General features: G+C 54.8%; 15 protein-coding genes across 29 annotated transcripts in view; 6 read left to right on the top strand and 9 right to left on the bottom strand.

The window, feature by feature from the left end:
• The window catches only part of SPACA6 (sperm acrosome associated 6), a 9058-nt gene extending 3289 nt beyond the window's left edge, over nt 1-5769 (top strand). Inside the window, 10 exon segments of the mRNA XM_063341133.1 lie at nt 979-1044; nt 1113-1277; nt 1791-1865; nt 2189-2257; nt 2505-2528; nt 2616-2693; nt 2958-3061; nt 3570-3723; nt 4029-4197; nt 5733-5769. Of these exon segments, the coding sequence (XP_063197203.1) occupies nt 979-1044; nt 1113-1277; nt 1791-1865; nt 2189-2257; nt 2505-2528; nt 2616-2693; nt 2958-3061; nt 3570-3723; nt 4029-4197; nt 5733-5769 (941 nt within the window).
• A 5448-nt stretch (nt 5770-11217) lies between these two features.
• On the top strand, nt 11218-13604 carry LOC134518393 (fibrinogen-like protein 1-like protein). The gene is made up of 3 exons (XM_063341134.1): nt 11218-11276; nt 11651-11859; nt 12794-13604. Exons 1-3 carry the CDS (start codon nt 11218-11220, stop codon nt 13420-13422), a joined length of 897 nt encoding a protein of 298 aa, XP_063197204.1. The 3' UTR covers nt 13423-13604.
• A 2260-nt stretch (nt 13605-15864) lies between these two features.
• Nucleotides 15865-19164, bottom strand: LOC134518664 (fibrinogen-like protein 1-like protein). Its single transcript, XM_063341716.1, has 3 exons — nt 19131-19164; nt 18088-18207; nt 15865-16857 (listed from the first exon to the last, which is right to left on the bottom strand). The coding sequence occupies exons 1-3, from the start codon at nt 19132-19134 to the stop codon at nt 16223-16225; spliced, it is 759 nt and encodes a 252-aa protein (XP_063197786.1). The 5' UTR covers nt 19135-19164; the 3' UTR covers nt 15865-16222.
• A 4696-nt stretch (nt 19165-23860) lies between these two features.
• On the top strand, nt 23861-29767 carry LOC134518687 (fibrinogen-like protein 1-like protein). Its single transcript, XM_063341783.1, has 4 exons — nt 23861-23947; nt 25637-25780; nt 27801-27863; nt 28949-29767. Exons 1-4 carry the CDS (start codon nt 23944-23946, stop codon nt 29575-29577), a joined length of 840 nt encoding a protein of 279 aa, XP_063197853.1. The 5' UTR covers nt 23861-23943; the 3' UTR covers nt 29578-29767.
• A 3246-nt stretch (nt 29768-33013) lies between these two features.
• On the top strand, nt 33014-36329 carry VPS37D (VPS37D subunit of ESCRT-I). 3 transcript variants are annotated; one of them, XM_063341336.1, is made up of 4 exons: nt 33014-33229; nt 34602-34773; nt 35128-35210; nt 35393-36329. In XM_063341336.1, exons 1-4 carry the CDS (start codon nt 33110-33112, stop codon nt 35879-35881), a joined length of 864 nt encoding a protein of 287 aa, XP_063197406.1. In that variant the 5' UTR covers nt 33014-33109; the 3' UTR covers nt 35882-36329. The 3 variants fall into 3 exon arrangements, with proteins under 3 accessions (XP_063197406.1, XP_063197408.1, XP_063197405.1); XM_063341338.1 differs by having other exon boundaries at nt 33042-33170; nt 35393-36328; XM_063341335.1 differs by lacking the exon at nt 33014-33229 and adding an exon at nt 33379-33616 and having other exon boundaries at nt 35393-36328.
• Nucleotides 36330-43303: 6974 nt separating this feature from the next.
• Nucleotides 43304-50089, top strand: BUD23 (BUD23 rRNA methyltransferase and ribosome maturation factor). The gene is made up of 12 exons (XM_063341930.1): nt 43304-44628; nt 44712-44749; nt 45132-45227; nt 45454-45536; nt 45634-45730; nt 46558-46654; nt 47007-47057; nt 47641-47726; nt 47955-48000; nt 48297-48358; nt 49457-49546; nt 49699-50089. The coding sequence occupies exons 1-12, from the start codon at nt 43921-43923 to the stop codon at nt 49751-49753; spliced, it is 1509 nt and encodes a 502-aa protein (XP_063198000.1). The 5' UTR covers nt 43304-43920; the 3' UTR covers nt 49754-50089.
• A 693-nt stretch (nt 50090-50782) lies between these two features.
• Nucleotides 50783-147373, bottom strand: STX1A (syntaxin 1A). Of its 2 annotated transcripts, XM_063341934.1 has the most exons (10): nt 147261-147373; nt 129624-129701; nt 128339-128438; nt 81032-81106; nt 77378-77451; nt 66422-66530; nt 56554-56627; nt 56123-56260; nt 54347-54457; nt 50783-53667 (listed from the first exon to the last, which is right to left on the bottom strand). In XM_063341934.1, the coding sequence occupies exons 1-10, from the start codon at nt 147288-147290 to the stop codon at nt 53590-53592; spliced, it is 867 nt and encodes a 288-aa protein (XP_063198004.1). In that variant the 5' UTR covers nt 147291-147373; the 3' UTR covers nt 50783-53589. The 2 variants fall into 2 exon arrangements, 1 of the variants encoding a protein (XP_063198004.1); XR_010072047.1 differs by lacking the exon at nt 50783-53667 and having other exon boundaries at nt 54431-54563; nt 55669-56260.
• A 10873-nt stretch (nt 147374-158246) lies between these two features.
• MKS1 (MKS transition zone complex subunit 1) lies at nt 158247-172821 on the bottom strand. Of its 2 annotated transcripts, none has more exons than XM_063341587.1 (18): nt 172705-172815; nt 172524-172627; nt 172386-172436; nt 171895-172050; nt 171375-171472; nt 171036-171164; nt 170606-170710; nt 170099-170207; nt 169151-169207; nt 168212-168254; nt 167624-167686; nt 166049-166119; nt 165156-165225; nt 163967-164074; nt 163307-163440; nt 161658-161740; nt 161483-161580; nt 158247-160980 (listed from the first exon to the last, which is right to left on the bottom strand). In XM_063341587.1, the coding sequence occupies exons 1-18, from the start codon at nt 172757-172759 to the stop codon at nt 160874-160876; spliced, it is 1641 nt and encodes a 546-aa protein (XP_063197657.1). In that variant the 5' UTR covers nt 172760-172815; the 3' UTR covers nt 158247-160873. The 2 variants fall into 2 exon arrangements, with proteins under 2 accessions (XP_063197657.1, XP_063197656.1); XM_063341586.1 differs by having other exon boundaries at nt 158248-160980; nt 172386-172456; nt 172705-172821.
• Nucleotides 172822-179061: 6240 nt separating this feature from the next.
• Nucleotides 179062-188014, bottom strand: LOC134518394 (schlafen family member 11-like). Its single transcript, XM_063341135.1, is given in 4 exon segments — nt 179062-179409; nt 179450-179820; nt 185369-186461; nt 187868-188014. Coding segments are annotated over 4 exon segments (1959 nt in total).
• On the bottom strand, nt 187340-191822 carry BCL7B (BAF chromatin remodeling complex subunit BCL7B). Of its 2 annotated transcripts, none has more exons than XM_063342325.1 (6): nt 191642-191822; nt 191179-191254; nt 190582-190678; nt 189324-189494; nt 189023-189102; nt 187340-188630 (listed from the first exon to the last, which is right to left on the bottom strand). In XM_063342325.1, exons 1-6 carry the CDS (start codon nt 191731-191733, stop codon nt 188538-188540), a joined length of 609 nt encoding a protein of 202 aa, XP_063198395.1. In that variant the 5' UTR covers nt 191734-191822; the 3' UTR covers nt 187340-188537. The 2 variants fall into 2 exon arrangements, with proteins under 2 accessions (XP_063198395.1, XP_063198394.1); XM_063342324.1 differs by having other exon boundaries at nt 187348-188630; nt 189324-189509; nt 191642-191821.
• A 433-nt stretch (nt 191823-192255) lies between these two features.
• Nucleotides 192256-196772, bottom strand: TBL2 (transducin beta like 2). 4 transcript variants are annotated; one of them, XM_063342083.1, is made up of 7 exons: nt 196569-196772; nt 196351-196487; nt 196095-196279; nt 195301-195452; nt 194088-194214; nt 193120-193272; nt 192256-192819 (listed from the first exon to the last, which is right to left on the bottom strand). In XM_063342083.1, exons 1-7 carry the CDS (start codon nt 196675-196677, stop codon nt 192363-192365), a joined length of 1320 nt encoding a protein of 439 aa, XP_063198153.1. In that variant the 5' UTR covers nt 196678-196772; the 3' UTR covers nt 192256-192362. The 4 variants fall into 4 exon arrangements, with proteins under 4 accessions (XP_063198153.1, XP_063198152.1, XP_063198155.1 ...); XM_063342082.1 differs by having other exon boundaries at nt 196351-196772; XM_063342085.1 differs by lacking the exons at nt 196351-196487; nt 196569-196772 and having other exon boundaries at nt 195966-196100.
• A 567-nt stretch (nt 196773-197339) lies between these two features.
• On the bottom strand, nt 197340-219026 carry MLXIPL (MLX interacting protein like). Of its 7 annotated transcripts, none has more exons than XM_063342356.1 (17): nt 218454-219026; nt 210792-210898; nt 210552-210634; nt 210263-210352; nt 209452-209496; nt 208947-209145; nt 208109-208186; nt 203510-203676; nt 202834-202982; nt 202158-202734; nt 201490-201676; nt 200722-200834; nt 200415-200534; nt 199992-200119; nt 199497-199620; nt 198221-198350; nt 197340-197777 (listed from the first exon to the last, which is right to left on the bottom strand). In XM_063342356.1, exons 1-17 carry the CDS (start codon nt 218747-218749, stop codon nt 197656-197658), a joined length of 2715 nt encoding a protein of 904 aa, XP_063198426.1. In that variant the 5' UTR covers nt 218750-219026; the 3' UTR covers nt 197340-197655. The 7 variants fall into 7 exon arrangements, with proteins under 7 accessions (XP_063198426.1, XP_063198424.1, XP_063198428.1 ...); XM_063342354.1 differs by having other exon boundaries at nt 201490-201679; XM_063342358.1 differs by having other exon boundaries at nt 202158-202225; nt 202834-203431; nt 218454-219021.
• Nucleotides 219027-228283: 9257 nt separating this feature from the next.
• Nucleotides 228284-231930, bottom strand: LOC134518395 (fibrinogen-like protein 1-like protein). Its single transcript, XM_063341136.1, has 4 exons — nt 231927-231930; nt 230706-230849; nt 229669-229731; nt 228284-228912 (listed from the first exon to the last, which is right to left on the bottom strand). The coding sequence occupies exons 1-4, from the start codon at nt 231928-231930 to the stop codon at nt 228284-228286; spliced, it is 840 nt and encodes a 279-aa protein (XP_063197206.1).
• Nucleotides 231931-236210: 4280 nt separating this feature from the next.
• On the top strand, nt 236211-238179 carry LOC134518396 (fibrinogen-like protein 1-like protein). The gene is made up of 3 exons (XM_063341138.1): nt 236211-236283; nt 237009-237119; nt 237482-238179. Exons 1-3 carry the CDS (start codon nt 236211-236213, stop codon nt 238177-238179), a joined length of 882 nt encoding a protein of 293 aa, XP_063197208.1.
• A 1912-nt stretch (nt 238180-240091) lies between these two features.
• On the bottom strand, nt 240092-244111 carry LOC134518397 (fibrinogen-like protein 1-like protein). Its single transcript, XM_063341139.1, has 4 exons — nt 244108-244111; nt 242021-242164; nt 240877-241185; nt 240092-240720 (listed from the first exon to the last, which is right to left on the bottom strand). The coding sequence occupies exons 1-4, from the start codon at nt 244109-244111 to the stop codon at nt 240092-240094; spliced, it is 1086 nt and encodes a 361-aa protein (XP_063197209.1).
• Nucleotides 244112-261151: the final 17040 nt, after the last annotated feature.

Here is a 261151-nt window from a genome sequence, read left to right on the forward strand (position 1 = left end):
AGAGAACAGTTCCACCAGTCTCTCTCTCACGATGCTCCTTCACCTTTCTACTTCCTCCCATAGCTCTGCCACCAGGCTGAGCAGATCATCCCCCTGGTCACACCTCATACCACTGTTCTCACGGCTGCCAGCTGTCATCAGCAAAAGGCTCTGGCACTCCCTGCGGCCCAAGACCTGGATGGCTGCACATTTTTTGTGGGAATTCTGTCTGGGTTGCCACTTCCATTCTGGCGAGTACAGAGGACCTGGCATTCCGTCAGGTGGAGACCACAGCTGAGCTCCTTCTGAGAGGGTGACAACCACTGGCTGACCTCACCTCTCGAACTGGCAGAGTGATCACGCCCTAATGCCCCACATTTGCCTGCTCTTTTGCCACGCTCCTGGTCGCTTGTGCTCCCCAGGCTCTTTTTCATAGGTGTGGGGGTGGCTGTGGTTGCTCTGCTGCCCTGGCATTTCCCTGCCTCAGGAAACACCTCTGTGCACCAAAACCTGACACTCTGCTGCGGGCTGGGCCATCCCAGAGCAGCTCCCCTTGGCGGGCGAGTATGGAGGTGTTCGTGGAATGAAAAGGAGAAGCCTTGCATAGGTTTCAAAGAAGGGGATTTGGGAACTACAAGCTACTGGGGATGCTGACAAGACAGGATTATAAGGGGTGAAGGTGAGGAATTAGACATCTAAATATAGGGGATTTGGGGACACTAAATAATGTGACTGGCAAGGACTGAAGGTAGAGGATTTGGGGAGACCAAAATGAAGTACTGGGAGCCCCTTGTCCAGCCCACGCACCTGAGGGGACCCATGTGTCTGGGTATCGCCACTCCTCTCAAGAGGGGACCCAGGCACCTGGGACCTGCCTAGGAACCCCACTGTCCCCTGGGGATTCAGGCACCCGGGCTCCGCCTCGGAACCCTGCTGTTACCTGGAGACCTAGGGACCGGGGCTCCGCCTAGGAACCCTGGCTGTTCCCTGGGGACCCAGGCATCTGGGTGCTATGCTCTGGGGCCAAGGGGTGGCAGTGGATTCCTCTGAAGCTGGTGCTGGCCCCCTGGCTCCCTGGAAACCAAAGCATCCAGGCAGGGGGACCTGGCTTGTGGCAGTGGTGGCCCTGGTGTCATGGCTCCCTGGGGCGCACCCCTGCCTGCTCTGCTTTGGACCCCCCATTCAGTGGGCATGGCTCTGCCATGACATTACTGGGTCCCCTGCCAAGGACCCCCGACATCAACACTGCCTTGAGGCCCTCGTCCAGGCTGCTGTGCCACTCACCTCTGTCGTTGTGGGTGCGTCATGGGACCGCAGGGACACCCAACCCAACAGGAACCCTGCCCAAGGTGTAGGGTCCTAACTGGCACCTCCATCCCACCAGGGACCTTCATCCCAATGGGGACCCCTGGCCTGAACAGGACCCTCTGGGGTTCCCCACTTCAACCAAGGCCCTCACACTGACACTGGCCAGGATCCTGAGCAGTTAGGGACCCCTTTCCTAAATGAGAACCCCAGGAACCACCCCAGACAGGCACCCTAAGGATACCGAGCCATGCCAAGTTCTTCCCAGTCCTGACCTGGACCCCAGGGGCCTCTAGGAACCCCAACCTTGGCTGGGACCCTGATAATCACCTGACCCTAACCAGGGACACACTGGGGACTCCCGGGGACTCTCTATCCCCAGGGATACCTAACCCTTCTCAGCATCCCTAAACCCTGATCAGGACTCCAGGAACCCTCAGAAACCCCCAGCCTGTACCGGACCCTCCTGTCCTGAACCTCCAACCTCAACCCCGTACTGGTCCTAGGGTCAGAGCAGCACGAGGCACTTCGGGAAATCATCATGGATGCCCTGCATTTTCTGGAGAAGCAGAGGGACATGAGTGAGCAGAGGATGTGGGACATGTGAGGGGGGCCAGGACATGGGTCCTGGGGGATGGGCGTGGAGGCCTTGAATAGGAGGTGTAGTGAGGTATAGAATATATGGATGTCTGTAAGGGGATATTTCAAGAATCCTGGGGGTACATGGCCTTCAAGGTATACGGCTTCTGGGAGTTTTTGAAGGGGTATTTGGGTATATATGGGACTCCACGATGGATATATGGGGTCGAAGTGAGTTGTACAGGGGATCTGTAGGGCCTGGGGAGCTCTCGTGGGGATTGAGGGGAGAGCACATTGTCTCACCTGGACATCTGGGACACCCCAGAGTCCTTTGAAGTGTCTCTGCAGGAAGCCGTGAACATAATCTGGGTGAAGCTGAGCCAGCTGGAGGAAGGTATGGGGCCAGTAGGGACACCCACCCAGGACTCCTGGGGTACCCCTGGGACCCCCACTCAAGGGACTGTTACAGGGACCCCAACCCTGGACGTCTACACCCCAGGAACCCCCACCCTGGACACCCCCATCCTGGAGACACCCTCAGGGACCCCCTCTGGGCTGGACAAGGGCTGAGCCCTGACAGCTCATCACAGGCATGTGGATCCCCAATGATCCCCAGTCTAATGCTGCTTCCTCCCCACCAGCTCCAGCCTGTGTCCCGCCCTGTGGTGAGTGCCCATCACTCTGTCTTGCCACCCCCCTGCCCCCTAGTACATCTCCCATCCCCCTGGGACCACCAAGTCTCTTCCTCCCAGGGTACCAGCCAGCTGCCCGTGTCTTCCAGTGTGCTACCTGCCGCCTCGTGGACTGCCAGTTTCCCCTGGACTGCCCAGGTATGGGGCCATGGTAGACCCAGGCATCCAAGCTGGGCTAAGCGCCACCCCGGAGCTGGGTGCCTCCAGGGCTCTGGGGGCAACCCTCATTTCTCACATGTGGGCACGCCTGCTGGGCCCACCATTAGCGCACAAGCGTGTGCCAAGGTACATGCTTACCCATCCCCACTGCGAGCACATGAACACGTGCAGCCGCACAGGAGCACAATCATTTCTGTAAGTGCATGAGCAGATGTGAACCGATGTGCCTGTCAATGCTCCCAGTGCAGGATACGTGGGCCCACGCGGAGGAAGCCATCACGCTGCACTGCGATGTGCCCTTTGCCACCCCCCCGAACCTGCCCATTACCTGGATGTTTGCCAAGGATGTGAGTTGCACATGCCTGTGTAAGGGTGTACGTAGACATTCATGAGAGGGCTGGGCATGGGTAGCAAGGCCTGCATGAATATAGTTGTGCACTTGGGGAGAGGACTGTCAATAGATACAGGTATTGCTTATACAGCAGGTATGTGTGCTATGAGTACTGTGTGTGTAAGCATGCACAGGATGCAAGCATGTGTTCAGCTACATGAAGTGTGCACACGAGCAGGAGGCAGGTCACTCGTGTTTGCAGATTATGTGCACTTGTGTGCACACATGTGCGAAGGGAGTGACTTTTGCATATGCTCTGCTTGTGCGTCCCTGTGTGCGCACACACAGAGGGCATAAGGAGCACCTCTGGGACATCAGGTGCATGCACACGCATGAGCCAAGGGTACAAGAAGCATAAAGGGGACATGACAAGCATGTGCAGGACATGGGTGTCTTTGCACGACGTGTGTTGTTTCGTGTACCTGGTGGACCATGCTGCGCTGATGTGTTCCCCCATGCCCCAGCTGCGCACACAGGATCTGGCGCTGTTTGAGGAGCTGCAGGGGAGTGCAGAGGGACCTCTCAGTCTGACCCTCCAGCACCCCACTCCAGGAACCATCGCCTGTCACCTGGGGGTCCTTTCTGAGCCCTTGGTCCGCAAGTACTTCTACCTCAATGGTGCGCCGAGACACCTGAGCACCCTGGGGGCAGCGGGCAATGTGGGGTGGAGGAGGACCTCAGACCCCTGGGTCCATGGGAGGGGGGTGCATGACGGTGTGAAGAGGGTCCATCATGGACAGGTGGATTGGAGCAGGTCCTGATGCCTGGCTCCTCTGAGGGCAGTGGGGCATCTGGGATGGTGCAGGGACCCCGAGACACCTGGATGGTGGTGGTGAGGTCTGTGGCTGGAGCAGGTGCTGTAGGGGCACCTGGTCCCTGGTGGGGGCAATGCCCCATGACCTGAGGTGCCTATGTCTCCACAGTATCAGAGGGAAACGTGAAAGCAGATCAGGGACTCCAGGCTCAGTTCAAAGCTGTGCTGCTCTGGCCCCATGGCACGACCCCCCTGCACCACATGGTGTTGCTGGGGCTGGGGCTGGCACTTGGCTCGATGGCGCTCGTGCTGCTGCTGATGTGAGTCCTCCTGACATGGTAAACCTTACCCTCAAAATCCCCATGCATCTCGGGCTCCCCGCAGACCAGCATGGGACTCACAACACACCCCCACCCCTGGACCTTGAGTCCCTTGGGATTTCCTTGGGCCATAGACTGCTAGGACTCCTAAACTCACAGGGCCTCCTATTTCCCCCTGGCCCATTGTCCTCTGGCCCATTCCGGGACCCCTCCCTTGCACCTAGGACCACTCCAGGCTACCTTGCTTCCTCCAGATTCCCTAATTGCCCCTGGGATCCTGTCACTTTCCCCCATTTTCCCCAGAACCCCTAGTGTCCGTCTGAGGGCCCCAGTTACAGTCAGTTGCTCCCAGTTGCCCCCATGGTCCCATACTTTCACCCTTAGACCCATCAGTTGCTCACAGGACCCCTCAGATGCCCCATGATCCCCCCTCCCCTTCCCCCCCCCGCTCCCTCCCCAGGCGGGGATATAGGGTCCCCTCCCCCCTCCTCCTCTTTCCCCATTCCTCCTGCCTCCCAGGGCCATCTGGCAATGCCGAAGGCTCCTAGACCTCAATGACCCCTGGACATCCCACAGACCTGGACAACAGGGTTCCCCAGGGGATTCCAGATGCCTGGATTCACCTTAGGAGCGCTTGACACGTGGATCCATCGCCGAAGACCAAAATTTCTCCAATTGCTTTTCTTGCATTAGGGGTGGCATGTGCAGATGAGAGCAATCTGAAAAGAGAACCACAGAGTTCAAAAAGTCTGGATTATGCTGGAGATAGAGATATGGGGGTCTTGGGCTTCATACAGAAAAACTGGGTACTGGGCAGTGTGTAAGAAGTCCAAAATATAGTTCTGACCCTCCTAACCCTTCATTTCAACAGCTAGCACTGAGGGAAGTTCAGACTGCTACCTGTAGGAAAGCTTTCTCTGGATACCTATGTATCAAAGATACATACCTTTGTATGTCATGGCCGCTATGGATGCCAAGTTATTCTCCTCTGTTTCCCTAAAAGCTGTCAGTGCTGGTTATGATTGAGGAGCCTGAGCTGCAATCTCTGGGCTGAAGCCCAAGCCTGTGCTCTTCCATCACACAGAGGCCAATCCTGATCCCAGCAAGGACCTCCTCTTGCAGTCATCTGGTAACACAACAGAGCCACCGTGTGCTCATCCTGAAGGCTGCAGCTCACATGTCTCATCAGAGGAATCCATTAGGAACACACTGTGGTTTTGTGGTCCCTGCCTATTCCTGTGGTTGGACTCGATGATCTCAAAGGTCCTTTCCAACCATGAAGATTCTATGATTCTATGATTCTTCTGCTGCTGACAAGTGGGCTGGGTAAGGCGGTGGGGGTGGTGGAAACCACACTACTTTCGGTCACAGGTTGTCCTCAGGTGTACAGCTGTGTGAAGCAAAGGGAAGGGGATGAAGCTCTTCCCACCCTGAATGCTGATGACAGGAGCATACACAACTGGCAAAGGAGAGTGGCAAAAAGATGCTGCCACCAGGCGTGAGCTCTCCCGTTCTCTCAGACCTCTAGGGCTTTTTTCTTGTCTCGGCCACAGGCCACGACAAGGGCTGGAGGGGCTCAGCGCAACATAGAGCCGTCGAGGGCAGAAAGGGAGCTGGTTTGCTGCAGTCCCACAGTGGAGGGCTTGCTACATGGTCACCTGCTACATGGAGTTCAGTGACCCTGACCTCCAGGACCTTGACTCCTTATTGCATGCTCTGGAACCATTTTGGGGGGGCTTAGCTGTACAGCAGCAGTCCAGACAGCCTTGACGGAGCTCTATCATGGAAGCCATCAGCGGCCAAGCACAAAATCCAGTTCCTGAGGCTGTCCAAAGGGACTGACTCGGGGGAATGAGCCCTTATGGCCCACTGCGGGTTGGGGCTGACTGAGGGTCTCAGTGATGAGACAGCCACACTGGACCTTCCCCAGAGACTGAGGCAGTTGTCGGGCCTGGCTATCACTTTTTGAGAGAAGGCTGGCAGTGCATCAGAGAATGTACAAGACTCCTCAGAGGTGGTTTTCCATGGCTCTGCACCACCTACCTTGCACCCCAAGCAGAGGAACCCATGGAAGTGGGGGCCACCAGCCCACACTGATCACCCCAAAAGCAAAAAAGTAGATGGAGACAGGGGACATGGTTTTATTATATATGTTTACATCAGGTTTTTTTCTAATATATTTCCTGCAAACAAGCAAGAAATCAAGCAGAAGTAGCAGGCTTGTGTGGATAAGCAAGGAGTTCCTGAGTAAACTCAGACTTACAAAGGAAGTGTTCAAGAGAGGGAAGTGCAGTATGATGGCTGATGGAATAAAGAGATACTGTCCAATCATTCAGGGATGGGGCTGGGAAAGCCAAGGCTGGCCTGGAGTTAGATCTGGCAAGAGGTGTGAAGGGCAGCAAGAAAGATTTCTACAACTACATAAACAAAAGGTATACTAGGGAAAACGTGGGTCTGCTGCTGAATCCCTGTTCAGAGGCTCTGGTGACACAGGACATGGAAAAGGCCAAGGTACTCAATGACTTCTTCACTGGTATATTTACTGGGAAGACCATCCTTTGGGAATCCCAGGCACAAGAGATCAGCGGAAAGTCTGAAGCAAGTAAGACGTACTCTTGGTGAAAGAGGATCAGGTTAGGGGATCAGGGAAAGAGGATCCAGTTTGCTTAAGCAAACTGGACATACAGAACTCCATGGGCCCTGATGGAATGCACCCGCAAGTGCTGAGGAAGCTGGCAAATGTCATTGCAAGGCCACTCTCAGTATTCTTTGATTGATCCTGGCAACTGGGAGAAGTATCTGAAGACTGGAGGAAAGTAAATGTCACTCCTATCTTCAGCAGCAAGAAGAAAGACCCAGGGAACCACAGGCTGTTTAGTGTCACCTTGATCCCTGGGAAGATGACGAAACAGCTAGTCCTGGAAACCATTTCCAGGCACATGAAAGACAAGAAAGTGATCTGAAGTAGTCAGCATGGATTTACAAAGGGGAAATCATATTTAAGTAACCCGGTAGCCTTCTACAATGAGGGACTAGCATGATGGAGGAGGGAAGAGCAGTGGATATTGTTTACTTCAATTTTATTAAGCTTTTGACACTGTCTCCCAAAACAGCCTAACAGACCAACTGGGAAAATGTGGGTTAGATAAGTGAACAGGGAGGTGTACTGAAAACTAGCCAAATGGACAGGCCCAGAGAATGCTGATCAGTGGCACAAAGTCCAGTTGGACATCAGTGACCAGTGGTGTTCTCCAGGAGTCAATCCTGGGGTCACCCATCTGCAAGGTAGGTCTGCAAAAAAGGACATGGAGATCCTGGCGGGCAAGAAATTGAGCATCAACCAGCAATGTACAGTCATGATAAAGAATGCCAACAGAATCCTGGGCTGCATTAGGAGCATTGTTGCCAGCAGGTCAAGGGAGGTGATCCTTTCCCTTTATTCAGCACTGGTGAGGCCATACCTGAACTCCAGTTCTGGGCTCGCCAATGCAAAAGATACATGGACATGCTAGACGAAGTCCATCAAAGGGCCTCAAAGATGATTAAGGGACTAGAGCATCTCTCCTTTGAGGAAAGGCTCAGAGAGCTGGGACTGTTCAGCCTGGAGAAGAGAATGCTCAGAGAGGGATCTTATCAATGTATATAAATACCTGAAGGGACAGAATGAAGAAGTAGCAGACAGACTCTTTCCAGTGGTGCCCAGTGCCAAGACAAGAGCCAGTGAGCACAAACTGACATACAGGCAGTTCCATCTGAACACAAGAAAACACTTTTTCGCTGTGGGAGTGTTCAAACACTGGCACAGGTTGGCCAGGGAGGGAGCCTCCATCCCTGGGGATATTCAAAACCCAACCGGACACTCTCCTGGGTGGACTGCTGTACCTGACCTTTCTTGAGGAGGTGGTTGGACCAGGTGACCAAGAGGTCCTTTCTCATCTTGCCATCTCATCCCAATGAGACAGCAAGAGAGGCTGTCACATTGCTACCTGCCTCAGCAAACCCCTTGTTTCCCCAGTGCCAGAAAACATCCTACTTCAATGGCAGCAAAGAGGACCCAGTCAGGCCATGCTTCTTAAGGTGCCACTTCACACTACCCCCTATCCTCACCCTCCTGGATGGGAACACCCTCCAAAATAATCCACTGGTTGAATCAAGGGCCTCCCATAGGTTTGTGGCCTCTGAATTTGCCCAAAGCACGCAGACCCTTACCTAACTCACCCCAAACACTGTCACTGTTACAGATGGGAGAACGCATGCTGGGGCCATAAGTCCAGAGACCTTGGAATAACTGTGGCACTTGAGCACTCAGAGACTCTATCCTTTGGCCCTAGTTATCAAAATACAAACCTGTCTTTAACTGGCACTTGGGATCCCTGTGCTTCCCTGTGGGAAGAGAAGACCCAGATCGCAAAGCAGGAGCTAGCCTGAGGAGCCATCAGGTGTTGCTTCCCCTATCACAGGGCTCTGCATGGGTGGTTCCAGAGATTCCCTGATTGTGAGGGCTGGCCGATGCCAGCACGCTTGAGTCCCTTCCCCCTTCTCAGAGCGCAGTTCACTGAGTTAAGGAGTTTAGCTAGCCATCTCCAAAGTCAACTACTTCACTGAAAAGGGCTTTTGTGAAAAAAGCTTTTGTGAAAAAAGCTAGAAGTAAGGACCTGCTCCTCCTTCCCCTGGAAAGCTGCTTTTAAGCTGCGCCTTTACCACTGGCTACCTGGCAGCTGTGCAGCAGCTACATCTGCGCCCAGTCTTATTCCTTCAGTTCTGCCCCTGATGGGACCCACTGACCCGACCTCCAGGCTTGACTTCAGACTTCCCTGTCTCTGCAGACATGCTGGGTCTGTGGCCTCAGCAAGCAATGGACTGTCACTATCTCCAGACCGGAGTCTTATCCTGACTTTCTACTGAGCATCCTGCACAAAGAGGTGCCTGCTGCCCAGGACCCTGCAATGGTCTCTGGGGTGACAGGATTTGCAAAGGGAAACAGGGTGCATGAGAAGGCAGTGGAGGGCTTGAGGAGCACCTGAGGGCATAGGGAGGGCTCTGGCATGAAAGGGAAAGCAGATGTAGGACACTGGGATGCACCGCAAAGAAAATGGGGGGGCTCTAGGCAGCACCAGCAGGAAAATGGAGCAGTCTGAGGTGTACAGGAGGGAAATTGGAGGCATCCGAAGGTGCACCTTCTTTTGGGTGCACCAAAAGGTAAATGAAGTGATTCTTAGGGCATGAGAGGACCAAATGTAAGCCTCTGGGTTGCACCAGAGAGCAAAGAAAAGACCTTGGTGAGCATTAGAAGGCACATCAAAAACATTTATTCGATTCTGTGTGCATGCAGATCCCCTCCACGCAGTCTTTATTCCCCGACATGCCACTCTGGTCCCTTCCATTCTTCTCTATGCATGCTCAGGCTCCCTCTGTTCCCCCCTGTGGACCCTCAGTTACCCCCCATTCCCTTTTGAGTGCTTGTACATCCTCTCTTCTCCCCTACCTGTGCCTTGGAACCCTGCAGTTCCCATCCATGCATGCTCAGATCTCCTGCACTCCCCTTTGGGCACCCCCCAGTCCCTGCTATCCTTTCTGAGTGCCTTACATCCAAACCTTGCCCCGTCTATGTGTTTTCAAATTCCCCCTGTTCCCTTCTGGGTGCTTCTGGGTCCCCTCAGACTCATTCTGTTCACTTCCAAGCGCTCTCAGATGCTCTCCATTCCTATCAAGCTGCTTTCATACCCTCTCTGTTCCCCTCATTGTGCTCTCTTGGAACCCCTCCGCTGTCCTCCTTGCACAAACCGATGCCCTCCAGTCCCCAGCTTGTGTGCTCCGGGGTCCCCCATTTCCCTCTGTATGCAAACAGATCTCTTCTGTTCCCCTCCTTGAATATGCAGATCTCCTCTGTTCCTCTCAGTGTCTGCTTTAGTGCTGACTTCTCCCCTTTGTGCACACTCACATCCCTCTTTTCCATGACAAGTGCCCTCAGATTCCGACTGTTACCCTCCATGAACACTCAGATCCCACCCGTCCCTTCTCTGGGTGGTCAGTTCCTATGGCTTCCACCATCAGATCCCTTCCAGTCCCTTTGCGCGCTTTCAGTTCCCCTCCATTTTCCCTCCACGCACACTCAGATCCCCACCATTCCCTCTCCATGCACACAGGGTCAAGCTTTCTCCTTTCCCCTCTGTGCACGTTCAGACCTTGCCATTCCCCCTCTGTACATGCTCAGATCCCCATTGCTGCCCTCCATCTGCCCAGTTTCGCTTCATTCCTGGGCAGACACTTGCTTTCCTCTGTAGCCATCCTGCATGACCAGTCTCCCAAACTACAGAAACCTTTTAGGCAGTGTCTTTCAGCAGGCCCATGCAGCTGCCTCCTTGCAGATCAGGACCGTGGCCCACTGGGGAATAGAGACCTCTCCCGCTTCCCCCAGACAGAGATCACCTCTGCCACAACCCTCTGCCTGCTGTCATGCAGTCTGGAAAACACCAACCGCTCCAAATACTGTCCCTTAACAGTCAGTCTTTCTGGGAGTCTCGGGGCTGCTCTGACTTCCCCACTGAGAGCTAGTCTGGGCTTATCAAAAGCACATTAAACAAGAACCAATTGACCTGGCAGCACCCTGCTGAAATGGTGGGAGGTGGGGATGTCCCCAGTGTTTGCTCACCATAGTGGTTGGTGACTGGCATTCAAGTGTTTATTTACTGAGCTGCACTCTCCAAAGCTCCCAAATATGCTGTTCCCAGGGGAAATTCCATCCAAAGAGCTAAGCACTCACAGAAGAGACCATTCCAAGGACTCTTGCTGGCACGGGCGTTATTTTCTTTGCTGCTTGGGAAGCTACGCACCTAGAACCACAGGCACCTTCATCTCAGCTTGTGTTTTTTAAGGGCACAAAGGAAACCCAGCCTGATTCCCTCCTCCAGGAGAAAGGAAGTCGGGAGTGGGGCAGGACCCACTCACCCCACCCACTGCAGAGGGCACTACAAATGCCTCTGTGAGACCCGTCTCTCCACAGCTTTGCACTCCAGAGGGCATTCCCGCCTGGACGCCATGGGTGAGTACTGGGCTGGGAAGTGGGGTGCTCCTCGATCATGGTGGGACGAGCACAGGTAGGGCAGCCCAGCAACAGGAAGAGGCTCCGTGCACTGGTCCTTGCATGCCGATGGGGAGCAGTGGCACCCGTACCCTCTGAGGGCAGGCTCACCGGCCACCCCTTTGAACACCGGTAGTTTGTGCCCTGCTTTCTGGATCACCCCAGCCAGTCCCCTGCTTCAGGGGCCAGGAATGAAACTTGGCTCAGTTATTTGTTGGGTGCTTTGTTCCACCCAAAACTCTCTCATGCATGACTTTTCAGGAGATAGTCAAGGGGAAAAGGAAAGGTTGTCTACACCTTGGGCAAAAGAGTTGGCAAGCTTTCCAGCTTGCACAGACCAGTCTGATGGTGCCCAGCATGCATCTCACATGGTCGTGTTACACTGTGCAGTGCTGGAGCCATCGTATTTCCCGCCTCTCTGGATGGAGGGTCACATCTCATCTTTTCTCCATCTTTTCCCTTTCTAGCAGCCCAGTGCCTTCTACTCCTTGCTTGCGTGCTGGTCTTGGCTGCCCCAGGCCACTCCAGGCATATACAAACCCTAAATATCTTCAAGAAATCTCCCTCCAACACTTCGGCGAGTGCTCTGAAGAAAACCAGTATGTAGCATCCGGTGGGCATTGCTCTCACCAGCCCCTTTCAGTTCCTTGGTCTGGGTCAGTCCTGGCTGGTGAACAGCCTCAGCCCGTGCTCTGGGCCAGTGGAGGCTTTGTAAAATGACGCTTGGGAGAGGGTGTGTTATGATGTCTCAGATCCGAATCACTCCTCCATAGTGTATACAGGCAGGTGGGCTGGGGAGAGGTGGCATCAACGCCAGGCTTTGTCCAGCTAGGGAGAGGAGCTCTGCCCATCTGATAGGATGACCTTAACTGCAGTGGGAGGTCCTGCAGCAAGCGAGCATGGGGACACCACACCCGTCAGCTCAGGGGGCATCCAGTGTTTTGTGCTCATGTGCAGCCAGCTCCGGGTGGGGTAGGGCCCTATGCCGTCCCTAGCCCTGGCCCTGCTCCAGGATGGAGGATGGTGGATGTGAGGATGTGTACTCAGTGCAGGCTGCAGTGCTCTGTGTGTGTGTGTCTGTGTCTGTGTGTGCACTGTCCAGACTGGTAAGGGTGTCTGTGTGCTTGAAGGTGTCATTTTATTCCTGTTCCCTCAGTCATAGGCAGAGGCAAGGTCCTCTTCACCTTCCTCCCCAACATGACCCTGTTTTAGTGACACAACCCCTTTTTCAGGAGATCCAAAGGAGCCCACTAGTGCCCATATCAATCTCCTAGCCTGATACCAGTATAGCCCAGTGGGTCTGGGGCCTTTCACTGGGGCTGCCTCCTGTTAGGTGTCCCATGTGGAAGAGGAACAGAGGGCTAAGGCCAGCTCACTCTCGCCTCCAGCCAAGCACATTGACCTCTCTGGGCTGGGACAGCTGATTATCCCCCAGGTACTCTGGCCAGATGTCCCTCTATCCTGCCACAGGGTGAAACATGGTCTTGTCCTGTTGCACAAGCTTTTTTTAAATCACCCTCTCTCCTGCCCCAGGTTGGCCCAGGGACTGCAGCGAGATTCCCACTGGCAGCCCCAGTGACGTCTACATCATCCAGCCCACTGGCCTGCACCCCATCATGGTGTACTGCGAAATGAATGTGGCGGGTGGGGGCTGGACGGTCATCCAGAGGAACCGTCAGGGCACAGAGATCACCTGGGCTGAGTCCTGGAACACCTACAAGTACGGCTTTGGGAACGTGCGCAGCGAGTACTGGCTAGGCACTGAGTACATCCATCAGATCTCCAGGCAGAAGGTCTACCAGGTCAGGTTTGTCATCTGGGATGCCTCAAACACCATGAAGTTTGCAGACTACAGCCTCTTCAGCCTGGAAGATGAGTCCCATGGCTACCGGCTGACACTGGGAACGTACTCTGGGACAGCAGAGGATGCCATGGACTCAGACAATCCCAGGAATGTGCACAACAGCATGAAGTTCTCCACAAAAGATCGGGATCAGGACACTTACAGAGGGAACTGTGCCTCCCGGTCTGGGGGCGGGTGGTGGTACTCAGCATGTTATTCTGTACAGCTGAACATGAAGGGGGGCATAACGTGGGGCAGCCTGTGCAACGGGAACTGCAAAGCTTCTGCCATCCTCATCAAACCAGCTCCGTACCACTAGTACTCTTTCCAGCTCCTGTCTGAACTGGGCACATGGTCAGACCAGTGCCCTGCAGGGACCCGTTTTGCTGGCTAGGGGTGAATAGGGTTGTTCCTGTACATCAAGAGCTGTTTTCTTCTCCTCTTCTCTTGAAAATTAGCAAAGCTTCCTGCTTTGTCTCTGGCCTTTAACTTGTGGTGGGTTTTTAGGGCTTATTATTCAAACAAGTCTTTATAAACTGTGGTTTCCAAGCATGTTCCTTATGGGGAGAAAATTATGCTCAGAAACCTAAAAACCTCCTGATCCAACAAAGTCTTATTCTCTTTAAGCTTTGTGGGATAGATTACTTCAGCAGAAAAAGATCAGTCATCACTAGATAACCTGATCTAAGCTGCTCTGGGCCCAGGCAGGCCATGTATGCACCATATTCCTGCTGTAATCTGTGTTCACCCTGCAGAATAAAATTGCTTTCAGAATCTGCACAAACATTTGCAAATGTCCTTCTTTTCTTTGGGAGCTTCTCATAACTGCTGATAGCTTCTTGCCAGGAGTAAACCTGAGGCTCCTGGTGCAGTGAGAAAAGGCTTTCAAAGGGAAAATTTATCATAAGACTCAAATGAGGAATTAAAGACAAAGCTTTCACTTAAAGAAGAAACTTGGGTTTCAAGGTGGGTATCTTTCAAAAAGGGAATGCAGTACCACATGGCCAAGAGCAAGCACTGAGGGCAGAAGGGAAGAGCTCGGTTCAGCCCTACCAGCCATGACCTGGAGCTAACCAGAGACAGCTGGCCAGGCCAGCATCGTCCTGCCTTGTGAACCTTGTGAATGGTGGCCCAGGCCTTGGGAGGTGACTGGAAGAACGGACAGGGAAGAAAGGGCAACAGCACTGCAAGGCCACGCAGCATTGCATGGTTGGGATATCTGGGGCAGGTTTAAGAGCTGAGGCAGCCTGGATTAGCTTGGGTCCATATCGGCTTGCTCCAGTATGGTGATCTCTGTGCACTGGATAGCTCAACAGTGGACATGGTACCCGTGATGTGGTCTCCCAGTGCTGAGCAGAAGGGAGTGATGTCCTGCTGGCTGTACTCTTGCTAATACAGCCCAGGATGCAGGTCACCTTCAACACTGCATTGCTGACTCCTGAGCAAATTGCTGTTTACCAGGAACCTGCAGCCCTTTTATGTCAAGCGTCTCCCCTCCATTTGCATCCAGGCTGGAGTGCAAATGATTTTTTAAAGCAGCAGACATATCTCTCAGTCCAGAAATACTACTCTCAAGTCAGCGTAAACTGGGAAGCCTTTCTCAACTAGCAGCACCCTCCTACATTCATCTCACCATGCATCAGGACTGCAGGCCCACCAATGGCTCCAGGGCAGCCAAGGCTGGCTGTGCAGCCTCTTCAGGAACACGGCCCTGCCATAGCTCCCAGGGTGCCCTGGGACCTCAGTTACATATCTTGACCTGAGAGTGCCAAGTTGTTCAGGATTCACAGCCATAAGCCTTCCTTGGGCTCAGCTTTTCTTCCAAAGACAGAGGAGAGGAACCGTGACTTCTTTCAAGCCCTAAGTTCAAACTTCTCTCCACCACAAAGGAGATCCATAGCCACATTCCCTCTCTGTGTCAAAGTACGATCGGACTGACTTACCCGCATCTCTCATGCCCTCAGGGAGCCCACCACCCTCTCCACATGCCAATCCATGGTGGTTTCTTCCCTTTCCCAGTGTAGAGCAACCACACAGCCATGGACAGGGGCAAACTATGGGCAAAGGTTTTGCAAAATACTGGGCTTTGCTGACTCTGTTAGTTAATCATAGCCTTACAGCCACGGTTCAGTGCGCAGTGGCTGGAACAAGTGACCGGAAGCACCATTGTGTCCAGAGGCCTGAGGACCAAACCACAGACAGAATTAGGTACAACAGCTGTGTTCAGCTGTGTACAGCAACCATACCAAAGGGAGAAAAGCTTGTGCTACATGCTGATGCTGGGGTCGTCAGCAGCAGGGAGAATGCATGTCAGGCCTTTCACTGTGGAACATTGAAATATTTCAGGAGAAAAAAAAAAAGCTAAATCGGCACAAATGCCCTGCATGCCGCATCAGCTCTGCACCAGCTCAGCCTGGGAGCAGAATCAGCTCCACAGTTGACCTGGCCCAGCACTGCCTGAGCAAATCATCTTCAAAGTAGCAGCCACCACACCAGCCCTGGGAGAGGTGAGCTCTGCATGTCCCAGGGATATCTGACATCCCTTGGGCAGCTGTGTCTCCTTGCCCAGGAGAGGACCTGCATAATACACCTTCTTTCCCCCAGGTCCACCACCCTGAGGTCTGGACAGAGTGATCCCCCCACGCTTCCGTGCAGTGTCACGGCAGCAGGTAGACACAAGGCAGCAAAGTCTGGCTCCAGGGTTTATTGCAGCTGATTTCTCCCACCATGGGTAGCAGAGCTGTGGGGCATGTGGGGCCCGGGGAGGGAGCAGGGCCTGAGCAAAGCAGGAATAGACCGATTGCACAGGGAAGGGAACTTGCACCGTTTCCCCCTCCCCAGGACAGGATGGGCGCACCCACCCCAAAGCAGTGCCTGCGTCCCAGTGCTGGCCAGCACCGTGGCACTGGGCGAAGCTGCCCGCATGCCCAGGGCTCCGGGCGATTGCTCCTGAGCCCCGGAGCCGCTGTCTTTCAGCTGGTGGTGGTGCAGGAGCTGCAGGCAGCGCAGGACGTGCACTGGGGCTGGCGCAGGGCTGTTGGCAGGCGTGGGAAGGGGGCACTGAGCTGGGGATGGGGCATTCCCGCAGGCTCCCGGGGGGGCTGGGCACTGCAGCATGGTCAGCACACGTCTGTGGGTTTGACCAGGATGAGGGAGGATGCACAGTCGCCATTATCGCAGAATCCTGGCCAAAGGATTTTTTTTTTGGCATTGAGCAGGATGTTCTGGCACTTGTCGTACCACCAGCCCCCGTAGCTGTTGGCACAGTTCCCGCTGTACTGGTCCTGGTCCCTGTCGGTTGTGCTGAACTTCATGTTGTCGTGTATGCCCCCCTTCTTAGGGTAATAGCTGGTCAGGTAGTCATCCCCATCACCAGAAAACCGGCCCAGCCTCAGTGGGTACCCACTAGCCTCACTCTCCACCCTGAAGATGTCGTACTCGGCGTAATGGGTGATGTTGGCTTTATTCCGCACGATGAAGCGGACCTTGTAGGTGCCCTGCTGCGTCAGCAGGTGCAGGTACTCGGTGCCCAGCCAGTGATCGCCCCGCACGTTCCCAAAGCCATACTTGTAGGTGGTCCAGGATTGCTTCCATGTGATCTCAGTGTCATGAGAGTTTCTCTGGACAACAGTCCAGCCCTTGCCTTCGGTGTCCATGTCACACCACACCACCCGTGGGGGTGACCGTGCTGGCTGGATGACGTACACCCCGCTGGGGCTGTTCTTGCGAAGATGGCTGCAGTCTGCGGGGAACCCTGTGACAGCAGCAGTGGCAAACAGATGGTGAGGTGGGAGAGAGAAGGGTCATATGAGTCTGTCAGGACAACAAGGAGCTCCTTGTCCTGGGAGTGAGGACTCAGGACAAAAAGGGCTGTTTTTTTCTGTGGTCTACTCCACAGTGTAGAGTAGCTTTTCCGCAGCGCAACCAAAGGTCTCTAAGTCAGTGGCCCTGGTAAGAGCCCTAGGATCTATTTCTCATGACTTCCTATTTCATTTGGAGCCTTCTAATGCATCTGGCTGAGAGAAGAGGGAAAAAAATCTTCCAGGTGCCAGTGATGTCCTCCAAGTATGTCTGGCCCTCACACAAGGCCCTTGATACATTAAGCTGAGCTCTTGCAAGGATCAGAACTGTCCAAAATGCTGCACTGAATGAGGATGTGTAATGAAAATTTATGTTTTCCCTGGGGGTCATGGTATTGCAAAAGAATCATAGAATGGTTTGTGTTGGAAGGGACCTTAAAGATCATCTTGTTCCAACCCCCCTGCCCTGCGCAGGGACACCTCACACTTGATCAGGTTGCTCAAAGTCCCATCCAACCTGGCCTTGAACCCCTCCAGGGATGGGGCAGCCACAGCTTCTCTGGGCAACCTGGGCCAGGGGCTCACCACCCTCACAGCAAAGAATTTCTTCCTAAAGTTCTACCTTGATTTCATACGCATTTCTTCCTCCAGCTTATTGCAGTTTATCTCTTAGCAGGACTGATCTGTCATGACTTACTTGCTAAACTCATTTGCTGACTAATTTTTTTTTCTTGTTTTTTGTCTGATGAGGGACAATTTGCTGTGGGTAATTCCAATTCAGCCCATGAAATTTTGCTTTTCTCAGGCACACGGGCCTTGCAGGGAGTGTCAACTTCCCTTGCAGGGAGGAAGGGAATACTCCTAATCCAACAACAGCTGAAAAAAACCCAAAATGGTGGGAGGATCTCTCCTAGAACTGAAGTGTAAAAAGACATAAGCACCAGAGAGCAATCCCAGCATGGTGCCACCAAGGGGATGAGGATGGCTTGACAAGTGGCAGGCTGCTTACCTTACAAGCCACAGCCCAGGGGTTTTTGTGAGAGTCCTTATGTTGCGCATCAGCCCGGGTGCATGCTGGCTTTCCTAGCACTTAGCAGACCTGACTGTCAGTGCTGAGCTAGGGAGACACTATCCTGCTGTGCCCCTCAGTGCCCAGTCCGTTCCCCCACCCACTCCATACTCACCACTCCGGGAGCCGGCAGTGGGTGCTGCTGGGCCAGCACTTGCGCAAAGGAGAAGCATCGCCACCACTGTGGGTAGGAGGACAAGGTCCCCACGGAGCCAACTTGTCCCAGCCTGGAACCCTGAGGAGGAAAGGGCCCACCATTAGGATCCCTGGGCAGCCCCCTCTGTCCTTTCTGTTGGCCCCCGGGGAGCTCGGACCAGCGGAGGCAGAGCCACAGGGCACAAGCAGGACCAGGGGGCTCCTGGGGTGGTGGGAACTGCAGCTTTGGTGCACGCTCTGCCCCTGCAGGGGTGAAGCAAGGTGAGAAATGGCCTTGTCACCCTCCTGATCAGCCCCTTCCCGGCACCAGACAGAAACCTGCAGACCTGTTCTCGGAACCTGCAGCCCAAGGGTAGCTAAGAGAGGACAAAGACACAGCTAGATCTGGGGAGAGCAGTCTGCCAGGAGGGAGGTATCCAAGAAACAGTTCTTTTTGGAGTGATCATGCTTAAGCCTTTTATATAAGCCACTCCAGCCAGATGACAGCTAGTGGGAAACCAGATACAAAGGATGTATTGGACAGATACCGTCTCCCAAGCAGACAGCAGGAAGTCTCCTGGGCCCACATAGTGACACAAGCCCAAACCCTCTGTGCTGGCCACCAGCACACTCTGCACCCTGCACTAACTCAATTACTGGGGAGATGCCATCATGCCTGGGGAAGGACTCCTATGCAACCACATGCCACACGCATTGGTCAGTAAGGGAAAGGACCAAGTTTAAATCTAGGTCTCCACATTAGCCTCTCTTCATAGGACATGGGAATACAGGGCAGAGGTAGCCTGGGGAAAGCACAAGCTGGCACCAAGCATGTGTGTGGTTTGGTTCTTTGGTATTGCACCCCTTCTGCTACCAGGGAGCCTGGAAGCATGCCTCACCCAGGCAACGTCGTGGCTGCTGCCCTGCTAACTATCTTGGGCCTTTGTATACTCACCCTGGTCAGATCTTGTTTGAGCCCAGCACCACACATGAATGCAGTGTGCCACTGGGAAGATAACTCACCCATCACAACAGCACAGCTGAGCAGAGAGCAGGAGTCCAGTAGTGTACCCTCCCATGCCAAACTTTCCACAGTGACTTTATAGGCACTGCACACACCCACTTGTGTTCGCACTTGTTGTTTGTAGAGGCACAAGGAGGCACTTGCAGACTGTGACTCGAGCAGTTTTCAGATCCCATGACAGCACAACTAAAGCCCCTGAGGGGAGGGAGGCATGCCTCTCCAGCCAGAGAAGTATAAAATAATCGGCTCCATGATGAGGGATTTCAATTATTGACTCTCCCAGCTACAAACACTACATATGAATTGCTCACTTGGAACAAATTCTGGAGAGCCATGATCAAACTGAAGTGGAGAGACCTAGCTTTTTAAGGACATACACACAGAAACTGGCAAAGGAAGAGAGATTAGGTCTCCTATTTTGCCCAGTCCCAAGGTGACCTTGGAAAGATGAGGACAAGTCCTCAAGAGACATGCCTGCTTGCTAACTCTCTGCTGGAAGGTTTCAGGATCAGTCATTGGGCTGGAACCTGTGTCTAGCAGCCAGAAGTCACTGTATATACAGTGTCCCCCAGCACCCCAATCTGCATGCTTGGGCTTCAGGTAACAAACCTGGGCAAGGGCTCCAGGTAACAACCATAGCCCTGTGGGTCTCTTTGCTACTCTCCTTCCCAATCCTTGTCTTTGGCCTGGTGACACCCTGCAGATCCACCCCCAACTCTCAGCCCCAGCAATGTTGACTAGGGGTTGTTTCCTCTACAGGAGCAAAATGCTCACAGGACAGACTGTTTGGGAGGGCTGTTCTTCATGACAGAAGGTGCAGACAGCTCCATCGCCTTGGCCAGCCAATTTTAAGAGGATAAAGATGTGGCCCTTCTACTTCTCCTTTGTTTTTTGAGACTCACCAGATGTCTTCTGCATAGCACAGCTTTAAACCTGGTGTTCACAACAAGCCAGTGTCAAGCTGAGGCTCCCACCAAACTTTTCATACTGCAGGAGCCCACATCAAGCAGTGCAACTTGCAGGTCTGGATGGACAGCAGCATCCATAACTCTCCAAGGTAAGGGATCCCTGGATCAACTTCCATCTGAACCCTTAGATCTCACTAGTGCTTGATTGGTTTGAGGTTGGGAGCCCTTGTCCACAGCCTCTACAATTTGGAAGAACGATACAAGCTGCACTCACAAGTCCATGGAGGAAGGGCCCACGCTGCCCTGGGAAGAAGGACCCCAGGCAGAGAGGCCATGTACACTTTCTGTGGGGGCAGGGGAAGTGGGTGACTTAGGGACTTCCATGAACTGTCTCCAGAGCTAATGCCAGCACTGAGCAATGCAACCCCTTGGGGTGTGCTGGGGTGCCTGTTCTGGGGCTGCAGGCAGGCTGCTGCTGTTGCTGAGCCACCACTGGGATCACTGCTGGCAACAGGGCTGACAGATACAGCAGGCACATGGGCCCCACAAGTCATGCAGAGGAAGTCCTCCCCTGCCCCTGTGTACAGCAGGCTCCACTGGGCTGCTCCAAATAGATGTAAATGGTATTTCCTTCAAAGAAACGGTGTGTCAACAGGAGAGCTTATCTACACTCCAGCAGAGACCCTGGGTTTGACTTTAGCTCAAATGCTCCAGGGGACGGTGTCTTCAAAGCTGTCAAAAAAAGGTTTTCTAGATCATGCTGACATAAGACCTCGTTCTAAGAAAACAGGTCCTAGAGGACCTCTGAACAGATACAGGTTGAAGGCAGAGCTGAGGACAAAAACCAGAGGTTGCACTCCAGAGAGGGAGAGCAGGGGCCACCATCCAGGGCTCAAGAGGGAACGAAGGCATGAGCCAGCTCTCTGGGAGCAGCAAAGGTGGGCTGCTCCCCATGGGCAGGCAAACCACAAGCCAAGGGTGAAGCCTGAGGAAGCAATGCCCTTGCTGGCGGGGCTCCGTCCCGCCAGGTCTGAGTGTTGGCAACAGCTCCAGGCAAGGCGAGCAGTCAATTGCATCCGAGATCCTGAACAAAAGGACACAGTGCAAAAGGCAGGGCTGGAGATAAGCTACAACATGGATTTGAGCGGTCCATCCAGGAAATAAGCTATCTATCTACAGGTCCAAGATCCATCCAGAAAACAAGGACAGAGCGGGGACTGGAGACCAGTACTCACACAGAGTGGTAAGATTAGGACTGAAGGCCCAGGGCCCACCTGAAACAGGCCTCATGGGCCCAGGTGAAGGTCTCAGGTAGGACTGGTCACCAGCCATTAAGGCCTACTGGGGCACTCAGAGCCATGATAGTAGCAGTTGATGCTGAAAGAGCAAATCACCCTGGCGTGGCGGGGCTGCACAGGTCTCTCATGCTCCATAGGTCCTCAGGCGTTTGCTGTAGCTCTTTGGGCTCACAGAATGGCTTCTTAAGGCATGTTCTGCTGCAGCCACCTCTGCATCTTGCAGAAGGCCTGGTGCCATGACTGTGTTCCTGCAGAAATACAGAGGCGTAAGGGCTGGAGTCGGGGGGGTCTTCAGATAACCGGGGAAACACAGGGTAACTGAGACCAAGAAGACTTCCAAATGTCTGATCTTGAGGCCAAAGCAGGGACAACTTAGAATGGGTTGCTTAGGGTCATGTCTGGGTCAGTTGTAAATATGTCAAGGAAAGGAGGTCTCACAACTTCTCTTTTTATTTTTTTTTTCAGTTTGGAACACTTTCAGGCTAAATTTTTTTATCTAATTCTAATTGCCCTCCTTTCCTTTATGTCCACTGCCTCTCATCCTATCCCTGTGTGCCTCCAAGGACATTCATAGAATCACAGGGTGATAGAATAATTTAGGTTGGGAGGGACCTCTGGAGGCCATCTAGTCCAACCCTGCTCAAAGCAGACCTAAAAAATCGGGTCCTTATGCAGTCAAGTCTTGAACACCTCTAAGGACAGAAATTCCGCAGCCTCCCTCTGGGCACCTGTTTCAGTGTTTGACCAACCTCATCTAAAAAAAAGTTCCTATTTCTAACTGGAATTTCCACGTTCCAACTTAGATTCATTGCTTCTTATCCCACCACCGTGACCCTCCTTGAACAGTCTGGCTCCATGTTCTCTGTATCCTCCCATGAGGTAGTTGTAGTCAGCAATAAGACCTCCCCGTTGCCCGCTCTTTTCCAGGAGGAGCAACACAGTTCTCTCAGATTCTCCCAACGTATCCTGAGGTCCAGGCCCCTGACCAGTCTGGTGGCCTTCGCTGGACTGGCTCCAGTCTGTCAATATGTTTCGTGTAATGAGGGGTCCAAAATGAGACACAGTGCTCTGAGGAGCCTGACTCTATCTGCTCTCCACCCTCCCACCAGTTAGCTGCAGGCAGCAGCAACAAGATCCCACCTCAGCCTTCCCTTCTCCGGGCTGAACAAGCCTATCTTTCTTAGCTTGTCCACATATATCATGTGCTCCTGCCTCGACTGTCTTGGTGATCTTTGCTGGACAACTCCTGGAGTTTTAGTCACTGTTGTGAACAGGGGAGCCCCACAGAGGACACAGCACTCCAGCTGTCATCTCACACGTGGAAGTGAATAATCCCTTCCCTCATCCTCCTGACAGCATTTTTCCAGGTGCAGCCCAGGATGCAGCAATAAACAGATCTGTGCCACAGCTGTGGCTCTTTCAGTGTCAAACATATACTGAGCAGAAGCTGGGCCCCAGGACAGAGGGGATTTCTCTGAAACCCCTCTATGGCCTTTCCCCTGCCTGCTTTGCACATCCTAACCCAAACACTGGCCACAGCCTCCTGGAAAAGCCACCTGGGGACTGGAAGCTGTTGGTGAGGCTCTGCTGAGGGTTGCTGCCTGCCTTTGCTTGCGCTTACTGTTGAGCAGATGCAGCAGTGCAGCAGGGCATGCAGAGCAGCCCCCACAACCCTTCCCCTGCAATGCTGCAAGCAAACAGCTTGTGACAAAAGCACTCCCTGCTCCTCCGCAGGCTCTGGGCATCTTATGCTATCCAGCACAAGGTGGATACTGGCATAAAGGATTCCTCATAACTCAGATTACAGAGGGTATCGATCCCTAGGAAAAGGAAGGTCTAGCATTTTCTGTAAGAAAGCCATGGCGTAAGTGCTCCTGGTAGCAGAGAAGGGCTTGAAGTGAGACCATTTTACATCAGTGTCACATCACAATTCCCAAAACTCCCTTGTGACTGCTGCAAGGGCCGCAGAGCCAGGGGAGACCACAGTGTTTATTGCTCAAGAGGCAACGTGGTAGTGGCAGGCCAGGCACGTCAGGAGGCACCTGGAGTGGCACTTTCTGAAGTTCAGTGCACAATTTGACAGGAACACTAGAGTACCTCTTCCCTAAGGGTCTAATGGGGTCCCCATTGGCTGTTGGATCCAATGCCTGCTCTGGAGAGAGCCATTTACGCATGATGTTTGATTTCCATCTGGGAGAAGGAATGTCATCTGGGTATTTACTTTTGAGTTGAAATGTGCAGAGGTGCCCAGAGGATGCCGTTCCCCGGGAAAACCCTGCCAGGGCAGGGGGGCAGCCAGGCACTGTAAATCACGGTTGTTTTAAGGCATTCACTTGTTGGCACTAAATTATTTGCTTTGCCTCTCAAAAAAGCCCTTCACCTTTGTGAGACACAGCCTTCATTGTCTGAGGACATATCACTTAATGATGAAGAGCAAATAAGCCATAAACCACTAGCCTGTTGCCAACCAGAGGACAAGTGCTGTGGTGTGGGTCTCGTGCCTCCACCCCCCCTTGCCTGCTGAGCCCTATAACTGTCAGGGTGACCCCTCCAGCCAGGCCAAACCCGCTCGGCTTCCCACTCCGCGGGGTCCCTGCAGAGACGGCATGGGTGAGTGTGGGATGGGATGGGAGGGCACGGCACTGCTGTGCGTGGCTGCAAGTCGCAGGGCATCCTGGCCCTTAGTCTTCTGCAGGGCTCCCTTCTCCCCACACCCTTGCCATCCCAGCGCTAAGTCCATTATATTTTCTGGACTCACTGTGCCCTGGGCTGGGAACTAGAACAGGATTCTGCATGTTCTGCTATTTTCAAGCTGTGTCAGTATAGCCCTGGAGCATCAGATCACCCATTTTACAGGCCTCATATTTACCAAACATTCTTTGTAATTTTCAGTTCTCCAAGGAAAGTATTAAATGCTCTAGAATAGAAAGTGGATTTTTTAGATATTCTTGCTTAAGCAGCAATATTGAACAGGTATAAAGATCTGGAGGTTAGATGCTCAAAAGCACACTGCTGCCCCCAGGAGAATGCCCAGGAGAGGCTGATCTCCTCCTCTGCATTTCCTTCCTACCCAGACCTTTCATGACTGTTCATGGGGAAAGAGGTCAGCAGCGGATAGAGCATTGCTTCTCTGGTGGCCTAAAGAAGAGATGTCTTTAAGCATGCCTCTAAACACCAGTGTATCAAGACACTAAATGTTAGGTAGGAATTGAGAAGCACATCAGCTGTACTGAAATGTGTTTAAAAGACCTTTGGTGTAAAACTGTAACCAGCGCAAATGATTGTTTGGCTCTGAGCATTCCCAGAAAGGTGTGCTTGTCTCTAGGGTGGCTGCAATCGCACACAGCGATTCCAGGTCGGCATCATGGATTGTTTTCCTTCTCAGCCATCTCAGGGGATGGTGCCAAACCCAAGTATCCTGCAGCAGTACAATACGTTTGGCTCTGCTCCTTTTCAAACTTTGTGGAGGGATCACATTGGTAATCATGAGCTTCACATTGGTAATCATGAGCTATGTGTCTCATATCAGGAACAGATTTCCCCGTGGGCAGGTGTCCCCACAATGCCCCACTGTCTAGGAATCATGATAAACTTTCTATTATTTTATTTAGATTTAACATTGCAAAAAGTGTGGTGGTTTCTCTAGCTGATCTGAATGAGAACAAACCTGAGCAGCTGACTACATATGGAAATTTTGAAGTAGCCATATAACAATATAAAGGACATAATTTGCACCAGCCAGACAGTAATTCCTGAAAGTTTGTGCTGCCCCTCTCAGTCCCGCTGCTTTCATGCAGAGCAGAGAGATACACGCAGCCCTGCTTGGGGCTTGTTCCCAACCCAGACATCAGGGCTCTCCCCACAAACCTGGACTGGAGGCAGGCGTAGTCCCAGCTTACCCCACGTGAGTGTGTCACAGGAGCACGATGGCAGCTGGGAGGAGATTCCTCCCTCCATGCTCACTCTGTTATCTCCAGCTTGTTGTCTCCAGCCCCAAGACCTCATTTTTCCTAGGATTTCTGATAACAGTCACTTTGGGTTTCGACCAGGTTTTCACATTTCTTCTGTCTCAGAAACCACCAACAGTAGGTGCCACTGCTAATATCTCCTGCCAATGAGTATATGACAGCTCATCTACGTGACTGAATTGGGGCTTATGGCTCCAAGAGGGAGCTCCACACCTAAAGAATTTTGTTTTCCTATTTTACTCTGCAAGTAAAGGAGTCAAATGGGAGTGATGGCTCTCTAATGGAAGAGTTATGATCTCTTTCTTCTTTTTCCAATCTCTTCCCATTTCAGCTACCCAGCGCCTTTGTCTCCTGCTTTTCACCTGCCTGCTGGCCCTGGCAGCATCTCTTCCTGCCTTTGACATAAAAAACTTGCATCTCCTCAATGGCACACTGGATGAAATTCTGAATGTTCCCCCAGAGTCCTCTCAGCTCAGTAAGTATACCAGCACAGTAGGGAGTGGCAAACAAGGTCATGTTCAATCAGATCGCACACAGACCTCCGCACTTACCCAAACACACCCCTGGAATGTGGAGGAAGGACTAAATACTGCTCTATGTGTGGGGAAATGCCAATGCAACGTAGGCTGTCTTACTGGAACAAGAATCCTCTCAGAGTCATCCTCTGCGTACTATCTGTCTCTTCTCCTCTCTAGCATGAAGTTCTTCTGCCCATAAGTGAGTCCAATAGTCCAAAGCCCAGGGGAAGGGACAGGTTTGGCCTCATTGGCAGCAAGACCGAGCCAAGGGTGTTTTGGGGCATGGGCTCTTCCTTGAAGAAGAGAAGCAGTGTTAAAGCTGTTAAGGCAAAAAATCACAGTGTGTTTTGAGGACATGGAGAACAGTACCCACCTCTGGTCAGCAGAGAACTGATTTCAAGAGAGAACTGAATACAAAGAGGAACTAGGTGAAGTTACTACAAAGAATCTAAACTATTGTCACTGGCGCAGAGCAGCCATCCAGATGATGGCACAGAGCAACTTACAAAAACTAGGGTATATTGGAGCAATGAGGACGCCTCTGAGAAATGTTCCAGGAATAAAACTGGGGGCTGTGGGTAGAACATAATAGAAAGAGATGGTTCTTTTCCAAGGTAGGAAGAAGAGTTCTTGGCAGAAAAGCACAAGGTTCAAGTGTTTGATGCTGGCCTTTGCTGTAGAAGTCAGGTGTCAGGAAATTGCCAACACAGGGAGCACCTGTGACTAAGACAAGAGCTCGGGCTTCACCAAGAACTGCAAGTTTGAGTTGAGAAAGGGGATGTGCTCTGGGCTTCACACTCATCTCTTACTCAGACCACTGGTAGGGTGCTCTGAAAACATAAGCAGCCTGAATGCAAATTGAATAAGCAGGGAGGCACACCAGAGAAGGCAGGCTAACATTTGAAAGCCTTGACTTGTGGAGGCGTGCTTCCAAATGGATGGGAAGTGAAGGCAGAAAGGAGCAGGGGAAGACTGTGGCTTACAAAACACGAGTGAACAGCTTCATATGGCTGTAGTAACAGTAAATACCATGGTAGGAAAGTCCTCCAGACCGTGTTACATGAGTGTTCCCACTCCACGCAGGCTCAGGCCATTCAGCACGTTCACTGGTGGGCTTCAAGACACGTTTGGAGGAATTCAAAAGGAAAGGGGCTCAAAAATATTGCAGGCAGTCTGTGTCCGTGAAGGTTGAAGGACTGAATGGTTTAGCCCCCAAATCAGAAAACCATGGAGGAGGAAATGACAGCAATATTATAGTCTGTCTGCAGGAAAAATGTACTCTGGGTGTAGTAAGAAAAGGAATGGGCTTCTACACAGTGCGAGAGGCTTAAGTTAAACACTTCATAAGGGCAAGGATAGGAAAGCACCAGCTGAGAGTGAAAGCAGGGAGCAGATATTTGAGGATGTCGGAGACCAACAGCTGCAGGGTTAGGTGTCTGTTTCAGAGAGGGGACAGGAATGTTTTTTGTGATTCCATAAGCTTGTGATTCCTTCCTCTGTTTTATAGCCATCAGTGGATACACACAAGATGGCCTTGCAAAAAAATTACATTAATTCACTCTAAACCATCCTCTTGTCCAGCAACAACCTTCAGATTCCCTTCTGAGACACCTGAACAGAGCCCCTCTCCCAGCTCCCGATACCTGCACCAGTTTTCCTGTGTCTGCTCTCATGTTTCTTCCCCCTCTAATCCCTCTTCTTCCTGAGTCCCTTCCAAACTGCTTATACTGCACTTTAACAATCATATTTCCAGTGTTGCCACCACCATTCAGGGTCTTTCTCACCATGGAACTACCTGCCCCATTCTAACACCGTGTAAATTCCCTCAAACTATCAACTGGCTGATACCTGAAATGGTAAAGTCTCTCTAGATAAGGAGCAACAACAGAAAAACAGGAATATCATCTGTTGAAAATCGTGCTCTCGCAGCAAGCATTTGACATGTCTACTCTCAATACTCTGTTCTTGTTAATTCAGATAATGGTGGCGAACATGTTCGACAGGTCAGAGACATTGCCCCCCACCCACCGGCAGGCCATGGTAAGTCTGTTCTCAAGGAGTACATCTTCTCATAAGGTTTCACCATTGCCAGGAGCCCAGAGGCTCATGAAGAGCTCTCAGCCACCTTAGCCCATGTCCTACGTGTTCACTGGTTCCTCCCAGGAAAAATGTTGATTTTCTGACAGGCTACAGAGGTGCCACAGCCCATAACCTCAGGGGGAATCTATTACCAGCCGTGTCCTGGACTCAGTAGTTGATGAGGATCTTTAGCATGGGGAATTTTCCACCTAAATACCAAAACTGGACCATGATGGTTCATTGTTGGCCTTTGGGAAGTGGCGACTGGTTATTTTCCTATTTTCACTATACAGTTGATGAGAAGACTGGGTAAGACAGGGACTAACTGTGTTACTGAACTGAGTCAACGTTACCACATAGGGCCACAAGACACACGGCTTTACTTGGGTAGGAATAACCAGTAGCAGAGGCACCGGGAGCAGAGCAAGGCCCTTCCCAGAAGTGTGTAGGTGCATTCAGCTGTGTGTTGTATAAGGAGCTGACACTGTAGAGCACGGAAAGACCATAACCAACTCAAACAAGTCAGGAAGTCTCTAAAGAGATACTCAGGTAAATCCAGAGAAAACCGATGGATTTGCCCTATTGAGATGACAAAGGCTGATGGATATCTTGATCACACTCTCTCCAGGGTTTCTGAGATTATTATAAAGCTCTAAAGCCTCCATGCTGTAACAGCAAATGGCTTTATGACCCTGATATGCATTTGTTTGTGTGGTAATATGTCACCTGCATGCTACAGGCAAATCACCACAGACTGAATTCAACTAGGCTAGGGTGCATTGTGTGCTGGGTGAAGGCAATGTCTGGCTCGGTCTCACCAGGCCAAAACATTTTGGTAGCGTGTCCCTGTCAGTTTGAATCCTGTCTTTGGAAGATATGAAGCCCAACTCTTACACTGATCATTCCAATACTTTGATTTAATCCCGTGAGCACATGGCAGGAATGCAGCCCAAGAACGTGTGTGCAGTAAGACATAGGCACAAAGGAAATGTCAGGTGCTTTCAGTGTCTCATTGTGTAGGATTTAATAAACATTTCCTGCCCCAGGTTGGCCCAAGGACTGCAGTGAGATCCCCGCTAGCAGCCGCAGTGGTATCTACATTATTCAGCCAAAAGGGCTCCACCACCTCGTGGTGTACTGTGAAATGAATGTGACGGGCGGGGGCTGGACGGTCATCCAGAGGAACCAGAAAGACACACCGGTCACCTGGGCCGAGTCCTGGAGCACCTACAAGTACGGCTTTGGGAGCGTGCGCAGCGAGTACTGGCTGGGCACCGAGTACATCCATCAGATCTCCAAGCAGAAGGTCTACCAGGTCAGGTTTGTCATCCAGGACTCCACAGACAACACCAATTTTGCGGACTACAACCTCTTCAGTGTGGAAGATGAGTCCCACGGCTATCGGCTGAGGCTGGGAGCCTACTCAGGGATGGCAGGGGATGCCATGACCTCAGACAATCCCAAGACTATGCACGACAACATGAAGTTCTCTACAAAGGATCGGGATCAGGACACTTACAGTAAGAACTGTGCCTACAGCTATGAGGGTGGGTGGTGGTACTCGGCGTGTTATTCTGTACGGCTGAATTTCAAGGGCGGCATGACATGGGGCAGCCTGTGCAAAGGGAACTGCAAATCCTCCCTTATCCTCATAAAACCAGCTACGTATTGTTAGTGCTTCTTCCCGCTCCTGTCCACACTGGACGCTCTGCAAAGGCTCTGCATGGCCAAAGAGCTTGAGCCTTTCTGGAGCAGACGGGGGAGCCCAAGAGTAGTATGGTTTTAATGAAATGTCACTTTCCATTTCCCCTCTCTGTGTGCAGGCTCCCCCTCTGCTTAGCTCTTCTCCCCTGTGCTTGCCAATGATTCCCTGTTATTATGTTCCTAATCAAGAATAAAAAAAATCACTTGTGAAATTTGTGGATTCCGTATGTACCTTCACTGCGGGAGGAAGACACTCAGCCCTTGAGTGACTTTTCATCGGAGATTCTTAGCTGCCTCCCGAACTCATAGCAAGCAAAAAAGCTACATGCCACACATTTCCATGTACTCTGTGCCTCTCTGCTGCATCTGGTAAAGCATCCCAATAAATTTGCTTCCTGGAGCTCATTCTCCATTAATGAACATCTGTTCAGCATCTCTGGTGTGCTCCCTCCGAGAGGCAAGAAATCCCATGTCAGGTGCTAGGACTGGAGCCTTGGGGCTAGTCACATTGAGACGAAGGCTCTACAGAGGGACCTGGACAGGCTGGATCGATGGGCCAAGGCCAACTGTATGAGGTTTAATAAGGCCAAGTGCCAGGTCCTGCATTTCGGTCACAACAACCCCAAGCAACGCTACAGGCTTGGGGAAGAGTGGCTGGAAAGCTACCCAGCAGAAAAGGACCAGGTGGTGCTGGTGGATGGCCAGCTTAACATGGGCCAGCAGTGTGCCCAGGTGGCCAAGAAGGCCAACAGCATTCTGGCTTGTATCAGGAATAACGTGGCCAGCAGGAGTAGGGAAGGGATCGTGCCTCTGTACTTGGCACTGGTGAGGCCTCACCTCGAGTGCTGTGTTCAGTTCTGGGCCCCTCTGTACAAGAGGGACATTGAAGTGCTGGAGTGTGTCCAGAGGAGAGCTACCGGGCTGGTGAGGGGTCTGGAGACCAGGTCATATGAGGAGAGGCTGAGGGAGCTCGGCATGTTTAGCTTGGGGAAGAGGAGGCTGAGGGGAGACCTCATTGCCCTCTACAACTACCTGAAAAGAGGTTGGAGAGAGGTGGGTGTTGGCCTCTTCTCCCAGGTGAATAATGACAGGACCAGAGGAAATGGTCTGAAGTTGCGGCAGGGGAGGTTTAGATTAGATATTAGGAAGAATGACTTTACTGAAAGAGTGGTCAGGCACCGGAACAGCCTGCCCAGGGAGGTGGTTAAGTCACCATCCCTAGAGGGATTCAAGAAACATCTAGATTTGGCACTTCAGGGCACGCTCTAGTGGCCGAGATTGTAGGGGTTTGGTTGGTTTTTTGTGTGTGTGTATGGTTGGACTCGATGATCTCAAAGGTCCTTTCCAACCACAAAGATTCTATGATTCTATGAAGGACCTGGGATCTGCACAAAAGGTTCTGGGTTCAGAAGGGACCTGGCACATGGGAGAACTCTTCCCACATCGTCACCATGTTCACAGTCCAGGGTCAAAAGCTGTAGCAATGTCCTGGTGCCAAGGCCCCGCCCCTGCTGGGGGGCTGCATCTATAAGGATTTGTCGCTACCTGTCGGTCTGCACAGTCATGCTTTGATCCTGCAAAAACGTGATGTGCAAGTCATCAGTAGACCTGTCTGCTGTGACTAAGAAGCAGTAAACTTAAATGGAAGCGAAAGAGAAGTAGGTTAGACGTTAGGAATCACTTGAATTAGGAGACACTCCAATGAGGGAAAAGGTCATTACAGGAATGAGCTCACCATACCCAGGTTTCTGAGACCAATTGAGATGAAACTTTGCCAGGAAAGGTACAGACAGAGCTGATGCTGTGAGGCTGCAGGACTAGGCCCCTTCAAATCCTCCATCCCACAACACTGTGGCACTGCCAGGACAGACTGTTTGAGAAGCACTTGCACCTCCACAAACCATTTCTGGCTTTGTCTTGGGGCAGCACAGCAATATTGGTGAGTTCCACTTCCAGGAACACCAGCTAAGGGAAAACCCAGCCCTCGCCTGCCAGCTGCAGAGCCCAGTGGCCACTGGGAGCCATACAGAAAGGTTTGAGAAATTAGAAAATACTGAAAGAAGTGAGTGATCTCCAAGCCAGAAATTACCTTACGCTGCTACAGAGAACTGCCCTCAGCACTGCAGTGCACGGGGGCCACCTGCACCCACGGATGTCTGAGGAGAAAGAGACCTCAGGGCTACTTCTACTGAAAGCAGACTGCAGGTGAAGCAGGCTGCAGTCGCTCTCCTGAGAGCCTCCAGCACTGAGTGCCCTCAAATCAGAGCACAGAGGACTGCCGGGACCTCGGGGTACAGCCCATGCCCGCCTTGCAACGGGCACCGCAGCACAGGGAGGGGGGGCAAGGGGCAGCTCCATGATGCACTTGACATTGGCTGGAAGAGGGGTACGAGGTGGTAGCAGCAGGTGGGGGATGCCTGTCAGGGAGGTGCCTCCACCCTACCCTTCGCTTCCAAAGCCAGCAGGCTCAATGAATCAGGTGGCACTGGGCAGACTGTGAAGTTACACTGCTGCTGCTCCCGGGCCTCTGGTGTTTCCAAGCAACTGGCAAATTGAAGTTGTATTTGCACTGACAGACTAAGGAAGAAATTATTCTTGTCCCAGCAGTGCAGTCTTCCGCTAGGGCTCTCCAAAGGCAGTGGAGTGACACAGGCCAAGAGATGCAGGAGAACATCCTAAAATATCCTTACAGTACGACAGGGCTAGCACCCACTGGCCCAGGAGGACGGGCTCAGCACATGAGTGTCTCTGCATTGCTGTCTTGTCCCTCTGCCACAGCACGTCCCAGTGTACAGACAGGTTGTCATCTCTCCTTCAACAGCACCAGCTCCGCGCAGCTCCTTATTCCAAGCTTCCCATCCAAATGCTTCCTAAATCCTGCTGGGCTCTTGCTCACCCCACAGCAGTGACCTCCAGCTCCCAGCAGCTCCCTAGCAGTTTCTCTTCACTCGGCTCCAGCAGCCAGTGTTGGTTTGAGGTAACACTTTAAGTCAAGCAGTGTATATTAGATGCCATCTCCCACCAGAGAATTAGAATTGCTCCACAGAAATGTCCTAGCCAGGACGGAGCAGTCCCTGCTCCAGTGGCACGGCATGGCTCTCCCTGCAGCCGTGCTTTTTTACTAAGGTAAAACTTTCCCGGGAATCAATCCACCCTCCTCCCATGAGCTCCTGGTGTGCTTTTCCCCAGCTTCTCCAGCCCGTCTTTTACTTAAGTAAGATTTTACTTAAGCAGATACATGCTGAGAGTTTCCCAGCCTCCAGCAGAGAGGTGTCCTGAAGCAGTGCTGATAGTCCTCCGGCAGGTTTGTGCTCCTTGAATTTTTCTTTTAGCTTTTTTACTCCCTGCAAACATTTAGTGACCGCAACAGCCTGCGTCGAGCAGTTCCCCATCACAGGCCGGGCAGCGTCCCCGCCTCTCCCTTTCTCAGGGGACGAAGGGGACCTGCCCGGAGCCGGCAGTGACGGGGTGCCTCATTGCTCTCTGCCCGCTCTCCTGAGCCGATGGGTGCGGCGGTGCCAGGGTGTCCGCAGGATGCCCAAGTGCGGCGCCGTAAAGCACAGGGTGAGGCCAATGCAGCCACAAGCGGGACGCACGCAGGACGGCGCGGTGCGGGATGCCCGGTACGGGGAGCAGTGCCGGCGGCGCGGTGCAGCACCGGAGCTCCTTGTGCTCGGCGGCGGCTCCTTTAAGCCCGGCGGGGGCGGCGGCTCCTTTAAGCCCGGCGGGGGCGGCGGGCGCGGGGCGGTGCGCGGCGGGGGCAGGCGCGGCGGGGGCAGGCGCGGCGGGGGCGCGCGGCTCCCTGCGGCGGCGGTGGGTCCCGGTCCGTGCCCGTGCCCGTGCCCGTGCCCGTGCCCGTGCCCGTGCCCGTGCCCGTGCCCGTGCCCATGTCCCGGCCCCCGGCGCCGCCCGGCTCCCCGCGCCGCTTCGGGGCGCTCAGCACCGCGCAGCTCCGCGCCCTGCTGCAGGACGAGCCCCGGCTGCAGCGCGCCGCCCGCCTCAGCAGGAAGGTACGGGCCGGGGGGGAGCCCGGGGGCGGCCGGCGGAGCGGAGCCGAGCAGCGCTCGCCCCCAGCGGGGCTTTGCCGGTGCGCGGGACGGAGCCGCCGGCAGCCCGGGCAAAGGGCGCTGCGGGGCCGGGCATCGCCCGCCAGTCCCCGGCAGCGCCGCTCGTTGGTTTTCCCGTGATACCCGACACCCCGCCCGCCGAGCCCAGGGGTCTGGGGGAGCAGCCGGACCCCCCGGCTGGGTGGGGGGTGGCCGCGGGGAAATCTCAGCTTGGGCGTCCCGGCCGGCGGCTGCTCGGGGGCTCCTGGTGCTGCTCGGGGTTTCAGCAGCCGTCGCCTGCCAAGCAGCCTCCGGCCACCAAAACCCGGAGCAGGGCCACAGCCGCTGCCCCCACTGCTCTTACCGCCCCGAGATCCGGGGGAGGCGGGGAGGCCCTGGCCCCTTGCAGTGCCCTCCAGGCCTGGCGTCGTTCGCTGCAGCTAGGCTGAGCCCCGAATGCCCCCCAGCTCCAGCGGTTCCTGGCGCTCCACTGCAGGAACAGGACCCGGTTATTTTGAAATCATTCTCAGCCTGATTTCAGCATCTTTCCCCTGGGCCTCTAAAAGCGCAGCTCGGCATCATGCTCTGCTTCCTGCTCTGCGGGGGCAGAAGATGCGTGTGCAGCGAGAGCTGGTGTGTGTCTCTCCTGACATCCTTGTTAGCTAATGAGTCCTTTACTTTGCAAAGGGGGCTGGGTAGCCAGCCGTGAGGTTTACCACGTTCCAGGGTGAGCTGCCATGTGCCATGGGTAGCCAGGTCCAGACATTGCATCCCTGCTGGGACGCACCCCATTTCCAGGCAGAGCAGAGGGATGGGGACAGTGCTGGAGGAGAGAGTTCACCCGTGGATGGAGATGGACCCCCTCCCAGCAGGCTGCCTGCTCTGACTGGTTCTGACTATTTACCCCAGTGCTGACACACCCCACCCCGCTTGGTTCCCATTCCCACAGTTTCAGAATCTGCAGCTGGAGCGGGACATGTGTTTGGCTTCAAACTGCACCCTGGCCAGGGTGAACCTGTCCTTGCGCCCGCGGTTGGAGGACGGGAAGGCTTCCCTAGCCATCAAGTACCAGGAGCTGCGGGAGATTCGAGAAGCATGTTGGGACAAGCAGCAGCGGCTGGGTGAGTGGGGCGCAGCCGATGGGATGAGGCAGAGCCCAGTATGGCCAGAGCAACTTGCATTAATATGAGAGTCCGGGTGGGCTCAACACCCTCGAATCTGCCCCAGGGAAATGGCCCAGCCATGATCAGGGGCAGCTGGGGGGTTATGTTGCCTGTCACATAGCCAGCCCTTGGCTGGGACTGATGCCGTTGTGGGATGCAGGCCTCAGTGTGCAGGTGGCTCCAGCAATGTGTTTGGGGGTTTCAGTTCAAGGGTGGGGGGAGATGATGGTTGGGAATGGGAAAGACTGCAGCCCCAGCAGTGGGGGCATCTTGGGGGAGGTTTTTTGGCAGCCCCATCCCCTCCTGACACAGATGCGTACCTGGAGAAGTGGAGTCCACAGAGCGCCCTGGGCCATCTCCAAGCCAAGCTTGATGCCTCCGAGGCAGAGTCGGAGGTGAGTCAGGCAAGACCCCTGTGCTGCCGAGCCTTCCTTACCTGGGCCCTGGACTCCTCTCCATGCCCTCCTGGTGTGCCAGGCTCTGGAGAAGAGGCTCGGGGGGGTACTCAGCCACCTGGGCTCCCTCCGTCATCCCACAGCTCTCTTGGCTTGATGCTGTCCTACTGCCTGTCCCACAGACACAGATAGAGCAGTTCCTGGACCAGGATCTGCCCCTTGAGTCCTTTCTGGAATCCTTCTGCCAGAGCCGCACACGCTCCCATGTCTGCCGGACACAGCTGGAGAAACTGCAGGAGCTGCTGCAGAAGGGCCAGGTGGGCAGGGTCCTTGTGGGCCCCACGGGGCACCCAGGCACCCAAGCTAGCCGAGCAGAAGCCCACCTTCCCCCATTGCGGAGTGTTGTAGCCCCCAAAGCTTTCAATCTCTCCTACGGCTTTGTGCCCGCCTTTCTCATCCCCTCAGAGGCCGTTGTGCCTTTTGCCATGCCGGCTGCAACTCCCAGACACCACCTCCCAGCCCTGGGACACCAGCCAGCATCTCCCTCCTCCAAAATGCCCAGCCCGGGCTCGCCCCTGCACCTCATTGGACACATCCCCCTGCTCAGCCCTCAGCCCTTCCACAGGCAGCAGTGGCCGCGACACCAGAAGCAGGAGCCTCCGCACCGGTAGCAGGGCAGGGACAAGGGATGTCCCCACTCCTGGCCCTGTGCCTCTGTGGGGGGCTGCGCAGGAATGCCCTGGCCCGGGAGCATGCGTGGGTGGGTGTGTGGTGCAGGCTCAGCTCCGAGGGGCAGTGGTGTCCACTGGGTCAGCACAGGGGTGCATGCTCAGAGGGGAGCAGAGGTGCTTGGCCGGGGGTGGGATGGGGTGGCCGCTGTGGCAGCGGGTCCTGCGCTTGGGGAGCTGCTGGGGAAAGAGGTCTCTGCATCCACAGCAAGAGGGACAGTGACAGGAGTTGGGGGTGGGTGCTTTGCCGGGATGTCCGTGGGTTCAGTTGGGTGTGAGATAGCAGAGAAGAGGACCCAGGAGCATTGGGTGCCACGCTGTTTTCAAAATAAAGGCTTTTTTCCATGCTCTGTGTTACCCCTTGGCTCTGGTTATGAACAGGATGGGACAGGCAGGGAGGAGGTGGTTTGGGGGAACACTTGCCAGGCTTGGAGGTGAGTCGAGGAGGGTCCTCCAGCCTGGGGAGCCCCCAGGCATTGCACCTACACTTGTCTCAGCCTGTCAACACCCTGGGGAAGATGGGAGCCCCCGTAAGGGGGCCAGAGAGCCCAGAGTGAGAGAGTTTCCCCACAGGCAGGTGCCAGGGACCATCTCCCAGCAGTTTGGCCCCACAACAGTGAAGACTTCTGGTAACCAGAAATGGCTCGTGCCAGCAGCCAAGCCCTCGCCCCCATGAAGGGTTGTACTCCACAGCCCTCCAGGCTCACTCAAGGCTCTGCAGCAGCAGGTCTCACTGGCCTCTGTGCAGCCTTGCAGTGTTTTTAGTACCCATTCCCCATCCACCCTCTCGCACTAGCCCTAACTTCAGCCAGCACTGGAAAAGGCAGCAGGAGGCCTGAGCTCACCCTGTTTCATCCTGTGCTCCTCTCTTGCTTTCCTTAAGTTCACACAATGGCTGGTGAGACAAGGCTGGGGGATATGGCCCTAGTTCCTCCAGCTGCAGACCCTGAGGTACTTGTTCCCTGCTCTGGGGTGTCTCTTGTGCTATTTCTAGCTTTTGATTTGGTTTCAGACTCCTGTCATGCTTTCAGACCCATCTGGTGGTGGCATTTTTTCTCCTTTCTCAGTTGCACTGTTAGGTAGACTGCTTAGAAATCATCCAAAGCAGCAAGGGGCCCCGGCTCGGACTACAAAGCACCCAAAAATATGGACCACCGGCTTGCAGTGTCTAATTACCCCCTCCACCACTGAGGGTACGCCACTGAGGGTACCCCACACTGAGGGTACCCCAAACTCCAACCCTCACTTGTGGGACTGGGACCACTCATCCAGTACAATGAGTTAAAACAGGTTTAGGACTAGGATAAATTTGGAATCAGCCACCATGGCTTTATCTGCAGGCAAGAAGATGGTAGTCACTGGAAACCCCAAAGGGTTTCACAGAGCACATTCTACTTTCCTGGGTCTGATCAGGCTCAGTCTGGGCTCAGCCTGCCAATGAAAGGTGCCAGAACATGCCTGATTGCCAGTCAGGCTCTGTGGCTTGCCATATTCCAGGAGGAAAGACTGTAGTAGGCTGGCAACGACGGCACAAGAGCTTGGTTAGGTTCCTCTACCAGCCCCATGGGGCTAGCCTAAGCAGGGAAATACGGGGAGCAAGCAGGAGCACTTCGGAAGCCAGTTGGTCCATGTGGGATCATCTGTGCTGTGTCTGGAGGGGGCTGGGATGCACAGGCAGCCCCGTCCTACCCAGTGTCCTGCGATCCCCCGTACAGTTCCCCCAGCTACCCCAAGGGCCGTACTGGATGCTGTGCGAGATGACCAGAGTTGTGGGTGCAGCGTGGAGACGTAGGCCCATGTGATGTGTGTGTGCCAAGCTACGAGGGCTCTGAGCACACACACACAAGGGGTGGTGGTGGGTAAGCACGAGGCTTCTCCCTGTGGATCTGGATGCCCGCCTGGGAGAGGAAGGCCACCTTAGCTCTTGGCTCAGGAGGAAACGATCTCAAGGTGATGGCATGATGGCAATGTCTTTCTGTCTATAGGAGCCCTACAGCACCCCCGGACACCTGCCTGACTCAGGTAGCAGGGGGCAGGCCGTGGCAGCCCCATGGTCCTGCTGGGCTGGCCACCACCCCGCTTCAGCCAAGATCCTTTAACCACTGGGAAGCTGCCAAGCAAGGCAAGCCCCTTCCCTAGGGAGATTCCTCCAGCCCTGGGGCTGGTCCTGTCCAGTTGGCGAACAGGACCCTGGTGGGTGGCCAGAACCTCTCCAGTTGCAGTGGCCCCAGTGGGGAGTGTATGTTCCGCAATAGTGCACCCTGCACCTCTGGGGAACGTTGCGGGGTGTGCCTTTTCACTCCCAGAGTGTGCCTCACCATACTGGCAGCTCCAGCCCCTTCCACAGGCAGGCCTGGGTTGAGGACGAAGTCCCACATGGGGCACCAGACAGGGACATTGGTAACAGGCAGGAGCTGGCAGCAGCACAAGATGATCCCTCTGTGTCCCTCCTTACCTGCATGCACAGTGTCTCTCCCTCCCTGCACCAAGTGCCGCCTGCCCCGAAGGGCCACATTGAGGGGGGCAATGTAACCCGGTTCACCTCAGAGGAAGTGTGTCCACCCCATGGGCACCTGCATTCATTTCTGCACCGGGCCAGGCAGCAGCCTGGGGCCAGCTCAGCCTCTCTGCCAGCTGGTGTGCAGCCAAACCCAGGAGGGGCAGGCAGGGAGCTGGCCCGACCAGCTCGATGGCCTCCCTGGCTCCCTCAGGTCTGGATTTTCAGAAGCCAGGCTGGGGTAAGCAGCAGCCCCCATCCCAGGAGTGACAGGACACCTGGGAGAGGAAGGGGTGTCCCCAGCACAGGCAGCCTCCAGGAGACCCTTTGAGCCACAGCCCCAGCTCAGCGGGGGATACAAAACCCCGCCAGCCAGCGAGGGATGGTGCCAGGGTGCCCTAGCTGGGCCCCTGCTGTGCACTGCGCAGGCAGCAGGGCTGTTAACCAAGGAAATATTAACAGTTAACTCTATTAACAGAGTTGTTGCTGCAGGGGTTGCTGTTGAAGGGAGTGAGAGCTGCCCCCCCCATCCACAGGTGCTGACAACCACATGACCCTTCCCTGGGGAGGCAGAGCCACCGTGGACTCAGCACCAGCAGGACTGGGGTGCAGAGCTGTGCCCACACATCCCAGGGCAGGTAAGGGCTGGTGTCCCTTCATCCTCATCCCTGCCGGGCCAGCCCCTCTTGCAGGAGAGGGGAATGATGGCTACTGCTCCAGTGCTGCTCAGGACCCTGCTCACCCAGCCTGCAGCTCCTTTCTCTGCCCCTCATGCCCCCAGCCCAGCTGGCTCCCCCAAAGACCAGGAGCCAGGGGTAGCCCCTTCCTTCCCACAGAGCTCCCCAGCTTCTCCAGATGGAGGGAAGAGGCCCTAATGAGGCACTGAGACCCCCCACACCCACAGGCTGCACCACCCAGCAGTCAAGGTGAGCAGCTCAGCATCCCAAGCCTGCGGTTATGGGGACATCAGCCCATGAGAAAGGGCTGGGGAACGGGGTCTGCACTGAGCTTGCAAGGCCTCAGGACTGGGGCTGTCGGGCTTCATCCGGGATTGCCTCAGCTTGCCTGCAGCTTTTGTTTAATTTACTTAGTTTGTAACAGCATCTAATTACCAAGTGGCCATTAACTACTCATAGTTTTGCTTTCCTTTTACTGTGGCATGGTGCGATGTCTGCTGTTAGTAATTCAAGGGTGGGAATGAGCAACAAGAAGTTACACAGAATAAACCATAGGGTGAAGGTGAGGGTAGAGCAGCACAGGGTGATAGCTGAGGCCCCACCAGCAACTAACCCTTGCAGGGTAAGAGAGGAAAGAACCAGCATCCAGCATGCATACATCACTTACTATAAAGGTAGACATAATGTGGAGCTGCAGAGCAATGAAGAGATGGGTAGGATGTGCTAGAGAATGTGTAAAAGTGGCCCCAGGGGACTTCAGAGCAAGGAGGAGGAGACCCCCACTGTGAACATCACACTTCTCCCAGCAAAGGCCTCAGGATGCTGACAACTCACGGTGATCTTCTCGCCAGCCGAAGCTGCCCTCGGCTTCTCAGGGCTGATCCTCACCACCATTAAGGGCACAGGCCAGGAGCGGGCTGTGTAACAGCTGTGACTGCAGTACATTAGAGATGTGTTTTGCAGTAACTGGATACATCCTCAGAAGGAGGCAAAGCCCGCAGTAGACCTGGGATTGAAAGTTGTTCCCTTCACCCAGAGATGATGCTGTGGCCCCTACCGATGGCTGCCTTGCCCCCAGCTGCAGGAAGATGGGCTCTGTCTCTCACAGAAACAACCCTCTGTTGCTTAGTACCCCCAAGGATCCGTCCTTGCTGTCCCTGAGATGAGAAGACAGCCAAAGCCACAGGCAGTGGCCTCTGCTACAGGGCTCCGATCCAGCTGCCAAAGGTGCTGGGGCAGTGCACAAGGCTATGCCTTCTTGCACCAAGCATGAGGGAAAGCAAACTCCTCACAGCTCTCACTGATCTGACCAGCACTTCTCCCTCTCTGAAGACAGTTTTGTAACCCCCTCCGATTGCTCAGCATCCCACTGAGTCACCTCTCAATAAGGGTACCGCTCAGCCACTGCCACAGGAGAGGTAGAACATGGGGTTTAAATACAGAGTAGGTTCCTGTGCAGCAAGCCTCACACATCCTATCAGCCCCACTTATGCCCCATTTCCTCTCCTTTTCCACTATGACCTTCTGATCCTGGTGGACTTGTACAGCTCACAAGCTGTACACAAGCCCCGGCCATCACACCACTGCTGTCAGGGTTAGGCCCTGCTGTATTTCCCTGAGCAGTTGTGCTAGAGGCACCCCACGAGGACTGTGCTCACCTGGCTAAAGGAAAGCCCCAAGAAATGCAGTTTCTCCTGGCACCTCTCCATCAGCGAAACCACTGGGGAAAGTCAAGAATGTGATGACAGCACTGACACAAGAAGACAAAGCCTGGCGTGCTGGGAGCTGGCAGTCAATCTGTGCATTTGGACTAGCTCCAGCCACTGTGTGCCCGAGCTCCTGAAATCCTTCCTGGAACAGAGGAGCATTCAGGCCTGAAGAGCAGGAGCAAAGGTGATGCTGGCGAGAAGTATACGTTGTACCATGCCAAAGAGCAACACACTGCATGCTATCCTTCCCCTGCTCTGACCAAACTCAGCAGCAAAACTAAATGCTGCCTACAGCGTGTGAGTGCAGAGAGCGCAGTAAGCTTGGAGGGGACGTCCCAAGCGCACAGCAACCCCTGTGTGTCAGGCAGCACAGAACGGGTCTCCAGCAGGCAGAAGTGAAGTCCCCGGTGGCCCAGGGAAGCTATCCTACCCACACCCCACTGACTGCAGGCAGCATGCCCAACCTTCCCAGCATGGCCTCGGGGAAGCAGGATGTCCCTCCCCGCCCTCTTCCTCAATCTACTGTGAAACACCAGCCTGTCCCCTACCCTCGATTTTCCAACAAATACAAGGAATATTTACCACCCAAGCCCACCAAAAGAAACGTGTCATTTTGTCACCAGTTTATGGCTGGATATCTTTAATGTTCAAGATACATCACGGAGACCTCAGGAAGAAGAGGAAGAACCAGTAATATGAACTGCCCAAACCAGTCATTGAAAGGCACATGAATTAGCTCAGTTTTGGTGTCTGGTGCCCAATTTCAGACACAAGCACCAGCCACAGAGCAAGACAGTCAGCCCAGCCAGCTTACCAGAGCAGCTCTTCCCTATCCCAGTATTAAGGGGTAGAGTGATGCAGACAGCACACCAGCTAGCCTGTTCCTCCTGCTCCACACCGCACCGCACCAGACCCTCTCTCTACTAGCAAGCTGTCTCAGGGCTGGGTACGGAGCCTGCCTGCGGGAACAGCCCACAGCCCCAGACCTCAGCACTACATAGATTTAAGGAAGATCAATCCAGAGGACACCTTGTGTTTGGCAGGGCTGCCTTAAAAACCTGCAAACCACAATACCAGGAACTGGCGAGGTGCTCCCTAGTACCCACTGCTTCCTGTGGATATCCCTAGCTTTTCCATCCTGGAAGAGAATGCTTCCTGTCAAGCTCTGCCAGAGAAGCCGCCTCTGGTCTTTCAAGTGACTTGATTTATAGCATGAAAATGCATCAGCACGTGACACAGAGCCACAACTCCAGAGACTTTCGCTCTGTAACTAATGCCCTTCAACGCCCGACTCCTGCTCTTCACGTGCTGACACTTCAGCACTATAATCCCAGAGGGGTGGACTGATAGCCAGAGAGGATCCTGGAAAGCTCCCTCTGCCTCTGAGCTGAGTTTGCTCCAAAGACACAGCAGTCTCTGGAGTCTGCAGCTGGAAGCAGTACAATGCTTTGCAGAAAAGGCAGAAAGCTCTCCTGTACCGCATACACCCCGTACCAGCAGGCATTACACTCCCTGCCATGCTACTGCCTTGGGGTCAGTTCAGTATCACAGAACTCCGGAACTGGAAAACACGGAGCATTTGCTTTTAACATTTTTGCATTGGGAGAAAACATAACCGAGGGTCACTGCAGTGCGAGGCAAGGGCTTGGCTCCTGCGCAGACTGCTGCCAGCCAGGCCCAGCAAATCCAGTGCAAAGTAATGCAGATTAAGTTTTTGGAACACTCAGATTTCAACACCATGAAGCTTCACTAACTCCATGTAGTACCAGCATAGCGCAGGTGAAATCTTCACCCAAGGAAAGACAGAAGTTCTGAGACACGCAATTTTTAGTTCTTAAAACACTTCAGTACTTTTCGGTACTTAAATAGGCAAATACTCTTATGTGCAAATGATGCTTAGATACATGTAAAACACAAGTAATGCCACTCAGTGCTCAAAAGTGTACCACTCCCAGCCACAAAGGCCTCTGCGGGATGGTCTTGCGCGAAGTTCCTGGCAAGCCCCAGACAGGACAGACTGCTCTGAACACAGAAGTGTTTTGGGCAGAACCTCCAGGCGATGTCGCACGCTGACCAGGACACAAGCCGCCATGGGCCCAGGTTTCATTCTTCCAGGCTGCTGACTTTCGTACTTGCCACACAGTGAGGCAAACCCTGAACAGGGACAGACAGTGGCAACGATGCAGTTTGGAGACCAACACTCCTAAAATTCCACAAAGATGTAGTAACCACAGGTGTGACGGCACAGAGGTGGCAGGTCTCAGATTAACAGAAAACCACAGAGAGCCATAACTCAGCACCTGTGAGAGCACCCCCCACAAACACACACAGCACACAAACACCACTGACAGCCGTTTAATCTCTGCTGTGGCTTAGAATTGGCATATGGTTCCCACCAAGGTCAAAGAGCAGTGCCAATGGAGGGGACGTGTCACAGTCCACAAAGCAGAGTCCATGAACTGCATTTACCTGTCAGGCACTGTGTCTGCAGGTCACATCCGCAGAGGGGGCACATCGCAACCTGTTTAACCCCTACACCATGGTCACACTGGTGGCAGGGGCACATCACAGCCTGCGGAGCAGAGCCCACATGTGGAATCCAGTGGTCACACGCTGTCTGCACGTCACGCTTGCAGAGGTCACGTCACAGCCACATACTGTGCCTGCCAGTTGCATTCCGTGTCTGAAGGTCATGCCGGCAGAGTGGTCAGGTCACAGCCCATGGAGCAGAGCCCACACATGGAGCCTGCTGGTTGTGCACCATCTCTGAAGGTCACACTGGCAGAAGGGACATGTCTCAGCCTGAGGAGCAGAGCCCGTGTGTGGGCCTACTGGTCACGTACTGTGTCTGAAAGTCACACCGGCAGAGGGGAAATGTCACAGCCTGAGAAGCGGACCCTGCACACGGTGCCTGCCAACTGTGTGGGTGCAGGGGACACCCCCCAGCTAGCTGCTGTGCCTGCTGGTGACACTCCGTCCCGCCACAGCACTGGAGCTGGGTGGGTGACCAGTGGCCGCCCAGGCCCACTGTCACTTGAGGCCGTAGAGAAGAGCGAAACCCAGGAAGAAGATGAGCCCGACTGAGAGGTTGGAGAGGAGATGAAAACGTCCCTGGGCCTTGGCCTCCTCCCGGCGGAGGCGCAGCTGCTCCCGCCGCGCCCGCAACAACTGCTCCCGCTCCAGCTGCTCCCCGTAGTGCGCCCGGTAGAAGGCGTCGAAGTCGAAGGGCGGCGGGACGGGCCCACGGCGGGCGGCGGCGGGGGCCCGGGGCGGCGGCGGGGCTGGGGCAGGCGGGCGGCCCGAGGGCTTGGGTGCGGCGCGCACGTCCTCGGGGCTGAGGAGGCCGCGATCGTACTTGCGGCGCAGGGCGGCGCTGCCCAGCACCCGGTAGGCCTCGCTGACGGCGGCGAAGCGGGCGGCGGCGGCGGCGCTGCCGGCGTTGCGATCAGGGTGGTAGCGGAACGACTGCTCGTAGTACGCCGTCTTGATCTGCGCCGCCGTCGCCGTGGCCGGGACCCCCAGCACCTCGTAAAGGTCGCGGCGGGGCCGCGGGACTCCGCCGCCACCCGTCTGCCCGCCGCGGGACGGCGGCAGGGCACGACCGAGACGCGTGGCCCGCGGGTCGGCGGGCAGGAGGCGCCGCAGGCTGCCAAGCGCTGCCGGCTCCATCGGGCCGCGCCGCCTCAGCGCCCGCCCGCCGCCATCTTGGACGCGACGGGGCCCTCAGCGCGGCGCGGGGCAGTGACGTCAGGCGGAGGCATGGCGGGCAGCGGGCGCCGGCCCGAGCACCGCGGGCCGCCCGAGCTGGTGAGCAGCCGGCCGGCGGGAGCGGGGGGAAGGCCGGGCCGGGGGTCCTGGGCCTTACCGCCTCCCGCTTTCTCTCGTTGCAGTTCTACAATGAGTTCGAGGCGCGGAAATACACGCAGAAGTATGGCTGAGCGATCGGTCTGGGGATGCCGAGCCGCGCGAGCGGGGAGGGCTTCTGCTGTGAGAAGCCGGGGGAGGGCGGCGTATGGGGAGGAGGTGGTGGAGGGTTGGGGGGGGGGGGGCTGTGTGGGGGGGGGGGCTGTGGGATATGTGTGTGTGGGGGGGTGTGGGGATAGGGAGGGGTAGGGGGGCTGTGGGGGGGGAGGGTGTGTGTGTGGAGGGGGGGGGGGGGGGGGGGTGGAGTTCTGCCGTGAGGCCTGAGGGGGACGACACGGCCGTGTGGCAGCAGGCCGCTGGGGTGGGGGGTTGGTGAAATCTTCCCGTGAGACAGTGGCGGGGGTGTTGCGCCGCGGGGTTGCCCATTCCCTGGCTGTGCCCTGCAGCTCCCGGGTGGTGGAGATCCAGTCGCAGATGTCGGAGCGGGCTGTGGAGCTGCTGGGACTGCCCGAGGACCGGCCGTGCCTCCTCCTGGACGTGGGGTGAGTGGGGGCTCTGCCCTCCGTGGTGGCACATAGGGCATCTGGGGCTTCAGCGGGCTGCGGTGCTGGGGCCAGACGGGCACACAGGGGCGAGGGGCATCCATGCCCCATGTCTGTCTCTCTGTTGCGGGCATAAAAAGAGGGACAGGCTTTCTGTAGCGTTGCAGCTGGCTGGGGTTACCCTCAGACCCATGATTTCAGTGCTTTCCCCACTTCCTCCGTTCAGCTGTGGCTCTGGGCTGAGTGGGGATTATATCTCCGATGAGGGTCACTACTGGATTGGCATGGACATCAGCCCTGCCATGCTGGGTGAGCAGGCCCTCCTCCCCTGCCACCCTCACCTCACCTCAGAGGTGGTCTCCAGAGGTGTGAGCTGGTTGGCTGAGCTGTGCTCTGTTCTGTGCAGATGTGGCCGTAGAGAGGGAGGTGGAAGGAGACCTTCTCCTTGCAGATGTGGGTCATGGCATTCCCTTCAGGCCTGGCATGTTTGATGGCTGTATCAGGTGAGTTTGTGTATATAAGCGAGCTCTCTTGATACTTGACATAACTGCATTGTCTGTACAGTACACACGGTCCACGTATGGTGCATAACAGATGAGCGTGACTGTCCTTAACAGTCACTCTCTTTGCTCCATGCAACTTGACTCCACCTCTCTGGGACAAGCTGCTGAGATTCTGGATGGTAGAAGCAGCTTCTGACAGCTGTTTCCCAAGCGATGCTTGTCTTCTTTTGTGCTGGTGAGCTGGGAAGTTTGTTGAAGTAAATAAAATAAAATTGGTGATATCATCAGGAGGGTTAAGACCTGCTCCAAGGAGGAAAACAGAAAGTATATCTGTACCATTGCTCAGCTGCAAGGTCAGTCCATGCATCAAAGGTCTGATGGTTAGTTTTGGGATGAAAGGGTAGGTGAAGGGGACAGAAACCCTTTTCTGCTTAGAGGATACCTCAGAAAGGTGCTGGGAAAGAGCAGGGTGTGTCTGTTGCTAATCCAAGTGCTCTGTTTGGGATTGCTCATTGGCAAAACCTGCATGGCCATGCCAGGGTCACAGCTAAGTGCTTGAATTATTTGAACACCTGGCCTAAAGGGCATGCTTGGGTGATTCTTTAGTGCTTGAAAAACTACTGCACCTTGTTGGGTTTTGACCTAATGAGTCTCCAGAGGGGTTCGTGTAACTCGCAAAGCAGAAGGTAAAGATACACAGAGAAAATGAAATTGTTTCCCTGAAGCCTAGCACATGCTTATTGCTGGAAGTAAGTTCAAAGGGAGGTGACAGGCTCTGTGAAACAGTTGATGGCTCAGTGTCTCGGGGGTCTTGTTTTCTTTCTCAGTATTTCTGCAGTGCAGTGGCTTTGTAATGCTGATAAGAAATCACACAGCCCTCCAAAACGCCTTTATCGATTCTTCTCAACTCTTTATACTGCCTTGGTAAGTGTCATGCTCTCCCAGTCCGGCCTCTGCCTACTTTTACATCCTTGCGGGCACATTATAGCAAGATATTTTAGGGCAAGTATTTTAAGTAAATGCTGCTCTGAAATGGAGAACTGGTAGGAGCACCCATTTCCTATCTCCTTGCCGGCCTGCATAGTGTCTCATGCTTCTCTGATCCCTGCAGTTACCCCCATGCCTTGCTGTGCTGTGGAGGAGCTGGCTCTGCAGTCAGAGCAGCTCTCCCAGGAGAGTTCTCCAGGAGGCTTTGGGGAGGTGGGCACTAGTGTCTGGGCTAGGAATTGGGTTGCCTGCACTGAGGCAGGTTTGTGACCAACTTTATTTCCTGTAGGCCCGAGGATCCCGAGCCGTCCTGCAGCTGTATCCTGAGAACTCAGAACAGGTACAGGACATAAGTCAGTGGGGAAGAGAACTCATGTGCTGTTTGGTGCTCTGAATGCATTGTGTTTCTCCGCATCGGGTCTGTGTCTCTGTCCTTCCCGTCATCTTCAAGCTCTTCAAGAGCCCAAAAAAAGCCTACAAGGAGAATGCCCTCTGCAATTTCTGTTGCCACACAGATTGTCATTGTCATGGGCTGAGTCTTTAAATCAGAGAGATTGGCAGGACACAATCTGAACTTGCTGTCCTGGATTTTCCCCTGCATGAGTGGGTTTGAAGACTGGCCTGTAGTCATCAGCACTGCACTGTAACTCCCCAGGGCTGGAAAATTCAGCCCAGTATCCCTCTCCTAGAGCATCTGCTGTGCCAATTAACCCAGGCAAGACCAGGAGCAGGGAGAACCAAGTAAAGGCAGCAGACTGGTGTCCGGATGGTACTGCAGAACTGGGAGCTTGGGGCAGACTTTTACAGGAGCAGGAATGACCCATCTTTGGCATGCACAGTTAGCTGTGGTCAAGCCCAAAAGTCTCTTGGGCATTGCTGGTGGATGACTGCTAAAAATAACTTGCATGTGCTTCTTTTTTCAGCTGGAGCTCATCACGGCCCAAGCTATGAGAGCTGGCTTTACCGGGGGAATGGTGGTAGATTACCCCAACAGCGCCAAAGCCAAGAAGTGAGTCCTGTGCCTCTGTGTGTGTGTTTGGGGTGAGGCCTGGGTTTAGCAGTGATTTTTTTTTTTTTTTTTTTTTTTTCCCCTGAGCTATTCTGTCTCCTGTGATACGGTCCTGGACAGAGATTTCAGCTTAGATCTGACTCTGTTATAAACAATCTCAGTCTTGCTTGGGGACTGGGAATCACATGCTGAATCCAAGCTTCATGCTCCTTATTTTTGTTCTTTCAGGTTCTTCCTTTGTCTCTTTGTTGGGGCATCTGGCACGTTACCGAAGGTGAGGAGCTCTGCAAGGCAGCAGAGTTTCCTTCCTGGCTGCTGGGTGATGTGGAAGACCTGTGGGCGAGAGTGGGAGCCAAGCAGCTCTGCGCGTGCAGATGTGACTTTGCTGTCAGTCTCACCAACCCCTGCTCTCCCCAGGATCTGGTTTCTTTGCCATAACCTGGAAAACCACTTTTTCCCTGCTCCAGTCCTTCCCCTTGCAGAGCCCTGTGTTCCCCTTAATTTAGATGGCATGACTGTTAGCTCTGTCTGCTCCAGAGCAGAGCTAAACTTCCCAATTTTGCTTTTCAGGGCCTTGGTACTGAGTGTGCTGATGGAGAAGAGATACACCAGGCCAAGTTTACCAATGAGAGGTATTGTGTAGGGGGTGAAGCTGCAAGTTCTCCTCAAGCAAGTAGTGTGGGGGGTATAAGGGCTGGGTTTTGCTGACTGAGGACCACAGCGCTGCCATGTGAGAAGTGACTGAAGGGAATGGACTGGGAGGACCTTCGGCAGCACCCATGGGCACTTGATTTATCTTATCAAAGGGCCCCAGACACAAGGAATGGAATGGGTTAGTTTGGTTTGGAGGGCTTTCCTGTCGTCATGGGGCTCTTGTTGATGCTTACCCTAGAGCTGCAGCTGAGCGTTCAGTTTGAGGTGCGCTTTCTGTCTGGCACTTGGCTCTCCAGCTCCGCGCTGTAGTGTAGGCCAGTGGTGATGGGAGGGGGAATGTTTACAGTGCTGGTGATACCAAGCATGGCTTTTTTTAGGCAGGGAGACAGGCTGCTGTGCCTGAAGCCTGCAGTTCCCTTTCTTCTGCTGTCAGATTCTTTGCTTAGCTCTGCTTTAGCTGTGACCTGCTGGCCAGGTCTCCTCCCATGGTAGTGGTGCAGGGAGGAGCCCCTCTTGCAGCCGTTGGGAGAGACAGAGAACAAAAAACAGAGGGAAGTCGTCGTGGCTGTCAGGAGATTGTGGCTGCCATGTTTTCCTGCCTCTTACACTGCTCTTCTCTGCTTACTTAGTCCAGGGGTTACCTGGTCTTAGAGGGCAATAGCAGAACTGGCAACTTGTTGGGAACCCAGAGGCTTTGTCTGCTTTGTTTGGAGTAGCGCAGACAAAGGGAAGGTGGTTTTGCTTTAAGCCCCTATTCCCCCGAGATCCCAGAGCCCAGCGTGCTGCTGGTGTGGCAGATACGGCACAGGGGAGTGCAGGCCTGCAGCCCACGGAGGGTGGGTGTCTCTTGGCTCAGAGCTGGGGCTGGAAGCAGCCTCCCCCAGTGTGTTTGCAGTTGGCCTGTTTGGCCACCTGCCTCAGTGCTGGCTGAGCCTCTTTCACCAGGGGTGATGGGAGGGGTACTCAGTAGTTCTACGAGGCAGAAGGCATGCCCAGTTCTGGGTGGCAGTCTTCCAGGGCGGAAAACTACCACTGCGCCTCAGTTCCTCTGCAGATGCTCTCGGCTTTCTCTGTAGGACACGGTTCAGAAACGCCAAGGGCAAGTCTGTGAAGAAAAGCCGGGACTGGATCCTTGAGAAGAAGGAGCGTAGACGACGACAGGGCAAGTAAGTTCAGCTAGGTCCTGCCTCAGCTGAGCCTGACTGTGCTGGTCAGGCCTGCTGTCACCCGTTCAAACTCCTGCCACAAACACGCTTCCCTTCCCCTCCCAGAATGACCCTGTGGATTATGCTTAGTTGCTCTCTGCTTTTCTCCACAGGGAAGTGCGAGCAGACACAAAATACACGGGTCGAAAGCGCCGCCCTCGCTTCTGAATTGCTCTGGACACTGCTGGCATGGAAGATGGCGTGTTGGTCCCTCCAGCGAGCCTCCTGTGGATGGCACAGATGGGCACACCAGGCTTGGGACTTGCTGGGACAGGTCATTGTGGCTCTGGAAGGTGTAAACTGGCTTAGGTGCTGCCCAACAGCCAACTGCAAAGCTTTCAGCCTGGTTTTCCTGGAGGAGGCAGAGTGGCAGAGAGTGCTCTGGCCACTTGGTGCCTGCAATGCCATTGCTTATCTTCCTGAGAGTGCAGTGAGCCATCTGGAGCTCCAGGTGAGCCAGAACATTATATCCCGCCTCCTCACTAAACAGTTAACGAGTCGGAAGTGTTGCTGGTCTGTGTCTGCTCTCAGTGCAGGGGAGTAGAGGTGGGAATACAGCGCCTCATTCCATGCCAGCTTCCGTTCTGCCCGCAGACAGGGAGTCGGGCAGGATAAAGGTGTGTGTCCCATGAGGGCAAATCTTCCTCCTGGCAGAAGTGGCGATTCCCGTGGAATCCTGTGGGCCCTTCGCATGAGGCCCACCCTGTATGCTTTAGTGCTCCCAGGGTGCTGGGGTTTTTCCGCACCCCAGACCTTGCTCCCCATCACCTCCTCCCTTCCCCTGTAACAGAGAGGTGCCGGCCAGAGCTTTACAGTTACAAATGTTTATTCTACATAAAAATTCCACAAAATGGGAAGCTGTTTTGCACCCAAAGCTTTGGGAGAAGGGAGCCTAGCAGGGAGGGAAAGGGTGAAGGAGAAAAGAGGCAACATACAGTGTCATCCAGCCCAGTGAGACAGAGCAAGCCAGGGTCAAGATCCACATAGAAAACAAGGACACTTAGCTCACAGTACAGCAACAGTACAACTCCACGGGGGGCTCGGAAAGCCTTCAAGTACATTTATTACAAAATAAACAATCCCCAGTTCGAGTGCAAGCTGTGCGTGCCCCACACTGCTTGTGGAATACTGCATCGACACGCTCCTGGCGCTGGGAGGGCAGGTGGCACTTGGAACAGAGGTGGTATAACCCAAAGGACAAGCGGCTGGGGGCTGGAAAGAAAAAGTGAACCATCTTCCCAAAGCACAACCACACTGTTGGTGATTTGGTCTGTACATGCAACGACAGGTAGGTAAAAAGGAACTGAACAGGGCTTCCCGTAGCGCATGGGTAATTATTGCACCAAAACACCCTCCCCTCACAGCGAGGACAGCGTGAGCCTGCCTGTGGGGCAGCAATGTCAGCCTGCTCCTCTGCCTCCCTGGGGTCAAAGCCTGGCAGCACCACTGCCTGCAGGGTCCCAGTGAAGTACTAGTGGCAGAATCACCTGCTGTGGCCCCGTACAGATCCTATTGCTGGGGGGCTGCTGACAGTGGTGGTACCAACAAGGAAGGACTGAGTGCCAGAATCCCCCCCAGTGCTGTTTTTGGCCTCGTGCTTTGACAGTGGTGGGCCACAGCCCTGGTGTCATGTGAGCTTGTGCCACAAAAGCTGCTGCTCAGAAGGAAAAAAAAGTCACCTTGTGCAAGCAGTGGGCATTGCTGCAGGGTGAGAGCCTGAGGAGCTTTTTTGCCTGCCTGCCCAGGAGCAGCCTTGCCAGCAGCATTATTGCTTCCTGGAGGAGGGGGCACAGTGCTCTTGCTGGCTGAGCAGAGCAGAGCACAGACACTGGTGGCGGGGAGCTGCGCGGGGGCAGGTGCAGCAGGTGCTCCATCTCCCTTTCCTGTAGCCGGACATCCCCCACAGAGCAAGGATCCTGCCTGTGCCTGCCTCCTGCCCTGGACGGGGGGGCTCCAGAGCTGGCCTGCCCCTGTTCGCAGGGGTCTCGGTGCCCCAAGCCCTTTTGCGCATGCAGGCTGCAGTGCTGTAGCTCACGTCAAGTTGTTGAAGGACTGTGAAAGAAGGGGGCTCCGGTCTTGGATGTTCCCATGGCTGCCACCACTGGGGGCTCAGGCTGGGCAGGGCAGGGGACTGGGCTGGACACACTTACCGACGGCGTCTGAATGCAACCAGGGCCTGTATTGTGGGACCTCAAGTAAGAGTGGCGGGGAAAGAGCTGTGTCGGGGCTGCTGCTGGGCAGGGCCACACCTGGGGAAGGCAGTGCCGTGTCTTGGCTACAGTCGGCTGCCTTTCACCCTGCACCCATGGGTGCACCACGCATGGGGCTAGGGCCTGTGCTACAGCGCTCAGCCAGGGTGGAGGAGCAGCGCTGCCCTCCCCCTGGTGGGAGCAGGGAGGTGACATGCTGCCATCAAGTGGCTTTTTTCTGCTGCCAGCATCTAGGCTCAGGTCCAGCCCCTGTCCCAGTGTGTGGCTGTGAGCTTGGCCCCAGGCGCCTGCCCTGCTCTGGGCTCCTTGTGGTGCTTTGGTGTATGGGTGGGCCAGCTGGAGCCCTGAACTCTAGAGGGATGTGAGGGCAGAGCCCTGCCCCCAGCCCAAGGGAGACGGACAGTGGCAGCACAGGGCCCCTCCAAGCTGCCAGCAAGCTCAAGCCACCTCACAGTGGCTGTGTCCGTGTAGTGGTACAGCGGAGGGTGCAGGGGCACCCATGTGCTCCCACAGCACCCCACCGCGTGCACGTGCCTCACTGGACAGCCTAGGGGATGAGCAGGCAGAAGAAGGGCACTGTGCCAGGAGGAGATGGCAGGGGCAGGCGGATGCCAAGAGGTGGCAAAGAGATGGAAGGGGCAGTCAGGCGCTGCCCTGCTCAGGAGCTGGGAGGACAGAGGAGGAGGAAGGCTGCTGCTCCTAGCCTGCGGCAGGGGGGTGGATGCAACAAGGGCTGCTCCTGGGACCATGACAGGAAAAAGCCCAACTGCCTCCAATCCCCAGCCACGGGTACCTATGTGGAGAAGTGAGGCTGGAAGCAGCCCTGCTCCCAGGCAAGCGCTGCCGGCGGCTGCGGGCATCAGAGCCAGTCCCAAACCCCCACGGCCAGAGCCCAGGCCTGGGGGCAGCAGGAGCCAGGGCCACCTTGTGCCAGGGCTGAGAAGAGAACAACGAGGCTTCAGTGCAGGTCTGGCGGCCAGTGAAGCACGCTGGCCTTAAAACTGTGCCCTCCTGCCCTGCTGGGCCAGCACCAAGGTGCAGCACAGGTCTCCACATGGCCTGTCCTGGTCCCCAAGCAACTGTAATGGCCCCCAGCAGCAGCTCCTCATCCCACCCTGCTCCATCAGGCACCCACCGCCAGCAGTGGCACATCCAGCCCCTGGCACCCACACCGGGGTGAGGGCTTGCCTAGGGAGGGACAGCCCTGCCATCAGGAGATGGCACGGCCATGGGATGGGCAGAGACGGGGGGAGGCAGGGCCTGGCAGAGTGCACCCCTGGGGAAGGGCCCCGTGAGAGAAGCAGCCCAAGGAAAGGTATTTGCAAGCACAGATGTGGCTGACAGATGTGAGAGCTCTTGCTGGAGGTGACGGGGAAGCTGGGGGAGGCTGACTGGGCACTGTGCTCCCAAGGACCCCTCACACCCTTCATCAGTCCCTCATCCTCGGCTGTCACTAACAGACTGCCTAGCACAGGAGGAGCAGCAGCGCCCAAGGGCACCTCTGTCCCCACCTGGTCCCAGCCAGCCACCCCAGCTGAAGCAGTGATGAGAGCTCGGGTTCCCCCCCAGGGTCCCCCTTGTGCCCATCACTGTCCCCTGCGCCCTGCCTGTGCCCTGGGGCCAGCACTCCCTCCACACAGACGCACCGCACACACAGCGTCACAAACAACCATGCATTAGAAACTGAAATGCTGCTGGGAGGCTCCGGAGCTGCGTGGTTCGCTCCGGCACAGCTGCAGCCCCACGGCATGCGCGGCTCCGTCCATCGCACACAAACAGTCTCGTGGGGTGAGTCTAGCCGAAAATGCCGCCGAAGGTGGAGGCAATGACGATACCCAGGATCACGCAGCAGATTATGATCATGATCTTCTTCTGCTCAGGTGTCCCAGCACCAGCAGGGAGAGAAGGGAGAGGGGACCGTGAGTGTTGGGGCAGGCCGGCCCTGAGAACTGGGGGCTGTGATCTGTCCAGTCCCTGTTTGCCCATGGTGGGCTCTGAGCAGCACCGTGGGAACCAGAGGGGCTCCGGCAGCCCTGCCGCAGGGATGGGCATCCCAGCTCCCCTTTCAGCCCTGGGCTGGCAGAGCTGAGCTGGTGGCCCCCAGGTCCCCAAGCCACCAAGTTGACGCAGGACCAGGTGTGCGGGACTGGGACAGGCAGCTGGCACTGTGCTCGGGGTCAGAGCTGGACCGTGCCTTTTCTCGTCTTTTTTTTTATTTTTGGCAAGGGACATGGTTCTCACATGGGATCCACCCTGTCCCTTCCCCCTCACCCCCCAAGTAGCACCCCTGCCCCATAGCTCGTCAGTGGGGCTCACGCAGCCTATGCCAGTGAGCTCTGTCTCAGCTGGTGTCACCAGTGGGACCCACGCTGCACCCAATGGTGTGGGGTAAAGCAGTGCCCAGGCACCCGTGAGGCTGCGCCATGCTGCCTGCTCCTCTGCGCAGGCAGTGGGGCAGGCAGGGGTGCCAGACAGGGGCCTGCCAGGCAGGGAGGTAGGTGTCAGCAGTGTAGGCAGGGAAAGATGGACCCCAGCCAGTGCCGTGACTCACCCGTCTGGCTTTGCTCTGGTACTTCACCGCTTTTTTGGTGTCAGACACAGCCCGCTCCACATAGTCCACCGAGTGCTCCACGTTGTACTCAATGCGGTCGATCATCTCGCCCTGCAGAGTGGGGACAGAGCCCACGCGCCCACGTGCGCGCAGACGTGAACTCCTTCTTGCTCTGCTGCTCCCCAGCACCATGTGGCTCTCACCCTGCCCGGCAGCCCTGCACAGGAGAGAGAGGGACCATCAGTTGCCTGCAGGCTGTGGGTGGCCCGAGGTGCCCTAGGGTGGGGGCTCTGGGCCACGGGCTCTGTCCCGGAGGGCTGGGACCTCTGTGCGCATCCCAGCAGGAAGGCAAGCAAGGGTGAGGTCATGGGGCTTCCCCAGCCCGGTCCTGGCCTGGTGGCCACCCTGTCTGGTATCTCAGGTGACACCAAAGCTACAACAGGATCTACACTGACACCATGCTGCATGCTGCTGAGACCGGAGGCATGGCAGGGTAGCAAGGACCACACCAGCAGTGCCATGTGGGATGCTCACAAAACCACACGCATTCAGGGACAACCACCCTGATCTGCACAAGCGCCCGCCGGGAGCAGAGGGCCCTGGAGAGAAGCTGGCGAGGCCGGACCACAGGGCCCTGCAGGTACTCCTGCCCTGCTCTGCCCCCAGGGCTGCAGGCGTGGGATGGGGATGTGGACTTCTGCAGACGTGGGGACATGGGCTGGGGTGAGCTCCCCCAGCCTGCCCACCACCTTTGGCTGCACAGGGAAGCAGACAGGTCCTGCAGCAGCTGGAGACAGACTATGTCATTCATGCAACCAAAAAGGTGGGTGTCTTGAAGCCCAGTGCCCTCCTGCATGGCATGGAGGGAATCGGGGCTGCAGAGCCCGGGGGCCGTGGGCAGCAGCTAGTGCTGGAGAGCATGCCTTTCAAGTCCAGGGGTTCTCTGGTGTTACCCCCGCCCAAGCCAAGCACTGACCCCCCACCAGGCGCCATGCTGCTCCCTGCCTTGCCTAAAGCTGCTGCTTCTCCTTCCCACTTGTGCTATCCCTGGGGCAGAGCGGGCAGCTCTGCTCCTGGCACCAGCAGCTCAGAGTCTCCCACCCCACAGAGCAACACTCCAGCCCTTAAAGCAGGGCAGAGAACGGCAAATCGCCCACATCTGTCCCCCAAAGCAGGCAGGACAGGGCACCAATGCCACAGCCACCCTTGCCTGCCTGCCTGCCACAGGCAGGCCCTAGCGCCATGCGAGAGCCACAGACATGCAGGGTGCAGCCATGCAGAGCGGAGCATGCAGCACCGGCAGGGGCTCGGTGGGGCTTTACCTGCCACTGATGTCTCCTCGGGCCGTGGCAGCATGGTGGGCAAGAAGGGGGGTGAGCAGAGACGTGGGAGCGCATGCCCGGCTGAAGGGCCAGGTACCGCGGGCTGGCGGCACAGCCAGGGGTGGCCTGACAGGACCACCGAGGCTGACAGCACCCCAAACTCACCCATCAGGGCCTGATGCTCTGGGGGAGGCGGAGACATCTCCGCCTGGGTGGCAGCCACCCGCCGCCCTCCAGAGCCCATCACCAAACCTCCCCCCCGGGCACGCAGCAGTCCCTGTCTCTGGGGCGCAGGGCAGGTGGCTTTGGCCCCGGGAAGCCCAGCTCAGCCCCGGTGGGAGCTGTGTCAGTCCCAGATGCGGTGTTTCCCCAGGCAGGGGACCCCCTCTAGCCCCATGGCACTCCAACCTCCCGCCCCAGGTGAGCTGGCCGCTGGACCACCGTGTCTCCCTACCTGGCTCTCCACCAGCATGGCCATGTCCATGAACATGTCGTGCAGCTCTCGGATGCTGTTCTCCAGCTTGATGATCTCGCTGTGCCGTGTCTCAATCTCATTCAGTGCCTGCTTGGTGATGTTTGAATCCATAATGATCTGCAAGAAGACAGGGCCACTGAGCACCACGCTCAGCCCTTCAGATGCTGGGATTAGGGGCACCAAGAGAGGGAACAGCAGGAGCCCGTCCAGCCACCCCGTCTGCAGCAAACCCCCACCCCACCCTCCAGCCAGGATGCAGCCCCTGCTCTGGCACCATCCTCAGGCCCAACCCAAGCACCCAGGTGCCACCTCCTGCTCATCACTCCTGTACTGGGGCCACTGTGGCAGCACATCCACCAGCCCCCTGTGATGAGGGGGCTGACTCAGCTTTAGCCTGTGCCGATGCTTACCCCAGAGGAGAAGATGGCCGGGTTGCCACTCTCTAGCATGTCCTCCAGCTCCTCGCTGGTGGTGGTCCTGCCAGCTGCAAGTGACACAACGTGGGTCAGCCATGAGGCCCCTGGTCCCAGCCACAGGTCCTGCAGCCCTACCGCAGGGATCTGCTGGCTCCGCAGCATCTCCCAGGAGTGGAGCAGAGCAAAGCTTCCAGTCCCAAGAGTACACCAGGCAGTTTGAGGGGCTGCCATCCTGCAGCCCAGCTCTGTGCCGGCCCTGCGACCCCTCTTTTTTTAAAGGGGGTCAAGCTGCCAGCTTGGCCCAGCTCACCCAGGAAAGCCCAGCTGTCCCTCCTGGTCAAGCTGCCCATTCCTGCGGGGCAGGGAGTGGTGCCAAAGGACCGGCAGCCATCAGCAACCAGTTGGCGAGCTGTGGTGGAGGAGGGATGGAGAGCAGGGATGCTCTTGGCAAACCCCATCCCGGGCCAATTCAAGGCCACAAGCACACTGGTCTCAGCAGGGCTTGCCGGCCTGGCAGGCGCTGCTGCTGTCACCGGGCTGCCTGAGTTTCAGCCCTGCAGGTGTGTAACAGAAACCAGGCTCCGTCCTTCCTCCTGTGACACAGCCCCCCTCCTTGGCCCCAGGGTGGTACCTTCAGCTCTTTTGGGAGCAATTCACCCGTTGTGCCCGGTTGCCTTCCCTCCCCATGGACATACTCTACACTGCTACCGAGCAGAGAGCTATCAATGGCTCTATGGGTTACACTGATTGTCCACCATTAATTGCAGCATGTTCTTCAGGCCAACAGCCAGGAAGGACCCGTGAAATCGCAGTGCTGAACAGAGACGGCGGCGCTGGGCAGGCTTTTGCCAGGGAGGGGGACTGGGAGCAGGTCACACCTACAGAGAGGGCAGGAGATATCCCACCGGCGCGATCAGGAGCGAACCAGGGCAGCCACGCAGGAGCAGCTAACGAAGCAACTTTACCAAGCCCGACCAACACAAAAACAGCAGAAGGGCAGGCAGGGAAGGGCTGGGCTCCGGTACGGTGCTCCCCTGTGACACGCTGGCCACAGGCTCTGTCAGTTGTATCGAAAGGGACAATAACATCCTCCAGTATCCCCCTCTGAATGGGGGAATGGAGGAGACGTGGCAGAGCGCAGGGACAGCCCACAGGACAATGCTCCCTGCTTCCAGCAGTGCCGGACCAGGGCTTGGACCGGGGAGGTGCCCAAAACCTTGAACCCCATCCAGACCTTCACCACAAGCGTGTCAGTGCCCCAGGGAGCACTGTGGGGGCCCCTGCCCGCCCAGCCATGTCTGGCAACCACCCCACAGGCACGGTGCTTGCTGCCACCCCTACCTGGGGAGCTCCTCCAACAGGGACACCTCCACACTTCATTACAAGTCTCTTTCTTTGCAAGGTCCTGCACCTGAGTTGGGGCAATCCCCAGTACCAACAGAGACTGGGAAGGGGCACAATGGATGGATGGATGGATGGATGGATGGATGGATGGATGGATGGATGGATGAAGAGCACCCTGCAGAGAAGGACTAGGAGACACTGGCGGGTGACAAATGGGACACGAGCTGGCAATGTGCGTTTGCAGTCCAGAAAGCCAAGCGTCTCCTGGGCTGCATCCCCAGCAGCGTGGCCAGCAGGGACAGGGAGGGGATGCTCCCCCTCTGCTCCGCTCTCCTCACACCCCCCGCAAGCCTCCACCTCTGGGCTCCCCACCACAACGCAGACATGGACCTGGCCGACACTAAACAGGAGGCCACCAACATGCTCCCACAGCTGGAACACCTCTGCTCTGGAGAAAGCCTGAGAGAGTTCAGCTTCTGCAGCCTGGAGAAGAGACGGCTCCAGGGAGACCTTCCTGCGGCCGCTCAGGACTTAAAGGGGCTTCTAGGAAAGAGGGAGAGAGACTTTTGACCAGGGCCTGCAGTGACAGGACAAGGGGCAGCGTTTTTGAACTGAACGGGGCTGGGGTTAGGTCGGACATAAGGAAGAAACGTTGTACCAGGAGGGTGGTGGGACCCTGGCCCAGGTTGCCCAGAGAAGCTGTGGCTGCCCCATCCCTGGAGGGGTTCAAGGCCAGGTTGGACAGGCCTTGGAGCAACCTGGGCTGGTGGGAGGTGTCCCTGCAGGGGGGTTGGAACTAGGCGATCTTCAAGGTCCCTTCCAACCCAAACCACTCTGTGAGTCTATGATTCTCTTGCCCTGAGATGCAGAAACAAGACCACCGAGAGCTCGTGTGCTCTGCTCTTTGCTGCGGCCCCATACGCTTGGGCGCTCTGAGTGTCCATGATGGAAAAGTGCATTTCTGGCTTCGTCTCAGAAAAACAATGCCATATCAGCAGATATTGGTGGTGATGGCAGCAGGACACATGTGGGAGCCTGCAGGCTCTGGGCAGCGTTACCAGCACCGTGTGGAGGTTGTTTGCTGTCTCCTGGGGCCAGGAGGCTGCACGAAGGGAGAGGGAATAAACCCAAGCACACACCCCCGATGAGCAGGAGACTCCAGCACAAAGGCTTGATTATCTGCTAATGCTCATCAGCTCTGATTTCCCACCCGACCAACAGGGTTTACATCCATGGCTGGGCCAGGAATGTGCAGCCTCCTCATCACAAGCAGGGAACAAAAGCTTCCCGGATGCTCTCTGGGCCAATGCAATAACCACAGCACCAAGACTGGGGAAGGGTGGCAGGGTGCAGGAATGTCCCTGGGGTCCCTTGCAAACACCGCCTGGGACCTGGAGCTCTGGGAGGCCGGAGGGCACACTCCAAGATGTGTAGCGGGCAGCTGGGATCGTTCCCCTGATCTGCCTTGTGCCTGTGCCTCCCCTGCCGGCAGTGAGAGTCTTGCACGGCTCCTTGTTGCCTGCACCAGATTTGTTTCTCCTCCTGGGAACAGAGGGAAGCGAGGAGCGGGCTGAAGGGAAAGGAGCTGCTCTCCCAACGGCCTCCAAGGAGCAGGACTTGCTAGAGGCTGTGACAGTGCCCCGAGCACAGGGGACAGAGCCTCCAGGGTTGTGAAGGGACCTGGCACCCGAGAGGTGAGGTCTGAAACCTGTGTCATGCCCGCCGAGTCAGGCAGGGCTGGATCCAGCAGCTCCCCCAGCACCCGCCGCAGCCAGCACAGATGGGACATGGCAGGAGAAGGCGTGAGCTGAGAAGCCGTTCACGCGGCTTCTAAAAGCAACACAGCACGGTGACGGACAGGCGGCACGGGAGAGGAAGGCATTTGCCAGGGTGCCCAAAAAACAGTTACAGTTGGAAGAAGAAGGAGAAAATAAAAAGGAACAAGAGGAAAGCAGTGCCCAGGAGGGAAAATGGAAAGTCATTAAAACAAAATTTTTCTTTTATCGGTTTTCTTGAAATTAAATACTTTCTCTGCAAGTTAACTGCCCGCAGCCAGGAAGGAATTCCTCTATTATTTATGTGACTAATATTTCATAGCCTAAAAAGCTAATGGGGTTTTTATTTTAATAACTGACAGGAGTGGCTCCATGACCCTGTGAGCACAGCCCAGCTGGCTCTCGCAGCAGGGATCCGGGGCACAGACCCCACAGGAGCCAGCACTGTTCCCAGCACATCCAGGGCTGTCTGGCAGCAGCTTGGGACATCTTCCCGGATGCACAATGGGATGAGCTCGGTCCTGCTGTGTACAGATGCTGAGCTTTCACGGCAATGGAATGGCTCCTGGGCCACCGGTTCAGGTCATGGCAAGCTCTGGTGTTGTGTGGGAACTGGAGCACCCAGACCTCCCTGGGGCCACACGCTCATCAGGGGACCGCAGAGAATGGTGGCCCAGATGGGCGAGGGAGAGCACCAGGGCAGCGCCACCACGTCTCCTGGCCTCGGGCTCTCCCAGCAGCGGTTTCTACTACTCTTGGGGGACAAGCAAGTTGCCTTCGACAGACACGAGGAGCCTCAAATGAGCCAGCTCCTCCCCACGGTGCTGGGGGACGGAGGGAGGAACTCTGTCGAGTGACTCAGCGGGGAGCCCAACCCACAGCTCATTGCTTCTCCTCTGCAAACAGAGTACCTCTCCAAATCCGGACCAAAATAACGACCAAATAACAAAATCCGGACCAAAATAACAACCAAATAACAAACAGAGCAGACCTTAAGAACATCTTTTAAAAGTACAATAAAGCTTATGAAGAGGAAGAAAAGGGACTTGCCCAAAGCAGCAGAGAGATGATCCATGTGCGAGATGTTGGCACCCAAGAACCAGAGAGGGAGAGGAGTCACGACTTGCTCTTCCATGCTTGGTCTGCAGCTCCAAAGAGAAGCAGCTGGAGCCAGAGGACAGGGACCCCTGCCCCACAGCAGGGAGGCTGGACTGGATCAACTTTGAAGTTCCATTCCAACCCAAACCACTCCGTGAGTCCATGGTCCTACGACATGACTACAACAAAGATCCAAAGTCCCAGGAGACAGGGCTGGAGACAAGGTATCTTGGACCCGAGACTGCCCCAGGAACAAGGCCAGAGTCAGGCTGAAGACAGGGACCTCTGCAGCACGGCTCAGATATGGGCTGGGTGGCCCAGGCCTGATCTCACACAGCTCCTGGACTCATCTCTATCCCTCGTCAGAGGTACAAATCCTGTGTGAGGCTGGTAGACAACTAAGACCTGTAAGTGCCGCCAGAGCCCTGAGAAGCCGCTTGCAGCAAGAGAACAACCTGACCCTCGTCCGTACCCGTGTAAGCTCACGGCTGCAGGTGAGGGCTGAGCTCCACCGTCTGCATGCTCATGGGTCTGAGGAGCTCCGTAATGCCAATGACCCTTGGGCTGACCACCCTCCCCACCTTCCCCAGCTCCAGGAAGGGTCCAGACACCACCACGTGTTTTAGGGTGACAGAGCATCACTCTCGCAAAGAGTGACCCATGACACCCCCTTCCTGCCTGTTGGCTCCTTGCTCTCAGCTGAAACCTCCCTGGTTCGAGGAATGGAGAACAACGGCTCGAACAGCACAGATTTACAAACCCTCCTGTTGACCGTGCTCAACTCCGAGAAGTCACTGGCACAGTGAGAAGAAGCATGCCAGGCGCAGTCCATCAAGGGCCACTTGCTCTGGCCAATTCAAGCCAAATTTGAAGACAGCCTCCAGGGCAAGCAATGGGATCAGCTCCAGGAGATGCCACGTCTCTCGCAGGCAGAGATGGGATGGGATGCGGGTTACACGTTCTAATCCCAGCTCTCATCACCCCCTCGCTGCCCTGTTCCCCTGTTGCAGAGCCTGGGGCCGGTAGAAGCTGCAGCGAGAGCAAAGACTTCACACGGATTCGCAACCGGCCAGCTAACGTGGGCTTGGCCAAAGGCCATAGCTGGTCAGGAAGAGCTTGCTTTAACGCTGAGCCAAAGCACAAGGCCCAGAGGCTACATCTCACCCACGCCGTCCAGCACAACGCTTGCCGAAGCTGTATAACCAACCTGCAGGACCCCCGAGGACTTCCCAGGGAGTCCACTGCCTTCTGGCTAGGTTTCCTGGTTTGGAAAGGCTGTCATTAGCTCCTTAACACCAATAAAATCAGATGAAAGTGTGCTAGATACTTGGTTGATCTGCTGCCCGCGTAACCACAGAGCTACTGCACAGCCACAAACGGGAATGAAAGGACTGAGTCAGTGCAAGATGCCCACAAAGGCAGAGGAGCCTGGGGAAAAACCCTGGCCTGAAACTTGGCAAAACATTAGAAAATCATGAGAACTCGACCCCTGCCTCCCCAGAAAGCTCCAGAGTACATCTGCCTCTTACTTGGCATCTCTAGAAATTAAAGTTTCCTGGGGAGCAGCAGCTCTGGCAACGAGCAAAGCACCACAGAGCATCGCTGGGAGCTGCAGCACAGAGGGAGAACCAAACTCAGCCCTGAGCTGGCGAGGAGAGAATGACGAGAGACGATGCACAGGTCATGGTGCAGCAGGGCCATCAGAAACCCTGGGAGAAGCGGAGACATGAAGCCACCGAAGAGACTTTCCACCTCCGGGCCACTGCACGATCCTGCGATGCCCAGCTGGAGGGAGTGATGGTCCCCATCGACCAGCTCCCAGGGGACGGGGCACAAGCAGCTCCATCAGGGCATGCAAAACCCTGGGGAAGCGCCCAGGGAAGCCTCCAGTGCCTCAGTTCACACCCATCACCCAGCTGACGCCGAACGCCAGTTGGCCCAATTCTGGATGCCAGACACTCCACAAATAGGGAAGACTTCAGGCACCTTGGGGCTGCAAAAGTCAAACGTGCCACAGCTGAATCAACTGTAACAGCCCAGCTGGGCTCTTTCGGCTCACAGTACCCCTCCTCCTGGCAGCAGGGCTGCAAAAGCACCCACAGAGCAACAACTAGGGCTCAGGCTGGAAACACTGAGGATGAGGCACCTTCCAAAGGCTGGGATTCTCTGTCTGGATCTGGCTTTCAAGCTCTCATTAGATACAAATCCATACAACTCATGGAGAGATGCCCCATCCCCCTGTGCATGGAGAGGCGATGGGGAGGAGTGACCCAACCCACTTGGCCATCTCCCAGCTCGGACAGGTTAGCACTGCCAGCGGTGGTGTTGGCATGAGCAGCCCGCAGCTGTAAAAGCCTGCATAGCATGTCACAAACTGCCACCCACCTCCCTGTCCCTCAGGACCCCTTCTGCTCAGCCTGAGCCCGGCCGGGGGGAGGGCCACAGGGGCCAACTTCCAAACGCTGTGCAGGCATTTTCACTTTTTTAGCTCAGATAAATCCTATGGTCATTCCTGAGATGAAAGTATCACAGGTATCCTAAATAAGCACGTCCGGACCATCCAAGGCTGCCCGGAGGAGCCGCCGGGCCCGGAGCAGCCCCCAGACTCTACTGGCTCAAGGGCAGCTCGGGATGCATCCACAGCTTGCCTTTCTGTGCATCAATTAACCTGGTCTTGCACGGTGGGGCAGGGGTTGATTAATTCTCGCAGTGCCTTTGGAGACAGCAGATGCTTTATTTTTGGCTCCTCGGTCTCGCACATAACAAAACTGTTCATAAAAACAAGCAGCGGCTGTGCAGCACCTCCATGGCTTCGAAGCTGCACACTCATCACAGAAAGCTCCTCCAAGCCTCAAATCCAATTTCTCTGGGAGCAAAACCTAATTAGATTTAAGATGTCATTTCTCACAATGGACAAAACACAGGGGAAAGAAGTGAAGGAGCAACACCTCCCACCGCAGGCAGCGCAAGGCTCGTGCCTGGGGAGCATGGCTCCCAGCAGCAGAGACGGGGAGAGGCACAGCCTAGGCAGAGGACAGCCACCAAGCACCTGTCCTGCCGTCACCAACCCCAGGACGTGGCACATCCTGCGATCTTTCCACAGCATCTGTGGTCTCGGTGTGTTTGGGAACAAGGCGAGTGACTAAGAGGGGCGGGGGGATGAGGGTGAAGATTAAGGCTGGGGCAGAAGCAGTGGGAGAGGAGAGGATACCCATTTCACCACATCGGACAGGCTCCCAGGCTCAGCATGCGCTGGCCGGGCAGGGGTGTCAGCAAGGGTCACCGAGGTACAGCCCTTGGCACACACCGACATGGCAGCGCCTACACAAGGAGAAGGGGCAGATCCTGCAGGGTCTGTGGGGAGCCCCAGGGGCTATGGCCTGGGGCAGTGACTCTACATCACCATTTCTTCTGCAGCCGTCCTACTTCCAGAGCAAAAGGCAGATGCAGTTAGGATGGAGAAGCTTGCCAGGCGCTTGGGAGCCTCCCCAGAGCAGCTGAGAAGTCCCTGCTCTCATACCTTCAAAACCAGAGTGATTCACTGTGAGAGCTCCTGGCACTTTCTATCTTTGGATTCATCAGCTGAAAACGAGAGTGAGGATTTCACAGGGCTCTGTGCAGTTGCCACATCCCAGCTGAGCTCCGTTCAAAAAAGCCTGTTCAAGATCCCCCCGGAGCAGCAGGGACGGGAGGTGCCAGCTGAGACACCCCAGAACGAGTAGAGCCCTCTGCCCAGGAAGCACTCCTGAGAAAACCTCAACAAGCTTGTTGCTTTTGACAAGACTTTTTGCCAGAAGAGATTTTTTGACATCCTGACAGAGGAACCCAGCTTTTGCAAAGGACTGTGTGGAGAACTGTGTACTTTCCCAGCACAGACCCCATCCTGCACCTACTCCACACCTCCACCCCGAAGGGAAAGCACGTCCCTCAACGTCACCAACTAGGACACCCCCTCTGCACCCAGCCGCTGCACCGCGGTGAGTGCGGAGTAGCCTTTCCCTCGTGCCCATCAGCGCTTTGTCAGGCACTGACAGCCTGGCAGAACGGACAGAGCGAAGGCAAGTATAATTTAATATATCTCCATAATTTAAGCAGAGCAGCAGAGCCCTTCCAAAATCCGGGAGCAGAAAAAGAAGGAGGACGGTTTCTTTCAGGTCTGCAGACCTGGCCAAGTCCTTTCAAATCTTCTCTCTTAGAAGGGAGGCATAGGGATACCTTAAATTCCTATTTCCCTTACAAGACACGCCTGTGGCTGGGTTATCACCTACAGAATGACTTTAGCTGATGAACGAGTCGGTCAGCTGGAGCAGTGACACACTCACCATCCTGCCTTACATTAAATGTCAAGCTCTTGTTGAGCCTCAGGTCGGCGAACCTTTCCATGCAGCCAGTGTGAAACATTTCTATTATTATTATGCATCATAAAGACTAATCTTAACAGAAGAAAGGCTTGCACAGCCAGGTCTCCTTCTAGCCTTCCACAGAAACCACCATACTCCACTAGCACACAGACTCCCAGGCACCTGCGGCTCATGAAGGACATTCCCACAGGTGACCTTCATGGACACCATGCTGACTCAAAGATCCCCAACCTTATTATTCACGCTGAGTTGTGAAACAGAAGAAAAACACCCATTTGTTTGTCAGGAAAAAAAAAAACCACCTGGACTAGGCTTCAGATTCTTTCATTTTGAGCACAAAAAACTATGACATCTCTCTGAGGTGACATTATTTGCAAAAAGAGATGATGAGATGAGATGAGATGAGATGAGATGAGATGAGATGAGATGAGATGAGATGAGATGAGATGAGATAAGATGATTTGCAAAAAAAAAGTCTTTTAATCTCTCCATGCCCTGACTTCTCCCTTGCTTGTTTATTTCCCCTAATTATAGTGGTGGCATGGTCCTTCTTTGCTGGGAGATGACTACATTTCTCTAAAACTAACCAGGTATCACCAATTGCCCAGAAGAACAACCAGGAGTGCAGGTTTTGTGGATGGGCTCTGAATGACACCTGGAGATCTTAGCGCCACCGTGGTGACAGCCTCAGAGGTGTCACCTGGGGCCCACCTTCGGCCAGAAGACACCACTACTGCTACTAAGAGCCATCACGGTCCTGGGTCCCGGGAGCTACCTGGGGCAGGCACCAAGGCTCGTGCTCCTCCTGCAGCAAGGGAAACAGCTGGGAGCTGTGAGTGCCCCCATCTCGAGAGCTCCCTTCCCTGGTTCCACATCTGGTTCAGTCCACCCACAACGAAAAGCACCCCGGGGGAAGGCACGGCAACACACGGGAGTCAGGCATTCCTGCTGGCTGCTTTGATTTCAAAATTAGCTGCAAATAAGGAAGAAATTTCTCTCCTTGTGCTCCCTGCGCTCTCTACGCAGCATTTAAGAAAATCTGAGGGGAATTTTTTGCACTTCGCTGGATGCGTTTTGACACCGGGATGCAAGATACTACCACGTGTCTACCCACCAGCGGAAGCCGTGTCCCAGTTGCTCCTGCAGCCTCCACGCACCCCCAGGTTTTCACGCGGCAGCTCTGCACAGCTGTGGGAGCAGCTCTGACCCCGCCAGAGCCGCTGCGGGACGCGGCCCCCATGGTGCGCGCAGCCCGGCCGTGTCCCCCCCTCTGAGTTTACTCACTGATCTCCAGCTGCCTCTGAATCCTGCCCTTGCAGCGCTCCCGGTAGTCAGTCTGCGTGGCGTTGTACTCGGACATCACCTCCACGAACTTGCGTGACAGCGTCGAGTGCTGCGGATGGGAGAGGAAGAGGGAGCAGGTGGTGAGGGAGAGATCTGCCACCCCTGAGCCAGAGGAAGGCTCACCCCTGAGCACCCCGCACGCCTCTAGCAGTGCAAAAAGCATTTCCAGCCCAAAAGCTGCTCCAAGGAGTGCAACAAAGCACAAGGGGAGCAGGTGGCAGCAAGCGACAATGGCCCCGGGGGGGAGTGAACCAGACACACCCCTCACCCAAGCCCAACCCAAGCACAGCCTTCAGCCCCCAGAGGACCCCCCGGGGTGGTGCCAGACCCGTGGGTCACGGCTGCAGCGCCCTCCTTGCACCACACTACAGCTTGTGCCCAAGCAGCCCAGAGCTGAGGCCACAACGGTGCCGGGGGTCGAGCCCTGCCCGCCTCTGCCACACTGCCAGGATGTGCCGCACCTGGCACAGGCACAGGATGGACCAAACCTGCCCCAAACTGAGCGGCTGCCTGCAGAGCTGCCAGCCCAGGGCGGATGGTGTGGCAGAGCTATCACCCCCTGCACACAGAGCACCCTCACCTTACTAGGCTGCTTTCCATTTTCCAGGAAACATACCGGAAAACCTTGGAATTACACGTGACCAGGGGTCCAGCTGAACACGCTGACCCTCCCCCCTCCCAGTGCTGGCTGCTGCCCCCGGGGGGAAGCTCACCGCCGCATGAGCACCCACCCTGGGGCCTGGCTCGCTGTCTGCCCACAGCCCTGAAGATGTCCCAGGAGGGCCAGGACAGAGCATCACATGCATCCTCCACCCAAACACTTGTGTCTCCTGAATGAGCGCTTTCCCCCATATGCCAGAAATCCGAGTTTCATACGACAGACTCACAGACTCACAGAATGGTAGGGGTTGGAAGGGAGCTTCAAAGATCACCCAGTCCAAACCCCCCCAACTTTGGTGGGGGTGGGGGGTAGGGTAGTGGGCAGGGACATCTCCCACTACACCTCTTCGGGGTTGTGGAAGGCTTTGTTTGGAGGTAGTTTTGATTGCAATTAAAAAAGGGACGCATCTGCCTCATCTTGTTCTTGGGAACAATTGGGCTGTTTCTGTAAAGGCACAGAAAAACCTACCCTGCAGCTAGGAGCTTCACTCCAACCGACGGCCTTTGCACATCATGGAGAACCACCGCCAGCAGGACATGGGACCCAGCTATGCCCACCGAGCGGGGCCGGAGCAGCAGGTCCGACAGTGCTGGCTGCCCTCACGCTACTCGGAGCTCCTCTCCCTCCACGGCTGTCGACATCAACCAATCCCTGCAGTGTGCTCCCATCCCCTTCACTGAACCAGGAGGGAAGGTCTGGCAAGGGCGGTGTCACAGGTTACCCTTGGTGGGAGTGAGACTGTCACCCTGTCACACGTAGTGCTCGGGGGGGTGTGAGGAGAGCGGAGCAGAGGGGGAGCATCCCCTGCCTGGCCCTGCTGGCCATGCTGCTGGGGATGCAGCCCAGGAGACACTTGGCTTTCTGGGCTGCAAGCGCACTTTGCTGGCTCGTGTCCCATTTGTCACCCACCAGTATCCCCCCATCCTCCTCCGCAGGGTTGAGAGCCTCCCTTTCCAGGCAAATCTGGCACACGAGTCTCAAGCGAAGCCAAATCCAACACTGTGTCAAGCAAGAAGTGCATGTGTGCTTCTTCAGCCACGCAGCAGGTGCAACAGTGTGTGACTAACGGGGCGCATCGCACACACCCGTCCCGGGCACTCAGCATCACTCGGACATGCAACAGGCACCTGGACCACTCGATGGTACTGCTGTGGGGGGAGAAGGGTGTTACCCAGCCTCACCCCTTGAACTGCTCATGCAGCCCAACCCCAGGAGTGGGGACCAGCAGGAGATATGGAGAAATGGTGGAAAGAGAAAGGAGAAGAGGCGATGATAAAGGGATAGGAAAAGAGGATACTCAGAAAGGATCAGAAAGATGATATGGAGAGAATGACACGATGAAGAAACTCCTGATGAGTGTTCCCCCTGGGACTTTCAGGGCCACCAGCACAGCCGGAGCTCACCCTTAGAGCGTGACAGCTCACAGAGAGCCGACCCAAAAGGCTGCACCCAGCCCTGCTGAGCTGGAGCAGCTCCCAAAGCCTCTACACATGGGGGACCGGTGCAACGCAGCATCCCTGCAGGGTCAGCCTGGTGCACGCTGGTGCTCACACACTCCTCCGGGTGTTGGTACATCTGGAGCAGCCCCAGCCAACATACTCCTACCTCCAGGAGACAGCACTGGAGACATCCTGAAGATATACTTGCATTTGCTTTGCAGCTATTCTAAGCAAGCAGCAGCTTGGTATTTATGGGGGAGACTCAGGCTCAGCTCATCTTATTCCCACTCTGATGGCAAACCTCACACGAAAACCTCCCGCCAGCTTGAGCTTCAGCAGGCAGCCTCTGCTCGAGAGGTGCCCAGCCCAAAGCAAAGTCCCAACAGCTCCTGAGCACCATGCCTTGAAATCCAGCAAAGGTGCGGTGTGCCATCCAAGTCACTCTTCCTCTGCCTTTTCAAAATCGTTTCCCTAAAATCCAGTTCGTTCTCATGAAAAGTACCAACATATGTTGATCTGCAGCCAAATATAACCTGGGTGTTGAATGACCCCCCTTTCTGCCAATCGGCGTACCACACCATGCCTCTTTTACTTAAGGAGTTATTTAACTCGGTGTTTATTTTGTCAGATTGTTATTTTATGTTCCCACGAGCATCCCACATGTCTACAAAATGTATTTGATTTTTGAAGGAACACAGAGTTTCATGCAAAATGGGCTAGAAAAAACATCTGAAGTAGCTTTCAGCCATTAAATAAAACTACCTGAATATTCAAAGTAAATAAAAAGCACACAAAAATGCACCTTGCATACAAAAGAAACTCATTAAAAAGAAAATATTAACTCAAATTAGGAAATGAGGTTATGTCACCTGAGGCTAGAGACTCTTCATTCCCCAAACTTGGGGAAAGCAGCCCAATTTGCATGAACCACCAAGCTGGATTTCCAAAGAGCTCACACAGCTCTGGGTATCCACAGCGGGCTTTGAAACCCCCCCAAAGCATACACTGAAACCTGGGGCCTTGGCCTTCAATGCTTTAATTAAAAGACAATTCTGAAGTGCTCATCCCCTAGGGGACCCTGGCGGGGGGGGGGAAGGCCAGCCTTCCTCTTGAGCCCGTTGGGGTCACAGGGGGAGCTGAGATCCCACACCTGGGTTCACACCAGCTGGGTTCGTTTCGGTGTTTGAACTAGTCCAAGCGAGGTGAATACTTCCACCGCACTGGCTAGAAAAACCAAGCCCAAAAGCAACTAGAGCAAAAGCTATTCTGAATATCACAGGTTCCAAGAGTACTGATGTTTGGAGGAATGTAAATAGGAGTTTTTGCTCTGTAATCAACTCAAAATTTGTTACTTATAGAAAACACAGAAAATGCTGTTGAGACATCTGGGAACCTGCATCACTTGGCAACGTTTCTGAGCTGGGGATGCCCTTGAGAGCTGCCACCACAAAGCCCCTGTATCTCTGCTGCCGGAGACCCGGCTGAGGCAGGCTGCTGTACTGTAACTGCTGCTGCCAAACGGGGACAAACAGAGTGGTTTTAGCGTAATGAATTTTGAACACGAAAACAACTTTTCCTCAGTGCAGAAGCAGTGCAGGAGCCAGGCTGCCCCTGGGACCAGTTTGCTGTGGGCTCTTGGAATCACAGAATCAATCACAGAATCCCAGGTTGGAAGGGACCTCAAGGATCACCTGGTCCAACCTTTCTTGGCAAAAGCACAGTCCAGACAAGCTGGCCCAGCACCCCGTCCAGCCGAACCTTAGAAGTGTCCAATGCTGGGGAATCCACCACTTCCCTGAGGAGATTATTCCAATGGCTGATTGTTCTCATTGTGGAAAAATTTTCCTCTAATGTCCAATCGGAATCTCCCCAGGGGTAACTTGTACCCATCACCCCTCGTCTTTTCCACGTGAATCCTTGTAAAAAGGAGTCCATCCTCCATCTCCTCCATCTTCTTTGGACTTGTGCTCCCACGGAAGAGGCCAGCACCATTGGCTGCCCCAGGACTGCGGCCAGAGGACCAGCCCAGCTCAATATGCTCACATGAGCCTCCCTACCTTGTTGGCTTCCACACAGCCTGTCCAGCTGGCCCAGGGTAAGACAAAGCCATTCCTATGAAAGCTCCAGGTCTGATGAGGCTCTTTTGGCTGGAGATGACAACAGCCAAGCCAGAGTAAAAGTCCATAATATTAATGCTCGGTTGTTCGTGATTTACAACACATTAACAAAGGGGGGAATCAGTTCCTTACTCCTCCTTTTACTCAGTGATTTTCTCACAGAAAAGTCCATACAAACCAGTGAAGCCCTTGTTGCAGAAATACCTACACAAGGACCACGCTTAAAGTATCAGGCATACCTAAATCAGCTCTCCAGTTCAACTCGCCCCAAATCCCACAGGCAAATGGAGGAAGGGAGGTGGGGGAACAGAGACACATGGCCCAAGCACCCCGGAAGGAGCTGGGAGAGCCAGAGCTCAACTGGAGTGGTGTGAGGGGTGTGCGGGGCAGGAGGATGGACTGCTCTAAGTACAAAAGAGCTTAAGGAAGGCTAAGGAAGCTGTGGTCACACTGCTCAGTGGGGCAGGAGCTCTAGTGACCAAGGACATGGCAAAGGTTTCCATTTCTTCTTTTGTCTTGGTGATCACAGGTAAGGTCTGTCCTTGGCTTCCTGGTGCCCTCTGAGCACGGGCCAGTGGCATGAGACACTACCCATAGAGAGGGAAGTAGACTTTGAGCATGCTTAAGTCAACTGGAAATACACAGGTCCATGGGACCAGGCAGGATGCATCTGAGCATGCTGCTGGACCTGGCCAATGCCACTGCAAAGCACCTCTCTGCTGTCTTCCAAAGACAGAGGTGATGATGGGTGGTCCCAGAGGACTGGCAAAAAAGGGCAAACACCACACATCTTCTGGGAGGAGGATCTGGGGAACCCCTCAGCAACCCCCCCCACCCCAGTCACTGAGAACGTCACTGAGTAAATCCTCCCAGAAGAACAAGAAGGTAATTGGAAACAGCCAGCGTGGATTTACTGGGGGCAAATTGCACTGTGCCATCCTGATGGCCTTCTCTGATGAGACGACTAGCTGTGCAGATAAGAGGGGAGCAGGGAATGGTGCACACCCTGAGTTTAGGACCTTTGACGCACACTCCCGCAGTATTCTTACAGACGTTTTGATAGGACACAAGTTGGATAAGGTTGGTGGAAAATTGTCTGGACTGACAGGTTGTGATCAGCGATACAAAGTCCAAGCAGTGGCCAGTTCCTAATGGTAAGCTCTCAGTGAGTGATGTTGGGTCTGAAATTACCATTAAATATCTTCACCAGTAACCTGGGATGGCGGAGTGGAGTGCACTTTGAGCAGGTTTGCAGAAGAAACCAAACTGGGAAGAATGACAGAAGACAGGGCTGGTATTCAGGGGGACCACAACAGTCTGGAGAAAGGGGCTGACAGGAACCCCATGAAGCTCAAAGGCAAATGCAGCGTCCTGTGTTGGGGACAGGATGCACATTGCAGGACGGGCTGGTGGCCAGCTGGCCAGAAAGCACCTAGAGCTCCCAAGTCCTTATGGACATCAGGCTGCCCAGGAGTCAGCAGGGAAGGTAAACTCATTGTGGCCTGGGTGAGCAGAAGGACAGCCAGCAGGGCAAGGACAGGGACCATTCACTTCCATCTAGCACTTGTGAGACCACGACTAAAGCATTGTGTTCTGCCTGGGGTTCCCCAAAACACATTGTGTAGGAGTGAAGTCAGTTGAGGCCATCAAGGTGGTCTGGGATGGAGCACAGGACAAATGAGGACAGGCAGGTTTTGTCCAGCTGAAGGTGACAAAGCTCAGGGAGATCTTATTGCTGCCTACAACAACCCAGTGGAAGAACGGAGTGAAGCTGAAGCCACACTCTTCTTGATGGTGCACAGGGGCAGGACAGAGGCAACAGAACAAGACACAGGGAATTCCAGTTAAATATTAAGGGGGAAAAAATCATCATAAGGGTGATCAAACACCGGACCAGGGCCCAGACGACACATGGACTGATGTCCATGGCATCTCCATCCTTCTAGATACTGGTAACGCAGCTGAACAAGGCCATCAGCAACCTGATGCAGTTGGCACTGCTCTGTGGCAGGGGCTGTGATCTCCTGAGCTTCCTTCTCACCAATGCGTCGTGATCCCATGAAAAAGAACAAACCTGGATGCCACATTTCTAGTTGGGCCGTTGCTTGTCCCTGGATGACCGGGAGTCCAAGGGGGACACCCATGTTACAAATACAGCCAACGCCAGCTGCTGTAGCTCCATTGCAATGCTGTGTCCCCGCTCAGGTTCTGTCCCATGACACCAAAAATTCAAAATCGCACCAGCAGTGCACTGGGTACTGAAGCAAAACCAACACAAGCAAGGGCCAGGGACTTTTTCACCCTAATGGCATGTTCCAGCCAGAAAAGTGCATTAACTCAAGTTCACCCCACACTTCCTCAGGTGACAGCTACAACAGTCACATTGGTACAGCTCACCCATCAGGCACACACAGCCTGTCAGCGCTGCTTGCCAGCCCTGCCAGAGCTGTCAGCTCCTCTTACCCACAGTGCCTGGTGACAAGAGAAGCCATCGACGCAACCCTGGAACAACACCCCCCTGTGCCCAGCTCACCTCCCGTCCCGCGCGTGCCAGCGTGCCTGCTGGGCACATGCACCGCTTGGCACGGGGTCCCATCACAGGGTCCCATCACGGGGTCCACATCCCTGGGAAGATGAGAGCCTAGAGTCGGGGACCAGCCAGGTCATAAGCCAACGCCCCAAAGCGAAGCAGTGTGCTACATCATCTGCCTCAGCCTCCCAACGCAGGGTGTCCAAGCTGCAGCCTGGAGGAGCTCCTTTCCCCCATTACCTGCAGAGCCTAGAGAAATGCTAGGAAATGACCAAATTACAACAAAATCTGCCACTTCCTTGACTGAGTGGTCCCCCGCTGAGAAAGCTGGGGCTGCGCTGCCTGGAGAAGAGACGGCTCCAGGGAGACCTTCCTGCGGCCGCTCAGGACTTAAAGGGGCTTCTAGGAAAGAGGGAGAGAGACTTTTGACCAGGGCCTGCAGCGACAGGACAAGGGGCAGTGGTTTTGAACTGAACGGGGCTGGGGTTAGGTCGGACATAAGGAAGAAACGTTGTACCAGGAGGGTGGTGGGACCCTGGCCCAGGTTGCCCAGAGAAGCTGTGGCTGCCCCATCCCTGGAGGGGTCCAAGGCCAGGTTGGACAGGGCTTGGAGCAACCTGGTCTAGTGGAAGATCAGGCAGCTTGGACTGGATGATCTTGGAAAGTCCTTTCCAATACAAACCATTCCACGACTCTGTGGTGGAGCAGAGCCCCGAATCCCACTCTCCCACATGCCAGCATGATGTCCAAACCACAGAGCTTCAACATGGAGCAAATCTAAACCCTGCTCAAATTCACATCCCTGGGCCACGCAGCACCCATTTTTGGCCACCTCTAGTTTCCTCGGACGCTGCAGAAGTAATGCCTTTGCCTGGAAAACATGGGCGCACCACAGCTGACGCCAGGGACAGCCACCTCCGACTGCCCCCTCCCTGCCCTCCCCCTCCCTGCCACTGCCACCCGGCACCTGCGTTTGAGATGGCAAACAGTTCCTGAAGGGCACAGCTCAGAGCGCAGCACAGCGCAAGGCCCGGTGGGGGTCTCACAGCACTGCTGTCAGCACACAGCAGCACTCCGCAGTGGTAAAGGCAGAGGGTTTTTTTCTGGGAAGAGATCTGCCATCTGCCCCCCGACACAGCCCAGCCACAGCAGAGCTCTGCCCGTGCCAGAATCCCCCCAGGAGGGACAGGAGAGCTGGCGTGCACAGGGACTCCCTGCTCTCCTGCTTTTCTGTGTGCTCTTCCACCTTTGCTTTGGCTTTGCCATGCCCCAGCAATTCTCCTTCCCACTTGCTCTAGAGACAACCCTCAAGCCTTTCTCTTGCTCGCGCAGGGCCAGTAGGATGCTGGGCTCCGAGCTGGAAGCTGCCTCTGCTGGAAGCTGATCAGTTAACGTCACCGCTGTATTGATTCAGCACTGACTGCGGTATGGCAGAGCTGACTACGTGAGTGGCTTCCCAGGCTGAAAAGGAGATAAACCATAAACACCAAAACTCCTCTATCTTCACTGTGGAGCACTTAGAGAAAGTAGGATTTTTACTGAGCTGCATTTGCGCGTAACCCCCCCTGTGAGAGCAGCGGATCCACGCTTGGATCCCCACCCCGCGTGCTGAAGAGCAACGCTGGCAGCTCCCACTGCCTTTATCAGTTTAATGGTTTGCTAAAACACAATCCTCACTGCAGAACAAGGCCTCGCTTCACTGCTCTCAGACACCTTGTTTTCATCCACGTCCTCCAGTACGACCGGTGAGGAGCTCACAATGCAGAGGCAGATTTCACCGCTGGAGCAGTGACTGCACCTTGCCAGGTGCTCTCTCACCAAAGGATCACCAGAAGGTTGGCCAACCTGCAGTAAAAACTACACAGCAACCCGGCATGGTGGGGCAGAAGACAAAGCTTCAGCCCAGAGAAGGCTGATTTTAAGAAGCTGTGACAATGAGATAGAGGATCTGAAGCCATCAAATATCACGGTCTTTTCATGATCACTTCCCCACAAGAATTAAGCCGCATTTTCATTCCATTACTGAGTTATATGGCCAAGTTTTACCATCTCTAAATGAAGCACTTGTTTGCTTTGTACACTTTTTCTGTAGATGAACAATCTTCTCTGTCTAGTGCCGTTTCATCAAGCTAAACCAGTTCAGCCTTTAGAGCTCAGGCCACAGCTGACAATGGATGGACTTAATAAAGAAGTGCCATGGTCACACGACTTAAGGTGCCAGCCCAGTACAAACTCACTCTTTTGGATCCACTTTCCACTAAAACCTGGAGTCAACAACGTGTTTGTGGGTGCAGCATCAGGTGCCACCTACCCTCCTGCGTGTGGTGCAAGCAGAGTGTGGCAGCTCCGGCCAGCACAGAGTCTTGCACACGTACTGGGGCCAAGGTGCCACCATGCCTATGCCTGATCCAGATAAATTTACACCACTGGCTGATCCAACAGAGGCCACCAGAGCCACAGCCTTGGTCTCTCCTGCCTCCGTCCCCACACGCTGTGCAATCCTGGGATGTCCAAGACAATTACATAGCTCTGACTTCAGAAAAACAGTAAAAGTATGTCCTATTTTCACAAAGTACACGTTATTGAGGAATTCAAGCCCTGGTTTCAAAAGCAGCTGTAGACCACGGGGAACCTTGTCTTATAACACCTGAGGCCAAATGCTTCTGAGTTAACCTGAGACCTGTGAAGATTCCGCAGGCTGTGTGAGCAGTGGATGGAGCTCGGTCATCTCCCCGGTCCCCTGTTCCCTCAACGTCCTTTCCCTTGGCGCTTCCCAGGCGCTCTGCACTGCCCTCCCAGTTCGTGCCTGCCCACTGCTTCCCCAAGGAAATTTTCTTTTGGCGCTTTCTGCTGCACCGATGGCCTTGCCATGGCCCCACTGACTGCGCTGTCTCTGTTGGTGTGCTCTGAGTCTTCCCACTAGCAGCCACCACAGACATCAGAGAGGTGTTTGTGACCTGTCCTCGCTTTTAGCTGCCTCAGGCCAGGATCCGAGCGGCGCCCAGCAGGGACATCCGCAGCAATCAGACCTTCCCACTGCAATCGGCTGCTCCCGAGAGAGAAAAGCCTCTCCACAAGATGCCCCAGCACTTCTTTCATCAAATATTTCTAAGCTATTTCTTGACTTTCGAGGGGTGGGAGGGAAGTTACTCAGAATTGCGGGATAATTCAGGCTGGAAGGGACTTCAGGAGATCATGCAGCCCAACCTCTGGCTCAAAGCGGGGTCAGTGACTTCCAGTTTCTAGCACATACTGTTGGACTCACGGACAAGCCTCCCGTCCCTCAGTGGCCATCTCTTGAGGGCCAGCACTCTCCACCCTGCCTTGGCTGCAGACAGAAGCACAAGCAGCACGACTGTTCACCACAACAGAGCATAACGCAGCCTCGGGACCACCCAGGCAGAGGAGAGGGACCTCCACCCCCCGCTAAAGAACCCATCAAAAGAAGGTGCTAGTTACTGGTGGTTTCATGGGAATGTGAGGAAGTTGTGTCAGCATCTCAAAAGTCTAACATTTCCTGCACTGTGAAGCCACACCAGTGCCTGGTGGAGGGGCAACTACAGCCCCAGCAGAGAAGAACACCTCCAGCAGGCTGCAGGCCCGCACAGTACTCTGAAAAACCACCCGTCGTCTTAGATTAAATGATATTTTAGGTGAGTCACCCAGCTGCATCAGGAAGCCCTGGTCTCACTTATGAGCTGCTCAAGCATGCTTCCAGGCACTGCAGAAACACACGGTGACTTCGGATTTCTGAACACATTGCAGGCAAGTGTCCTCCCTCAAAGCTGGCACTTCAGAGGGTATTTTTGCCCCGGTTAAAATCACCTTTAGTGAGATGCTTAACACAGATGTGCAGAAACCCCCCAACCTGTTCTTCCATGCAGACGCCCAGACTTTACCCCAGGACGCAGCTGATGCTCGCTGCCCTCCCCTCCACACCTCCTGCTGCACGGACTTCTGTCATGGGTCTTTCAGGCTGGCTTTTTGCTGATCCACGCGCTGCATTACTTTGCCCAATATTTGCACACAGGAACTTGATTGCTCTAAAGCCAAGCACAGCCCTCCTCTCCCACCGCCTCCTGGGATCCCTCAACTGCCTCCAGCCGCTTCCCATCCTCCCCTTCCCAGTGCCAAAGGGCAGAGACTCACCTGAGTCTTCCGTATCCGCAGGTCAGCAGATGACCTGTTCAGTCCTTCCTCTTGTTCAATACTCTGCTCAATACCTGGTTGGGGTAGAAGGACACAGATTATTTTGTGCTGTTTAAAGTAGAAAAAAGGGATAGCTGGTAAAAGGATTGTAAAAGACTGAAGGCTGTGAATTGAGGAGCGTCTGGCACTGAGCAGTCCCCAGCTATGGACTCTAGCCCATGGACCAGCTGCAAAGCCCCGTTTCATTACCCCAAAGAACTCGGTGCCTGGCCATTGGCCGAGACTTGGTGCTGTTGAGGGCAGCACCCATCACCCCCAGGCTGGTAAGCAGGGCTTCCAATACAAAACTGATGTAATGCTCGGGTCTGACCTCTGCACTTTCTGGCACTCAAACAAAATGCGGTGCTGTCTTCCCCCTGCTAGGCAGCAGGAGGAAACCCAGAGCTAAAATGTCTCTGCAAAATACCGAAGCTCAAGACTTCTCCAGGGACCCTAAAAATAGCAGGTCTGCCAGCTGCCCGGCCTTGCACAGGAAGGACCCACCAGGCTGGCGAAAGCCGAACAGTCCTCTGCAGCAAAGCAGAGATTTGCCCTTTTAATTATGCTCAGTAGTGCAACTGAGTGAGATGAATCCCCACTTGCCTAAAGGCCATAAATCGCGGCAGGGAGGAGCACCGCCCCGCTCAGCTTCCCACTGTGGTTCGGGCATGGGGAGGGCAGGGGGTTGCAGGGCACGAGGTCTGGCACAGACCAAGGCAGTGCAAATCTGCTCCTCGAGGCCAGCTGGGGACATACTAATTCAAAATCTTCAGGGACTTAAAAAGCCTGGAGGAAAGCTCCCATCAGCAGGCTGGCCCAGCGTGCAGAGATACATGTTTGCATGTAGACCACCAGGCATGAGCCGGTGGCATCCCTTGAGTTTGGCTGATGACTCCATTCCCAACGCAGATGTTCCACAGCTCTCTGAGCCCGGCTCTCCCCAGCATCTTCCATGCTGGAGCAGGTCCCATGAGCCCAGCATGGGGCAAGTTCCTCCTGCAGCAGGGGCTCCCCATTCCCTGGAGCCGCCCAGTGGCTCCCAATTACCACCCAGCACAGCAGGGCAGAGGGCAGGACACCACCGCCACAGTAGGCACCTGTGTTTCTGCTGCGTGCTGGTTAGCATGGGTGGCCCTGCAGTACTGCCCTGCAGAGAGCAGCAGCTCTGTAAGGAAGACTGTGGGCCTGGAGAACCCTTCACGATGCTGGCAGAGGGTGTCCAACAGCACAGCATGCTCCGAGGAAGTAAGCGCTGGGGAACATCGACACAAATCCTGCGCTCCTTCCTATTCTCTCCTGGAACAAGTGTCTGTACCCAGAACCGATCTGAAAGGTCCCGTCCCACACAGCCAGGCGGCCACAGCGCTTCTCCTGCACACCCCCCCTGCCTGTGAACGCCCTGGCTGCTGCTCGCCCAGCGTATTTCATCAGCAATGAGTCTTCTTCCACACTTGTCATAAATCGTTCCCTGTTCCCAAAGAACAGTATTGGCAAACATTGTGCATTTATGACAATTAATAAAATCACATTTTCCCAAGAAGCTGGTAATTAGAATTAGCCACTGCATGAGCAATGTCTGTCCTAAAGAAGTCAATTCGCTGTCAGCAGATGGTGTTTTTGATCAGTCCTGACTGTTTTTTTCACTGATCACGCAGGCCATGAGGCAATATGGGACAAAGCACACGGACTAATAATCTCGCTGCTCCGGGTAAATACAATACCAGCGAGTCTTTTCTGGGGGAAGAAAACAGGAATCGGAGCCTGTCCTGCAAACCTTCAGGCTCTCAAAGCCCCTTAAAAAACACAGAACAAAGCACCAATGGAAAAGAACTTTTGTTTTGCACAGGCCAAACCCTGTCCCCACCTGGACACCAGGGATCCCAGTATGGCCGGGGCCTTTAGTCTGTCGGAAGGGTCCATGGCCTATGAAACAGGTAAACTGGCTCCTAACTCTCCTTCGGGTCTAGCTGAGATCACGTATCAGGAGGACAAAGGGCACCAAGGGGACAACAGAGGTACAAGTCTTCTGGCATACACATGGGACATGGTCATGCCAGTAGTGACAAACCTGACAAACGGCTCCAGCCATATCCAAGTCCTCCACGCCTGTGGAGCTCCCATGAAGCCCTGCAATTAGGGAGAATGCTGCTGCCATGGGGGAAGCACCAGCTCCTCTCCCACCCTTCAGGCACGGCCAAGTCTCCTGCAACAAGCTCAAACAAATCCCAGGCTGAGGGCCAAGACCACTGCAGGCCAATCCGAGCTGTGCGGGGGTGACCTGCCTCCTGCCTCAAGGTGCTGCTGTCCTCACTGACCCCCTGCATTCCTGGGGTCCAGTCTTGGGCTTTTGGGCTTGTCTGAGTACTCCAGCACAACCCTGACCATCGGCAGGCTGATGGGCATGTTGTCGTCACTCCCTGCTTGTCAAAGACATCGACTGACTCTTCTGATGGTGGAAACCAACAGCGACGTTGGCCATGCTCAGTCCCTGCACTCCCAAGGTGGAGGCACACCAAGACAATGGGGCGTGCTGATGAGATAGGATACCCTTCCCAAGCCCAACGGCCCCTTTCTTCCCCACCACCTGCCCCACACAGCCCATGCCCAGGGGCAGCAGTGCCTCCTGCCAGCATAACCGGGATGGGCAGGGGGGCACCACTGCCTTGGGCAGAACCACAGCAATGGAAGTCTGTGCTGGGGATGGAAAAACAAGGGACGACAGGACCAGCCTGGTGGGAGCTGGATGCGGGAAGCGAGAAGCGTGACCCCTGGGGCAGCGAGCCCCGTGCTAGCACACTGCCAGAGGGCCAGAAGCACGACCTGGCCCAGCTGAAGCCCCACAGGGAAGAGGGACCACGGCTCTCCAGAGGGGACCCCTCGGTGCTGCACCTGCCTAGGCTGCCTGTGCCAACCTGGCTCACCGGGGAAGAGCCAGCTCTTCTTGGAGGCTTGCAAGGCCCACAGCAACACCTCTTCAACCACTCAGCCCTGGCAACCCAACCTTTGGCCATGCCGTGGCTTTCCTCAGAGGCAGGGCTCACCTGGAGAGCCCAATGCCTGCCAATGCTGGTGGCATGGGACATGCTCGCAGCCCATCAGGTTCTCGTGGCCCTGTTTCCTCACCTCCATTGGGAATGGGGCACAAGGGGGCAAATTCACAAAGGGCAAAAAAAAGCAGCTAGAGGATGCTAGGAGGAGGGAAGGCGATGCCTATCCCCAGGCGATCCCTGCAAAGGAATTGCAGACCCCCAGCTCTGTGACCCCTCCCAGCACCAGCTCAGGATGCCAGAGGACACACAGACAGGGCCAGGCTGCGCGTCTGTAACCTGCCCTTTTCCACCTCGAGCAAACCGCCCCAAAACTGTCTCGACCCGAGTCAAACACCAGCTAGCGCTGGCACAGGGCTGGCATGACAGGCAGGGCCCCACAGCATCTCTGGTCACGGCGGACGAGCGGGAAGCACTGAGCGGTGGGGGCACGGAGCTAGACAGGGGGCAGCAGTTCTCCCTGCCTGCTGCATCCCTGGGACGGGAGCTGCGGTACCCGCTGCCCTGGGCTGCAGGGCAGGAGCGCAGCTGGCAGAGCCCCGCAGCAGCACGGCAGGAACATACTCACTCTTTAGCTTGGAGCGCACTTTGTTCGCTGTCTTCTTTATGTCAGACATCAGCTCTTCCAGCTCCTCCTTCGTTTCTGGTGAGAAAGAAAAGAGCAAACACAGATGTGTTGGCATCACTGCTAAAATCTGCTGCCCCTGCCCCATAGCATGTGGAGACCAGAGTTGCAAGCACTCCCACCTCCAGACTGGGAGCACTTCCACCCCACGCACCCGATGGACTCTCCCCACAGTCCTGAACCTGGCAATGATGCTGTTGCTAGTTGGGAAGCAGGGAGCTGGGGAGCTGTTCTGCAGGACCTCCTGCCCCCACAGCCCTAACCTGCCTCATAACCAGCTCTCCGCAGAAAGTGGAAGGGATGGGACACACAGGGCTGGTTCATGTAGAGGAGAGAAAACCGCTGCCGGACACCAAAAATCTTTGCTCACCGAGGCCTGATCTCTACAGACTCCTGCCATGCTGGTGAGCCCTCCCTAGGGTGTTACGAAAGGTCACATCTGCCACTGGCACCCCCTGACTAACAGCCGGCTTGTGTGTGTGTGTGTTCACTTCCTAGCCTGAATTTGCTGCTTTTGACAGAAATGTAAGGGCTGAAGTGCCCAGAAATCCCCCCAGTCCCAGAGCCCGCGTCTCAGGAATGACTGGGAGCAGCCCAGCAGTGGTGGGAGGGTGTAAAGAAATTCTCATACTTCAACGGGCAGGGACGCAGGAGTTGCAAATAAAAACAAATACAAACAAGTCCCTTCCTCCCTATCCCCACGGGTATCCCAGGCGCACCTGCATGACCTGCACGCATCTCCCACTGGGAGAAGAGCCCTGTCGAGCACGGAGCCCATCACCGAGTCTCAGCATCTCCCTAGGGCCGCCCATCTAAGCCTGCGAGGGCTTATACAAGAGTGTGCCGGGCTGCCAGGACTATGGACTCAGCTACAGAAAGGAGGAAACTACAGCGTAGAAGTAAATCAGCTGGGGAAGTTCCGAGACCTGCCTGACCGATGGAATCTGGCTCAGGGCTATCTGCCCTCTCTCCCATGCACAAATGACACAAGTTGGCTCTGAGCTCACCACCACCAACAGCACAACCATCGCCACATCTCCAAGCGCTCATGGCTTGTAGGACTTTTCTTGACATTGCAGCAGCATCTCCAAGCCACGAGACATGCTCAGCAAACCCGGACTGGAGTGAAGCTCCTTGATGAGCTGTGCAAAGGACTGAGGGTGGGTGACAAATGGGGACATCAACCCAGCATCTCCTGGGCTGCATCCCCAGCAGCGTGGCCAGCAGGGACAGGGAGGGGATGATCCCCCTCTGCTCCGCTCTCCTCACACCCACCAGGAGCCTCCACCTCTGGGCTCCCCACCACAACGCAGACATGGACCTGGCAGAGACGCTCCACAGAAGGCCACCAACATGCTCCCACGGCTGGAACACCTCTGCTCTGGAGAAAGCCTGAGAGAGTTCGGCTTCTGCAGCCTGGAGAAGACACGGCTCCAGGGAGACCTTCCTGCGGCTGCTCAGGACTTAAAGGGGCTTCTAGGAAAGAGGGAGAGAGACTTTTGACCAGGGCCTGCAGCGACAGGACAAGGGGCAGCAGTTCTGAACTGAACGGGGCTGGGGTTAGGTCGGACATAAGGAAGAAACGTTGTACCAGGAGGGTGGTGGGACCCTGGCCCAGGTTGCCCAGAGAAGCTGTGGCTGCCCCATCCCTGGAGGGGTTCAAGGCCAGGTTGGACAGGCCTTGGAGCAACCTGGGCTGGTGGGAGGTGTTCCTGCCCGGGGCAGAGGGGTTGGATGGGATGATCTCTGAAGCTCCTTTCCAACCCAAACCCCTCTGTGAGTGTGTGATCTCAGACAGGTTCCTCTCCCAGAAACCAGTGTCCTTGAAGGAGCCAAGATGTGCACGCATGCCCCTCGCTACCCTGTGCTTCAGAAGTTGCCGGACCCCCCTGAGCTCAGCAGCAGGGCTGGAGCAGGTGGCGCAGCACCCATGGTGGCACAGCACCCGTGCCCAGCACGCAGGTGCCCAACTGTGCTCTGCCTGCGCAGCCTTTCATGCTGAGCACCTGCAAAAAGGATGGGTGGTACGAAACACCCTGGGCTCACCCACGGGCTTGCGGCAGCCCAGCTCGCTTGCCAGGGACACAGCCATGCCCTGACCATGGGGCTGGCCAACCCCAAAACTCAGCAGTGAGACCAGCACGTTGCGAAATCTCAAGATCCAGATACTAAAGAAGGCACAAACCACTTGCCATTCAAATATGATTTCTTGGAAATGCTGCCACCCTAATGCTCCCTCTTGATTTTGATGAGATCAAGACTTACTTAATTAAATAAAACTTTGTTTAATAGACTCTAGGCACATTAACTGAGTCATTTCAATAGCTGTGGTAGCTCTGATGCTGTACGCTCCCAGCTGGCAGTCACAGGCATAATTAGAAAATCATGATGATGGGAATGTGCTGGGGGAAGGTCACATCCTATCGACAGTTGTACACATTTCTGACTCAGAGCTAAGAGCTTCGGCACTATTGGGAAAAGGAGAAAACAAACACATCTGCAAATACCTTCACCCCAGGCTTCCGGTATTTCTGAGCAAGCCAACACAGTGGTCTCACCTGGGAAGTGGTACAATTACGGATTTGCTAGAGGATAAGCACAAATGCAGGGAAAGGAAGAGGATATTTTCAGTTTGACTTCTCATTTGACTAATTATTTTTTACCTGTTCTTGAAAGAACTTGTATCGGACAAGAAAACAAACCAGCCTGGGCCGAGTAACCCGTTGCACCTAGACAGGCTGGGCCAGCTGATGGGGAAACGGAGGAAGACCCAGGAGTACTGGGGGACAAGAGGCTGCCACAAACACGGGGACAGGCCGAGAGCTGGGCTTGTTCACCTAGTAAGGGGACAGCAAAGGGGGTTCCTAGTGCTGCCTACGACTACCCAGCAGGAAGGTGGAGAGAAGCTGGAGCAAGACTTCTTGCTGGTCCTTAGAGGAGACCTTCAGCTTCTTGCTGAAGCTTGGAGAGGACAGGACAAACAGTCATGGACCAAGCTGGGACAAGCAAAATTCAAATTAGATATTAGGAAAACGAGTTGTCATCATGAAGGCAATCAAACACCGGACCCAGAGAGCCTATAGGATGTCCATCCTTAAGGATACTCAGCATACGGCTGGGTGAAGGCCTCATCAACCTGATCTAATGGACCTGCTGGAGGGTACTGGACCAGGGACCTCCAAGGTCCCTTCCCACCTGTATCCACCTTCCATCCTATGAAACAATTTCATATAACTCACCGCTATATACTTTCCCTTCTCCCTGCCAATTCCAGCTGAGGGATGCGCTGCAGTGGTGCTGTCGTTGAGGATGCACAGGGCAACCGGTGAGCGTGGGCAAGCATCCCCCTGCGCTGGCTGCTCAGGAAGGGGACACGACCATGTGGACGGATGGAGGGGGACACAGAATGGGGAGTTAGGACGCCTTCCCTGGACACATTTACAGCTGAGCAGCAGGGAGAAAACACTCCTTCTAGCTGGCTTTGAGTCACAGGACATGTGAGGATTACTTGGCGACCTGGCAGGCACAGGCTTCCCAGACAATTATTTTCACATCCATGGCGTCTCTTTAAGTGACTCACTCAAATCTATTTAACCGTTCAAGGCGAGTAACATTCAGCAACAGGAACCTGAAGTACCACAACATCACCGCCGCCACGGCTGGAGTCACCCCGGCCAGCAGAGCAGCAGTTAAGGGGCAAGATGTGATATTTAAGAGGGTGGGCCAGGCTCCCCACATCCCACAGCCGACCCAGGACATCTGCTCCGCTCCTGCTGGCCCCGAGCACATCAGGGCGGCAGGGATGGCCCCCATGGCCACCAGCACTGTGGGGCCATGTCCCCAGTCCCTTCTGGGAAGGGGAGAGGAGGCTTTGGTCCAAGGTCAAGCCGATGCCCAGAGCCGCTATGCGGGATGCTCCTCAGGGCAGGGAGGACTCCTGCCTGCAGCCCGACACTCAGCGTTGCTGTTCGCCACCATCAATAAAGGAGGGAAAAAGCCTCCAAACTGACCAGCAGCGAGCAGGGCAGCAGCAGGCACCAGACCTTCCCCCTTCACAGTCAACTGCAGGCGCCTGACATGCGCCCGCCACAGCACGCCTCAGCGTCACTGTGATGGTGACACTGCACACGCACGACACGGTTCTCAGCCATCGAAGCATCCTCGCTCACTTCTTATTCAGATCGATAAACCTTCCCCTCTTTGCAACCCGCCGTTCTTTACTGACAACAATCAACCAACATAATCAAGAAAAGTAAAGCTTCAAACTAATTCATGGCCAAGATCCCTGATAAAGCTGGGAAGAAGGATCTTTTTGGCAAAGATTTAGCTTTTTCAATAAAAAAATTAAAGAAGATCCTGATCACAGTTCCTCCAAGGAAATTTTAAAAAATAAACCTTTCTTGCCTTAAAATTTTCCTTCTGTCTCTTGCAGGTTAACGTTGATGTGCCTCTTTATCTTGGCACTTACATTTATGAAATGTAGGGTATTTTTTAAAAGTGAATGCAACGAGGAAGCACAGACCTGGCAGCCCCACGAGCTGTCTGGTCTCTGGGAGCACACTGCTAAGGGATCCTTCCTAGGGATCTACGGAATTCGTTAAAACATTTTCCATAGTGTTTCATGGAGTTAAAAGTAATAAAAATGAAACCTGTTTTAAAAACCACCAGATTTGCTAGAAAGCCTGTTCCAGCCCCAGGCTGGTAACTACTGACTGGTCAGCCTTACCTCCATGCCCAGTAAGATCATGGAGCAGAACCTCCTGGAAGACATGTCGAAACATATGGATGACAGGAAGGTGATGAGAGACAGCCAACATGGCTTCACCAAGACCATGACCAAGCTCATGGTCTTCTACGATGGAGGGATTGCATCAGTGGACAAAGGAAGAGCTACAGATGTCACCTATCTAGACTTCTGTAAGGCCTTCAACTCGGTCCCACACAACCTTCTTCTTATTTGGAGAGATACGGGTTTGGTGGGTGGACTACAGAGGGATAAGGAATTGGGTGGATGGACACGTCCAAATTGTTGCATTCAGTAGCTCAATGTCCAAGCGGAAACCTGTAAGGAGTGGTGTCCCTCAAGGGTCTGTACTGGGACCAATACTATTTCGTATCTCCATCAACGACACAGACAGTGGGATTGAGGGCACCCTCAGCAATTTTGCAGGTGACACCGAGCTGAGTGGGGCAGTCGATGCACTGCAGGGAAGGGGTGGCATCCAGAGGGACCTGGACAGGCTGGAGGAGTGGGTCCATGTGAACCTCATGAAGTTCAACCAGGACAAGTGCAAGGTCCTGCACCTGGATCAGGGCAATCCCCACTACCAGCACAGACTGGCGGAGGGAGGGAGAGCAGCCTTGCAGAGAAGGACTTTCCAGCAGAAGTTCCACCCACCAGAATAGATTTGGGACATCAATGACCTCTATGCAGGCCTTCAGCTCCCAAAAGCTGATGTTCCTTCTTGGAAACAGAGCTCAGAGTCTGACGATGTAATTTATTTATTCAAGATAAGTAAAACAAGAAGGAAAAAATGAGATGCTCGGTTTGCAAGAAGCTGGCTCAACCCCTTCCTCATTTTCTAGAATTTTTTCCAACTCCGATCAATACAACCAATTGCAGCAGGTATGGCAGAACAGGGGAGCATGCAAGAGGGGTGGGCAGGAGAGAGCTGTGCAACCACTGCCCCAAGCAGAGCTGGGATTGTCCTTTCCACACAGAAGCAGCACAAGGAGCTCCAGCTGCTTGCCAAGCTGCAGAAATAGGACACGGCAATGCCGTCCATCTGCCTTCGCCAGGAGCGAGGGCACAGGAGACATTCATTACCATCGTGAGGGGCCAGCAGCCCTGGGATTTTTAACTTCCAGCGTGCTAGGAGGGACGGATCCTGCTCAACATGCAGCAAGAAGCAACGCTGCCAGGGTCCAATGTCACTACAAAAGAAGGCTCCTACAGAGGAGCAGAGCAGAGACGATGCATGGAAGGGTCTGATAAGCCCTTACGGATCCCCTGGGACTAAAGGTACTCCGCAAAACGCCTCGTCTGTACCATCTGGCCGTGTCTGAGGTGATCTGCAACAGGTCAAAATTGTAGCTTTTGACTTTTTAAGTCACTAAAAAAGGAAGCAAGTGAGGTGTTTCACTGATGTTTCTATTACATATTATTAGCTAATTAAAAGCTGGTCCTGGGTAATGTTGGTGGGACTGCGCTTACACAATACCCTTTTATAGTAGCGATGGTGGATCCTGTTTCACCCATCCTGGAAACCCAGTGTGCTCCTGGTCCAGCCAGGCAAAGGTGCTGGACCTTTGCACCAACAACTGGGCTCGCAACGATGGAGCGGCCACAGGCCGCCTCGCACCCCGGAGCTCGGCATGCAGAGCCCTTCCACAGCCTGTCGCTAAGCTGACCAATGGCTGAGCTCCCCCCTAGGGTGTTCTCATCCCTTCACCGTCCTCTGCCTGCTTCTGCCGCTCTGGGCTGGCCTCAGAGCTGGAAAACCCCGCCGGAAGGCTAATCTCAGGATGAAGGGAGAGCAGCGCTATGCATTAACCGCTTCTCCTGCAGCCAGGCTTGTTGATTACTTCTAAACCAGCAGCACAGATGATGGGATCAAAGTTTGCTCGCAACAAAGCATTTTGGTTTGGTGATGAACCTATGCGAAAGGCAGAGACAGTGCAGCGCAGTGCCTTGTTCCAGTTTCTCTTTTTTTTTGGAGAAAGCGTTGGGATTTCATTTTGTTTTCCAATTACTCACACTAAAAGAGCAATTTGCAGCTGGTGATGAATAAGAGCTAGGGATGAAGGGGGGCCATGCAAGTGCTGTAACTCCGCCTGGTCACTCTCGTGAGCTCAAATCCAACTCGTGCAACAGTACATCTTCCCAGATGCACACCCGTCCTGCCTGCAGCGGGCTCGTGGGGCTGCCGGCCACCACAGCCACGGAAGGAACAGTTTGCATTCAGCAGCAAATCTCGTGGGACCCGCAGCTTGCCTCCGGCACCCCCAGCCCGTCACATCCCATGCTGGTACTCCAGCTTGCAGCTCCAGCAGAGCCGCTGTTGGGAAAGCAGGAGGTCACTGAGCTGACAGGAGAAATAAAGTATCAATACCTCAAAAAAAAGGGACGTTAGGACACCTTTTAATTAACTTTTCGGCAATAATTAAGTACCCTGCATGCCAATGCAAGCTGGAGAGCGTAGTTCTGTTTGTACAGCAACAAGGTCCCACTAAAACACGTCTCAAAGGCAGGTACAGCCCCGATGAAAGCACAGCAGCTTTGCACAGGACACACCTGGTGGGCCCTGGGGACTCCCCCTGTCCCATGAGGGACCTGCCCTCACGAGGGGCACGAGTTGAGACAGCAACATTCACGTGAACCAACACCTTTGGCTGGCTGCTCCCACCAGCTGCAAACGTCGGAGATCTCTGGCTGTTTTACAGCATCACCCGTGAGGTTTTGGGGCACCCACCTCTCTGGGAGCAACCAGCCGGCTGACGAGCAAACCGCTCCTTCCCTTTCCACAGCCTCCTCCCATGTTCTTCGCAGTGCCCCATCCTCCCCCGGGGCTCTCCTCCATCCACCCCCCCCAACACCCAGTTTGCTCCAGGGTGACACTAAACACCATTGTGAGCTGCGCCCTGTCCCCACGCCATCCCGCTGCCATCCCTCTCAGGGCCACAGGCAAAGGTCGGAGCTGCGGGACAGCGCGGGGGGCAGGGGGACAGCAGCACCGGGGCTCACGGGGAGCAGAGCTAGCCCGGCCCTCCCGCGGGCACGCAGCAGGCAGAGGTACCAACTAAAGCTGCTCAGATCTATTTTTACATTAATTGTCTTACCCTTCTTTAATTCTCTCGATTGAATTCCACTTCAAATACTCCATTATTTTGCCCAGAAGCAAGGTCGGGTTGATCAGTCAATAATTACCCAGCTCATTCCCTCTCTCTTTCTTCAAAAAATTGACTCTGTGTTACCTCCCAAGCTCCTGATGCCCATCAGGTATGTGGAGACTTATTGGAAATCAACACTAATGGCAGAGGCACCATCTTACTCAGCTCTTGGAAAACCTCCCGATCGATAACCTCAGGTAGACTGGATCCAGCAGTGTCTATTTTTGGTACTGACTGTTTAGAAACAACTGGAATTACCATTGGAACGTAAGAATTTAATCATCATAAGATGTATCACGTGCTTTCTCAAACACTCAAAAAAAAGCATTTCCCAAATGCTTCTATCTTTTCTGCGTTATTCGCCCTTTTTCCATTATTAATGCACCGAAACGGCTGAGAGGTTTCTGCTCTTCTTTAAGCACGTCACAAAAAATTCACACCGTCCTTCAGGCTGGTGCTTGCTGGGTTTTCCAGCTCCCCGAAACACCCAGCTCCAGTTTGTGTGCCACTGGGAGCGGGTGGGAAAACGCTCTCCTCCTCCCCACCACATATGGGAAAACGGAGATGAACGTAAACCAATGTCAATTAAAACTCCAAAAGCAGGAGTTACAGAAAATGTGGTAAGCAATGCGAAAGGATGCAGTGAGAATATAGTGCTTTAAATTTATTCTGTGCGCACATGACATAAAGGAGCAAGTCACGATTGTCTGCATGTCACGATTGTCTGCACCGAAGCTTCTCACTTTTCCTCTTGTACTTGGTTCCCCTTTATGAGCTGAGACAAAAGAGGACTGAGGCTCTTCGGCGCGGGTGTGGCACACCTGCATGACGTGAAGATTTGCTTCTCATTTCTACCGACCTCCAATCTGTGGCACTGACACCCGCCCCGGTGCGGAGATGTGAACACAAGCACCGCTGGTGCACGGGGGGGTGGGTCCTGCCCCCCCGGGCTGTGACAAAGATATTTCACACTCCAGCAATGTAAATCTTTCTTCTAGGTCTGAGCACCACAAATTAGGCTGAATTTGGGATCACAAATGAGCAATTGCAATTCCCTGGTCTTGTAACAGAGGTGTCTGGGACAATGAAATAATTCCTTTTTGTCCTGTGCTTTAATCATAGGATCGTGGACTCACAGAGGGGTTTGGGTTGGAAGGGACCTTAAAGACCATCCAGTTCCCACCTCCTGCCCCGGGCAGGGACACCTCCCACCAGCCCAGGTTGCTCCAAGCCCTGTCCAACCTGGCCTTGAACCCCTCCAGGGATGGGGCAGCCACAGCTTCTCTGGGCAACCTGGGCCAGGGTCCCACCACCCCCATGGTACAACGTTTCTTCCTTATGTCCGACCTAACCCCAGCCCCGTTCAGTTCAGAACCACTGCCCCTTGTCCTGTCACTGCAGGCCCTGGTCAAAAGTCTCTCTCCTTCTTTCCTAGAAGCCCCTTTAAGTCCTGAGTGGCCGCAGGAAGGTCTCCCTGGAGCCGTGTCTTCTCCAGGCTGCAGAAGCCGAACTCTCTCAGGCTTTCTCCAGAGCAGAGGTGTTCCAGCCGTGGGAGCATGTTGGTGGCCTCCTGTGGGGCGTCTCTGCCAGGTCCATGTCTGCCTTGTGGTGGGGACCCCAGAGCTGGAGACTTGCGGGGAGTGTGAGGAGAGCGGAGCAGAGGGGGAGCATCCCCTCCCTGTCCCTGCTGGCCACGCTGCTGGGGATGCAGCCCAGGAGACGTTTGGCGAAAGTGGGCTGCAAGTGCACATTGGCGGCTGATGTCCCATTTGTCACCCACCAGTATCCCCCTGTCCTTCTCTGCAGGGTGCTCTTCATCCATCCATCCATCCATCCATCCATCCATCCATCCATCCATCCAACCATCCATCCATCCCCCAGCCTGTGCTGGTACTGGGGAATGCCCTGATCCAGGTGCAGGACCTTGCACTTGTCCTGGCTGAACTTCATGAGGGTCACATGCCTTGGTAACTTTATTCCTAGCACTCTGGCTGCACACTAAAGCACTTTCGCCCACCCTTCCTTTTTTATCCTCACCTCCTTCAGGAAATTGGCTTTGAACCTCACTCAGGCGAGCTGCCTCCTGCGAAGAGCGCTGACCTGGACGTGCTCTCCACTACCTCAGCACCCCATCCCACACTGCCTTATCCCCTGGCCAGGAACAGCACTCATTTACCTGACCCTTTTCTAGAAGGCTGAATGCGATGCCAGGTGAATCAGACTGAGTTAAAAAAAATAAAAATTAAAAAAAAAAATAGTTCTGGACCTCTCCAAACCCTAGAGCCTGGAGTAGGAGGCAGAGCTCTGGAGGGCCACCGGCCATCCCAGGCCACCTCAGATGGCACTCTGCACAACAGCACGACCATACATGCCGCAAACCTACATCAGGACCTACACTGGACATCTCCCCTGGCCTGTCTGGTGGAGCAGTCCCCTTGGGCAGGGGCAGGAACAGCTTTGCAGAGGGCTTCCATGGAGAAGGTCCCACAGGTCCACCAATGCAGCGCACTTCTGCATGACCCACCATGGGCCCAGCAGTTATTTGACCCAGGACACACCATGGCTCTTCCCAAAAGCAGATGTAGCCTGAATGCCGTATTTAAATTGTTGAGGGTGAGAGAGTGAGTCCAAACTGCGCCAACGAGGGGCCCTGGCCACTGAGCAGACCAAGGGGCAGTGGAGACGTAGGGTCTGACTGAGGGACTGGGTCCACAGGAGGACGCAAGTGCTTCACCCCATGCACAAGGTGATGCAGATCACCTACAGTGACCCCATTTGGACACAGAGAAACAAGGCTTCGTGCAGAAAGGCAGGCAGCCAGGGAATTGTGGAAAGGTTATTTTTAGAGTTGCACATTTCCATGAGAAAGACCAAGTATCACCTCTAGCTACACAAAGAAATCTTTTTGAGCACTGGTGGAAAAAAATGACCCAAAGAAGTCCTACGACCTGGAGCTTCAGCTGCAAGAGAGTGCAAGAGTGTCTTCAAGACAGTTATTCGGTACCCAAAGCAGCATGTGCAAAATAAAGCCCCAGAAAGCACCCACTGAAGAGTTCAGGTACCTCTGCTGCCCAATCCAGTGTTTCTTTCTTTAAAAATATGGCCTGATTTATATTTTCAAAAACAGGCCAAAGCGCAGGGTGGGACTGTTCACTCAACTCCTGCTTGGATTTTGGCTAACACTCTGGGACCATTAGGTCCAAGCGAGGACAACACGTAGGCGAGAGACGGTGGCCACGGAAAGGCCTAAAAGACATTCTGCAGCCCACTGCCGCTTGCAGCCAGCTGTCTCCTGCAGCCATCACCCTCATCTGGCGGTTTCTTCAGAATCCACTAGCTCAGGGAAATGGTATAGATCAAAATTCCAAGCTGGAAGGTATAGCCAAGCTTAGCCAAATAAGTTTTTTAAGTGGATCCAACAGCAGCCGGACTGCTGAGGCTTTCGTGCTTCCCGGTGTGACACGGGGGACATCTGCACCACGGTGGAGGAGGGAGGATGAGCTCTCTCGCCCTCTGCTAGGTAACTGTTTTGCTCAGAGATGCATGACTTAAAAGTTGCAAGTTATGAGTCTGAAGTTATGAATTCGAGAACTTTTGAGTTAGACACCTCACGAACTAAGTGACAGACTAGTGAATTCACACGTTAGACTAGTCTGTGCCCTTGTTTGTCTTTGTTTGCTTTCTTTCCTAATGAGGTCATAAAATAAAGTTTAATTTACAGAGTACATTGTCCTGTAAATTTGGGAGATCCAAGTGGACCATGAAAAATTGTGTTGCTCATGACCCGTTCGCAGGCAGGCCGGCTGGTTGCTCTGTTGTTGTGAATCCCAGTCTCCCCCACCCCGACTCTCCCCATTCTCCCCACTCCGGGCCCAGCAATCTGACAGCTCCCCACCAGAAGGTTTGCTAGAGCAGCACCCTGCCCAGGTCAACCAGTCACTGCAACCTGCAGGTCCGTCAGAGCAGACGGCTTCGGGCACAGGGAGGCGGGAAGGTCCCTAAAAGCCAGCCGCTGCACAGCAGCCCACTACGTCTCTGTAAATAGCAGCCCACAAGCAATCACCATAATGCATTTAATCAAAAAAGAAGATGGGCTTTGGTCATCATGAGGCTTTGGCAGCAGCCCTGATCACAGAGTGTCACTAAAGAGGCAGCAGTAAAGGGATGGGAAATGTTAAAAAGGGGAAAAAATCCACCTCACAGGGCTGAGCACTTGATCAAGTATCTTTTCACAGGATCATGGACTCACAGAGGGGTTTGGGTTGGAAGGGACCTTAAAGACCATCTCGTTCCACCCCCTGCCCTGGGCAGGGACACCTCCCACCAGCCAACGTTGCTCCAAGCCCTGTCCAACCTGGCCTTGAACACCTCCAGGGATGGGGCAGCCACAGCTTCTCTGGGCAACCTGGGCCAGGGTCCCACCACCCCCATGGTACAATATTCCTTCCCTATGTCCAACTTAAACCCTGCAAGGCCACTGGCGAGCACATCAGCAGCCCCTGACAGGTCCTGCCACCATCACCCAGCTCTCCCCAGCGTCTCCCCATCAATCAGCCCCTGCAACCCTCCAGGCGCTGCTGCTTGTCAGTTCTTCCCGGCTTCCTCCCGCCCTCGCTGGCCGAGCCCCAGCAGCTGGCAGCCACAGGCAGCACCAGCAGCAGCATGCCGTGGCAGGCAGTGCCGACGTGCTCCCCGGCACGCTCGCTCCAGCATCCCACTCCTCCCTAGCACGGCGTCAGCCACCGGCGTCACCGACATGTCACCAGCCGCCTTTTCCACGCCTCTTGTTAATTCATCGGAGGGGAAATCTCCTCCCCGATGGAGGAGGAACAGGGAATCCCAAAAGCAAGGGGACCACCGTGACCAGCAAATCTTGCTTGCTCCCTGCTTCACCGCTCCAAACTCCCCGCACTGTCCTTGCTCAGTGCCCCTCAGAGAAGGGCAGGTTAGCCTTAAACGCTCAAAATAAAAATGGAGATACTGGAAATACTGGTAGGAAGGGAAGAAAGCCCTCTTGTCTTTAACAAGGGAGATGAAAAAACACACTTTGAGTGAAGAGAAAATAACAGAGACCCTACAAAATCACTGGAAAACAATGCAAGGGTGCATTTGGGCAGAACAGAAAGGAAGGGGGGAAATAGGTCAGATGCAGGTCTGGGATTGCACAGACCAACGGCCAAGCACTCGTTCCCCCTCCTCAGCTCTTGCATAGGAGATATTGCTGTGTACTGTCTCACGGCAGCCCCCACGCTTCCTCCTCAGCACCTGCTCACCCCTTCCCTCCTGGCCCCACACCTCAGCAGCCTCCTCCCAAAGCCCTCCCCACCCCCCACCATTCGGACTCGTCTTGCTCCCCCCATCCACCTCCCTTAATTACGGCTTCCCCAGCTTTCCCCTCTCTTCGTGCTGGAATTCACCCTCCCCTGCCAGTTCACTCTCCAGATTCCTTTCTTCACTGGGATTTGCAGTCCCCTTTCGCAGCACTGCTCACTCTTAGCTAATTACCAAGCCCAGACAGCAGGCTCTGCCCCGCCAGCCTTCACGCTTTGCCCCAGGCATCCGCAGCTGGCAGCTGGCTGGTCAACCACCGCTATCTGCCTCATCAATCTGCACACTTAAAAAATCTCAAAATTTAACTACTGCACCAGAGACGCTGTCTGCAGGCACTTGCAGCCCCTGCTGCCGGGCAGTGGGGCAACCCCATGCTTCTGGCAGAAGAAGGTCCTCATGCAAGAGCATTGCGCCAGGCTCATCCTCCCCAGGAGCTCAGCAACCCACCATGGCCATGGGAGCCCTTCTCCTCCCCAGCCTGCCTGAAAAGGACGTCCCTCTCCCTGCAGGGGAGAACAGGCTGCCCAGAGAGGTGGTGGAGTCTCCGTCTCTGGAGACATTCCAAACCCGCCTGGACGCGTTCCTGTGCCACCTGCTTTGGGTGACCCTGCTCTGGCAGGGGGTTGGACGGGATGATCTCCAGAGGTCCCTTCCAACCCTACGATTCTATGATTCTATGATTTCTACCTTTTAGACAGTAGGTTTTGTATTCCCTGGGGGGAGGATCCTTCGGGAAATCTCATACTGGGGGCGTCTTCTAAAGGTCTGCGGGCAGCCGAGGTCACAAGACGTGGCTGCGTCCCCCACTCTGTACGCTCACCTCCTCACCAAACCCTAACAAGACAGAGGCTTTTCCCCATCAACTGCCTTTTCCCAAGTCATCCTGCCCCACATTTCTGGTCCCTTGATCCAAACCCAAAGCACTCACTTGCAGGCGTGGGGCTGCCCCGTGCACGAAACGCACAGCCCTCGCCCACCCTCCGCATCGAGACACACATGCAGTTCTGCAGCGGCTCTCGAAGGGCCAGCAATGTTTTCCTCCAAGAGTGCAAAGCCCAATTCTAACTCTCAGTAAACAACAGCTTTAATACACACAGGGGACGCTCAGGAATGACAGCGGAGACCTCCAGCTGTTGCGGATGTGAAAACTGCAGCACAGCTGCTGAGCACTTGGCAGCGGGGTGGATCTGAGACAGCTCAGAAGCAAAATCATGTGCAGGACAGGTGAAGGTTTTAATCAAAGCAAAATGTGCAAGGAAGGAAAAGCAGCAAGGAGAGCGTATCTTTGGTTTTCCTGCCGTTTGCAGCAGCTGGGGGCTAGGCAGGGATGTACCAGTAATCCCACCCACACCACCAGGCTGGATACAGGGACCAGATGATTAAAGATTCAGAGGTGGACTGGGGAAAAATGATGAACGAGTCCCGAACCGGGGTCAATTGTGGGGCGAGTTCAATTCAGTATTTTCATTAAGAGGTTGCAGGCTGGAGGAAAATCCGCTCGCTGGCTTGCAGAAGGGGCATGGAAGGGCTCTGATTGCTTCACCTATCTGATTTAAAGACACACTTGATTAATGACAAAACCAGGCTAAAAATCAATTACACAGATACTGAAAAAGGACAAATCTCAGCCAGTTCCCAAGGAGAGCAATAATCTAATGGCCTAAACTCCAGGACCTTGTATCAACTCGTATGCTGGAAGCAGGTTACATGAAAGCCAGCAAGGAAGGCAGCAGCCGACGGTGGGACGATACACACGTGGATCAAAGGCATTTTTTTCTCGTAAACAGTGAATCTGAGCAGGAATCAGGTAGACAACTGCCTTCCCGAGCTCACCGCAGCACCGTGCTGAGGATGGGCAGTGCAGGCAGAAGGGGGCTGCGATCCCATCTCTGAACACAGCACTGACCCCGTGTCCCAACAGCGCTTCCATGCTTCCCAGACGAGGATGTGCCACGCAGGTTAGAAAGCAGGATTTCACGCACAGAAGGTCTGGAGATGCCGCCTGATCACTGCATGCAAGTACTGGCCCACGCAAAAGCTGCCGACGCACACAGCAGTCTGAACGCTACCTAATCTCAGCAAAAGACCTAGTTAATCCAATTTCCTGGAAGTAGTTGGTGTCCAGTGATCCTTGGCTTGCCTGCTTCTTGCAAGCTGTGGATAGTTAATCCCCTGTTCAGTCCTCTCCTTCTGGGGTAAAGGGATGGTCAGGATTTCCCATACCAGCCTCGGCCAGGACTGCCAGCCTGGTGCTGGCACAGGGACCGCACTAAAATGCCGTGTTGCAGAAGATATGACACCTGTGTGCAATGGTCAGGGAGGGATATGCTTAACAGAACAAGAGGAAATGGCCTCAAGTTGTGCCAGGGGAGGTTTAGATTGGATATTAGGAAAGATTTCTACACCAAAGGTGTTATCAAACATGGGAACAGGTTGCCCAGGGAAGCGGTGTAATCGTCATCCCTGAAGGTATCTAAAAGATGGGCAGACATGGTGCTGAGGGACATGGGTTAGTGGTGGTTTTTGTCAGTGCTGGGTTGATGGTTGGACTCGATGATCTGAAAGGTCCCTTCCAACCTAGACAATTCTATGATTCTACCTCAGTAACTAATAATTGTCTCCAAAATTCTTCTGAAGACGAGACACTAACCATCACTGGACATGGTCCACTAGATAATGAAGATCTGTGTCACAGAATCACAGAATCATAGAGTCATTCAGGTTGGAAAAGACCCTTGGGATCATCAAGTCCAACCATCAACCTCACTCTACAAAGTTCTCCCCTACACCATATCCCCCAACACCACATCTAAACAACTCATAAACACATTCAGGGATGGTGACTCCACCACCTCCCTGGGCAGCCTATTCCAGGGTCTGACCACTCCTATTGTCAAGAAGTTTTTCCTAATGTCCAGCCTAAACCTCCTCTGTTGCAGCTTGAAGCCATTCCCTCTTGTTCTATCCCCAATTACCTGTGAGAAGAGACCAGCACCAACCTCTCTACAATGTCCTTTCAAGTAGTTGTAGAGAGTGATGAGGTCTCCCCTCAGCCTCCTCTTCCTCAAACTAAACAGCCCCAGCTCCTTCAATTGCTCCTCATAAGATTTATTCTCCAGGCCCTTCACCAGCTTCGTTGCCCTCCTCTGCACTCGCTCCAGCACCTCGATATCTCTCTCACACTGAGGTGCCCAAAACTGAACACAATACTCAAGGTGTGGCCTCACCAGTGTTGAGTACAGGGGGACAATCACCTCCCTCCTTCTGCTGGTCACACTGTTTCTAATACAAGCCAGGATGCCATTGGCTTTCTTGGCCACCTGGGCACACTGCTGGCTCATGTTCAGCCGCTTGGCAATTAGAAGTCCCAGGTCCTTTTCTGCCAGGCAGCTCTCCAGCCACACTTCCCCAAGCCTGTAGATGGGTTGTTGTGGCCCAAGTGCAGGACCTGGCCCTCAGCCTTGTTGAAGCTCACACGTTGACCCATCGATCCAATCTATCCAAGTCTCTCTCTGATCCAAATCTCACATGCTCTGGACCAAACTAAGCACCAAATCCGCACTTGGAATGTCAGGAACCTCCACTAATCAGGGCCTCATCTCTTTCATGGAGGACACATCACCCGACCAACTCCTTTGGCATGGGAGGATTTCAGTCTTTCATGCTTTTGACCTACCACTGTCTCCAGAGGTGGAGCAGAGTCCCTGCCAACCTCAACCACCCTGGGGTTCTGTAAGGAAAGGGGTTTCTACTGTGATAGTGACTGATCACAGGTCACACAGAGATGCTGCAGAATCTTCATCCTTAGAGATATTAAAATACTATCTGCACATGGTTTTGGGCAACCTGCTTTAGGTGACTCAGCTTGAGCACGAGTGTTGGACCAGGTCACCTCCAGAGGTCCCTTCCTACCTCAACCTATCCGTGATTCTGTGAAAATAAGGAGCTGCGGTGCCCTGCGATGACCAGACAAGAGAAGCCGTTGTGCTGTGTTTCGTGAAACTTGTGAAAAGCAGCCATGCCACAGGAGTGTTACATGGCTGCAGAGCATCACCAGCTCCCGTGCAGCACCACTGAGGCTGGACCCTGGGCTGGGGGACAAGGCGGGGCGAGGGGGACAGCCTGCACCTTGCTGGACACAGGCAGGGAAACTTCCTCATCTGGAGACCAGCTGAAGCAGATGGGAGGGGGACCCACCAAAGCCAAGAGATGGCATTCACAGTAGAAATTGTTCAAGAACAAGAGAAAATGCCTTACAGAAGGAGAATCCAGAGCCCAAGAGACGATTGTCTGTGTTACAATCTGCTATCACAGAACCACACAATCACAGAATCATGGGGTTGGAAGGGACCTCTGGAGATCACCCAGTCCAACCCCCTGCCAGAGCAGGGTCACCCAGAGCAGGTGGCACAGGAACGCGTCCAGGTGGGTTTGGAATGTCTCCAGAGACGCAGACTCCACCACCTCTCTGGGCAGCCTGTGCCAGGGCTCTGACACCCTCACAGCAAAGACGTTCCTCCTCATGTTTAGGCGGAACTTCCTATGCTCAAGTTTGTGCCCATTACCTCTTGTCCTGTCCCCGGGCACCACTGAAAAGAGCCTGGCCCCATCCTCTTGACACCCACCCTTTAAGTAAATGTTGATAAGATCCCCCCTCAGCCGTCTTTTTTCCAGACTGAAGAGACCCAAATCCCTCAGCCTTTCTTCATAAGAGAGGTGTTCCAGTCCCCTCAGCATCTTGGTAGCCCTTTGCTGTCCCCTCTCCAGCAGTTCCCTGTCCTCCTTGAACCGGGGAGCCCAGAACTGGACCCAGTGCTCCAGGTGCGGCCCCCCCAGGGCAGAGCAGAGGGGGAGGATGACCTCCCTCGACCTGCTGGCCACACTCTTCTATCACCTTACAAGGAGGAAATGCTGAAAACTGAAGAGCTGCTTAGTCGTCACCGTGTCCCAGCTGACTGGAGGTTAGCAAATGTGACACCCATCCACAAGAAGGGCCGGAAGGAGGATCCGGGGAACTACAGGCCAGTCAGTCTGACCTCGGTGCCTGGGAAGGTCATGGAACAGATCCTCCTCAGTGCCATTACACGGCACATGCAGGAGAACAGGGTGATCAGGCCCAGTCAGCATGGGTTTGTGAAGGGCAGGTCATGCCTATCAAACCTAATATCCTTCTATGATAAGGTGACCCGCTTAGTGGATGAGGGAAAAGCTGTGGATGTTATCTACTTGGATTTTTGCAAAGCTTTTGACACTGTTTCCCACAGCATTCTCCTGGAGAAACTGGCTGCTCATGGCCTGGACAGGTGTACTCTTCGCTGGGTAAAAAACTGGCTGGATGGCCGTGCCCAGAGAGTGGTGGTAAATGGAGTTAAATCCAGTTGGTGTCCAGTCACAAGTGGTGTCCCCCAGGGTTCGGTGCTGGGGCCGGTTCTCTTTAATATCTTTATCAATGATCTGGATGAAGGGATTGAATGCACCCTCAGTAAGTTCGCAGATGACACTAAACTGGGCGGGCGTGTTGATCTGCTTGAGGGTAGGTTGGCTCTGCAGAGGGATCTGGACAGGCTGGATCGATGGGCTGAGACCAATGGTATGAGGTTCAACAAGGCCAAGTGCCGGGTCCTGCACTTGGGTCACAACAACCCCATGCAGCGCTACAGGATTGGGGCGGAATGGCTTGAAAGCAGCTCGACAGAAAAGGACTTGGGAGTGTTGGTTGACAGCCGGCTGAATATGAGCCAGCAGTGTGCCCAGGTGGCCAAGAAGGCCAACAGCATCCTAGCCTGTATCAGGAATAGTGTGGTGAGCCGGACTAGGGAAGTGATCATCCCCCTGTACTCGGCACTGGTGAGGCCCCACCTCGAGTACTGCGTTCAGTTTTGGGCCCCTCGCTACAAGAGGGACATTGAGGTGTTGGAGCGTGTCCAGAGAAGGGCTACAAAGCTGGTGAGGGGTCTGGAGGACAAACCTTATGAGGAACGACTGAGGGAGCTGGGGTTGTTTAGCCTGGAGAAGAGGAGGCTGAGGGGAGACCTTATCACCCTCTACAACTACCTGAAAGGAGGTTGTAGAGAGATGGGGGCTGACCTCTTCTCCCTGGTGACAAGTGATAGGACGAGGGGAAACGGGTTCAAGTTACGTCAGGGGAGGTTTAGATTAGATATTAGGAGACATTTTTTCACTGAAAGGGTTATTAAACATCGGAATAGGCTGCCCAGGGAGGTGGTGGATTCACCATCTCTGGAGGTATTTAAAAAAAGGGTAGATGGGGCACTGAGGGACATGGTTTAGAAGTGGCTCTTGTCAGGGTAGGCTAAAGGTTGGACTCGATGATCTTAAAGGTCCCTTCCAACCTCAACAATTCTATGATTCTATGATTCTATCTTCATCTCCTTCCCCAGCCAGCCTGCACACCACTGGAATAAGGAATAACCAGCAATATGCAGCAGCATCACACTCGACAAGGATGCAGTGGTACCGATCCCGCAGCGCTCTGTGGCCAGCCGGCTCCGAAGAAGTGAATCTCCATCATGTTTTTTGGCAAAAAAATCCAGCAGTTTCTCACCAAAAACACCATCCAGAGCAGTCAAGGTCGGCACTGCCTTTCAGTACCAATTACACAGGCAAACACTGGAATCGAGAGCAGTTCCCCTTCCGGCACACCCAGTATTTCATCTGGGCTAAGCCCGCTTCCTCTTATCATTAATTATTACACATTAGAAGCCTGCAAAGTTTTAATAGCTAATTCCAAAGCTCTTCCAAGTTGTTTCAGCATCTCCCTCCTGACAATGCGTGGTAGGACCTTCTGCCCCCACACCGCGGAAGAGGACATGTGGCAAATGAAGCCCCCAGCCCCCTGGACGGGCTGTCCTGTACCCCGACAGCATGGAGAGACGGGGGCCCGGAGCCTTCCCCACTGCCAGGGCTTTCCACGAACAGACACAAGTGCAAGGCTGGGCGGCGCAGGAGGGGAGGACACGGCCCACAGCAGTGGCCCTCCCTCTGCCAGCAAGGGCGGGCAGCTTCACAGCAGCTTTTACTTAGTGCTTTCCCTGTGCTTGCTCCAAGCCACCCTCTAACGCCTTTTTAACAAGCCCCCAGCCTATGCCACATCCCCACGTGACTGTGGAGGGCACGGGCCCCGGCTGCGCACCAGGCGGTGGTTTGTCATCACTGTAACCACACTTTGCCTGCTCGCTCTCGAATTTTCAATAGCTTCTGCAGGAGCCGTTTTTGTCTGCCCCGCCGCGCGGTCCTTGCCGAGGGCAGGGCTCCTCCGCAGGCAGCAAGAGGAAGGTGAAGGTGAGGGGGGGATGCAGGAGCCAAAGCCCCTGGACGGATGCTTGTAGCAGCAGTGGACGGCGCAGGTGACCATTGCTGCCAGCAGGCTTGTCCCGTGGCCAACCTGCACTACATCCCAGCTGCACAGGCTGCTCGACATGAGGGCAGACTGGCTTCCAGGCTGCCCCAGGCTAGGGGCTTGGTAACCCCCCCAGCGCTGTCCTGAAGGAGGACGTGGAGCCACCCCAGGCATCGAAACCAACCCCCCTGCCCAGCCCCACTCCTACTGCTGCCGTCAGCAGCAGCACCTTGCCCATCCCAGCATGGGTGGGCAGAGGGTGAGCCTGTGCTGGAGCAGGAGCAGCTCAGCAGAAAGCCAAGGAGCCTGCAGAGCCTGTCCCTTTGGAGGATCAGGGTAGAGAGCACATCTCACTACCAGGAACAGAGCATGGGGGCAACAGCTCAGGGTTGGCAGCCAGCAACGGGCCGGCGCACTCCGCCTCTTCTGGGCATGTTTTTGCCTGTATGCAAAATGGGATGGATTTTGCATTTGCATTCATTCAGTAAAGTCAATTATGACCCCCAGGCACATGTAATGAAGGAGAGGTTTCCAAGCCTCAGGTCCCACCAAGCCAGAATTGCTGCCTAAAACTCCAGGTCACCCTTTAAACAGACTTGGACAGTTCAGAAGTTAGTGCCTTCATGTAACTTAATCTGGTCTCTTACTGAATTCAAAGTCTGGAAATAGGAAGAGGTTACTGCCTGAATACCAACCCAAGTGCCAATGGTCCTCTTGCTAGAAACGGAGCAAGGCGGGCCTGTGCCTCAGCACCAGTGCTCCCCACCGCCAGGGGGGCCGAAGCAGCTGTCCGCAAGAACACACCACCAGGGGGTCACAAAAGCCCATTTCCATCACGACGATCTGGATTTTTCACATAACAAATTACTTTAATCACAAAAATATGGACTTCTTTCCATTCCTTCTGTAGCTCACAACCTGCGAGCTGATGGGATGGCGCTCCCAGACACCCCATCCATACCAGTCACCACCTTCCCACCAGCAGTGTGTTCAGACAAAGGCAGAGGCTAATCCCAATGGGAAGTTAACTACTAGTTTCTTCACTTTAGGCTGCTGAAAAAAGCAGCTCAGAGCTTCTCTAGTGAGAAAGCAGAAGTTCCCCGGGGTTCGGATGCTGTAAGCAACGCTCTGCTCAGAGCTGGTACAGAGGTGGGTCCACTGTGGAAATGGAGCTATGATGGCACACGTTGACGACTCCTTTTAGACAGTATTTTTTCAAGCAAAACTGAACAACAGGACAAACAAAAGTTAACATGATTGAGGGTTTACATATCGCTTCATTTTAGTTGCAATTAAGTGCAAAAATTATGCACCCTTCCGCAGCTAAATCTTGAGAGCAGCTCCAGTTGACGTGGCTCCACCACTGCAGAAGTGGAACTGTTAAGTTAAGATCCACTTAAGGATCTTCTTAAAACTCAGAGGAAAATAAGGTGGGTGATGTTCTGCTTACGTTCTTTAAATTGCTTTCCCACCAGGCTGCTCTCTGTAGCACCATAAGCTATTAAAAGCCCTTGCAGTACTCTCAAGGCACAGAATTATCTTCCAGATTGGGAGCTCCAGGTTCCTTTTGGTCATGGTGAGATATATACTCCGTACATGGTGCCATTACCCACTCTAAGCACCATCTCTGCAAGAGCCCAGACGGATGCCAAGAATAAGGCGCTTCTTATAGCTGTAGCATTTTTAAGAGACGTTAACATAAAAGTGTCCTAATTTCTGACTTGGGTTGAACATGCATGAGTCACTCAGTCGCACTCTTCTAAAAGCCTACATCTGTACAGAAAAATCCCAATGTCTCTCTCTCACATACCCAACCTGCTTAGCAAAAAGGGCACTATAAAGGCACGGACCAGCTGGTTTTTCCTTCATGATTCAAAACCTTCAAATTCTCAGCGGAAAAAATGTTACTACACAGATCATTTCCAAACGCTTCGCAATGAGCACTCCTCAGCTTAGGATGCCGCACACATAGCATCATGTCCTACCATCACCACAGGCTGCTGCTTTTACAGGCGGCCCTGGGCTCAGGAGGACCTTGGCCGCAAAAAACTGGGAATCGACAAGAGGCTTGAATCATCTTTCATCAAAAAACAGTAGGTGGGGTGAAAAGAAATGACACAGAGACTCCAGTGCTCCTTCCAAGCTGAGGTACAACACGGAAGATGTTCTCCACAACACAATGACAGGAACACTGCCTGCATTTGGAGAACGGATTTAGCATCTGGGTCTCTCTGCTGTTCTACAGAAAGAGGCTGCCTTTCAAGTCTCACCTCTTCTCAAAACCTTCTCCCTGTGCTAAAAAAGAACAAGAAAGGTAAGGACAGGTGGAGGTCGCAGCAGATACAGTTTCTCAACGGCAGCTTTGGCCGAGTAAGAGAACTTTGTAACTTCAGCCTCATTTCTTCAATGGAAAAGCTTCAAAGAGAAGACCTGGCCACCTGGGAACAGCAGCACCCTGCAGCTGGAAGAGCAAGGTAGCAGCATCACAGGCTGTTCCAATAAGCCAACAGCAAAGGGAGCATAGAACAAACCTTCCAGCAAGTCTGCCCTTGCTCTGCTTTTGACCCAGAAACTTTTTAGGAGAAACTTGTGGTTTTCTATCCACAGTAACCACAGAAACAAACTGCACTGTCTTCCCATCTTTGCTCTAGACAAACGCTAATGCACGCACTGGGCTGCCCCAACTGCTCCCAGGGCTCCAGAGACTCCTCAAGGGTCAGCTCCTTCTTTAACACAAGTGCTCTTCATCCGAGGCTGAGGACCTCTTTCTGCTGAGCCTTTTTATGATTACATCTTTTAAGGTGGCACTTAATTTAAGAGATTAAAGACCAATAATTCTTTGAAGTGGAAAGGAAGACCTGAAGATAAAACCAGTGAACTTGAAACCCTTTAACACAACCTGTCCGGTTGTAATAGTCTGACCGTTTATTACAATTTTTGAAATATTAATGCAACTCTCAACCTTTTCTTGTTGTGGGAAAAAGCCAAGCAATATTCAAAGCATCAACCACAGGCATGGAACAAGCAACGGCTTCATGTCGCGGCACTAGAGAAAGGCCATAACTGACACAGGCTCAAATCTGGCCATAGGCACATCAGGGTTTGATCATTTTCCACTGAAACCTTCACCAGGAGCTGCTCCCTCGGTGGCTGCGGTTAGAGGGACAGAGGAAGAAGTTTTAACACTTGTACCCACCACTTTTGACCAGATCCAAGAGGGAAAGGCTTCCAGCAGGCTCAGACTGGGGCCAAGGAGGTGACAGCTATGAGAATGCCAACAGAGATGTCTTTGGGTTGTAGCAAACGGCACACAAACCCTTGCATGCACACACAACACCTACTTTGGAGATACTTTCCATCAAAACAGACTAAAACAACATCAAGGGTATTCAAATGAACATCTTGGATCTGATCCGTCCCAGAAGGGGTCAGGAAATGGGTAGGGTGCTCCAAGGGTGGGTCCTCCGTGTGGGGACAGTGGCACGTTTTGCCAAGCACACCAACGACCCCCTGAAACTCTGCCACGTGGATCCACCATGGGACAACCTTCTAGCTCCCTGACTCACCAGCGTGCTGGGCAGTGGGGAGTAGAGACAGCCCAACAGCCAGGTCCGGGCAGCAACTGCTACAGGAAACAGTCAGGTCAATGCATCTCCTGACGGCCTCCAGCTCTGACTGGGGGACACATGGAGAAAACGGAAAGGCTCTAAGCACAACTGGGCACTTACAAAGTCTTCCACACACAGGCTACATTTGCACCTGCCCGAAATAGGGAACAATCGCGTTTTACCACAGCCACAGAACGCCAGTGCTGTTCCCTAAGGCAGAGGGTGAATCCCGGCCTTATCAGCAGATAAGGTATGGAAATCCCTCACTATAGAGAAAAAGTGGAATGATGCTAGTTAACGAATAACCGGAATTCTCCCTCATCCTGTGCCCCCTCCTTGCAGCTTTCACCTTGTCTGGGATAAGAGGTTTCACTTTGTCCTGGATAAAAGGTTTCTCCTCTTGCTGATGACCAAGTTGTACAACCACCAGCACCGCAGACATCTTGCTCCCATTTCCACAGACTGCCTCCAGGCACTGCCACCAGCACAGGGACACCAAGGGGGTCTTTATCTCCCCTGTTCCTCAGTGCCACACTTGGAAATGGGCCAGGAGCTGAACGCCCCTTCCCATGCAGAGTTATTTTAGATTTACAGGTCAAAATGCTACTACATAAGCACCACTAATAGCCATGACAATCTCTGGCAGTTATCTGAGCAACGAATGATGGATCACTCTCCTTATTAAAAGTGCACAGAGAAGCGGTTCACAAAGGGCTGGAGGCTAGTAATAAATAATATCTGCACAAGATGATCCTCAGCTGCACGCACATCAGTATTTACAGATGGATTCTACACCAGCTGATTAATTATTTACCTCAAAGCTAATTAATCATCCATTAACTCTTTGTGAGCTCTTCTACCAGGAGGGTACGCTCACAAAGTGACTCAATAAATGCTTCTAACATCTACAGCTTCATACGATTAAGAAGAAAAGTCCTTGATGGGAGAGCCCCAGGCCAGAAATCAGAGGAGGCCACATCCCAGCTGCATTTTATCTTCTTTTCCTGACAATTATTTGGCCTTGCCTGATCCTCCATTACCCGTCACACAGTGCTCACAACAGAGTGCTTCTCCAGACAGCACTTCTTTTTACTTGCAACCAAAGCAGCTCTTTATTTGAATTTTTGCTAATAATCCGATAACTCGATTAGGAAAACACAGTTCTGCTCCACCTCTGTGAGGCCTGGAAACTCATTAACAGTGCTAGGAGATTGCAAGAAACCTAAACCTATCAAGCAGGCTCTGCCAGCATTAAAAGCAAGCTCAAGATTTATGCCGCCTGTCCTCAGAAAACTTTACACTCTAGCTGACCCACAGAAACTGAGGTGAGATCGGCACGCAGGTCTCCAGGGCCACGGGAGGAGAAATGCCCCCGTGAGGAAAGCATCAGGGCCATGTACATGCCGTGCTCTCTTCCACGAGCCTTCAAACCTAGTGATGCCCGGCTGGAGCCTCTGCAGTCATCCTGCCTGAAACAGGAATAATTTTTCCCATTTCCCCAACCAAATGCAAACCAAAGGCCTCCCAAACCCCAAAGGTTTAGAGTTTTTCTGTTGCGATGCCACAGCTCATCACCAGTTTGCTTCCCACGTGAAATATCTGTATCAGCCTCTGCCAGCAACGCACAGGTTCCCCACTGCTACTTGACACCATTGATACCAGTGGTTTCTTGCATCAGAGTTTTCTTTTTGGCTTAATTTGAGGCTGTAACTGAGCAGATTTCCTGAATGGTAGAAATGCTGTAAGAATAAAAGTCCCCCACTACACGGGGATTCTCCGTCTTCCAGCCTCTTTGATGCTCACCTTCCGACACCTCTTCTGCAAGTGAGTCCAGACACCCTCGCACCCCACTCCCACACCCAGGGTCTTTCCCACACACCATTCACCTCAATCCACTCATTAAACTGGGACCTCAGACTGGGATCATCTTTAAGGGGACTTGGTGTCCTACCTGTGGCTGACACATCCCTGATTTGAAGCCTTTGCCTGCCCGCACTGTGGTGTGACACAGCTGCCATGTGGGGCTCAGTCCCAGTCCTTCCCAGTAACATCACCTGCCTGTCCGGACCCAAACCACTCATTTCAGGGTCCTCTGCGCAGTGGGAGTCAGCAGCTAGTCATTTGCTCATCTACAGCTCTGCAGGCTCAGTGCTAAGGGAACCCATGGCCCAATCTCCCACCACAAGAAACAGAGCCAAGAGAGATGGGGATGTCACCTGGCCATCACCATCACAGCAGTCCCATCACAGGCCCAGCAGTTCTGCAGCTGCTTGAGAAGAAGCCTGCAAGCAAGCCCCCAGCCAAGCCCTATGCAGCATGACACGCAGGACACACATGACACCCATCTCAGATCGGTGCAGCCCTGCCACGAATCGCCTCAACAGTGGCCATCCCAAACATGGCTCTCCTGGAGCACTTCCACCCGGCACCCCTCTCCTAGGGCACAACTGGCATTGGCAATGAGATCCCACAATGTACCCGAAGTCCGTCCTCATCAAATAACAAGTACCACGAGCCCTCTCAGGAAGCGGGACATCATGGGGAGCCCTGTGAGAACCGTGATTTCTACACCCAGGAGCACACAGGGGATGATTTCAAGACCAAACTAAAGCCCTCACTGGTCACACATGTCTGGTTGCCGCTCACTGGACCCCCACAATTGGAAGTGTTCAAGGTCAGGCTGGAGGGGGCTTTGAGCAAACCACCCCCATGGCAGGGTTTGGACTGGATGATCTTTGAAGATCTTTTCCAACCCAAACCATGCTGTGAGTCCGTGATACTGTGGGGAAAGCCAAGCCGCTACAGCCTGCCCTGGGTGGCAGTTGTGCAAGCCAAGGGAGGATCTGCACCCACGTGCACCATGGAGGATACCATTCCGCTTCACCGCACCCCAGGCAGAGCCCAGCAGAGGGAAAAAGCACACGGTTACTGGCATGAGGGGCAGAGGACGCTTCTCCCAAAGCAGCCAGCCCGCTCCCATCTCTCCCTCGAGTCCTACAGCCACGAGCTGCAGGGAGGACCCAGCTCGTCCCCCCCCCGCACCCTGCTGTGCTGCGCCCCACCCCCTGCTCCACAGGCACCAGCTCCCTCCTCCCCAGGGGTGGCTCAGCTGAGCTGTACCCAGCGCAGCTCAGGGACAACTGCTCTCAGCTTGCATTCCATGTCAAAGCCGGCTGCTTCCGTATCAGGTATCATAGAATCATAGAATCACAGAATCATAGGGTGGGAAGGGACCTCTGGAGATCACCCAGTCCAACCCCCTGCCAGAGCAGGGTCACCCAGAGCAGGTGGCACAGGAACGCGTCCAGGCGGGTTTGGAATGTCTCCAGAGACGGAGACTCCACCACCTCTCTGGGCAGCCTGTGCCAGGGCTCTGCCACCCTCACGGGCAAGAAGTTCCTCCTCATGTTTAGGTGGAACTTCCTATGCTCAAGTTTGTGCCCGTTACCTCTATGGTAATCAAAAGGGCTCACATGCACAAAACAGCTGCTTTTTCAGACACGTGGCTGAGTCTGGCTCTGTCTTCTTCACACCCTCTCGCCAGACGTTCGTACTGATCACCACCGCGAGTCCCGCAGCTCGGCCAGTTTGCAGTCCCTCTCACTGCCCCCTTACCTAAGCCGTACTTTGTCAACGGGGATACAACAGGAGACAGTGTCAAAAGTCTTGCTAAGCCAAGACAAACAACACCCGCTGCTCCCCCTGCACCCACAGAGCCAGCCGTCTCAGAAACTGTCAGGTTGGTCAGGCATGATTTTCCCTTCGTAAACCTGTGCTCCAGGTCACCTTCTTGTCCTTCATGTGCCTGGAAATAGTTTCCAGGTCCCAGGTGCCGCAAGGACGCTGACCGGCCTGGAGCTCCCCTGATCCTCCTCCAGCCCCTTCCTGAAGACAGTAGGGACGTTTGCTTTCCTCCAGTCCTCAGGCACCTCCCTCATCACCATCAGCTTTCAATGATAATTAGCAGTGGCCTCACAATGACAGTGGCCAGCTCCCGCAGCACTGAGGGCGCATCCCATGAGGGACCCCAGATCTGTGCACATCATTCGGGAAAGTTGTTCCCAAACCTGTTCCTCTTCTACCGAGGGGTCAGTCTTTGCTAATCCAGACTTTCCAAGTGATCTCTGGGGCCCTTCCTGACCTCCTCTGGTCTTGCTTAAGGCCCTCCAACGGGACTGAGTTCCTGCAGTGACAACCTCGCCAAGTGAGCAGCTATTTCTTATCAAAACCTTTTCAAACATGAACTAATGGCTTTAGCGTACCCAATGCCTCTCCCGCTGCTCTCTCCATCACCAGAGCCAGAGAGAATCTGCACTGCCCGGCTGCTGCGAAGACATTTCTTTGCTGCTCACCCCTGCCCTGGTGCAGGCACCTACCCGGCATAAACAACTTGTTTTCAGAAATATTTCCACTTGGCAAACAATAAACAGAAGTCCCCTGAGTCAGTGACCACCAGCAGATACCCGCCCCCAGCTCCATCACAGCACCCTCCCTCAGGGGACAACGACGTATATTTTGAGGACCACTTGATTAATGTAAGATTTTTGCCCCAAAAAACTAAAAAAGCGGGTAGGGAGAAAAGCAACTTTCCAAAATACAGCTCACAGACCACCCAAGGTCCAGACAGCGTCCACCCTGCCGAGCAGCTCTTCTCCAAGGCAGCCAGCACTATCCTAAGACCCATCCATCTGGAACACCAGCACTTCCCATGTTATCACAGGATGCAGCAGCCCATAGTCCAAGATATCACAAACTCAAACGCAGCCTTTGCCTGAAAACCACTTTTAAGGGAAGAAGCCAGCAGATGCAGCACAAGGGCAGCAGCGAACTCCTGGAGAGCAACCTCAGCTCACAGCTCCAGACTGTCCATACGGCTTTAGTGTTAACCCTTGATGCACCACATCAAGGGCTGCTCCCAGAGGTGGAGGAAGCTCCCCACAGGGAGGAGCAGGGAAAGCCTGGCTTTCAAAAAGTCACCAAGAGAAACTAACTCGAAAAAGAAACCAGTTTCAGGACAGGGCTGCTCATCCCTGTGTCCACCAGAAGCAACATGGGACACTGAGCTCTGGTGCCCATTGGCGGAGAAGAGCCAAGAGGGAAGGATCTACCAGCTAAGACCTGGATCAAAGCCCGCAGCAGCAAGGAAAATATAGATAAAACTGAATGAAAGCCCGTAAAAAAAGAAAACCCTCCCAGGCTGAGAGACTGGACAGAGGAAAGGGCCATGCAAGGTTTCTCTTATCTCTGGCTTGCCAGGGATGACCAGACTGCCACCAACCATCACTGTCACTAACCCAGTGCAGGCGTTGCTATTGGGGTGACAGATTAACAACTAATTTCTTTGTCCCTATCAGACAGCATCTGGAAACATCACGTATTCAGGCTGCTGAGTCTGGAATATCAACCCAACCCCCATTTCTAATCTCTCAGTCACAAGCAAGGATTTATGGTAACACCTTCCCAGCCCATGTGTCCTCATGTTACCGTCTCCAGCGCAGACTAGTCCAAACACAGCAAGCCATTGCCAACAGGGAAGGAACTGGAGCGTGCTAATGACATAAGTCCCTGAAAAGAGAGTCCAGGAATCTACCGACTGCATTAATTGCATTTACGAGCCAGCCACGTTGTGCACAAAGTCTCAGGTGTGATAAAAATTATTCAAGCAGCACCACGTCCCATGAAACCATCCCCAGTCACAGGCCAGGACATCACCGTCAATGACAGCCCCAGCGGGCTGGGTGCCCCGAAGGAGGGAGGGGGTGTCCAGGGTGGAGACACAGCTGGTGAACGCGCTCACATCTCCATCCCGCCCCTCCATCCAACCTGCCAAGCACCTGCGACGCACACCAGTGAGCACCCACTTAGTATAGGCAGGGGACGCAAGCCCTGATAATTAAGCGGCAAATTGCAGGGGAAGGAGACAAGCTACAGGTCAATGGGATTTTTTTTTTCTCCTTCTGAATAACCTCTAGCTCATAAGCAGCAACTGTTCCAGGTCATGGCAGCACCTTTCCCTCTTATTCCACTTCCCAGTTGCTCACTTCGTCAGCCCTGCCCTAACGTCAGTCATCTATACCTGCCTGATGAATTAACTTGAAAATACTTCAGGGCCTCTTTCCTGCAGCTCTGATCTAGCTGAAAAAACAAAATCCGGGGTTGGCACCCCCAAAATCAGTTGCCCAAGGCGGGGGGGGTGGGGGGGGTGCCACAGCCAGGAAAATCATCAACACTGGGCATGCACCCAGCCGCTGGGCACACAGGCAGCTCTCCAGCCAGCACCCAGCAAGTCAGCTCCAAGCAAGCTGGGTCTGGAGAAACGCCACTGGGGGCTGGTGATTTGGGGGAGGATTTGGGGTGGGGGTATTGACGGAAGATCTGATGCGTGCACAGCCCCTTGCAGACCCCAGAGCATGCAGGGACGCAGGACCCGCAACCCAGCCGTGCAGCCTGCAAGCACCTTATCTGCAGAGGGCGACTTTTGTTTAAATCTTCAGCTGGAACACTGGGAGGCACTCTGCTGTCCCAGCAGCAGGTAGCGGGAATGGCTCCTCTCCTTGCTGCTTTGCTGCAGGTGTTTCACCTCACTGCTTGCCGCAAGCCAGCTGCGTGCACCCTGCCAGACAGAGGGCAGGATGCATGGCACCCATGCCGTCCCTCTCCCTGCGGCATGGCAGGCGAGCCATCGCTTGGCCACAGCACTCTGGAAAAACACACGAGCCCTGACGGCTGCGGCACACCTCCTCACAGCTAGCACTGCTAGCAAACACAGGCTTGGCCATGATCTTGCAGGTTCAAACCAGTGCAGAAATGAGAGAGACGCTGGCATAGGCAAGATGGTTTCCAGCGCAATTGCTGAATCACAGCTGAAGTGAGCTGGCACTGGAGCAGAGCTCTCACCAGAGGGAAAACCAGAGGTACTTGGAGAAACTGGAATTGGAAAGATATGGGTTTGATGGATGAATAAGGAATGGGGTAGATGGCCACATCCAGAGAGTTGCAGTCAATGTCTCAATGTCCAAGCGGAAACCTGTAAGGAGTGGTGTCCCTCAAGGGTCTGTACTGGGACCAATACTATTTCGTATCCCATGAACGACACAGACAGTGGGATTGAGGGCACCCTCAGCAATTTTGCAGGTGACACTGAGCTGAGTGGGGCAGTCGATGCACTGCAGGGAAGGGGTGGCATCCAGAGGGACCTGGACAGGCTGGAAGAGTGGGTCCATGTGAACCTCATGAAGTTCAACCAGGACAAGTGCAAGGTCCTGCACCTGGATCAGGGCAATCCCCACTACCAGCACAGACTGGGGGTGGGTGGATGGATGATGGATGGATGGATGGATGGATGGATGGATGGAGGATGGATGGATGGATGGATGGATGGATGGATGGATGGATGGATGGAGAGCACCCCGCAGAGAAGGACTGGGGGATACTGGTGGGTGACAAATGGGACATCAGCCGCCAATGTGCACTTGCAGCCCACTTTCGCCAAACGTCTCCTGGGCTGCATCCCCAGCAGCGTGGCCAGCAGGGACAGGGAGGGGATGATCCCCCTCTGCTCCGCTCTCCTCACACCCCCCGCAAGCCTCCACCTCTGGGCTCCCCACCACAACGCAGAGACGCCCCACAGGAGGCCACCAACATGCTCCCACGGCTGGAACACCTCTGCTCTGGAGAAAGCCTGAGAGAGTTCGGCTTCTGCAGCCTGGAGAAGACACGGCTCCAGGGAGACCTTCCTGCGGCTGCTCAGGACTTAAAGGGGCTTCTAGGAAAGAGGGAGAGAGACTTTTGACCAGGGCCTGCAGCGACAGGACAAGGGGCAGCGGTTTTGAACTGAACGGGGCTGGGGTTAGGTCGGACATAAGGAAGAAACGTTGTACCAGGAGGGTGGTGGGACCCTGGCCCAGGTTGCCCAGAGAAGCTGTGGCTGCCCCATCCCTGGAGGGGTTCAAGGCCAGGTTGGACGGGGCTTGGAGCAACGTTGGCTGGTGGGAGGTGTCCCTGCCCAGGGCAGGGGGTGGCACTGGATGATCTTTGAAGGTTCCTTCTAACCCAAACCCCTCTGTGAGTCCACGATCCTATGATTAAAGCACAGGACAAAACGGAATCATTTCATTGTCCCAGACACCTCTGTTACAAGACCAATTACTAAACCAGAGAACTGCAATTGCTCATTTGTGATCCCAAATTCTGCCTAGTTTGTGTTATTCAGACACAGAAGAAAGATTTTATGAACTTTCACAGCCAGCAGTATGAGGGCTGTGGGGACGGGAACGTGGAACACGCAGAGGCACCAGCACAACGAACTCGTTACATGGGAAGGGAGTTAATGGCACACCGGTGTGAACGGTGTGAGGTTTGATGACCAAGGACCACAGCTTGGCCTGGTTTAATGAGCAAGCCACTAATTCATTTTTAAGCCTAAGAAGGTTGAGCTTTTACAAAGGTTCATTGGGTTTACAAGAGAAGGCGTTGGCTGTGGAGGGGCCACAGGGGTCGCCTTTGTGAGAAGACACCAAGAGCTGCGCCCTTGCTGGGCACAGCCAGTGCCAGCCGACTCCAAGACAAACCCACCACTGGCCAAAGCTGAGCCCATCAGTGACCGTGATGGTGCCTCTGTGAGAACGTATTTAAGAAAGGATCAAAAACACTGGGCAAACAGCAGCTGTGAGAGGGGAGTGAGAAAACGTGAGAGAAACAGGTCTGCAAACACCAAGGCCAGTGAGGAAGGAGCCGGGGGAGACTCCCCTGCAGCCCCTGGAGAAGACCATGGTGATGCAGATTGTCCCCCTGCAGCCATGGAGGACCCCAGGCCAGGGCAGGGGGATGTGCCCTGAAGGAAAGTGTTACCTGACTGAGAGCCCACGCTGGAGCAGGCTATCTCCCATCTGCAGACTGAAGCCCTGACACCCAAAGCCCACCCCAGCACCCTGCTCTCCCTAAACTTGCAAAGCAACCACCTTCTCTACTATTCCCCCTGAATTCTCTGAGCAAACAGCCTCAGCCTCCCCAGGAGATAAGACGGAGAGAATCCACCTCCACAGCGGGGGAAGAAGGCAGGGGATGCACTGGTCCTGGCTTTGGAACATGCATGAAGCCAATCCCTCCATGCCAGGCCCATATGGCTTCCTCCTACTACTGCATCTCCTGTGCCAACACCTAAAGCTGGGCAGAAGGGAGGGGGACACAAGCCACCCAGTGTGGGCAACCTGGGGAGACAGCAAAGGAGCCTGAGAAGGGGAAGCAAAAATAAACCTTAAGTCCTAATCAAGCTTTTGGGCAGCTCCCTGTCACAAACAATGCCCAGCTTGGGAAATCAGAGGTCACCGTCACACACGGGAATGTCCCACAGATGCCCAGGCTGCGTGCCTGGCGCAGGGGTGGTAGGGCTGGTGGTGGTCACCGTGTGTCTGTCCCTGCACGCCCCGTGGGAGGGCTGATGAATGCCTCCGCGGGTATCCGCACAAGCAGGAGCAGGGCTGGAGAGCAGCAGCTCCCAAAGGCACGAGGAAGGGCCTGGATCCACCTGCGGGTGCTCCTGCCAGCACCTCCGATGCCCTCAATAAACATCAGGCCACCTCTGCCAGCGGAGATGATGAGCCCACGGCTGGGCAGGCGGCCAGCTCTGTGCAGGCAGCAGGGCTCTGCTCGCACGGGCTGGAGCTGGCAGCTGCCAGAGCAGCGACTGCTCCGTATCGGCGGCTCCCAAGCACTTGCCAGGAGGCAGACCCCTGCCAACCAGCTCTCGGCAGGGCTCCCAATTAATGACAAATGGGCAGCAGTACCCCCTGCGGTGATTAATCATCTTCCTGGGTTGCAGGGAAATGGTTCTTTCCAACTACTCCTGTGCAGCTGCGGATGCACCCACACGCCAAGGCGGGACACGGAGCCCGGCAGTGCCGACGAGAGGGCAGGCAGCCGTGCCAAGGAGAGGGCAGGCGGGCAAGCAGGCAGGCAGGCAGCACCCTCTGGGATCAAAACGGCGGGTGCAGTGGGAGTGTGGCGGCACAGACCCAAGAGGGAGAGGGCTGGCACGACGTGTCAGGAGAGCTACATGCTGAAGGTGGGCAGAATCGCGAGGCAATGAAATACAGGGTTTTTTTTTGCAGGGGGGGAGCTTAGGGGGAAACAGGAGATATTCTCTGCGTGAGTATTCTCTCCTAAAACAAGAGCTGAAAAGATTTGGAAGAACATTCCAACGCTTGATTACTGCAGCAGTTCAATCAAATATGCTGTGTTAAGTACCTTTTAAAAAAGGAACAGGATTATATTCCACACCTTCCCCTAAGAATAATTTTTTTGGCATTACTACATCATAATATTAGGCCAAGCTTCTGTGCGCTGTTTTCAAGCACCGAGTACAACATTTTCAATATTCTCCTTCCTCTCCTCTTTTTCGAGCATGGTGGTTTCTGCCCCTCGGTACAGCTCCGTGTGCCGCACAGCCCCACTGCCATACAGCAGGCGAGCACAATGGGACTGGACTATTCCACGATCCTATTCCAGGTGCCTTTACTTCTTTATTCAGAAGTAAGAAGGTCATAGCGATCTCATGAACACTTCCAGCAGCACTGGACCTGTTGCCTGAACTCTGAACAGTCTCGTTCTTGGAAGAGTGAAGGAAGCTCAGCAGTAAGCATCCACCACACCAGGGAAGGGCGCTGGGCAGCTCGGCAAGTCCTGCCCGCACTGGGCAGACGTGCCCAGTGTTTGTCACAGGCTGAGACAGAGCAGCTCAATTCACTGGTTCCTGCTTTCCTTGTGCAAAGTGTTTGACCCAGTCCCTCACAACATCCTTGTCTCTAAATTGGAGAGACATGGATTTGACTGATGGATAAGGAACTTGCTGGATGGCCATGTGCAAAGAGTTGTGGTCAACAGCTCGATGTCCAAGTGGAGATCAGTGACAAGTGGTGCTCCTCAGGGGTCGGTACGGGGACTGGTGCTGTTTAACATCTTTGTTAGAGATATGGACAGTGGGATCGAGGGCACCCTCAGCAGGTTTGCCAATGACACCAAGCTGTGTGGTGCAGTCGATGTGCTGGAGGGACCCAGAGGGACCTGGACAGGCTGCAGAGGTGGGACCATGTGAACCTCATGAAGTTCAACAAGGCCAAGTGCAAGGTCCTGCCCCTGGGTTGGGGCAATCCCAAGCACAAATCCAGGCTGGGCAGAGAACGGATGGAAAGCAGCCCTGAGGACAAGGACTTGGGGGTGTTGGTGGATGAGAAGCTCAACATGAACCGGCAACATGCCAACCACATCTTGGGCTGCATCCCCAGCAGCGTGGGCAGCAGGGCAAAGGGGGGGATTCTGCCCCTCTGCTCCACTCTGTGAGACCCCCCTGCAGTGCTGCCTCCAGCTCTGGGGCACCAACAGCAGAAGGACACGGAGCTGTTGGAGCGGGGACAGAGGAGGCCACGAAGATGATCCGAGGGCTGGAGCCCCTCTGCTGTGAGGACAGGCTGAGAGAGCTGGGGGGGTTCAGCCTGGAGAAGAGAAGGCTCCAGGGAGACCTTCCAGCCCCTTCCAGTCCCTAAAGGGGCTCCAGGAAAGCTGGGGAGGGACTCTGGAGCGGGGAGGGGAGCCATGGGACGAGGGGGAAGGGTTTTACACTGACAGAGGGGAGATTTAGATGAGATGTGAGGAAGAAATTCTTGGCTGTGAGGGTGGTGAGCCCCTGGCCCAGGTTGCCCAGAGAAGCTGTGGCTGCCCCATCCCTGGAGGGGTTCAAGGCCAGGTTGGACGGGGCATGGAGCAACCTGGGCTGGTGGGAGGTGTCCCTGCCCAGGGCAGGGGGTGGCACTGGATGACCTTTAAGGTCCCTTCCAACTCAAACCATTCTGTGATTATTCTCTGATTTCCCAGCTTGAACCACTCAGACACCGGTCACTGTTTCCTGAACTGGTTTTAGGAGAACTTCTGTTCTCCACTGATAATTATAAGGGATGGGACAGGCATCCCTTCCCAGCAGTGAGCCACACACCCTGATACCAATCCCACTCCCTGGCTGGGCTTGTGTAGCTGGGTGCTCCCTGGCACGAAGAGAGACTGTCAGAACTTTGCACCCTGCGGGAGTGTCCCAGAGCCGGTCCCATCACCATCCAACCTGCTGTCCCAGTAGGCTGCTTAGTCTCCCACTGGGTACCTCGGCTGTCAGCCCATCGGTCACTCTCCCAGTTTCTCCTCAACATCTTTATGAGTCGATGCACGTTGTTCTCCAACCATGGACAGTCAAACTGGCTGGAGCACTTGCATCCATTTGCTCCAGGGTACAACACAGCAGACCCGGGGACTCCCCATTTCCAACCTGGACACGACAGGACCCAGCGGGTAAGAGGAGCCGCTTCTAGCAAACACCAGCCCTGTCTAGCATAATGTCCGCTCTTTGGCATGTGACCACTTACCTAACCAACCCAGCCAAACAGCGCCCATGCCAGAGACCTGTCTCACCTCCTCCTCCAGACTCAGCCCACATGCGCTTCTTGCTGCGCTCCTGGTTCTCCACACTGTAAAAGCTCTCAGGGTCCTTCAGCACTCGGGATTTCCTGCTTCCTCCCACCACTTGCCTAAAATCTCCACTTCAATCGATTCCTTCTCCTCCCCCTCCTTCCACCCGAAATACAACCACGCACACCACCCCATCCCACGTGGGTAAAGGTCACCCGAAGACACATGCGCAAGCGCTATTTTCCCAGCTGCCCAAAACCTGATGGGTTTTTATCAGCAATTCCTCCTCAAGCTGTTTCCAGCCGTTTCCAATTCACCATCCCTGACTTTTTCATCTCTCAATAAATCAGCTGCAGCTTTGTAAAGCCAATTCTTGGAAACCCCCCTGCCTCCACAGCAGGAAGCCCTTTCCGCAGCAGTGCCCGCGGTGTGATCCCAAGGCGCTGGTGATGTTGGCGACCTAGGAGATCACAGAATCTCTGGCCACCCTCCTCTTCCTCCTGCTCTGCCAGCCGGATCCAGGCTACTCCCCTGCTCTCGTCATGCCTAGAGAGTACAAAGCTTTCCCCATGCTGCAGCGTACAGCAGCACCGAAGTAATCCCGGGAAAGCAGAGTAACAGGATTTACGGCTTGCTCATCTCAGCCCTCCTAAACTCATCTCTGCAAATAACGGATTATCCACTGGTGTCAACCCCGAGACAATGGAGGTTTAGCAAGAGAAAGCTGAGATCTAGCTGCAAAGGATACACTGCTGGGTTTGGACGAGGTCTGCTGGGGAGCATCCTACCCCACCCCGGGGTCCCTGCCCTCGCCTCCCTGCACGGGCAGCACCCCCAGCGCCCTGCAGTGTGCCAGCCCCAAGGCGAGGGCGCGCTGCTGTGCACTGAGCGGCGCCGCATGGCGACACGTCCCCTCATACAGGCGGGACGTGACTCTGAAGAGCGTCAGCGCTGCAAAAGTCACGTGCAGGCAGGAGTGCAGGGCAGGGCTCACTGTGCAGATGCCAGGCTGCATCCCCCTGATCTTGACGTTTCCTTTTCCCAGCGCTTCCGGAGGCAGTCCCATGTTTCTGCTCTTTCACCCTTTGGCCTTCAAGCCCCCCTTGCCTGCTTCCCCCACCAATGCCAAGCCTGAGAACCAAAAGCATTAGAAATCACAGTCATTTTCATGCCACGTGGAGCACAGCGGGGATGGGGAGGGGATCCTGGCTGCTGTAAGCAGATGAGAGAAACTCAGCCACAGGCTGGAGTCAAAAGCACGCAACACCCAGGAGCAGTGCCACTGCAACGCGTGTCCCCATGCCACCCAGCATCCCACCTGCTCGGGCCAGTGCTGCAGCCCTGGCTTCCAGGGCCCTGCCGGCACCAACAGCAATGAATCCAACAGGGAGAGGTGAGGATAGCCCGAGGAGAGCCCTGTGCCTCAGGCAGCAACCAGCCTGCTGAACCCATCGCTTGCTGGAACAGCCCCAGCCTGGCCAACCCACTGGGCAAGAAGGGCTAAACTCTTCCAGCCAGCACTGCAAGGGACACAGGTGCCGTATTCCCTCTCATTGGCCTCACCTTGAGTACTGTGTCCAGTTCCGGGCCCCTCTGTACAAGAGGGACATTGAAGTGCTGGAGTGTGTCCAGAGGAGAGCTACCGGGCTGGTGAGGGGTCTGGAGACCAGGTCATATGAGGAGAGGCTGAGGGAGCTGGGCATGTTTAGCTTGGGGAAGAGGAGGCTGAGGGGAGACCTCATTGCCCTCTACAACTACCTGAAAGGAGGTTGGAGAGAGGTGGGTGTTGGCCTCTTCTCCCAGGTGAATAATGACAGGACCAGAGGAAATGGTCCGAGGTTGCGGCAGGGGAGGTTTAGATTAGATATTAGGAAGAATTACTTTACTGAAAGAGCGGTCAGGCACCGGAACAGCCTGCCCAGGGAGGTGGTTGAGTCACCATCCCTAGAGGCATTTAAGAAACATCTAGATTTGGCACTTCAGGGCATGCTCTAGTGGCAGAGATCGTAGGTTGTTTGGTTGGACTCAATGATCTCAAAGGTCCTTTCCAACCACAAAGATTCTATGATTCTATGAAACCCAGGAGGGTGCAATGGGCAGCAGGGCTCACGGCAGTGATGGCCCCATCTCCTCTCACCCCCGGGGCTGCTTGCCTCCTGTCAGTCACTCAGTCCCAAACCCCTTGGGACACAGCAAGAACTGGGGCTGTGGTACTGTCCCAAGGCTACGCTGCTCACAAGCTCGAGACGTGGGCCCATGTGAACCTCATGAGGTTTAACCAGGGTCCTGCACTTGGGTCAGGGCAATCAACACAGGTTGGGGACTGAGAGCAGCCCTGCCAAGAAGGGCTTGAGCATACTGGTGGGTGAAAAGCTGGCCATGACCCGGCAATGTGCACTCACAGCTCAGAAACTCCCCGCAGCCTGGGCTGCATCCCCAGCAGCGTGGGCAGCAGGGCGAAGTGGGGGATTCTGCCCCTCTGCTCCGCTCTGTGAGACCCCCTGCAGTGCTGCCTCCAGCTCTGGGGCACCAACAGCAGAAGGACACGGAGCTGTTGGAGCAGGGCCAGAGGAGGCCCCGGAGATGCTGGGAGGGCTGGAGCCCCTCTGCTGTGAGGACAGGCTGAGAGAGCTGGGGGGGTTCAGCCTGGAGAAGAGAAGGCTCTGGGGAGACCTTACTGCAGCCACTCAATACTTAAAGGGGGCTTATAGGAAAGATGGGGACAAACTTTTTCACGGGGCCTGTTGCGGTAGGACAGGAGGTAATGGTTTCAAACTAAAAGAGGGGAGATTTAGGCTAGATATTAGAAAGAAATGTTTTGCAATGAGGGCGGTGAGACACTGGCCCAGGTTGCCCAGAGATGTGGTCGATGCCCCATCCCTGGAAACATTCCAGGCCAGGTTGTACAGGGATTTGAGTAACCTGATCTAGTTGAAGATGTCCCTGCTCATGGCGGGGGGGTGGACTAGATGGCCTTTAAAGGTCCCTTCCAACCCAAACCATTCTATGATTCTATGAAGACACACAAAGCCAAGAAGCCACAGGAGCCCTCCTGAGCTACGACAGCTGCAGCAAGGACAGGCTTCTGCTCCACAAGTCACCTCCTCGTTGCCCATCATGCAATGGGCTCTGAGGTGCCATGGGGTGCACAGCCCAAAGGAGATCAAGTTTTTCAGCAAAAGCTGCACCTTGTGGCAGCGACAATACGTCTTCCAGGAGTGCCGTTAACTATTTGGTCTAAATTAAGCCCAAAATAATTACACAGCAGCTGGTTTTTATTCTTTTTTTACGTTGCCATGAATCAGACTACAGTTAATTGGTATTTACTCTGCATTCACTCAGCGTCGCACATCACCCAGCGCTGTTCAGGATGGCAGAGCAGACAATAGGTGCCGGCGATCCTAAAGCGTGCAGGGGGGAGTGCACAGCTGCTGCATGCTCCAAGGGAATCTCACCCGGACCAGTATGTGGCACATCAAAGGGACACGAAAGAAAAAGCCACGCGGGCATGTGGGAGAGAGGACAGAGATATCCCAGGCATCCTTGCTGTGGTGTTGGGATGATGCACAGCAAGTCCGTGAGTCCTATTCCTGTGGGCAGCACCCAAGGGCTGGCAGCGGGTGCCACTATGCCAGGCACAACGCAGCAGCAGGAGCCTCACGCAGGTCCATTAGGAGTGGTGGCAGTGACCAGGGAAGGTGAGAACCAGTGTGAGCACCCCTGCACCCACACCATGAGGATCCCTGCACCCGCACTAGCCCCTGCCCCGCCTGCGCCCCACGACACCCGCTGAGTTGGTGCCAGGAGCTGGTTTGGCACTCAAGGGAGGCGTTTTGCCAGCTTGTTCCCCAGCTTCTGGAGACACTGGGGAGGGCTGGGCTGTCTACTCCCTGGGCAGCCATATCCACAACCCAATGTACAGCTGCGCCTCTCGTTCACGGGCAGAGGTGCCACCACGACCCACCAACCCCCGCTCTGTCCATCTCCTTCAAACACTCATCGCCTGCATGTGCCCGGGCCCAGTGCCCACCAGTTCGCCATGGGAAGCCCTGGCCCATCCCACACAGGCAGACCCCCAACTTCCATGGGAGTAGCAACACGACAAGGTAAGAGAAGAGCAACCCAGTACAAAAAAGCTCAAGAAATGCTGATCAGCAGACAGCGCCCTCCAAAAACCCTAATGACCTCATGCCCCGGGGTACCCTAGCCCTTCAGAACCGGAGCTGGGGCAGGTGACAGGGATAAGGCAGGCAGGGACTGCACGAAACCCTTGCAAAACGACTGAGCTGCTGCGTGGGCCTGCCAGGATTAAGCCAGAAGGGCAAACAGCTATTTAAGCTACATATGTTTGCTCTTGGGATGATGTTGGTATGTAAATCGATCATAAATAGACTCCGGCTGGAAATGAGAAGATGGTTCCTGACCACTGGAGATTAAGCCCTAAAGCAGCCCTTCAACAAGAATTACCGGGAGGAGAAGCAAAACTCGCTCAAGATGGAGCTGGAGAAATGTACAAAAGGGTGATGAAAAGCGCCTCTCTGTGACACAGACAGGACACAGCCACCCAAGGCAGCCCCTGAGCACAGCATGGCATTGCCGTAACAACCACAGGCATCAGCAGCGCAGCTCCGCTTGGCATGCACAAGCCAAGGTGTCGATCCACTCTGCAGGAGCTCCTGCGCCTCCCCGGTGGGCAGAGGAACCCCCATCCCTGCACCAAGCACTCCTTCAGCTTCTCCGTCTCACGCCAGGCTTGCTATGGTGGGCAGAGCTGGCAGAGCCACGGGGCCATCCCCGGCCACAGCTGCACCAAGCATCGGGTGCAAAGACAGGCGGAGAACACCTTCCCTTAGGGACCTGCCTGGAGGATGAAGAGGAGCAGGACGCAGGAATGCAGGATGCTGAGAGCCAGGCCAGCAGACGGCACCTCCTTCCCACTGTCCCCATGAGCGCCCACGCCCGATGCCACTGCCAGCACAAAGCAGCACACCTTTGCCACAACACGGCTTCTCATTTCAGCATCAACTCATCTGCCTCGAAGACGCGGCAGGAGAAAGGCGAGCAGAAGACGGACCGCTCCCAGTGCTGGAGGCAGGACGGACCATGACAGGGGAGGAAGATGGGGCTCCCCCTGCCCACACAAGCAGGGCCCAGTGAAGCACACGCTCCCTGGGACCTGCAGCGAGCAGGCACCACACCATACCCTGCCAACCCCAGTGGGGCTGAAGAACCACGTCTGTTGGTGGGGACCTCACCATCTACCAGCTCCATTGGTGTCTTCCCCACCCCCAGACCTGCTCTGGGAGGTGTGGTGAGCAACCAGACCCTGTCCCACCTCCCTGGGCCGCTCGTGATTTTATGTCCATCAAATCCACTCCACGCCTTGCCATACAACTAGGCCAAGTGCAAGGTCCTGCGCTTGGGTCAAGGCAACCCCCAGTACCAGGAGGGACGGAGGGACAGAGAGAGGGACAGACGGATGGAGGAAGAGAGGGAGGGAGGGAAGGAGGCACGCCCACCGGGTGCCAAAATAAGCCCAGGCAGCAGCAATATGGATCCGAGAACAGTCTGTGCAGCCAGAAGAGTGATCAGAAGAGGGATGAGTCCTTCTGTGCAGCATGGATCCAGCCCAGCACCTCCGCCCCGCACCGGGCAGGTGGGTAAATGCAGGTCTCCCATAGACACCTGGACCTCTCCTTCTTCTGCAACAGCAGAGCACATGCAGGAGAGCACCAAGGGCTTACATCCACCTAAGCACACAGCCATTTAAGACACAGGTTACAGTAGGACTGTACCTGTGGAATCTCTTTCACCAAGAGACCCTGAAAAAGCAGCAAACAATTCAGCCAGCAGACACTGTACACCCATGCACCCAGCTCCACTCAGTGCTCCGACGGCACCTCCAACCACTGTTCATCCATTTTCCAAACTGCCAGCCCAGCTCTGCCCTGATCTTCCAAAGCCCCACTCCAAGATCCTCCAGCTCTAGGAGGGACTTGCCAGTGGTGTTCAAGGAGTTTGTATCTCCTGACAGAGGAGCTGCACCTCACCAAACTGAGCTGTGCCACGCACAGCGCATTTCCCTCCAGACAAGAACGAGAAGTCTGTGTCTTTCTTCTGATGTCCTGAAGGACGACTCCCCATCACCTTTGTAGTGGAGGTTTCACAAGATGCTGAAGTGCTCAGAGATCACGAAGAAATAACTGAGGGGCTGTTCCAGAAGGGACAAGCAGCACCCCAAATGCCCCGCAGGTTTGGGCCCTCCAAAAAGCAACCTCTTGCCTTGATTGTCACCACAGGTGTCATTCGCTTGTTAAATTGTCATTCGCATGTTAAAAAGCAAAACCAGTGAGAACACACCAAGACCAGCCTCTCACTGATGACATTTTAGTGCCCCTTGGCTGCATCCCCCTCTCATGCCTCATAGAAACATTGCTTCTTAATTTCCGAATTAAGCTCAATAAATTCACTTCCATGGATTACAAGCCTTTGCATTAATTACCAGGTTCTCCGTGGGGCTCGGGAGCACAGGGAGGCAGTGGGGGGGCTGCCGGGCACCATGCCAGCACCCACTGTCCCCCACTGCACTGCCTTCACCCCCGCGGGGCCCTGCACCGCCTCCACCCCACCAAAGCACAGGACTGAGCTCCAGCCAAGGCTAATCCCATCATTGGTTGAACTTCTGCCACATTTTGTGCATCTCACCAGGGGTTGAAGGAGCAGACAGACATGGAGCGATTCAGCTCTGGGTCTGAGTGAGTCGCTGGGAAATGGAAAAGCTACAACTAGTACATCATCAGTTATCACAAAATGGTTTGGGGTGGAATGGACCTTTAAAGATCACAGAATCATAGAATGTGTTGGGTTGGAAGGGACCTCTGAAGGCCATCTAGTTCAACCCCCCTGCAGAGAGCAGGGACATCTTCAACTAGATCAGGTTGCTCAGAGCCTCATCCAGCCTGGCCTTGAATGTCTCCAGGGATGGGGCCTCCACCACCTCTCTGGGCAACCTGGGCCAGTGTCTCACCACCCTCAGTGTAAAGAACTTCTTCCTAATGGCTAATCTCAACCTGCCCTGCTCTAGTTTAAACCATTGCCCCTCGTCCTATGGCTCCATGCCCTTGCAAACAGCCCCTCCCCAGCTTTCCTGTAGGCCCCCTTCAGGGACTGGAAGGGGCTAGAAGGTCTCCCCAGAGCCTTCTCTTCTCCAGGCTGAACCCCCCTCAGCTCTCTCAGCCTGTCCTCACAGCAGAGGGGCTCCAGCCCTCGGATCATCTTCGTGGCCTCCTCTGGCCCCGCTCCAACAGCTCCATGTCCTTGTGCTGAGGGCTCCAGAGCTGGACACAGTACTCCAGGTGGGGTCTCACCAGAGCAGAGTAGAGGGGCAGAATCACCTCTCTGGATCTGCTGGCCACGCTTCTTTTGATGCAGCCCAGGATGCGATTGGCCTTCTGGGCTGCAAGCACGCATTGTTGGCTCATGTCCAGCTTTTCATTCACCTGTGCCCCCAAGTCCACAGCTCCAGCCGTGCCTTGGCCTTCCTGACCTCATCCTCCTGACCCCTGCAGCTATGTCCAAGGCTGTCTCCCGTCCTGAGGACCATTTCCAACACCCCACCCCCAGGTACTAAGGGACAGAAGGGAGCAGCGCTCAGGTACAGTGGACGTCCTACTCCAGTGATGCTGGCACATGGGTGCTGCCCTAGGAACATGGCTCAGCTGACACCACCCCACCAGCAGCCCCAGCACACAGCAGCCTGGGGGAGCTGGAGGCTGGTCAGAGACACCATGCAGCATCCACTCAGCTGGGAGGAGTCAGCTGTGGTGAAGCAGCTCTTGCTGATTTGTGGTGATGCATGCAAGGTGTGAGCCCACGTGAACCTCATGAAGTTCAACCAGGCCAAGTGCAAGGTCCTGCACCTGGATCAGGGCATTCCCCAGTACCAGCACAGACTGGGGGATGGGGGATGGATGGAGGGATGGATGGATGGATGGATGCAGGGACGGAGAGCACCCTTCAGAGAAGGACTAGGAGATACTGGTGGGTGACAAATGGGACATCAACCGGCAACGTGCACTTGCAGCCCAGAAAGCCAAGCGTCTCCTGGGCTGCATCCCCAGCAGCGTGGCCAGCAGGGACAGGGAGGGGATGCTCCCCCTCTGCTCCGCTCTCCTCACACCCCCCGCAAGCCTCCACCTCTGGGCTCCCCACCACAACGCAGACATGGACCTGGCAGAGATGCCCCACAGGAGGCCACCAACATGCTCCCACGGCTGGAACACCTCTGCTCTGGAGAAAGCCTGAGAGAGTTCGGCTTCTGCAGCCTGGAGAAGACACGGCTCCAGGGAGACCTTCCTGCGGCCACTCAGGACTTAAGGAGGCTTCTAGGAAAGAGGGAGAGAGACTTTTGACCAGGGCCTGCAGTGACAGGACAAGGGGCAGTGGTTCTGAACTGAACGGGGCTGGGGTTAGGTCGGACATAAGGAAGAAACGTTGTACCAGGAGGGTGGTGGGACCCTGGCCCAGGTTGCCCAGAGAAGCTGTGGCTGCCCCATCCCTGGAGGGGTTCAAGGCCAGGTTGGACAGGGCTTGGAGCAACCTGGGCTGGTGGGAGGTGTCCCTGCCCGGGGCAGGGGGTGGCACTGGGTGATCTTGAAGGTCCCTTCCAACCCAAACCCCTCTGTGATTCTGTGAGTCTATCGACCACTGAGTACCTGATCAGCCTCACGACACCTCCTGGAACACACCACAATATTACAAAATACTAATTTCTCAACAGGGTGCAGCCTCTTCTTTCACTGCCCAAACAGTTTTTGGCATTATAAACCGAATTTTCTACACCACCAAATGAAGGTAACATTGTAAAACAAAACCAGAAGCACTCCCAATGTCCTGGATGCTTCTGGAAGTCACGTCAATGTCACGCTATCGTGGTTGCTGCACATCTCAGACTTTTAAATAGATTATTTTGCTTTTAGGCCATGAGCGCCCTTTGCAGCCTGAGCTGTGGCTCAGCTCCGAGCGGACACCGTGTCCATGCAGGCTGTATGAGCCCAGCAGCCAGAAGCAAAGCAATGACAGCTCTTCCCTGAAAACACCCAAACAGAGACACTGCAAAATCTTACAGCGCGAGCGCAGACCAAAAGAGCCCTGGAGGATGATTGAGCAACAGTCTGAGACACGTGAATTCCCTTGAGAAAATCCCTTGCTTCCAGACTCAGCCAAGTGAACTTGAGCTGAGGAGCAGCTGCCAGGAGAGGGGAGTGTGAGCCAATTTAGGAAGGAACAGGTTCTTTCAAGCAATTAGCAATACCTATTGATTTGATGTAGGGCTGGACCTCTAGAAACAATTCACAGCTGGACACGAGCAGACGTGGAATTGCACTCGGCCAATGAAGAGAAGTAGACGGGAGGAGGGTGGATGGCAAGACAGAGACTTAGTCTCAGCTTTCCAACTTCCTAATCACCTTTGAGCCAGGGCCATTGCAGCCTGGAGGGCACAAGTGGTGTTCAGCTCCTCGGCAGCCACCCACTGGCCCATCAAAGCAACACCTTTCCCAAGGACAAGGGCTACCAGCAGCCCAGAGCCACCCTGCATGGTCACCCCTGCAACCACCGGCCCTGCGACCACCAGCACCACAGGGAATGTGGGCAAAGGAGAGCCCACGTGGGCTTATGGCAAGACCAAAGGACAGCAGACCTTGAAATGATGTCCCTCAGCAGGTGAGCCAGTCCAGGTAAGCAGCTTCGCTCAGCTGTGCTCGCCCTTGCTCTCCCTCGCACAGCTCAGCATCTCTGTCCCACCTGCTCCCCAATGAGGGGTTTGCAGACACCAAAGCTGGAAAGCCTCTGCCCTAAGGAAGCCCAGCTGGCCCCACCAGCCCCAGGTGCTCTGCCAGTGCCAGCTCCTCCAGCTCCCCAGGGAGAGGCACTGCTTGCACCTGAGGACAGGGGATCTCATCGCCCACGGCTCTAACTCCACCAGATCCTGCAGACTCACAAATGTTGCCACCTCTTGGGTGCTGCTATACTTAACTTCTGTGCCTGGCCACAAACCTCTTCTCAGGAACACAAGACTGGGGAAGAAAACAGCGATACATCAGTAAGGTCCAGAAAGGACAGACTCTTTGGCCAGCCAGCAACAAAATGTCCTTCAGGACAGTGGGCGCACCACAACAAGTGCACATCGCGGGCTCAAAAGAAGAGCTGCACCAAGGAGGCAGTAGGGGCCGAGCAGGCACTGCTCAGCCTGTTCTGCAAGTGCTGCCTCATCCGTGTATACAAGACAACAGCCAACCAACATAAAACCAGCCATTTGCTCTTTTCAGCCTCCACGTTGCCCCATCCTTCAGGAATTCCACTCCAGCAGCCTCGCTGGACCCTCACCACCTCTCAAGGTCAGAAAGCCATCAGCCATCCCTCCCTCTCCTTCCCACAGAAGTCCCAGCCCTCCCTCACGCCGGCCATCAGCCACCCTGGTGGCTTGTGGCTTTCCAGCCACAGCCACCTGAAGACAAGAGGACTTCTGTTGGACTCCGACCACCCCGCAAGCGGCCCAGCCCAGCGCAGCCAGGTACCCACAGGGATGCGAGCAGATGACAGCTCACTCACTCTCATCGGGGTTGGGCGAAGCAAGGATGGCACTGTGCTTCCTCTTCACTTCCTCCACATTCTCCGAAATTTTATCGATGAACCCTCGAATTTCTTCCACCTGTGGGGATGGACAACAAGACAGGTCTCCTGTGAGAGGCCCGGACTTTTGGAAAGGGAGGGATTATTAAACCCTATCCCAAAGCAACCACGACACATCTGAACCACAGCAAACGTCCTCCTGGACAAATATTTCCCATCTGGATCCTGAAACCATAGGACCACCATGAAATCAGACCTTCCACATCACAGCTGACAGCTTTGCAGTCACAGCAATGTAATACAGACTCTGCATCCTGCATCCTTTGTGATACACTGGGAAACATTTGAGCTTTATTGAAATTAGCATTAGACCTACGGATTCCCGGATTCTGCACATCCAGCAAGGTTGCACGTCCAATTGCTGCCGTTGCTGAAGCCAGGCTTGGTCCTGGCTCAGTCCGCCATGGCTCTTTGCTCCAGCGGCTGAGAAGCCCAGTTTGACCCTCACCCATAGACCAGGGAAGCCAAATTTGCCAGCAAATGGGTGCTGGCATCTTCCTCGCGCTCCTGTGCTACAAGGAGACACGCTGGCGTCGCCGAGAGGGGGAACCTCGGTTCGCGTCCTCTGCCTGCTGGGCTGCCCACCCTCTAGCTCTGTCTTCTCTTTCGACTCACACCACCGCTCTGCTCATCTTCCTCCATCTGCATGTCAGATTTTTTTCATTCCCCACTCCATTGCCTGCACGGATACATTTTAACACCCCCTACACACATGCCATGCTCAGGGTGTGCTAAAAATCCACATGCAGATCTTACAGCCACCCACATGCCAGAAGACAACCTCTTGTTCGGTAACGAGAGGCACAAAATTAAATCAGTCCCATGCAGAAACTGCTACTCTGCAGAGGTGCTTTCAGGAGAGGTTTGAGAGCCAGTCCGCTTTAGTATCAGGCTGCAAGGCTCACCTGCTCCATTTCTGGAGGAGGAGGTGGCACAGCAAAACACCCACAGGGCCAGGTAAGCCCACAACAGCCTCAGGTCTGCGTAGAAGCCTTTTTCCTGCTAATGAGCACTCTGAGCACAACCCTCGAGGACCCCAAGCATCAGCTGAGCAGCGTTAGCCGGGGCAGCACCTCCATGCCCACCTCCACCGCTGCTCCCTGCCTGCGGTGGGAGCCCGTGCCACAGCGCCGCAGCCCGCTCCGGTGCCAAGAGACAGCTCTGAACTGGCTTTAAAGCTGCACTGGGGAAACAAAACTCCCACCTGCTCAAAGAACTCGTCCATGAAGCGGTCCCGGTCCACACTGACGGTGACTTCATCATCATCGTCGCTGTCCTTCGCCTGCAAGGACACAGAGAGAGGCATCAACAAGTGCTTCCTGCAAAGTTTGCGGCTCCATTTCAGGAGCTCCTCAAGGGCGTCTTCCCCTTCTCCTTTGCTCACTTGCTCCCAGGAGCTGGGGCAAACGCCAGCCAGAGCGTGGGATGCCCCCGGCGCTGTCGCACCAGAGCACTACGGACACCAAGAGAGCAGCGGACGGCCAGTTCCAGCAATAAAGGCATAACGCAAAACACCACCGCAGCCAGCTGCCACACTGCGTGGCCTCCCCTGGTGAGCACAGAACAAGACTAACGATACCTACGCATTTACAGAGAGATGGAGGGGGCAACTTAATGAGCCACACGCAGCTGTGCTTGTGCACAAAGGCCGAGCAAACAGCCGGGAGGGGAAAGCACGAGGGATGCTGCGGAGTGCAGGAAAGATGGGAGAAAACAGAAAACACAATGGAACTAGTAAAGCCACAGCAGGCAAATGAGGGGTTGTCCTTGTCTGCAGTACCGTGTGTGTCATTGTCACCAGAGATGAAAACACCTCCCGCCCCAGTGAGGCAGAGGACGCGAGCTCGCAGGGGAATGAAAACTTACAGTCCTCTGTATAAGGAGACATTTAAAAGATTATTATCTAAAGCAGGTACATGATGGAGGGAAATGGAAAATTAATGGGGTGGAAACGTTTCTTCTTACTCCGTCTTCACTAGAGACAAGGAGCCGGTAAGATGGAGAAGATTTACGAGAGAGGACTGTCTCTGCGCATCTTGTAATTGCCCCACACGTTGCAGATGGTTACACGTCCCCCCGCAGGCCTTTCACACTTTGCAGACCTAGCCAATGCAGTCTCCAGAGAGATACCTCTTACCTTGAAATAAGTCAGATGAAACACCTATCCTTCCCCCTAAAATTGGCTTTTCAACCTAGGGTGACTGATTTGGGTGAAGTCACCCAGAGGAGACCTCAGCTTTCAGCCCTGCCACCGCCTGTGGCACCCTTCGCTTTGGCAAGCGCTTCACAAATGGCTTATCCAAAGATCTCAAGATAGGAGAGCTATCATGATTCAAGAGAAAACAAAGAAGAAACATTCCCTGAAGCCAGGAATTCAGAATTTGTCCATGTGGGCCACGGCCAGGCCCCCACACCAGGACCCAGCTGGCAGGAGCCACCCGCACAGTGAGACCGGGGCACGGCAGGAGCCGCCAGCCTGGGAACAGGTCAATGCATTTAGATTTTGATGGAGCTGGGTGAGATCAACCTGTGGATAAGCACCCAGAGCTTTCTCCTGCTTTGACTTGGATCTCTTCCCTGTGTTGCTGAAAATACACCATTGTGCTGGGAGCATGGATGGGGAGAGGGGTCAGTGGTCCCCTGCCTGCACAGGCATAGAATCATGGAATAGTTTGGGTTGGAAGGGACCTTTAAAGGTCTCTAGTCCAACCCCACTGCCATGAGCAGTGACATCTTCAACTTGATCAGGTTACTCAGAGCCCCGTCCAACCCGGCCTTGAATGTGTCCAGGCACTGACCACCTCTCTGGGCAACCTGCGCCAGGGGCTCACCACCCCCACAGTCAAGAATTTCTTCCTTATATCTCGACGAATCTTCCCTCTTTTAGTTTAAAACCATTACCCTTTGTCTTATCGCTACAGGCCCTGCGAAAAATTTTTGTCACCATATTTCCTGGAGCCCCTTTAGGGACTGGAACGGGCTGGAAGGTCTCCCTGGAGCCTTCTCTTCTCCAGGCTGAACCCCCCCAGCTCTCTCAGCCTGTCTTCACAGCAGAGGGGCTCCAGCCCTCCCAGCATCTCCGGGGCCTCCTCTGGACCTGCTCCAACAGCTCCGTGTCCTTCTGCTGTTGGTGCCCCAGAGCTGGAGGCAGCACTGTGGGGGGGTCTCACAGAGCGGAGCAGAGGGGCAGAATCCCCCCGTCACCCTGCTGCCCACGCTGCTGGGGATGTAGCCCAGGCTGCGGGGGGTTTCTGGGCTGCCAGCGCACATGGCTGTACTTGTCTGGACTTGCGGAGAGCTCTGCACGCTCCCTGCAGATCGCCCTGTCCTTTGTGACAGGCAGGACTCAGCTTCTTTCCTGAAGCTTTTTGTTTCCAAAGTTTGTCAGTTTGCTCTCACACTGGGGAGTGGAGGCAGGTCCCTGCCAGCGGTCACAGCCCAGCACCAAGAGCTGGAGCATGAATCAGGCTCGGTGCAGAGCTGGATGCACAGCCCCAGCCAGCAGCACCCGCACAGCCCTGCGGCCAGGGCAGGATTTGGCCATGGGCTCCGTTACACCCCTCCTGCACCCCAACACCACCAGGCAGCCAGGCTGGAGGGACCTGTGCCCTCTCCACCTACCATCCCCTACCATTGCAGCTCCAGCCTCATTCAAAACCTGCCTTAGCAAAGCAACGTCTGTCACCCTCGAGTCCCAGCTCCGCTGCCAACGTCTCATTCATTCGGCCTGTGAACGAGCCCTGCTTCACCAGCACAGCCGCCGCCAGCTGCAAGCAAAGGTCCGTCTGGGGTCCACAAACGGACACAGAGCAATGCCTACGCCCTCTCCACCACCCCCAGAGCACCGCTGGCACACGTGAGCAGCTCTCGCCACCGAGGAGGCCAAAAAGCATTATCTCCTAAAGCTAGGACGGACGTCTGCATGGATGAATGTTTGCTTAGTGGATGTAGCTACCAGCATTTCAGTCATAACTCCTGGACCGAGGGACGTTTGGCCAGCGCATGCAAACAGGCACAATTTCTGCCCGCCTTGTGCCAGCATTACCCCAAATGGCACGAGCAGTCAGAAACTCCCACTTACAGTACCCCCGCCGAGGATCTCAGAAACACGTAATGCCAACAGATCCTGGGGACACACATCGCAAGTGACGGAAGATGCAGCTGCCAACGCAAACGCTGCCCCAGACATACACACCCCCAGGTCATGGCATCCTCCTTCCCACCGCCCTGACCAACCTCTCCGGGCCAGTGACAGGGACGTCCCCGACAGCCCCCGCCACCAGCAGTCTCCACACATGGGCTTTCAGCTGTGGGGTGTCATCATTAGCTCAGTGCAGCTGTTAGGCTGCTGGATGGTGGGCTGCATTTCAGGGAGAATTCTCAGAGGAAATGGGGCTGTTATTCCAGTTGACCTCCTGCACCCACTGTACCACTCCTTCTCCGTGCTCCTTCCAGCTCTGCCAACTCCAGCTCTGTGCCACAAAGTCTGGCCTTGGGCACCAGCCCATCTCCTGACCCATCCCCAGCACCTGCCACAGCGTGGCTTGTCTCCATGTCTCATGGGACACAGCCCAGGACGTGGTCCTGTCCAGAGGTTTCTGACACAGTGCAGGGGGCAGATGGCAGCTCTGCCATGGCACGTGTGTCCAGCCTGCCACCCCCGTGCCACCTCGGCACACAGCCAACAGGACGGCCATCCACGGGAAGGGGTCAAAGGAGAGGGGGCTGAGAGCACCCTGCAGAGAAGGACTGGGGGATACTGGTGGGTGACAAATGGGACATCAGCCGCCAATGTGCACTTGCAGCCCACTTTCGCCAAGCGTCTCCTGGGCTGCATCCCCAGCAGCGTGGCCAGCAGGGACAGGGAGGGGATGCTCCCCCTCTGCTCCGCTCTCCTCACACCCCCCGCAAGCCTCCACCTCTGGGCTCCCCACCACAACGCAGACATGGACCTGGCAGAGACGCCCCACAGGAGGCCACCAACATGCTCCCACGGCTGGAACACCTCTGCTCTGGAGAAAGCCTGAGAGAGTTCGGCTTCTGCAGCCTGGAGAAGACACGGCTCCAGGGAGACCTTCCTGCGGCCACTCAGGACTTAAGGAGGCTTCTAGGAAAGAGGGAGAGAGACTTTTGACCAGGGCCTGCAGTGACAGGACAAGGGGCAGCGGTTTTGAACTGAACGGGGCTGGGGTTAGGTCGGACATAAGGAAGAAACGTTGTACCAGGAGGGTGGTGGGACCCTGGCCCAGGTTGCCCAGAGAAGCTGTGGCTGCCCCATCCCTGGAGGGGTTCAAGGCCATTTTGGACGGGGCTTGGAGCAATGTTGGCTGGTGGGAGGTGTCCCTGCCCAGGGCAGGGTGTGGCACTGTATGATCTTTGAAGGTCCCTTCCAACGCAAAGCACTCTGTGATCATATGAATGCCCCCTCCCAGGTAAGCAGGATGGGAAACACCAGCGAGCCTCTGCAGCCCTGCACAGGAAAATGCACCTCCATCACAATTCCTCCTGCACCCATCCAGCTTTTATTGCCTTCATTCTGGCAGGATCTTAATTTGCAGGAATTTTTAGCCTATGTGGAAAGCATTCCCCATCATTCATTTTAAACGCTGGCTTTTGCTGTGACCATGCAGACCAGAGATTACTGGCAGCCAAGGAAAGGCAGCAGGTCAGCATGCTGCCCATCTCCTTGTCACTTCTTGTCCTTCCCTTCCACCTCCGAAACGGTCCTGGCTCATTGCATGCACGATGCCACGTCGCTGCTTTGTCCCATCCTGCTGCCCACTGGTCCCACCCATTTGTTAGACCCAGAAATCCCGGAGGAAGCCACCCACTGTCCAGGGAGAGGGTTTCTGCCAAAGCCATATGCAAGTCTTGTTGGAGGCACTTCTATTTTCAAGGCAGCTCACCCCCCAGGCACTGCAGAGCGCTAATGCATAGGCAGGGCGATGGTTATTTAGGGCAGGCACTGAACATAGCGCTGCCCTGCTGCGTGCGGGGAGAGTGGCACAAAAACCCGGCCGGGAGCCCTGCGAAAAGGAAATTACATGGATGGATCCTGCTGGTCGGGAGGGCACGTCTTGCTCTGGGCTGGATAAGGGCACCATCTGTCTAACGCACGTCACTGGAAATACCCTCCGTGCCACGCCACCTCCGACACACAGCGTCAGGCTGATCGCCCGACAACCCCGCACGAGGGAGGCAGCAGCGGCGTTAGCCACAGGGCTAATGAGGACTCAGTGGGGAGGAGATGCCACTGGGCAGGCACAGCTCCCTGGGATGCAAGGTGCTGAAGGATCACCTGCTCCCGGCACTTCTCTCCATCCCGGGGCTCGGTCCAGGAACGCTGCTGGCCCGCGCAGGCACTCTCAGCCCAGGCTTGCAGCATCTTCCCATGCACCACTGCCAAAGTAAAAAACAAACCAAAACACTTCTAAGGAAATCTAAAGTGTCCACCCAGCCGACAGCGTTTTGGCTTCACGCATCCCAGCTGTGAGCATCCCAGGTTTTCAAAGCCACATGGAAAGCTCCAGTCTAGCTCAAAGCTCCCTGCTGGTGCTACTCAACACCAGCAGCAAATAATTCACAGCCTTCAAAGGCCCAGACTTGCTTGCCAGTAACAGGCAAGGGGCGGGTACTCCCAAACGCCACGGAAGCATGTGGGCACACAATCCTCCCGGTGCTCCTCAGCTGCTGAACCAGCCAGCCATCCATCTCCACATCCGCTGGGCACCCCTGACATGTCCCAACCTCAGGGGGAGAGGACAGAGAGCCACAGCAAGTGCTGCAAGTCTAAGTGCCGGAGGTGAGACTAGCTCTAAAAACAGCTTACAGTAGGCGACGAGCCCAAGTTAATTAACACAACCAGCTCCGCAGCCTTGGCAGGTCACTGGCGTTGCCCGCTTTATGCATACAGATGCCGCATGAAGTGCTGATGGCTGACGGCGTCCCTGGCACGAGGAGTGGGTGCTCTGCCCCCGGCACATCCAGAGCAGGAGGGGTTTGATCAACCTCCCTCGACACCTGCTTTGGCTTTGGGCACTTTCAGGCAGCACCGGAGACCCGGGGTCCCCGTGCTTTCACCCCCTGCACAGGGTAGGTGAAGATAACCCCTCTTCCGTAGGGTTTTTTATTTCTCCAGCCTGCTGGAGGCCAAGCAGCAGGCAGCGCAGCAAGCAGCGGGGACGGCTCTGGGAGCTGCTGCTTCCGGCGCCGATGAGTGTGGGGAGCAGGATGGAGAGGGCAGGTCAGCCCAAGCTCCTCCAGCATCTTTTGGGGCCTTGTTTTAAACCTGCCCCTCCTCAAGGGCCAAAATCACAAAAGGAGGGAGAGCTGAGCTGCGATAACCTCCCCAGCAAAGTGGAGCAGCGGATGGCGAGACAGTCCAGAGCCCTGGGGCATCCCAGCTCTATGGGTTTGCCAACACGCACACTGCTAATAAATTCATTGTCCAGCAGGTTACAACCCTCCTGTTCAAACCAGCCCCGTTCCCTCCATAGGCGCTTTCTGGAAGATGGCAGAGGAGCACAAACTAACCAAAAAGACTCAAAGCCTGCTCTCCCCCGAAAAGCAAGAGGCGGCAGGCAGAGCGAGCTGCAGCAGGGCGTAACGAGGTCTCTGTTATCTCAGCAGTGGCTACGCACAGGCTTCAGCTCCTGCTCTCCTCTGTTAGCGTTGCAGATGAATTTGACCATGTCCGGGTTCATGTGCAGAGCCACACCAGGACAAAGGAGCAACGGGCTTGGCTGCCTCTGGGCACCTCTCCAGCCCAGGGGACGGCGCCAACCCCCCCAGCTCATCCCCCCGCCAAGCCCTGCCAGCGGCACTCACCCCTCTCCTAGGGGACACCTGCGCTGCAGAAGCAGGCAGCAGGCAGCGAGCCCTAGCCCTGCCTCCAGCCACCACGCCATGCCCACCGGAGATAAGGCAAGCTTCCCAAAAGCACAGCGAAATGGAAAAGCCGCAACAGCTGCTGCCCCCCTTTCAGAGATTATTAAGTTAAGAAAAAAAAGGCCTCGTCCCTAAGAGATGAAGGATGCTGCTCACCGGCTTCGCTTCCAGGCTGAATCTGTTGGGGTTTTTTTTATTTACTGGACACCTCCACACTGATCTGCCCAGCCTAAGAAATTTCAGCCATCTGGGCTTGACTTCCTTTGCAGAACAACGGCCCTTTCTGCACCAAAACCTGCAGGGCACCAATGCCCTGCAACACGCACGCACAGCACAGAGCTGCTCAGCAGGGGATGCTCTCCGAGCAGCAGTGGGTCGTGACCGAGACTGTGTCCACGCACAGAGCGGCACGCAAGGGTCCAACAGTAGCAGCCTCGTTGCCCGGGTTCCAGTCCACGAGCCGGGGACCGTGCAGCTGGCACCCAAGAGCTCCTGCGGCAGCTCACTCCCCACAGCTCCGGTGCACGCCTGCACACGTCGCTGAGAAGAAGGACGAGGTCAGAATAACTCAGCAGTGAGCGGCACTGAGATCTCTTCTCAGCCATCTTAAAAAGCCTACAGGACACGCATTAAGATGTACGGATGCCCAGATCCCTGGAAAAATCCCAGCCCAACTCCGCGATGCTCAGCAGCAGAAGAAGAGCAGCTCGCTGTGGCTCTGCTGCCGAAGCTTCACCTGAACAAGGTCCAAAGCACCCACAGGCCTCCCACCCACCAAACTACCACCACCCTCAGCCCAGGAGGCTGCATTGAGCCTTTGCACCTTAGGGTTTGCTTTAGCATTTTGCGGCAGCCAAACCAACTCTTTCCTCAGGAGCCCAGAGGCAGAAGTCCTCCTCCAGAGGGTTTTCAGGGAGGTGGTGTCAAGGCTGAGGACGAAGACAGACAGAGGGTCTGCTCCTGGGAGAGAGCCCTGCAGAGCTGAACCACCTAAGACGACTTAAATTACCTACAGCCTCAGCCTGAGCAGATTTTACAGACTATATACACAGAACAGCTATGCACCATAAAAAAACGAGCATTTTATAGCACACAGGCCTCAACTCAGCTATGCCCAATTCCAGTATTCAGCAAAACCAGCCCATACTTCCCACTAGCAACTTTTTGATGATAAAATGTTGAAGGCACAAATGACTTCAGCATTCAGCAACATCTGCATGAGTCAGTGCGCGTTTCCAATTTCCGACACGAGCAGTACAAGGGAGAACAAAATTTCCAAGAGTTTTGTCCTTCAGTGTTGGCTTTCATTGCTGCAGAATTACATTACCGGCCTTTGTCACGAAGCCCAACACTTTTATTAGAGCCGTGGTCACCTCTTAAGCTCCGTTTTAGAAGCAGGCATGTAAAATTTCACTGAGCTATTAAGAACAAACGTTGGAGGTGACAGAGGTGTCACCAGTCCTGCAGAGGGCAAGAAGTTGAGCTCACCAACCTCCTCCTGTAGCTTTAGAACACGGACAGTACTATGGTCTACTGGAAAGGCATCAATATTTTACAGTCAGTAATTTACAAATTTGCAATGATGGCTAAAGAATTATTTGCATAACAGCAGACAGACTAAATTCATCTGAAATTAATTCCTTAACATCCTTTTGATGGTGGCACCATCCTTGGTACGGCTTCTGCGCAGACCAGAGCTTCACATGGGCAGAACAAGCACCTGCAGTCACAGCACTTGTCTCTCCTCTCCACCTTGTCGCACATTGGCCAGGGTCAGAACTCGGAGAAGTTTCTGCCAGGATCACCACCACGTGTTGGTGTCTACACAAATTGGCTCTACAATCGACACCAACCCCTGGCGATGCCCACCAGCGACTGCGAGGTCTGTACTGGGAAGCTGCTGGCAACAAGAGAAGGAAAGCCTCAGGCAGAGGAGGTGACACAGCGGCACCACAGCTCCCATGGCCCGTGTCACCAGTGGAGGATCAACACATGAAAATCAAGGCAGTCCACAAAACATTTATCCTTCAAATCAGACTGCACCGGCTACAAACAGACACTCATGCAACATGTTGGTTTGGAAGGGAGCGTCGAAGATCGTGCAGTCCAACCCCCCCTGCCATGGGCAGGGACATCTTCCACTAGACCAAACCGCGCAAATGGTCATGAATGCTCAAACGTGGGAATGACATTTCTTTGGTGCTCGTGCCTAGACCATATAAAGGAGCCTTAGCACGACCCAGGTGAGACACTGACCCTCCCAGAAAGCAAACATCTTCTGGAAAACCAAAACAAACAGTCGTTTCGTACACCACAAAGCTGAAGACAGGACTTGATGGAAGATCTGAAAGCAATGGCAGGTAAAAAGGAAGACTTAATACTAAAATATCCACAGCAGACGTTACAGCAGAAGTACTGCACGATGGGAAGTCTCAACAAGGCTGCGAAACAGGCCAAGGAGGCTGTGCGTAACAGCGAGGTCTCAAACGCATGCCTGACATCTCAATAGCCTGACATCTCCGTGCTGCTGCAGTGGAAGGATTTCCCATTCTCCTCCAGATGTCCCCAAGGACAGGATTCTACCAGCAGTCAGCAGATGTCCCGGGCTCCGCTCACTACTTCTAAGGCTTCTGCAAAAGTTAACGGAGGAAGAGACCCTCCTGCCAGAGGAGGCTGGCTGCACGGGGGTATCTCCTGCATCTCCACTAGAAATACTCAAGAGTATCACACTGAAGAAGGTTGAAAGTTACTTCAGGACATCTCTCACGTGTGACCTGAGCACTTAGGATCTGCTCGCATTCAAGGCAGGTGAAAAGCAAATGAAACATCTATTTACAAAACTCAAACTAGTCAGCATGGGTACGCAGCTCAAGAAAAGGTGAGCAACAAAAGTAGAATGGATTCACGGTGGGTTTCTTATCACAGCCCACATTCAAGGATGCCTGGTCAAGCCAGTCACCTAGAGCGGCTTGCACAGGGTCAGCATCAGTCCTGCAGATCTGAGGCAAAGAAACTGTCTTCCTGACATGACCTGCCAGCTTTCAAATACAGTAGTGTGGGGCAGGTAATGGAGAAGTGCAGTAGAGAAGGGTCATGCCTATGGCCTTCTACAGGAACGGAAGCAGGGTGCCTCTGGATCTACACCATCACCTCCCAAATATCACCAGCATCACATAAAAAGACATATTGGCTGCATCCCCAGCAGCGTGGCCAGCAGGGACAGGGAGGGGATGCTCCCCCTCTGCTCCGCTCTCCTCACACCCCCCGCAAGCCTCCACCTCTGGGCTCCCCACCACAACGCAGACATGGACCTGGCAGAGACGCACCACAGGAGGCCACCAACATGCTCCCACGGCTGGAACACCTCTGCTCTGGAGAAAGCCTGAGAGAGTTCGGCTTCTGCAGCCTGGAGAAGACACGGCTCCAGGGAGACCTTCCTGTGGCTGCTCAGGACTTAAAGGGGCTTCTAGGAAAGAGGGAGAGAGACTTTTGACCAGGGCCTGCAGTGACAGGACAAGGGGCAGTGGTTTTGAACTGAACGGGGCTGGGGTTAGGTCAGACATAAGGAAGAAACGTTGTACCAGGAGGGTGGTGGGACCCTGGCCCAGGTTGCCCAGAGAAGCTGTGGCTGCCCCATCCCTGGAGGGGTTCAAGGCCAGGTTGGACAGGGCTTGGAGCAACCTGGGCTGGTGGGAGGTGTCCCTGCCCAGGGCAGGGGGTGACACTGGATTGGCTTTGAAAGTTCCTTCCAACCCAAACCTGTGAGCCCATAACACACCACACGCCCATCCTCTGCTCACAGCCATTAGTCTGCTTCCACATTCGTGGGGCAAGGCAGCACACACATTTCAGAGCCCAGCCCTGCCGCTGCCCATCAACGGCAGAGACACAGACAGCCCCCGCTCTCCACCCCTGCCTTCCAGCTCAGCAAAACTTTCTACTCCTTGTGCTTCCAGCGTTGCCTCGTTTTATATTTCTTCTAAGTAAAGACAGTCCCGTTGGCTTTATGCCTGGCCTGGTCCTGACACAGCATCGTGCTGTTGCTGTTTCCCACGCCGTCCTTCCCTGCTCGCCTTCCCCTCCTTATGCGTCTCCTCTAAGGATAATCCTGCAGACGCCGCAGTCCAAGGACATTTGGCCGTCCCCTGCCGTGGGTTTGCTCAGGTCACCCTCCATCTGCCCGGAGCCAGGATGTTACTGCACGCTCCATCTTCCTGGGTCTTCCACTTGGGCTCACTCTTCTCCTTTTTGCTAATACACATAATTTTCTGGAAGTAGCAATTTATCACAGTACTTAGCTTAATGAGCCTTACTGTACATGTTCTGCCTGTAGTGATAACTTTGCATATTTCCTGAGAAATCTTGTTAACAGGGAGATACACAGCAAAACAAACATTTGTATAGCTTCCGAGCAGCTCGCACAAAGACAAAGACACTTGCAATTAGAATGACGGGAACTAGTCTAAATCCCTTTGGCTCGAGCCCTTTTAGACATCCAGCGTGCAGCCAACATACGTGGCTTGTGAACGCAATGTCTCATTACTCTTCAGCGCCCACAGCGTGGCACCAGGTTTCGGGAGGCAAAGAGTATTTTTGCATTCAGGCTGACTTCGGTGGGACCACCAAGCCCCCACCGCACCGCACCTTGAGCTCCCCAGCAGACAGTGAGGGACCCCGGGGCTCAGCATCCCCCCCTGAGGCCGGTGCCCGTGGGGGTTGAGCCTGCCTGGCCTCCAAACCTCCAGCCACCACCGCGCAGACCCCCGCTGCAGACACCAGTCTCCTCCCGGGGTGGGGACACGGAACACCACCCAGAGCCGACCTAGAAGCTGAGATTTGCATGCTGCTGTGTTTGAAAGCACATCAAAGGGCCTCTTCCTTCCTGACGTTAAGTTTTCTTTGGTTTGCCCTACTCGGGCATGTGCCAGCTGCTGCTACCGGCATCCCCACAGCACAAAGATGGACGGGACCCCACAACTGATAGCCAGCATTGTGGGCTCGCTCTCCATCACCTCCGTTATCTTCTGCCGTGCCTGTCAGTCCCCAGGGAGCAAGAACTCACCTGTGTTTTACCCCCTCCCACTCTCCAGGACCACAAAGGAGCAGGCAAAGCACCTTCCCTGGAGAGGCACCCTGACGGTGGGGAGACGGCCAGGCCAGGCGTGCTCCAAGGGCAGCTGTGGTGCACAGCCTTCCCCAGCAGCTTTACTTCTTCCAGACCCCAAAAAAATCAGCTTTTCAGCATCGCTATCCACCCCGCTGACTACAGCCAGAGCGGGCGGCTGTGTGGGCTGCAGACACGCAACACGGAGGCACCGGCTGCCACCTGCCACGTGACAGCCCCGGCTTCCCGATGGGTGAGAGAAGAAGTGAAGATGAATTATTTACTTGACCCTTTTGGTTGAATAGAAGAGCTTGAAAGCACGCCAGGCAACCAAGAGGGTTAAAAAAAGGAAAGGAAGAAGACAGCATTTAAATAAGCAAATATATCTATCTCTGGGGTCAGCAGGGACTTTGGCATTGGGGGGTGGCTCCGGTAAAGCCCTGCTGCCCAGAGGGAGACTGACGAGACCCGACTTCTGCTGCAAACAGCAACTTTGGTCGACTTCACATTTGTGCCCCTGAGAGAGAAATTATCAGCGGGATTACTAATGAGAGGGGATGGAGCAAGCTCTGGCTGCAAGTACTGTTGGGCTGTGCCGCAGATTTCAGCTGCTGCAGGAGGGAAGAGGGGGGGGATCCAAGGAGCTGGACCTGGAGCCGACTCCACTTTTCTCTCTCCTTTTATTTTTAACACACACCTCCCACAACTCCCACAGACAGGAGGCAGCACTCAAAACAGGGACACAGCAGGCAGGCAGGAGCCGGGGGTTTCAGCCGGCTGGGGAGGACAACGGTGTGGCACGAATGGCTGCCAGAGAGGAGCAATGGGCGCAGGAGGAAAGCGCCTCGCAAAACCATTTTGACCATTTATGGAAGCTGGAGATGTGCAAAAGCAGGTCTGGTTTTGCACCTGCGCCTCTCCCGCTAGCGCGGGGAACAGCTCCTCGCTCAAAAACAAGGTATGATGAGAAACAAAAGCTCCCCATGAAATAAAGAGCAACTCTTCAAACCCCAGAGTGTTTATTCTTAATTAACACTCATTAGAGCAAGGCAAGCCTTTAGACCAGAAATGTGACCACCACTTCGTACACTTGCTTTGTTGCAAACAACTGTTGAGGCTTTGGTCTTACAAATTCTGCAGACACCGAGTCTCAGACAGAGGACCAATCCCACCACACCAGGTCTGTGCTGGGGGACCTCCAGGGCCACGCTGTCCCTGTTTCTCCTGTCACCGCTCTGGAGAAGGTCCTTCTCACGCTGGGGGAGCTTCTGCCAGCACTGGAACCTGCCAGGCCTGGACACCGTCCCACAAGAACAGTGGCCTTGCCAAACCTCTCCCCGCAGCACCCGAACCCAACAATTTTGGGCAGCATCCACCCTAGCATCTCAAGGAACACTTCCATCATGTAACTGCAAGATAAAACATCAAGCAAGCACTGGCTGGTAGGTAACAGGGAGAGGATCTGTCAACCAATAAATGATCTTTCCCAGACCAATTAGAGCCCAGCAACTGCTACAGTCACCAAAAATCAATAACTATTGGAAATTCTGCTAATTGGCTGTATGAAATGTTGACAGCAGAGGCCCTTCCTCCCGAAATCACCCAGCCACATGTTTCTTAATGGCCGGTAATGCCAAGCGTGTGGAGTTCCTCCAGCAGCAGCAACCCTGATCCAAACCATCCAGATCCACCCAGCTACGGACCCCCTGCACCCCTCCAGCTTCCATGTCCCCTCAAAACCCCCTCTCCTGGCCTGGGCAGGCATCTCACAGCAGCCTGCAGTGCCTGGGCATCGTCTCACTGCTTCAGCAACAGGGAGCAGGTGCAGGGAACTGAGTCTTGCTGGAAACAGGGCACTCTGGGACCAGGAACGGCCAAATGCCACTTTCCTGATCAACATCTCCATCAACAACACAGACAGTGGGATTGAGGGCAACCGATTGCAGGTGACACCGAGCTGAGTGGGGCAGTCGATGCACTGCAGGGAAGGGGAGGCATCCAGAGAGACCTGGACAGGCTGGAGGAGTGGGTCCACGTGAACCTCATGAAGTTCAACCAGGCCAAGTGCAGGGTCTTGCACCTGGATCAGGGCAATCCCCAGTACCAGCACAGACTGGCTGAGGGAGGGAGCGATGGATGGAGAGCACCCTGCAGAGAAGGACTGGGGGATACTGGTGGGTGACAAATGGGACATCAGCCGCCAATGTGCACTTGTAGCCCACTTTCGCCAAGCGTCTCCTGGGCTGCATCCACAGCAGCGTGGCCAGCAGGGACAGGGAGGGGATGCTCCCCCTCTGCTCTGCTCTCCTCACACCCCCCGCAAGCCTCCACCTCTGGGCTCCCCACCACAACGCAGACATGGACCTGGCAGAGACGCACCACAGGAGGCCACCAACATGCTCCCACGGCTGGAACACCTCTGCTCTGGAGAAAGCCTGAGAGAGTTCAGCTTCTGCAGCCTGGAGAAGACACGGCTCCAGGGAGACCTTCCTGCGGCCACTCAGGACTTAAAGGGGCTTCTAGGAAAGAGGGAGAGAGACTTTTGACCAGGGCCTGCAGTGACAGGACAAGGGGCAGTGGTTTTGAACTGAACGGGGCTGGGGTTAGGTCAGACATAAGGAAGAAACGTCATACCAGGAGGGTGGTGGGACCCTGGCCCAGGTTGCCCAGAGAAGCTGTGGCTGCCCCATCCCTGGAGGGGTTCAAGGCCAGGCTGAATGGGGCTTGGAGCAACCTGGGCTGGTGGGAGGTGTCCCTGACCTCTGAAGATCCCTTCCAACCCAAACCACTGTGATCCTACGACACTTGCACATCTCCCTCACCTCCTCTTGCTCTCTCAAAACATCACTCATAATTATTTTACCATTTATACCTGTCTCACAGCCTGGAAATCCCAACATCTCACCCAAACTGAGCTGTCACCTCCCAGGCAGCGTGGAACCCTCACAGTCCTGCACGCACGCACCATCTCATCCCAGCTCCACAGCACCCTGGCCGTGATGCCCTGCTGAGCCAGGTCAGCAGAGCCCTCACGCGTTGAGCAGACCTTCAGGCTCTTCCTCCATCCACAGCTGGTGACAGCTCTTTATAATGCAGCACCCTCGGCACCAGCTAGCCTCAAGCTTTGGAGGACACAACAGAAGCCGAGCCTAAATAAAGACATTTTAGGTACCTGGAGCACAAGGAGAAGCAGCTTAGAGACTGTCCCAAAAGCAAAATAAATTCTTTTTCAGATGATTTTCATCCCTTCCCTGCTCTGTCACTAACACTGCAGAGGGACAACTGCAGCAGGAGGAGCTACTCTTGTGGGTTTTGGGGAAGGTGATCAGCTCCAGCCCCACTCCAGATGGGCAGGAAACACCACCCATGGCCAGAGCTGTGGCACCTACCCACGAGCAGCTGACAGCAAAGCTCTGCTGGTCTCCTTACAGGCATCCTTCACGGCCAGTCCTTGGCTGCTCCTCCTCCACAACAAGAGGACATTTTTCAGCCATAAGCTAAATTTCCTGTCCCTGGTTCAGAGTAGGCCTGGGGGCACCACCACCCCCAGGGCACTAGATAAGCTCCAGCGAGTCTGAATACAACTCGGAGCACCAAGGTTCAGAGAAGACATGGGATTAGCATTCTGCATCGCAAGTACCATTTTAAAAATCCCATTAAGACATGAAGCTCTTGTTCTACACAGCAGCAAAAGCCTTCCATCCCCTCCTCAGCACCAATAATGCCAGCTCTTCTTTTTTAATTCTTCTTTTTTATCATCCCTGTCAGAATTTAGACACCATATTAAAAGAGGAAGAAAACAGCCCAGGCTATTAATGAAGCTGGCTACTAACAGCGCAGAAAATACAAACCCAAATACTCCTTATACTCCGTCCACTGCAGCATCTTGCTCCTTGCAGGTGACTGCCATCACCAAGGCTGTAAATCCACGTTTCCCATGCGCACTGCCCCCGCTCCCTGCCGCCCTGCCAGCCTCTGCCCCACTGTGGGCACCCGCTCAGCTTTGGGGCATCCAGATGCTCTGAACTGGGCCTCCATCCCCAGGAGCCCCCCGGATGCGGCAGGGAGCCCCGGGGAGGATGCTGCACCCTTCAGCATTAGGCTGATGAATAAGGATCATCAGCAGGAGCGAGGCAAAAACACATTTTATTTTTCTTCAGGAAAAGGAATGGAGAGATTTTAAAATACTCTACGGCATCACTTCTCAGCCAGCAGCGGCTGCCAAGAGGACATTCATGGGGCTGGTTTTACTATTATTATTAAAAAGCCTATTTTCCAATTCTATTTCACAGCCTGCGCTGTTGGTGGAGAAAGAGCCCCCCTGTTTGGGTGCTTTCCAGGCGCTCCGGCTGAGTGGGGGGTGGGGGTGCAGTTGTTCTTTATATAGCCCCTTCCTCCTCCAGCATCCACAGACACCCTCTCGGCATCGACTGCCAGCCCCTCAGCCCCTTGCTGGCATCACCCCAGCTCCATCCTGGCATTTTCCAGACCAAGCCAAACTCCCGGCTGAAGTGATCCCAGTAGGGTCTCCACGGGGACAGCCAGCCTGGGCACCCACAGTCATCCCCACCACCCCTCACTCCACATCCGGGTCACCCCCCCCGGGATGGGCCACAGATGCCATGACCAGACCCCCTCTCGCCTCCCAGGTGGCTCGGCAGACCCGATCGTGAAATAATTAAAAAAAAAAAAAACAAAAAAACAAAAAAAAAAAACCAAGAAAAAGCAGCAAAGCAAGCACTGGTGTGGTGGCACGAGACGGGAGGCTGGATGCTGGAGTAATGACCTGGGATTCCGGGCTCTTGCCCCCCCTGGGCATCCCCACTGCCCCCCACATGCTGCACGCCCGCCCCGGTGCGACTGGGGGGTCCCAGTGCCTGTAGTCCCCGGCAGGCAGCCAAGGGGCAGCAAGGGGCTCCACCGTGGCGCCCACAGAAGCTGCTGCCCGTGCTCCGCCAGCCGAACCCCGGGACCAGCGGGGATCTCCGACTGCCCCACCGGCGGGACGCAGCGCGGGGTCCACCCCGCCCAGGCACCCCCACGGGACCACCTGCAGACCGTGCCTGCTGCCCCGCTCGCCCCCGCGGGCTCGGCAGGGCCGCAGGTCACGGCAGCGTTGGCAGCGGCGGTGCCGGGGGGGGTGGGGGCAGCGGGGGATGCCGGGCAGCGGCTGGCGACCCCCGGGCGGGCAGCCCTGGAAGGGCTGCGCGGCTCCGGGCTCTTCCCAGGCCAGATGACATCAGCAGAGCCAGGAGGATGAAAAAGCAAAATGGGTGCAGAAGCGGGTGGCCGGAGCGGGAGACGGCACCGGGGGTCACCGGCACGGCACGGGCAGGGCCCTGCCGCCCACGGGGCACCCCCGTCCGCGGCATCCCCGCCGGACGCTGCCCTCCCTACTCCAGATATAAAATAAACATTTTGTTTGTTCGTTTGCTTCAGACGGGGATGGTTTTCAGACGGCTCGGCCCCCCCAGGGCGGCCGGTCACCCGGTGCCGGGGGAGATGGGGTCCCCCGGGGCAGCGCCCGCCGCTCGCACCGCCCGCCCGGGAGCCGCAGCCGCCCGGCGCCGGGGGGAACCGGAGCGGCCCACGGAAGATGGGGGGGGACGACCGGGGTGGGAGGGGGAGAGGACGCATTCCGGGGGTCCCCGCTCCCGCCCCTACACCCCCGCGAGGGACGGTGGGGCTCGGCCCCGGCCCTCATCCTCCCGCCCAGCCGCCGCCGCCGCCGCTCGGGGCACGGCGGCCCCCGGCCCGGGGCGGAGGGAGATGAGCCGACGGCGAGTGGTCCCCGAGCAGGGGCAGAGGCGCTGCCCTCCCCCCCCAGCGGCCGGTGCCCCCCCCACTCACAGCGCGCAGCTCCCCGGTCCGGTCCTTCATCCTGCCCGGCCGCCGCCGCCGCTGGGTCCGGCCGCCGCGCGGGGGAGGGGCGGGCGCGGCACATGCGCGCGGCCGGGCGGAGCGGGAGCGGCGCGGGGGGGGCCCGGGGGGGAGCACACCGAGGGGGCACACCGTGGGGGGGGGGCACACCGGGAGGTGACTGGGGGGCCACTGAGGGGGGGCACACCGAGGGAGCACACCGGGGGGGGCACACCGGGGGGGCACACAGAGGTGGGCACACCGGGAGGGGACTGGGGGGCCACTGAGGGGGGGCACACCGCGGGGGGGGCACACCGGCAGGTGACTGGGGGGACACTGAGGGGGGGCACACCGGGAGAGGACTGGGGGGCCACTGAGGGGGGGCACACCGTGGGGGGGGCACACCGGGAGGGGGGGAGAGCAGGGGGCGCACACCGGGGGGTCGGGGAGACCGAAGAGGGGGCAGAGCTGAGGACGATACAGCTGCAGCACGTCAAAGTGAGGGGAGTCACCGGGGGGGCGGATGCATGCACTGTGGGGGAGGCCACGCTTAGGGGGTGCACACGAGGAGGTCACACCTGGAAATAACATCAGGGGTCGCAGCTGGAGTCCCACTCGGGGGTCTCACCTGGGGGGGGGTCACACCTGCGGGACAGCACATGAGGGTGCTCTCCGGGGAGGGCAGACTGCAGGGCAGCCCCCACAGCAGGGTCACCCTGCGGGTCCCTGGGACAGTAGCTGGGGCTCCGGCAGACACCACAGTTTGGGGGCACCAGCGGCTCACACTGACACCCCCACACACACACAGGGGCAGGCAGGGTCGGGGGACCACCCTGGGGGACCCCAACCCCGGGCTCGCAGGGGGCAGCGAGGTGCCAACAGGGCTAAAACAGGCGGTGCCAGTTTGCTGGTTTTGGGGGACCTGGTGGTGTCGCGGAGACACCCCTATGCCCCCCCTTTCCTGGGGACACCTCCCACAGCCTGTGCCTGCAGGTGCCTGCACGTTCTGGTGCTGCCCTGGGACCACCTGGTCCAGCCTCAGGGCCACTGGAGCTGTAGCCAGTGGCCCTGGATGTGTCCAGCCTCCCTGGGGTGCCCAGTGCTGGGATGGTCTCGGTGCGGAAGCTCGGGTGTCCTCCTCCTGTGCCAGGGAGAAGGTCCAGAGCCACCAGTGCAGGGGGTGGCTCTGCAGCGGGACAGCTTTCGGTGTCCTAAACCAGCCAGGTGAGAGTCAAGCAGAAATGTCCCAGCAAAACCCTGCTCCTGTTCACTGCGAAACGTCCAGCCATCATAATTGAGTGTCGTGACAAAGACCACTTCTCCCGGCTCCTCCAGCTTCACGCACTGAGCAGATAATCCCCGAAACCAGACATACATCTCAATGACAAATGGCCTGAGCAAACCCTGCTCGGGTTAAAGTCATGGAATCACAGGACATCTCAAGTTGGAAGGGACGCGTAGGGATCACAGAGTCTTATCTCCCTGCTCCTCGCAGGACTACCTAACACTAAACCATACGACCAAGAGTGTCCTCCAGACGCTCCCTGAACTCTGGCAGGCTTGGTGCCATGACCACTCCCCGGGGGAGCCTGGTCCAGGGACTGACCACTCTCTTGGTGAAGAACCTGTTCCTAATGTCTAACCTGGTGCGGCTTCATTGCATCCCCTCGTGTCCTTGTCACCGGTCACCAGCGTGAGGAGATCAGCACCTGCCCCCAGTGCCTCCCTCGAGGAAGGTGCAGGCTGTCACGAGGGCACCCCTCAGGCCTTCTCTTCTCCAGGCTGAACAAGCCAAGCGACCTCAGCCGCTCCTCCTAAGTCTTGCCCTGCAGACCCTTCACCATCTTGGTCGCTCTCCTCTGGACACGCTCCAATAGTTTGATGTCCTATTGAGGCGCCCCAAAACGCGCTCAGAGCTCAAGGTGGGGCCGGACCACTGAGGTGCAGGGCGGGACAGACACGTCCCTCGGCCGGCTCGTGATGCCGTGCTGGCTGCACCCCTGGCCCTATGGCTGCACGCTGCTAACTCCTCTTCAACTTGCCACCAACCCCGACCCCCAGAGCTCTCTCTGGGGGGCTGCCCTCCAGCCCCTCATCCCCCCATTTGTGCGGGTACCCAGGATAACCCCGTCCTGGGCAGAGAATCCGGCCCTTGCTCTCATGACGTTTCGTGTGGTTGGTGACTGCCCAGCTCTCCAGATGCCTGGATGAAACCTCCACACGCCCCTGACTCATTCGTAGGGAATTAAGATGGCGAGATGCTGTTTGCTGAGCAAACTACTGCGGGAAAGGAGCGGACGGAGCTCCGACCAGCGGGGCGCCGCGGGCCCGGCCGGAGGGGCCGCCCGGAGGGTACTGGGGAGCCGGGGGAGAGGCCTGGGGAGCCGGCCGCGGCCGGGCCGGAGGGGCGCCCGGAGGGTCCTGGGGAGCCGGGGGAGCCGCCTGGGTAGCCGGCCAGGACCGGGCCGGCCGGGGCCCCCGCGGTGCCGCCCCTCACAGAAGGCGGCGGCGGGTTCCAGCAGCCCCTCCCCGCCGCCCTCGGCCCCCTCACAGGGACGCGGCGCCCCCCGCCCCGCTCCCCCCAGGGCCCCGCCGGGTGCCGGGGCCGCGCTCGGCAATGGCTGCTGCCGGGGCCGCGGCTGCCCCGCGCCGGGCCGCGCTCTGAGGCGCGGCGCCCCCTGGCGGCCGCGGGGGAGACCTGCGGGGGTCGGACCCCCCTCCCCTCCCCGGACCGGCATCCAGGCAGAAACACAACCCCTCTCCCCTCCCGCCCTGTGCTCCCGCCCCGGCTCCTGCGGCTGCGCCTCCCTGTGAGCAGACACGCTGCCGAGCAGGAGGGACGGGAGACCCCTCGGGCAGAGCGGGAGCCTGGGCATCCTCCTCGGCAGCGAGGGCGACAGACCAACCGGGCCGTGTTCCAAGGGGTGCCCTGAGCCCCTGGTTCCGGCCATGTCGCGCCTGCCGCTACCCTGGGGTGTACGCAGGAGGCCTTTGCCCAGACGGGCAGGTGCGGATTCGTGGTCTGTTCGGCAGTTCAGCAGGATCATGACACCAGCGGCAGGGTCAGGAGAGAGCCAGGCTGTGCTGGGCAGGACTTGGTGCCAGAGGAACAGTGATTACTGCGTTAGGAGGTTAGCATTTATGACCAGAAAGGGACTGCGGCTGGTCTCCATCGTGCTGGTGTTGCTTGGCATCCGGTCAGCGAGCTCAGCCTGCCCGCAGGAGCTCCCCTCCCGGTGCCGGGCATCGCTCCATCCCCCCATGCCTTGGGTGTGGGTGAAGGGCTGACCAGCCCCGGAGGGGAAGGCAGGTGTCAGGGAACCGGGTGGATCCAGCAGCTGGTGGAGGTGAGGTCCATCCACCCCAGGCCGACCAGCAGCAAGGCTGAGCATCCACAGAGAGACATAGACAGACACACGGACACACACACGGACACGCACACACACAGAGACACAGACACACACAGACAGACGCGCACACACCCCCACCCATACACACCCCCACACACAGACATGCACACAGACACACACAAACACGGACACACACACACACGGACACACACACACACGGACACACACAGACACACGCACACAGACACACACCCACACGCACAGACACACTGGCCACGTGGTTCAGCACTGACAGATGCGCAGAGACCACCGACAGCCTGGTCCTGTTCCCCTCCCTGGGGAACAAACACAGAGGTGGGTCTGTACAGCCGCAGTGCGTCTGTACCTGTACACCGTGGATCCTCCCGCAGCGGGGCTCCAACACGCACCCTCTGAGCCGTGACCTGGCTCCCACTGCTGCCTTCGCCCCCATGCGCGCACACGCGATGCAAAGCCTTCACCCAGGGCACACTTAGAGAGCAGGTTTGTTAAGAAAATAAGTCAGCCTGCACTGACCTTGGGGCGCGGGGCCTGGCTAGAGGAGCGTACTGACCAGCAAACTCTTCACACGCAACCCGTCCTTCCTGTCCCATTATCCCTCTGTTTTCCTGCGCTTGTTCACGCCTTCTCCCACCTTTGCTTCCTCTCTTAAACATCTCATAACAAGTCCTGCGCGAACCCCGAATGCTCTTCCCCTGCATCCCGACACGTCTCCCGTGCCCCAGGCAGGCACAACCCCCCCTCACTTCATCAGGTACCTTCACACCAGGGCCCTGGGGCTGAGGCTCTGCCCGGAGGGGCCCGACAGGTTGTCCCTTCCTCCAAGTTCCTAATCTGAGTTTCCACCTGCCCTCGTGCCTCTGTGCTCCCCCAGGCTCACGCAGAGGGGACTCACAGGGGTTGGTGGCTCCTGGGAGGACCCTGGCCGTGTGCAATTTGGGCTCCCCCTCCCACCAGTGTCTCCCCATGCTCCTTTGCAGGTGGGCAAAGAAGCTTTATTGCACATCCCACCAGCGGGGAGCATTCCTGTCAGGAGGAACAGGGCTTAGTTTACTCAAGTGACAAGGGCACTGTTCGATTCCAAAAGAGACGTCACCCTGCCTGCCATCGCCCCCATGAGCCCTCCCCATGGTCCGGGCTGGGAGCCCACTTTCTCCCTGCTCTGTTTTCTTCTCCTCTGTCTCCTCCTCCTCCTCCTCCTGGGAAGGCTGGGCAGGCACGTCAAGGAGGTGTCTCTCCTGCCACCAGCTCCCGCTGAAGAGCAGTGCTAATTCCACCCCCAAGCCCACGCTCGCACACACACAAGCCCCCCTCCCATCCAGGAGGAGCCACAGCAGTGGATGCCGACTGGCTGAAACCACGTCTGGTGCCAGCACCTCAGTGCTCAAGCCTCCAGCACCTTCTCCAGCCGCCCTCGGGATCCCCGTGGATGGGTCTCTGCATGGCACACATCACTATGCCCCTGTCACAGGCTGCAGGTGGTTTCTCACACCCCCTGGGAGCCCAATGCCTCCAGGAGCAACCTCCGCTCCTCCCGAGGCAGCTCCGCTCACCTGCCCCACGCAGACATGGGCACAGATCACTCTGAGACAGGACCAGGGTCCTTCAGCATGCTGCTGCCTGATGGCTTCTGTGGAGAGCTGGGACCATCTGGGTGAAGGGTTCCTGCAGGGGAAGGGACCAGCTTTCCTCCCAGAGGGCTTGAAGCTCCAGCTCCTATCACATACATGTATTAGCTTGAAAACCAGCTCCTTGCACACTAAGTGGAACAGGCACCTGGGGCTGACTTGGGGCCACTGTCATACAATCACAGAATGCGTTGGTTTGGAAGGGACCTCTAAAGGCCGTCTAGTCCAGCCACCCTGCAGTGAGCAGGGACATCTTCAACTAGATCAGGTTGCTCAGAGCCTCATCCAGCCTGGCCTTGAACGTCTCCAGGGATGGGGCCTCCACCGCCTCTCTGGGCAACCTGGGCCAGTGTCTCACCACCCTCAGTGTAAAGAACTTCTTCCTAATGGCTAATCTCAACCTGCCCTGCTCTAGTTTAAACCATTGCCCCTCGTCCTATGGCTCCATGCCCTTGCAAACAGCCCCTCCCCAGCTTTCCTGGAGCCCCTTTAGGGACTGGAAGGTCACTATAAGGTCTCCCCAGAGCCTTCTCTTCTCCAGGCTGAACCCCCCTCAGCTCTCTCAGCCTGTCCTCACAGCAGAGGTACTCCAGCCCTCGGATCATCTTCGTGGCCTCCTCTGGCCCCACTCCAACAGCTCCATGTCCTTCTTGTGCTGAGGGCTCCAGAGCTGGACACAGAGCTCCAGGTGGGGTTTCACCAGAGAGGAGCAGAGGGGGAGAATCACCTCTCTGGATCTGCTGGCCACGGTTCTTTTGATGCAGCCCAGGCTGCGATTGGCCTTCTGGGCTGCAACCTCACGTTATCACATTCCCTGCTCTTCTAAGCTCCACAGAGTAACCTGGAAACCAGCATTTCCACTTTGCACACTCCCCTGCCTGCTACATGGCAGCCTTTCCCATTTCCAGTCCCAACAGCTGCTCACCTCCAGTGAGGATTGCAGGTCCCCTCTCCCTTCCAGCCAGTCCCTGTCTACGCGCCCTCCCCGCAGCACTGGGTGCCACCACGCATCTTCTACAGGGCACCAGAGAGGGCTGCGGGAGTGCAGGAAGAGCTGAGACAACAGCCAGAGCAGCCTCTGAGACATGGCTGTGGGGAGACCAGCTCCCCAAGAGCCCCGGAGGTGCAGGGATGAAGTGGAGGAGCATCAGACAGCTCTTCGTTCATGCTGCCAGCAACAGGGACTGCAAAAAAAAAAAAAGGAGTCAAAGACACGCTCCACGTTAACTGTGCCTGTGTCTGCAGCGCTTGATGTATTTATGAGCTTCCAGGTGAGTCAGGCAGCTGAAGATGCAGCACAGAAACCCGAGGAGTCACATGCGCTCCACTTACACATGAAAAATTACAAAGGTGTTTTGAGCAGAGGTTGCAGGAGGGCGGCTGGTGAAGTCTGCGGCTGATCTGAGATTGATTCTGCTGTTTCTGAGGACTTGCCTCCATCGGCAGAGACTGGACTGCGACTGCCAACGGAGGGAAGAGCTCAGCCATGCACAAGGAGGTGCAGAATTAATACTCACCAGAAATGCGGAGAAAAGCAAGCCTTCAGCCTTGAGCGAGGCTGACAGTGCGGACATGACCGAAATCCAGAGCTCAGCCACGCTCCACGTGACACAGGAACAGGGGCTGCAAGACTTGCAGCTTGGCTGCGGCTCAGAAACCGCCTGAAGCTGTTGATTCATTTTGCAGCCAGTGCTGCCACTTCAGGGACACTCTTCCCTTTGGAGGCACAGGACAGAGATCCTGGGGCAGCTGCCAGAAGTAATATGTCGAGGAATAGACTGGAAAGCTGTTCACGGAGGGCAAAGATGGGAGCCGCTAAGCGCTGAGGGAGCCAGGGAGCTTTACTTGGTGCCAAAAACACAGGTGGGGTGGTGCCTTGTGGTGGGGGAGAGCCAGGATCTCCAAGGCAAGGCAGGGATGAGCTAATTAAGACGGACCACCCCACGTCCCTGCATGGGGAGCCTCCCCCAGTGCCCCGTGCATGCCCGTGCCACCGGGGAGGTGCTGGGACGGGAAGGAGCAGTGCAAGGACAGGCAAGTAAATCCAGCTGACAAGTTGCGGGGTCCCCATCCCCGGGCTAGGGGAGCATAAACGATGCCAATGGCGATTACTCCAAACGCCCATCTCCATGCCAACAGTCAGTAAAAAGTCGCTTTTGAATAGCTAATATCGTCTACAACCTCATGTGCCCAACCAACCAGAGGATGCTCTGCCATCACTTTTCTGAGGACTCTTTCCCATGGGGCAAGAGGGCAGCTGAGCCCTGTAGGAATGGGTGATGTTGGCAAACAAGGGAGATGACGTCAGGAGGGAAGGGAAACCGCTATCACTTGCAGAGGTTGACGTTAGGACACAAAGAAAGGCATCTGACTGCAGTGGAAAAATGGGAAGAGCTGTGCCCTGTGCATGAGGGGTCTCTCCCCAGGCCGCAGTTTTGGCCAGCCCAGGTCGTAGGGCATGCCACAAGTTTGCCGATGACACGAAGCTGGGGGGGGTGGCTGACACACCAGAAAGCCGTGATGCCATCCAGCGAGCCCTGGACAGGCTGGAGAGTTGGGTGGAGAGGAACCTCATGAAATTCAACAAGGGCAGGTGTAGGGTGCTGCAGCTGAGGAGGAATAACCCCCCGCACCAGGACAGGTTGGGGCTGACCTGCTGGAGAGCAGCTCTGTGGAAAGAGACCTGGGAGTCCTGGTGGACAACAGGATGACCATGAGCCAGCGATGTGCCCTTGTGGCCAAAAAAGCCAATGGCATCCTGGGGGCCATCAAGAAGAGTGTGGCCAGCAGGTCGAGGGAGGTCATCCTCTGCCTCTGCTCTGCCCTGGGGAGGCCGCGTCTGGAGCGCAGGGTCCAGTTCTGGGCTCCCCGGTTCAACAGGGGCAGGGAACTGCTGGAGAGGGGACAGCAAAGGGCTACCGAGATGCTGAGGGGACTGGAACACCTCTCTTATGAAGAAAGGCTGAGGGATTTGGGTCTCTTCAGTCTGGAAAAAAGACGGCTGAGGGGGGATCTTATCAACAGTTATAAATACTGAAAGGGTGGGTGTCAAGAGGATGGGGCCAGGCTCTTTTCAGTGGTGCCCGGGGACAGGACAAGAGGTAACGGGCACGAACTTGAGCATAGGAAGTTCCACCTAAACATGAGGAGGAACGTCTTTGCTGTGAGGGTGGCAGAGCCCTGGCACAGGCTGCCCAGAGAGGTGGTGGAGTCTCCGTCTCTGGAGACATTCCAAACCCGCCTGGACGCGTTCCTGTGCCACCTGCTCTGGGTGACCCTGCTCTGGCAGGGGGTTGGACGGGATGATCTCCAGAGGTCCCTTCCCACCCTACAATTCTGTGATTCTATGATCCATACCTCCCAGCTGTTCTGCGCATCTTGCACCATCTCCAGGGGTCTCGGTGAGGCCAGGAGCCCCAGGAAGGCGGGGATGGCACAGGCTGGTGTCACGGTATCACAGCTCAGCTCTGCTCTCACGGGGTGCAGAGCAGCTCGTGTGCCAATAGTGAGGGGCAAGGGGCAGTGCTGGGTGCAAGGAGAAAGCAAGATTAAACTACAGAAAGGAGCAGACACACAGATCTACATCCATACAGAGGTCTGTGTGTGACATGCACACAAAGAAGAAAAAGTCAAAATGGGACAGGAGGGGGGAAAGGATGAAGAAGGAGAGGTGGCCAAGGGGAAGAGCAAAGGAATCCAGCCCTTGCAAGCACCACTGCAGTGAAAAACGTTGGACGTGGCAAGCAAAGTGTTGAGAAGCAAGGTGGGCTCGGTGTTCCCACCAGCAGCAGGAAAAATGGCCATTCACTTGGGTCTACATCTCGTCTGATCTCTCAGGCTCCCAATGCCATCTCCAGACCCATAAGAGAGCATCGCAGCACGCACGAGGGGACTAGCAGCAAAGAAGAAGATATCGCGGGCACTGGCAGCGTGGGACAGGAACCCCCCAGAGAAACAATAACCACCCGGCAGGAGTCACACGCTCCCTCCTCCTCACGCCTCCAACAGCAGCCTGACAACAGGCTTTGCTCAGCTCATGCACAAGCTGCTACTGTCAGTTGCTCTGTACAAGAAAACTCACTACAGCAAAAAAACCCAAATAAAACCAAACACCTGGAAGGATGATGTGCAGTCTCTGGCTTCATGTAAAGAATAGGTTGAACAAACATCTCCCAGGCTTTGATTACATCAAGGTGACGTTGCCCGAAGGAAAGCAGTGGACTAGATCTTGATATCCAGCTTGACCTTTCTGGCTTTCTAAGGCCAGACTAAGGCTCAGGAAATCCACCTTTTCCACCCACCTGAAGGGCCGATCCTCTCATTCTCAGATGTGGAAAGCTTGAAATGACCAGGAATCGCACAGCTCCAAGAGAAGTTTCTCTTTGACACATTGCAGAAATCCTCCCAACTGTTTTGGAAGTCAGGTGTTTTGGTTTTTTGTTTTTTTTTAAGAACTTGTGAATAAATTATAGAGAAGTCTGATTCTATCAGTCTTTTCTGATTTTTTGTGTTACTCTAGAAAAGGATCTTGACAGACAAGAAAAGAACCCCAGTCTACCTCGTGCTGGGGTTCACCTTAGCAAACTGCTGGAACCAAAGCAGCGAGAGAAATTCAATCAAACCAAAGCGATCATTTCCGTGCAGGAAATGCACGTGCATACATACTATTTTTAAACTGATCCAATGCAGTGTGATTTTGCTCGGGTCAGCTGCCCTCTGCTTTGCACTGAAATATTGACATTGGCTTTCGAGAACACAGGCCGCACTTTGAGAAGGCAATAAGCATCAGAAAAAGGCAGCTGGGGGTAAAAGGCGAAGCAGCCCCCTCCTTCACTTCACCGCCAGGAGAGGGCCTGCAGGGAGCTCTCCTCTGACGCTCCATCCAGGTGGCTAAAAGTAAAATACACTGAGCCAACAAGCAGCCCACGGTAGTCCTTTAACGATGACCACTCACACCCCGCAGCACAGATAGAACACACCGCTCGCTCCCCACACACCCTGCCGTGGCAAGACACAGGGCTCTGCAGGACATACGCCTGCGGCAGCTCCTTCTCCCCCAGTGCTGGCAGCTCCGCTTCCCACGCTGCCCTGCGTCCTTCCCAAACACACCGGGGCAGCAGCATGGGAGACGACGGGCAGCGTGGCCCAACCCCACCCCCACCCAGGGCAGAACGTCCCTGCGGCCGCATCAGAAGAGGCCGTGTCCCTGGTTCATCACAAGCGCTGGGACGGGACCAAGCCAAAGAGGCGTCTGAGGTTTGCTGGCAAGGCTCTAGTTTGAAGTTATCACAGCCCAAATCTTCCTCAGCTGGGAGAAAACCCCACTCCTGGGGTCTGACTTCTTTGGTGGGAAGCTGTTCCCCCCAGTCACGTGAATGACTCATTTCTAGGTTTTCTTTTTCTGTTACATTTACACTGGAATTTCTAATGGCTGCTGATTTGCATCATGCAAGCCCTGCCAACTGCCCACAGCCCTTTCGTCCACCAAGCAAACATTCCTGCAATTACTCTTTGTTTGCGTAGCTTATTTAATGAGACACCCGGAAGGCGCCTGGGGACCTTCAGCTGGCTCCTGCCCCCATGCTGACCACGTTGCTGGATTCAGCCCCAGACGCTGTTCAGCTGTAAGTTCCACTGGCACTCAAAAAACCATCACAGCTCCAGTCTGCCTTGAAGGAAGAACAAAGCTCAAGAGGAACCAGCGGACGTTGCCGCAGCTAATGTAGCCAGAGCTGGGGCCCTGCTGGCCACGCACCAGGGACAGCACAAACCTCTGAGTCTTGCTGCTAGACCCACTTTGGTCCCCCCACAAGACTCCCCAGCACTGCCTGCGCCTGCTGCGGGCTCCTCCTGCCCTCCAGCCTCCCCCCATCTTCGGTTCGCGGCATCCCCCCTGCCTGCCAGGCTTGCCAGTCCCACCAACTGGTGCCCCCCCATCCCAAGCTCTTGTGCACCCACAGCCGTCCTGTCCTCTCCCTTCTGTTGAGTTTCACTGCAAAGGCATCCCTCCGGTGCAAACGGCAGGGACATTTCTGTAGAGGGGACAATCCTCACAGCTCCGAGAGGATAACCAGCCTCCCCTTCTGCCTTGTCCCCACGGGCCATCTCCTCGTTCATCCCCGCGTACGTGGTGGAGGCCTGACCCCCGCGCCAGCTGGCGGGGCTCCTTGGCAAGCTCCGAGCACAAGCCCTGCACCAAATGCCAGTTTGGATTAAAAGATCAGTGACATTTTCCTACGCGTACACGTATATGGAAATTTGTTAGTTTCATTTATAAAAGGGCATATTCAAAGGACATTTCCTGAAGGCTTTCACCAAAACATCTTTTACGAGCACCATTTTGCTCTGTCAGGCAAGGAGGCTGCAAGTATGAAGGTGAAAAACTGCTAACAACATCTTACTTTGGAAGAATTGCTTCTTTGGTTATAACTATTTTTTATTTTTAAATTTTGCTCTCTGAAGTTTCTGTAAGATTTTACACTATTCAGAGTTTTAACTAGCAAAACTGAGTATAATTGTGTAAACCTTACGCATCTCTGTGTAACCTTAACACTCAAGACACCAAATCCTGCCATATAAATGTGCTGAGCAACAAGCGCAAGTCAGGAACCTGGTCTTCTAATCAGAAGAGTCCACTCTCTAACAAGATCTGCCTTTGGCATCATCTCAATCAGAAAGGGGGTCTGTTACTTTACGGATGAAAAGAATATTCTCCTAACCTTACAACTCAATCCTGAAAAGGGTTTCAGAGACATGCAATTCAGCTATTAGCAATAAGCACAACAGAAACACCCAGAAAGAAATTAAGTATTGCTTAGCTAGCATGCAATAAACATACACGGCCACGATGTGATTTATGATTTCTTTTAAAAAAAAGAGACAGCGAGTGCTACGTACTCACTGAACGCTGTTTATCCTGGATCGATCTCTGTGAAACGTGACTAGATCATTAAAGACCACGATAACGCACACACCTCAATTCTGCTACTCCAGAGCTGGGCGTGTGCCTTCGCAGCCATCCCATCAAACGCCCGACTCACGCACGAGACGCATCACCCAGCTCTAGGCCAAGGACGCTGTGCTCTGCATAGCAGGCCACACGATCCAACGCATGCTGGCAGCCTCCTCCAGCGAAAAGGAGGGCTCGCAGGCACGGAAGGTGAGCAAAAATCCTTTTATAACTGCAATTGCCAGACACGTTCAGGCTGCCAGGCAGATCTAGGAATTGCGATAAAGGTCAAGGACGTACAAACACGGGAGTTTTGTTTTCCCAGGGAAGGCTGGGACATGATCAAAATGGCAAGAAGGGTGCGAGGAAGACAACAGAGCACCAGGGAAGAGGGCGATGTTCTAACAATCACACCCGTGGCTGCAACCACGAGTTCCATGTTCCCTGCGAAGGAGGAACGTGCAGAACAAGAAGAGGAAGGCCAGTTCCTATTTCATATCCTGCCTGTGAATTTACACATTCAGACCTGTGCGATCTCAGCCTGAGATTTTTCTTCCTATCCCTTGTTTTGGGAGCAGAGAACTCATGGAAATGTAACTGGTGCACAAATCAATACAGCACTGTCAGCCTGCAGGTAGCCCCACTCCTGTGAACTTGAGACAGGAATAAAAACAGGGGGAAAAAAAGTCTGAGAAAAGAACAAACTGGATAAAAACTGGGTACACACACGCCTCCCCGGGAAGCAATGCAATGTACTGCAATCAGAGACAGAACAATGAACCATAGCTCCAATGAACAGCTTGAACAGTTCAAAGTTCAGATACTGTGCAAATGTTATAATCTGCTCTGTTGTTGTCTGCAAACTGTCCAACCCCAGCCAAAGTTCTGCTGTGAGCTAAGTGGAATGCATGTTTGCAGTTGTATTTGTGAAGAAAGAATCCTCCTGCTCATCACTGCAGAGCCAGAAATGTTACAGGGACATACGGTGAAATACAGAACGTTACCCTTTTCTCCAGTTCTCAACCTGTCAAATGCCATTCCTTTGCTTTGATTTCACATACGACACGAGGCAGAGCGCTCTCTCTCTCAGAATGAGTCAATCTTAAGGCACAGGTGGACAGATTCATTTTACTATTGACTGCCCTATAGCTACAAATGCTGACGACAATTACCAGCACTTCTCAAGAAGTTATCTACTCATTTCATTAAATCTCAAACGGCATTCATGCCTTGACCTTCAACATCAACCTCTTCTTTAAGAAGAAAACTAAACGTACCAAGTCACGTAGACTTGAAATTTTTCTAATCATTTACTATTCAATTGCTGAAAAGGTGTTAAAGGGTTCACAGGTCCCGTATCAGTATTTTAGTCTGCTTAGCAGAAATGTGAACAATTGGCCCTATTGTTAGGGCCTGGGAACAGAATGCGTTGCAAAATGGGGTTCCTTCCACCGGTACTTGTGGAAATGGAAATATCTCGGGTCTGGATGTGTTACAGACTCCTTCCCCCATCCCAGGGAAACAACAAAGGGCGGGCTTCAAAAGCTTCCAGGCACCAGCACCATGACTCCCGCTGAACAACGGCAGCTTGTGTCAGAGAGGAGATGCCGAGTGCTGCCGGGCAGCAGAGGTGGTCGATCATGGCTCCTGCAGCTGGTGCGCAGTGGAGGCAGAGGTGCTGATGAGGTCTTGAGGAAGGCTCTCGCGTGCTTCCTGCATCCGGCGCCGTGCCCTCTGGAAAGCCTCTACAACACAGTGGGTGACAGCAAGCCAGAATGCATCAGTCAGCCTCAGGGAAGGGGAGGGACGACTTTGCCCCGTGAACATCATCTCTCCTGGAGCAGGAGTCTCACTTCCTATTACTAAGTTTCACCAACAGAACACCTGGTCCTTGCTGCTCTCTTCACCTGTTTCTAGCACTGTCTTTGCTCTGTACATAATGGAATCAGAGACAGAGCCCGTGCATCAGTGCCACAAGCTACGCTCAGTGCCAGCAAGACCGGGCCGCCCAGTCTAGGCTTTGCCTTCGCAGAGTGGTTATCCCTCCTGCCTGCTGAGAGCTGGTGCCTCCTGAAGTTTCCAGCCCAGATCAGAACATTCAACCTCTGCTACGGAGTCAAGAGAGCTCATGGGGGACAGAATCATGCCCACAGTAATGGATTCTCCTGAAATACCCTGCCCACTCTGTAAATCGGGGGCAAAAGTGAGCCAAAGGTTCGCCAGGGAGAATGACACTGAAAGCCCTACCCAAAACATCATAGACAGAGCTCTGCTGGCTGAAGCCTCCAAGCCGGTCCAGTACGCTCTGCATGCGCTGCCTCAGGGCACTGGTTTCCAGAAAGGCTCTGCACAGAAGCACAGTAGGATGTCAGGGCTGCCAAACCATACAAGATGGAGCTCATACTCACTTTGCTGCACTTACTTAGACTGCTGCAAGCAGTAAAGCCTGAACGTGACGCTCCCTGTTGTCTCCGTGCGAAAACCAAAGCGGCTCAGACGCTCTCCCTGCAAAGACGGGACAAGATGGAGTAACCACAGCCCGCAACCTGCTGCAGCAGGCTGACCCTGGTGAAAACCAGCATGCCACACCAGGAGCATGGCTGCCTGGGGGCACGGTCTCTCCCTTCCCCGCTGCACACAGACATGGAGGTCAGAAAGAAGGGCAGACGGTTCCAGGCTGGGCTGGGGGTGTAGAATTTGGATCATGAGGTGAAGTCTCCATGCTCAAAGAGCAATTAAGACTGGCTTTGCTATCTCTTGTGCAACCCAGGGGAGTGAAGGCTTGTCTGGCTATCACAGGGTACATAAATAACGGGGGAGTCTTGGGGAGCCAGGACAGCCCTGCTTTTCATCAGCAGAGACAGTAAAATCAAGATAACAGAGACTTTGTGCAGTTCTTTGTTTCCTCGAGAGGCTGCCATGCCCAGTGATGGACCTTTGCCTCATTACCTGTGAAACGCATATTCAAGTTGACACCCCTGTATATGCTAATGAAGATTTTAGAGATCATGCTAAACATATATGACTATAGCACTCGTCTCTCCACCCAAATCATACTACACGTCACCCAGGGGAAGGAAACCTCATAATTATGGGGATAAAAGGATGGAGAAAACGACTGTTAAATTGGGAGAGAAGAAACTTGATACCCGACGGACCAGTCGACGGGCTGTGTTCTCTTCCCCCGCCCCAGGCAGGGACGCCTTTCTGGGTAAGCACTGCGCCTTTCACCCTCTGGGGAACGCTACCCCGGCTTGTTGTACTATCGTTATTTTTGCTAGCAATATCAACTTTAATTAATTAGCGCTATTGTAGTTAGTGAATTTATCAATGGCAATCTCGAAGCTGCGACTGTCGCTCTAAATAAAATAATCAATTTTGATTATTTGTGAATCTGATTCAGTGAAAGTCCTTTGGTGGGACTCTGATAGTAAATCAGTGAAAGTCCTGGGACTCTTGACAGACAAATATCGAAACTACAGTCCTTTTAATGTGACAGAGGGCAGGACCTAAACGCTAGCGAGCTCATAGTGCAGTGCTGGAGGAAGATTTCAACAACTGCATGAGGGCTCATTCCCACACAAAGCTGCTACTAACATCAACGGGCTCATTACACCCGCAAGCACCTCTGCAGCTTTCTTAAGAACATGAAATTTCTACTTGTCTCACATCCACTGGCTACTTGCTTCGGGAAACTGTTCCAGGCGCAGTACAGCCCAGATTCCTTACAAAAACCCAGGAAGAAGTCTATAGCTGGTAACAAATGCTGACCCGAAAGACACTTTCCCGACAGGGCCGGCACAGGCAGGGGTAAGTCAAGGCTTTGGTCCACGTTCACCCACTTCTCTTAAGTTCCACACACCTCAGAAGGTAGAGCGCTCTTGCCTCAGCGTTTGCCCGTTCATCTATTCATGATCACAAGTCTCACAGAGGAGACATTTCTTGAGTCAGAGGGACAGGACCACCAACTCATCCTTGTTCAAATCTGGTCCAGGCTGTCCACAGACATCTGAAGCCGAGAGCATAATCTACCATCTCCCAGCAAGAGCAACGCCCTGCAGCTGAGCCCACCTTGAAGGTTGATGGTATCCTGACATAGGTGATGTCCTCCAGCTCCGGAGATCCACCAATGAAAAACCTCCTCAGCTCAGCAACTGTCCCCAGCTCCACAGGGCGCCAGGTAGGGATGGTGAGCACGTGGAGACCTGACCCAGGACAACAGGACAGCTCAGCAGTTACGATCAACACATTGAGAGTCCCAGAGAACTGGATACCTGCCAACCCAAACCACCAGTAGACTGGAAATCGAAACACTGCACAGAATCTCTAGAACACTTTCTCCCATGCGGTTGCAGTGTTGAAAGCATCCCCTGCCCACAAGGAGCATCTCCTTACTACGTGTGAGTGTTAGAATAGTTGTGACCCCCAAATTCCATGTGGGACAGAGAGGGCTACTGCTATTGTAAAGATGGATATGCAGAATCACCCCAGAGCTTCATCACAGATTTTGTGACATAGCCACTGAAGGAGCAAAGACAGCAACACACTATGCGTCTCAACAACAAGGCAGAATGGCACAGCATGCACCAAATCCCTCTTTGCTGCCCCACAGACAGCTAACTGTCCCCTTCAGTATGCAAAGCCTCCCCAGGACCAGCTGACTCCATTTCCAAGAGAACCACTCAACTCATTGTCCCAGAGAATTAACATTGTGCCCCAAGTACGTTTTACCTGGAGATGCCGGCAGCACCAAAGATCCATACCCTTCAACGCGGTACCTCTGCCAGAAATCCAGGGACAGGACCTCGAAGTAAAGAACGGGCCACTGAGGGAGACTGTCTGCAAGGAAGGGGAACAGATCACACCTTTGTGAGGGAGACTATCACAGAGATTAAAAAAAAATGCTAAATGCCCAACTCCACTAGTAGGAAGTCCTTTCTGTATTTCTTCTACAATGAGTAACCTAGATGTACGGGTGATTATTTTCCCTGTAAAAGCTGAACCCTCAGATTTGAGGATGAAAACACAATTATTGATGTTAAAAATTTGGGAATATTCTTTGTTTTGAGAGCAAGTCCAAGCTGGTTCCTCAATTACCTTTGAGCAGACAAGACAATCTTTTGCGAATGATACAATGCCAAACAGAGCAACCTTTTTATCTCTGACCTTTCCCACCGTTACTGGGGGATTATTAACTTGAATCTTCCTACAGGTCTCCAAGCTTTTCTTTTTTCCATGGTGAAACAAACGCATCGTGTTTATTCTAGGCTGAAAATCCATTAGCATTGGTTGAATACTCAAATCCAATATGTTGGATTCAAGCGGTCAGGCATGCTGCAAAGCTGTCCCCAGCAATTGCAATCCAAAGAGCAAGAGGGTGGGTGAGGAAGCAGCGGTAGCGTAGTGAAGCAGCAGGAACAGGCAGCAGAGAAGCCCAGCTTAAAATAGCGCTGGAAGTTTCAAAGTGACATAAACTATACACAGAGTATACAGGTCACTGAGTGTGTCTACAGATGTAAGGCTCAGCACAGAGTTTTAGCTGTGTACAGAAAAGCTGCCTGAGTCTCAGGGCTCCATGCAGTACACCGGGCACGGCGACACAGAGCAGCACGCCAGGGATTCCAAGACAGACAAGCTATCATCCAAGTAGTTTTGCAACTGGATAAAGCAGAATACAGCCTGGAAGCAGGGCAACATCAATGAATCCATACAAATGCTAATGCATTGCTGGGCAGGGAAGACACAGTGTGTGTCCAGAGGTTGTGTGTTGACAGGGTAAACATTTACTGGATAAGCAACATTTTCCTTTAGTTAAATTTGTCCTTTCATCTTGGGCCAACAACGTGCCAGATGGCACGATGCCTACACTGCGATCGAAAGATTTCAGAGTTTCCTATTTCAGAGCAACAAGGAAACACACCTTCTGATTCATCTCCTTGGGTGAAAAACATGTCCAAAGTGAAGGGGTAGCAGAAGTATGCCATGTTCTCCTAGAACAGGAACAGGAGAGAGATCAGATTTCTGGACAAGAGAATTCCTCACTAGCATTGCATAGGGCACAGAGACCAGGCAGAAAAGAACTAATGGTGGAAAAGAGGTAATGGTGCCCAAACAAGATCAATCCCATCACACTAACAAACACCTGACACCTGCATACACTCCCAAGTGCCATGTTGATTGAACAGGCTGTTAAAAATAATGAAAAAAGGGAGAGATTAACATATCTCAAATGACAATTCAGCCAGTTGTGTAACTACTGCACCACCATAATCTTCACAGGAGCCAAGCAAAATACCACAAGCAATGGCATTACTGAAATTTTGTATGATAATTATTTTTTTAATATGTGAACTAGCTCACATAAAAGACATTAAGAAGTTGATAACATTAAAAATTTTTAAGGGAGGACCTGAAGACAGCAATGGAGCCAACTTCCCAGATAGGACGAGGAGTTCATTTTGAGAAATCAATTTAGAGACTGTGTGCATTCCAGCCCCATGCAAGCCAGAACAATGCTTCATTAACCCTGAGCATTTGAGAACACAAAAATGAAAGCTCCAAAGGCAATCGATCAGCCAGATGGGATTAAAAAGTGAAGTTCCAGAAACTGCTTTGAAGCAGCTCTATTTGGACACAGTGGCACACTGAAAAACGGCAGGTATAACTAGAATGAGCAGAATCCCAAATGTGCTCGGCCCTTGAAAGGAGCTCTCAAGTGAGGACCTTTCCTGAATATATCTGTAGCTTGTTACATGTGTTCCACTTCAGAGAACGCCTGTTGAAACTGCTCTGCAGGTCTGAAAGCGTCCTTACCCAGCCCACTGTCTTGGTTGCACAGGTCTGTGTCACTCCTGATAGCTGCTGGAACACAGGGCTTGACCACTCTGGGAGGAGAACATGAGCACAGCTGTGAATGCTTTGGGTGAGAGGGAGGACTCTCAAACCACAGCAGCTCAAAGGAGAATGTCAGTCCCAGACAACTGGGATAACAGATAGCAGAAAACATCACACACGCTGAATTTCCCTAGGTGCATCCCACCCTGTCTTGGTCTTGTTCCAGGCAATGGATGCTCCCCAGAACACCCTGAACTGTTGATGAAAAGCACCAACTCCATCTTAAGAGAAAAGTAGAACCTTATCTAAATATACTGAGTTGCAAAAGTGGTACCTCTCTGGACATACATCAGGGTATAACCAGAGAAAGGAGCCAGAGCCATAGCTTCAGGGGAATTAAACATAGACCCATAGAATCATTCAGGTTGGAAAAGACCCTTGGGATCATCAAGTCCAACCATCAACCCCACTCTACAAAGTTCTCCCCTACACCATATCCCCCAACACCACATCTAAATGACTCGTAAACACATTCAGGGATGGTGACTCCACCACCTCCCTGGGCAGCCTGTTCCAGGGTCTGACCACTCCTTCTGTCAAGAAGTTTTTCCTAATGTCCAGCCTAAACCTCCCCTGTTGCAGCTTGAAGCCATTCCCTCTTGTTCTATCCCCAATTACCTGTGAGAAGAGACCAGCACCAACCTCTCTACAATGTCCTTTCAAGTAGTTGTAGAGAGTGATGAGGTCTCCCCTCAGCCTCCTCTTCCTCAAACTAAACAGTCCCAGCTCCTTCAGTCGCTCCTCATAAGATTTATTCTCCAGGCCCTTCACCAGCTTCGTTGCCCTCCTCTGCACTAGCTCCAGCACCTCAATATCTCTCTCGCATTGAGGTGCCCAAAACTGGACACAATACTCCAGGTGTGGCCTCACCAGTGCTGAGTACAGGGGGACAATCACCTCCCTCCTTCTGCTGGTCACACTGTTTCTAATACAAGCCAGGATGCCATTGGCTTTCTTGGCCACCTGGGCACACTGCTGGCTCATGTTCAGCCGCTTGGCAATTAGAAGTCCCAGGTCCTTTTCTGCTAGGCAGCTCTCCAGCCACACTGCCCCAAGCAGGATGCGCATGTTAGAGCTGGGAACCTCAAAATTTAATATGTTAGTGTCAGCACAGAACACAAGAACGTGATGGTGAGCACTGAAATCAGACAAGGTCACTGCTGAGATGGAGAGGACAGGAAGGCTATTCTCCTTAGTATAACGAATGAACTTTGGGTAGATTGCTGGACACCATCACCCCTGGTCAAGAAGCCAACGGACCTCTATGTTCCAGCCTGATTTGGAAGAGGTGAGAGGGGAAGATCCTACTGTCTCCCAGACATAAGTTTAGTTCAAACAATTGAGTTCTGAAATTTTAGCTCTGAAGACCTCTCACTACATCCCAGCCCCGACATTAACTGTTACTAACATTCAGCAGAGCTGATCTGGTGGACCAGCCAAAGCATACTTCATTCCTTAAACTGCTGTGATATGGCTGGAAACGTGAATACTTACGGTTCGGCAGTTCCAAGAAGAAATGAACATAGAGGTTGTCGTACTCATAGCCTTGTGCTGAAACTGAGAAGAGAGAATGAACTTCAGCTGCTTGCTTCTACACAAACTCCTCCAGTACTCACTGTAGATTTTTGGGAGAGCCAGCACCAATAACCTCAGGAAAAACCAGTTATTGCTGGAAGTTGGGAAACACCAGGGTCTTCAAAGTAACAGACTATGACCCTCAGAGAAGATTCCTTCTCTAGACTAGTCCTGTCTCCATATCACTAACCAGATTAGGGAGGTCACACATTTAATTGCTTTCTTTGCTATAATCTCTATTAACTTCCCAACCTGCTCTCCATTTTTCAGATATACATGTCTTCCTAAAACAGCTGCAGTATTTCTAACCTCCAATCTGTAAATGCCACTCAAGGGGTAAGTGTGCAAAAACAGGGCAGGAGAAGGAGGAAGTAAAGGCTTCTAGGGAGAGAATCACCTGCCCTGGACTGGCCAGTGATCCAAGAATCCTTGGATCCCTCATAGCCTCAGCCATCCCAGCAGACGCAGAATTGCCCCCTGTAGTTACTGTTTATAATAAGGACTCACCTATTTCTCCATTCACAAAGAGCCGTAGCGCACCAGGAAGAATCTGTAAGAATGAGCCGATAGACAAGATAAAGATCTCAATGACCACTGGTGGAACCTCACATAATTCCCTCCCAACAGGGTCTCACAGAGGTACTTCACAGATGTTTGCACATAAATGATTCACTCTGCTGGCCACGTAGGAGTCATGACTTCTCATGTCACTTTCCAGAAGTGAACAGTCCCTCAGGAGAGAGACCAAATTCCTCTACTGCAGGAGTTTACTATTCTGTAAATCAGTCTCTTACAGACTTCAAGATCGGTATAAAATGCAGGGAGAAGTCACTTGCAGAAATCATAGTCCTGTTTCTCCTGTAGTGTTCATCCACTTGCCCAAGGTGGGGTGAATGGGAGAAGCACAGGACTAGCTGAGACATCCTACTGGAGTACAAGAAAGTACGACAAGTTTCACGCTTTGGCAAACAAGATCTGAGCAAAAAAGATTGCAGTTTCGGTAATTCAGTGAGAAGGGAAACCATGCATGAGTTTGGGGGTGGGAGGAGCTGTTTACTTTAACTAAGTGGCACATAGATGTGTCTGACATTCAGGAAATTAACAGCAACCACTATGGCAAAAGATATAAACCCTCTTTTCTTCTTTAAGTATTACAGTCGAATGCCTTCACACAATGCATGCAGTTTCCTAGAGACGGCAGCGTCCAGCATGCTCTGCTGCTGGTCTGACAGATGCAGGATGGATCTCTGCAGGCCCCACACCCACTGCAACCTGTCCCTTTTGAACCAGTTTTCTGTTGTAAGCCACAAGGTAAAAGCTGCCAACACAGCCCAGAATGAAACGGTCATCGGAGAATGCGGTACCAGCGGCAGCCATGCCAACCAGGCCAACAGTCTCCAAAGGCAGCAGGGCTCCAGGTCCCTGCTGAGTGCTACTGGTCCTCACCATTTCAAATTCGGAGCCTACGAGACCATTGAGGTATTCCTTGTGCCGACCGTACAGCTGAAAACAGAGAACAAGCGGATTAGAAAAAGCGTCTTTTTGATTATATGTTTTTACTTATGGAAAAAATTGTAATGGGTATAAGTTAAAGCCAGTTTAAATTGTTGACAGGCTTAGCACACGGGTTTTTTTAACTGTTAGGAGAATACAAGAGTCTAATAAAGATGGATAACTGCTAACGCTGCACGGAACTGCATGGAAGCTTCAGATAAGATCTCAATAAAGGCCAATCTAAAGGAAAAAGCAGCTCTGAAGAATCAGATCTTAAATGACATGTTAAAAACACAGGCATAAACTATTCCAATGAAATCAACAGATGGGAGATCAGTGCAGCGAAATCATGATTTCCTTATTGGCCACAAAAACAATAAGGAAATGTACTAAAACATTAGGTACCTTTATAAAGTGCCACAACTCAAAAGACAATTCATAAAGACCAAGACAAAAAAGGGGGTTCCGAATATCCTGGGACATTACGGGTAACAAGAAATCATTCAAGAAGTATACAGGCAGCAAGAGGAAGACGAAGGAAAGGACAGACGAGCCACTGCTCAAAAGGGAAGGAAAACCATTGGCAGGTGAAACGCCAATTCACCAATTTGTGCCAACTAGAAAGGCACAAATTTAGGTGGTTTCTTGCATCAGTTCTCACTACATAGATCACCGTAGTCAGAGGCCAACACGACTAATACCAGACTGTACCTACAGTTAGGAATGAAGCGGTCAGAGAGTACTCAAATTGCTGGGCATGATGAGACTCACCGCCAGCGACATTCATTTTGTCAACTTTAGGTGTCTACAGCACTAACAATTACATCTACTTGAAGGTCTGAGCTCCCTCTGTCAATCCAGGAGAACTAGTCAATATGATCAGTGGAGGCTGCTCCTTACGTCTCTGAACACACACTGCTCGCGTTCCTCCTCCTCTGGCTGCACTTGGACAGACACGTTCTCAATGGTGTATTTCCACACCTCTCGCTTTTCTCCATCCAGCTCGATCCTGCAGAGCCCCAAAACACATACGCAAAGCTCATTACGCAGAGAATAGGCACAGGCAGCAACAGCATCAACTGTGCCGTGCTGACACAGCAGTCCTCTCTCCACCAGCCCTGTGCAGTAACACAGGGGCACTAACAGCCCTCTCCCCATTCCCAAGTGCCCACCAGTATCCATGACTCAAAAAGGGAGACTCACTTGTATCCAGCATATCCATAACCTGTATCCCTAGGGACTGGCAAGCCCAAGTATGCAATAATGCTGTCTTAAAAATCTCTGGAATAAAACTAAAATATATCCCTCAATTTAAGTGCTGATCCACTACCTGAAGGGTGACCAGAAAACAGACATTTTGTCCCTCTCTCTCAGTCCCACGAGAGGTACCAGCCCTGTCCCACTCACCGGTAAGCTCCTTTGGAGCCAGTAAAGTCAGGCTTCACTGTGATCACCCCATTGCCGTCCACCTTGATCGTGCAAAGAACATGTTCATACTCCCTGTGACCAAGCCTGATGGAAGACAAGAAGAAACACAGTCTAAGTAGAGAACACGGACACTCCTTGCACTGGCACAGAAGAGCTGGTAAAGGCACATGGGGGTACAGAAGGGAACAAACCCACACATACATTATTCCTACATATTCCTACATTAGTTTAAGAAGTCTTTGGAGGGATATTGTCAGTTACCTCCCAACTGGGAAAAGAGGCGGAAAGAAACAGAAGCCTGAGTTACTGAGCTCTTGGAATTCTCTTCCCTTAACTAATGAAAGAAAGAGGAGATTTGAGTAAGGAGGGAAGATGGGTTTCCTTAAGATCATTTCAGGATTTTACTTACTTCCCATAAGGTCCCAAGTCCCCCATGATGTACATGGTCTGGACAGGAGTGTTAATCACGTGATTGTTCTTTATAAATTCTTCTGTGGGTTCCCAGGTGATGATTTTTGACTTCAGAGCACTTGCTTCCCTGTCAACAACAGAACAGCACAAGTCCCAGCTCACCTCAGCAGCCAGGCACAGGCAGAACCAAACCCCCCCTGGCGAGGAGTCAAACTGCCGGATTACAAATGCGACACAGCTCAAGCCACCAACTTCCACAGAGCAGGCAGCTCTGCAGCTGCGGCACCAGCACCAGGAAACCTGCACTGGCAAGCTCTGAGCCCCAGTTTGCACTCACATTGGCCTACGGTCTTGTCTCCTTCTCCTCACATTGGCCATCCTCTCTGCCAGATAGGACGGCACCTCATGATCCGAGTCAGTTACCTTCTGGCAGTGCTGGAAGAGAGAAACAGACAAGCACCAGCTTAATTGTAACAGAACATCTTTCCCAAACACAGCTCCACTCTTGGAGGAGAGAACAGGTATGTCCACACACACGTGCAAGGACAAACTGCTTAAAGACTGTAGATTTAATTCGTTGTTCTTGTGCCAAAGTACAGCCAAACTCCACCCAGCGAGTTACCTACAGAGCAATGCTACAAAGTCAAGTCCCTCCAAATCTGCCTCTGACCATCATTCTGAAACAGGGAGATCTCCTGCGAGGTCTAGGGCAGCAGGTGAACCAGTATGTTCTCCTGCACACAGGATATCTAGCTTGCTTCTGCATAGCCAAGAACTGACAAACACTCTCTCTGCAGTAGGCCTCCTGGTTTTGACAGACACTGCTGTATAGATTACGCGTAACAAAGAGGTGGTACCTCCTCTAGGTTGGTGAATCGGTCATGATCAGTGTAGGTGAAGATGCGATGGTTCTTCCGACCTCCAGCCTTCTCCAGTTTCAGGATCTCCTCATGGTACTGCCGGTCCAAAGGGGTCTGGCAGGCTGACTCATTGCGGTACAGATCCACCTCAAACTGAGAGCACCACAGGTAAAGCGCAAAAGCTGCCCTTCCCCAGCACTGTCTGAGCCACAAATACTTTTCAGCTGAGATTTCCAAAGCCACCAAGAGAGAGACAAGACCCTTCGGGAATCCCAGCAAACAACCCAAGCTCCTGAGCGGCTCCGACACTGCTCAGGGATGCGGCGGCCGACAGCACCCACCCACGGCCCCCCCGGCGGGGCCTGGGGAGAGCAGCTCACCCCGAAGCAGGAGACCGTGAGGGAAGGCGCGGCGGAGGCGGCCCGTCGGGCGGCACAAGGAGGAGAGGCTCCCCCGAGCCGCCCCCCGGCCCGCCGCTGCACACCCACCTGGCTGAAGAGCTTCTCCTGCCACCCCACCTCGGCCGCCTCCTCCTCCTCCTGCGGGGGCCGCCGGGCACCTGCGGGATTAGGCCCAGTCACCTCCGGCGGCGCTGCCCCCCGCCTCCCCGCCCGGGCCCCACGTACCGGTAGCGGCGCGCTCCGCCAGGCCCAGGAGCTCCCGGCCAGCGGGCGGTGGCGGGGCCTGCGGCAGGAGGGGCCCGGCCGAGGCCAGGCGCTGGATGCGGACCCTGCAGGGGAGGAGAGAGAGGGGAATCGTCAGTGCGGGACGGGGATGGAGCCGGGGCGGGGGACGGCAGCGGCTCACCGGAGGCGCAGGTTGCGCACGGGGTCGCGGGAGCGGTACACGGCACCACCCGCATCCACGCTCCGCAGCGCCTCCGCCATGGCCGCGCCGCCGCCTCACCATGGAGACGGGCGGGCGGCGGGCACACAGCGCCCCCGGCGGCCGGAGGGCGGCCAGCGGCCGGGCCCGCTCTTTCCGGGGCGGTTTGGCCCCGGTCACCGCGGCGGCACCGCGGCGGGTCCTGCAGCGCGGAGTCATGGAATGACAGAACGGTTGGGTTGTGAGGGACCTTAAAGACCACCCAGTGCCACCCCCTGCCCTGGGCAGGGACACCTCCCACCAGCCCAGGTTGCTCCAAGCCCCGTCCAACCTGGCCTTGAACCCCTCCAGCGCTGGGGCAGCCACAGCTTCTCTGGGCAACCTGGGCCAGGGGCTCACCACCCTCACAGCAAAGAATGTCTTCCTCACATCTCATCTAAATCTCCTCTCTTTCAATCTAAAATTGTTTCCCCTCGTCCCATGGCACCCCTCCCTGATCCAGAGTCCCTCCCTCCTCATGAATCCCAGGCCCTGGAGGCAAGGGGGAAGGTCTGGAGAGAGGAAGAGTTTTCCCCAGTAGAGGAAGATCAGGTTAGAGACCACTTGGCCAAACTGGACATCCATAAGTCCATGGGCCCTGATGAGATGCACCCGCGAGTGCTGAGACAGCTGGTAGATGTTACTGCTAGGCCACTCTCCATCATCTTTGAGAGGTCATGGAGAACAGGAGAGGTGCCTGAGGACTGGAGGAAGGCCAATATCACTCCAGTCTTCAAAAAGGGCAGGAAGGAGGACCCAGGGAACTACAGACCGGTTAGTCTCACCTCCGTCCCTGGGAAGGTAATGGAGCAACTCGTTCTGGATGTCATATGCAAGCACGTTCAAGAGCAGGAAGTTATTGGAAGTGGTCAACATGGATTTATCAAGGGTAAATCATGCTTGACCAATCTCATAGCCTTCTATGATGTTATAAGTGGTTGGCTAGATGAGGGCAGAGCAGCAGAGGTCATCTACCTTGACTTCAGCAAGGCTTTTGACACTGTCTCTCATAATGTCCTCCTTAGGAAACTGGGGAAGTGTGGACTAGATGAGGGGACAGTGAGGTGGATTGAGAGCTGGCTGTGTGACAGGACTCAGAGGGTTGTGATTAATGGAGCAGGGTCGAGTTGGAGGCCTGTAACCAGTGGTGTCGCCCAGGGGTCAATACTTGGACCAGTATTGTTTAACGTATTCATCAACAACCTGGACGAGGGGACAGAGTGTATCCTCAGCAAGTTCACTGATGATACCAAACTGGGTGGGGTGGCTGACACCCCAGAGGGCCATGCTGCCATCCAGTGTGACCTAGACAGGCTGGAGAGCTGGGCAGAGAAGAACCTCATGAGGTTCAACAAGAACAAGTGGAGGGTCCTGCACCTGGGGAGAAAGAATTTCAGTGGTTCCCAGTAACAGGACGAGGGGTAATGGGCACAAGCTGGAACATAGGAAGTTCTGATCAAATATAAGAAAAAACTTCTTTACGGTGAGGGTGACGGAGCACTGGAACAGGCTGCCCAGGGAGGGTGTGGAGTCCCCTTCTCTGGAGACTTTCAAGCCCCACCTGGATGCAGTCCTGAGTGATGTGCTCTGGGCAATCCTGCTTCAGCAGGGGAGATGGACTGGATGATCTCTAGAGGTCCCTTCCAACTCTGAAAAATTCAGTGATTCCATGATTCCATGATTCCTGGAGCCCCTTTAGGGACTGGAAGGGGCTGGAAGGTCTCCCTGGAGCCTTCTCTTCTCCAGGCTGAACCCCCCCAGCTCTCTCAGCCTGTCCTCACAGCAGAGGGGCTCCAGCCCTCCCAGCATCTCCGGGGCCTCCTCTGGCCCCTCTCCAACAGCTCCGTGTCCTTCTGCTGTTGGTGCCCCAGAGCTGGAGGCAGCACTGCAGGGGGGTCTCACAGAGCGGAGCAGAGGGGCAGAATCCCCTCCCCTTGCCCTGCTGCCCACGCTGCTGGGGATGCAGCCCAGGCTGTGTGGGGTTTCTGAGCTGTGAGTGCACATTGCTGGGTCATGTTGAGCTTCTCATCCACCAACACCCCCAAGTCCTTCTCCTCAGGGCTGCTCTCCATCCATTCTCTGCCCAGCCTGGATTTGTGCTTGGGATTACCCCAATCCACATGCAGGACCCTGCACTTGGCCTTGTTGAACTTCATGAGGTTCACATGGTCCCACCTCTCCAGCCTGTCCGGGTCCCTCTGGATGGCATCTTGCTGAGCGTGGCCTCGATCCCACTGCCCATGTCACCGACAAAGAAGTTAAACAGCACTGGTGCCAGTACCGACCCCTAAGAAATGCCTCTTGTCACTGGTTTCCACTTGGAGTCCCCTGTATTCTTCCTCCTTGTGCATCATCTCCTCAGCCAGCTTCTTGCCTTCTCTGATACATTCCCTGGAGCCAGCCCCGAGATGGACTCCATCCCACCCAGCACTGTGGTCCTCGCTGGAGTCACTGCCCACGAGACTGGTGTGCCCAATGGCTCTGCAACCCATCTATGCCAGCTGGGACCCCCTTCCGTACCACTCCTGGCATGCTGCGCTGGGAATTGCCTCCCCGCTACTGCTCCGGGAATGTTTTGGTCGAGACAAGTTTAAATACCGCAGGAGGGCATATTATCATAGAATCATAGAATTGTTAGGGTTGGAAGGGACCTTAAAGATCATCTAGTTCCAACCCCCGTGCCGTGGGCAGGGACACCTCCCACTAGATAGGGTTGCTCAGAGCCCCGTCCAGCCTGGCCTTAAAAACTTCCAGGGATGGGGCTTACACCACCTCTCTGGGTAACCTGTTCCAGTGTCTCACCACCCTCATGGTGAAGAACTTCTTCCTAACGTCCAGTCTGAATCATCCCATCTCTACTTTTAATCCATTCCCTCTAGTCCTACCATTACCCAACATCCTAAAAAGTCCCTCACCAGCTTTCTTGTAGGCCCCCTTAAGATACTGGTAGGCCACTGTAAGGTCTCCTCAGAGCCTTCTTTTCTCCAGACTGAACAACCCCAACTCTCCCAGTCTGTCCTCATAGGAGAGGTGCTCCAGCCCTCTGATCATCCTCGTGGCCCTCCTCTGGACACGTTCCAGCACGTCCATATCTCTCTTGTAGTAGGGGCTCCAGAATTGGACACAGGACTCCAGGTGGGGTCTCACGAGAGTGGAGTAGAGAGGGAGAATCACCTCCCTCGACCTGCTGGCCATGCTTCTCCTGATGCAGCCCAGGATACGATTGGCTTTCTGGGCCGCTAGTGCACACTGATGGCTCATGTGGAGCCTCTCATCCACCAGCACCCCCAAGTCCTTTTCTTCAGGGCTGCTCTCAAGCCAGTCACTACCCAGCCTATATCAGTGCTTGGGATTGCCCCAACCCAGATGGAGGACCTTACACTTGGTCTTGTTGAACTTCATGAGGTTGGCATGGGCCCACCTCTCCAGCCTGTCGAGGTCCCTCTGGATGGCACCCCTTCCCTCCAGTGTGTCAGCCGCCCCACACAGCTTGGTGTCATCGGCAAACTTGCTGAGGGTGCACTCTATGCCACTGTCCATGTCACTGACGAAGGTCCAAGTACTGACCCGGCTGACCGGTCCAAGTACTGATCCTTGAGGGACTCCACTTGTCACTGGCCTCCACCTGGACATGGACCCATTGACAGCCACTCTTTGGGTGCAGCCGTCAAGCTAGTTCTTTATCCACTGAATTGTCAGTCCATCAAACCCATATTTTATCAGCTTGGAGACCAGGATGTCATATGGGACAGTGTCAAAGGCTTTGCTTGGGTCCAAGTAAATGCCGTCAGTTGCTCTCCCCTTGTCTATTGATGTTGTGACCTTCTCATAGAAGGCCACCACGTTTGTCAGGCATGATTTGCCCTTGGTGAAGCTGTGTTGATTGTACCCAATGACCTCTTTGTTATTCTTCTGCCTCAGCGGTGCCTCCAGGAGGATCTGCTCCATAATCTTACCAGGCACGGAGGTGAGACTGACTGGCCTATAATTCCCTGGTTCCTCCTTCTTTCCCTTTTTGAAAATGGGGTGCCCAAAACTGGAGAATGTCTCTGGAGACATTCAAACCCTGCCTGGACGCATTCCTGTGCAACCTGCTCTGGGTGACCCTGCTCTGGCAGGGGGTTGGACCAGATGATCTCCAGAGGTCCCTTCCAACCCCGACCATTCTGTGATTCTGTGACTGCACAAGAGCCACAGTAAAATATCTTTTTTTTTCCTGGGCAAATATGTCATTGTCATGTCACTATTTATTCAGCTTTTTAAAATCTAGTATCAGATTAAGATAATAACAGGAAGTACATTACTAGACAAACATTGGCAAAGTTCTGGCAACAGTTGGCATCTGAGACAGAAAGAAAAGATGTAATTATGTAGTAGATTCTCAACAGGTTTTTGTACAATCAGAGTTTGAAGACATACTGCTTATGTCAAATATGATGTGACAGTAAGAACTGGGCTGTCAACGTATGCACTATATTGCAACAGCTTGTTGGCTTCCATACTTGAATAGTCCCAGTTAGAATGAGGAAATCTTGGTGACCCACTGCAGTTTCTCAACAGCTCGAGTTCTTTTCCAACCTAAATGATTCGATGATTCTGTGATTCTATGAACTGCAGCTGAGCTCTGATCATAGAGTCATTCAGGTTGGAAAAGACCCTTGGGATCATCAAGTCCAACCATCAACCCCACTCTACAAAGTTCTCCCCTACACCATATCCCCCAACACCACATCTAAATGACTCGTAAACACATTCAGGGATGGTGACTCCACCACCTCCCTGGGCAGCCTATTCCAGGGTCTGACCACTCCTTCTGTCAAGAAGTTTTTCCTAATGTCCAGCCTAAACCTCCCCTGTTGCAGCTTGAAGCCATTCCCTCTTGTTCTATCCCCAATTACCTGTGAGAAGAGACCAGCACCAACCTCTCTACAATGTCCTTTCAAGTAGTTGTAGAGAGTGATGAGGTCTCCCCTCAGCCTCCTCTTCCTCAAACTAAACAGTCCCAGCTCCTTCAGTCGCTCCTCATAAGATTTATTCTCCAGGCCCTTCACCAGCTTCGTTGCCCTCCTCTGCACTAGCTCCAGCACCTCGATATCTCTCTCGCATTGAGGTGCCCAAAACTGGACACAATACTCCAGGTGTGGCCTCACCAGTGCTGAGTACAGGGGGACAATCACCTCCCTACTTCTGCTGGTCACACTGTTTCTAATACAAGCCAGGATGCCATTGGCTTTCTTGGCCACCTGGGCACACTGCTGGCTCATGTTCAGCCGCTTGGCAATTAGAAGCCCGGGGTCCTTTTCTGCTAGGCAGCTCTTCAGCCACACTTCCCCAAGCCTGTAGCGATGCATGGGGTTGTTGTGGCCCAAGCGCAGGACCCGGCACTTGGCCTTGTTGAAGCTCACACTGTTAGCGTTGGCCCATTGATCCAATCTATCCAAGTCTCTCTGTAGAGCCTCCCTATCCTCATGTAGTCAACACTCCCACTTAACTTGGTGTCACCTGCGAACTTACCGATGATACACTCTATGTCCTTATCAAGGTCATCAATAAGGATGTTAAACAGAAATGGTCCCAACACTGAGCCCTGAGGAACACCAGTTGTGACCAGCCGCCAGCTGGATTTAACTCCATTGACCACCGCTCTTTGGGACTGCCCATCCAGCCAGTGCTCGATCCAGCAGATCGTATGCTCATCCAGGCCATGAGCCGCCAGTTTTTCCATGAGAATTCTATGTGGAACAGTGTCAAATGCTTTTCGAAAGTCTAGGCAGACAATATCCACAGCCTGCTGACCTCTCCACATGGACACAAGTGGAAACGCAGTGAGAACAGGACTGGGGAACTGCTCTGCCTGAAATCCTCTACCAAAAAAAAGGGTAGTTTCTGTTCTTGTCTGTACGGCCCTGGTCCAAGGTCCAGTTCCCAGCACAGCTGCACAAAAGCTTCCATCAGGCCCAGCGCAAGTAGCATTGAGGCAGCAACAGAGAAAGGCAGGTGGGTAGTTTTGGTGTCAGCACCAGCCGTAATAGACTCTTAAATTAAGGCCATCGTCTTTTGATGGTCTAACGCAATCCAGCAATCACTGAACATGGGATTCTCACCACAGCCAGCGAATGCTGGATCCGGGCCGGAGCTCAGCTCAATAGGACTTTCAGTATTAACACCTTTCTCGAGATGGTTATTGTGTGTTTGTGTCAGCCAAAGATATATTTGTCAAACAGATGTAAAATCAGCAGGGCTTGTGCTGTATGTACAGAGGACGGCATGAAAGAAAAAGGGGGAAAAACACTTTATTGCTTACCCCACAAACTTCTTCAAGGGTTGATTTTCACAATTGTAGAGTATCTCTGCTGCAGAACAGTGAAAAATGTTCCGTATTCTCTCGATCTTCAAAGCCATGATTGTTTTCCCTGTTCCAGGAAGACCAAGGACAAACTGCTTCTTGACTTTGTGCAGGTTCTTGGAGAGCAGCTCATACTGTTTGAGAGTGAGAAGGTTGAAAATCTCGCTGCCGAGGAGGCCACTTAAGAAGGACCTAAAGCTCAGCACAGCGATCACAAGCGCAGGCAGGAACGTGGGGATGTCCCTGGAGGTGAGGATGTAATTCTCTGGGTACAAGCTGGGGTAACCACAGCGGTTTTCTTGGTTTTTCTTGCTGGGGAACGTCATGCTCTGCAACTTCCATCTGCTTCTTTGCGCCATTCAGGTGCAGCATTTGGGGAGTCACACACGCTTTTGAGTCATATCCCCCAACATTGACTAGTTTCTGCTTTAATGTGTGAGCGGTTTCTCTCGAGTTTTCAGACTCAGCAGAGGAGGCGCCCTCAACTACAGTATACAATACTGGATACGCATTTTCAGCTACTAAGAGAGCATCACACACAACATCCTGTTTTTTCAGCAATCCAATGTCAACAGCCCAGCTCCTTGAAAATATCGGTACCCCCTTGTTAAGCGGATGGATCCATTTTTTCATTAAATCCTCTAATCCAGGATACTCTGAGAACAGGTCGGCGCAGATGGTTTCTGGCTTCCGTTTGATTTCTTTAGAACCCGCTAGAAAAAAGAAATCAAAAATTAGAAAAACAAAATAACAGCAAATAATTTACTCAACACACCAGCTACTGGAGGAATATAGTATACCAGGAGGTCGTCAAAATAAATTATTTAGCGTGAGTAAAAAATTCAGCATTCCCAGGATACCTGGTGGGAAATCTGTAAGGATTTTTTATATGAATAAAAGAGATGTAAACTCCATACTTCAGGCATGCCTGACTTCTAAATGGAATAAGAAAAAGTCTCTTTGGAGGGATCTGTCTCCTTTTTACCTGCCCTCTCATTATTTAGGCATTATTATTATTTAGACAGATGTGTTGCTGCCGCAGTGAGACCCGTGGTTGAACCAGATGGAGCAGCCCTCTGGCAGCATCTCCTACGCTCCTGACTGGTAAAACACAATGCGTACAGCAAGGGAAAAGGCACCTAGGAGCACGACTGGTCTCTTGATGTATGGATTCACATCCCTATTAAATATAGGGAAATACATGAAGCTCCATCTCATCCCAACGGTTTTAAGCAACAGGTTGAAATTACAGCTCTGCACGTTCGTAACACACAGACAAATCTCAAGCGCAAGCAGACGGTCACACGTATGCAGCGTACACACTGACTGCGTCTCTGCTTTCCATTTACAAACCACGTTCTCGTCAAGAAACAGCAATCGCATATCCTGGACCAAATCACTATGAACCTCTCAGTACATCCATCATCTGAGAGTAATTCCTGAAAACAGATGTGAAAAGATAGCAAAATCACAAAAAAAATATTAGAAAAATCAGCAATTAATACATACATACATAGGTCAGAATTTGGGAAAAAAAAGTAATGCATGGCCTATGCTTAATGAGAAGGTTTGTGACTGATTGGAGCGGTTCTGATACCGTGCAAGGACCTGGAATTCCCTGGAATTCCATTCTGAGCTCGACCTAATGCCCCAGCATGGCGGGAACAGCACAGGATTTACATCACCTTTGGCTACTTCTCTTCCCTTTCCCTTCAGGGCTTGGTATGTGGGAGTATTTGTTGCTCAGCAACCATTGCTGCTTTTACAGCCGAAGTGTGTCTGAAATAAAGTCTTCACCGGAAAACAGAAGCAAGACAAGGTTCTCCTCTACCCCTGCAGGGTAAGGGCTGAGCTTTGCCTCCCCTCCTGTGTCCTAGCCTGGGGTTCCCCGGCAGCAATGAGCAGGGTGGCAGGATTAACTCACCGGGCGAGACAAGCGTCAAAGCCGATCAGACATCCCGCACCCCAACACTTGGTGCTCAGCCCTGACGACCAGCAACGTGGCGTTGCTAACACCCAACCCCAGGGAGCACACTGAGTTTGCAAGGCCTCAGGTCGGAGACTGGTCTGGTTGCTTTGCTTGAATTTTTGTTGACCTGTTTGGAGCTTCTTTCTCACTTGGTTTGCCTGTAATGGCATTTTTCCTAATAACCAGGTAGCTGAGCATAATAACCAATTTATACAGGCAGCAGCAACAAGCAGGTCTGCTGCACGGGACGTGATCTTTCTGCCTCTAACATGATGATGCAGAGTGCAGAAATACGGGTCTGGCAGGACAGCAGGGGTCTTGAGATTTGGAATAGAGGCTGCAGGGCCGAATTCAGGCATGGGGCGGTGAGACACAGAGCACAGGAGATTCCAAGGCCAGAAACAGCTCTCAGGTGGTCAGATGAAGAAACGCAGCCCCAGAGCTGGACAAAACCGGGTTTAAGGGTAACGGAGAACAAGTATCTGTGAAACGCGCCGTGTTTACTAAACTCCACTGGAGAAGTGAACTGGCAGCCCAGTGAAGAAAGAGCAAGGGGTAAAAGGGCGTTAGCAAATCTACAGCAAGTGACCCCAAGCGGATCCTGGAGTAGGAAGAAGAAACCATCAGCATCAGCTATGGACTCCTGACCAAAGAACCGGCGATGCTGACGACTCGCCCTTACAACCCCCAGCAGACCGGAGCCACCACCGGCAGGATCGCGAGTGGCGGTGGAAGGCTGAGCCAGGAACAGGGAAATGTGCAGGTAACTATTATTATCACTTTTTTATCACAGTGGTGTTAATTTATTACCTTTTTCTTTCTTTATCTGTAATAATTAGATCTTGACTAATAATAGTTCCCCCATTAGATTACTTAAATTTCAATTTTGCTATAAATTAATTACTCTCATTTTTGAGCGTAACGGGGCAGACAGTGCTCGGACCCCCGGGACACGAGGTACATTCTCAGCAATTTTGTGCATTAGGGATTACACTTAGTGGCAAAAATGGGAGAACGGATCGAAACACCTGAAAAACCAGGGAAACCAACATTCTTGGAGCAGCTGCATCTTTTAAATATCCTAACAGTTGTGTGCCTAAAACCTTGTCTTTATATCCCATTATCTTCCTAGAAGTTCTGTCAAATACAATCCGCAATTTAAAAAAAAAAATACCCAGAATAAACAGCTGACCTGGGTAGAGGCATTCTTGGAGTTCAGGTGCACGCCGGAGACCAGCTTTTAAATAAACCGGCCTGATAAGAGGTCATTTGACAATCTGAGCGCATTCCCAAATTTATCAGCCAGATGTGAAAGACCTTGGGGGAAGAAAATAGTATGTTATATCCATCAAAAGTCTTCCATGTGAACTTTTAAAACCCAGCACTAAACAGTAACTAAAATGATTCATTTAAAACCTCCTGCTATGGCTTGAAAAAACCCATAATGATTTATTGTTGTTTAGACAAATATTCTATCACCCGATGATCCCCACACGCACCCGGGAAGGGGAACCGGGGACAACAAGGAAACACGAGGGTTGAAATATAAATAGGTTTAATAGGATAAGACCAAATAACTAACAATAATCATAGAGAACCGGTATTGATCCCGATACTAATATCAGATATACAAGAATTCCATCAGCAGGAGCCGTGCACTCCCCGCAGGGACAGCCAATGTGGGACCCTGCGAGCGTGGCGGCTGCGGGAGGAAGGGAAGGGCTCAGGGCTCCGTCACCGGGGTGAGGAGTTCTCCGGACCACTGCCATCAAGGGAGAGCAAAACTCCTCAGCAAACTTTCTAATTTCTATTGAATGTGCCATTCATGTACGAAATAATCCTGTTGGCAGCTTGGGGCGAGTGCCCGGGTCTCGCTCCTCCTCATGCCCGCACCTAGCAAGGCCTGAAATCACTGAGACCTTGAATCCCACGATCCTTCATAGCTGGCTATAAAGTAAATATTTTCATGAATTCAGACACTAGAGTCTTCTAAAAGTGCGGTTTTCCCAGGCATTAGTCCCGTGTCGCTCAACCCAGGACACTTCCCTTCATGATCCTACTCAAGAAAATGCTGCCTACATAGCTAAGAATGGCAAGATTCCATCAAATCAACAGGGTCTCGATTTGCTGTAGGAAAGAGAGGGCTCACAGCATGGATGGCTGTACAGTTTGAAGGCAAGATCTAGACCCGCCACAGGATGAGACTGTTGAGACCCCTGTGCACAGGCAAGAGGAGCTGGATGGGCCAGTTCGGCACAGCAGCACCCTACAGGAACCACCCACATGTACCACTGCTCTCTTCAGCAGACACACATCACCAAAAGATCTTGCTGGTTTGTTCCCCTCCTACCAACACCACCTCTTCTGCCTTTTCTGTGACTGTGTCCTTGGAAGAGACCAGATGTCCCAGCTCTAAGGGCAAACCAGGGCCACAGGAGGTTTTGCATAAGGCCAGAGCCGTCAGGCATGACCAGGGCTCCAGTGGGACAGGAGGCGTCCTGCAGCTGGTATGTTCCTTGCTCATGTAGTCACTGCTGTGGACACACACGCGAGGGAAATTTGTGTTACAGGGAACCTGCAGGAAAGGAGGGTTAATTTCATCTTAAGACTGATAAACTCTTATTCAAATGGTGGACGAGAAGCTCAACGTGACACAGCAATGTGCACTCACAGCTCAGAAACCCCCCGCAGCCTGGGCTGCATCCCCAGCAGCGTGGGCAGCAGGGCGAGGGGGGGATTCTGCCCCTCTGCTCCGCTCTGTGAGACCCCCCTGCAGTGCTGCCTCCAGCTCTGGGGTACCAATAGCAGAAGGACACGGAGCTGTTGGAGTGGGGCCAGAGGAGGCCACGAAGATGATCCGAGGGCTGGAGCCCCTCTGCTGTGAGGACAGGCTGAGAGAGCTGGGGGGGTTCAGCCTGGAGAAGAGAAGGCTCCGGGGAGACCTTCCAGCCCCTTCCAGTCCCTAAAGGGGCTCCAGGAAAGCTGGGGAGGGACTCTGGATCAGGGAGGGAGCCATGGGACGAGGGGGAAGGGTTTTAAACTGAAAGAGAGGAGATTGAGATGAGATGTGAGGAAGAAATTCTTGGCTGTGAGGGTGGTGAGCCCCTGGCCCAGGTTGCCCAGAGAAGCTGTGGCTGCCCCAGCGCTGGAGGGGTTCAAGGCCAGGTTGGACGGGGCTTGGAGCAACCTGGGCTGGTGGGAGGTGTCCCTGCCCAGGGCAGGGGGTGGCACTGGGTGGTCTTTAAGGTCCCTCCCAACTCAAACCATTCTGTGATTCTTTGAAATCTGTGGTCGGAATAAACTCTCTAGGACCCTCCATACAGGTCTTGTGGAGCAGTGGAATGAAAAGCAGGACACAGCTTTTGAAGGGGAAAGATTTCACAATGAAACAGGACAACATGCCTTAAAATGAGCAAACCCTTACACCCCTGCTCCTTCAAAACAGCCTTTAACAACCTATAGAGCCACACCAAGTGTGCAAAGCCATGTTTCAGTAGACATCGGAAACGTGTGAGAGCCTCGGAAAGGGGCAGCAGTTTGCGACGTGAAAGGACTTTTGTGAACTTCAAGCTGACCTTTGCAGAGACAACTGACCAGGTGTTAGTAGCCACCCTAGTGCTGCCGACTTCATTACAGATGTTATGAGTACTTGATAAGGGGAAGGAGGAGAAAAGGCGCAGGTCAGCTTTATACCACCACTACAGTTAAAATGATTATTTCACTTCAGTGCTGGCATGTGACTTGTGCCAAAGTGCTGGATCTACTCAGATCAAACCCGTGCATGGAGAACGATCCTCGCTGGTGCACCAAGTATGGGGGATTTCACTCCATGGGGATCAGCACCAGCAAGGAGGTTTTTGTTTTTCAAAATGGTTTTAGGCACCTAAAGGGGCCAGATTTCCACCAGGCCATCACTCCCTCCCACCTTAACAAACAAAGCCAGCTTCAGAAATTTTCTGCAATTCTCATTAGGAGTAACGAAAGCTCCTGGGCGATTTTGAATTTTGCACTTCATTTAGGGGCGTACGGGATCCCTAGGAAGGCTTATTCCAGTTGGGAGTGCTTCAAAAAGTCCTGCAGAACCAGTTCAGAGAGTATTGCTTCACAGAATGGTTTGCTGTTGGGGACCAGTTCTGGTACCATCACCCCCCATGCCTGTGACTGTGCCGTGGGCCAAAGCCCCTTTTCCAGATTAGGTGAGAACGCAGAGCTAAAGAAGCTGGTCTTTCCTCCTGAAACTCTACAAACCAAGGCAGAAATTAAGCCGGCACTAAAGTAAACGCAGGTTTTACCTGGGTCTGCCTGTGTCACGAACTCTGTCCATTTTCTGACGCTCAGTCTTTCAGCCGCGGCATCTGTTGCCACCCTGGAATGGGGGTTGTCATGGAAAAGAGTGCAGCAGAACGGCTCAACTCGCGCGGCGTATACGTAGCCCTGCAAGCCTCCTGCTTCCTCGTAAATGCTCAGGATGTAAGTCTGAAACTGCGCGCCAGCCTTAGAGCCGCAGAAATGGTGGACGGGCATCGAGCCCACGGTATCAGCTACTGTTTTTACTAAAGCTTTTCTCTCCGCTTCACTATGGCTTCCAATGACTTCACGGCTCTCATCATCCACTCCAAAAAAAAAAAAAAAACCCACCTGAGTGTTTGCAAAGGCAGAGACATATTTTGGAAGGGTTTTTCTAATGTATTCCAAGATACTCTCTGTAGACAAGTTCTTAATTTCAATACGGGTTGTCTCTGTGAAATCCAGGACCTCCCCAGCCATCAGTTTGTCTCTCTCTGAAAACTTGGCAGCGGTATCTTGGATGTGATGCTCCTCAGTGCTCAGAGGAGTCTCCTTTGCTCCCCCACCAAAATTCAGCAGAGCTTTCTTAGCACTTGGTCCACTCCCATCACGGTGCCCGGCACAGCTTTCCTTCTCCCCCAGAAATACAGCTGTGTCGCTCGGAGTCATGGGGACAACTGAAGTGAAAGACCTATGGGACAACCCAGAGCTCAAGCTGCAGATCCGCAGCTTTGTGGCTGCACTTTTCCGCTCTGGATCTCTACAGCCCCCGGTCTTAACAAGAAGCAGCGAGTGCCTCTGCTGCTGCATCCCTGTGAAGGACTGCCTGGTCTCGGCGCAGCGGCTGCCGGCCCTGAGGACCTGCTCTGTGTCCAGCTTCCCAAAGCAGCGATTCTTGTCTTTGCTCTCCATCCTCACCACTGCTCCTCATGACTTCAGCAATGCACACGCTGCTATAGAAAGGTCCTTTTTTTGCCTTTTCTAATTGCCAGCGGTCTTTTTTCTGGATCTCTCTCCTAAAACTATTTTCCCAGTATCTACCACTGCATTGGGATAGTTCGTTTTCAAATTAATCCACAGCCCTTTTATCCTTTTATCCTTTTTTTTTTAATCCTGAAATGATACATGATTAAAAACACTTCACGATTGTACGCATCAGTGCGACAAAGCAAACCACACGCCTTTGGCGTGGGTTAACACACGAGATTGAATACACAGGATGTCCCGGTTTGAGTGACAACAGGACTAATTTCTCTTCTAATGCCTGGGAAAACCACACTTTTAGAAGACTCTAGTGTCGGAATTCATGAAAATATTTACTTTATAGCCAGCTATGAAGGATCGTGGGATTCAAGGTCTCGGTGATTTCAGGCCTTGCCAGGTTGGGGATGAGGAGGAGCGAGACCCGGGCACTCGCCCCAAGCTGCCAACGGGATTATTTCGTACCATGAATGGCACATTCAATAGAAATTAGAAAGTTTGCTGAGGAGTTTTGCTCTCCCTTGATGGCAGTGGTCCGGAGAACTCCTCACCCCGGTGACGGAGCCCTGAGCCCTTCCCTTCCTCCCGCAGCCGCCACGCTCGCAGGGTCCCACATTGGCTGTCCCTGCGGGGAGTGCACGGCTCCTGCTGATGGAATTCTTGTATATCTGATATTAGTATCGGGATCAATACCGGTTCTCTATGATTATTGTTAGTTATTTGGTCTTATCCTATTAAACCTATTTATATTTCAACCCTCGTGTTTCCTTGTTGTCCCCGGTTCCCCTTCCCGGGTGCGTGTGGGGATCATCGGGTGATAGAATAATTGTCTAAAAGACGATAAATTGTTATGGGTTTCTCAAACCGTAACACGGGAAAATTAAAATCATTATTAGCAACGCACAAGCAAAACAGACTATTGCAAAGACACCCACAGACGTCACGTTAATTATCGTTAATTTATTGGGCTCCTTTGCACACCTGGTTCTAATCGGTCTCTCCCGGCTACACGCGGATCCCGGCGCTCCCGGGGCGGCTCCACCGGGCGCTGCCGCGGGACCCCGGGCAGAACCGCCGCCGGGGCGGGGGGGGGGGGCGGGGGTGCAGACGGCGGCGGAGCTGGGCCCCCCCGGCCTGGGAAGGGGCCCCGCCGCGCGCTGGGACCGACCCCCGCCCGCTGCCGGGGACCGACAGGTCCGCCCTCCCCCCCCCCCCCGCCCCCGCCGCGCGATGCCTCCCGCTCCCCCCCGCCCCGCCCCACCCCGCAGACACCGGGCGCTGTTATTTCAAATAGTTTAATTTTAAAAATATTCTATTCAGTGCTAAAATAACTTTCCACTTCCACGCGCGCGGCCGCGCCTTCGGCTTCGCCAGGCTCGATCGCAGACTCGGCGGGACATGCAGTGGCGGCGGGGGGGCCGGGGGGGGGGGCGGGCGGGCGGCGGGCGCAGCGGGGAGGCCGGGGAGGGGTGGGGGGGCCGGCACCCTGCCGCCTCCCTGCCCCGTGCGGGGACCGGGGGTACCGAGGCCGGGGCAGGGCTCCCCCGTCTCCGGGTGGGGGGGGAGAAAGCCGGGGGGGGGGGGGCCATCCCAGCAGCCGGCGGCAGAGCGGGGGCAGGCCGGTGCCCGCCCGCCGCGGGGGGAGCGCTCCCGTCTCTCCCAACACTCATGGCTTAAAACTCGCAGGTTATTGCACAGCGTCCCAGCGGATCCCTGCTTGCTCCCCCCGCCGCCCCCAGCCGGGGCTCACAAGAGACCGGGAAAATCGCTCGGTGCAGGTGGAAGGCGGCTCTCTCCCGGCACCCAGGGGTGGGTGGGCAGGGTGGCCGGAGCAGGCGAACCGCCTCTGCCAGCAACCCCGGGGGGCGTGGAGAGCAGGAGCCCCGTGGAGAACTCCAGACCACCCACCGGAGACCGCCCCGCTAGGGTACAGCTCAGCAGGGAGAGAGGGAGCCAATAAATAGAGGCAGATTTGCGGGTGCCGGTGGCGGTCCCGTGCGCCCGGGGGAGGCCGGGGCCGGCGAGAGGCTCCTGCCTCGGCGCGGGGCAGGGCAGGGCAGGGCAGGCTGGTTGGCGAGCAGTGGGAGCACCCGTCCCTGGGGAAGGGGCGGGTGGAGGGAGCACCCTGTCCCCCCGGGAGGGCAGGCGGCTCTGCGAGGGCTGGCGAAGGCGCTCTCCCCGGGGACAGGCAGGCTAGCTCTCCGAGGCCGTGTGGCACACAGAGTTCTGATCGGCACAAAATCTCTTCAGAGGCGGTGCACCGGAGTCCTCCTCCTCTTCAGTTACCTGCAAGAGCCAGAGGTCACAGGCAGTGAGAGGAGCTCAGCGTGCCCACCAAGCTACACAGACCTATACAAAGCTGTGTCACACCGTGGGAAAACACTGGGCTTTCATCTGTGAGGAACCCCCAGGGGATCAGGAGTGGGAACACACTTCAGCCCTGGAGTCAGCTAAAACTGTTGTTTTACTGCAGCTCCGTATCCCTTCATCACGCTTTAACACCTGAACTGACCTGGGGGACAGCTCAAGAAGCCAGGAGGTTTGGGGAGCTCCTGGAGGGCACTTTGGGACTGCAGAGCAAGTCCATCCATCGAGGGAATTCTGCTACAAGGGGCAGCAACGAGAGGGAAAGGGCCAACCTCGGTCTGTGCGTGTTTAGATGTGGTTTCAATCCTTACCTGAGTCTCAAGGGGGACTGGCTCTTCCTTTGTGAGAGTGGGAGGCTCGTCTGCAACTTCCGAGGAAGGCAGGGAGGGCTCTGGGGAGAACAGAAGGGTTACCGAAACTGCTGACCCAGGAGCACGGCGGTACCCAGCTCAGTGCTGAGCCAGGAGAGGAGGCCTCCAGCAGAAGACGCAAGTCCCTGCTGCCCCATCCACTTCCAGCAGTACCTCAGTCACCCACTGGACAAGCAACAGCTCCAGCGGGGCCTTCCTTGGTCCCAGCCATCACCTCCTCCCTTCCCAGCCCAGCACCCACCTTCCAGCGTCTCCTGCCCCAGTGTGGGTGGCTGCGAGTCATCCGTGCGGAAGTCGGATGTGTGGGCAGGACTCATGGACTCGCTCTGCTGGGGACTAGGGCTGGAGTTGGGGCTGCTGTCCACCTTGAGCTGGTAGACATCCGACAGGGAGCTCTGGTTGCTGTTCTCATCTGCAGAAACAGCACCTGGTGAAGAAGAGCACCTTGACCCAGGGGCACAGGTAGCCGAGGGCGGCACTGAGAGCCAGGGTCTTAGGGAGAAGGAAGAGCACAGTCAGAGGCAGCTAGAGAACAGGGGGTTCACTGTCACTGATCAATGTAAGCGCTGCCGGGGAAAAGGACTCCCTGCCAGGACGCAGCTGTCATCAGAGACACAACTGGCCCACGGGAGAGGGGGTGCTTCTGCCCAGGGACTGAGTCTGAGCAGACAGAGAGCAACCCCAGGCTATTCAGAAAAAATGGGTGGAAGGCACAGGGCCAAAGCGCTGCGCTGCCCAACCTCATGTCTGCAGCTTGCAAGGGCCCCAGGCATTTGAGGGCAGGAGACCTCTCGCCTGCGTTACCAGGGTTTTGTAGCTCTTCTGTTTGGGAGGCAGCGATCTAACAGCAGGAGCAATGCCCAGCACCTGCCTGCGGACGGGGAGGCAACCCTGGCACACATCTTTTCCAGTGGCAGCCCCAAACTGCAGACCTGCAACGCTAACATCCTCAGCGCATCTACTGGAAGTGCCAATGTGCTCCCTGATTTTCCTTGGCCACACTGAGAGGCAAATAGAGAGGCGGGGGACAGGTGTACGTCCTGCTCCAGCAGTGAGTCCATGGGCCGCCCTGAACCTCGCGTGGCTCCACCACAGAGCCTGGCCTGCTCACAGCAGGCTGCAGCGCTCCAGGATCAAGAGCAAGGTCCTTTCATCCTAAGGTCCGTGCAAGTCCCTGCTGGAAGCAGGGGGCTCAGCTACAGGCAGCTGCCGATCTCTCCCCAGCAGGGACTGCAAAGTGGGGACAGGAACCCTCGCTCCTCTGGCTCCCTGTGAGGCTTCCCACAGGAAGATTCCGGAAGCAAACAATTCCGACTCTTGCTGACAGCAAAAATGAACAGCTTCAGCGGGGACAGTGCAGAAGTGGATCAGCACAAGCCCACACTGACGACAGATGCTGCTCTTCCTAATGTATGTAGCATACATAAGCCAACAACATCCTGGCTCCTCTAAGGCCTTAGAGTATTTCCCCAGCTTGAAAGGGGCTCAGCCAGACTTACCTTGGAACTCCAGGAGGAGAGAGGAGTTAGCAGAGGTGTCAGCTGGGAAGCCATTGGGTTCTCGGGCAGTGCTGCTGCTCGATTTGGATTTCTCTTTCTTGAGGAGAGGAAGAAAAACAGAAACACAAGGTTGGAGGAGCCCACGGCTGGCAAGAGGATACACAAACCCCTCCCTTCTCTCTCTCCCAGCAGCCCAGAGGGATGCGATGGTGCAGACCTTTTCCTTTTCCGGAATTTTTCTAACTGAGAGGCAAAACTTCATCTGTGAAGGGTTCAGAGTCAGGAGTAAAAGCAGGAGTTGGCACCTATCTAGGAGCAGCACCAAACAAAAGCAAGTCCTCTGGGGATGAAGGCAAGGAGGACTGACTGCAGGCAGTGCCAGCAGCGAGCTCAGGTACGAGGGAGAAGTCCAGCACAGGCCCAGGGCAACAGCAGACGGAGATCAGGGGGAGAAACCCCAGTGCAGGCTGAGGGGGGAGCGAGCGTGCATCGAGGCACAGCCGTCGGCCGGCCCCGGCGGGGAGCCCGGGGAAGCGGTGGCTCCCCGAGCCCGGCCAGGATCCGCCGGGGGGGAGGCAGCACCCGCGCGGTACCCACCTCCTTGCTGTCGGCCACCGGCACCCACTTGAATATCCGCAGGGAGGTGTCGCCCACCGTCACCCACTTCTTCTCCCTGCGCGGACACAGCCGTTACCGGCGCCCGGGAGGAAGCGGCGCCCGCGCTACCTTGGCAACAAGCCCCGCCCGCCCGCCTACGAAGCTCCGATTGGCCCAAGGGAACGCCAATCCAGAGCGCCGCCTTCCCCGCCCCCTCACCCCTCACACCATGTTGTGATTGGTCGTGCCCGCCCGCCGATCACCGGTGCTTCCGGTCCCCCCCACACTCCCGAGCAGACGGCGCCCGCTAATTGGCGGCTGACTCGCTATCCCCGCCCGCTACCCCACGCAGCACGCTGATTGGATACTCGCCACTGAAGCACCTCCACCGGCACCCGTGGGGTGCGGTGATTGGCTGCACGCCGGGCAGGCCCCACCCACCCCCCACGGCCCCGCCTCTCACCATCTGCGGACGCGCTCGATGGCCGCCATCACTTTTTTGATGTCATCCTTGGCGCGGCTGCGGGTCTCGGCGCGCACCGAGCGGCCCGACATGGCGCCCGCAGCCCCGGCAGCCCCGGCTCCGCCAACACCCGCCGCCTCCCTCCGCGCATGCGCGCGCCCCGCCCACGCCCTGTGCGTGCTGCGTCACCGCGCTCGCCACGCCCGGAAGAAGGGAGGGCGGTGGCGCGTAGTGCGCCTGCGCGGCTCGCCCCGCCCTCCTGCGGGCACGCAGGCGACGTGAGGGCGGGGCCACGACGACGGCACCGCCATCTTAGATTGGGGCAAGCCCCGTTCAGCGGCGGACGCTACCTAGCATCCCCGCGTTTAGCATCAAAGACGGAGCCCGGGCAGCTCTCTGCAAAAAGCCCCCCCCCCACACCCCCCTTTTCTAAGCCCAAAGAAGCTCATGGCCCTGTCTGAGCAATCACACCCACGTGATACCGACGCACGAGTGGGTAGAAGCCACTGGAAGGAAGCAGGCATGGCACCGGGAGCCCTGGGTTACCCTCCCTGTCCCCAGGCAGGTGTGGCGCCCAGCTCCCCACCCCTACCCTCAGGACACACGCCAGGAAGGACCCAGGCACGGGTTTTATTACAAGTTGTTCAGTGTTACTACAAAACAACCAATTCCCAAAGGTGGAAGGTGGCCGCAGAGCTGGATGTGCCCCTGCGGGCCAGGACTAGTGCTTCTTGCCGTAGATGGCGGCCAGCGCTTTGCGGGCGCCGGAGATCTGCTGCTCCAGCCGCTCTCGGGTGGCTTTGTTCCCAGTTTTTTTCAGCATGGCCTCCATATCCTCCACCACCGCTCGGTGACCGGCGGTGTTGTGGAAGACATGGATGGCCCTGTCCCCACATGACACGAGGTAGCGGCTGTTGGTGTCAAAGGCCAGGTCTGTGATGGGCCGTCCGTGCACAGCCAGGAAGCGCTCCTCCTCCTCGCCTCGCCTCGTGTTGTACACCACAATGTCTGTGCCACTAGAGATGGCGACGACACGAGCATCGGGGGACAGGGCGATGCGACATGGCTCTGTAACCTTGCACTTCCCTGTCAGGAGCAGGTACGGATCCTGTTGCTTCTTATATTCCACGTCCGTGTCCCAGAACTTCCACGTCCCGTCCTTTGAAACGGTCACCATCCTGTAGCCAGGAGACAGAGCACAGGTGAGTGCAAGGAAATCAGCAGCACCTCTTCCCCCTCACACCTGCCATCTGGGAATCCTCTGCGGACAGAGAGCTCTTTTCGGAAGCGCGAGTGCCCACCTACACCCCTCGCCCTCTTTCCAATGCTCGGATAGCTGTCACCCCCAGGAGGAAATCCATGGGGAATATGCAGGTGTCAGGAGCTGGGCTGCTGGTGCACACCAGGAGTGGGAAGCTCACATGTGCTAGGGGCGAGCCAGAGCCAATGACTTCAGGCAGCAGGTAACACACACTCACCTCCTCGAGTCATTGGAGAAGGAGAAGGAACATACACCGGCAGTGTGGCCTTTCAACTCAAAAGCCCTGGCCACCTCTCGGAAGTCTCCATTCTTGCCAAAACACACCTCCCACACCTTCACATCGGGGGTAAAGCCACAGGATGCCACAAACCTGGGTGAACGAAAAAACAGAGACACAGGGTGTACGTCACCTACCATGGGGCCAGCCCAGCTCTCCTCTAGCCTCCTGAGCGAGGCAGGGCCAGGGCCAGCCCTGCGCGGAGAGGCGCCTGTGACAGGGCTCCTTGAAGGCAAACCTATCCAGGCTCTGATGCTCACATTTTTGGTCAGCTGAAAAAGTTTTCAGTTTTCACTGAAACCAGGTTGGTAAAGGGAACGCTAACGAAGGCCACCAGGTACCAGAACAACTTAGGAATGAGAAACTCTTAAGCCAAAGTAAAAAAGCTAAATTATTTTGATCCCCAAACTCACTGAGCCTGGAGCATAGCAAGTCTTCCTGCAGTAAGTTAGAGACAGCAGGGAACGAGATTTTCCTGATAAACAGATCTCCCTGTAATAAAGATTTTAATATTATAATTAACCTTTAAAAGGTTACAGACAAGTAAGAAATACTGTTTGCTTTGCATACACCATTTATGTTGTCCCACCTCCACTATCTGTGGACAGTGCTGTTCTCCTCAGCTCTTCAGGAGACGGTTAACAGGAGCAGCAGTGCTGAGGCACAATGGCAACCCACCGAGTGTCTTGAGACTCCGCAGGGGAGAGTCAGTGCTCCTGGAAGGGCTGCTCTCAGGGGCCAGCATCACTTTTTAAAATGTGGAACCCCCAGAAAATTGCATTAAAATAACAGCTAACTGCCAACGGTCTAAACTGATGACGTCCTCTGGGAAGGAGCAAAGTTCCGGCTCACTCCTGCAGCCTCCTGCTCCATGGCAGGAGCAGCCTGGAATACCTCACCCCGCTCACCTCCCGCAAGGCGACACCGCGGCGTAGGCATTGTTCATCTGGTTAGTGTTAATGCTGGCCAGGACTTCACCCTTCAGGCTCCATATCAGGATGGTAGTGTCGCTGGAAGCTGTCATGATAAACTTTCCTGGGGAAAAACGGCAAGGATCAGAAACGCTCCCAGGCCTAACACTGCCACAAACTAATCAAAGGCCTGGGAGGGTCCCTAAGCTGGGCAACCTCCACCTGCACCTGGAGAGCCAAGGACCCTAAGAGCAGCACCAAAATTCAAGGATAGCCAATCTCCTGGGACAGAGCGAAGAGCAACATCAGAAGACTTGGCTCCTGGTTATGCCTTCGTGCACCCTTGGCTTCAGGAGCTACCAGCTGGCGACGGACGCTCGGAGACCACACATGCCCATCGCCCCAGCACCCCTCAGGTCTCACGCGCAGAGCTCAGCACTGAGCTGAAGTAATGCAGCAGACTCCATCTTCCCCAGATGGTTAAAACACAACCCAAGGTATCTGTAGCTTTCAAGTCACGGATTGCGGGCAGGTAGTTGCCTACAAGTCACACTACTATAATGGGTGGTTACTGGTTGTGTCAGCATTTTGGACTCCTGCTTGCAAGGCTTTCGCCTTCCCCATCTCAGCCCAGACAGGGAGTTGCCTGTTTACCTTTCAGCTCCTTGTTGCAGGTTTAAGTTTTCACTTTCACAGCCGAACAAAGGTCTCGGTTAACATTTTCTCTGCTCTCCTATTACAGAGGTGAGCTCACATCCACCCACTTCAACTGCCTGCTGTCATATACCTGAAGCACTAATCCATCAAGCCCTCACCACTAACACATACCCCCCTCACAGCGCTCTGTTTTAGAAGACCCCAGAAGTCCAAGACAGACCATATGAACTCACTAGAGATTTTTGACTGGTTAAAGAGAGACTGGCAGGCCAGAGAACAGCGATCCTCTCAACAGCAACAGCATCCCTGAAAATGCAAATTAAGAGACTGTGCATATCGGGGAGCTGGTTCTGTGCTTACAGGAATATCGTCTGTCTGAAAATGATCTCTTTCAGTTCACTAGTAGTAAACAAAGGCTAAAAAGTAACATCAAAGAGACTACAGAGAATCAAGTACCGGTGCAAAACGGGCCTTGAGAATGCCAAAAAACTCCCAACACTCTCAACCCAGATGATCTTGAGAGCCCCAACAAGCGAGCAGCTCCTTTTCATACCTGTCTCTGCAATTCCTATGTTAATGACAGGAGCCTTGTGCTTCTTTAGGAAGTCCCCAGAAGTTGCGGTGAAGGCGAAGCTGTCATCATCTTTCTTAGTCATTTTATAGACACGAATAGTTTCACCATTGGCCAGCCAAACAATGAATGCCCTGTGGAAGGACAGACACTCAAAACGGTTAAGAAACAGGCCACCTCAGCTCAGCCTAGCTACAACAGGTAAGCTAATAGGTCATTCAATGGCACCTGGGGAAAGGGACACACTGGCAGATAAAAAGCTGCGTGCTTTACAAGGGCACCAAGTTCTCTCCCTGCGTTAGCTCAACTGCTATGCTGAATGGAAAAGAACAGAATTTATTACTCCACATCTGGAAAGGAGATTCTTATCTCACTCCAAAAGAGGCGACTTCACAAAGTGCCAAGGCATGCTTTTCCACCAACCTTCCCAGCCAGCAAGAGCTCTCTCCCCAGCCTCCCAGAGAGGCCCAGCACCTCAACCCAGCCACAGGGCCTGCTGGCAAAGACCTTAATAAGCACCTTCCATGGGTGCAGCAAGCTGGGCACTGGGATATTTGCCTTCGGAACCACATTTAAGTCCCAGAACCACATCTCTTTCATGAGATCATGAATCAGCAGTACTGTTAAGATCCTGTGAGGGACATCACCTCCATGCAGCCCAGAGGACACATCACTGATCCCAACCGAGGCCATGGGCTGTGTGACCGGCAGCTCTGTCCATGGGACGTCCCGGTCCCTGGGCTGGGGTGGAGGAGGTGCGGGAGGCCCGGCCCTACCGTGAGTCGGGGCTGAGGCGGACAAACTCGGCATGGTCCAGCCCCATGTTGGCGCGCAGACAGCGGTGCTCCCGCGCCGTGAAGTCCCGGGTGCTCCACAGCCGGACCGTGCGGTCGTCGGCGCATGATGCCAGGTACTTGCCGTTGCTGCTGAAGTCCAGGCAGGAGACCGAGCCGCTGTGGCCCTACGCAGAAAGCGCGGTCATCGCGGGGAGGAGGAGGGGGGCGCGGCGGGGCGGCGGGGCACACACGGTACCTTGAGAGCGGCGACCAGCAGCCGGTGGGCAAAGCTGTGCTGCTGCGGCTTGTCTCTCCGGGCCCGCGCCGGCACCTTCGCCTTCCTGTGTTCCTCCGGCCTAGCGGCGGCGGCGGCAACGCCGTTCGCCTTGGGGCCTGCGGGGAGCGGAGGGTCGGGTCGGGTCGGGTCGGGCTGGGTCGGGTCGGGCCGGGTCGGGCCGGTCCCGCGGTACTTACCGTCTGGCGGGGTGGTGCGACGCAGCACGGCCACCAGCAGCAAGAGAAGGATGAAGAGGAGGGCGAGGGCGCCCGGCAGCACCAACCCGCCGAGGGTCGCCACCTCCATCTTCCCGCCGCCACCTCAGCGGGGCGGCACCGACCGCCCCGGGGCGCGTGCGCCGCCCCTCCCGCCTCCCCCCCGCGGGACCCAGCGCGCGTGCGCACCAAGAGGCGGGGGCGGCACGCGCAGCTCCGCGCGTCTCCCCCTGCCAGCGCCGCGCAGGGCGGCCCCTGGCGGCGGGGGGTTGGTACCGCTCCGGGTCCCCCTCACCGCCCCTGCCCTCACATGTCCAGCCCCTCACCCTGCCCCTGCTCACCCTGCCCAGCACCTCACCCTACCCAGCCCCTCACCCTGCCCTCACCCTGCCCATCCTCCCACCCTGCCCACTCCTGCCCTCACGTGTCCAGCCCCTCACCCTGCCCCTGCCCACCCTGCCCAGCACCTCACCCTACCCAGCCCCTCACCCTGCCCTCACCCTGCCCATCCTCCCACCCTGCCCACTCCTGCCCTCACCCTGCCCAGCCCCTCACCCTGCCCCTGCCCACCCTGCACAGCCTCTGCCCACTCCTGCCCTCACCCTGCCCATCTCCTCGCCCTGCCCCTGCCTGCCTCCTCACCCTGGCCATCCCTGCCGTCACCCATCCCTGCCTTCACCCTGCTCCTGCTCACCCAGTCTGGCCCCGGAGCAAACCCAGGGCAGAAGAACCACACCAGAGCCTGTGGGCAGAGCAAGTCCTTTATCAGGCCACAGAGCCAGGCCCCGCCACCCAGCAACTCCTAGTGCCCAGGACGGACAGGGCCCCATGCTGCGCCAGCTGCTCTGGGGCTTGGCAGGCCCTGGGGTGCAGACCATGCGCAGGCAGGGACCCCCGAGCCGCTGCCCGAGGGAGAGGAACCCCATGGCCTCAGGCTGCCACTGGCCAGGCACCCCATGCTCCAGCAGCCCAGCTGTGCTGGCCCTGTGGCCCCACTGGGGGGGGGTCTTCGCTGGCAGTGGTGGGCACGTGTCTGGCAGCACCGAGGGACTTGGCAAGGCTGGGAAAGCTAGGAGGAACTACCACCATGACCCATTCCCGCCACTGCCCGCGTTGCCTGCTCCGGGATGCAGTCTGGGTCGCTCAGGATGGAGGTGGAAATGCTCAGCTGCCGGAGGGAGCTCAGGACGGCTGTGGGGAAACGTGGGACATGTCAGCTGGCCCCTTGGGGGTTGGAAGCGGCCCGGGTTAACCCAGCCCTCCAGCCCCTGGAACTGCACGACAGCTCCCTGCCACAGCCCCCAGCAGCAAGGGCGAAGGAAAACCCACCCTGCGGGGCTTTGGGGAGGGCTGAGCCCTGCCCATCCGGGACCTGGGCTCTCGGGTTAGGGCAGCAGCAGCCAGCTCAAGTGGAGTGTGGTGGGTGTGAAAGGAGAGCAGAAAAGTACTGAGCACGCAGCCCCAGAACATCCCACAGGTTCTTCCCCTCCCATGCAGCAGAAGCATGGCGCAGCAGCAGCCCCCCTACCCCACGGCATGCCCCCGTCCTTTTCCCCTCTGCTTTTCTGTCAGTCTGTGCCAGTGGGCCAGCCCGGCCTCTTCAGGGTGCCACAGACAGGAGCAGGGCCACCTACTTGGCCGAAGCACTGGGAGGGAACAGTGCTGGTCCAGCCAGGCGAGAGATGTCTGGGTGAGGCTCTCCATGCTGGCCGTGGAGACCATGCCGTTGAATGATTCAAAGAGAGGACGGATGATGATACTGAACTGATGGGAGCAGAGGAGTTAAGGACCAGTCTTGCCAAGACCATGGTCTCCCACCTGCCAGGTGTGGGCAGCACCCTCCTACAGGCAGCAGGACAAGCCTGCCTGCCCGGCCATGGAGCAGACCTGCTGGGTGCCTTCCCCAGAGCAGCACCATGCTGGGCACCAGCCTGTGCTGCTGGGGACCTGAGTGTCACCTGGGGCAGGCAGTGGGAGAGCTGCGTAAGCCCCGTCATGACTGGGGCTGTCAGAAATGGTTGTTTAGGCACAAAGTCTTCCAGTGCAGATCAAGGAGCCAGCTGGCACAGTGTCCTCTGAAGTGTGCTCCCCTGGTGCTCCCAGCCTGCAGGGACCACCGCTGGGGACTGGTGATTTTGTGTGTGTAGTAATCGACAGCAGATGCCTCCATCATGAGCATGTCCTGGAGCCCATGTTGGCCTTAGTATCCCCAGTGTCCTGTGGAAAGAGCTCTACAGTGCTCCCAAACTCTGCATCAGGAGCCACCTCTGCCTCGCCCAGGCTGCCTGCACTGGATTGGACTGTGGGCAGCAAGGCCTGCCCGTCCATCTGCCCCTTGGGATTTTGTAGACCTCACAGTCTCTGTCTCTTCAGGCTAAATGGTTCCAGTGTGTCTAATCCCTACTTATGGATAAGAAGGTCCAGCCATTTGACCACCCATTCCCTGTCCCTTGGTCCTCTCCATCCTTTCCACTGCATGGAGCCCAGACTTGTGTCCCAGGCATGGGCACACCTGGGTTTCCAGAGTGTACCACATGGCCACCAAGGCCAAGGCATCTTGTCCCTGGCTTTGTGTCTAATCCTTAGTCAATGACTGCTGCCCCTCTGAGCCAGTACCCATGTCTGCAGGACCTCTTCCCTGCGTGACCTCAGCTCCACTGGTGACTTCTGCCTGAGGACTGACCGTTTACTCCTACTTCGTTTGCATCCTTGTAGCGGACTAACCACAGCATCTTGGCATGTTCCCACCATGTGCCCTTTGGTGGGAAACATCTCCCCGCAGTTCCCAGAGCCTCTCGAGCTGGAGGGACTTCACAGACTGGAGAGGAGCAGGTTAACCAGAGGACCCAGTGGACCCACTGTTTGGTGGAGGGGTCAGAGCAAGCAGCAGGTGCTGGCCCCAAAGGATACGATCCAGAATTTCCAGTTCTGCAGCGTGGAGGAGCGGACATACTCATCAAACATGCTGCGCATCTGGTCGAAGCGCTGGCGTGTGATGGGCACTCCCGTGGCTGGCAGCTGCTCCTGGCACAGGCTGTGGGGCACAAGCAGCGCTGTGGGTCTGTGTTCAGGAGGCTGGAAGCCGCGGGGGCCAGCCCATGGGGAGAGGGTCTGTCAGGACCCCAGCTCTCAGCAGGGCTGGGCGGGCAGCGTGCCTCTCCCAGGGCAGCTGTGGGGCATGGGCCCACACTCTGGTCCCACGCAGCACTGCCTCTCAAGCAGTGCCCCCCCCCCCCAACTCCCAAAACAGGGTTTGAGGGGGGACAGAGCCAAATCCAGGTCCTGGGAGGTGCTCAGGAGACCTGCTGAGTACTGCTGCCTCCCCAGTGCTGCTGTTTGCCCTGCCTGGCCACCCCGCTGCAGGCAGTGGCTCCTTCCCGCCTCCCCTGGCCACATCCCTCTTACTTGATGGAGCCGTTGAGCTCCTCGATCTGCTCCCGCAGCCGCTGTGCCTCGTCCTGCAGGGCTGCTCGCTCTTGCTGCAGCTTGCAGATGTACTCGGCTGTCTTCTGCAAGGTGGTGGCCTTGCTGACCTGTGGGGTCACCGAGGTGAAATGGCAAAGGGAGCCCCCAGGGCAGGCATGGTCTGGGGCGAGGCACCTGGCGCTTCACATAGCGGGGCTGGCAGTGCGAGGTGTGGTGTCCCACCCTGGCACGGCTGCACCACACAGGTCTCCACGGGCCTGGTGTGGGCTCGCAGCCTCCTGCCCCACGGGCTAGGGTGCAGGGCAGGAGCCCCCTGCATGGGGGCAGACCAGGGACGCAGCGTCCCTGGGTGATATACCACATCCCCACGTACCCAGGGCTGGTCCACCCACTGGTGCTCACCTTGATGCTGGGCTGGGCACTCAGTGTGCTCACCAGGCTGTGCAGCGTGTCGAAGCCCAGCTTGATGTTGAAGCGTCTCTTCTGCTCGGCGGATATGTGCGTGATGCGGCGGCTCTCCATCTGTGGGCAAGCGCTGTCAGGCACCTCCTGGCGGTGGGGAGAGCCCTGGGCCACATGCCCCATCGGGGATGGGCTGTCCCAAAGCTCACAGCAAGGGTAGGGGGGACAGTTTTTGGGGCAGCGGGAAAGAGGGGTGCATATGGAGATGGTGCCCCCGTAGCAAAGGCGGCGCTTGCTCTGGCTGTACCTTGCTGGACTCAGGCCTGCCCCGATGGGACATGGGGTGATGCAGGGAGATGCCAGCGCTCAGCCCCACAGTGGGTCCCAGGGAAGCCTGGCTGGGCTTGGACCAGTCGCTGCCTGGAAAAGGAAAGGTGATGCTCTGGGGAGAGGGGCAGCAGCAGCAGCCCCTCATGACAGGCTGCCAGCAGGATGCTGCGCTGGGACAAGCAGAGAGGAGCAGCCTGCAGCGATACCCCCGCCGCGGGCAGCCACCCCACTCAGCTGATGGCGATGCTCTGGTCCAGCGTCCGACCACATCTTATCACTGTGTCTTATCCCAAATCCCACTCATTTTACAACTGCTTGAAAATGGGAACATTTAGGATGTGACGTTTTTAATTCCCGGCATTTCTTAAGGTGGAAATCGCCAGGAGAGAGTCCCAAGCAGACTGAAAGTGGGAATGACACCAGAGCCTGGTTTACAGCCACCACTCTGGTTTCTGCGGGTGAAAGCAGGGTGCTTCCTGCTTGAAAACCAAGCTCCGGGTTTTCAAAACCACAGTCTGACATTTTGCTCCTTTGCGTCTTTTTCTGTTTCTGCTTTTGCCCCTGGAGAAGGATGGCAGGTGACGGGGCTGTGCCCTCCCCCGCAGAAAGAATCACCCGTGCTCAGCTGGGTAAATGTAAATAGCTGGGATTGAAGCCGAAATGAAACATTCCCACAAGGTGTGGTCCAAGCTGCCTGCAGGAAACGCGGTGTCCTGTGGAGCTCCTTGGGGTGCCTGAGACTCACCGCAAGCTGACGTGGGGGACAGCCTCTCCACCTTGGGCACCAGCAGTGGACCTGGCTGGGTGCTTGCCAGCGGCACTGGCACCAGCACTGGCACTGCCTGCGAAGAGCTGGAGCCAGGAGCCAGCCCTGGACTCAGCTGGGCCATTCTGGAGAGGAAGGCGGCAGGAACGTCGGTGACAGTGCTCTGCTGCTGCGAGAAGGCAGAGAGAAGTGGGAGGTCGGTGGCCCAGTGCCCTACACATGCCTGGGGATTGGACCTTCCCCTTTGGTTGGTCGGTGGGTGGGCACTGACAGCTGAATACTGAAGGGGACCGGGGAGGGGAACGTGCAAGCCTGTCCCCATGGGGCATCCCACCATCTGCAGGGGCAGCCTGAGCCCCATCGCCCCTGGGCAGCATTGCCAGGAAAGGGGCCCTGCAAACCAGATATTTCCCACGTCTGCCCTGTTTCTTTATGGGAGAAAACATGCAGGTGACTCCTGGCACCCTGGCCACATCCCCCCCCTCCTTCACCCTGTGCCTGTCCAGCCCCATATTGCAATGGGTGACCCCACAGAGACCCATCTCCCCACCTGCCCTGTCTCTACTCCAGCAAGCAGGAGAGGGACCTTCCTGAGCCGGGGGCTGGGGGGGGACAATTCCCGACCTGGGGGGTAGGCGAGTGCTTACCGGGGCGACTGGCGATGCGGGCATGAGTCCTGCGCCCATTGGGGCATCGAGGGATGGCTCCTGCTTGGCTGCAAGAGGGCAGGGAGCAGAAGGGTGCTGCTGCGTGAGGGTGTCAGAGCTCGGGTGACCTTTCCTGCGCCGGGGGACAGCCAGTCCCAGCAATGGCGTTGCTGCAGGCCCGTCCCTGCTCCTCTGCCCGGGTGAAGGGTGACGCAGCCCCTGGGGAGAGGTGCCTTTGCCCTCCTCAGTGGGGCCATCCTTGGGAGCCGTGGTGCAGGCAGGGACTCCCAGCCCCTCCACAGCCCAGCATGGGGCTGGACACGACAACTTCTGTGGGACCCTGTCCCATCGCAGCCACAGGCAGCAAGTCAGGCAGGGTACTGGTGACACCTCAGCCCATCCATGGAGAGCCGTGGTGACCAGGCTGGGGACAGAGGGACCTTGCAGTGGTGCCTGTGGCCAAGCCCTGGGGCTGCCTGGGGCACCCCCTCTAGGTGCTGCTGGAGCCAGGGGGGCTCCCGCTGGGAACAGCTTCACCCATTGGTTTGGTTCTGCCCAGCATCCCCAGCGTTCCAATCTGAGGGAGAAAGTGGGCGCCCTGGTCTGATCCCCTCCCATAGCACCCCCCTGCCACCAGCTTGCTCCTGTGCCCCCCGGTGCTCCCTGTCGCCCTTACCTGTGGTCAGCAGCTGGCTCAGGCAGGGATTGGGCACAGCCAGCCGGGGCTGTGCGGGGGGTCCCAGCAGCCTCTTCGTCTTGGTCCCACTGGGCTTCGCCTTCGGCTGCCCGCCCCCGCCCTGGGGCAGCCCCTTGGGGGGGGCAAACCTGGGGTCGCCCAGCAGGGCGGGGGGCAGGAGCTGGGGGGCGGCCGGGCCGGGGTACCCTGGGGGCACCATGCCAGCAGCATAGCCCAGCCCCGGGGTGTGGGGAGCCAAGTAGGGCGTCGAGAGGGGGGAGGCAGGGTGGGAGAGGAGCGAGGGGCTGGGCGAGCCAGCGTAGGGGAACTTGGAGCAGGGGGCTGAGGCAGGAGAGAATGGGGGGTCCGGACCCAGCAGCGGCACCCTAGGGGACGGGACACGGGGGACGTAGGGGTGTCCCGGTGGCTCCAGGCTGAGGCACTTGCTGGGGAGGCCATACTGCAGCAGGGGCTTGTGTCGGAGCTGGGGACTGAGGCTGCCAGGGGCCATGGAGGGGGACTCAGGGGGCAGAGGGGCTGGGGGGAGCTCGGGGGCCAGGAAGGCACCGTGGAGGCCGAGCTGGGAGGCACTGCTGGGCTGCGGGAGACATGGGAGGGTCAGTGGGGGTGGCTGGGGCACCGGCAGCCGCGCGCCATGGGCCGGGGTCCCGCTCACCTGGAGGAGGGTGCCGGGTGGGAGTGGGGCCTCGGTGCTGGCAGGCAGCCCCTGTGCACCCATCAGGGACCCCCCACCGTCGAACAGGGGCTCAGCCATGGGCACGAAGCAGGGTGGCTCCTGGTAGCCTGCTTGTGTCTGTGATGGACGGTGGCTGGTGAAAATATCTGCAGTGCCAAGTGGAGACAGAGTGACGGTCATGAGGGGACCTTCCTGGAAAGGGGTGACAAGCCCCGGGCATGCCAGGGGGAGCTGTACCCCATCACTGGCACTGCCGGAGACTTGCCAGTCCCGCCTTCAACTTGTGGGGCCGGGGCAGCTCCCGGCTCTGCCAATGGATCTGGTGCCCGGGTTGTGAAACACTGGAGTGTGGGGGGAAGAGGCAGTCCACGTGCCCGGGACCAGCCTTGCCACACACATGGGGACAGGAAAACCCACCCGGGGTGCCACCCAAGGGTGGGGACCCTGTCCCCATCCCTGACACCCAGCTGGGCACCGCATGCTCCAGCGCCAGGGCTGCTCCCAGGAGGGTGCGTGGCTGTCCCACTCCTCCTGAACCAGCCCTGGACTGGAGCAGGGACTGCAAAGCCAGCGACAGCCAGGGCTTGAACCAGTGTCACAGCGTCTCCGAGCCACAAGGGACAGTCCCCTGGGGTTGTAACAAATGCTTGTCTCCCTGCCCCGGTGCTGCTGTGCGTGCAGCCTGTGGCTAACCACATCCCATGGCCTTCCCGAAGACGAGCCCCGTGACCTCGCCACGACTCGCTCTCCCTTCCTCTCCCCTTCCCACAACCCTGCTCCTTCCGCAGGCCCAGACACCGCAGTGCAAAGGGCTGGCCTGGCACGGCACTGCAGACAGCCGTCTCCCTGGTAAAACGAGCTCCGCAGGCACATCGCCCCCCTACACGCCTCGTCTCAGCTCGGGCATCGCTACCAGGAGGGTTTCCCATGTAGAGGATGACTGTGGAATGGGGAGGGGGCTGCTGGTTGCTTCTGCACAGGATGGAGCAGGAGCGCTGGCTGGGTTTGCAGGCCGCTGCTCGACAGCCCCTGGCACAGGCTGTGGGTGCAGGCAGCCACCCTGGAACACAGACACTTGCATCACCTCCGGGCAGCACCCAGCTGTGCTTCCAGCCCCTCAACCGGTATGAGCATTGCTGCCTCCAGGTCCCTTGCTGCTGTCGGCAGAGCCTGGCCAAGCCCGGCCGAGCCCAGCCGAGCCCATATGCTGGCCCTGCCTGCCTGGCGTGCGCAGCCATGCCACGGGCACCAGCAGGGCTGCAAGGACTCTGCTCCCCCTCTAGGCTCCAGCCCCCAGGGTGCCCTGGCTGGAACCCACAAGGGCCCGAGACCCTTCTGAATATACACCAGAGAGCAAACATGTCAGCAGAGAGGGATGCCATGGGGCTTAGCACGGTGACAATTCCAGCACTGCCATGCGCTGCCAGACGAGGGTAACACCGGTGGACGATGAGGCAGTGCCACCACTGAGCTGCCCCGCTCAGCCCCCAAACTGCCCCTTCCCCCTGCCAGGGACACAGTGAATGTCTGCCAGCACGGCAGAGCCACCCCGGCCCCACCATGGCCTGGTACTCCATGTGGGCCGTGGTGCTGCCAGGCAGGGTCTCAGCCTCCCCAGGGCGCAGCACCCAGCCCCACGCTGCCCCCAGCCCTCTGCTGTGCCCACGTCGGGCTGTCAGGCCCACTGAAGTTCTGTGGATATTTATAGGCATTTCTGGTGCCCAGCTCTGCAGATTCAATTCCTCTTGTGCCTCTCACTGTGCTGCAGGAATGGATGGTGGATGCTGCCCAGCATGGCAGTGGGCAGCCCCTGGTCACCCTGTCCTTCCTTTCTCCTGCCCCTTCCCCACCGCACAGCTCTTGCCCGCATGCCTCTCCACCATCACATCACCCTGACCTGCTCCCAGGCCACGCAGCATGGCCAGGACATGCTGCTGCTCAAGGGAGAAGAGCCCATGTGGTTGGCACACCATGTCTTTAGCATCGCATTCAAACCTGGGGCTGCTCTGCAAAGGGGTCAGGGTTACAGAGCCCGGTGCAAAACCAAGGACCCTCCAGGGTCGCCCCCGGGCTCTTGGAGAGCCCTGCAGTGCTGCAGGGTGATGCCACCCCACAGGAAGGCCAGCCCAGCCCCCAGCTCCCCCATGCCTGGCGCAGGTCCTACCTGGAGCCCGGTGCCAGCAGGGCATGGGGCTGGGCTGCTCCCTCGCCTCTGCCATCAGGGCTTCTCCATGCGCCCCACAGCACGCTCCAGCACCCGCCGCGGACAAGAGGTGCTTCCTCATTTGGGGATTGGTTTGCATGCGCTGACTGACAGGCGCCGAGCTCTGCCACAGACACCAGACACAGTGACAGCCCTGTGACCCTGTGGGAGCCCTGCACGGGCTGTCTCGGTGCCTACCCTACGTGCTTGCACCACGGTTCTCTGCACGAGGCTGCCGGGGGGACCCCTGCTCCCAAGCCACGAAAAGCCACTGCATGCCCTGCTAGAAAAGTGGCCTTGGGGACATAATCGTATTGGCTGGCACCTGCAGCTCTGGCACCCAGCATTCACCCCCCCATCTCCTTGCCTCACTCCTCCCATGGTCCAGTGGGCACACAGCCCCAGCGCTGCCCATCGCACAGTGCGCGCGCGCCCCTCTGCTCCTACACCTCCGCCCCACAGACCACCGTCCCGCCAGCGTGCACATTGCTCACACACAGCGCTCAGCTCTTGCAGGACTGTAACCTCTCGTCATCGGGGTGAGCTGCTCCATGCAGTGTCACAGGAAATGCCCCGTCCAGGACAAAACTCCCACCCACAAGTCTCCAAGCAACCACGCAGGGTGCTCCCCTGCCCTGCCACACACAAAGCTCCTCCAAGGCTCAGCAGCCCACGCCTGGGCAGACAACCAGGAATGCCATCCCTGATCCTAGCTGGGCTTGGGACCCTCCCCAGCCCCAGCAGTCCCCCCATGCGGAGCTGCTGGGCATGGGCAGACAGGAAGGGATGCTTTCCTGCCGTGTAGTGGTTTGCAGTAAAACCCATCCCATTCCCAGACAGCACCCTGGAGCAAAAGGTAGGCCTTTTCCCCAGGAAAAAAAAACCCAAACAGCTTGGCTGCTCATAGAAATATACTGGTTCAGATGGGCACCACTGTGCCCCTTGCCATCGCCCCCTGAGCACGAGGCTGTGCCATACCAGTGGCACAAATGGCAGCTGGGCCCACAAAGAGAGGTGCTGGGGCTGCTGCTGTGACACCGTCGTGGCAAGGTGCTGCTTGAAGGAGGTCGGTGCAGCTTTCCAGCACCATGCAGGACCTCCTGGGGGAAGGGACACCTGTTAAGTGTCAGTTTGACCCATTTGGAGTTGTCTCACCTCTCAGTGGCTGATGCCCACACGGGGCACTTGGGTACAGGAGGCAAAGGGCCAGCAGTGGGAACGGACCTGCTTCCCAGCACTGCTTACCCTGATGGGGCCTCTGGAGGGAATGAGCTGAGGAGGGTGAGCAAGAGCCTTCTGACCCCATCCATCCCTGGGGCATCCCATATCAGAGTGCCCCACCCTGCTCTTCACCAGCAGCTGGTCTTGCATCACCCTGCAGCCGTATGGTGCAAGCACCCTCATTTCCTCCCACCGAAGGAAGCGGAGACCAGCCGGGGAGCTTGCAGGGTGCTCACAGATGCGCAGAAAGATCTAGAGATGCTGGTGCTGCCCCAGGCCACCAGCTATCTGGGTGGGCTTCAGCCACCAGCCCACACTGGTTCCCATGCTGCAAGATGTGCTCAGGCCACCAGCTCTGGCACGTTCGGGGGGGCAGAGCTGGTCCCCAGCGCAGGGTGCACCAGTGGTGCCTTGCCCTGGTGTACGAGGACACTGCACGGCACGGCTGGGAGCAGAGTATGGCACGGCTGGGAGCAGAGTACGTCCCAGCTGACTCCACGGTGCTCACAGACACTAATGGCTCAGAGCCTGCATGGTAGCACTGGTGGCAGCTCCGTGGGAGGAGGCTGCCATTGTTTGCTTCACGGTGTGTCCCCCTTGTGCCAGCTGGACACCAGTTTGTCTCTGGGCCAGCCTGTCGGGGATAATGGCCCAGAGGATGTGGCACAGTCCAGCATGGGATCCCAGCTCCGAGCCAGCCTCCTGGGATGCTCAGCCTGGGGCTGGCTGGGGAGCGGGATGAGGAGGGGGACACAGCAGTATGGAACTTGTTCTCTAGAGGTTTCCGCTTTCTTGTGCAGGCAATTGTCCTTTCTCTGTCTGTAGCCAAAATGAGTTGGTTTGGTACTCCTGGAAAGACCCTCTGTTTGTAGAAATCCCCTCCCACAGCTCCTGTCCGGGCCCTTCCTGACCTGCTGTGGCTCTGCCCTGGGTGCAGGCAGGCACGCCAAGCCCCCGCACCACCACGTGCCACAGCACCCTGGCCTGTGTACGCTGCTTTTTCCATGCCGCTGGATGTCCAGTGCTTTCTGGCTGCCCCAGCAGCTCCTGCTGCTCCCTGGCCAACCCTCTGACCCCCCCATTTTTGGCTGCCGTGGGGTGCAGAGCACGCTGGGCTGTGTGGGATGTGGTACTGTATCTGGGCTGGCTCTTACCTGAGATCTCCATATCATCCAGGCTGGGCTGCAGGGGTGCCAAGTCCGGCTGTATCATATCAGCATTCCCAACATACGCTGGAAGAGGGCAGAGCTGCAACACCGGGACCCAGCCACTACACCCCCAAGGTCCTCCCTCAGGGCTTCCCAAACCACTGTCCTCACACCTGCCTGGCTGCCACCCCTCCGTGTCACCCCAGAGTCACCCCACATGGCTACAGCCTACCCTGCAGCCATGCATGGGCAGGGAGATGGGCACCCACCCTGCAGACACCCAGGGACATCCTGTCCCCACAAATCTGCCCACCAGCACCTCTGGGACCTCATCCTGCTCCCAAGAACCCCAGGGAAAGTCTGATCCTTGGCGCAGGACCTGCCTGGTGCTGCAGGAGCTCCAGGGACCTGGCCAGGCAGGGACAGCAGAGTGGCCATGGAAGGCAGGACCTGCCTACTGCTTACCCAGGGCTGGCAGCCCTGCCCTGGGTCTGGTGCAAGGTCCTTCACGGAGCTAGCGCTCCCTCGGCAGCTCAGCCCATCCCACCTGGGACAGCCTGGTCTGGTCTGTAGGGAGCCACCGGAGGAGGGGATGCTCCCACCCTGCCCAAACAAAGAGAGAGGCATCCACACCTCCGGTGGCTCCCTGCTCCTCTTGGGCAGGGCAGGAGCATCCCCTCCTCCTGCCCCAGCAGGAGGGATGCCAAGGGGATCTTGTCTGCCCAAAGGACACAGGCAGCAGCTCTCAGGGGCTAAGCCACGAGGCAGCGAGGTGCTACGGGGTGTGCTGCCTGCCTGGACCTCCTCCTCCATCTCCAGCGAGAGCAGCGTCTAGGACACCTACCATCCTCAGGAGGCACCTGGTGGGTGCTGGGCGTCTGTGTCATGGTGAAGAGGGTGTCAGAGATGTCTGAGAGGAAGGTGTCCAAGTCAAAGTGCTGCCTACCCCCCAGCTCCTCTTCCTCATCCCCAAGCAGCATGGGCACCACGTTGCAGAAGAGCTGGTTGCACCATTTCTCTGTTGGCCTCCAGACATCCTCATCCTGCATGAGATGGCGCAAAGGAGCCAGGTGGGCACCTCTCATAGGTAGGGTCAATGCCTCGCTCCCCACCTGATCTCCCTGGCAGCTCCCATGCTCCCTGCAGCATTTTTCACTCCCAAGCTTCACAAATTGCATGTTGGTGCTTCCCAAAGGGTGAATCCGGCATCCTAAGTGCTTGGCATCCCATCCCATTGGGCTCATCATGCCCCTGGCCTCTCATCCACCCTTCTCCCAAGCTGCCCAGCACAGGGGTCCACATCGCACCCCCCTTTTTCCCCCCTCCCCACCTTTCCCCAGCGGACTCACCCGCTTTGGGCTGGAGAGCTCTCCCTCTCGGGTGGACTTTCGGAGCTGAAGGAAAAGACAGCCTGTGTCACTCCCCAGCCAGAGTGGGCACAGCGCAGGGCAGAGCCAGGGGCAGGGCAGAGGGGGGCAGCGCTCAGGAGGGGGGTCCCTGCGGGGGGTGAGTATGGCCACCACGAGTTCACATCTGCCTTTACTCTACAGGGTCTGGGCTGAGCAGCCACTGCAGTGATGGGATTGGCGGTGTGTGGTGGTGAGAGGCTGCCAGCACCCTGCCCGCCCGTGGCACCCTCAGCCTTTATCAGTCCCGAGTGAGCGGCTGGGGAGGAGGCTGGACCACGCTCCACCCCGCATGGCTAGCAGCCAAGGCTGTGGTGCCAGCTTGCGTGAGAGCGGGCACCCGGAGTGACGCGGAGCCACTCGGCCTGCCTGGCAGCACGTGCTGCCAGAGTGAGAGGTGGATGCCAACAGCATGCCAACAAATCCCAGCCCAGCCAGAGCGCTGTGGGTGAGCCGTGGATCTGCTTGACCCACCCCAATGTGTACGCTGTAGGTGTACTGCCAAACCCAGCCCCAGATCGTGCACCGGGCAGGGCAGTCATCCCAGGTCAGGCTGCTGGAGCACACCGCAGCACCACGGGCAGCTGGGGATGGGGTCCCCACTGAGCTCCCCATGCAGGCACCATGGGGGCACCCTCCTGCGCTGGCAAGAACCTGACACATGCAGCCATGGCTGCACATTGGGCATGCTGATGTCCCGTCCCACCACTGGCACTGCCATGGGACGGGGAGCAACAGGGTCAGAGCCACTCACCCGCTTCTTGTAGTAGATTCTCCACTTGTGGTACTCCCTCATCACCACCTCGATGCGGCGTTTCCAGTAGTTGCCCTCCAGCACAACAGCCTGGGGAGGGGCAGGACAGCTGAGCGCCCCAGCCCCAGCACCCCACAGCCAAGGCTGGTCTCCTTGTACCACATCAGAAATATCTTTCCCAGAAAATCTATGAAATACAACGAGCTCTGCCCCCTGCGTGTCCCCAGCTCCCACCTGTGCCACCCAGACCTGCTCCTGGCCCAGAGGTCTGCGAGGGACCACACACTACCTCTGGTTTTCGGTGCTCATCAGCCTCCGACCCCTCCAGCGGGGTGATGAAGCCGCACACAGGATTCTTCCTCTGCTCCACATCTGCACAGGGAAAACACAGCTGGCTTTACTCATGGCTCCATCCCTGGGCAGGGGAGGGTGCCCGTGCACTCATACATCGCTGCCCCGGTTCCAGCTCCATCCCACCTGGCATCACTCAGCACTTGGCATATTTAGCGGGGTCTAGCCCTGTACTCACACTGGATGTACCAGGCTCTCCAGATAGCGTTGTTGAGACGAATTTTATCCCGGCAAGGCAGCCGCAGTCCCTTGAAATTCTTCCACTTTGGAGACACCAGCTTCCCACTAAAACACCAAGCAAAGGAGAGGCTGAGGGGCGCCATCCCAGAGCCCTCCCAGTTTGGGGTCTTCTGCGGGGGCCATGCCTGGAGAGATGCCGTGGGCCACCAGTCTGGTGGCAAGTCTGGAGCAGACACAGCTGTGTGGCTCCGCTGCAGGCTGCTTGCCAGGCACCTATGGGAGCACCCACGGTAACACCCTGAGCTCCTATTCACCTTGAGAGCAGCGCAGACCTGAACCGCGAGCTTCACAGACCCACAGGAGGCTTCTCGAGCTCCTGGGATTACAGCACAGCACGTGGGGGAATTGATTCATTGAGGCTCGAACCGTGGGTCTGAGGTGGGACCCTGCTGCCCTCCACCAGGACAGCTGCATTCCGGCCTCAGGGGAAGGGAAGTCTCCTGTCCAGACGGGCAGGAGACGTGGACATGTATTGCTGCGGCTTTTGCCTCATTGCAGCATTTGGGCAGCTATTTCTGTCCCTCCTTTTAACACCAGACCAAGCTTGGAAATGCTACCTTCAGCTGGGGGCAGGGGCAGGCAGGGGCAGCCATCTGCGTGGGTCTGGGAAGGCAGGACAGCAAGCTGGAGGACATTGAGGACATTAAGGACATCAAAGGACACTTACCAGTGCCCCAAGACAAACAGGACCGGCTCTGCCCTCAGCCCAGTGCTGCCCTGGACTCTTCTCCACCCCCATCCCTGCAAAGTTGCTCCCTCGCCCCAGCTCCAGCCCAAGATGGGCTCCCTCCTTCCCATTTCCCATGGCTCCTGGGGGCAGATGTGTTTGTTCTGCAGCTCTTGGTGGCAGTGATGTCCCTAATGGGCCTGCAGTGCAGGCAGCCTCATTTCACTAATTGTCTTGTTTCCTTCCAGCCGAGGGACATGAGCCCCTTGCGCGCACCCACCGGAGAGGCCCTGAGGGTCCTGCGAGAGAGGCTGGTGTCCCGTTGCCTTACTTTGGGGTCCTTTTCACCTGTTCCTGAGAGCCCAGTGGCTGCCCCAGCTCTCCCGCCCACCAGGGCACGGCCTTGAGGCAACGCTGGCTGCATGGGAGACCCTTTGTGAGCAGGCTGGAGGCTGCATGGCATCCCACCCCGGGAAGCTCATGTCACTCCCCAGCCAAGAGTGTCCCTAAAAGATCTCGGGGCTGCTTTAGGTCTTTGGTACACGCAGGGAGGAGGAAGGGTAGAGGCTGGGCTGGGTGTAGGGCTGCTGTATCCCCCTGCTGCCCGCATTTCCTCAGGTGCACCCTGTGCCGCATCCCCAGGGAGGTTCTGGGGATGAGAGCAGTCCCCAGCTAACACTTTAAGAAGCCACATACGTGTTCGTTCAAGCTCGTGAAACCTTCGAACACCCTTGAACAAAGACTCTGGATGATTCTACATTAACCTGACTGGAAAACTGCCTCCTGCGGCACGGCACAGCATGGCAAGCGGGGCTCCCTCCCTCAGTGGCTGTGCCAGCTTGGCTCAGAGCTCCTCGCAGCCCAGCAGGCAGGTGGCTTGCTGCAGGCGGCGTGCTGGCCTTGCAGTTAGAGGCAGGCAGCCGAAGACGCAGCAGCGCGGGCAGCGAGAGCCCTGTGTCCTGCACGGCTCTGCAGAGGGAGAGAGCGTGCCGGGGAGAGGAGACTGCTGCTGTCTCATCTCACTGTGGGGCACAAGGGGACCCATCAGGCTCCAGAGCCTGACACAGGGATGTGTCTGGGAGTGAGCGCTCCCGCCTGCAGGGGTGGACGGGGACAGACTCCCCACGGAGACGGAGCCCTGACCCATGGCCCCGGGGGCTGGGGAAGGACCGGTGTCCCCGCAGCTCCAGCCTGCAGAGAGTTAAGGACTCGGCTGCGCGCTGGCCACTCCGCTATCACCAGGATTTTGAACTTTCCCCAGCGGCACAAGGCAAACACTGCGGTGGTGCCAAGCAGAGGAGCCAATGGAAGGGACGGGTTTCCCAGGCGCGTGGCCAGATCCTGCTGGTCAAGGCTACGCAGCCACGCTCCTCACCGGTGCCACCCGCCCCGACAGCTGGCTTAAAGGAGCAGTGCGAGCCCATGGGCTGCAGGCCTGTGGCCACAGACGGGCATCTCAGCCAGGGCCATGGCCAAGGAGCTGCCGTGGGACCTGGAGGCAGGGAGGAGATGCCATCAGCCTTTGCCACTAACTGCCTTTTTTTTACCATTAACGACCCTTTCGGGTTTGGGGCTTATCAGGCTGATCTTTGCTCCCTGGTTTGCCTTGAAAAGGGCCCTACCCTTCCCTGAAATTATCTCCCCAGGGAGATGAATGCAAACCTCGCGCGGAGCCATGAGAAAGGTTTGGTATGCCCCAAACAGGCTGGGGGTCCCACTGCCCCACGCTGCCAGAGGAATGGGCACACATTCCACCGGCTAAGGAGTCTTTGTGGGATGGGGTGAGATGAGACCAGGACTCAGCCTGGGACCAAACCCGGCATGGGTCAGCACCGACTATTTGGTCCAGTAGCACCTCGTTTGTGCTTAATTCACTTAATTTAAGGTCTTGCGGCCCCTGCTTTCATGGAAAAAAATTACTATTTTGCTCTCCATCAACAGCAAGAGGAGGGGGGGAGGAATGATCTGGTGAGATGCAGGGATGCACGAAAACAGGTGGCAGCAGGAGGGGAACAGCCGCGTGGAGAGTCCTCTGGCAGGTCCAAGCCTGCTCTGCCTTCCCAAGCCGTCCCATCCCCATGGGATGTCAGAGCCCACCTTGCTCCCTGCGCTGCCGGACACAGCTTGGGCTGGGGCTTGCTGAAAGAGGGTAGCCTTTCCTGGAAGTCCTAAAAGCTCACCTTTGATTTCTCACAGATTTGGCTACCAAAGCCATGCTTTTTTTCTTGATTTTTTTTAGGTTTTAAAATCGAGAGTCTGAGAAGGAAAGTTTAAAATCACACCACAATTTTCCTGAAAAGTGCCCCCAAGCGAAAAATGACTGCGTTCAAATCCGACTTCGAATCTTGAAAGCTTTTTTCTTTACCGCCGTGTGCTGATGAAAAGGCTGCCGGGGCGCGGGAGGGAGCGAGCTCTGCCCTGGCAGGCACTGCAGCGAGCGCGGGGGCAGCCAGGGTAACTCAGTTGTAACAAAGGTGTTAATAGACTGTACTGGGGATTAGATAGGGAGCAGTTCTGTGTATTTACTTGCAGATAGAAGGGCCTAAACCCTTATAGCTCTGCCTCTCAGGCAGCCATTTACCTCCACGCAAAGCGAGCATCAAGTGTCCCAGGTGAGAAGGGAAGTCGTTTCAATCCTCTGGCAAATATTTGTCTGGGAAGTTGGGTAGCTGTGACCCAAACTAGGTACATCTCCACAACCCATTTGTTTTGGTGATCCCTGCAGGTACGACTCCGCTGCACATCAGCGTGGGAACAGGCTTGCACACCAGCCCAGCTCCTCAGCACACTGAGGGGATCAGCCCCTCTGCCTGGGGGCTTTCTGCCCCTGCATGGGAGTGGTTAAGGCACTGTGAATTGGAGAATCAATCAGAGAGTACAGTAAAGCTATAGCAGCAATTCCACTTCGAGGAAAGCCTCAGAGCCTGCTATCAGCTTGCCAGGAGGATGAATTAGTAGGGAATCGGCATGCAAGGGTGTAATGGAAGCCTGCCTTGGTTTAACTCACAAGAGGGGCAGAGTTAATGCTCCACGTTGCTCACCAGTCTGATGTCCCTGCCTGCTAAATCTCACCTCTCAGCATTTGCAGGGGAGAAGAGGAGGTTAGTTTACGTCACACTCTGGGAACAGCTGCAGAGGGCTTCTTCTGAAGCACAAGATAGATGTGTGCAGGATAAGACCACGAGTGGCTGCAGTTTGCAGTTCCCATCTGCACCCAGTTTTTCTCCCTTCAGGAGGGCAGTTCCCCAGGTCGGCCACCCAACGATTCCTTGCAATGGGTCACGGGAAGGTGTGCAAGCCCAGGAGACCAGCTCTGCGAGGCAGGACCCTGGGGAGTCACGCTGTGGTGGGGGGGAGAAAGACCTTGCTCGGCTGGGGAGGTGGTGCTAAGGGCAAAGTGTGAACAGCTCCTGAAGGAGCACAGCTCCACATCCTCAGCTTTTTGAGGGAATGTGGGGGGGCCAAGTGTGCTGCAGGGTGGTCCACCCGTGGGAGAAGCAGCACTCTAAGGAAGGGATTCAAGAAATGCAGCACATTGCAGGAGAAGGAGTTGAAGAGAATCATTAAGTCTTTGGCAGGAGAGCGGCTGGAATTGTCCTGGGTGGTGGAAAATGGGTACAAAGGGCCTGGGAACTGCTTCATCTCAGCCACCAGCACCAGGAGCAAGACCTCATCAGGGGGAGTTGCCTCCCTTTGAGGGCTCTGGAGAAACAGGATACTGCTAGAAGCAAACCTTCATGTGGGGAGAGTGTTTCTTTCCCAGTGAGGGGGTGATGCACAGTCCAGTCCATGGAGGGATAGTATGTCAGATCCTTGGGGCAATTGCTCAAGCTGAGGCAGGACTGCCATAAACACCCATGAAGTGCCGCAGAGGAATTCTGGAGAGGGGAGGAACTACAGCTACCCAAATGACTGTTCAGCTACAGCCATTGAAAAACTGTACCATTTAGAGAAAGTTCAGTGTACTGCCTTTGAAATGGTGTGAGCCCAGACAGCAAGGGATGGGCGGCTGCAACAGTCACAGCCAGCAGGTCAGGAGAAGCGGTAGTTCCCCTCTGCTCAGCACTGCTAAGGCCGAGTCTGGGTATCGTGTCCAGATTGGTCCCCCCGATAAATGAGGGAGGTTCACAAACTGGAGGGATCCTGGAGGAGGTTGTTATCATGGTTGGGGACTAATGTACATGACAGAAGAGGAGGGTGAGTGATGGGTTTGTTCAGCCTGAAGAAGAAAAGGTGGAGAGAGGATCCACTTACTGCCTTCAACTACCCAAAGGAGGCTACAGAGGAGATGGAGCCAGACACTTCTCAGACATGCACCAAGAATGGACAAGAGGCAACAGACACAAGCTGGAACAAGGGCAACTTTAATTAGAGCCATGGACCCTCTTCCCTGTGAAGGTGGTTCAGTCCAGGGACAGGGTGGACAGGTGGTGGTGCTCACCATCCTCAGTCTCCATCCATCACATGATGGCCCTGAGCAGCCAAACTCCTCTGGCTTTGGAGTTAGCCCTGCCCTGCACAGGGCTTGGACTATGAATTCCAGAGGTGCCTGCCAACCGATACCTTTCTGTGTTTTCTAGTTTGTTAAGGAGCTAGTCCACAACATAACTGTGGATGCACTCCTGAAGACTGGAGGACATTTGTCTGTCCACTCCAACTGAAGCTGTGCTGCACCAACACCTCTTCTGAGGAACGTGGCTGTGAGGGAAGCCATGAAATGGCAGATGATGCAGAGAAGTACCAAATCGGATAAAACTGAAAGTAGAGGCGTGCCAAGTATCTTTAAACTCCATTTCGCGCCTCTGATACCTTCCTCCAACTACTGCTTACAGGTCTGTCAAAAATGTATTAGCAAAGCTACCATGGGTTTCCAAAGGGAGAAAAGAAGTGCCTGAACAGCAGCTAGCCAGCGGAGTGGCCAGCTCTAGAGCTAGAGTCCAATCCCACCTGTGGAGAGGCATATCCAGCAGTGCACTAGCATCAGGTTCCCCTGAACCTGATCTCTGATCAGTGCTTGTCATCCTTTTTTTAGGGTGCTGTCAAGCTGCAGAGCATGACAGCTGAGAGGTGGAGGGTGAGAGCATCTAAGGATGGAAGGAACTCCAAGAGAGAAGAACCAAGCATGAAGTATGGAGAACATCCAATGTCAGCGTTCCCCTGGTTGGGTCCCATGGTCTGCAAGATACCCTGGCTCCATGGCAGACCAAGAACTGCTCCCACGGACATTAGTCTTACACCAAGGCAGCCAGAAGACATCTCTAGACTCCGGGGTGGCCATCACTGGTGGCACTATTGCTTTGTAGCTGATGTGGATCCTCCTCACTGAGCGATACTGTCCAACTGCAGTTAGGGTTTGCTGTAGTGCTGCGCTTGGGGCTGGTGTGTGCATTGTCATGCTCAGTGCAGGAGGGAAACAAGGCCCTGAAAGAGTCCAAGGGGTAGAGAGAACTGAAGTGATGGAGCCCTGTCTGCAGTGCAATGGCCAGTTCTGGGTGGCATGCAGCTCCTGTGGGCCACTCCACCTGCCAAAGCACTTGCACCCTGCTCCTTTTCCCTCCTCTGGGGAGCACCAGAGCTCAGGGGCACATGGAGGCTGTGGTGCATCTCAAGAGTCAAGATCTTCAGCACCCTGGGGTGGAGCAGTGTCTGCTCCGCCAGCCCCAAGCTGCAAGGCTCAGAGTAAGGCAACTATGGGTCCGGGAGAGCAAAAGAGAGTCAATGTCCTCTGTGTGTGGCACTTAGAAGTGACTTGCCTGACCAGGAAGAGTGACTCTCAGCTGGGTTACCCCATGCTGAAGCTCACCGTGCTTCTGCAGAATGCCAGCTTCACCAGCACATTGAAGGAGAGCTGTGAGCAAACCATGCAATCTAGGATGTGGCGATGGGCCAAACGTACACAGCTATGTGGCAACCAGTACCCTTGGTGTGCTATCCCAGTGCCTGGCGTCACCAGGGCTGCTCTGGCAGCAACCACATAGTCCATCGTGTTGATCACTCAAAGATTTCCAAGCATACCTGAGAAGTCAGCAACTGAATGAGACCCTGCGTGGAACAAGGTAGTGCACAACTCTTCAAGGCTGTTTTGCTAAGGTTTTGTTTTCATGAAGCGTTAGTAGGACATCATCATTCCAGGTTTTCACCTGGACATTTTGGGAAAGCTATGCAAACAGTTTTGCACTGATGGCAGAAGAGCAACTCATCCTAATACTATGCTTGAGAGAACTCAAAGCCTTGGGGCCTCAGCAAAAGAGGCAAGCTGCCTCCAAGAGTGTGGACCAAGGCACTGAGAGACATGACACAGGCCCTCCTGTTGTCACCTGTGGGATGAGCAGGTCCCTAGCATCCTGGACTTGGGTGATATGTGTGGTTGGGGGAGCAACGCAGTCACCCACCTGATTTTGCAGGAGAGAAGTGGGGAAGCTTTCAGGAGGCCCTGGACAAAGCCCATTGAAGCCATCCAGCCCAGACTGCTGCTGCATGTCCTGGGATAACCTTGGGACATGTGGCCAGAGTCAAGGACAGGAAGGCAGGACTTCTGCTGTGGGCTGGATTGCCAAAGACTGAGCGTTGGCTGCCCACAGGGTTATTGCTGCTCTACGGAGTATGCAGGACCTGGACATGAGGGTTCCACAGCTGGGTGCAGTGACTCCAGATCCCATGGGAAGGTGAAGGAGGGTTAAGCTACACGTGAAGAGAGGAGGAACTTCTCATCTGGCTCCATGGCCAACAACCCAGCACCAGCTCATTCTCTCTGAAACCCAGGATGGCGGGTTTTGAGCAGATTGCACATCACAGCCCAACGGACAAGAAGATGAGAATGCTGCAATTAGCAGCAGGTTCACAGAGGGTCAGTAGGGCTCAGATAGCCTCATGCCTTCAAAGAGCTGGGGGGGTCCGTGAGACACATGCCAGCGAAAGGGGTCTGGGACTCACCTGTACTCCAGGCTCATGCACTCGAAGAGACGGGTGAGGGTCGGGTCGATGCTCCGGGGATCAGATGGTTTGGGCTCGGTGCGGTGGTGGCGCCGGCGGGGCAGTGAGTCGCTGTGCGGGGACGACACCATGAAGTGGCCACTGTGGATGACCTGGGAGGGGTTCTGCACCCCGGCACCAGGTCCTGCGCTGCCCACGGCTGCATCCTCGGAGTCGGAGTCAGAGTCGGAGACGGGGCATGGCCCAACAGGGGGCTCCTGGAAGGGTCCTGGCAGCCCCACCTGAGCTCCTGCCATCACCTAGTGCCTGCTGGGGAGCCCTTATTGGCCTGCCCCAGCGTTGTGGTCCACGTCCTGGCTGTGCTGGAGCCCTACAGGTGCTGCATTGGCCTCGAGTGCATGTATCTGGGCTCCCCAGCACAGGACACCCACACCACACCTCCTCCTCAGCGCCGCTGGCCCCACCCTGGACCACGCCGTCGCCTCCACGCTCTGAGGTTCAGCTTTCGGTTTGGCTGGGCGGCTCGCCGCCAGCCCTATTTATAGTGGTGGTGGCTGATCCCGCCCATGGTGCACCGTCAGCCAGGCCACCGCACACGGCCACTGGCCACTCGCCACTGGCTACAGGAGCTTCAGCTCCGTGCCACCCCTTCACTTGCCACCGGCTACAGGAGCTTCAGCTCCGTGCCACCGTTCTGCTCTTGCAATGAGCCTGATGGCCATGGCTTTTATTTCCCTGCAAACCCAGGGGGGAAGCGGCTGTGGGTGTCCTGCCCCCCCTCGCCAGCAGCCACGTGTTTGCTGGCAGTCGGCTCTGTTTACCCGGGTTAATCGGCAGGGAGAGGAGCAGGCGGTATTTACCCAGTGCCTCTGCCCTAATGTATCTCCCTGCACTTCCAAGGGAACAAATACAGATTAAGGGATACAAACAGGTAAAATTATAGCAACGGGCACCCAGCTCAGCACAAAGCACGCCGAGTTGCTGAGCCGTGTGCCGAGCTGAGAAACAGCCCAGGCAAAAGCCTGCTCTGAGGTGGGACCCAGCAGGAGAGGGGATGCAACAATGAGCTCAGGTGCGGTGGGATTTACACACCTTGTGGTTGTGCAGTCCTTAAGATGGGTTACCTTCACCTCCATGGTGTCCTGAGAGTTGCAGGCAGGCAGGGCTTGATGCTCCAGCCACCGTAACAGGGTTCCACTTTAGGTTTCCACTGAATCAGTAAGCTGAAAGGAGGTTCTTCTATAAGTCCTTTTTGTTAACAGCTCAAGCTGTGTGTGTCCAAAGAGGGAACTCGAACAAAGAAATTCCTGGGCAATGATGCCCTTACAATCTACGCATCCGCCCTTCAGGTGCCTTGCAGGTGCCCCTTGACCAAATGGCAGCTTCTGGTCAGGGGTCTTCCTGTTCCTCCTCGGGTTCTTTCTCTGTCTCCAGGCGGCCGCTAATGGCTCTTATCCCATCGGGTTGCAGCCTCTGCTGAGGCTTGTAGCTTCCTTATCCCCTGGTTTGCACCAGTCTTGGGGCCTTCCTTTGTGTAAGTAACCTGGGGTTCAAAATAAATTCAGCTTAGCCAGGTGAAAGTTCACAACTTGCAGCCTGAGGCTTCAGCAAGTTTAGCTCCTAACGCTGGGGGAGTACTATATAAGTAATATACCAATGCAGCAGAGATTAATTTTATTTAAACTGAACAACTAATATTCCATATTCTTTTACACAGCCCCTTCCCCTGCTCCGTGACAGCTGACCTTTGATAAATACTGAGAGCTGTTGCCAGGGCTTAGCATATGCCATGCCAGCCAGGCCTGTGTCCCTCGCATCTCCTCACCGACCAGAGCCGCAGGGGGACAAAGGGGATATAATTTCAAGCTTAAATCACATTTTTTTTCCCCTCTAATTTCTGGCAACTTCTTCCCCAGCTCCACACATGCCTGGAGAGCACCCAGGCGCAGCTTTTAGGCACCTCCGATGAAAACGTGGGGTAAATGGTGGCAGGAAGCTACCATGGTCCAGCTTGCAGGTGGAGCAGAGCACCCTCCATACCACACAGGTGGGTCCTGCTGGTGCTCCGGAGGAGGGAGCAGCCATCCAGGGTATTTTCATATGCACAGATAGCTCTTTTGGATAGTTTTCACACTGATTGGTGCAAACCTCACTTAGGAATCACTTCTTTGTTTTTCAGACAGATCTACGTTGCTCCATAGCTCCCTTTTCCCTCTCTGTGACTCATTACAACCACGTCAGCCTGTCCCACGCTGCCTGTCAAGATGCTGAAGAGAGAAGTAATTTTAAAAGTACTGTCTGCAGATGTTTTAAAGCAATAATAGGCATGCGGGTGTCCTGTCCTGGGAAGTTAGGAATTAGGCAAACCACAAGAGAAACAAAGATATCAGACATACACAGGCTTTCTGGGAGCACTCTTCTGTGCAGGGCCACGCTGTGCAAAAGGGACTTTCCAGGTTTTTGCCCGGGATCGTTCGCCATCTGTTCACTGGCTGCAGGCAGATTTTGGTCCTCTGGAGCAACGTGCGTCTGAGGGAAGCAGAGAAATACATCAGTGAGGCTTTTAGGGACATCCTAACTCCCCCATCACTGGTCCAGCAGCTCTTGTGCTGCAGAGGAGGGAAATCTCATGGGCGAAGGGCACCCAGCCTGGGGAAGGAGGTGACAGATCCCGCAGAGAAGCCTTCCCCAGCAGACAGCGGACCAGAGCAGGGGTCCCCCACAGCAACAGGCAGCTGCAGTGCTGAGGGATTTTGTAACGGGCTGTTTGGATCCTAAAATGTGCGATGCCGAGTACAGCCATGCGGATGAAACACAGTCTTGGGGCTGTGGTACTTGTGACCCCAAGTGCAACGCAAGATGGATCTCCCAAAGGTGTCCCAAAATGTCCAGTGTCACATAGGAGGTTAGAGATCGGAGTCCACAGAGCAATTCTCCAAAATGACCCCAACACCCTGCACAGAGGCAGGGACAAACAGTCCCTGTGTCTGGGAGGAGAACGGTGTTGGGAGAAGGAGGTCGGATTTATTAGGAGCTGAAGAAACTGAGGGTTGATGGGACCTGCACAGGCACAGAGATCTCCCTTTGACCCAGGCGGAGCCAGGACGCTAGTGTGTGCAGTCACAACAGTGATGGACAGGGACGGGTTGGACTCAAACCTGAAGGGTATTCAACAGAGGCAGAGGAGCACGCAGCTCCCAGCTTAGGCCCTGAAGATGGGGATCCTTTGAAGTCCTAAAAATTCAAAATCCTAAAAAAAAAGGACTAGGACTGAAGCTGCTGGCATTGCTACCAGGAATAACGTAGAGAGGAGAAATATATTGTGAGAGCTTTATTATCAGCCAAGCAGCAAAGTTGGTGGCCTGAATATGTCATGTTCAGGGAGATCAGAGAAACTGTATGGGTAGAAACAGCGGGAAACATCCACTGAGAGCTTGTTAAAAGGAGCGGGCAAAAGGGTAAAGAGTGGGGAGGGCATTTACAGACATTATGGTGACGGTCTGCAATAAATATGATCAACTTAACCACAGCCAGATACAGAGAGGGTCAAAAGAGCCAGCAGGAACACCAAAAGGGAGAGAAAACTATTGGATGCCACACAGAAGGTGGGAAAAAAAACCACAAACCAACCTTCAAAGAACAATAGAAAACAGTTACGATTTTCAGCAAGTGGAATGTAAAACCACAAAAGGCAGGCCAAAAATAATTTTGCCGAGCAATTTGAGAAAGACAAAACCTAATATTAAAACCTCGTTCACAGCTATCAGAAGTGGAAAGCCTGCCAGAGCATCTGTGGGCTCTGTAGAAGATCACCGGGGATGCTGAGGGTAGGGGGAGGAGCGCTGCACGAGCTCACCACGGGGTTTCCACCGCCGAGCCCTTGTGTGGTGGGTGGCAGGAATTAAAATTGAGAAGTCGGTGCAAAGAAGTCGCAGACCTCATCCATCAGATGAATAGCTCCGGACCTCCAGGACCAGAGACCATCCCCTGGGGAGCCCTTGTCAAACTCCACCAGGACATTTCAGACCTGCTGACAGCGGGCTGCGACCTGTTACTTGCCTACCAAGGGAATGGAGATGGCACAGATAGCATCCGTTCTGGAAAGGCTCAGTCACTCGTCTCAGGATCTCCAGAGTTTGAGGTCTCGTTTCTGCACCTAGCAAAGTGGCAGAAATTGTAATAAACATGGAATTTGTGGGAACTCGTGGATAAATACAGCAGCTTGGGGGAGAGTTAATATAGCTTTTTAGAGGAAAGTTGTGGCTCAGAAATCTATTGCAGTTGTTGGAGGGAGAGGTGGTGTATGTGGACAACAGTGATCTGATCAATATAATGTAATCCAAAAGAGCTTTCAAGATCTATGGCAGAGTTCTCAAAGACGCTGATCTATAACAGATCAATGGCTTGCAAAACGGGGAAGCAAAGATAAGACTAACCGTAAATTTCCACAATGCAGAGAGATCACCTGTTGGATGCTACAGATACCTCTACTGGGGCTGGATTTTTCAGCATATTCGTAAGTGATGGAGAAAAGTGACTGAGAAAATAGCGCAGTGACAACATTTTCTGGTGAAGAAAATTGTTCAGAACAGTCATATTTAAAGGTGGCTGGAGAAAGCTGCAGGAGGCTTTCAGGCTGCGGAGTGAGTGGGTGATAAAACGGCAAATTAAATTCAACATTGATAAGGATAAAGTGGAGTACATCCCTAACTGTACACAGTGGTGGACTCTAAATTAGCTATTGCCATTCAGGAGGCAGATCTGAGGGTAATTATAGGCAATTCTCTGAAAACATCAGCTGAAAGTTCAGGAGCAATTAAAAAGTAAACAGACTTCAGAAACTGCAAGGAAAAGAATGAGCTTCCAGCAGAAAACTGCATTTGCCACTGTATAAACCAGAGGGTGCTCACAGATGCGTGCATTTTTGCTCAGGAAAGATGTAGAAGAACTGGAAAAGGTCACAGAGATGAGGAACCTGGCGATCAGAGGTGGGAATGGCATCCCTGCAAGAAAAGGCTGAATGGATCAGCACTGCCTGTGTTGGAAAAGAGACGAATGAGGTGGGAAGCACTAGGGCTGTGAACACTGACGCAGCGGGAATAGAATGGTTGGAGAATGGTTATTCCGCACTTCTCACAACACAAGAGCCAGGGGCACCAGGCAAAGGAATGGCCGGCAAGTCCACCTCAGGATGTTGTGAAACCAGAAGTCTAAACAGACTCAACAAGGAGTTAGATAAACTGATGGAGGACCAGAACTATTAAAAATCATGGTCCATGTGCTTTACGTGTACAAAGAAAAGCTGACTCACGGGAACTGAGGACGCAGGGACAAGCTCACCCTCAGCCTCCTGTTGCATGGACTGGAGTTGGCGAGCACAGGGTAAGACCTTCCAGAGCCTCAGGGTGAGAGGCACCTCCAGCTTGTCGTAACCAGCCAGACCATGGAGATCTGTTCCACTCACCCATGCAAGAAGCTGCAGAGGAAGTTTTGCGCTTCCCTTCTTTGGCTTCAGATGCACAAAACATCTGTAAAAACGCAAATTATATCTTTCCGTCATACCCTTGCTCCCCGTAGAAGATACGCAATCTGCCCTCTGTCTCAGGACATGAACAAATAACAGCGCTGTGAAGGCTGTGGTGCTTCAGAGCTTCTCCCACCCTTCGGTGGCTCACTAGAGAGAGCTGAGTGCCTGGGACAAGCAGCAAAGCACTCCTCCATCTCTCACTTTGACTCCTGTAGTGCCTCTTCTCCCTGCGAGCAATCCTTTCCCCCCTTGAAGGCTGAGGACCCCTAAATGACGGCAATTTCCAGTGTCATGATGGTATGGTCACCTGCTATCTTGCTATGAAAACAGTCATTTGGGAAGGCTGGATCTCCAAATTGCTGCAGAAGAAACCACACACCCCCCAAATGGCTCAGAACCAGATACAGCATGCCTGTTGTTGCCTGTTCCTTAAGATTTTCTGTAACTAAAAAAATGCCAACAACTATCCCAGAAGCCGTTATCATCCCAGAGCTCAATTAGTAGAGGTTGGAGGAGGTGGAAGCAGGAGGTACTGGTGCAATTTTGCCACCATGAGTGCAGCTTGTTAGCTCGGTGCTGTGTTACAGGGGTCAGATTTAAGGCTTTAATCTTATGACACACTCCAAAGTCAGTGAAGGGTCCAGGTGCCAAGGCAAGCTCTCCTTTGGTATGGCCAAGTGCCACGTACATGAAAAGGTCGCTTCGCATGATCTTTGCGCATCACCGGAAAGGGCTCTGGGGACTGCTTGTGAAATGCGTGGCTGCAGAGTCCAGATAAAGCACAGCATTCCTGCTGGAAACAGAGCTCGCGATTACGAGCAGTGAAAATGAAATATGGCCTTAATGTGAACTAGCAGGCAGAGGAGAACAGCTTTGTCAGGGTCACTGGTGGCTTTTGCTCTTAAAATGTGAAGATGTGTGACTCACCATGGGGATCTGGCTTGGCTTCTGTCTCCTCAGCAAGTGAGGCCAGCTGGGGAGGACTGCCATTCGCCGCAGCTGTGACAGTCCCAATTGTGGCAGTGCTGCCATATCACGCCTACAGTGTGTCGCTTCTTTGCTTCCTCTGCCTGTAAGCGGGGCCAGCCTTTGCTTGCCCTGAGTGTGAGTGCCCATGGAGCTGGATTTATCAATCTGGGCAGGATATGACCCGGTTGGCGTGAAATGAAGGAGAGAGACAAGCCACAAAAGGCAAATTTAGAAACTGGAAATACAGCTCTGCTCCCCAGCAGCCAGAAGAGCATCTCCAAAAGAGATGGTTGCATTCCAAATAGTTAAATCCTTTGGAAAAGGTTGGGAAACCCTAGTTCAGAGAGAGCTGATTGTATTCCCTTTGCCTGGAAAGAATTTTTCTGCTGTGTAGCCCTGCAATGAGATTCTCAGTGCTTTCTTCCTCCGCTGGCCTTGCTCACGCTCTCCCGTGGGTATGGCCTGTGCTGGTGGGCTCTCAGCACTCCTTGCAGCGGGAGGACAGAGCAACGAACCTGGAAGAGAAAATTGCAGCCTGCAGCTGGACTCCTTGGGCAATATTTCTGGGCTCTCCTTGCCCGTAACATTTCCTTCACGCTGGAAACTGCCTGGCAAACCCTGGAGCGAGAGCACCCTCTGGGGACCAGGAGAAAAGTAGGCAATGAGGCGCTACGTTTCTTAAATCCCTTCTTTTCACACCGCGTTTGCATTTTAAGCGCGTTGCATGACAGTGATGCGTGCTAGCTTGCTTGCCCAGAAAGAGGACCCTGCCGGAGAGGGCTGGATTTCTGTTTTAACCGCGTCTCTGTTACTACAGGACAAGCTGTCTGAGCCTCTCCAGAGAGAGCAGAAGAGACCTTAGGACACACAGCAGCCCTCAAGTTTGTAGAAAAAGGAAGTCACGCTGTTTAGGGCTAACAAGAGGACATGGTACAAATGAGACTTTCCTGCATGTAGCTAAGGAGGATGGGATGCTCGATGATATCCTTCCTGTCATGGAAGGGGAAGGCGCTGTCGGGAACACAGCACGGGTGGATGCTGCTGCCTCTTTGCTGCTTTCTACCATCGCAGGGACGTGTGGTGGGTATGCTCCCATCAGCTCCTGGAGGGGAGGGCATTAGCAGAGGGTCACTCCAACCACACGTCTCCAAATCTATCTTTAAAGCAAGAGAGCTAGCCAAAAAAAGATTTTTAAATGCAAGAAGAAATTCCCAAGTTTGACAGCTGAGGAAATTTTATTTATGTTATTATCTCCTACACTGAGTATAATCTTTGTTCTGAGCTGGCAGCTGCCTCCTCTTGCCTGTCACGCACCTCATGACTCACTGCAAAGGGGGCCTGAACAGGAGGTGGTAGGAGGCAGGGAGAGAAATACCACTGTAAAAGGCGGACATGTAGAGTCAGTAAAGCCGTAGTGTAAAAAAAAATCCCACACAGGCATCACAAGATAATAAAAGATTTGTTTTCACCAATTTTTGTTTGCTAGCCTACCCTTCCCCAGTTGTAAGGAAGGCAGCTCTCATCTCACTGAGCCAAAGGCTCTCTAAAATTCATGAGACTTTGTAGGCATTTTTAGCACATTGATACCACAGTGGCTGGAAGCTGAAACAGGTGGTTTCTGCTGATGTGCTTCTTCCCTCAAAGAAGGGAACATATTGGTCCTTTCAAGAAAAATGTGAAGCCGTGATTTTTGTGGGAAGTGTTGTTTTGCATTCATTGGTCAGTAACGGAATCGGTGTGTCCATAGGCGTGACCCTGGCAGAGATGATAGATCCTGCTTGAAGACTTCTGCGTTTTCTGAGCTGTAATGCCGAGTCCTGACACAACTCAAGGCAAATGTTGGTCTGTTCACTTACCTGCTGATACCTCACGCCAGAGCTCTTCTGAGCCCTTCCCCTGCACCTTCACTTTGCGCAGATTTGAGTCCCTCCTTCACAGACGAGACCTCTCATGCACAGTCTTATAATCCCTAAGTACATAAAATACCTCACATATATCACCTTTCCTGGGATGAGTTAGTTATACGTGAACCGTGCTAAGCCTGCAGCCATTCTTTGTTAAGCCTGCAGCCATTTGTGTGCTTCTGCTCTTGGAAAGCCCGGGCAGCGTTTCGGGTGTGCTGTTAGAAAGTCCAGGTACAGGATCAAGGGATCGTGTAGGCGTTTTTGAGGGCAGGCTGCTTCCCTTGCTCACTTGGGGCTTGGAAGCTTCCAGGTCACATCCTCCTGCCAGGGGAACATTAGGGCAGCGATGGACTGATCCTGCTTCCCCTCTGTCCAGATGGTGACCGTGGAAGTCACCCTGCAGTAAGCAATGGCAGCGCCTGCCTGCGAACCACGACGCTGGCTGATACAGCAGCAAAATCCCCCACCTGTGGGAAGCAGCCCTGCGGATGTCAGAGGGACAGACTGCAGGAGACAGGAGGTCTTTCCACATGCAAATTTTACAGCACTTTGAAATCTCTTTTCAGTTTCAAAATAGCAAAGGCAGGGCGGTGCCTTACCTCCATGCTGTCATCTCTTGGAAGTCATCATGGCCCTGGCTCAGGAGATGGACTCCCCACTGCATTTAGGGATGAGAGTTGCATGGACAACAAAACCTAAAACTCAATGTTGCCAAGAAAAGTGAAAACATTTTGACGTTGCCTAAGCTTACACAACACTACCATGTGCAAAGGCAGAAGTCTGCATGCAGTATTTTAAGTTTTTTTTCTGCATTGCTTTTGCCCTGCAGTTCCCAGTGTCTGTCCTACAGGAAAGCTGAGCTTCAGTGGTGGTAACCTTCTAACACATCACCTTCTGTGAGCACTTCAAAGATTTGAAATAGACTTTTACAATTGAGACAGGTTTTTTTGCATACAGGTTTATTTGAATATTTAACAACTATTAAGCCTGAGATACAGAAGGTACAGAGCGGGAATTCGACTGTGCACATTAATATCTTGAGCAAAATCTTCAACAAGTGAAAATAAGGTAGTTTGCCAGAAGTTAAAGATGTAAATTAACTTACACAGCCATATAGAGCTGCATTTTTTCTGAAGCACACTACAGATCTGGAAACTCCGGATTTTGCAAGAGACTGTTCTGGTTATTAACGTAATCAAAATGATCTGACTCTGAACAAAAGGATAAAGGCACAGTTGAGGAGTAGAGGGAATCTACAGGAGGGAGAAGAAGTGGAAGATACCTTATTTTCTTCGGTAGCTAGGTTATGACCAACCTCAGCAAAGACTCCCTAGGACACTAAGTTTGGCCATGACATGTTTTGCCTTTTTCAATCTCTTTACAGAGCTGGAATTATCCTCAGGTTGACCAGGAAGGAAATGAAAATGCAACTAGCAGTAGGGGGATGGTTTGATGAGGATGGCAGAAGCTTTGCAGTTCCCGTTGCACAGGCTGCCCCATGTTATGGCCCCCTTCACGTTCAGCCGTACAGAATAACACGCTGAGTACCACCACCCGCCCCCGTAGCTGGAGGCACAGTTCCCACTGGCAGTGTCCTGATCCCGATCTTTTGTGGAGAACTTCATGTTGTCGTGGATGGTGGAAGCACTGTTTGTGGTCATGGAGTCCCCTGCTGAACCCGAGTATGTTCCCAGCCTCAGCCGGTAGCCGCGGGACTCATCTTCCAGGCTGAAGAGGCTGTAGTCTGCAAACTTCATGGTGTTTGTGGCATCCCAGATGACAAACCTGACCTGGTAGACCTTCTGCCTGGAGATCTGATGGATGTACTCGGTGCCCAGCCAGTACTCGGTGCGCACGTTCCCAAAGCCGTACTTGTAGGTGCTCCAGGACTCAGCCCAGGTGATCTCCGTGCTGTGACGGTTCCTCTGGATGACTGTCCAGCCCCCGCCCGCCACATTCATTTCGCAGTACACCACGATGGGCTGCAGGCCGATGGGCTGGATGACGTAGACGCCACTGGGGCTGCCAGCAGAGACCTCGCTGCAGTCCTTGGGCCAATCTGGGGCAGGAGATAACATGGAGGACCAACAGGCACAGCAACACCCCTGTCTGCTTGTCTGGCCCTGAGAGAGGGATTTCTAGAAAATGGGCAGATGCGGGATTTTGCCAGGGTAGTAGAAAGTCTACCACTGTGCTTCCTACCGTAAATGTAAAAGCAGAAAGCTCTATAAGGGAAATACAGTGACTAAGAGAATATGCATATGTTTTGAAGGTATAAGCATAGAATTTGCTTCTCCTTCTGGCTCAGTCTCTTGCTTCCTCAGCCTTTCCCAATGTTCAGATGTTTCTCCTCCCTCATAGCGATTCAAGCTTGGCTTGGTGAGGGCTTTTATTACATGGTTATGCAGAAACTTAACTGAGCCATGTGAGCTGTTCCTGTAGACCTGGATCCACTGCATCCCTGGGGTCTGGAAGGAGAAAACCTCATTCCCTTGGCATTGTAACCCATGGCCAGCTGCGAAACCACAGCAAGCATTGCTCAGGATGCACATCCTCTGCTTGCCCTGTGCAGAGCTCCACAGCAGAGAAGAGGACTTGTGGCATGTAAGTAATGGTTGCAAAGTCCTTTGGGATCTTGTCAGGCCTGGTTCTGCGTGAAGCTATCACTAGTAACAAGTGTTGTCTGAGTGCCCTTGGAGGAGCACATCGAGTCTTGCCCACAGGAGATGGGTTATCCCTAGGTTTGCTGCCCACCCACCACTGTTGGACCCCCCCCTTGCCTACACCTCTCCCTGCGGGGTGGTGGGGCACTCACTGCGCTGCGCCGTCCGCTGAGTGCCGCTGCCTCTGTTCTGCTGCATGTTCTCTCCCTCTTCATCTGCATGGGGAAAAACAGAAAGAGTGAGATGAGCCCCCCGTTCCACAGCACAGAGGGAACTCCAGCCTCCACAGGCTGTTATTCCCAGTGCTAAGTTTGTAGGGCACTTCAACAATGCCACTGGGCTCTTTTTTCTTCCTATATGGCATTTTTTGGTTGTAAACGCTTTGAAGGGATAAGGTACTAGGAAGTGTAACACCACAGTCATTGAGTGTCTGCCTGTTTGGTCCACTCGGTGTTATGGCTTTACAGAGTTGCGTGGAGTGGACTGCGTGTCCGAGTAGCAGTGATGAGTACAAGGAGATGCTGCTGGAGAAGAAGCATCCAGAAGAAAACAGACCGTGCGTGGTTTCAGACCAAGATCAAACTGTTGAGTGATGGTGCCATAAATCTGCATTGCTTCTCAGAGGTGGCTGAAGGGATTCCTGTGTTCATTCAATTCATAAAGAGCTTCAGAAACCGTCAGAGAGGAAAAGGAGCTCAAAGCATGTAAGACAGCAATGGTCTCTCTAAAGAGATATCACAACGCTCATCTTTGTAAGACAGCGTTCCCTGAAAGCCTCCAGTGGCATGACCTCTGTCGGTGATGTGACGAGTTTATTACATCATTTAGCCACGTGCAAGCTTCAGAGAGCATTTTTGGCTGGCCACTTATACAAAATTTCTCTGAAGTTTCAGGGCTACAGACAGACCACAGATATCAAAGAGAAAGGTCTTCCTTTGAATATCTGCAGCTCTCTAGAAAAAGCTGCCACATACAGTCTTGTCAATAACAAAGAAGGTTGAACTACCAAATCCTATGATGTTTGGTTAAGATCTGAAAGTGGAGAAAGATTGGATCGGGCTCCTTTTATTTCTGAGTGTGACTGCCCTTCCCCAACATTATTTTCCACATCTCCCTCTCCGTGCAGAGAGGAGAGGGTGCTGAGGTTTGGATGAACAGAGTTTAGGGCTGTAAGAGAGAAAACACATACCGGGACGGAGGTTACCTGAATGGAGATTATTGATGTCATCTAAACTTGCTTGTAATCTTTCCAGGTTTTCAATTCTCACAGCAAGAAGAGAGGCTAGCAGGGCCAGCACGGAGGTAAAGAACAGAAGATTGGAGTGATGACCAGCTGGAAAAAGAAGACACACGATGAATCTGGAAATGCAAACCCTCTGAAAGAGATTTGGCTAACTAAATTCAGCAGAAGTTAAACCAAATGTACCGAGTAGAGAAATCCACATTAATTATGCTTTTTCTTTATTGAGCAGCAGAGGTATAAAGAAGTTTCCAAAACCAAGCATCCTGCAAAGGCATACATCCCCAGAGAGAAACAATTTCACTCAAACCTTGATTACAACCTACAGGTTTAAATCTGCAGCTTCCAAAAGCAGGGTCATCCTCTTTGGCTGTGGTGTGGGCTAAGGCGAGGGGCTGTGGGCCCTGGCATGGAGATGTGAAGCCGGCATCAGTGTGTGTGTGTCTTGAGAACAACATCTCCTAGTAATACAGGATGGCACGCTGATTTGTAGGTACTGCTGCTACCTGAAGATAGTCAGGAGCTACTGTAGCAGAGATAAACAAGGCACAGGGACCTGAGGTCTTGGAAAGAAAGGCACTGTTGCGGCCACCATGCCGGTGGTACCCCGAGAGTCAGTGGCTTCACCTGCAGTTGTCCCAGAGCTGCCAGAGCACCGTGCCGAGGCTGGGGGCTCCTTTGGACCATACCAGATCAGGACATTCCCCAGCAGTTTGTTTGTGGCCAGCTCCATAGATTTGTGTCTACGGCCTGCCCACCCAGCTTCAGTACCCTGAAGGACTTATGAGGATGATGGGTGATTAATGCATTAATTATCTTCCATTCCATTCCATTCCATTCCATTCCATTCCATTCCTTTTTTTTTTTTTTTCCTGTATACTTTGGGCTCTGGCACAAATATAAGTTAAATAAATGTTGCCTTTACAACACCACTGAGAGCAGGACGTTTTTGCCTCTGGTCAGAATGGAGGAGAGAGCACGAAGAGGGTCACAGAGACTGGGGCGGGTACGGCAGGAATAGGGTTGTCCCACCGTCCTGAGGCCAGAAATGGTCAGTGGGAAAAGCAGAGATGCAGTGCGGGCGGCAGAAGCCCAGAGGCAGGCAGAGGAGGCAGGGATGCCCGGCTACGTGCAGCAATGCCGTGCCCTCCCATCCCATCCCACACTCACCCATGCCGTGTCTGTGGGGACCTACGGAGCGGGAAGCCGAGCGGGTTTGGCCTGGCAGCAGGGCGGCCAACCCCACCGTTATATAGAGCTCGGCAGGTGAGGCGGGGCTGGCTGACCCAAACCACAACACACATCCTCCGGTTGTCATCAGGGATGGAAATTTATGGTTTATTTACCTCCACCCATAAGTGCCTCTGCTCATGCAGCAGCTGTTGCACTTCTGTGATAAGAGATACCAACTGAACCTCAGCAAACAGCACCTGATGTTCACACAGAACTCCACCAAAGTGACAAATGCTCCTGATAAGGACTTTTCTTAAGGTTGTTATTACTTACGGAATTTGACGCCAAACCCTGTGGGGACATCCTGTGATCTAGACCGCGCCGGGGATTTCCCGTCAGTGTCTGCCTTCCTAGCATGGCACCTCACCCTAGAGGGAGCCGTGCTCTGACACTGCGCCCTGCTTCTCACACACACCAGGGCAGCAAAGGGGCCTCGTCCAGCCCTGACCCCCGCCCCGGCAACGCAACCCCTTGCTTGGTGTCGGCCCTCCAGCAGTGAACCGGTCCCATGGGGCAGCCACGTGTGTGGAGGTGCCGCTGCCCCAGTGCTGCTGTGGGGCAGGTCCCGCAGCCCTCCCCGGGGGTCCAGCGCTGGTGCTGAAGCCAAGGGTCTGCTGGAGGGTTTAGCTCTTACTTCACAGCTCTGGGCAACCTGGGGAGTGGCACTCATCACAGAGCTGGTTGCAGACTCAATTAACAGGGTGGCTGCGGGTGAAGTGGAATAAATGCTTAATGGACATTGAGTCCAGTCTGAAGCCAGGCGTGCAAATGGCACAGGAATGGGAGGAGAGTGCTGAAAAGGGCAGCCCAGCAATGCTGGCTGATAGCGTGGTGACACTGATGTAGGACTGCAGTGAGGTATTTACTGATGGGTTGGCACCAGCAGGTGCTGAGCCACCAGAGCGTGTCCCTGCGCCAGCCCCAGGATGTTCCGTAGCACTGTTGGGGACCCGCACGGGCTCTACTGCTGCAAGGCTGGTGCTGGCTGCTTGGCCCCACGCTGCCTCCATCCCCAGGTCGCATTGCCAACTCTGCTGTCCTCCAGGAGACCAGCAGGTGGTGGTAAAGGTCCCAGTGCCAGCACACCCTGCCACTGTGCCAGCGCCTCGCTGTGCCCTGCCCGGGCCCCTGCTCTGTACTCCAAGACCAAATGACTCTCCTTTCGGTACAGCGAGGACATTTTTTCACCAAGGGATGTGTCTTCCCCTGCCATACGCCAGCCCCTTGTAAAATTACCAGCTCCAGAATTACACATGTATTCACAGAAAAAAAGGATTCCTGCCAACTCCACATTGCAGTAGGATCCGTCATGCTGTTGGACAGCAATGAGTATCTTAGACCCCATCCAAGACAATTCCTCAGCAGTTTCCTTTTAAAGAAGCACCTTTTCTTTTGCAAGAGCTTCCCAACATCCCTTGATAGATAACCTGGGGCTGTAGCATTTGTCTTTGATACATTTCTGGCAGTTAAATTTCAAAAAGATTAAAAGGGTCTTCCCAGGCCTTTGAGGCAGCCCCCCGCCGTGCCCTCTGTCTTCCTGCCATGCAGGAGCAGGGCTGGCTCCCCACACCAACCGGGGCACCACCTGTCAGCTCCAAAGCTGGGGTGCCAAGCCATGGCTGACATCCCAGTCTGTCACTGCGTGTGACCCCGGTGAGCACTGGGGTGGCCCTGCCTGCTGCTGCCCTTCCGTGCCTCCTGCACTCGCTCAGCCGTAAAAAGGTCCCTGCAGCAGCGGTCCCATGGCAAGCTCTCCTTGCACTGCTGGCCCTTGGGGACAGGGCATGGGCAGCCTTGGAGCAGTGAGCCCAGCCGAGACACTGAATCATACAGTCCTAGAATGGTTTGGGTCGGAAGGGACCTTTAAAGGTCTCTAGTCCAATCCCGCTGCAATGAGCACGGACATCTTCAACTAGATCAGGTTACTCAGGGCCCATCCAACCCGGCCTTGAACACCTCCAGGGACGGGGCATTGACCGCCTCTCTGGGCAACCCGGGCCTGTGTTTCACTGCCCTCAGCACCCAACATTTCTTCCTTATATCTAGCCTGAATCTCCCCTCTTTTAACTTAAAGCCATTACCCCTTGGCCGCAACACGCCCTGCTAAAAAGTCCCTCCCCATCTTTCTTATAAGCCTCCTTTATGTACTGGAAGGGGCTCTAATGTCTCCCCGGTGCCTTCTCTTCCCCAGGCTGAACAACCCCTCACAGCCTGTCCTCACAGCAGAGGTGCTCCATCCCTCTGATCATTTTTGTGGCCCTGTCTGCAGAGGTGGCAAGCAGAGCTGAGTTACGGAGCGAGGGAGAAGAGGCAGAGGAGGGGACTGAGCCTCCCGCGCAGATGGGGACAGGCATCTGCCCCCTCGCTCCTTCCCTGCCCTCGGTCCCCCGGCAGGGCCTGCTGCCAATGGAAGCATCACCTTTAGGTTCACCAAGGCCAAGTGCCAGGTCCTGCCCTTGGGTCACCCCAACCCCATGGACGCTCTGGGCCGGGGGCAGAGTGGCTGGAGAGCTGCCCGGGGGAAAAGGACCTGGGGGTGTTGGTCAACAGCAACTGAATACGAGCCAGCAGTGTGCCCAGGGGGGCAAGAAGGCCAACAGCATCCTGGCCTGTATCAGGGACAGTGTGGCCAGCAGGACTGGGGCAGTGATGGTCCCCCTGTACCGGGCACTGGTGAGGTCCCACCTTGAGTGCTGTGTCCAGTTTTGGGCCTCTCACCACAAAAAAGACATTGAGGTGCTGGAGCGGGTCCAGAGAAGGGCAATGGAGCTGGTGAGGGGTCTGGAGCACAAGTCCTGTGAGGAGCAGCTGAGGGAGCTGGGGGTGTTCAGCCTGGAGAAGAGGAGGCTGAGGGGAGACCTTCTCGCTCTCTGCAGCTCCCTGAAAGGAGGGGGTAGCCAGGCGGGGTCGGTCTCTTCTCCCAAGGAACAGGCGATGGGACAAGAGGAAACAGCCTCAAGTTGTGCCAGGGGACATTTAGACTGGTTATCAGGAAAAATTTGTACACTGAAAGGGTTTTAAGCATTGGAAGAGGCTGCCCAGGGAAGGGGTTGAGGCACTATCCCTGGAGGGATTTAAAAAAACAGTAGATATAGTGCTTAGAGATATGGTTTAGTGATGGTTTTTGTCAAGAGATAGGTTGAAGGTTGGACTTGATGACCTGAAAGGTCCCTTCCAACCTGGACAATTCTATGATTCTATAAGACAGAGTGTACTGCAGCCAGATGAAGACCCACGGCTAGTGACACACAGGAGTACAAGCTGCCCAACAGGACTGCCACAATTGGGTCCAGCAGAGTCAGCCGGCAGGTGACAGGTGAGGAGCTGCTGATGCCTCCCAAGGCACTGTAGGAGAAAAGGGATTAAAAGAAGAGGGGAACAAGGAGGAGACTCCAACTCAGTCCTGAGGGTTTGCTGAAACACCCTGCAGAAGTGCGTGAGACAAGGTAAACCTCCCCAGACAGATGTGGTCCCAACAGTTGTAGCTGCTGCTTGATGATCTGGTCCTGGGTGTATGCAAGATGCTCTCCCAGTCAGCACGCAGCCTGGACCATGCCGGGGCGATGCCCACCCTGCATGCCGTGGGGAAGAGCAGGAGGTCAGCAGAGCTTTCCTGAGCTTGTTTGTTCTCACCAAGACATACGGGCCAAGGAAGGGATATGTAGGGGAAGGGGTACTGCGTGGACACCCCCCAGCCCATTTTTGCTCAGAGCTGCTGGAAGCGGGGACGGCCCCCAGAAAAGGCTGCTGCCTCCAGCCCTCAGCCTCTACTGATCAAGGACAAAAAAGGCATTGGTGTTCCCAGCCCAGCTCTGGGGCTGACTTCTCAGCAGCTCTCTGCAGGGAAGGAGGCCAAGACAGGCCTCCAGCCATCACTGAAGTGTTGTGACATGCTGCGAGCTGATAACTGTTGACAAACCACTGCCCAGAGGTTTTACCCTCTTTGATCTCTGGATGATACAAGTCTTCCCCGTGCCCTTGGTGTTCACACTCCTTCTCTTCTGTTTGCCTTCCCCCTCTCCTTCAGCTCTTTTATTGCCCTGCAGCAGTTGGTAGATCTCCAGAAACATTTAACTCCTGGGCAGGTCCAGTATATCACAGTTGATAAGTGCCCCACAGCTGTGAGGTTTGGAGTACTTTATTTTTATTTTTTTCAGAAAAAACACCTTAGGGCCTCTCTGTGTAATCGTGAGCAAAGAGAAGGCACCAGATGGGCACACAATGATTAACTGTGTCCATGCAAACAGGGGAGCCGAGACCCTCATGCAGAGGAGGTGCGTACAGAGAGACCCGGGTATAAAGGGACAGAGGCCAGCATGGAGCTGAGAGCAGCGGGACTGACTGCTCAGGCTCCCAGCATCCGCTCAGCCGCACCACAAGGATGGGTGATTTCTCCTCTTCCTCACAGCTCCTTTTCTGCAGCGCTTGCGGCTCTGGGGGGTGCAAGTAGACAACCAAGCTAAGTGCCAGACGTGGGGGACCGCGGTGGCGGGAGCCGATGAGAATGTCCAGCGTCCGTCCTACTGCTCTTCTTTCCACCCAGCCATTTCTTTTTAGTTCTCTGTTGCTGCTGCTGGGTTGTTTCCTGTGTCCCTGTGAACTGCATGCTCTGCACCTGGAGCACCAGGTTTTATACACCAAACTCAGCTGCAGGGCTTTGAACTGTGGTCTGAATGCACTTAACACAGATTTACTTCTTTCCCATAAAAATATCCTTTTACCTCTAGACCTGTAGGAAAAAAAACCAAAACAAACCACATTTAGGAGAAACATGAGAAAATGTGACTGCAGGTTTCTGTCTGGTGCCTGGAAGGGGCTGATCAGGAGGGTGACAAGGCCATTTCTCACCTTGCTTCACCCCTGCAGGGGCAGAGCCTGCACCGAAGCTGCGGTTCCCACCTCCCCAGGAGCCCCCTGGTCCTGCCTGTGCCCCTTGGCTCTGCCTCCCTTCGTCCGAGTTCCCAGGGGGCCAGGGGGCTGCCTGGGGATCCTGACGGTGCTGGGCCCTTTCCTCCCCAGGGCACCAGGCTGGGACACGTCAGCTCCACAGGGGCCTTGTCCTCCTGCCTGCTGTGGTGGCGACGCTTCTCCTCTGCGTGAGCCCAGCACATGTGGCCGGCTACCAGAGAGGTGAGTAGGTTGGACAGGGCTCTGAGCAACCTGATCTAGTTGAAGATGTCCCTGCTCATTGCAGGGCGGTTGGACGAGATGACCTTTAAAGGTCCCTTACAAGCCAAACTATTCTACGATTCTACAATTCTATGAATATGGGTGCCAGGGGGACAGCCGCTGAGCTGCCAAGTTTGGGTGCAGCCGAGCTGCCCATTGCTGCCCATGGCCAGGCTCCAAGGTGCTGGGTGTAAGTGTCCTCATGCCTGCAGCCACAGAGACAGCAGGTCTCTGCTTTCAAACCTAACTGCAAAGAAGGGCAATTCTTCCCTCTCATCACCAGCCAATGAGAGGTGTTCCCAGTATGTTCCACTGGGATCCAGCATCAGCAGGATCAGTACAGCTGCCGATAACCTGCCAGCCAATCCTCCAGTACAGGTCCCTCATGTCTTGCTTGATCTGCTGCCGCAGGGCTCCCAGCAGCCCCAGCGGGGTGTACATCATCCAGCCAGCACGGTCACCCCCACGGGTGGTGTGGTGTGACATGGACACCGAAGGCAAGGGCTGGACTGTTGTCCAGAGAAACACCTACACCACCGAAATCACATGGGAGGAGTCCTGGACCACCTACAAGTACAGCTTCGGGAACATGCGAGGCGATCACTGGCTGGGCACCCAGTACCTGCACCTGCTGACCCAGCAGGGCACCTACAAGGTCCGCTTCATCGTGCGGAATAAAGCCAACATCACCCATTACGCCGAGTACGACATCTTCAGGGTGGAGAGTGAGGCTAGTGGGTACCCACTGAGGCTGGGCCGGTTTTCTGGTGATGGGGATGACTACCTGACCAGCTATTACCCTAAGAAGGGGGGCATACACGACAACATGAAGTTCAGCACAACCGACAGGGACCAGGACCAGTACAGCGGGAACTGTGCCAACAGCTACGGGGGCTGGTGGTACGACAAGTGCCAGAACGTCCTGCTCAATGGCAAGAGGTACATCTTCTGGCCAGGAACCTGCCCAAGCAGCAACTGTGCATCCTCCCTCATCCTGGTCATACCCACAGACGTGTGCTGACCATGCTGCAGTGCCCAGCCCCCCCGGGAGCCTGCGGGAGTGCCCCATCCCCAGCTCAGTGCCCCCTTCCCACGCCTGCCAACAGCCCTGCGCCAGCCCCAGTGCACGTCCTGCGCTGCCTGCAGCTCCTGCACCACCACCAGCTGAAAGACAGCGGCTCCGGGGCTCAGGAGCAATCGCCCGGAGCCCTGGGCATGCGGGCAGCTTCGCCCAGTGCCATGGTGCTGGCCAGCACTGGGACGCAGGCACTGGTTTGGGGTGGGTGCGCCCATCCTGTCCTGGGGAGGGGGAAACGGTGCAAGTTCCCTTCCCTGTGCAATCGGTCTATTCCTGCTTTGCTCGGGCCCTGCTCCCTCCCCGGGCCCCACATGCCCCACAGCTCTGCTACCCATGGTGGGAGAAATCAGCTGCAATAAACCCTGGAGCCAGACTTTGCTGCCTTGTGTCTACCTGCTGCCGTGACACTGCACACACACGTACACACGAAGAGTCGAGGTCCTGGGGCGGTGAAGGATGCTGGGGGACACCATGTTCATGGCACGGGGTGGGTCCCATTTGCTGCATCCCCCATCTGAGATTCACCCTTTCCTTGCTCTGCTCCATGCCATGGCTGGGAGAGCTGGAGCCCCATCTCCATCCTGCAGCAAGGGCTGGAGGGTCAGGGTGCCCCTGAGGGGCGTCAGGTCACCAGGAGGGGGCTTCATGCCACGGGGGATCCATTCCTGGTGTGGTCATCGAATCATAGAATGCTTTGGGTTGGAAGTGACCTTTAAAGGCCACCTAGTCCATCCCCCCTGCAACATGCAGGGACATCTTCAACCAGATCAGGTTGCTCAGAGCCCTGTCCCCAGTCCCCGGGGTCCCTTGTCAGCCCAGTGCTGGGTGCTGGAGGGGTGATGCTTTGAGGTCCCAGGGGTTGGGGAGCCCCAGGGTGAGCAGGGCAGACCCACAGTCCTCCCCCTGCAGCTGGGGCCAGGGGCCACGGGGCTCGTGCAGGCAGGAGAGCATTGCATCATGGCCAGTGCTTTCCCACACTGGAGCGGGTGATGTCGGGTGGCCAGGACATGGCTGGCCAGGGAGAACCCGGGGCTCGGGATGGCATCTCTCCTGCAGTGAGCCGGACTCTGTTCGCACAACCGCCCACGGCAACGGTGTGAGCACCTGTAGTGGGACTCTGTCGGGACAGGTACTGGGAGCACTGGGCACTACGGGAGCACTGGGGGATGCCCAGTGCATTGATATTTTCCCCTGCAACCCCACAGATTTATTTTTTTTTAAGAAACCTGGCACTGCCCTAGCGTGGCTGCTTGCTTCCTATTGGCCTGTACGAACATGATGGAGATACGGAGAAGGTATTTGTGTGTTGTAGGTGTTGTTTTAGACACAGGATTTTACCAGAGGTTTTACCAACCACTGAACTGAGAGCCAGTGTGGGTGAAAACACTTCTCCAGTTGTAGGTGTCAAGGCCACATCTCCAGCTAGTGGGGTTAATTCAGACTTACGAGGAAATAAGGAATCCTATCCTTCCACCACCCCAGCTAATGAGGGGGTGACAGAAACCCTGAAGAGAAAGGGACTGACTATTTATACAACTGAGAATAAGAATGTTTTCCCATGACACTCATCCAGGCATTATGTTTCTAAAGCACATTTTATTCTCCAGAGCAGGTACGTTTCGGAAGTACAGGATTTGCAATGTATTAGTCTGATTATAATGCAATTAAAATAAAAACAGCTCAAAGGGGAAGAACCCAGCAAGGGAAGAAGAGGAGCTCTGCAAAAGAGGGGAAAAAAGAATCTCTCGGAAGCCCTGGGTGTCCCCACGGCCACCTGCTCCGTGCCCCCCAGCAAAGGGGTCCAGCAGGACACTGGTGTGGCCACATGCCGGGGCAGACAGGCAGCAATGAAGCCCTAGCAGTAGGGAGATGGTTTGATGAGGATGGCAGAAGCTTTGCAGTTCCCGTTGCACAGGCTGCCCCACGTTATGGCTCCGTTCACATTCAGCCGTACAGAATAACACGCTGAGTACCACCACCCGCCCCCGTAGCTGGAGGCACAGTTCCCGCTATGAATGTCCTGATCCCGATCTTTTGTGGAGAACTTCATATTGTCATGGTTGGCATAGGGAGTCTTCGAGGCTATGGCATCCTCCGCTGTCCCTGAGTAGGCTCCCAGCCTCAGCCGGTAGCCGCGGGACTCATCTTCCACACTGAAGAGGCTGTAGTTTGCAAACTTCATGGTGTTTGTGGCATCCCAGATGACAAACCTGACCTGGTAGACCTTCTGCCTGGAGATCTGATGGATGTACTCGGCGCCCAGCCAGTACTCGGTGCGCACGTTCCCAAAGCCGTACTTGTAGGTGCTCCAGGACTCAGCCCAGGTGATCTCCGTGCTCTGACGGTTCCTCTGGATGACTGTCCAGCCCCCGCCCGCCACATTCATTTCGCAGTACACCACGATGGGGTGCAGGCCGGTGGGCTGGATGACGTAGACGCCACTGGGGCTGCCAGTGGGAATCTCGCTGCAGTCCCTGGGCCAACCTGGGGCAGGAGAGAGGGTGATTTAATAAGAACCTGTGCAACAAGACTGGAGCGCTTTCCAGAGTCCTCCTGTGGCTGGTTCTGCAAGACAAGTCCAAGACGTTAATGAGACCTGGATTGCCTGAGGAGCACAGATCATGCAAATGCCATCCTCACCTGAGCACACAACGCCTGCATCCTCGTTGTGCCCGCAGTTGTGGTTTCCCCAAGGCCGCAGTGAGCACTGAGTGAGGAGCTTTTCCTCCCCATTGCAGTTAACGTCGTCCAGCCAGATAGTCCCAGATCCTCTTCCAAAATAAGCATTGCCTGGTGCTGATACTGCATCTCCGCAGCCAAGCTGCCTACACACCACAGAGGCATCTCTCATGTCCCAGCTGTCATCACACACCGTTCCCCACTCATTGCGGTACCAAACCTCCACCCGTCCAGAGCACTGATTGGAGCCATTCACCAGCCGGACCTTACCTGGAACATGGAAAAGAATAGTAGAGAGGAGATTTGGAAATGGTGGGAGACGACACCAAAGACAGCTGGAGCCCAGATCAAGAGGTACTTTCTGGCTCAAGAAGTGGAGTCCATGAAGTAAGATACAGGCCCTTTACACCTGTGATTGTGCTCCTGCCTGGGAAAGGAGCCTTTGTCTTCTGAACTCTCCATTTCCAACTATTTTGGGGGTTTTGTTGCCCCAGAGACTGGGCATCAGTTTGCCATGTGTCCCCTCAGCCAAGTGGACATCAGCCGTCCTCTCCCACCACTGCAGGAACTGTGTTGCACTGTCCTGGGACTGTGAGTACCCCAGGAGCAAGGCAGAGGGTGAGACAGGGAACAGTGCTGTCTGGTGAAGTACCCTCAGACAAGGGTATTGTACGGGAGAAGACCACTTCTCTAGTTCTTAGCCATGGGACAAGAAAAACAGCTGGGGATGCTGGTGGCAGGAGAACCCTTCTTTTCTTCTGCATCTTTCCCACTGACTGTCCCTACCGTCCTCCCGCGGGGCAGGGGATGTGTGGGGAGGGACAGCCTTGGCATTGGGAGAGGATCAGAGCAAACCCCCTGGACTTCTCCACACCTACACATGAGCAGAAAGGCCCGTGACTGCAAGGTCCCACGCCTGCACTCACCAGATATTTGAGGAAGGGGGTTTGACTCATGTTGGGGCATGTATCTCTCTTGAGGGATGCTGGGGCTCTGCTGACCCTTGGGTTGGAAGGGGTTTGGAAGATGCCCTCCCTGACAGCCCGCTCTGGGGTGGTCCTAGCCGTGTCCTGCTGGCAGAGATGGAGACCTTCCATGTACCCACCGTCCACTAACATGTTCCGAGCAGACTTGGTGTTATTCAAGACCGGTTGATTGAAGGGAGACTCTCTTCGGACGGTCCTGGTGAGATGTGGGGCAGGCAGGGCCAACACACAGGCAAGGAGCAGGAGGGGAGCACACCAGGAAGCTGGAGGAGGAAGGGACAAGATGAGAGTCAAACAGAGCATCCCACTGTCAGGGCAAAACATGCAACGGGGAAGGAGCAGCAGTAAGGTGAAACAGCTGCAAGTCACCCCAAAACTGTGAGGATGGCACGGGGTCACCTTTCTGACATGAACCTTGTAGCTGGACTCCTTCTTGTCCCCAAGATTCGTACCAGAACCCAAGGTGCCCAGGAAATTTGGGGAGCAAAATCAAGCAATCACAAGAAACTTGACCAAAGTGTTTATCTTTAAGTACAAACTTCAACAGAAACCTTGCAGAATATTTTCTGCCCCTCCATCTCACTAAACAGTTAGATGGTATTTTTTCAGACTTTCCATTATATTCTGGAAAATCCAAAGGAAAAAAAAAACATGCTGTAATCAATTAAAAACAATAATGTTATTCAACTTAATTATAATAATAGTTATCCCAAGATTAAAATCTGAGCGTTCGTTTAAAGATGGCATCACTGCTGCACCTCTGGCGGTTACAGCAGTGTTGGATTGTAAAACTTCTGGAAAGGGATGATTTTTCCAATGGTTCCTCTATTTTGAACACCCCACAATGTGCTACCTTAGGTAGCAATTGGAAACCTACACTTTTGATATACCACTAAATTCAATCTTACATTTTTAACACATTTACACTTAGATTTATGCCTCTGCTGGGCTAGAATCAAAGTGCAGTGACAATCTGCTAGACATGAACCCATCCTTTCCTCTGAACCATCCCTGCTCTGCTGGGATAAAGGGGTACTACAAGGAGATGAGTAGCTCCAATGTTTTTCTCTGTTCAACATCTTCTCTGCCCCCACTGACCCGTTTGCATGGGGAAAGGACACTCTGACCTTCCCTCGGTAGGTTTTTGCTCTCCTCCTCCTGAGCACAGCCCTGGGTAGACCCTGTTTGCAGAGACCTCCCCTCGCTTTGCCTGGACCCTGAGCCTCACTGAAGCTCTCCCCACTGCGTTCACAGCGATGCGAGGTGCAGAGATCCCCTGTCCCTCCAGCCGGAGCAGTGCAGTGACCAGGTCTGCAGGACAGCCAGCAGGTCTGCACCCATCGAGTAGGACTCAGCGCTGGTCTGACCGTCCTCTGCTCCCCGCTTTCTGGGACAGGGCAGCACACAGGTTCCCTCTCCCCCTCCACCTGACCCCTCCAGAGCTCTCCTCTGCCCTAATGTTACCCAGAGAGCTGCGCTGAGGGCAGACCCAGGGACCTGCATTTCCAACTTGAGTTGGAAGGGACCTTAAAGGTCATCCAGTGCCACCCCCTGCCCTGGGCAGGGACACCTCCCACCAGACCAGGTTGCTCCAAGCCCCGTCCAACCTGGCCTTGAACCCCTCCAGGGATGGGGCAGCCACAGCTTCTCTGGGAAACCTGGGCCAGGGGCTCACCACCCTCACAGACAAGAATTTCTTCCTCACATCTCATCTAAATCTCCCCCCTTCCAGTTTAAAACCCTTCCCCCTCGTCCCATGGCTCCCCTCCCTGATCCAGAGTCCCTCCCCAGCTTTCCTGGAGCCCCTTTGGGGACTGGAAGGGGCTCTGAGGTCTCCCCGGAGCCTTCTCTTCTCCAGGCTGAACCCCCACAACTCTCAGCCTGTCCTCACAGCAGAGGGGCTCCTCTGAGCATCCTCGTAGCCTGCTCTGGCCCTGCTCCAACAGATACATGTCCTTCTTGTGTTGGGGGCTCCATCCCTCTCAAACCTCCTCCCTTGCCCTGGGAGAAGCAGCATGGACCTTGAGTCTGTCCCTGCTTTGTGCCCTGTGTCATCTCCTGCCTCTGTGGAAGTCCTCCGTCCACAGGAGCAAACGTATGGCTCTGCCAGCGGAAAGGCTCTCAACACCCCCCTCCACCAGCGCTGCTTCTGAGGGTCCACAGGCCAGGGAACCCACCCTGCCCTGCTCCCCACGCTCACACTCACCCATGCTGACTCCAACGGGACACTTGGAAGTTCAGAAAGTTACTGCAGATACGCTTTGAGTCACAAGATTTATAGCCGCACTGTGCCAGGGGAGGAGTGCAGCTGACACCGCTGCTGCTGGTCCCGTCCCGTTCTTGTGTCGGGGCGTGTTAATGAGCTGCTGGTAATAGGGCTGTAACCTCAATGGACATTTGGGTAGACCCTGTTTGCAGAGACCTTGATAAGGTCTGATAAGAGCCCTTATCAGGACCTGAGCAAATACAGCCCAGGAGCAACAAAGGCATCCGGACACTTCCCATGTGTCAAGCAGGACATTTTCTTGATATGCCACCAACGGGTGTTTGGAGACGTTTGCTAAGCTCCCTCCTGTCAGGGCACGACCCTGGAGATGCAGCCCCGCTCTTTGCACAGCTGAAGAGGCCCTGGTGTCCCTCCTGCTGAATCCCTGCCGACGTGGACAGGAACTGGATGAAGCAAACCAGCACCGTGGAAGAGCCCAGGGATGTCCCTGCTTTCTTCTGGAGCAAATGCGCTGCATGGCTCAATAGCAGTTGGGGGCACGAAGCAGAACCAAGCAATGGTGGCAACTGTCCAGCTTGTCATGTCCGGGGCTCATGTCAGGAATGGAGCTAAAGAGACCGGACCAGTTGAAACACGAGACTATTTCTGTCGAAGTCTCAGGGAGCATCTGGTGCTGAGAAAATCTCCTGCCTCTTGCAACTGAGAGCACAGAAACTGTGGGGTCTGCAGCATGTCTGCTGCACAGGGCAGCCATGTGCCACCAGCCACCACCGTGCGAGGCCCCTGCTATCCACAGCACAACCTACGGTGACAAATGCCAGTTTTTGCCCAAGCCAGCTTTGAGCTATGGTTGAAAAAAAATACTGCAAAAAGAAAAACATTTTCCAAAGTCTCACATTTGAAAAATGACAATAATTTCAGCAGCTGCAAAATGTCACCTACTGAGAGAGCAAGAGTTTCGGGACAGGAGGGGCTTTCCCCAGCAAGGCTGAGAAGAATGTGGAGGTGAAACACGAGTTGTATTTTTGCACAGAGAAGTCCAGGTTACCCCAAGACTCTTCCAGAGTTACTCTTGGGCACTAACTTGCAGCTCAGACATTGGAGCAGAGCAAATGGAGATAAACAGGATTTCCAAAAGAGTTAACAAGCAAATCAAGAAAGTTGGTGATTTTTGTCCCCACATACCATGCCTGCTACAGGATGTTTCAAAAACATTTTCCCTTATAACTCATTTCTGCAGAGATGTGACACTCGGACCATTCCCCGGGGAGGGATGGGATGTTGTCACATTCCCAGCATTTCTGTTTCATGACAGGTCCATATAAATGCCACAGCTGAGGCCCCCAAGGTGGCCGCAAAGACATGCTAAACTCAGAGGATTCCTGCCTGAGAAGTCAGGGGTGCCTGACGCACGAGACGGGGTATCGCCGAGCAGAGGATGCTCTTTCAGAGCTCCGAACAGACACCGTGGACCCACAGCTGTTGACCACTGCTGGGGTGGACCTGCGCTCGCAGACCTCCCCTGCACCTCCTGGCAGCGCAGCCCACCCAGACGTGGCTGAGCGGCTCCACGGCAGCGTGGAGCTGCCCCAGTGTCGACACAAAGCAGCCCCCAGCAGCCTCCCCTGCCCCCCCAGGGCGCAGGCACAGGGCAGGGGCGGCCTGAGCAGCGAGCAGGAGACGGGCAGCTCCAGCTCCCAACACTGGGACCCCTTTGTGTCGGTGTGCACCTATCGAACAGCTGCTGCATGCTACTAGCAAGCTGTTCTCCACTGGTTTTATGGACATTTGTTTCTAAGCAGATATTTCTACCTTCCCCTCCTTGACTTCTTTCTTTTCCTTATTGGCCTCTGGAGCATCTGCAAGATGGGAAATATTTGTCTCACAGCTGTGAAGGTGTGAGCGCTGTTTTCTTTTCCCAGAAGAAATCTCAAAGCACATCCTGAGTAAAGAAATCGCGAAATTTTATGCTGCCGTGTACCTGTGCACACAGATAAAATTTTACTGCGATGAATGTGTCACTTTCGGTGCCTATTTCTAGCATTATAAAAAAGGATTAAGTTTGTGTAAAGCAAATATTAATGTGTTGGCAAGATTGATCTCAAATATCATTTGAGTATGGACAAGAAAGAAATTCTTGTAAGAGCTGATAAACTTTATCTCCACGTTCCCCAGGAGAAAGGGGCCTTGGGTTTCCACCTCATTGATGCAGAAACCTCTTCCTCCTTTTTGGTTTCAATGGCTTCAATGCCTGCAGGTGAAGATATCAAAAAGCGCCATTTATGAACACTTCGCTGCTTGCTGAAACCTAATCCAGAAGCCAGGTGCTTTTGCATTTGGTTTTCCACAAGTTTGGTGATCTTTCCTCTGACTGTCATCCTTTCCTTCCACTGCTTGGCCAGTTTGCTCTGCCCCTGCCGCTGCCTGTGCTCACGCAGGAGCTCCAGCTCTCTCGTCCTTTCCTCTGACACTGCTGGGGAATTTGAGGCTCTTCCAGGATTTTGAGCAGTGAAAGGGTAGCCCCTGCCTCTGGGAGATGTTACACCGGCTGATCCACTTCCATTTCCTTTCATCCAGGCCCGTTACAAGGATTTTGCTTTCCCCTTCCCCTGTCAGATGGAGCCAGTGGCCGATGTGTCCCTCTTCCCACCCTTGTTGTTGGGACCCACGCAGGCACTGCTGAACCCCAAAGGGTTCACTTGCGCAGGGACCATCCCCGCACCAGTATAAATGAGACCACCGAGGTGACGGAACACTGGTGTGGGGCAGAGCGAGCAGGAGGACGCTGATGCTCTCCTGCACCCTCCAGCAGCAGCCAGCACCTGGGCTGGCATTTGCTGCCGAGCAGAGCAAGCCGGTAACAACCACCTGCTGTGGGAAACTGCCTCCTGACCCCAAATCTGCCTGCAGAGGGGATGGAGCAGGTGAAAAGGGTCTTCCTGACCCCTGCCAGCGACTGTTGGTGCTCTGAAATGTGGGATTAATTAAAATCCACCGTGTACAAAGGAAAGAAAGATGGTCAGCAAAGGCTGGGACGCTCTCAGCCTTTCTTTTCCCAGCCTGGACGGACTTTCTGCTTCCATGCAGAAATCCCAGAGTTGCATCTGGCCATTAAACCAGGAGGCCACTGTCTCTTCCCCTACTAAAAATCCAAGGTCACCACTAGCCCTTGCACTGTCCTAATCCCTATCCCATGCGGTTTAAGCCTCGTCATGTGAACAAGGCTCCTGCAGCACGTCCCACCCCTGCTGGTCGTGACCGTGGTGCTCTGCAGGGAGAGAATAGGCACCCAGCAGTGATCAGGAATGCCACGGGGAGCAATGCGGACACCCATCTGGCAGAAAACCAGACCCTGCAGCCCCAGTGGCAGCTGGGGGCAGGAATGGGCCGAGGGAGCTTGTGCAAAGTGCTCCTGCTCTGAACAACAAGACAGAAACATCTCACCGTTGTCAAGAGGCTGAGCCCCTTCCCAAGGCTTTCTGGGGCCAGGGGACCTGCGAGGCTGGTGGGACTCCCTGAGCACCAGCTACCAGAAATCAGACTTCCCGACACACCAGAGCTGACCCCAGGGTCTCCCACCACAAGCAGAAGCCTCATCTTGTCCCCCTGGTAAGCCAGCACAGCACCTTCCTGTGTTGGGGTAGTTCCTCTCTCCCCTCAGAGCATGTCTTCTGTCCCCCTGTGAGCCCAACGGACAACGTGGGACACGGCAGGCACAATATAACCACGTCACCTGCCTGCAACGTCCCAATTTCCTCCTAAACGCTCTCAAGACACAATGGGACCATTGACTGGCACAGGAGTGAAAAGGAAAACAGATGTGCATAAGCACTGGACCAATGTCAGTTGGACAATCACCAACTTGTCATCGAGAAAGAAATTGCTTAAAAAGAAGGGATTTAACGGCTAGCTGTCATGGTGTCGGTTGGGATAGAGTTAGCACTTTTACCAGCAGCTGATACAGTGCTGCGTTTTGGATTTGGGATGAGAAATACTGTTGTTAGTGCACGGGTGGTTTTAGTTGTTGCTGAGCTCTCAAGGCCTTTTCTGCTCCTCAGCCCACCCCACCAGTGAGCAGGCTGGGGGGCACCAGGAGTTGGGAGGGGACGCGTCCGGGACAGCTGACCCCAACTGACCAGAAGGATGTTCCATGCCATGGGACGTTATACTCAGTGTATAAAGCTGGGGAAGAAGGAGGAAGGGGGGGGGACATTTGGAGTGATGGCATTTGTCTTCCCAAGTCACCGTTACACATGATGGAGCCCGGCTTTCCTGGAGACAGCCCAACACCTTCCTGCCCACGGGAAGTGGCAAATGAATTCCTTGTTTTGCTTTGCTTGTGTGTGCGGCTTTTGCTTTACTTATTCAACTGTCTTTATCTCAACCCATGAGTTTTTTTCTTACTTTTCCAGTTCTCTCCGCCATCTAAACTGGGGGAGCGAGCGAGTCGCTGCTCGGTTCTGGCTGCCGGCTGGGGTGAAACCATGAAGCTAGCAAACATGGACCAAAAAATATAATCCTCTGAATGGCTTCATGGCTGCTGGCGAGAGCAGACGTGTTGTGCAGTGATGCCATCTGCTGCTGCCAGATGCCGGAGAGCCGAAACCTGGGAGCCTGCTCTGCAAACGGCTGCAGTGGGTCCAGGGACGCAAGGGATGCTGCTCTTTACTTCCCATCTTTCAAAACCTGAGTTTTCTTGCTGTGGATGAACAGATTAGCAAGCCAAGAATGAAATTAAGTGCTTTTACGGTGGTACCTCCACACCGTTCATTTAAACTGCTGTGATGATTTAGCGCTTGATCTTCCCTGATGAGGAGGGAGAGTCCCTGGTCCGCCTTGGGGACTCCGCGTCCATGCAATTTCAGCCTGGCTGGGATTGTTAGGAGCCACCTTGCAGGTAGGGCAGGTCATGGCTGATCTCATCATCACTTTGTGCACTGTAAATACTGCAAGTCCTCAGAGAAAACAGGCTCAAGGAGTTTGCAGTGTGTAGACACAGATAACATGGTCAGTCTTTAGCAGAGACAGGTTTGAACAGGACTTTTGGAAGGTGGCATTGGCACCGGACTGAATGTGACAAGAGCTGTTCAGGAGGAATTTTATTGGAGTTAAAATTAAAAATGTTAGCCAAGTTATTTAATTGCATCCCTTTTTCGCCCTTATATCCATGCATAACAGTTGTGCTGAGGTTTGGTACCTCCCCAGCGTCCCCAGCACCTGCACATCGGCTGCACTCTCCCCACACGGGGCCGAGCCGTCTCCTGGCCAGGTCCGTGAGCATCGCCCTCGGCACAGCGCGCACAAGGTCACCGCGGGGAGCTGGGTTCACAGGGATGAGACACAAGGACATTTGAATTTGCCAGCATTATTGGTAAAATCCAGCTCACCAGACAAATCCTTTACATTCCAAACCCAAGGACGGAAGAAATAAGATGATACAGATGTCTTCATATCTCCTGGGGCCAGCCTCCAAAGAGGCACTACTAACACGCTTTTACTTTCAAGCCAGTGAATTTTCATATGCACTCACAGCATGTGCAGCCCCACAGCGACGTGGATGCCAGGTTTTATCAGTTCAGCAGAACATCATTTGCTTTACAGAGCTACAACCCTCGATTACAGCATCCTCTCCCCTTTGCCCGCAGATAGGAAGTATTTTGAGGTCAAGGCTACTTGTCTCATGAAATACCTTCACAGGTATTAGGCAGCAAAGTGACTTTTCTTTTTACCCTCTCCTAATAATTTGGCTAGGGCTACAGGCTTGGCAGGGCTCAGCCAAGCCCCAGCTGCAGCAGTTACTGCCCCGTCCTGGTTCCCACATCTCAGGAGCCTGCAGGTCCCCACCAAGCTGGCCCTTGCCTCAGGATGGTTTCAGCAGCGCCGTGGACCGGCCCCATGGTCCTGCAGTAAGACAGAGGTGACGGGTGGCCTAGGAGAGGCTCTGGCTCCTGGGGAACCTGAAGCAATTCCTCAGCAGGTGCAGGGACACCATGCCAGGAAGAGGCCCTGCGTCTACGCTGGGGTCACCAAACTTTCCCCCAAAGGGAAAATCGATTAAACAGCAGCTTGACATTGTCTCCTCTTGGCCAATGCCGAGTGCTACAGTGAGAGCTGTGTGACTTGGCCCTAGGATGGGGGTCTCCTTGCCCCTCTCAATTCCTCGGTCATGGAAACACAGTGCATTCAGAGGAGCTTCCCTGTCCACTCCCCAGCTTATAAAAAGTGCTTCTTTGAGGCCACAGCAAGTAGGGATAAGCAAAGAGAGCGGAAAGGACCTCTTCTCAAAGAGACCCTTGGGTGCCAAAGGAAAGGTGCTGTGGTTGGGTGCAAAGGCCACCTCCAGGCGCAGGGGTGGCCACAGCTCCCTACTTCTTTTCCACATGGGTACAAAAGAGGCCCCACAGCTGTGGCTGACCCCAAGGCTGGGTTTCCCCTTGGTGACGCTCAGCTGTGAGCAGATATTTCCTGGCCAGGCATTTGGGAAGGTTGGGGTTGAGCTGTTGAGCGGGGTTTGCATGAAATGGCACTGAATATACTTAAGTATGCATATTTGCACCTGGGATGGCCATCTACTGCCGTTGCCCTCAAAATGATACCCAAGGACTGGCACTTTGGTACCAGGGAGGGTGCTGCCCCCAGCACATGCCTGTTCAGAGGGACGGCTGTTGACAGTCCCTCCTGCTTTAGCACGACTGCCAGCCCAAAAACATGCTCCGGGCTTGCAGGTACCAAGTAAAGCCAAAGCCTTTTGGTCCAGTTCAACAGCTCACTGATGTTGGAAAGAAACTAGAGTCCAGCTGGATTAACTCCAGGTTGGAGCCTGAAAAGGAGGGGTGACACTGGCACAGCTGGGGGACGCCTTGCCATTAGCAGCAAAGAGAAAGAGCATCTGTGGTTGTTTCCATGGGATCTGCACCCGTCCCATGTGCTAGGAGCCAGGAGCCAGGCAGCGCTTGCTGCCACACTGGGAAAGGGTTAGCAATGCTGGCGCTGTTTGGTGACCTCCCCTGGCAGCCCTGTGTCAACGGTGGCACGCAGTGGGGTCAGGGTTTTTCCGCAGCTGGACCCCTGTGAGATCATCAGGTGCTGCTCTGCCCACTCCACCGGAATCCCGCCTGCCAGGCAGGGACACAGACGTCACCGCACCACCAGGCAGGCGGCCATCACCGTTGGAGGTGATTGACTGAAACCAGTTGGGGAAAACTGTGACAGAAAGTTTAGCACAGTCTTCTTGGAATATATCAAAGCAGCGTCAGTCATCTAATAGGATAAGTAACGTAAGCTGTGTTGCACAAAGAGGAGCACTAATGGGATATCGCTTTATGCAGGAGATAGTTTGATGTATCTGGGCCACTGCTAACTAAATCCTCCCTGAAGTCCCCTCTTTGTGGCTCTTCTGGCTCCAGGATTAACCAGCTCCCGCCTTTTCATCTGAAAGCCACGAGGCCATCGGCTGCCTGCAGCTCCAACTGCACAGCACCGCGGGGGCCCACGTCACCCTCCGGGGAGCATCAGTGGGGACAGCAGAGTGGCAGCCTCTGTCGGCCACCCACCCAGGGGCTGTGTCCCGCGTTATTTATGGTGGCTCCTGCCTGCACGATGCCCGGGGAGCTGGCACTGAGCCTGGCACTGTGTGGTCCATCAGGCACTGGGGTGCAGGGTGAGCCATGATTTTGGTTCCTGACAGCTACCTGGGGTGCAGGGGAGAAGCACGTAATGACCCACATGGTCAAAGTCACATTTCGGATCATAACTCAGGCTCGTCCTGACTTTGGAGCACTTGGGGCAGGGTTGATTTCTGCTAGTCCATGAATCCTCTCCAAAACCAAAAGTCTTCCTTGCAGAGAGTCACAAGGCAGGAGAAAGGAGGAGAAAAGAGACTCACAGACAAGGACTGAAGTGCCCTTCTGAAAGAAACCCACAGCAGCCTCAGCTGCCTGTGGGATGTGGCCCCACAAGGACCCAAATGTCCTCCAATTTCACGCAGCTGAGGCATGAACCAGAGAAAGACCAATTTTACACCAGCACACGGTTAAGCAAAGTCCTGCACAGAAACAAGGTCTCAGAGCAGCTGTAGGACTTTCCATCAGCAGAGCTGTTTGGGTCCTTGCGCTCCCCCTTACTCCTGTGCATGCGTTTCATTCCATCAAACCCCTGGTTCAGCAAGGTGCAACATCCATTTGCAAGACCCGGAACTCACAGCCCAGCAGGGCCTTCTGCAGCAACCCGCAGTTACGATGCAAGCATCAAGGGCTCCATCTGGGAGGTGCTCACAGGTCCAAGCTGGGCTAGCGTCCTCGGTCCAAGCCGCAGTCACCCAGGAAAGCAGTGGCAGTAGAGGATGCACCAGATTTACTGCTGCAGGGCCATGGTGCTGCCAACCAGCCTGGAAGAGCAGGACGGGGTAACTGGGAGGTCTGAATAGTCATGGGAGCTGACTGAGAAACATCATTCCTCAAGGTCTAGGAACACAAGAGGAAACAGTTTTCAAGCGCAGATCCCAAGAACAGCTGATAGATCAGCAGGGTGCTGTGCCAGGGATCCTGCGCAATTAAAGGTCCATCAAGAGAGGGAGTAAGTGACCCAAAGAAGGGCTTTGCAAACCAGCAGGTCAAACGTCTTTGAGTCAAAGTGTGTGTTTGGAAGCTGCCAGGAATGTCACCAGTGTGGCATCTCCCCAGGTGCCCTCAGGCCAGGCAAGCTGGGGCACAAGTCCCTGCTCTACACAGCCTGGCCACGAGCCAGACCAGTGGCGCGGCCAGCGCGGCGAGACCCACGTGTCACCTCTCCCACCACTCGCAGGCTCCTTGCTCCTCTGGGTCACCACTTCCTCAAACTCCCTCTCCAAACACACATGTACCAGACTTGTAAATCTCCTGCTTTTGTTTCTGAAAAGGGAAAATCAGAGAACATCCTCTGAGAGGCAGCTTTATCTCCTCCTTGTATTCAACTCATTTTCTCAGATAAATCCCCTTAGTTCCACCAGGGATTTACAGGAGTTGAAGGCTGTTTCAAATAAGCCCAAACACTTCTCTTTCCTATATGCACATCTTTCAACTTCAAGACAGCCTGACAGCGGTTCTTAAACAGCCTTCAGCCTGAGACAGGCATCAAAGGAAGAACTGGCGGGGCAGCAGAGCAGGCTGCCTTCTTGTCCTAAGTTTGCAAAGGAATCACGAGATAACAAATAAATTCCCCAACTAATGTGAACGTTTCGTGCTGAAAGGGTTTTCTACAGCATCTGAGGAGGTTTTGGGGTACGTGTACATGCTGAGATGGCATCTAGAGGCTTTGATGTTAAGGCACCAGTCTCTTACATTCACAAAGAAGCATCTGAAAATAAGCTCTTAGGGTTCAAAAGTTTGAAGACCAACAAAGTTTTCCACCCTTCAGTAGAAAAGTGGCCAAGAAATAACTGACAACTTCAGTACGGTATTATATAACCATAAACATTTGCAAAGTTTCAAGAATAAAGACTACAAAGCATCTACTAAAGGACAGAATTTCAACAGGGGGATTTTTAGAATTGCTTATGGGATTTTAAAGAGAAAAGGGATGAAGAGGTTTCATTTCCCAGAGGGGTTTATGGCTCTGCAACCATCACATTTTGGAATGCTGAGCAGAGCATTGTGACAGCATTTTCCACTACAAAGTTCTGTTTCTACCCTGAAAATAATCCTGATAAGTTTTCATCTGGGTGCAATTAAAGACTTCAAACTTGGAGGAACTGAAGCCACACGGACCTCCCATCTTCAGGTTGTCTGTGGTGGTACCTCCTTGACAGCAACACTGTCCCATTGCTGAGGTTCACACCATTAACACGTACCCAGGAACACTTGTCTTCTGGGCACAGACTGTCCTCATAGCTGATGGTGCACCGCCCCAGTTTCAGTATCTCACAGAACGGAACTCTCCATGAGTGACTGCAAGGACAGCCCTCTCCTTCCCAACGGAACCAAACACATGGCCTACAACTTGGGTGTCCTTTCGAGCCTCAAACTGCTCTTCAGGAAATCTCTAGTGCCGTCTGGGGACAGTGTGGACACATTGTCCAAATGCAGGACTGCCATCTCCTGGGCAGCTGGGAAACTTGGTGTGCAACAGCCCCGGAAAACCATCCCAGACTAACTCAGAGACGTGGCTGAGAAGGCGCTGCGATGGCAGGTACTGCCCATGAAGACAAACCTAACCTTTGGGTACTTCAAAAGCAGCGTCGGTAGAAACTCCAGGGTCTGTGGCCAGCCCGTGTTTAACCTGTGCATCAAGCAGAACATAATTCCCACCACTGGGTGATGCGGTTTGGCTCTAATGCAAAAATTAGCAGGCTGTTGTGTATTGAAAGTCCCTGGAGAACCAATTGGGCCTGAACCGACACCCCCCACCATCCCATGGCACCTTCGTTTCTTGCACGACTTTTGTCAGGCTAAAAAAAGAATGGGGGAAACCAGACCTTCACCAGATGATCCTGCACTGGTGCCAGAGGGTTGCCGTGCCTCAGAGACCTGGAGGGACACGCGCATGGCCCCATGCTGGCCACACGGGAGACAGGCGGCTCACCCCCCATCCCTCCGCACGGCCCCCTGCCCTGCCTCTGGTGACCCACCTCCCCTCCGCCCCCCCCCCCCCCAACCTGCTCCCCAGGTCTGGACCTGCCCCCCAAAGTCCCAGGGCCCTCCTCTTCCCATTAGACTCCAGTTTTCCCTCTCCTCCCCACCACCTCCTGCAGCCCAGAGAGGCGGGTATGAGCTACAGGGAATTTCAGCCCAAGCAGTTTAAGGTCTGACAAAATTACATGTAATGGAGCTGAGCTTTATGGGAAGCGCCACGCAATGCTTTTTTCACTGTCTGTGAGCGGCCTGTGCTTTGGAAAGAACTCCTCCAGCATCTCACAGAAGTAATGTGAATGCTCAACAGCCATTCTTAAACTCACCCCTAGATTTACAGCATTAAATCTTCATTCCGGTAGCAGCAGTAAATAAGAACAAGCATGGCCATAATAAAGCTTTAGATACTTCAGGATTAATTTTATGGTCTATACGTGTGTGCGGAAATTAGGGGAAGAGGCTTACGCGGAATAGAAAAACTATGGAGCCCCAGAGAATCGTTTAGGACAGCTGGGTGCTCCCCCCCATCGCCGGTTGCTCGGTGTGGTAGGATGGCAGTGGGAAGCTGGGGAGCCTGGTGGGTCCTGCCCCTGCCACGCACCCGGCAGGATGATGAGGGGCAGTTTTGGCAGCACCACAGCAGGAGACAAGGAACCGCCTGAGAAATGAGGGTCAAAGAAGGGCATTTGTCAGGACAGAGCCAGGCAGAGGACGCACCACTGGAGCAGGCTCTGATCCCACGGGGAAACTTGGAGGTGATCGGGCTGAGACTAAGCCAAGCACAGCAGGACACCGGTGTGCCTTTTTGTGTGGGAAGGACAAGCCCAAATTTAGCCCAAATGTAGAAGCCAGGTTAAAGATACCAAGTGCAGCAACGCAGCAGAAAGAGAGACTGTCTCCAGCAGCGCTGTGCAGGCTGTCAGAGAAGCCAGTTAAACACCTACTCTGTGACTGCATTTCTCCTATTAAGTGACCTTGTGAAGTCATTTCTTGCTGCACAACACGGCACTTGCACAGGAAAATAAACATGAGATGAGCTTTGTGCTCCTCAGCAGCCATGGCCACGCGAGGCCTGGCAGCCATCTGCGCACCCCGGTTCTCTCCAGCGCCTTGGAAAAAGCGTCCAGGGTGCAGCTGATTTCGGTTGTCAGGAAAATATCTTCTCTCCCTGAGCATACTGCTGGATCTTGACATTGCATCACGTAGGGAGAGAGAGAGGGATGCATTTGCAGCTGCATCCATTGGTAGGCACTCTTATTCTGTTATTAACTTCATCCTCACGTTATGGTATTACCACTATCTCCTGCCCGTCAAACGATCGTCTAAAATGCTGTACAAAATCTGTACACCACCAAACACTATGTTCGGTATGTTAACTGATGTGTTACAGGGGTACTCAAAGCCCAAACCTCTCTGATTCTACCATTACCAACCCTCAAACAAACAAACGCCCTGTGAACTGAAACGCTTGTATTACTCCACCAGCAGAAATGATGTAATCCTTCTTCTAATAAAGCAATGTGGTAAATACATGATAATAATCCGGTAATTACATTTACAACCTGACAAATATTAAGTGCCAGATCCAGATACTCTCATGTCTGCCGCAGAAATGAGCGCCGCCGTCGTCTCTGTCGCTCAGGAGCAGAGCTGCTTCCAGTTCACGCGTCCACTCGTGCTGACCCCTCCTGGGCAAGCTGCTGACACGAGCATCCGTGTGCCCTGCAGACAGCAAGCGGAAAAGGCCAAGGAGCAGAGGGGCAGGGGTTAGGAGAGCGACGCGGACAAGAAGTGGGCTTCAGAGTGGACCGTGGCTCCCAGGGCTGGAGACAGGACAGAAACCCGAGCTTTGCCTTGGGTCGGCTCTTATGAGCTGTTGTAACTTATATCGAAGTAAACGCCATTTCTTAATAAGCTTCAACCACATCTTGGGACAGCTTCAGGATTTAAACAATACGTAATTTACACATAAAAGGGATCACTGAGGACCAAAAGTGACTGGGAATGCCATGAAAATATCAAAATCAGCTTAGTCCTGCTCCTGTTTTTCCACAGAGACATGAAGATTTGTCAAACACAAAAGCTGCATATTTATATTTAAGAACTGATAAAGTCTTCCATGTTATACATATCTGTAGGAACATAACGTTGATGTCTCCTGGTATCTTGGGTTACAGCTGGGACACAGCATGAGAAAAGAGATGGGAAAACTCAATGAGGGAGTACCCACAGCAGTTTAAAACAGCAATATATCTGATTAATCACCTTCTGCATTACACCCAGGGAAGTTAGCAGTGAGTTACATACACACTAGGGTCCTTTCATACCACCAAAGTGATGGGAAAAGGCCTTTGTGCTCCTGAGAACCAGGCTATAACTGAGCACCACTGAAGAGATCTCCATCAAACCAAAATGGGTTTTTGTTCATTCAGTCCAAAGGGAGAGCGCAAACTTTAATTAACTCAATAGCTGTCAAGAGCTCAGAGACCTGCAGATTTATGGTGCTGGCTGGAAAACTGCAGAGCATCAGCAGTACAAGCCGGCCCTGCCACGCTGATGACTGTCAGGGAGCAAGAAGAGCTGGGTAAGAGACTCGCCTGCCCTCCTGGTGATGTGCTAGTGCCAGGGCAGCTCCACACCATGTCTGCAAAAAAATGCCAAAGCCCAGAAAAAGCAGCAGCCCAAGTGCATAGAATCATAGAATCACAGAATCGCTTGGGTTGGAAGGGACCTTAAAGCCCACCCAGTGCCGCCCAGGGCCCACCAGATCAGGTTGCTCCAAGCCCCGTCCAACCTGGCCTTGAACCCCTCCAGGGCTGGGGCAGCCACAGCTTCTCTGGGCAACCTGGGCCAGGGGCTCACCACCCTCAGCGAAAATGAGGCCATTGGGGCCATCCATGAGGATGCTGGCCATTTCCAGCAGGATCCTTGCAAGGAGCTGCAACATGGAATTTGTGAATAGGAAGGGAAATTCAGTGAGCTCCCGGGGCTCTAGGGCATCTCTCCTGGGAAGTGATGGTACAAACAGGACTAAACTTCCCTTTTTCCACATGGACAGTCAAGCTTTAGCTATGCGGGGTTGTAGCAAAGCACAATTCCTGCCATGCAATGGTCAGTACCACCCAAAGCCCTGCGCCTCTGGCAGCAGAAAACCAGCAACACAGGGATGTCACTTGGGGAGGACACCAGAACAAGCCTGCTTGGGACCCACGGGACTAGAGAACCAGAATGCAAGACAGAAACAACCCTAAATATGCTTCTGCGTATCAAGCACTGCCACCTCTCCCTGCTAGCTTGCAGGTGACATAGCTGAGCTGGTGTAAAGTTATCTCTGACCAAGGGAGGAGAACCCACATCACCCAGTAGGTGCCAGTTCCTCCAGACAGACACATGGATTCTTAGCACACCAAAATATAGGGCTTTCCAGGACATACCTTCACCATGGGCTTTGTGACCCTCAGATGACATGTGCACCATGTGGGTGCAGAACATCTAATGCTCAACGGTCTTAACTCACAGTCCTTGTCCCAGCTCACAGATTCCCTTCCCCATCCTTCGCGGGGAGCTGGACTGTTGGGCCTGCCAGCGGCCCACTTGCTGCCAAAGGACACATATCAGACAGATCTTCCTTCCCTTCGTTCTAATACAAGTAGGGCACGTGAAAGAAAAAGCTAAAGTAAAAGTGCTGTGATGGGCAGAGAAGTCCTCCCAGGTTAGAAGATGCAAAAACCAGAAGCAGTAACTGGAGACGACGGTCTGTCTCTATGTGCATCACAATCTGCTCTTGGATTTCACAGGTATTTAGGGACACTTCTGCATGAAATATGAACTTGCCACAGTGCATTGGTTCCCATGTGGCCCTCCTGCGCATGACCAAAAAGTAAAACCTTTTGGCTTTTGTCAGGCCAAGAATGGCAAGCTGGTGCCATTTCGCGGTCAGCAGACCACACTGTTCCGAGCCCCCAGGCACAGCTGCTTCCCACCACAGACACCCAGGTCTGCACCGAGGACAAGATGCCTTTTTCTTCACCTTCAGACTTCATGCCCTTGGTTTCCCTATGGGATCTTCTCAACTCTCATTTCCAAACCCATCTTCTTCCTGCACTGAGCCTCTTCTCAGGACAGGCAGGCTGAGCTGCGAGAGGTTTTGAAAGAAGTGAAGTACAGCCACAAAGCCCCTGCTGCCCTGGCAGATGTTGTCACGCAGCCCAGAAGGCGGGCAGAAGCCTGGAGGCTGGTGCAGACCCTGCTTCAGGGTGTCCTCTCTCAGCAGCCCCAGGAGAGGAGCAAAGAGAGCAGCAAGCAGGGCTTGCCAGAGGAGGTTGGTGTGACAAAGGTGGATCTAGAGGTGGAGATCTTTTCTCCCAGCCAGCAATAGGGAAAAACAGCCCTCGTGAAAACTGTCTGGCAAGCACTGGAACTGCTAACACATGAGCACCCAGGTGTGGAGAAGGATAGGAAGGGTAGGAAGACCCCAATGCATCTAAGGGGTGCAGTGGGGTATGGGATCTTGAGGAGGTAACTGGATGAAGGGGAGGGAGGATGGGCATGAGAAGGCAGTCCAATACCACTCTATTGCTGGGTCTTTTGTACAGCCTGAAGGCAGAGAGTGTTACTAACATATATTACTGATAAAGAGCACTTTCCCTCCTCAACTCATTGCCTGTCCCCTTCAAATATAAGAACAGCTGAACTAAATCAGATCAAGGGTCTACTTGATTGGTGGGATGAATCCTACAACTGGAGCATAGCTATCGATGGCTACAGGCTGTTCAGAAGGGACAGGCGAGGAAGGAGGGGCAGAGGTGTTGCCCTCTATGTTAAGGAAGGGATGGAGTGTGAAGAGATGTCCCTAAAGAACAGGCAAGAGGAAGTTGAAAGCTTATGAGTAGCAATTAGAGACCGAGGCAACATGGTGAACCTTGTGGTTGGTGTCTACTGCAGGCTGCCTGATCAAGGGGAACCTACTGATGAAGCCTTCTTCCTCCAGCTACAGGAAGCATCATACCTGAAGGCTCTCATCCTGCTGGGGGATTTCAAGCACCCCAACATCTGCTGGAAAAGTAACATGGCGAGCTGTAGACAATCCAGGAGGTTCCTGGAGTGCCTCGACGATAACTTCCTAAGACAGGAAATAGACAGCCCCACCTGAGGGGATGCCATACTGCACCTCATAGTCACCAATGCAAGTGAGTTCATCAGGGATGTCAGGATTGGAGGCAGCCTGGGCTGCAGTGACCACGCACTGGCGGAGTTCACGGTCCTGAGGGATATGTGCCAGACAAGGAGGCTAGTCAGGACCCTGAATTTCAGGAAAGCGAACCTCCGGCTCTTCAAGGAGTTAGTCAACAGGACCCCCTGGGAAATGGTCCTCAGGGACAAGGGGGCAGAACAGAGCTGGCAGATCTTCAAGGATGCTTTCCATAGAGCACAAGAGGTCTCGATCCCCAGGTGTAAGAAATCAAGCAAGAAAGGGAAGAGACCGACATGGCTGAGCTGGGACCTGCTGGTCAAACTGAAAGGCAAGAAGGAACTGCACAGGCAGTTCAAGCAGAATCAGGTGTCCTGGGAAGAGTATAGGCATGCTGCCCGGGTATGTAGGGATGAGGTCAGGAAGGCCAAGGCACGGCTGGAGCTGAACTTGGCAAGGGATGCTGAGAATAACAAGAAGGGCTTCTACAGGTAGGTCAACCAGAAAAGGGAGGTTAAAGAAAGCATGCCCTCCCTGATGAGCAAGAATGGCAAACTGGTAACGACAGACGAGGAGAAGGCTGAGGTTCTGAATGACTTTTTTGCCTAGGTCTTCACTGCCATCCTCTCTCCTCACGCCTCCCGGGTTGAAGGACCACAAGATGGGGACCTGCAGGACAAAGTCCCTCCCACTGTAAGTGAAGACAAGGTTCGTGACCACCTGAGGAACCTGAACATACACATGTCTATGGGACCTGATGAGATGCACCCCAGAGTCCTGAGGGAACTGGCTGATGTAGTTGCCCAGCCACGTTCCCTGATATCTGAAAAGTCATGGCAGTCAGGTGAAGTCCCCGGTGACTGGAAAAAGGGAAACATCGCACCCATTTTTAAAAAGAGTAGAAAGGAGGACCCTGGGAACTGCCACCCTGCCAGCCTCACCTCTGTGCCTGGGAAGATCATGGAACAGATCCTCCTAGAAGCTATGCTAAGGCACATGGAGGACATGGAGGTGATTCGAGACAGCCAGCATGGCTTCACCAGGGGTAAGTCCTGCCTGACCAACCTGGTGGCTTTCTACAATGGAGTGACTGCATCAGTGGACAACGGAAGAGCAACGGATATCATCTGTCTGGACTTCTGCAAGGCCTCTGACATGGTGCCCCACAACATCCTTCTCTCTAAGCTGGAGAGATAGAGATTTGGTGGGTGGACTGTTCGCTGGATAA

This window comes from Chroicocephalus ridibundus, chromosome 7 (assembly GCF_963924245.1).
Source record: "Chroicocephalus ridibundus chromosome 7, bChrRid1.1, whole genome shotgun sequence".
In the NCBI taxonomy this organism is placed as follows: domain Eukaryota; kingdom Metazoa; phylum Chordata; class Aves; order Charadriiformes; family Laridae; genus Chroicocephalus; species Chroicocephalus ridibundus.

Bases quoted from the DNA above. Each gene is read 5' to 3' on its own strand.
- LOC134518687 (XM_063341783.1), top strand. The intron at 25,781-27,800 runs GTAAGTATACCA...TTGTTAATTCAG, and splicing joins CCCAGAGTCCTCTCAGCTCA to ATAATGGTGGCGAACATGTT. The intron at 27,864-28,948 runs GTAAGTCTGTTC...TTCCTGCCCCAG, and splicing joins CCACCCACCGGCAGGCCATG to GTTGGCCCAAGGACTGCAGT.
- LOC134518664 (XM_063341716.1), bottom strand. The intron at 16,858-18,087 runs GTGAGTATGGAG...CTGCTGTCACAG, and splicing joins CACTGCCGGCTCCCGGAGTG to GGTTCCCCGCAGACTGCAGC.
- BUD23 (XM_063341930.1), top strand. From the start codon at position 43,921: ATGAAAACGTCCCTGGGCCTTGGCCTCCTCCCGGCGGAGGCGCAGCTG. The intron at 44,629-44,711 runs GTGAGCAGCCGG...CTCTCGTTGCAG, and splicing joins ACCGCGGGCCGCCCGAGCTG to TTCTACAATGAGTTCGAGGC. The intron at 45,228-45,453 runs GTGAGTGGGGGC...TCCTCCGTTCAG, and splicing joins TGCCTCCTCCTGGACGTGGG to CTGTGGCTCTGGGCTGAGTG.
- LOC134518396 (XM_063341138.1), top strand. From the start codon at position 236,211: ATGATTAACTGTGTCCATGCAAACAGGGGAGCCGAGACCCTCATGCAG. The intron at 236,284-237,008 runs GTATAAAGGGAC...TTTCCTCCCCAG, and splicing joins GTGCGTACAGAGAGACCCGG to GGCACCAGGCTGGGACACGT. The intron at 237,120-237,481 runs GTGAGTAGGTTG...ACTGGGATCCAG, and splicing joins TGTGGCCGGCTACCAGAGAG to CATCAGCAGGATCAGTACAG.
- BCL7B (XM_063342324.1), bottom strand. From the start codon at position 191,733: ATGTCGGGCCGCTCGGTGCGCGCCGAGACCCGCAGCCGCGCCAAGGAT. The intron at 189,510-190,581 runs GTAAGTCTGGCT...CTTCTTCACCAG, and splicing joins TCTCCTCCTGGAGTTCCAAG to GTGCTGTTTCTGCAGATGAG. The intron at 188,631-189,022 runs GTAAGGATTGAA...TGGCTCTTGCAG, and splicing joins CAGTCCCCCTTGAGACTCAG to GTAACTGAAGAGGAGGAGGA.
- TBL2 (XM_063342082.1), bottom strand. From the start codon at position 196,677: ATGGAGGTGGCGACCCTCGGCGGGTTGGTGCTGCCGGGCGCCCTCGCC. The intron at 194,215-195,300 runs GTATGAAAAGGA...GTTTTTCCCCAG, and splicing joins CATAGGAATTGCAGAGACAG to GAAAGTTTATCATGACAGCT. The intron at 193,273-194,087 runs GTGAGCGGGGTG...TCGTTCACCCAG, and splicing joins GCGGTGTCGCCTTGCGGGAG to GTTTGTGGCATCCTGTGGCT.
- STX1A (XM_063341934.1), bottom strand. From the start codon at position 147,290: ATGAAGGACCGGACCGGGGAGCTGCGCGCT. The intron at 81,107-128,338 runs GTGAGTGAGCTG...CTTTCTCACCAG, and splicing joins TTCGCCCAACCCCGATGAGA to AAACGAAGGAGGAGCTGGAA. The intron at 53,668-54,346 runs GTGAGTCACGGC...ACACCTGAGCAG, and splicing joins ACCAGAGCAAAGCCAGACGG to AAGAAGATCATGATCATAAT.
- VPS37D (XM_063341335.1), top strand. From the start codon at position 33,494: ATGTCCCGGCCCCCGGCGCCGCCCGGCTCCCCGCGCCGCTTCGGGGCG. The intron at 34,774-35,127 runs GTGAGTGGGGCG...CTCCTGACACAG, and splicing joins GGACAAGCAGCAGCGGCTGG to ATGCGTACCTGGAGAAGTGG. The intron at 35,211-35,392 runs GTGAGTCAGGCA...CCTGTCCCACAG, and splicing joins CCTCCGAGGCAGAGTCGGAG to ACACAGATAGAGCAGTTCCT.
- LOC134518393 (XM_063341134.1), top strand. From the start codon at position 11,218: ATGGGTGAGTACTGGGCTGGGAAGTGGGGTGCTCCTCGATCATGGTGG. The intron at 11,277-11,650 runs GTAGGGCAGCCC...TACACTGTGCAG, and splicing joins TCATGGTGGGACGAGCACAG to TGCTGGAGCCATCGTATTTC. The intron at 11,860-12,793 runs GTATGTAGCATC...CTCCTGCCCCAG, and splicing joins GAGTGCTCTGAAGAAAACCA to GTTGGCCCAGGGACTGCAGC.
- MKS1 (XM_063341586.1), bottom strand. From the start codon at position 172,784: ATGGCGGAGGCGCTGCGGAGCGTGGATGCGGGTGGTGCCGTGTACCGC. The intron at 170,208-170,605 runs GTGAGTGGGACA...GGGGCTCTGCAG, and splicing joins GGCTCCAAAGGAGCTTACCG to GATCGAGCTGGATGGAGAAA. The intron at 166,120-167,623 runs GTAAGTATTCAC...TTCTCCTCCCAG, and splicing joins CTTCTTGGAACTGCCGAACC to AGTGGTCAAGCCCTGTGTTC.
- MLXIPL (XM_063342352.1), bottom strand. From the start codon at position 218,749: ATGGCAGGAGCTCAGGTGGGGCTGCCAGGACCCTTCCAGGAGCCCCCT. The intron at 203,677-208,108 runs GTAAGAGCCAGC...TTGGCACTGCAG, and splicing joins GGATGATATGGAGATCTCAG to ATATTTTCACCAGCCACCGT. The intron at 200,120-200,414 runs GTGAGCACCAGT...GTGACCCCACAG, and splicing joins GTGCCCAGCCCAGCATCAAG to GTCAGCAAGGCCACCACCTT.
- LOC134518397 (XM_063341139.1), bottom strand. The intron at 241,186-242,020 runs GTGGGTACATGG...TCCATGTTCCAG, and splicing joins TCGGAACATGTTAGTGGACG to GTAAGGTCCGGCTGGTGAAT. The intron at 240,721-240,876 runs GTGAGGATGGCA...CTCCTGCCCCAG, and splicing joins TGCAGGCGTTGTGTGCTCAG to GTTGGCCCAGGGACTGCAGC.
- LOC134518395 (XM_063341136.1), bottom strand. The intron at 229,732-230,705 runs GTATGTGTTTTC...TTCCCCATGCAG, and splicing joins TTCAGGTAACCTCCGTCCCG to ATGAAGAGGGAGAGAACATG. The intron at 228,913-229,668 runs GTGAGTGCCCCA...CTCCTGCCCCAG, and splicing joins TCAGCGGACGGCGCAGCGCA to ATTGGCCCAAGGACTGCAGC.